This window comes from Megascapheus bottae, chromosome 10 (genome assembly GCF_031878675.1).
Source record: "Megascapheus bottae isolate mThoBot1 chromosome 10, mThoBot2.hap1, whole genome shotgun sequence".
Lineage (NCBI taxonomy): Eukaryota > Metazoa > Chordata > Mammalia > Rodentia > Geomyidae > Megascapheus > Megascapheus bottae.
Window position 1 is genome coordinate 16,592,428 of NC_143518.1, and position 252,417 is coordinate 16,844,844.

Genomic DNA, 252,417 nt, shown 5'->3' on the forward strand with positions numbered 1-252,417 from the left:
CATATTCATGGACACATACATATGTTTGGGTGGTGTGAGAGTTTGTGTATGAATAAATTTACACAGACATGGAAGGAGGAAAGGGCAAGGGGAGCTAGGAAAACAAAAGGGTGAAGCACTCTACCACTAGGCCATGCTCCCATCCCCAAGCTAAGCTGCTTATTTGAATTCAAACACAAGGCCTCCTAGTTACGCACTACTAATGAATCCACAACCCCAGATATCTTTGCTTTAGTTTATTTTTCAAGTTGAGGTCTTCTTCTCCCTTGACCCTAGTTTAGACAAGATCTTTCTACCTAGTCTTTCCCTATAAGTGGGATAACAGCTGTGCCATCACAATACCTGGTTGATTTATTTGAACCATGATCCTCCAGACCCCGGGCCCTCAGGTCACTGGGATAATAGGTCTTTGCTATATGGCCTCAAACCACACTATGCAGCTCACGATGACTTCAAACTCACAATGCTCCTGCCTCTGTCTCCCCAATATGCCAGCACACTCAGATTTGTGAGGACTGTATTCTAATTGACTAGTTCCTTTTCTCTTGCTTTGCTTTTGAATTGTCATATGTTAAACACGGTGTGTTAGTAGAGACTTATTTACCTGTGGATTCAATCTGTTCATCTTCTTTTGATTCATTCTGGAATCTGGCTGTCAATTCCCCTTCCAAGATTTAGTAACTTTACATTTGTTTCCTTTCATTTGCATTTTTGTTGGTTTGGGAGTTTTGTTAGAATTTCTGTCATAGAAGTCATAGATTCATAACAAAGATGTAGACATGTCCAAATTATTTCTTGTCGGGTACACAGGCACAGTCTTATCACTTAGACATACCATATATCTTTACTAGGTATAGACCTAATTAGAGACTATCTTTTCTCTGTGACTACTGGCAGAATGTGTCCATCAAATAATTGGTCAGTGATATAAATCATCAAATTTATGATCTCAGCATTTCTGCATTACTATTTTAATGTCCATGGGTTCTATAGTGCTGTTTCCTATTTAATTTTTAATATTAATTATTTGTATCTCCTCCCTTTTTATTATTACCCTAGTTAAATAAATTGTTAATATTACTGATCTCTTCAAAACATCCACTGTTTTGTTTGGGTCAGGGTTATTCCTATGGATTTCCTTGGTTTTATTTTATTAAATTGAGTGTTACTCTATTTTGTCTTCTTATTCTTTAATTTGCTTTTTGCTTTTCTTTTTCTTTTTTTCTAAATATCTTTATTGTAATTAATAGAAGGGTTACATTATATTCACCAACATTACTTCACAAACATTTATACCGTTTCTTGTGTCATGGTTCCCATTTCCCTCCACCCTTTCCCCCCGCTCATCTTGACTTACCCCTTCCTTATCCAATTTCAAATAACCAATTAGGAATATATGAAATAGATCAGATATGAAATATATCAGTAACCATATGAGATAACCAAGGGACAGCAAAAGAGATGAGAGATAACATAGTACATTAAGGACAACAATCACTCATTATATGGCTTTTATTTCTATATCCTGGAGGTTCTTATGTATCTAGATTTTGTTCTATTGTAAATCTCTGCTAGGAGAGCCCAAGGTTTCTACAGATTATGACAAATGAGGGAAACCATTGAGCCTAAGTTCCTTTGAGTCTGGCTTACTTCACTTAATATGATTTTTTCTAAGTCTTTCCATTTCCTTACAAATGGGGGGATGTCGTTTTTTTCTGACAGCAGCATAGAATTCCATTGTGTATAAATAGCACATTTTATTGATCCACTCATCAACTGTGGGACATCTGGGTAAATAGTGCTGCAATGAACATAGTTGTGCTAGTGGATTTAGTATGCCCTTGTTTCTGGACAATTGGGTAAATGCCAAGAAGTGGAATTACTGGGTCATAGGGGAGTTCTATGTTTAGTCTTTTGAGTAACTGCCATACTGCTTTCCATAGTGGTTGAACGAGTTTGCACTCCCACCAACAGTGTAGTAGTGATCCCTCCTGGCCACATAGCCTCCAGCATCTGTTGTTATTAGATTTCTTGATCCTGGCCATTCAAACTGGAGTGAGGTGGAATCTTAGAATTGTCTTGATTTGCATTTCTTTTATGACCAGAGATGTCGAGCATTTCTCCATGTGTCTATAGGCCATTTTTATTTCTTCCTCAGAAAAGACTCTCTGTAAGTCTTTGGCCCATATTTTAATGGGATGGTTGTTTCTTTGGAGATTAGTTTTGGAGTGATTCAATTTTTTTTAATTATTTTTTATTGCAATTAGTAAAAGGGTTACATGATATTTGCCAGATAGAAGGTGCATTAATTCACATACATTGATACCCCATGTCTTGGTACCCATTTCCCTCCCCCCCACACCCCCCACCCGTCTTGGTTTTCCCCCCTTCCCTATCAAATTTCAAATATCCAAATACAAATAAATTCAATATATCAGATAACAAAGTGAGATACTATACCAATATGAGATAACCAAGGGACAGCAAAGGAGATGAGAGACAACATAGTACATTAAGGACAACAATCATTCATTATATGGCTTTTGTTTCAATATCCTGGAGGTCCTTTCAATTAGCTTCACATTATATGGCCTTATGTATCAAGATTTTGCTCTATTGCAGATCTCTGCTAGTAGAGCCCAAGGTTTCTACTGATTATGACGAATGAGGGAAACCATTGAGCCTAAGTTCCTTTGAGTCTGGCTTACTTCACTTAATATGATTTTTTCTAAGTCTTTCCATTTCCTAACAAATGGGGCTATGTCATTCTTTCTGACAGCAGCATAGAATTCCATTGTGTACAAATACCACAACTTGTTGATCCACTCATCAACTGAGGGACATCTAGGTTGGTTCCATATCTTTGCTATGGTGAATAGTGCTGCAATGAACATTGTTGTGCTAGTGGATTTAGTATGTTCTTGTTTCTGGATGGTTGGATAAATGCCAAGTAGTGGAATTGCTGGGTCATAGGGGAGTTCTATGTTTAGCCTTTTGAGGCACTGCCACACTGCTTTCCATAGTAGTTGAAGGAGTTTGCACTCCCACCAACAGTGTAGTAGTGATCCCTCCTGGCCACATCCCCTCCAGCATCTGTTGTTATTCGTTTTCCTGATCCTGGCCATTCTAACTGGAGTGAGGTGGAATCTTAGAATTGTTTTGATTTGCATTTCTTTTATGACCAGAGATATAGAGCATTTCTTCATGTGTCTATAGGCCATTTTTGTTTCTTCTTCAGAGAAGACTCTCTTTAAGTCTTTGGCCCATTTTTTAATGGGATGGTTGTTACTTTGCAGGTTAGTTTTGGAGTGATTCAATTTTTTGAGTTGTTGATATATTTTAGATATGAGGCCTTTGTCCATTGTTTGGTTGGTGAAAATCTTCTCCCACTCTGTAGGCTTCCTGATTAGTTTACTAGCTATGTCCTTTGCCATACAAAAGCTCTGCAGTTTAATGCAGTCCCACTTATCCAGCCTTTCTCTGATTTGTTGTGATTCTTGGTCCTTATTAAGAAAGTTTCAACCTGTGCCTAGGAGGCCTAGTGTATCTCCTATTCCTTCCTGTAAAGTTTTCAGTGTGTCAGCTTTTACCTCCAGGTCTTTGATCCATTTGGAGTTAATTCTAGTGCAAGGTGACAAAGAAGGATCCAACTTTAGTTTTCTGCAGGTGCTTAACCAGTTCTGCCAGCACAACTTGTTGAAGAGGCGGTCTTTCTTCCATTCTATTTTTTTGGCTCCCTTGTCAAAGATTAGGTGGCCATAGGTCTGTGGTTTAATATCTGGGTCCTCAGTTCTATTCCATTGGTCTTCAGGCCTGTTCCTATGCCAGTACCAAGCTGTTTTGAGAATTATAGCTCTGTAATAGAGTCTAAAGTTTGGAATTGAAATTTCTCCAGCGCTGTTCTTTCTGCTAAGAAGTGTTTTTGCTATACGGGGTCTTTTATTATTCCATATGAAATTTTGGATTGCCTCTTCTATTTCTTTAAAGAATGACATTGGTATGTTGATGGGTATTGCATTGAATTTGTAGATAGCTCTTGGCAAGATTGTCATTTTCACAATGTTGATTCTTCCAATCCAGGAGCATTGGAGGTTTTTCCATTTCCTTAGTTCTGCTTTAATTTCCTTTTTTAGGGTTTTAAAGTTTTCGTCAAAAAGGTCCTTTACATTCTTAGTTAAGCTAATTCCTAGGTACTTTATTTTCTTTGAGGCTATTGTGAAAGGAGTTTCTTTCCTGATTATTGCCTCGTTCCTCTCACTGTTGGCATAAAGGAAGGCAGTTGATTTTTGAGGGTTGATTTTATAGCCTGCTACTCTTCCAAAGCTTTGATGATTCAGTTTTTTGAGCTGTTAATATATTGAGGCCTTTGTCTATTGTATGGTTAGTAAAGATCTTCTCCCACTTTGTATGCATTCTAGTTAATTTGCTAGCTATGACCTTTGCCATACAGAAAGAAGCTCTACAATTTAATGCAGTCCCACTTATCCAGACTTTCTCTGATTTGTTGTGTTTCTTGGTCCTCATTAAGAAAGTTTCAAGCTGTGCCAAGGAGACTTAGTGTATCTCCTCTTCCTTCTTGTAAAGTTTTTAGTGTATCAGCTTTTACCTCGAGGTCTTTGATCCGTTTGGAGTTAATTCTAGTGCAGGGTGACAAAGAAAGATCCAACTTTAGTTTTCTGCAAGTGCTTAACCAGTTCTGCCAGTACCATTTGTTGAAGAGGCTGTCTTTCTTCCATTCTATTTTTTGACTCCAAAATTTAAATTATTTGATTTAAAATGTAATTTAAGTCCAAATGCTCCAACTGTAAAACCCACACTATGCTTTTTATTACTGTGAGGAAATTCTAGAAAAATCAAATCAATTTAATGTGAGAACTTTGGAGATGTTTTATTGTACACAGTGTAATATCTAATTGAGTTTTTCTGGTTTTCTTGTATGTATGTATGTATAAATATAGATATATACACATATATATGTAAGAAGTTGTACAAAGGAGTTGCCATGCAGCACAACAGTTTATGAATACAATGCCTTTTGATCAATATCACCCCTTTTAGCATTCTCACCTACTTTTCCCTCACTTTCCTTAATTTTTTAGTCATGTGTTGAATTTTGCCATTTAACAAAGTAATTTATGCATACAATACACCTTCATGTGTTATCCCTTCAACATCTTCACTACTATTTGACTGACCCCTTCCCTTGTTTTTCTATTCTGTGGCATATACAATGCATTCTTGCCTGCATTCTATTCATTTCCTCCACTCATTCTACTACTCTCCCCATTCCGCTCCCCTCTTTCAAGTATTTATTTCCTAGTACTTATTTTGTTGGCCATAAACTTAGTCTTTGTAAAGAATTACACTATTTGTGCTCTCCATAAAGTTTATTGTACTTCAGTTAATTCCATGTGTTCACTTGTCGGGGTTTAGTCCTTCTTGCCTCCTGACCCACAAGAGGGACAGAGAGAACACACCCCGACTAAGACAAGGCCGAGAAAGGACAGGTTGGCGGCCTACCCCCAGCCCTCCCTCACTGGAGGGAGGACACTCAGATGAGCCAGGGAGACTTGTCAAGGCAAGACTTGTTTATTCTAGAAGTACATTTGGCTAATATAGGATGCAGGAACCAATCAGCATAAAGGTGGACAGGGCCAGGGGAGAATGAAATCCAGCCAGCCTTCCAACTGGGAGGCAGGCACCATCTCAGCAAGGCGTGGTCCCGAGCCATTTCCCTGATGTGTGGTGCCCCACATTCACTTACATATTTATAGGCACATTTTACCCACATATAAGGGAAACCATACAAGCTGTATTTTTCTGGGTCTGACTTACTTCACTTACTATAATTTTTTCCAGGTTTTTCCATTTCCCTACCAATAGTACAATGTCATTCTTTCTGATAAAGGCATGACCACAGCCGTAATAATTGCGACATTATTTACCTAGCCAAGATATGGAATCACAGCTTAAATGATCAAGGAAATAGGGTAAATACACACAATGGAATTCTAATTTTCGTTTCAATGATCGGATTTAGTTTGATAGTACAATTGAAATAACCTAACTAATTTGAATACTCTCTTAAAGGAGAGATAACTGGCAAGTTGGCTTTGAAGCATAAAAATTTTCAAATCAAAGACTTAGAAAAAATCATATTAAGTGAAGTAAGCCAGACTCAAGGGAACTTAGGCTCAATGGTTTCCCTCATTCGTCATAATCAGTAGAAACCTTGGGCTCTACTAGCAGAGATCTGCAATAGAGCAAAATCTTGATACATAAGGCCATATAATGTGAAGCTAATTGAAAGGACCTCCAGGATATTGAAACAAAAGCCATATAATGAATGATTGTTGTCCTTAATGTACTATGTTGTCTCTCATCTCCTTTGCTGTCCCTTGGTTATCTCATATTGTTATAGTATCTCACTTTGTTATCTGATATATTAAATTTATTTGTATTTGGATATTTGAAATTTGATAGGGAAGGGGGGAAAACCAAGATGGGTGGGGGGTGTGGGGGTGGGAGGGAAACGGGTACCAAGACATGTGAAAGGGTATCAATGTATGTGAATTAATGCACCTTCTATCTGGCAAATATCATGTAACCCTTTTACTAATTACAATAAAAAAATAAATAAAAAAAATTAAAAAATTTTTCAAATCAATGATAGTTGAGATACTTTTATGGTAAATAGTATTCGTTAAATAATTAATATGCACTGTGTAAATTTAATATTTGATGGCACTGTGTAAAGCGAGCTCACACAATTCCAATTCATAGTTTCCTGACAATTAAATGAGTTAATTTTAGCATCTTATCTAGATTCTTAATGAAGCCTCTTATCTAGATGCATGGAAAGCATTTATTCAGTGTTCAAAAAGTAAATAATCTTTGGTTAGAGAGGACTGAACATATGATTCTTGTCTGATTGTATCCAATAGGAGAAAAAATTAGTTCTCTAAGAACTTAGTTCTTAGTTCTCTAGGTGTGGCATTATTTGTGTTCTATTGGATACATTTGCATTAGTAGAATTGCTGGAACATCAGGAAGCTCTATGTTTAATCTTTTGAGGCCCATCTATACTGCTTTCCAGAGTGATTGAATAAGTTTCTATTCTCTCTAATAGCACAATCATGCTCATGGAAGCACTGTTTACCATAACCAAGATATAGAACATACTCATATGACCCTCACTGGACAAATGGATCAAGAAAATGTGATACATATATACATAAATATATATATACTATACATAAATATATATATACAATGGTATTTTATTTACTCTTCCCTCTGAAAGATATTGCACTAGTCAAAGAAGTGGTTGACTTGGAAAAAAAAATTTATTGTGAAAAGTAAGCTAGACCAGAAGTTTGACCTAATGGTAGAGTGCTTACCCAGATGCATGAAGACCTGGGTTCAATTCCTCAGTACCACATACATAGAAAAAAGGCTGAAGTGGTGCTGAGGCTCAAGTGGTAGAGCTCTAGCCTTGAGAAAGCCGAAGGACAGTTCTCAGGACCTAAGCTCAAGCCCAGGACTGGCATAAAGAAAAAAGAAAAGTAAACCCGACCCAAAGAAACATAGGTTGCCTGGTTTCCCTCATTTGTGATAACTAGAATGTGCCTACAACACTCCAAATAAACACACTGGATGGTAAAAGAAAAAAATCCATCCACTAGGATATGATGAATTATACAGTTTTCTAGACATTTACACAGTAAGTCCAAAGGAGGATGTTATTCATAGGAAAGGATCACAGGGGCATTTCATTTTATGAAATGAACTCAAAGAAATAGAAATAAGATTTTTGTTGTTGCTACCACTGCTGTTTAATGTGGTCTTTTTTTCTTTGTAATTGGTCTTGGGGGGTTGGGGGTTGAGTGAACGAATATAGCAGTGGTACTCACTAGACAAATTGTGGGTAGAGACATGAGAGAAAAACTGGAAGCGAGAGAGAGGTGACATGGATCAGTAAGAAATGTGCTCATTATCTGACTTATGTAACTAGAACCCCTCTGTATATCACCTTTACAATAACAATAAAATATAATTTAAAAACAAATATTTAACCGAAAAATCCAAAAATTATAAATACTTGCTACATCTGAAAATGCTAATAATTTGTGTCCATTGTATTTTGAATACTCAGGAAATTGTGCAACCACTGCTAGGAAATCCATGATCAATGAAATGGATCGTAATGTACATCTTTTGGGGGGGGGGTCATGGGGCTTATACTCTGCCTAGACACTGTCCCTGAGCTCTTCAGCTCAAGGCTACCTACCACCCTACCCTTGAGCCAAGCCCCTCTTCCCATTTTCTAGAGGTTAGTTGAAGATAAGAGTCTCAGGTCCTTTTGTTCCCTGGGCTGGCTTTGAACCTTGATCCTCAGATGTCAGCCTCCTGAGTACAATTGTGGATTACAGGCGTGAGCCACCAGACCCAGCTTGATAACATACATCTTTTAAAGGATAAAACTGAAATGCAAAATCTTGATTTTTCCCATCTGTTTCTCTATTTCCTTATTTCTCTCCTATGGACATCACTAAGACAACTTGTTTTTTTATATTAATAGTGCAACCGTTTTATACTCTTTCTCCTATTTTCCATACTTCACCAACCTCTTTTTTTTTTTTTGCCAGTCCTGGGCTTGAGCTCAGGGCCTGAGCACTGTCCTTGGACTTTCTCAAGGCTAGAGCTCTACCACTTGAGCCTCAGCACCACTTCTGGCTTTTTTTTCTATGTATGTGGTACCAAGGAATCGAACCCGGGTGTTAATGCATGCTAGGCAAGCACTTTAACCACTAGGCCAAACTCCCGGCCCCTTCACCAACCTCTTTAAAAAGCAGTAGAAGAGATTGTAAAACTCACGTGAAAAGCTATAATGAAATGAATGATTCATACGTGATAACACTATGTTAGGCTACCTTCAAAGTACTCAAAAAAGTATGCAAGTTAAATCTTATTTGGCAATTTTACCTATCTATTTCTGAAATTTTCTATCTATTATTTTGGAGCATGGTTGGCTGCAGGTAACTGAAAACTCAACAAGTGAAACCACAGATAGTAGTGACTATCTTCTATTCTGATATTCATCTTCATGTTATTCTTTTATTTGTTTTCTTCACTCTGGTCTAAGCCAGCCTCAGTTGCTTAACCTTTGGGGCATAGTATAACTACTCCTTTAATAATTTGACTTCTTTTGAACCTATACAAACATTCTGCCTTTTCATAATCACTATATTTTTGGACTTGAAATAACCCCCGGACCTCCACATGTCCTATGTTGCTATTAAGACCCGATGGAACCTTTAGGGCAGAGATGGGTTATTGGGCATATTCCCTTGAATGATCCCCTTGTGATCCTGCCCCTTCCTCCCCTCCCTACTTCTTCGATCCCATCAGGTACATCTACTCCTCTTCCATGTTCTCCTATCATGGTATGTTGTGCCACCATAAGTCCAATGGTATCATGGCCATGTGACCATAGACTGAAACCTCTAAAACTACAAGCCAAAATAAACGTTTCCTCAGTTATCTCAAATATTTTGTCCCAGTGAGAGAAAGTTAACACATTAATCATTTCCCTGAGTCCTGTAATTAAATCCTGCTGTTTATGTTTATGTAACTGAGGATAACATTTCCTTTTCAAGTTCAAAGTTTGATTCTTTCAAAAGCATTTTCCTTTGTTAGAACCACATGAAACCAGATGTGTTAGAATATTGGGAGGAGTAATTCACTTGTTTTTTCATGTCAGTCCTGGGGCTTGAACTCATGGCTTGGACACTGTCCTCAGCATTTCTTGCTCAAGTCTAACACTGTACCACTTGAGCCATAGCTCCACTTCAATTTGTTGGTAATTAATTAGAGATGAGTCTCACAGGCAAGGTGGGCTGTCTTTGAACTGTGATCCTTAGATCTCAGCCTCCTGAGTATGATTATGGCATGAGCCACCAATGTCCAGCGACTTTATAACTGCATAAATAAAAATGCATTATATCATTTCAACGTATTATTTTGTGATGTTGTACGATATCTATAAAATTTAACCAAAGGTAGTAATTGATTGCTACAATGTTCAAAGTAACTCACTGAAAGTAACTATGAGAAGAGAAACAGTCCTAATAATATATACGGATTTTGAACCAATGAGCAATTAGTGGAAGTAGATATGGTGAGATGAATTTCAACCCAATTAAAACCCACAGCAGAATAAAAGTGATGCAGTTTTAGTTCCAGGGTGAAAATTTCTTCCAAGTAGTATCCTTGGGTGATGAAGAGAATTTGATGTTCTTGGTAAATCAGAATGATGAACTATCACATCTCAGAGCAATGTAGTGAGTAAAATGTGGCAACACTGAAATTTGGATGTACTGGGGAAGCACTTTTAATGGCTTGCCTGACTTCAGTTTGAGAAATCAGTGAAGAATTAGGCAAATTCCATTGAAAACCTTGCTCTACATTTTATGAACTACATGGCCCTGGGTGAGGTTTCAGTTTGTATTCCTCTGTCTCTAATAGGAAGGCAATCACACTTCATTATAAGTTGCCTAAGGAATTAATCAGAAAATATCTGTAGAGCTCATTAAGCAGTTACAGACATGTAATAAATTCTTGGTACATGAACTGAATATATTTATTACCAGAACACTATTCAAGGAGACACCACTAGACCATGCAAGTTCACTACTTATGACTCCTGAAGTGACTGATGAACATAAAACTTCCAGCAATGCAACACTGAAATAAAGTGCAAAAATAAGAAAGTCGTTGTTTTCTTTTACTCACAGTGCACTTCCTTTAGAATGTCTAGGGATTATCAACTGTTATTAAAAATCTCTTCTGATTTACATAAAGAGGATATGATGAACCTTGTTTTCTTTTTTTCTTTTGTTTCACATTTCTTTTTTATTTTATTTTAGATTTTTTATTGTGACTAATAGAAGGGTTACATTATATTCACCAGATAGAAGGTGCATAACTTCACAAACATTGATACTCTTTCTCATGACATGGTCCCCATTTCCCTCCCACCCTTCCTCCACTTATCTTGATTTCCCCCCTTCCCTATCCAATTTCAAATAACCAATTAAGCACATATAAAATATATAATATAACAAGGTGAAATATTGTAACAATATGAGATAACCAAGGGATGGCAAAAGAGATGAGAGATAACATAGTACATTAAGAACAACAGTCACTCATTATATGGCTTTTGTTTCCTTATCCTGGAGGTCCTTACATTTAGTGTTATACTATATGGCCTAATGTCTCTAGATTTTTGAACCTTGTTTCCTAATTAAATTGAATCCCCAAAGGTAAGTGGATTTGTAGACTATAAAAAATAATAGAAGTTATTTGAAATTGGATAAGGAAGGGGGGAAAACAAGATGAGGGGTGGGGGTGGGGGGGAGGGAAATGGGGACCAAGATATGTGAAAGGGTATAAATGTATGGGAATTAATGCACCATCTATCTGGCAAATATCATGTAACCCTTCTATTAATTACAATAAAAAATATATGACAAAAACAAAAAAAATAATAGAACATTTCCCAAGCATGAACAAAAAAGCAGGAACTAAGGACATAAAAAGTCATAAATTAATATTGCCACCTTCTCCCTTACCTCCAAATATAAGAGCTCCAGATTCTCCCAATTCATGCTTGGAAGCATACATGTTTGTGACAAGCTCTTTGGTACATACCTTTTTCTTCATCTCACCAATGGGATTGTATTATTGTATCTCTGCATGTGATATTTTTTCTGCTTCTCTCTTCCAGATCTGGTCCACAACTCAGTAACCATAATTAGAGAGACTTCTTTAAACCCACAGCTTCACCACTTTGTTGCATAAGATATTCGAGTGTTGCTTTGTCTCTTCAAGGTCAAAAAGGTATTTTGTATTATATCTTTTCTTGAGTCTCAAGCACCATCTTTAGAAACAAGGATAAAATGAAGGACCCACTAAACTATCTCCCCAGCTTGAAGCTTCTGTTGTGATACTGACGTTTCACCTGGCACTCCCTATCTCTGCTGTCAAAATGTGTTTTGTTGCAGGTAGTCCCTCATCAATTGTCAAAACTGATCTTTTTGGACCCGTCCAGTGCAGAATTACAACTTCACACAAGCATGCCTGCATCCTATAAAAGTCTCACAAATGCAAATATTCACTTCATAGACAAATATAGATATAGAGTCTGTGTGCCCCTTCCATTCTGCTGTTAATGATGCACTTTCAGGACGTATGCAAGTTCCTGATGTGTTATCTGTGAGTCATTTTCAATTGTCATTTGCTTGATCTCAGTTTATATATCTAGCACTATTTTACAGAAAGCTGTGTTTCCCCTTGGTTTTTCCCAAAGCCAGGAATATACGACAGAGCTACATCAAGTGCAACAGAAATAGGAATTTAAGTCAGCTTAGTGACTCTCTCAAGTTCTCATTTTTGATGTTCTCTTTGAAACTGCTTCATTGTTCTTTCTACTCTCCTTTCTTCTTCCTTCTTCAGTTTCCTCTTGGGTCCCTTTGCTTGCATTTATGTGCCAGCAAAACATAGCTGCAAAACAGCATGAAGTTGCAATGAAGTCACTAACATCTTTTTGTTTTCAATGTTTTTATCTTCATTAATTTTTTGTGTGGATTTGAAATCAAGGTCTCATACTTGCTGAGCAAGTGCTCTATCACTTAAGCCATGCCCCAACCCCTTTTTGTTTTTTAGGTAAGATCTCCTCTCCTTCTGATTCAATTAGTGTTATACTTAGCTGGCATCACAGGTAGCCAATATGTTGAACATAATTGTTTTCAAACATTATTAGAACCTATTTGTGTTGACACAACTTAAGGGAAAAAAGCCACTTAAATCCAGTAGCAATGACTAGAAAGTAGGACTTCACCATTGTAAAAACCTAGTTCCCAAACTACAGTAGAGAAAGGAAAGAAAATTCTGGATGAGTGGAACATTTCAAACAAGTAGTAAGAGGCAGTTACTAGTCAGGCAGCCAAATAACTCAGTAATTCACCTACTTACAACCAAGCCAGAACAAACAAAACAAAAATCACTGCTATAAATAATTAGTAAAAAAAAACTCTTAGACATTAGCTTCTTCCTTTTTCTAACTATAATTTAGTTGAAATAACTTGTTGGCATGCTTAGAAATACTGAACGAAGGATCAAAGGACAAGATGCCATAAAAGTTAGCTAATCAATAGCTAAATTAGCAAAAATTGACATCATACTAAGAATTAGTAAAGGCCATTTAGATAAACACTAGAACTATTACATGTCCAAGAACATAATTATGGGGAAAGAGTTGGCATATTACATACAGCCCTCTCCCGGAGAGTTTGATATATATTTGTGCTTGAAGAACTCTGGAGAAGTAGCTCTGTTAGCAACAGGAAATTGTTCTAGTCCTGCACTATTCTTTTTTTAGTAATATTCAACCAAGTCTATGACTTCAACTCTAATCAATCTTTCATCTGACTCAAAAGAATTGAGGACCTACAGTCTTTCTTCTTATTTCCTTTTTGGAATCTTATCAAAAGCACATTAATCTAGTTCACAGAATTAGTAGCTAAATGTGTGGATAATATGGTCAGATTTACTTCTAAGACTGTTAAATTTATTTTTATTTTTCCACAAATATTTTATTATCTACACTGTGGAATTTTATTAAATCTCCAATATACTGATTTTTAAAGAAGAAAAAATAAATTCAGGGTATAAAATATAATAGGACAAGTCAGATGTTCTAGAGTCATCTATGACATTCAAAAGTTAGACATTTTAGAACCACCTGTGACATGCAGAAGTTAGTATTCAAAAGTTCTCATGATTCATCTCTCCTATAAAAGAGAGATATGGGGCTGGGAGTTTGGCCTAGTGGTAGAGTGCTTGCCTAGCATGCACAAACACCCGGGTTCCATTCCTGGGTACCACATATATAGAAAAGCTGGAAGTGGTGTTGTGGCTCAAGTGGTAGAGCTCTAGCCTTGAGGAAAGCCCAAGGACAGTGCCCAGGCCCTGAGTTCACACCCCAGGACTGGCAAAAGAAAAAGAGAGATAAATTAGAAAGGTTTTAATAGTTAATATGGAAGGTGACATCTGTTGAAATGTGAAGGACCTAGCATATAAATCATTATACTAAAGCATGTTGTCACAAAGCCTGTACTGTCACAGAAAGCTTGGAACTAAAGTGTCTTGCAAAGAAAGGAAAATAAATTCTGCTAAATTGTCAAGGTTACATAGCTTCTGTCTTTACTGGTGTTTCAGTACACCATGTCACTTCTGAGTCACCAGGAATAGAAAAGGATCTTAGTGATCCTCAGAACACCCCTTGTCAGGTGTTTTCAAATATGCCATTGCTTTTTTAAAAATGGGGGGTTAGGGGTGTATCCCATGATAAGATTATGTAATTATAAGAAATTCAATATCATGTAACCCTTTTATTCATTACGATAAAAGATATAAAAAAAAAGAAATTCAAAAGGAAACACTTGAAAATAAAAGATTGGAAAATCCCTAAGTTTCCTTTCATGAATAGGAAAACCAAATATAGTTAATAAAATTAATAAAGGATATATCTAAACAGAAGTCACAAATAAGGCATCAGCATGACTATAAATCATCCCTAAGTAGCTATTCTAAGAAAACTAAACTTATGATGTAGTAGAGTCTGAGAAATTGTGTGTGTGGGGGGGGGGGTGTGCTTATGAGCCTGCACATCTATCTTAGGGCTTGAAGTCAGGGCCTGCTCAATATTCCTGAGCTTTTATGCGCAAAGTTAGCAATCTAACACTTGTGAGCCACAGTTCTACTTCTGCCTTTTTAGTAATTAAATGGAGATATGAGTCCCTCAAACTTTCTGCCCAGATTGACTTTGAACCTCGATCCTCTAATTTCAGCCTCCTGAGTAGCTAGACTTACACCACACCCAGCAAGCCAGAGAAGTAGTTTTAAGTGTAAATTCAAGACAGGTACCCTTGACTCACACCTGTAATCCTACCTGCTCAGGAAATTGAGATCTAAGGATTGTGAGTCAAAGCCAGTCTAGGCAAGAAAGTGTGTAAGACTTATTTCCAATTAACCAAAAACAAGCCAGAAGTTGAAGAACTGACTCAAAGGTAGAGCACCATCCTTGAGCAAGAAAGGTAAGAGAAAGTGCCCAGGCCCTGAGTTCAAACCCCAGTACAGATTGGCACAACAGTAAAAGAAATGTGAATACATTTGAAATTGATTGTTATAATCATGTGACTGACATAAAAATGCAAGGTTTTAATTGTGCAGAGCACTTTAAAAAATTTCAGGACCTCTAGTGAGTCTTGTATCTTCCTTCCTTCCTCATACAAGACGTTTTTAAAATTACAGTTTATTTCTAAAACATACTGTAATCATTAGGTTTTAATCTGCCTCTGGCACTTCTTTTATGGAAAGTTGAATGCAAACATTTTTGCCAGTCCTGGAGCTTGAACTCAGAGCCTGGACACTGCCCTTGGTCTTTCTCAAAGCTAGCACTCTACCACTCGAGCCACAGCACTACTACCAGCTTTTTCTATGTGTATGATACCAAGGAATCAAACTCAGAGCTTCATGCTTGCTAGGCAAGCACTCTACCATTAGGCCATAATCCCCGCCTAATGAATATTTTTTTTTTTGTTGGATCATGGGTCTTGAACTTCGCCTGGGTGCTGACCCCGAGCTCTTTAGCTCAAGGCTACCATCCTTCCCTTGAGCCAAGCCCTACTTCCTGTTTTCCAGAGATTAATTGGAGATATTGTTACAGTATTTCACCTTGTTATCTGATATATTTTATTTTTTTATATTTTTATTGTAATTAATAAAAGGATTACATGATATTTGCCAGATAGAAGGTGCATTAATTCACATACATTGATACCCTCTCAAAAGACTTTTTTTTTCGCCAGTCCTGAGCTTGAGCTCAGGGCCTGAGCACTGTCCTTGGATTTTCTCAAGGCTAGAGCTCTACCACTTGAGCCTTAGCACCACTTCCGGCTTTTTTCTATGTATGTGGTACCGAGGAATCGAACCAGGGTCATCATGTATGCTAGGCAAGCACTTTAACCACTAGGCCAAACTCCCAGCCCATCTGATATATTTTATATTTGCTTATTTGGTTACTTGAAATAGGATAGGGAAGGGGGGAAAACAAGATGAGGGCCAGGCATGTGGGGGAAGGGAAATGGGGACCAAGACATGAGAAAGGGTATCAATGTTTGTGAAGTAATGCACCTTCTATCTGGTGAATATAATGTAACCTTTCTATTAATTACAATAAAAAATATGGGGGAAAAAAGAGTCTCAGGTCTTTTTGTGCCCAAGCTAGCTTTGAAACTTGAACCTCAGATCTCAGCCTCCTGAGTAAACAGGATTACAGGGGTGAGCCACCACTCCGGCTCCTAATGTAAACTTTTAAATCAGAAAAATCTTTGGCAGAACTTCAGAAAGTACTGAAATTTCATTTGCATCTGAACCCATTAATTTCTAAATATTCAAAGTCTTTGTAACCAGAGAGTTGAAAATATGGGGAAGGAAAATGAACAGGAAAACAAGCTCTCTTTACTTATATAGTGAACAAGTATTTGCTTCATCTTTCCCTTTCCTCCTTTTTTTTGTTTTGTGCTGGTAAGAAGGCTTGACATCAAGGCCTCAGCATTATTTTATAGGTTTTTTTTGCACAAGGCTGTTGTTCCACCAGAGCCATGCCTCCACTTCCAGCTATTTTGCTGCCTAATTCATGATAGATTCTATATTCTCTACTTACTTTAGGAACTTCATAAAAAATTACAGTTATAGTACTTGGGTCTGATACAAGTATATCAAAATATTCCAGACTCTTGACAATTTAATTAATGGAAATAAAATGAAAATTCATATTACCACATGATTATTTCTTTTGTAATTTATTCTATTTGATTTTTTATTTCAAAGGTGATGTATAGAATGGTTGCAGTTATATGAGTCAAGCAGTGAGCACATTTCCTTTTCAACAGTGTCCCTCCCTCATTCTCATTCAGTTTTACCCCTCCCAACTTCCCTGGAAAGTGTGTGTGTGTGTGTGTGTGTGTGTGTGTGTGTGTGTGTGTGTGTGTGTGTGTGTGTGTGTGTATCTGGGTTTGGGGGGGTACTAAGGATTAATCTCAATACATTCTGTTTGCAAGATGGGTACTTTATTACTTGAGCAGCATCTTCAGCCTTTTGTGATATTGCTTATTTTCCAAGTATGACCTTGCTGTTTTGTTCAGTCCTCCTGGACTCTGATCCTTCTGTTTGTGTTTTTCCATGTCATTGAGGATAATAGGGAAGAACCAGTGCCCTTAGCCATCCTGGTTCCCTTGGAGTTGAGCTACCAACACATGACACTGTACCCGCCATTGGTGGAGAAGGAATCTCACCCACTTCTTTGTGCCCAGGATAGCCTCAAACTATGATCCACCAGTCTCCACCTTCCACATAGCTAACATTACAGGCTTGAGCAACTACACCTAGCTGGAAAGTATAGTATTATATAACAACTAAGGTTCAGAGTCAGTTGCCTAAAATTGTCTATAGAATAAAGCCTTGCTAAACAGTTTGGTTTCTTCATGATCTAGTGCCTGCCTGCCTTTCAAATTTCACTGATTCCCTTTCTTTACCTTAGCTAGTGGATAGGAGCTATATCTGCCATTTTAAAGGTCAAGTTTGAGCAGGGTATCCTCTTTCTTTCCTCTAGCTTCTTATGTGATCTGTTTCTTCTGCTTGAACATTCTACCCATATAATGTTGACCCAGTTGCATTGTTACCATCTATTTTTTGTTCTTTGGTAGATACTCACATTTTCATTTAAATATCCATACTTTTCTGGTTTTATTCTTTCCATTTTGATTGGCTCTGGCTGCTCAGTGTGTGTTTGCATGCTGCTTATAGCTTTTCAAACAAACCAAGTAGAGCTAGTAAGATGCAAATAAAATTACAGGAATAAAATGTTACTGGGTCTTCTAAAAGATTCTTCAATTGACACCTTCTCTTATCATTCCTATATAGTCAATAACCATATTATAAGGATGATGACAGATGAGTCTTAAACTGAAGCTCAAGATATAAGAAGCCATCAAATCTATTCAAAGACATGAAAGCTGTTGAAACCATCCCACTCTGTAGCTCAGTTTATCTCAGGGCTTTCCAGTGATCTCTATGCATCCAGAATAATTGTATGCTAGCTACAACCAAAAATAGATAAACATATCATTTTATTATGTGCATAATTTCTACTGATAGTAGACTTTTCTTAATCTCTGAAAGTCACATATTCTTCCTCGGTGCTCCTAAAAATTCTTTTTGTATACCTCTATCAAAGCCTTTAATTCGTATTCTGCTTCCCCGAGAAAATGAAGGCCTTATAGAAATGAGCTCAGGTTATTTGTTGCTCTGAATTTAGAAAAAAGCCATGCTTTCTCTAAAAAAAAAATAAAGTAAGTACAGCCAGGTTCTGTTGGCTCCCACCTGCAATCTTAGCTACTTAGGAGACTGATATTTGAGAATCAAGGTTCAAAACCAGCCTAGTAAGAAAGTCTGTGAGATGCTTATCTGCAATTAACCAGCAAAAGTAGAGGTATGAGGAACCACTTAGGTGGTAACTTAAGTGAAAAAGCAAAGCTAGAGCTTGAAGCTCAGAGTTCACACTTTAGTACCGGCAAAAGCAAATAAATAAATAGGAAATAACATGTACTTAATACAAAGTTTGCAGAGTCTCCACTCTATTGATATATGGGGCCAGAGAATTAACCATTACCGAGCATCTTATACAATATGCATTCATCAGCATCCTTAGCTGTTAGATGTAAAGAACACTGGTGCCTCTACTTTGTGGTAACCAAAAGTGACTCTAAGAACTGACAAATATTTCCTCACAGAAAAATTTTTTTAATCCAATGAAGAATTTATTGTTCTAACACAATATGCAAGAATGTAGATCTTTTTACAAGTTGAGCTTGGCAACTGCAAGACTTCATTGTTGCAGGATCATATTATTTCCAACCCTCAATCCAAACAGAAAAGGCTCAGATCCCATAAAGAGCAAATGGTATCAGTTTCGTATGAAATTATTGGTGGTGGTGTGTGATAAAAGAGAACTGGAGTCAACTCCACCTTCACTGGGTATAGGATATGATCTCATACCCCAAACTTTCTTTTCTCATAAGAAGCCAGGCTCTAGTAGATTCTCATCCCAAAATGGTAGGTCACTTTCATCACTGACAAAGACCAAAAAGATGGGGAAAATGTCTAGTAGTGTACTAGGAATTTGTATCCAAAAAAATAATTGGATCAAATTTATTTTAAAACTACTTCATTTCTTACACACCCACAAACTAAGGGCAAGATGATTTCTCCCCTGTAAGAATGAGGATCTTTCCCACTGTTACTAATTATAAACTCCTTTAGAGGAGAGGTGCTTTCACTCAGTGAACATGCAGGTACTTGTGCCCACACAGCCTCCTTAGCCCCAGGGTAGGAACTTGTGCCTAAAATGCCTTCCGTAATAGACAGGATGAGGAAAACGGAAGCTGTGGAACTGAGTGAACCCAGCCAAAAATCTTGTTTGGATGACTAAATTTTCTGTAATATATAAAGAATTCAGAGAATAGTGCAAAAGTGAATGTAGTTAATTATGTTTTGACATAACAATAACATCTTTACATCTAAACCATATTTGTATTTATAGCAAACCTTTGTAGATATATGACAAATATTATATAGAGAGATGATAAATATTAATGTTGTTCCTTCTTTGAAACAAGGTCTCCTTAGGTACTCCAGACTAACCTTGAATTGGGGATTCTTCTACCTTAGCCTTCCAAGTAAACATTCATTTTATTTTTCTCTTCCCATCTCTTCAACAAAAGCTAACACAATGCTTGTCTTTGAATCCAAATGTAACTTTAAGTACTATTTTCATATATATATATATATATATATATACATATATGTTTACTAAAGATATAACAAGATCTCAGTTAAAAGGTTGATGGCAGGGCCGGGAGTTTGGCCTAGTGGTAGAGTGCTTGCCTAGCATGCATGAAGACCCGGGTTCAATTCCTTGGTACCACATACATAGAAAAAAGCCAGGAATGGTGCTGAGGCTCAAGTGGTAGAGCTCTCTAACCTTGAGAAAGTCCAAGGACAGTGCTCAGGCCCTGAGCTCAAGCCCGTGACTGGCAAAAAAAAAAAAAAAAAAAAAAAAAAGGTTGATGGCAAGCATAGAGAAATTTGTTTGATCCATACTGTTATATACATATATTTTAATAAACTCATAACATATGATTAATTAATATGATTCCTTTCATTCAAAATTCAAGGGGACAATAGGGACAACTGATCAGTGTGGCTTTGGATGGAATTTCTATCTTCCCTCTATAGAAAAAAGTATTTTTATTAAGAACTTGAACCTGTGATAATAATTTTCTCAAATCTATGACAGAAGGCTATAATGAGCATATTCACAAAGCTGTAGAATTCTTCAGGATAAGCTTGAGGACTAGTATAATGATGGGAAGGGAAGGGGGGAACCTTAAGCTCTTAAGGCAACAAGAATACTTCTGAGTCTACATGTATGTATGTTTTGCCCCCGCCAGATGAATATTCTGTAATTCACATGATTCTTACATCAGAGCTAGCATGGATCCCACAGATGAAAACCTCAGTCTCACAAGGCTCTCACCCACTTCAGACACCAGCCACAAGTCCCAGGGATGTAGCTTTGTGGGTGTTCAACTAGTTACAAGTCAAAAGTTGCCACAAAAGTGGACCTAACTACTATACCTTGACAGCTAATTGAAATAGTTACAGAGAGCAAGTGAGGAAAGATGAGAAACTTCCATATGGCATCCACCAGGGTCCTCTACAGATTTAGCCTTCCAGGAGCTCTCTAAGACAGATCCCTTTTGGTTATTTATGGAGGCTTCATGAAGCAGCCATCATCCATTAAAGCAATGGCCATCTGTGATCACCTCAAGTTTCCATTCCTTTTTCTTCCCCAGAGGTCAGAGGTCAGGCTTGAGAATACTAACACTATACTCACAGGGTTGGTTTCCCCCTGGCAGTCAGCCTCTCCCCATCCTGAGCCTATCCAGAAACCAAATCTACAGTCATCTCATCACCATGTAAAAAGACACTTACCACTTAAGAGAGTCTATGTGCATGAAATGGGAATATGGACCAAATACAGGTAGCCCAATAGATCACAGCCAGCTGCAATAGATTGGTAAGCCTTAGGATGTGTTAAGGATATGCAAGCAGAGAGATTCCCATGCTTACATCTGAGTTTTGAAACTACTTTCCTAGTATAGTGTGGAAGTAGATTGTAATTAGTACAAGGGAAACTGAAGAATCAAAACTTCAACTGTTTTCTATTGCCAAGATTCATAGAGAATTGAGAATGGATGTAATGAGTTCTACTGGTTTAAAGAAAAAAAGAAGGTACTGTGATTCTAGCTTTTAAAATACAAAAAAAAATGTAGTCATATCTTGAAAAAGCACCGGCCAGAATTAATCTAAAAAAAAAAGGTAAATCTTTCCTAAGAAAAGCGAAAACAAACAAAAAAAGCCCAGATGTTAACATGAGAAAAAAGGTTTCCCGTATAATACAGAAAATTCCCTCCCTTACTCAACACAGCACATCCTCATATTATTCAAATATACTTAAACTCAAACAGACTCACTTTAAAAAGGTGAAAACTCACAGTGACCCATTGCACTTACTTCCTGTTGGATTCCCCCTCCCTGGTTCCGCTCTATAATTCAACATGAATACATTTCAGTGATGATTCATCTTGTCAGACTGCCAATACTCTTTCCTACTGAGCCAGTGGCATGAACCTCACGTACTTCAGCAGAAACACAATTGAGTGCTTTGCTTCAATTGCCCCCCAATTATCTTATTTTCTTTTCAAAAACATCTCGCTTTCTATTTAAATCAGTAATAACCTCTAAGACAAAATATCAAGGCAAACAATAAAAGTTAATTTAAAACACACAAGGTACATTGTTAAGGGATTAACTTGACGTATAATTGGGGGTAACTTGGCCACCATCAACGTGGGTCACTGCTCACAGCTGTGTAAGTCGACCTCCCACATCTAGGGTGGGTTGTCACCATCCACACCCTCTACCTCTAGTAGCCAGGACACATCAAATAAGACATGTGTATTAGCAACATTTTAGTCAAGATTATTATGTCATTATTGTAGTCTCACATTCCCTTCCGCCTTACCCATATCCATTTCAAAGTTCAGCAATAGCTAACAATAAGAGTTACATGTATGGGGTCATTCAATGCATTAATCTTTTTACAAGAACCTTCTTGTACTGCCAAGTATACTACTACTATACTTATTATAAAGAAGAAAACTAGGTGATGGAGTGGCTCAGCAATCTGCCAGTAGTGAAGAAGGGGTTTGAACCCTTGTTCCTAACTAGCACACTAAACCTCTAGAGTTATTCCCTTTCATCACTACAGGATAAGCATTCTGCTGTAGTTAGGTTCATTTTTCCATTCTATTTAAGAGTTTAGTATATAGTAATAGAGTTTAGTCTGAGAGATTTCTAGACTCTTTTGTGGATTTTATTTGGTGTCAGTCTTGGGGCTTGAGCTCACAGTCTCTGAGATTTTGTACTTAAGGCTAATACTCTACCACTTGAGCCATAGCTCTACTTCTGGCCTTTTTAGGGTTAGTTTATTGAAGATAAGAGTCTCACATTTGCATGGAACTGCATTGCTCATGTCTCTGTCTCCTGAAGAGTTAGGGTTACAAGAGTGAGCTACCAGTACCTGGCTTGACAATAGACACTTCATACATAAATAAATCCAATCACCCATAGCAAACATAACTCAACAGCAGTAGCTCCCACTTAAGTTAAAATGGAGAGCCCTGGGCTGGGAGTTTGGCCTAGTAGTTAAAGTGCTTGCCTAGCATGCATGAAGACCCGGGTTCGATTCCTTGGTACCACATATAGAAAAAAGCCAGAAGTGGTGCTGAGGCTCACGTGGTAGAGCTCTAGCCTTCAGAAAGTCCAAGGACAGTGCTCAGGCCCTGAGCTCAAGCCCAGGACTGGCAAAAAAAAAATGGAGAGCCCTATTTTTCTCAAAAGCTGGGTGACATCAGCTTCAAGTTCTTGTTTGTACTAGCTTTAATTTCACAGAATTAGAGTGACAATTTAATTTTTCCCCCAGTATCTAAACACCTATATTTTTTTCTCAAACTGGGCAACAACAACAGAAAGAAAAGTAGAAATCTTCCCTATTTGTTGGGGCAGAATCAGAGCAAGGGAGGGAAGCCCCCCTTTTTCCAAGGTGTCATGTGTATGTAATCTTGGCTACACCAGCCAAGTACTAAGAACCAAATTTCCCATCCGCAACTCAAGATCTAAGACTGCTTATTAAACCAATTTCAGACACTCATTGATTGAACCATTTTTTACTTGACTGTCTCAGTCCCTTGAATGATTCATAGTACTTCCTAAATTTGCTGAATCTATTTCCTCCATATTTATCCTCTTTAATCCTGTAAAAGCCACCATCTTCTCTCACCTAAATCACCAAAATCATATCCGCTGTAGGTTTTCAGAACTCCCCTCTCTAATGCCCCTTTAGTTTAAACATTTTTCTCCCCAAAGCAATCAAGTTACACCTGTGTATAAATCCATTCATGGCACTACTGCCTCTAAATAAAATATATCAACATTCCTTTCAATGTCTCGGCCATGGTATCTTTCCAAATTGTCTTTCATAATCCTTCACAAAACTGACCCTCATTCACTTCCATCCAACCACTCATAACTTCTCTTTATCTGACTAACGTTAGTATATTTTTGCTTTGCCTACATTTGTTTACACATCTTTACTCCTACAACTCTCACTGTCTTTTCTCCTTTGGCAGACTAATCCCTCCATATTTTGTTTGTTTCCATATCACTGTCCCCTCTCCATTTTTTCACAGATGGTTGCATTTTAATTAGGACTGATATAGTTGTGTATCATGGGTAAATTGTAAGCTGCACAGGACCAGGAGCTGATTTATTTTGATTACTGTTGTATCCTTAGAGTCCATTAAAGTACCAGGCAAATAATAGGCACATAGTATTTAGTGAATGAATGAGCACATTTAACCTGCTGCAATGATGAAGTAAATAAGCTCCCATGGGTCTATCTGAAAATTAAACTTTCAAATGAGGTTCTAGAATAATTGATTAACAAATTGAGGATTTGTTCTTTGGTCCATTTATGTATTTACATGTGGGATGTAAATTTACATAATCATCTCTTCCTTTGCTCCTTAATGTCTGCTTCTTGTATTTTTAAACTCAAATCCACAAGAATAAGAAAAGTCTTTGATAGAAGAGTTAGAAATAGCATTAAGCAAACTAGAAGCAATGGAAAAGAGAAAAGTGAAATGTCACCGATATAGTGCTGTCAAATCACATAGTATTTATTGAGTATCTAAAGGCCATAGCACCTGATCCTTAGTAGGACCCCCAAATAAATTATTTTATTTTCTTTATTCATTGATGTATTAGTGAAACAATTGTTGAGTCATTTTATTCAATGTTTCTGAATAGAGAAGGATGCTGACAGCTGAACAGAATTCTCTGCCTATGGAATTAAATTTAAACTTTCAATGATCAATTCCTAGTGTACTGGGGGAACAGATTTTTGTGTATATGTAGATTCTTTCCCAAACAGGTTTGTTACATAGGTAGAATCAAATCTTTGGAAATCTAAAGTAAAAAGGATTGAAGACTGTAGAAGTGTCTTTTTTTTTTTTGAAGAGAGAAAGTGATTGTGAAGAGGGCTACCAATAGGACGAGCTAAGAGTGACAGGCAGCCCTGAGGATTTGGGAGCCCCAATGGTAGAAGCTGATTTAGCATTGTTACCTTGATTCTGAGCCCTAAGTTGGTAGTAAACTCTCAAAACTGTTCCTTACCTGGTAGCTGGTCCAGGATTTAGATTCTAGGAGATAAAAAGTAAACATCTAAAAATGGCAATAGAGCTTGAAATTAAACTGAATTTATGGTCAAAGCAGTGCATACAACTAAAGGGAGAATCACTGATTATAAAGTGTTAGAAATTATGAAAAATTTATCACAAAGGGTCAAGAATGTGAACACAGTTTAGGAGACAGAAGGAAAGGTTATTACAGATCCAATCAGAGTATTAGAATAAGAGACAAATGACTTGAAAGGGAGAGATGCAAAACTAAAAGACATAGAGGCTATCATTTCTAAGAATGTTCACTGTTCAAAAAGATATGTACTAATTACGTGACTTTCGTTAACTGTAACACCTCTGTACATCACCTTCACAATAAAGAAGAAAATAAGAAAACTTTTGCACAAATAATTTTTGCACAATAAACTATACTACTTCAAACACTGAGAATATTATACACAATGAAAATTTCACAAGAATGTATTGCTTAGATGAGAAATAAGGAAAGCATTAGGCTACCAAAGTTCCAGGAGTCATAACCATGTTATTAAGAAATGGACTTAGTATCTCACTTTGTTATCTGATATATTGGATATATTTGTATTTAGTTATTTGAAATTGGATAGGGAAGGGGGGGAAACCAAGATGGGGGATGGGGGGAGGGTAATGGGGACCAAGACATGTGAAAGGGTATCAATGTATGTGAATTAGTGCACCTTCTATCTAGCAAATATCATGTAACCCTTTTATTAATTACAATAAAAAATATTTTTAAAAAAATAAAAAAAAGAAATGGACTTGTTAAATGTCGTTAGAAGTAAGTAGGTAGGCTAGATAAGGAAACACCATACAAAGAAACATGGAATATCCTTCATTCTCTCATTCAGTGAGTATGTGTTGTGAATCTGTTATGGAGAAGCACGCTGTTAGGTGACAGGCACTGTTTAAGAGTTGCACAACCAAGCAAGAATAGATACTAGAATGATTATAGGTTTTACAACTATTTTACCACATTGAAGAAAAAGTCATATGCTTATAACTATGTCCGCAAAATAGAAAATTCTGAAAGGTATAGATCAGGTACAAGAAAGACTTACATACATCATCTAGGAATAAAAAAATTAAATTTCTACAACTTTTAAATGCAGGAGGCATAGATGGTAATGACTAGATACAATCAAGAGAAGGAGCAACTAGTAAACTAAAAGAAAAGCTTAGAAAACATTATGCAGAACAATAGGAGAGACAAAAGAATAAAGAGTGAAAATAGTTACAAAGGAGAGATAGGAAATTCCACCCTGTATTCTACAGAGAACTATAGGAAAAGGAAAACAAAAAAAATAACAAATTCAATATTGGAACAGATGCGAGAGAGGCATTTCATCCAGCGAGATAATAAACCATAAATTGAGGGAGATAGTAAACTATAAATTTCAGAAATCCACTGGTCACAGGAGATAGATGTTTTCTTTTATAGTGATGAAATACTACTACTTGAAAAACAATGAACTTTCAGTCTCAGGCAACACCAATTTTGTATGCAAATTATCATTTGAGAAACAGCAGTTACTCTGAAGCTCACTTCCCATCAGCAGTAGTGATGGAAGACAATATCATAGCTTCAAAGTGATGGGAGTGAGGATGGGAAATTACCAACCAACATTCCTAAGAAAATAATGGTGGAGAGTCAGTACCCACAGGCCTGTCCTAGAGAAAGTTCTCAATGGAAAGTTTCCTTTTGGCCAGGAAGAAAGTTATCCCAAATGGAATGCCAAAAATCAGGAAGCAATAAGAACACAGAAGCACATATGAACACAAGAACAACTTTAAATGAATAATAGTTGTATGACAATAATATTCCTACCCAAGGAAAATCAGTCTACTACTCTGTTCAGTCTGATAAGTGACTTGATAAGATCCACCCTCATTATGGAAACTCAACCACTGGGTTGAAATAGGTAAGAAGCTTCTAGATGCTGCTTATGGTTTTTCACTCATGTGAGTATTACATTATTACCTATCATAACTGTTAAAGTAGACCTCTTATTTTTCAACACTGTCAACTTGATCTTATGAAAAAAATAATGCAATTTATTCTTAGTTAAGTATAGTTTTCAGTAGTACTGCTGAATGAGTAAAGTACAAAAGGCCAGTTGAAATAAAAGGGAAATGGATCTAATGAAAAAGAAAAAGAAGAAGGAAGAAAGAAATAAAACTAAAAAGAAGTAGTAATAAAAACAAAACTTTTAAAGAAAATACTTTTAAAAATCAGGGTGAAATATAAGAATTTACATTGAAATCATCTATTAAAAGCTAAAGAGGCCTGGGAGTTTAGCCTAGTGGTAGAGTGCTTGCCTAGCATGCACAAAGACCAGGGTTCAATTCCTCAGTACCACATACATAGAAAAAAGCTGGAAATGGTGCTGTGGCACAAGTGGTAAAGCTCTAGCCTTGAGAAAGCCCAAGGACAGCGCCCAGACCCTGAGTTCAAGGCCCAGTACTGGCAAAAAAAAAAAAAAAAAAAGCTAAAGCTACTTTATTACCATGTTTTTTTTTCTTTGAAGCACTGAAGAGGCAGAAGAGAATCTGAAATGCTGGATTGCTGCACACGTTTGCAGAAGAATGATCTCTTTAGACCAGGTTAAGTTCTATTGTTATTCTCACTGTGTTTCCCTCTCAACCTTGTCCTTTATTAATGTGTCTTGTTTGCCTCAACATTAGCATTTGGCTAATGCATTTAATGTAGTATATGTGGGTGAACTGTTTTCAGTTCTCTCAAAAGTGATAGTATGATGGCTTTACTCTTTGTGTTAGAATTTGTCCCTGTAACAAAATGCTTGGTTGATATAAGCAACTTAGGGGTTTCTGTTCCTCACCCACCCTTAGAATCTGAAGTCTTGTGACCCACTTTCAGTTAATTTGTTACATTTGTGTTAGTTACTTTTTAATATTAGTGACAAATACCTGACAGAGAAGACTTCAAGGAGGAACGATTTTATTTGGGTTCATGGTTTCAGAGATTTCGATCATCATGAAAATCAGAGCATGGCACAGCACAACAGCATGACAAACTGGAAGCAGAGATTCAGAGACAGGAAGGTACCTTGAACCACTTCCAAGTTATACCCCCTTCCTAATATCTCCAGGACTTCCTAAAATAGTACCACTAGCTGAGTCCTAGGACCTAATAGATGTGCTTAGGAATTGTATTTCACACTAAAACCAGAGAAATATTCCATCTAGTATTTCACCTATAAGAACATTTTATTCTAAAACATGAGAAGGGGTATCAATGTGTGAGAAGTAATGCACTTACTATCTGGTGAATGTAACTGTAACCCCTCTATACATTACCCTGACACTAAAAAGTAAAATATATATTTTATTCTATATATTCTATATATTTTTACTCTAAAAATATCATAAATTCTTTCCTTTTATGTCTTACATAGCATTTTATATCTTGCAAATAAATGTTTCCCAGTGGCAGTATGCTGTCTGCTTCACATGTCAAACTTTGTCTAGAAAGTTTTGTATTTATATGCTAAGCATGTCATATTGCCTTTGATTCACTCCACAGCTTATTCATTGCCCTTCTCAAAATAGCTTTTTGGAAACTCATAAGAAAATAGAAAATTTCCAAGAAGTGAAATGAAATATAAAAGAAAGAGTTCAAATTTAGCAAGTTCACACTATACCCACACATCAACAGCAGACAATTATTCTCTGTGATACACATGGTCACAAGTTCTAAATAGCAAAGCAAAATGAAACAAAAACAGAAAGTCAAGAATAACTTTCCTTAAAATAATGTGTTTCTAACATCCTACTACTTCTTCCCCAGAAGTATTTCTGTCATACACCCTGGTAGTGAATATGGACAAAATATCAGTATATAGTGAGACAATAGGAAAAGATGATAATGCATGCTTACCTCTAGATAATATGATATCCTAAAAGACATTTTGAAATAGTAAAGTGAATTATTTAAGATCAGAAAGTCCACAGGCAAAACAACACAAGCCAAGAAGAGAGTGAAAGTAAATGGCTAATGAGTCAGAGGTACAGCCTATGTCTCAGTAAGTAACTAGAAAAGCTCTATATTAGCAATGATGCTTTAGAATAGTATGATTTATGATAAAAAAATAAACTCAACAACATTTCTCACCATTAAGGCAATAATTAAAATGGATAGTTAAGCAAGATTTTATGTACATATTACTCTGGTAATCTAACCTAGTGTTAAGACTGTAACACTCTTAGAAAAAGAGATTTCTGTTCCCCAGAGCTCTCTCTTAGTAACAAAATGGATTCACTGAAAAAGCACTAGGAGCTAAGCTAAATGAGATAGTTCAAGCTTGCAGTACTAAACCCTTTGGAAATCTCGGAGGATTGGAGTGAGCATTGAAGATAAAGGCCACTTAGGCAAAACCAGGAATTGGTGAGACTCAATCTCAGCAAATGGGCTGGGTGCAGTAGAGGAAGCAGAGTGGCTAGGCACCATTGTGTGCAAAGGATAGCACAGATAGAGGATAGCACAAGTAGAGGAGTGCAACCCAGGCTAGCCCTGGGAATAAAGTGAGACACTTCATAGAAAATAACCAACAAGAAAGGCACTAGAGGCATGGTGCTAAGTGGTACAGTATCTCAGCACACAACCCTCAGTTCATTCTTCAGGACCTCTAGACACAGACAGATGACAGACTAGATGTCATGGGATGTAGTTCTGTGGCTTCAACTTCTTTGTTAAAGTTTCAGACAATTGCGGGATTACCAAAGAGTTCAAGTTAGGATATTCAGTCAATGTTTTTGATGAATAATCCTGCTACACAGTGCAAACTGCTCCAGCTCGCCATTCATTAGGAATTACCATCATCGTTTTTTTTTTTTTGAATTGCCAAATTAAGCTTCCAATGCAGAATACCTTCTGCCAAGGTTCTAGAAAAAATATGTGCATATATAATGGCTTATATACTGCTGCTTATAACCCACGCATTCCCTCCTTTCACTCTTAGATCTATTCCAGGTTTATGCATTTGTTACTAATAGTTCAATGGCATTTTGTGCTGTTTTCCCCTGGGGCATCTTCTCTTGGGCAGCTTTCAAACCTGGCAGTCCTTCAAGCCACCTGGGAAATGGCCAGAGCAGGAAACACAAAGTCAGTAGAGTTCCTTTCAAGGAAATTCCAAGTATGAGAACTCTTTCTTGGTACTGTAAAGCCAAAGCTAGAGTAATATGTTTTTCTCCTTGATGGGTAATCTCGGTATCTCCAATATGTACTTTTCATGTTACATCAGAATCTGGCATTGAGGTTGTCTGGCTCTCCCTTCATTGCAGTGAACCTGATGCTATAAACAACCAGCCTTCTGAATTGACCAAGGATTTGTTTTTTTTTTTTCCCTCCGTGACTGAGGCATGACCTCTGTTGACTTCACCTAGAAGATGTGATTTGTGTTATATGGTTACTCTACTTCCATTTTTTTCCCTAGAGAACTCACCAGATATCACCAGATAGTTCTCCCAGGCAGTGCCTTCTGGGAGATTGCAGTGCCAGCTTCATTGCCTGTTATAATCTTACCACTTCTTCAACACTCTCATATTGCTATTTATTTCACATGCAGTACCTCATACTAGCATTTCTTGCTTGGAGTAAATGAAGTTTTAAACAGATGGGGTCTTTTGTTGTTGGTGGGCTTTGTTGTTGGTTTTGTGCTGGTTCTGGGCTTCAGTTTAGAGTCTGGATATTGTCCTAGGCTAGCATTCGTCCACACGAGGCACAGCTATACTTCCAGCTTTTCTTGGTGATTAATTGGAGATAAGAATATCACACACTTTCCTAGGCTGGCTTTGAAGTTCACTTCTGAGATCTTAGCCTCCAGTGTAGCTAAGATTACAGGCATCAGCACTGCTGCCCAGTTTAAGGAGACTATTTTTCTTGCTCTAAACTTTTGTTTGTATTATTTATAAGTCAAATATTTAAAAATCATCTATCTTCAGTTTTAACCTAACACACCATCATTTTCCTAAGATATGAAATTTTAGAATCTCTTTAGAATACTTACTTTATACTTCTGGGCTTAACAAAACTATTTTTTTCTTAATTCCACTATATTTCCTTGAAAATCTGGGATAATTTTAAACAGAGGTTTTTAAAGACATTTGGAAGAAACGTGGTTATAAACACATATGTATATGTGTGTCTGTGTGTATATGTATATTCATATACATGTATATGTATGTGAACACATATATATGTATATGTGAGTACCTCCACATATGGATACACATATATCAGGTATTTGTTAAAGAGGATATATTACAGATCATCTAGATTGATTTATTTGTATTATTTCTAAAATTAGACATTCTATATTTAACTACCTCAAATTTCTTTTAACTATTGGACAGGGGTTTTTTGATATTTTTATTGTAATTAATAAAAGGGTTACATGATATTTGCCAGATAGAAAGTGCATTAATTCACATACATTGATACCCTTCACATGTCTTGGTCCCCATTACCCTCCCCCCCACCCCCTAGAAAGGGGTTTTTTTATGTGTTTTTCATAAAGTAATACAAAAGCTGTTATAATCAACTCAGTTGATCTATTTCCTGTAGAGTGTATGTTATCATTCACATTGAGGAATTTAGTAAAACTGTAATAATGCTGCATTCTTCATGGCTAAAGTTCATGGAAACCACTCCCATATGTATTTCCCACTTAGGGTTCATTGGCCTTGGCATATTCCTACATAAAATTCTTTTTATTGGTATGCAGTTTGACTGTAAAAGACTCACTTAGGAATCCTGAACATGCCAGCTTTTAAGCATAGTTAATAGACTATGGGTAAAGGACTGGGGGACAGGAAGAAGATTGCTGGTGTTTTTCCATGTGAACTCCCTTGGATGAAAGGAACAGGTATCTATCTGCATGACAAAGATAGCTTTTCAGGAAACAGAGACGATTTGTTAATAAAAGTTCATTGATAATTTAGAGAAGTTGAATGGGTCAAATTAGTCTAACATCCCTGGATCAATTTTCCTAAACAGTGTGAAACCTTTTGTATTAAATAATCTAGTAAAACTACCTGCCAAATATTCTCAGATACCATACTGGGAAGAACTGTGATATATAAAATGCCATATAACTTCCTTTGGCTGAAGACAAATGTATATGACTAAACTATTCATCTGCTGCATGAACTGGGAAACAGGAGGGGAGACAGAGAGGAAAGGAGGAGAGAGAGAAAGGAAGGAAGGAAGGAAGGAAGGAAGGAAGGAAGGAAGGAAGGAAGGAAGGAAGGAAGGAAGGAAACAATAAAGAAAATAATATTGTCCTCAATAACAGTGAGGTTTGTGTCTTCATTGTTATTAGATTATTACAAAAACTCATTATGTATTCACTTATCAAATGTAATTTTTTCCTCTCTCGGATTCATTTGGTTGAAGACCCTTAGAATGCAAGAGACTTTAATTCAAACTAGTCTGACATTTATTACTTGCTTTGGGGCAAGTTCCTAAACCTCTTTAGATCTCTTTTACTTCTAAGGGTTGGCTAGAGATGCTGAGTTCATATGTACAGAATGCCTGACACACATCCTACATTAAATAAATATTATATTTAATTCCTGTGCATTAGTCACAGTTCTCCAAGGAAACAGAACCAGTGGGATGAATATCAAGAATGATTTGCTCTTGAGAATTTATCCTTATAATAATAGAGGCTAGACGTCTGGAGTCTGTAAGGTAGATATGTAGTAAGAGAAACCAAGGAAAAGCCTTCAGTTTAATTCTAAGACAATCTGATGGACAGAAGGGACAAATCTTGCCATCTAAGTACAAGGGAAGTCTATTGAAGATTTCCTTCTTACCCAAGGAAAATCAGTCTTTTACTCTGTTCAGTCTGTTAAGTGACTTGATAAGACCCATCCTCATTAAGGAGACTCAGTGCATTACTAAAAGTCCACTAACTTACATGTTAATATCATCCAAATTAATTTACACAGAAATACCCAGAATAATATATTTAAGGGGCCAGGAGTTTGGCCTAGTGGTTAAAGTGCTTGCCTAGCATGCACAAAGACCCGGGTTGGATTCCTTGGTACCACATATATAGAAAAAGCTGGAAGTGGTGCTGAGGCTCAAGTAGTAGAGCTCTAACCTTGAGAAAGTCCAAGGACAGTGCTCAGGCCCTGAGCTCAAGCCCAGGACTGGCAAAAAAAAAATAATAATAATAATAATATATTTAAGCACTGAACCCATTTAGAGTGTGTGTGTGTGTGTGTGTGTGTGTGTGTGTGTGTGTGTGTGTGTAGCCACCTCCCTTGGAGGAAAATTATTATTCAGGAAATAAATAGTCCTTCTTTCTTTGACTTCAGTAAAGCATTTTTAAAGTCTATAAAAACTAATTGGGAAAAGATACCTCAGATTGGACTATGGGATTATCACGTAGTGCATGTGACCTGCTGAAGGTCTAAGCTCTAAAATAACTTAAATGTTTAGAAAACAATGCAAAGAAAAATGCCAAATGCAGCTTTTAGACTGTGATTCCCAGGTTATAAATCTGGTTACAGTCATACTATATCATCTTCAACTCTTACTATGAGGGAAGATCTTACAGAAATGTACATGAACTAGTTTAAGAAATAGCAAATTTAAAGGAAGCAAAGTTCTCATCACCTCAATAAATATTTCACATCTTACTGTATGTCAATCACTATGAGAGAAAGAAAAGCAGCAGAAAAGAATAAAACCTGAGGAATTCAAGAGCATGTTTTCTGGGAGGTCAAAATTCCAGTTTGGGTAGCAGTCCTACAAAGCAGTGGTTCACAAAGTTTCACCAAAGCAAGACATCCCAACATACTTAAATCATGGCTTTCATGACTATTGAAGAACACCTATGAGAAAGCATGAACACACTTCCAAAAGTAACAAAGAAAATAGCCATCAAAGAACCCTGTGGACCCTCTCTTCAGGTAAAACTCCATGTTTCCTCGGAGAGGACAGGTCTGAATATTCTCTCATCTAGGGCATCTCAACAAGCATACAATCCCAGCTTGCTCTCACAGCTGTCCTTCCTGTGCAGCTTGTTAAGTGACTCAGCCAGCACTGGCTCCCATGACCAATGTTCTTCAGCAAACCTAGGGTAGTAGGCAGTGATGCTACTTCAGGTTTCAAAAAAAACAGGAATTATATTGTTAAGTCCTTTCCATTCTCAGGCCACGACTTCCCAATACAACACGCCATTCTATTGAAAAGGCCATCGCTGGGCATTTGACACTGGAGATAGAAAGGTAGAAATGGTCTGCTGGTCTTCAATAGTTCTCCATCTGCCAGGCATGATGGCACATGCCTGCAAATCCAGCAAACAGGAAACTGAAGCATGCTATCCCTGAGCTGGGTGAGATTTCATCTCAAAATAATAAAAAATCAGGCGCTGGTGGCTCATGTTTTTAATCCTGGCTACTCAGGTGGGTGAGACTGAGGATCTCAGTTCAAAGCCAACTGGGATAGGAAAATCTACAGAATTCTTCTCTCTAATGAATCACCAAAAAGCCATAAGTGAAGCTGTGGCTTAAATGGAGAGTACTAATCTTCAGCAAAAAGCCTAAAGACAGCACCCAGGCCCTGAGTTCAAGCCCCATTAATGGGTCACACACACACACACAAACACACAAGTGAATATACTAATAATACATGAATAAAAAGAACAAATTGAAGACATGACTTTTATTCTTGAAGATCATGTATATAAAAAAGAAAATATGTATGTAAGATAATTGAGTTTAGCCAACTTGTAGGCAGGGATGGAAAAGGGAAACTAGAGAAAACAATTTATTCATTACCTGACTTAGGAAATGATAACCCCTCTGTACAACACCTTAATAACCATTATATGTGTTTTAAGTTATATATAGATAGATAGATAAAAATAGCATGAAATGAATATAAGGAAAAGAGGGTCATTCAAAATAAGGGAAATATGATGAACAAGATGTCACACGAAATTTATTGAACGTCAGACAATCTTAGTTTTTTTAAGGGTATAGCAGTTCTAGAATTTAGTACAGTCTTGGACCTGGACCGTGGCCTAGTGGTAGAGTAATTGCCTAGACTGCATGAAGCCCTGGGTTCAATACCTGGTACCACATACACAGAAAAATCTTGAAATGGTGCTGTGGCTCAAGTGGTAGAACCCTAGCCTAGAGAAAACTCAAGGACAGTCCCCAGACCCTGAGTTCAAGCCCCAGCACTGGCAAAAGAAGAAAGAAGAAGTAGAAGAGGAGGAAGAGGAAGACGACCTATATAATCAGTGAATATTGTTTTTAATGTACTATGTTATTTCTCATCTCTTTTGTTGTCACAGTCTCATATTATTATACTATTTTACCTTGTATTTACTTGTTTATTTGAAATAGGAAAGGGAAGGGGAAAAACAAGAAGAGGGGAGGGGATTGGGGAGGAAAATGGGGACAAAAACATGAGAAGAGGTATCGATGTGTGTGAGGTAAGGCACCTTGTATCTGGCTAATATAACTGTAACCCCTCTATTAATTACAATAAAAAATAAATTTAAAAACAGAAATTGGGGCTTGAACTCAGGGGCTAGAGCCAGTTCCTTAGCTTTTTCTCCCAAGACTAGTGCTCAAACACTTTGTGCTCCAATTCCAGCCTTTCAGTGGTTAGTTTTAGATAAACTCTCACAACATCCTCAGATTTCAGCCTCCTACGTAGCTAGGGTTGTATGTGTGTGTTACCAGCATTTAGCTTCAAGTTAGAAGAAAGAGTAATGGAGGGCTGAGAGCATAGCCTAGTGGTAGAGTGCTTGCCTAGCATGCACAAAGCCTGGGTTCAACTCCTCGGTACCACACACACAGAAAAAGCCAGAAGTGGAGCTGTAGCTCAAGTGGAAGAGCTTCATACTTGAGCAAAAAGTGTCCAAAGACAGTGCCCAGATGTTGAGTTCAAGCCCCAGGACTAGCAAAACAAAAAAGTAATACAGAAATAAATATTATCAAAATAACTTAGTTACCTGTATAAAAATGTTGTAATGAAACTCCATTTTTTTGTACAATGGTAGAAAATAGTAGTTCCACTTTCTCCCAGCAATGAAAAATGTAACTGCTTTTCCTAAGACCTATACCAAGACTTTATTACTTGCCTGGCACTTCCCAAAGTTTAACTAAGAAATGCATGTATCACAGTTTCTGTAATGCTTACTAAAGGCAGATTCCTGTGTCTCACCTCAGACCAAAAAAAGAATAATTTTTATGGGTAAGCTTGGAAATCTCCATATTTGAAAAGCTTTCCAAGTGACTGATACATGTACCACAATTTGTGAAATACTGCTATAATCCTTAACATTCCTTCTGGAAAGGCAGACCAGAAAGCACATTGTGGAGTTGTGACAACTGTTATACACTGCATCTATTCCTTAACAAGTGAGCTAAGTTTACAAGCATTTCAAGTACTGGTTAAGCCATCGTCTACCTTTGGAGAATGAATTTTGAGCCTATAAAAATCTTTGTTGATCTCATCTTGACAACAAATTATTTTTCCATTTTCATGGGCAATGCGATTACTAACAGTCTTTCATAGAATCCCTTGTCTCGCCAAACATCATCAAATGACTAAGGTCTCAGCCATCAGCAATATCTGGATAAAGCCTGGGTCTGTCAATATTCTAGCTGCTTTCATCTCTACCCAATATTGGAAAAGAATAGTGCTCAGATCACATTGGTAATCAAAATTGTCAAATACAATTTTCAAGAGATTTGCCAAATTATCTTCATTTTATGTAGAAATAAAATGCTTAGGTTGCCTTACTAAGCTGCTCTGCAGTTCCTGCTATGGTTCATAAAACACACTGGAGGATTTGAAAAACAATGTAAGTAGAAAATAAGCTCTAAAGATTATTTAAGTTTTTACAAATGTATTCTACAAATAGACCAAAACTAAATCCTATCTAAATTATCAAAAACTCAAAACTGAAGGAGTTTGACTTTTACTACTTATCTGTATTCTAGATTTTGATGATTGGGTTATCTTAGAGCTGCCTCTACACCTACCTTCTGTTTATTAATTTATCTTCTAAGGACATCTGATATTGGAATAAGAGTAAAAAGAGATTCTCTTCATACAAAATACACTTTAATTATTTAAGTAAGTCTCCTTAATTACCAATTAAACAAAAAAAAAGTTAACTATAAGCCTGGTAAGCTAGCACACACCTGTAACCTCAGCAATTGGGAAGCTGAGGGGTAATTTCTCTGAAGAGGCAATAAAAATGGCCTATAGACACATGAAGTAATGCTTGACATCTCTGGCCATAAGAGAAATGTAAATCAAAACAACTTTGAGATTCCACCTCACTCCAGTTAAAATGGCCGTAATCAAGAAATCAAACGACAGTTTTCTGGTGGGGATGTGGCCAGAAGGGAATGCTACTACACTGTTGGTAGGATTCAACCACTATGGAAAGCAGTGTGGTGGTTCCTCAAAAGACTAAACATAGAGTTCCCTGTCACCCAGCAATTCCACTACTTCACATTTACCCAAACGTGCAGAAACGAGGACATACTAAAGCCACTTGCACTATTTACCAGAGCAAAGATATGGAACCAACCCAGATGCCTCTCAATAGATGACTGGATGAAGATGTGGTATTTATACATAATGGATTCTATGTTGCCAATAGAAAGAATGACATTGCCCCATTTGTAAGGAAATGAAAAGACTTGGAAAAAAATCATATTAAGTGAAGTAAGCCAGACCCAAAGGAACATCGATTCAAAGATTTCTCTCATTTGGAATAATTAGTTCACATCCAGTACTCTCCAAGCAGAGGATCACAATAGCACAAAACCTAGGTACATAGGTCATATAGAGACTAAATGAAATGATCTCCAGGATATGGAAATAAGAGCTTTACTTGTGTGGTTGTTGTTCTTAACGTACTATATTTCTCTTCTCTATTGTTGCTCATGTTGTTACTATATCTGACTTTTTTACCTGGTATATTGTATATGCATTTTTTCTTTATTTGAAATAGGAAAGGGAAGGGAGGAAAACGAGATGATTGGGTGGGGTTGTGGGAGGGAAATGGGGACACAAACATGAGAAGGGGTAACAATGTGAGAAAGAATGCACCTACTACCTGGATAATGTAACTGCAACCCCTCTATACATTACCCTGACAATAAAAAAGTAAAATTAAAGAAAGATATTTTTCACAAGGCAAAAAAATCACTTGTCTTCTGGTCTGTTTTTGTGCCAATACCATGCAGTTTTGTTATTATGGCTCTATAGTAGAGTTTGAAGTCTGGAATTGTAATACCACCAGCATTGCTCTTTTTGCCTAGAATTGCTCTTTTTGCCTAGAATTGTTTTGGCTATTCTAGGTCTTTTCTTGTTCCATATAAACCTTTGGATTGTATCTTCTATTTCAGTAAAGAATATCTTTGGGATTTTGATGGGGATTGCTTTGAATTTGTATATCAATTTTGGCAGTATAGCCATTTTCACTATGTTCATTTTCCCTATCCATGAGCATGGGATGTCTTTCCATTTCCTAGTGTCCTCTTTAATTTCTTTCGTTAGGCTTATATAGTTTTCATTAACTAATTCCTTTACATCTTTGGTTAAGTTAATTCCTAAGTATTTTATTCTTTTGGGGGCTATTGCAAATGGGATCATTTTCTTGATTTGGCTTTCTGTTTGTGTATTGTTGCTGTACAAGAAGGCTACTGACTTCTGAAGGTTAATTTTGTATCCTGACACTTTGCTAAAGTAGTTTATTAATTCTAGGAGTTTGGGAGTGGAGTTTGTTGGGTCACTCAAGTAGACGATAATGTCATCTGCGAATAGGGATAGTTTAATTTCTTCTTTCCCTACATGGATTCCTCTGATGTCTTTTTCTTGTCTTATTGCTCTGTCTAAGGGTTCCAGCACTATACTGAAGAGAAGTAGAGAGAGTAGGCATCCCTGTCTAGTTCCTGATTTTAAGATAAATGGTTCCAGTCTTTCACCACTTAGTATAATACTGGCTGTAGGTTTTTCATATATGGCTTTAATTATTTTAAGGAATGTACCTCTTATTCCTATTTTTTCTAGTGCTTTCAACATGAATGGATGTTGTATTTTGTCAAATGCTTTCTCCACAGTCCAGAGAAGTTATCATATGATTCTTTTTTTTATTGTAATTAGTAAAAGGGTTACATGATATTTGCCAGATAGAAGGTGCATTAATTCACATACATTGATACCCTTTCACATGTCTTGGTACCCGTATCCCTCCCCCCTATCATATGATTCTTATCCTTAGCTCTGTTGATGTGATATATTACATTGATTGATTTGCAAAATGTTAAACCAGTCTTGCATCTGTGGGACAAAGCCTACTTGATCGTAGTATATAATTTTTTAAATTTGTTTCTGGATTCTGTTGGCTAATATTTTATTGAGGAGTTTTGTGTCTGTGTTCATTAGACAGATAGGTCTGTAGTTTTTTCATTGGGTCTTTCCCTGGTTTGGGGATGAGAGTAATATTAGCTTCATAAAATGAGTTTGGTATTGCTCCTTCTGCTTCTATTTCTCGGAATAATTTCAAGAGTATAGGTCTTACTTTATCTTTAAACATCTTGTAGAATTCTGCAGTGAAACCATCTGGACCTGGGCTCTTTTTGGTGGCATTTCCCTGATTGATTCCACAATTTCATTGTAAGAGATTGGTTTACTCAATTTGTTTACCTCTTCATTATTCAGTGTGGGTTGCCTATATTTATTTAAGAAATCATCCATTTCTACTAGATTTTCTTGTTTCTTTGAGTATAGGCCCTGGTAGTACCCATTCATTATGGACTGAATTTCTTGGATATCAGTTGTGATTGTTCCCGTGGGGTCTCTAATCTTGTTTATTTGAGTCGCTCCTCTCCTTACAAAAAGGAAATTTTTAAAGATATTTTAGAATTTCAAAATGTTGGAGATCAGCTACCATAATTTTATATTACTTCCCTCAAGTCTCAGCTGAATGTTGTTTCTTTCTCTTTTTTAGAGGGAAAATAATCTTTCTTTTGTTTCCTTACTAAAAGAATTCACTATAAATATTCTAAAATTCAACAGAAGAGAATGGCCATATATTACTTAGCCAAAATAAGACCTTCACATCCCTAATAATTATGTCAAGGACACTAATTCCAGTTCTAAAGCATTTGAATGAAGGCAACATTCCTTTGTTATGTTTATCTGCTGACTTATGTATCTTCCTAGGAGGCTCAGGCTTGGCTCTTCTCAGTCCCGAAAGAATAAAATACAACCAGCTCACATGAATGTTCTTCTCCATGTTTAAAAAGTATTCAAGGTCAACATATATGTGTCCCTCCTTGGAATTCTAGAATAACTATATTCCTAGTCACATGTATAAACCATGAAATTACCTTTTAAACAAACAACAATATAAGATACAAATTTTCTATAAAAATATAAGATATGTCACTTGTTCCCTAAAATAGACAATATATGGACAAAAAAACTGTAAACTTGATTATTTTAAAAAATATATAATCTTGGAAAGACTTGACTTCTTCAAAGTTTTTGGCAACTGGTAGTCTTACCAGCAAATTTACATAAATGTGATGCTTTTATATCACAAAGACGCCTATAGCTGTCCTCTTAAATCCATTACCAGGAGGAAAAAAATAGCTTCTGGCAATGGACAGTCTGGGTGGAGGAGCTGTTCAGGTGGACAATCTGACCTTGACTTCCATCTTGGCCGCATTCCATGACCACACAAGGCTTCTGGAGCAGCTGGACAGGACTCTTCCCATCTCTCAGTGCCTCAATAAGATTTAGGATCTGGCCCTGCATCACAGACATCTGACATCAAATGTGGCTTTGTCAAGTCCTCTGTCAGTTCATAAAGATCTTCACACAAATCTTACACAAGGTTCATGTCAGAAATTTAGGGCAGAAATAAGTTTCTTACTTCTTCAGAAAAAGAGACTTTTGCTTAAGGAAGCCAAGCCCAATAAAATGGATATGCCCTCCAATCCTCAGGATGTTTAAAAGGAAATTCAAGGCCATTATCAATTGCAGCTATTTTAATAAGCAGTTCTTTATCATCAATCCAGTTTGCTTCCTGCCCATTGATTTCTTTTCCACATTTCTCCTTTTCATATCTGACTAACCAGTTATCATTTCCCCTGTCTGTATTTCTGATGATACAATCCAAAGTAACTAATCTTCCAAATTGTGACTGAAATTGTTTTCTAATATTTGCAGGCAGAGGATCAGCTTCACATATCCTATGCCAATATTCAGCCTCCTTGTAACCTTCAACAAATGACTGCAAGGAACGAATCTTAGGAGGGAGCCCGATTGGATGGAACTTTCTACCTACTTTTGGCACTTTCTCTGGGGCATACTTTTTGTTTCTTGATTTTGCACGGTCAATTGCACTACAGTTTAAAGATCTCACTGGCAAGCCAAACCACCTTCGTTTTAGGGACGATGCCCAGGTGAAGCTTCTCCTCCACCAGGGAGGCAACAGCTTCGGAATGGTAACCCTAATTAGGAAGCAGGCAGCCTCTGCCAAAGCAATAAGGGCAACAGAACTTAGGGACGTATTTAGTCCATTTTGGATTCAGCTGCTCATAAGGTTCTTCTGATTTGGGCTTAAACATACCAATAGTTATCCACCCTTCCTTCTTTTTTTTGTTGAGTTGTTGCTTCACTATGTTGCTCAGATAAAAGGTGGCCAACTTGTGAGCTCAAGTAATCTTCCTGTCTCAGCCTGCTGAGTACCTGGGATGAGCACGCAGGCATCTGCGAAGATATATACACCTGAAACATGTACTAGGCTTTAAAAACACTTTTAAAATACACTTCAATCTTTGCTCAAAAAAAAAAAAAGGGTGAAAAAGAACCGCCACTATACACCATGGAGAAAGAAAAGAAAGCATCAAGTTTTGAAAACTTCTAGGCTAAGAAGAAAGTACCATACCAGCTTCTCTTTTCTCTTTGAATTTTATTTTCTTTTACTCTGCTTTGTTGCATTCCAATGTCTTCAAACTTCAAGCAGCCCAGTCTCCTAATGGCAGGGAGAATATTCCCTCTTAGGACCCTTCACAAAGTAACTTCCACTTGACTCTCCAATTTCGATTGCTTGCTCTGCTCTCGGTGCAATATCAGCAAATTCTGGATCATCCAAGAATGAATCCATCTGTCATGGTGCTGGATTAAGTTCCCCCCACCCCCATTTGATTCTGCTTGGACTAATTTGGGGGAGGGGGAGGCATGCTAAAAGATTAGTGGTCAGTGACAGACAGTCGCCAGCTTGGAGGGAGGAGCAGAGGGCGTGGGCGCAGCCCAGTGCATCTGGAAAGGTGCCTGCAGGCCCTGGGTGGGAAGGGGGGGGGGGTCCTGCGGGGCTGCCCAGGGAAAGGGCTCCTTTCCCTCCCAGCCAGTGCCCAGTTCTAGTGCGCCGCCAGGACCTCTTTCATGTCCTTTTAGAGGCATGGGTATGCCGGACTTGGTGGAACATACCTATAACCCAAGCACTTTCCTCATTGTTTCCCCAGTTTTTCTCCTGCAGACCTCCTCTCCTCCCTCTCCTCAAGTGGTATAGTTCATTGCATAGTGAGTTTCACTGCCGAACTGCTTCACTCCCCCACTGTTTCTATGTTTTCCCTTCCTCTCCTCAAGTCACTAATTTTATATACAAGCAAAGAGTACAGCCAAAAACAGGAACAGAAGGGAATAAATCAAAAAGGAGAGGACTCTAAGGGTCTAATCTCTAGTCTTGCTAGTCACTAGTTTCTATCTTAGTGCCTACTTGATGTTAAGTTCTTAAGATGTGTTTGTGAAAACAAACTCATCAAGTTGGAAGCTCTTGTTTAGATACATGTTCTTCTAACTAATACTGGCAAAATTCATCCCAAGTCTGTATCAGTCAAAATGTTTAATCCAGAAGAAGTTTATTTTCTTTATGAAATCCAAAACATATCCATGAAGTTAGAAATAAAAATTGAAGCTAGGCGCTGGTAGCTTATGTCTGTAATCTAAACTACTCCAAACACCGAAATCTGAGGACCCTGGTTCAAAGCCAACCAGGCCAGAAATGTTTATGTGACTCTTACCTCCAATTAGAAGAAAATAAAAAAAGCTACAATGGAGAAGTGCTTTAAGTGACCGAGTGTCAGACTTGATTGAAGAAGACAAATGAGAGCAAGCCCCCCCCCACACACATACACCTAAAAAGGAATAAAAATGAAAATATGTATTATGCATATAATGCACATATTCAAAAATATGCTGGCAGGACTCATCTTTCTTTTTTCATCTTTTTAGCTCTCTTAGACTATTTTCCATCACTCTTTGAGAATGAACTTGGAAAACAATCTGAAGCTGACAGTCATACCTCCCACTGCTGAGCTGTGCATATGACTAAAGCTATGTCTGCTAAGTTTATTGAAATAAATGTAAAAGGAAAAAGTATACAATTCCTTAGTGTTTCCAATGGGAAAGTAAACCATGACTAGGCCTTAAAGTGTATTTTTAATGTGCTTCATATTTCCTAAACTGTAATTTTAATGAATCATCAGAAATTACTGTGTCTGTGTGTATTATTCAGGGAATCTCAGAAAAAGCAGTCATCCCTGAGGCTTCAGCAAAACAGGTACAAGGTTTTATGTCTCTAAAGAACCCCAGCCAGCCTGAGCTCTGGCTGCAAAACTAATCAGCCTCAGTTGGAGAAGAAATCCAGCTGCCTATTTCTAAGAACTTAGGAGTTTATGCCCCCATCGCATTACTATTCCTTTGCTTGCTTGTCAAGATGCCAAAACGAAGACAAAGTCTCTAATCATATATTATTATCCCTTATGCACTAAATTAGCAGTTCTCAGTATTTTCCCTCCCCTTCCCACAAGTGACGTCAGCAATATTTGAAGGTATTTTTGGTGCTCATAAGTGGAGACTGGAGACACAGTTGGCTGCAGGCAGGTAACTGATAAGGGTAGACTGCTACACAGCTCCCACTGTACAAGCCAGTTCCCCTGGACAAAGAATGATACAGCCCATAAGAGCAGAAAGGTTGAAAACTTGTGTGCTAGATCATCAAATGTACAGTGTCTTTTAAGGCCTAACTGAAGCTACAGCCACATCCAGGAGAGTTTCTTAGGTCAACCCACAATGATACCTTTTGTTTGTTTGTTTGTTTGAGAAAAAACACTTTTTCTTTTTTCTAATCATTTCTTTATTTTTTCTTCTTTTTAAAATTTTTTATTGTTGGGATAATGTATAGAGGGGTTACAGTTAGATTTGCCAGATTGTAGGTACATTACTTCTCATGTTTATGTCCCCATTTCCCTCCTCCCACCCCCTCCCAATCATATTGTTTTCCCCCCTTCCCTTCCCTTTCCTATTTCTTTTATTTTATTTTATTTTTGGGGTAACATATAGAGGAGTTACAGTTACATTTGTCAAGTGCATTATTTTCAAACATTAATACCCCCTTTTCATTTTATGTTTTTATTCCCATTTCCCTACACCTACCCCTCTCAATCATTTTGTTTCCCCACTTCTCTCCTTTATTTCAAATAAACAAACATATATATATATAATACACCAAGTAACAAAGTCCAATACAGTAACCACATGAGATTAACCATAAGTGGAAAAAAAGAGAAAAGAAATAACTGCGCATAATACATTGAGAACAACAGTCACGAAGATAAACCTCTTGTTTCTGTATCCTAGAGTTCATTTTCTTTATTGTGATCCTCTAAAACACTTATTTTAATTGTCATATTTTATTGAGCACTTACAGAGAAACTATTGGTGAACATGTCTTTAGTCTTTATAACAACTCTATATTGGGTTCTATTGTTTTTAATTATCATATTATTATCTCTAAATAGTTGTACAGGGTCACATGTCAGTTTAATGAATAATTAATTTACCTATCAAGAAACTTATTATAATGGAAGTGGTGCTGTGGCTCAAGTGGTAGAGTAGTAGCCTGTAGCTGTAGAGCTCAGGGACAGAGCCCAGGCCCAGAGTTCAAGCCCCATGACCAACGAAAAAAAAAAAAAAGAAAAAGAAAAGTTTATTGTTATAAACTTTCTCTTTCTACATTATCTTTTGTAACTTCTGCCAATATCTTATCTACTATAACACTGGTTTCACAGATTATTATATTTAAAAGCTGAAAAACAGAATCAATTATTCTGTGTTTTTTCAGCTAAAATGTTTGGACAATGTTTCTTGTAATTCCTATTGTCAGTGCCCGTTACTTGGCCAGTCTACTGAGAATGAAAGCAAATAAAAAGGCTATGATTTTTGGCATCCAGTCAATTAAGTAACTTTAAAGGTGAGTTTAAAGATAAACTCAGGCTGGTTGTTTCTACTGTTCAGTGCTCACATACCCTTAAGCCAGTGTTGGAGGGAATTAAAAGCATGGGGGAAAAATACAAGCTCTACATTAAAGTCAATAATTGAGCACCATTCATTAGCCCCTATAGTTATGAAATAATGATTTTCCTTGGAAAATTACTCATTGTCTTATGAGTTGAGGTTGGTGGTGGTTTGTTGTGTTTTTTTTATAATTCTTGAGGGCCCTTCAAATATATTTCTAGAAACATTCTACAAGAACACATAGAAGTGTTCATCAGGACATGAAGAGTTACAGAAAAATAACACAAAGGTTTAGGCTGACCGTGCCTATATGACTGATTATTTGGGTTTAAATAGAGGTTGTTTCCTAAAACTCCAAATTAGTAACTCATGTTGAAATTTAATTCCCATTGTGTGGTATGGAAAGGGTAGAAACCTTGTCATATTATGACTCCATGCTCAGAGGTGGAGTGCCTGGGAGTGATAGGGATTAGGTAAAGTCATAGGGTGAAGCTCCCATGACTAGACACCTGTGACTTTATAAGAAGAAGGGAAGGTGGGAGGAGGCGAGTGAGGGTCGAGGTAATGCATATGTATGCTTGTTAAAGACATAATGAAATTCAGTTCAAGGTGGGGGGTAGGGTAGAGGGATAAATATGATCAAAGTATATTATATACATGTATGAAAATATTACAGAAACCCCTATATTACACAGTTAATATGTGCTAATGAAAATTTGAGGCAAGGGCCAGGAGGATGGCCTAGTGGGAGAGTGCTTGCCTAGCATGCACTAAGACCTGGGTTCTATTCCTCCGTACCACATACATAGAAAAAGCCAGAAGTGTGCTGTGGCTCCAGTGGTAGAGCTCCAGCCTTGAGAAAGTCCTAGGACAGTACTCAGCTCCTGAGCACAAGCCCAGGCCTGGCCAAAAAAAAAAGAGGCAGGAGAGAAGCAAGATACTAGAGTACATGTACCTATGTGTGCTTCCAGTCTCATACCATGTGATTTGCAGTGCCACCTCTCAGGACACTGCCAGCAAGAAAACCACCACCAGCTGTGACCCCTCAACATTGGACCAGAACCATGAGCCAAAGTAAGGATCTTTACTTCATACCAGCCTGTGCTACTAAATACTATTAGAGGTAGAAAATGAACTGATAATTAACCTAATGTTTTTACAGCCAGGATAAGGCTTACTTTTCTCTTGGTTACTCATGGCTCAGAGCCTCTGCTTTCAGAATATAATCTACACTGGTTCTCATCCTCCATGAAAATTATCCTTCTCTTAAGTCTTTAGCACTATTTCAAACAGGAAAACTAAACCCTTTTTTATGTTTTTTATAAAAAATAATCACAAGGGTGGGTTAAGGTGGCTCATGCCTGTAATCCTAGCTACTCAGGAGGCTGAGATCTAAGGATCAAGGTTCAAAAACAGCTGAGGCACTATAGTCCCTGAGATTCTTATCTCCAATTAACCACTAGAAAACTGGAAGTGGCACTGTGGCTCAAGAGGTAGGGGGTAGCCTTGAGCTTAAATGCTCAGGGACAGCACCCAGGCCCAGAGTTCAAGCCCCATGACCCACAAAAAAAAAATTAATCACACAGGGCCAGGACTATGGTCTAGTTGTAGAATGCTTTCCTAGCATGTATGAAGCCCTGGATTTGATTCCTCCATACCACATACAGAGAAAAGGAGTGGTGCTGTGGCTTAAGTGGTAGAGCACTAGCCTTAAGAAAGCCCAAGGACAATGTCCTGGCCTGAATTCAATCCAAGGACAGGTAAAAAATAAAAAGAAGCAACAACAACAACAAAAACTAATCACATAAGGCATTCACATTTCCACAAGAGTTTAAGATAATTGCATATGGACACTATTATAAAAATTATTTAGTAGAACCTCCCTGTCCTTTAGCCATTTTGTTTGATTGTCTCTCCCTATCAACACTCCCCTAGACTTTATCTATCCCATTAGCCCTTGTGTTAACTAACACATTCTACCTAGGAGCCAGCCTGTCTATCACCTTCTCTGGGACAGGCTCTGATTTCATACATTGGTGAGAGTTCTAGCACCAGAATTTCACTAGTCAGCCTCATTCAGAACCACCTTGCATTGGCTCGCAAGTACTGGCTGCACTTCCTGTAAGACTATTATGTCCCTGAGCTAATGATTTAATTCACATTAAATCATGTGTTTCCTATATTCTCCACCTCTTCTTCTTTTCATTCTTCCATTTCTTTTTTTAATATGTGAGTGCTGAATCTGGGTTTCTTTGCTCAAAAGTAGCACTTGTGTCATGGATCTACCTCTGATTTTTTTTAAATTTTGGTAGTTAGTTGGAAATAAGAATCTCATGAACATTCCTGCCCAGGATGGCTTTGAATCCCAATCCACAGATACTAACTTCCTGAGTGGCTAGGATTACTGGCCTGATCCACCAATACCTGATTCTCCTACCTTTTCTCAAACAGATTCTTCAAATATGGTTCCTCTGTTTTCCAGAGTCATTGTGAGCAAAAACTGTAAAATACAGCCTAACAGCTCAAATGTCTTCTTTTGCATTGGTCTCCAGTAGTTCGTTTTAAGTTTTTAAGTAAAAGGGAGGCTTTAACAACAAAAATCTGTGCTTGACAAATTTGTCATTTTAATACTTAAAATTCTTATGAGTGCATAGTATGATTAAATATTTAGCCCCAAATATAAATATTATGGTGGGATAAGACACAAGCAAGCTGACACTAGTGCTCAAAGACTGCAAACAAAATATTCATTCTCCTTCTTTCTCTGTTTCACTCTTTCTCCAAAATTCTAAGTTTTAAAATTAACTGCTGAATCAATGACACAGACAACATACCGTTGTCAGTCACAGACATCTGTTATAAATGCATTAGTTTGTTCTGATATTTTTCTATGGTACTTCAACTCATTGAGTAATCAGAATATTCTTGGGCTGTGTAATTTCCTTTGGAATCAGTTATCCACGAGGCCTATATGAGGTTATGCTGCCCTCATGTGATAGATTTTGTGAACTGCGAGTACTGTGGGCTCTAGCACAGGAAGAAGGAAGGAGGGAAGAGGGAAGGAAGGAGGAAGAAAAGGAAAGAGGATGGGAGGTTGGAAGGGAAGGAGGAAGGGTAAAGGAAAGGGTGGGGGGGGAAGAGACCCATGGCTCTTGCCTGTAATTCTACCTACTCAGGAGGCTGAGTTCTGAGGCTATAGTTTGAAGCCAGCCAGGGCAGAAAAGTTAGTGAAACTCTTAGCTCCAATTAAGCACAAGAATACAAGAATGGAGCTGTAGCTCAAATAGTAACTTGGGGACAACACCCAGGCCCCAAATTTAAGCCATAGGAGCAGCACAAAATAAAATTATTAAAATTATGGGGATGGGAGTTTGGCCTAGTGGTAAAGAATGCTTGCCTAGCATGCACGAAGACCCGGGTTCGATTCCTCAGCACCCCACATACATAGAAAAAGCCAGAATTGGTGCTGTGGCTCAAGTGGTAGGGTGCTAGCCTTGAGAAAGCCCAAGTACAATGCTCAGGCCTTGAGCTCAAGCCACAGGACTGGCAAAAAAAATATTAAAATTAAAACCACCAAGTCCAACTGAAGTTCTGAGAGTGCTATCATCTCCAACTATTCAACAACTACTTTTTCATTTGTTTGTGTGAGTAAATACTGAATTCTTGGCCAAGCACTTGCTACACAAATATTCTATCACTTGAGCAACACCCACAGTCTTTTTGTGTTTAGGGTGTGTTGTTCAGATAGAGTCTCCCATTGATTTTGCCTGCCTGGCTTCTACTTGATCGTCCTATCTTTGCTCCGTAGGGGCTTAGATTACAAACCTAAACCATTATACCTGGCTTGTTTGTAAGATAGGGTTTCACCAATGCATGCCTCAGACTGCAGCCTTCCCTTTTCTGCTTTCAAGTAACTGGGATTTTAGATGTGAACCACCAAACTCAGCTTACACCACTCACTTTTGAAGAGACTGTCTTTCTTCCATACTATTTTTTGGGGCTCCTAATCAGAGATTATGTGGCCATAGGTCTGTGGGTTGATTTCTGGGTCTTCAGATCTATTCCATTGGTCTTTAGGCCTGTTCTTGTGCCAGTACCAAGCTGTTTTGATAACTACAGCTCTGTCAGAATCTAAAGTTTGGTATTGCTATTCCTCCAGCACTGCTCTTTCTGCTAAGGATTGTTTTTGCTACACGGGGTCTTTTATTATTCCATATGAATTTTTGGATTGCTTCCTCTATTTCATTAAAGAATGATATTGAGATATTGATGGGTATTGCATTGAATTTGTAGATAGCCCTTGGCAGGATTGTCATTTTCATGATGTTGATTCTTCCAATCCAGGAGCATGGGAGGTTTTTCCATTTCCTCAGTTCTGCTTTCATTTCCGTTTTCAGGTTGTTAACATTTTCATCATAAAGATCCTTTACAGCCTTAGTTAATTCCTGAGTAGTTTCTTTTCTTTAAGGATATTGCAAAAGGAGTTGCTTCCCCAATTTCTGCCTCACTCTTCCCATTGTTGGCATACAGGAAAGCCATGGAGGTTTTTTTTTTTTTCTTGAGCAGTAATGTTCTACTACTTTGAATAACAGTGCCACTTCCAGTTTTCTCTCAATACTTTACTGCCCCAGCTGGCTTTGAATCACGTTCTTCAGATTTCAGCCTCCTAAGTAGAGGTAGAATTTCAAGTGTGAGCCACCAGCACCCTGTTCTAATACCACTTCTAATATCCCTCTTCCTTATAACTGTGCAGATATCTGAAATTAAAGCAGTATCAGCTTCTATGCCCTGAGCACTATATCCTGAGACACAGTTAAGAAAGCTAAGTAAGAATGACTCAGCTGCTACCCTATAGCTAGGTCCTCTTGCCTCTATACAGAGATTTTAAGATTGATCTGGAAACAATATTTTTTAAATATTTTTTTGCCAGTCCTGGGGCTTGAAATCAGGGCCTAAGCACTGTCCTTGAGCTTTATCAAGGCTAGAGCTCTACCACTTGAGCCACAGCACCACTATCAGCTTTTTTCTATGTATGTGGTACTGAGGAATTGAACCTGGGTCTTCGTGCATGCTAGGCAAGCACTCTACCACTAGGCCAAAATCCCTGCCCCTGGAGCTTCTTAAGAAGCCCCAGTCACAGTTTTGGTTTGGTACAGCAGTCAGTGGGATAGCTCAGAGTTCCTTTTCTCACTGTCTTCATTTGTGTATTTGAGATAAGAATACCTATGTCAGTCACCTATTTTATCAGGCATTTCTGAAGATGAAATGGATATTAATATGTATAAAGCACCAGATATTGGAAAATCAGTCATATAAGGAAGGGTTTAATAGCAAGTACTATCTATACCAGGAGCAAAGATAGTGGGTTCACTCTATAGAATTTCTTGTAAGGGGGGGGGAGGGAAACGGGTACCAAGACATGTGAAAGGGTATCAATGTATGTGAATTAATGCACCTTCTATCTGGCAAATATCATGTAACCCTTTTACTAATTACAATAAAAAGAAATAAATAAAAAAATCCTTATTATAAAAAAAAAGAATTTCTTGTAAGAAAATGTTTGTAATCCAGAGCCCAGAGTGAGTAATGGAGCATGCTGGTAAAAGCAGCACTTGGGAGGCAGGCGCAGGAGGGTCATGAGTTTGAGGCTAGTATGGGCTACTTCTACTTAACCTAGCCTTGAGAACCTGTCTCTTATTTTTTGGAATCTAAAAGACAAGGCCAAGGAGTTCCCATTTTATCAAAGCTCCCTGAACAGCTTCATGAGTTCACAAATGAGCCTCGCCCTTTGCCGGCACAAAAATGTTCCAGGCAAATCCAGATTGGCACCCTCTGACCTACAGCTCAGGGAAAAAGAAAGAGCCTCCAGGAAAACTAGTTCAAGGTCATGGTGAGCCTGACTGTCCATCATCCTTCCAAGACTGGTGCTGTCTCCCAAGCTGCCCCCTGAGCTCTGTAGCTGACAATCTCCCAGCAGATGAGGAGTTAAACTAGAAAGTCAGCCCTTCCCACCAGCTGCCTTATTTCCCCTAAACTATTATTATTCCCTCCAATAAGGTGAAAGCAGTGAACCACCAAGGAAGAAGAAGAAGAAGAAGAAGAAGAAGAAGAAGAAGAAGAAGAAGAAGAAGAAGAAGAGGAGGAGGAGGAGGAGGAGGAGGAGGAGGAGGAGGAGGAGGAGGAGGAGGAGGAGGAGGAGGAGGAGGAAGGAAGGAAGGAAGGAAGGAAGGAAGGAAGGAAGGAAGGAGGAGGAGGAGGAGGAGGAGGAGGATGAGAAGAAGAAGAAGAAGAAGAAGAAGAAGAAGAAGAAGAAGAAGAAGAAGAAGAAGAAGAAGAAGAAGAAGAAGAGGAGGAGGAGGAGGAGGAGGAGGAGGAGGAGGAGGAGGAGGAGGAGGAGGAGGAGGAGGAGGAGGAGAAGGAGAAGGAGAAGAGGAGGAGGAGGAGGAGGAGGGAAGAAGGAAGAAGAAGAAGAAGAAGAAGAAGAAGAAGAAGAAGAAGAAGAAGAAGAAGAAGAAGAGGAGGAGGAGGAGGAGGAGGAGGAGGAGGAGGAGGAGGAGGAGGAGGAGGAAGGAAGGAGGAAGAAGAAGAAGAAGAAGAAGAAGAAGAAGAAGAAGAAGAAGAAGAAGAAGAAGAAGAAGAGGAGGAGGAGGAGGAGGAGGAGGAGGAGGAAGAGGAGGAGGAGGAGGAGGAGGAAGAGGAAGAAGAAGAGGAAGAAGAAGAAGAAGAAGAAGAAGAAGAAGAAGAAGAAGAAGAAGAGGAAGAGGAAGAAAAAGAGGAGGAGGAGGAGGAGGATCTCACACAGCCAGCACTGCTGGTGCTGCTGCTGTAAATGCAGAAACCTGTGGGCCCCAAGGGAATGCAAACCTTTTGCACATCCTTTAATTTTACTCTTTCCCAGAGCCTTGAAGGGTGAGACAATAACTGAGCCACAGCAAACAAGCTGGTAAGCAGTCACTTTGCATCCTGCTAACCAGATCGGTTAGGAGCTCAACAGTACAGCCTTTGCCTAGCTTATGTATAAAGCTATTAGAGGGAGAGATGGAGGTGCCGAGAGAAACAGAGACAGACAGACAGACAGACAGACAGACAGAAAAAGAGAAAGAGAAAGAGAAAGAGAAAATGTGATAGAAGGAAAGGAAGGAGATAAGAGACAGACTTGAGGTGGATTTTTTTGATATTTTTTATTGTAATTAATAAAAGGGTTACATCATATTTGCCAGATAGGAGGTGCATTAATTCACATACATTGATACCCTTTCACATGTCTTGGTCCCCATTACCCTCCCCCCCACCCCTCCATCTTGTTTTCCCCCCTTCCCTATCCAATTATAAGATACTTGCTGTAAAAGAGAAGAGATGGATCCAACAGCTTTGAGGACTCTGGAACTTTTTTTTATAAGACTTAACCTGGGAGTGGGTATCATAGAAGAGTGCATCACAGCAATAGGTGAACAGATGAAATATGGGTTAATGTATGTTTTCCTTAAAATTCTATTCCTCACAAAAAAGTATGTTGTACATAATTACAGCCAATGAACTAATTTTTTCCATTTTTAGAGAGATTAGTTTTTGCTATGTTGCACAAGCTGGTCTTGAACTCCTGTTTCTGTGTCTGTAGTGTTTATAGGCAGATGCCATAGGAAAGAGCTACTTTTAATTTAGTTGAAGCTTCCCAATTATGTACTCATATAAAATATTTTGGGGGAACAAAATCAAATAAGAACCTACAACTATGGCATTATCACCACAGTAAGCTACACATTCATTTCTTCCAGAGGTGTTGATCACATTTGAATGGGAGTTACCATTCTGAAAGATAATAAAAGTTTATATTCCAACTGTTATGAGTCTGGAATCATGAGCATCTTGCTTCTCTTAATCTCTTCTTTCATGCATTTGATGATTTAAAAAGAAACTAACTATTCCTCTGTGGAAAGATCAAAGTGAAATCACATCAGTACAAGTGCTTTGTAAATTATTATAACTGATTCAAAGACAATCTAATAATAGGTTAAAATAATATTTCAAATCAGTTAAGTCCTAAAACAAGTTCCCTTTTGATCCAAAAGAAAAATTGTTTCCTTCATGAGGAGTATTTCTCAAGATATTCGAAATTTAGCAAGAATGTGACAGCTTGACATCTGTCTTACAGACTAACCCAGGATTAAAACAGTGGGTGGGCTGGGCAATCTTCCATCACAAATACACTTTTGTGCCTCACACTTGAAAACCAATGCTATTTATAGATAAATCAACCCAGTTAATTCTCAAGAGGATTAAAGGACTGCCAATCAAGCAAAAGCCCTAACAGGTGGAGTTTATGGGAAGTGATAAGACAAGTTCTGGCATAGCACTTGTAGAAATGAATTCCAGAATCATTGAATCTCTTTTGTCCCACTCTTTATTTTTCACAAAGGAAAAATGAACAAAAAAAGAAATTACCCTTCAGGTTAGAACCAAACATGTCAGCTTAAAATGAAATAGATGGATTCCACTTACAATTCTTGTTAGATTCTACAGAAAACAGGCTTCGTACATCTAAGTTCTTTTAAATAGTATTAAGAATAAAAAGCCACCATGTAATTTAAAAAAATATCTTAGTGTAAATTTACATGTGAATTAAAAGGATACCATATTGCCATCTATATTTTAGAAATCCAGTCCACCAGAATTATTCAAAGGACCTTTATACTCATTGTGTCCAGGAACATCATTGTCCTCAAACTTTTCTCATGAGGATTTAATCTCAGTGAATAGTATTACTATGTTTCTCAGCAACTGGGTAATTTTACATCATTTTTTATTTTATTGTGGGTCATGGGGCTTGAACTTGGCCTGGGTGCTGTCCCTAAGCTCTTCAGCTCAAGGCTACCACCCTACCCTTGAGCCAAGCCCCACTTCCCATTTTCTAGAGGTTAATTGGAGATAAGAGTCTCAGGTCCTTTTGTGCCTGGGCTGGCTTTGAACTTGATCCTCAGATCTCAGCCTCCTGAGTAACTAAGATTACAAGCGTGAGCCACCTCACCCAACAATTTTACATCATTTTTGACCCTTGTTCTTACTCCTACAACAAGTCACTAGTAATCTGTTGGCTTCTATTTCTGAACTTTCTTTCGTTTTCATTCATTTGTGTTCCATTCTCTGTGCTTAAGTTCTTGTCCTGGGATTTATCACTAAATCATCTCTACATTATCTTAACTGTACCCACGGACTTGTCCAAATATCCATTCCACATTCCTAATATAAAAGTAAGATTCATACAAAAGCTCTGCAGTTTAATGCAGTCCCACTTATCCAGCCTTTCTCTGATTTGTTGTGATTCTTGGTCCTTATTAAGAAAGTTTCAACCTGTGCCAAGGAGACCTAATGTATCTCCTATTCCTTCTTGTAAAGTTTTCAGTGTGTCAGATTTTACCTCGAGGTCTTTGATCCATTTGGAGTTAATTCTAGTGCAGGGTGACAAAGAAGGATCCAACTTTAGTTTTCTGCAGGTGCTTAACCAGTTCTGCCAACACCACTTGTTGAAGAGGCTGTCTTTCTTCCATTCTATTTTTTTGGCTCCCTTATCAAAGATTAGGTGGCCATAGTTCTGTAGGTTAATATCTAGGTCCTCAGCTCTATTCCATTGGTCTTCAGGCCTGTCCTTGTGCAAGTACCAAGCTGTTTTGTTCACTATAGCTTTGTAATACAGTCTAAAGTTTGGTATTGAAATTCCTCATGTGCTGTTCTTTCTGCTAAGAATTATTTTTGCTATATGGGGTCTTTTATTATTCCACATGAAATTTTGGATTGCCTCCTCTATTTCTTTAAAGAATGACATTGGCATATTGATGGGTATTGCATTCAATTTGTAGATAACCCTTGGCAAGATTGCAATTTTCATGATGTTAATTCTTCTAATCCAGGAGCATGGGAGGTTTTTCCATTTCCTCAGTTCTGCTTTAATTTCCTTTTTCAGGATTTTAAAGTTTTCATCAAAAAGGTCTTTACATTCTTAGTTAAGGTAATTCCTAGGTACTTTATTTTCTTTGAGGCTATTGCAAAAGGAGTTGATTTTCTGATTGTTGCCTCATTCCTCTCACTGTTGGCATAGAGGAAGGCAGATGATTTTTGAGGGTTAATTTTATACCCTGCTACCCTTCCAAAGTTTTGAATCAGCTCAAGGAGCTTGGGAGTAGAGTCTATAGGATTCTTTAAATACAGAATCATGTCATCTGCAAAGAGGGAAAGTCTTACTTCCTCTTTCCCTACTTGGATCCCCTTTATGGTTGCTTCTTGCCTATTGCTCTGGCTAGGAATTCTAATACTATGTTAAAGAGGAGTGGAGAGAGTGGGCATCCTTGTCTCCTTCCTGATTTTAGAGGGAATGGCTTTAGCTTTTCGCCATTAAGTATAATACTAGCTGTGGGTTTCTCATACACAAACAATAAAGCAGTAAGATTAAAACTTTTTGGCAAAGTATTGAAAAACCTAGAATATATCTGTTTTTCACTCTTATTTCTAAGCTGATGTCTCCACAAAGGCTAATTCTAAGAATGTTGATTCCCTACATAAATGTATGATGTTGACAGCATTTGTTTCACTTTGCAAGTGAAATAGCCAAGACTTTAAGAGGTTAAGCTGCTTGTGAAGGTCAATGATAGTCTGTAGTCAGAATTAGAACCAAGCTCTTTCATAATTCTCACTGTTTTGTCTTCTATCAATTCACGACACAGCTTTCAACATATATCTCTACTCAGTTAACTACATAGACAAAAATAAACAGCAAACCATAATAAAGACAAAAGTAAGCAAAAACTAAATAGAGTAAAAGGACATGACACAAAAAATCAAAAAGAAGCTTTGCTCTACAAATCTGTGCTTAAAAGTAATGTGTTTCGAATTCATGAATTTAAACTCTACAGAGTATTTCCCACCTCTTAAAACCATGTGGGGATGAAAGGAAGTGAAGTGTTTTCAATGCCCAAAATCTACAGTACAATTATATTTCCATCATATCTGTACATTTTTCCTACTGTAAATAGTACAAATGCTATACTTTTTCCTCACATAAAATCCCAGGGCAAGTAGATATTCTCTAATTCATAGTAGTCTAAGAGTCAGATGACACCAAAAGTTGTTTTAAATTCAAACATAAATTTGAACATGTATAAACATTTTTTAGTACCGATAGAAAATCCAGTGGATCAAGAGTTAAGAAAAGTTGTGAATAATGTTCTCACAGGAGACATGATTTTAAGGCATTTCCTCAAGATTTCCCTTTTGAGGCTGATGGCCAGATACAACATCATCTTCTCCAATTCAGCCTTCCTCCCCTTTGCTGATTATAAGGAACTGGAGTCTATAGAACTTTGAACTTGATCCAGCCACAATAACCATAATAATGACTATTTCCTGAACAATTATATGGTAGACACTGAGCAATGCAGTGTAGTTAGTATGTTTCGACACATTTCCCCTCAGAAAAAAAATTGCTTTGTTGTTGTTGTTTAAATAAGGAAACTAGAGTGTAAAGAGTGTAGATACTTTGTTCCAAATCTTACCACCCTAAGTGGGGGGGCCAGAACCAAAGTTTATATTTATGTATATGAATCTGGAGTGCTATGTTTTAACCACTTGAGCTGTTTGCCCTGTAATTGACTGCTTTGAATTTTTCCTTTGTGTGATTCATTGTAAATACTAGCTTCTCTTAAAATAAAAATACCACATTTAAGCAAAAACACTCATTGTCTAGGGAATCCAACTTACTTTAACAAGAATGGCAGACATAAACAAATTACAGTTTATGTAGTCTGCATTTCAATGCCATAATACCAGAAGGCACAGTGTTCATTTATCTATCTGCATAATCTTTTCCTAGGACTGTCTGCAAGCCAGCTATGACATCATTAGTGGGAAGATAGAATAACTTCATATGGTATGAGTGTATGTGTTCTGGGTATGTTTCTCCCTTGCTTTTTGAGAATGTCTTTAATGGCACATGGTGTAAAAGAGGACTTTATCAAAGGGAAGAAAGGAGAGTGAGGAGATTGAAAGATATCACACACAAACACACACACACACACACACACACACACACACAGCTTATTGACACACATCAAATATGGCTTGAAAAAAAAGGAAGAATTGAGAGAGAAAAACAAGGAATATGTTAGAACTGGTGAATTTGTTAAAAAGTGTGCATAGATCAGAACATCAAAACGAAATCCCCACTATGAATGCATGATAATTAAAATATAAAATAAAAATAAATGCAAATGTAATTTTATACAACTTAACAATATAATAATAGCAACACATCAGACAATTTTTAAGGTAGCATTTCCCCAGTCAGTCCCAGTGTTCGATCTTTACAGACACATATTTACATTGCTGTTTATCTGTTAAGTCTCTTTTTCTAAATTGATGTCATTGCTTCATTTAAGTCCAAGTTCTCATTAAAAAAAAAAAGTCGGGGCTGGGAGTATGGCCTAGTGGTAGAGTGCTTGCCTAGCATACATGAAGACCCAGGTTCGATTCCTTGGTACCACATACATAGCAAAAAGCCGGAAGTGGTGCTATGGCTCAAGTGGTAGAGTTCTAGCCTTGAGAAAGCCCAAGGACAGTGGTCAGGCCCTGAGTTCTATGCCCACGACTGGCAAAAAAAAGTCCTTAACAGCAACAGTTCATTTGCACACTTCATATCATGTAGAAGAATTTGTCTTAAATGTTTATGTTGTGTTGTCTCTACATAAGTATGTATATGATGTATATAATCAAGAGAAACACACTTTATGTTTACTAGCTCTGAAATTTTTTCCATATTACAAAAAGAAACACAAATAAGAAAAAAGAAACACAAATAGGAATGTAGAATTCAAAAGATTTAATTTAATTTGATGCTAAAATAAGGAGCCCAGCATCGATAGTAGGTAATTACAGATTACTTACCAAATCTAATATATTGATGTTAAAACAAAGGCTTTTATCTTTCTATTATTCAAATATGTCAAATGTTGTTTCTCATTTAAACTCCAGCAATAGCCACTAAAAATACTTTGTTTTCAGTTTTCATATTTCCAATTTTTGGCAAAAGTTAGTCATAAAAACAGAGTTCCTCTTCCTCCTCCTCCTCTTCCTCCCCTCCTCCTCCTCCTCCTTCTTCTCCTCCTCCTCCTCTTCCTCCTCCTTCTCTTTCTTTTCCTTCTTCTTCCTCCTTCCCCTCCCCCTAACTCCTCTTACTCCTTTCCCTCCTCTTTCTCCACCTCCTTCTCTTACTCTTCCCCCTCTTCTGGTACTGAAGATAGAATCCAAAGCTGTGCATACTAGACATGTGTGTTCTACCACTCAATTTTGAAATGAGACTTTGTTGCATACTGCTAGATGTCCTTAAATGTATCATCAGTATGACAGTAGGGGGAAACTTCAGTACAGGGGGGATAAGTCGTATTATAACTGAACCAGAAATTGGATAATACCAACAGAATGCTAGCAATTTCAAGCAACTGGGAGAAACAACAGACAACATTCTCCCCTGGTGACTCTAGGAGGATCAGCCTTGCTCACGTTGTCATTCCTACCTCAGATCTGCAGAAGATTCCATTTCTGTTGTTTTAAGCCAGTAAATTTATGATAACCCACTAGAAAAGTATGCCACCATTTTATATGCATAGCTGGATTCTACAAACAGAATGCTTGCCAAATATGTACATGTCAATGTACTTCTCTTTCAATGCCAACATTCTTTTTTTCCATATTTTGTTTTTTTCTTTAGTATTTTTATTCTTTTTTCCATAGATTTTTATTGTAATTAATAGAAGGGTTACATTATATTCACCAGATGGAGGGTTCATTACTTCACATAGTAGTGAGTATCCCCACCTGTCAATGCCAACATTCTTAAAGGTAAGAAACAAAGTGAGAAATGTGTTCCCTGTCTCTCTACCCAAGCCTCTGGAATCATTAGTCTAATTTTTCCTTACATGCAATTTTGTTTTCAGTTTCCACATATGATTGCATCATTGCAATACTTTAGTTAGGAATATGCAAATATATGGAAGAAGAATGGTAAGCAATAAAATGGAAGACGTTGGGTTCCAATGACTTGTGACTATAATCCTAACTACTCAGGAGGTAGACTGATGCAAAGCCAGCTGAGGCAGAAAAGTCCTCAAGACACTCTCTCCAATTATCCAGAAAAAAAAAAGCATGGATGAAGTCATTGCCAACTGATAGAGAAACCAACTGTTAGTGAAAAAGCTAAACCAGAGAGAGAAAGTGAGAGAAAGAAAAGGAGAGAAAGAGAAGCAAACTGTATAAAAAATATATATTTACATGACATTCACAAGAAACATTTATAAAAATGAAAAAAGCACAGATGAAAATTACTAATAGATATTGAGACAATGGAATTAGTGTATATGGGCAAAATTTCGACACATGCTAAGTGATGAGTAGAAGTGTGCTTTTAAATTCACATATACCTCGTAATATATAAAACTGGACAAAACATAAATATCAAATGTCATAACCACCGTTGAGACAATAAACCAAACAGAAAGGAGTATATGTGAGAGACAAGCAATGCTTATCTTGAGGTAATACATGGAATGTATTCAGGTACCTAATATGCAGGGTTTTTTGTTTCGGGGTTTTTTTTTTTTGGTCAATCCTGGGGCTTGAACTCAGGGCCTGAGCACTGTGCTTGAGCTTCTACCACCTGAGCCACAGCAACATTTCTCTGTACCAAGGAATCAAACCCAGGACTTCATGAATGCTAGCCAAGCACTGTATACTGGGTCAAATCCCCAACCCAAGATGCAATTTTTTCCAAGCATAAACAGAACAATAATTAGGTCATAAACCAGGAGTTCAGAAGCTTGAAATTTTATCAAGCTATCATCTCCTCTGACTCAAAGAAACATAAAGGTGTTTTTTAATTTTAAAATGAAAAAGGTTGATATGTGAACATCATAAAAAAAAATGATCTTCTCAGTGCAAATGTATAAAGGGTCCCAGAGGTTAAGCAGAAGGCATAAGTGAGAGAGATGAAAGGCAGACCTAGATGGTTAGACTGTGGAATATCCTGGCAAACTCTTTAGAAAGAAAACACTTCTCTGGGGCAGGGAATGTGGCTTAATACCGCATACCCAGAAAAACCTAGAAGTAGTGCTGTGGAACAAGTGGTAGAATGCTAGCCTTGAGCCCAGAGAGGATCAGGGACCATGCCCAGACCCTGAGTTCAAGCCCCAGGAGCAGAGAGAGGTGGGGGAGGGAGGTAAAGAGGTGGAAGGAAGGAGAAATCTCAAATAATTACCAAGAAGGTAACTTAAGGAACTAGAAAATTAGAGAAGAAAAATTTAACCTAAAATCAGTAGAAGAAAAAAATCAGTAGAAAGTCAAATAAGAGATAGAGGATAAGCAATACAAAAAATGATAAACAAGAGTTTTTTAAATGATTGCTAAAAGCATCTAAACTTTCACTAGACTAAGAAAAAATGAGAGAAGTTTCAAATAAATAACATTAGATGTGTAAAAAGGTATGTCACACCGCAACCGAGATACAAAATATCTGGTGAAATTATTATGAACAACTAAATGCCAACAAATTGGATAATAAAGAGTAGTTGAACTAATTTCTGGATATGTACAACCTACCAAGAATGAATTATGAAGTAAAAGAAAATCTTATCAAACCAATAATTAGTGAAGAAATAGAACAAGCAATTTTTTTTACTTTTTATTTTATTTTTTATTGTTGAGGTAATGTATAGAGGAGTTACAGTTACATTCGTCAAGTAGTAGGTGCATTACTTCTCACACATTGATAGTCCTTATGTTTTTGTCCCCATTTCCCTCTCCCAACTCCTCCCAATCATCTTGTTTTCCCCCCCTTCCCTTTCTGATATCAAATAAACAAATAAATGTATATATAATATAGCAGGTAACAAAGACATATACAGTAACAATATGAGATTAACCAAAGGGTAAAAAAAGAAAAGAGAAATACCATAGTACATGAAGAACAACAATCACACCAGATAGAGCTCTTGCTTTTATATCCTAGACATCTTTCATTTAGTCTCATCCTATATGACCTTATGTGTACCTAGGTTTTTTGTTCGGATTTTTTTTGTACCAGTCTGGGCTTGAACTCAGGGCCTGAGCACTGTCCTTGGACTTTCTCAAGGCTAGAGTTCTACCACGTGAGCCTCAGCACCACTTCAGGCTTTTTTCTGTGTATGTGCTGTGGAGGAATCAAACGCGGGTCTTCCTGCATGCTAGGCAAGCACTCTAGCACTAGGCCAAACTCCCCGGCCCTTTTCTGTGCCTTTCTTTTGTTCCCAAGAAATACTTATATATTCTAATGTCTTGAAGCATTTCCTACTTTTTTGTTGTTGTTGCTGCCAATCCTAGGGCTTGAACTCAGGGTCTGAGCACTGGCCTTGGGCTTTATCAAGGTTAGCATTCTATCACTTGAGCCTCAGCACCACTTCCAGCTTATTTCTATGTGCGTGATAGCAAGGAATCAAACCCCGGTCTTCGTGTATGCTAGGCAAGCACTCTACCACTAGGCCAAACTCCTGACCCCTGTACCTAGGTTTTGAGCTAATGTAATCCTCTGCTAGGAGAGTCGTAGATGTGTACTAATTATTACAAATGAGGGAAACCATTGAGCCTATGTTCCTTTGGGTCTGGGTAAGAACAAGTAAATTTTTAAATTAAAGAATTGATACTGGTTTTCTCACACTAATTCAAAAAAATATATTCTTCCATTTAATGATTGAAGGAAATGTTTTCAAGCTTAAGAGAAGGAAGAATACATTTTTATTTAAGAAAAAAAGTACTATATCAGTCAAAGTATCTGGCTGGCTTACAGTGTTTATAAAACTTCCCTAGCATCTGCCCTTCACATAACTTTATATAGATCACATAATCTCATCCTCTAGTTAAAGCTGATTAGACCAAGAATGTGACCTCAGCCAAATTATGTTGATCCTTGGATGAGCAATAAAGTGCCTTGAAGGAAATGGTTCAAGCTAAATCATTCATATTCTTTCATAATATTTACTAGGAAAGGAGGTAACTACTCAGTTATGTATAAGCACTGAAGCTGAAAAGGTTCCTTTATACAAAAGTCTGGAAACACAATCAAGGTTATGAAATGGGTTATGACAACAGAACAAATAAGAAAGTACAAGTTGAGTTCAACAGAAACTGCAAAATACAAAATAAAAGCCTTAGGAGAACCACTAAGTCAATGCTAGTGATAAATATAAGTGGCCATCAGGACAAAACTAACTTCATGAGAAGATAAATAGACCTTGCAACATTCTATTCTTCAAACTCCTAAACTGTTAGGTCATTTGCTCAGAAGCAATCCACTACTGTTGCTGAATTCCTAAGGAATCTAGCTTTTCCCATCAATTCTATTCCTGCACTAAACCTCATCCCTGACACATAATCATCATCATCATCATCATCATCATCATCATCATCATCATCATAATAATAATAATAATGCAAGTGATAATTATAGCAACTCTATAATCAAAAAAAATCTGTGTTGAAGGGTTAAGATTTAAAGAAAATTTGAGGATTTCATCTTTTTAGACAGTATTTGATTTGCTCAACACAAGAGAGTAAAAAATAATTATGAAATGCAATGTGTCCCACCTGTTATAGCATAAATACGTTAAGTAAGAATAAAAACTATAAATATTAGAATGTGTTTAGATACCTTGACACTATTTAAATTACACAAGGAAGATCCAAGCAATGTTATTGGAAGTTGTATATGATTGAGCTTTATAATTTAAAATCTTGTGTTTTTGGTTTAGCTAACATTACTATTGTGGTTTCTTTTGTGATAATTATTTTTTTCATTTTAAACACAGAGAAAATTAAAATTTTCATTTTGGCAAAGATAACACAAGACATTTGACCATATGTACTAAAAATCCTAAGAATGGACAGCAGAATGAACACACGATCTACTTTCTCTACATTGCTAAATGCCATTTAAAAAAATAAGGAATTCTTCGTTGGAAATTCTACAAGCTACTATGAACACAAACTGATGCATCTGAAAAACAAAGCCTGCCAATGCTGTAAGCCAACCAGAAAGAAGATTTTGAATAACCTGTAATGGAAGAATATGAAATCCAACACTATCCCTTGGAATTTCACAATTTTATAGTAATTATTGCATTTTACAATAATTATCTTTCCTTTGCACATGTTTGTTTTCCCCACTGGGCCACAAGATCATGAGTTGGGAATATATTTCTATGTTGAGTACCTAGTAATATTTTTACCAGTCCTGGAGCTTTAACTCAGGGCCTGGGCACTGACCCTGAGCCTGTCTGTGCTTAAGGCTAGTACTCTACCACTTGAGCCACAACACCATTTCTGGCTTTTCCCATGTTTGTGTTACCAAGAAATTGAAACCCAGGACTTTGTACATGCTAGGCAAACACTCTACCACTAGGCCACACTCCTGGTCCCTGCCTAGTGATTTCTTGTTTAACACAAAGTTAGGATATATAATTACATACTCATATTGCTAAAATAAAGAAAGCTTTTGGTAACTGCTGTTTCTCAGGCATAAATGTGTATTGCAAATTGCTCAATATTATTGAATCATAGAAAGCACAAAGTTAGATAAGTTGGGTAAGACAGACATGTATGCATATATACATATAATAATGCATGCATACTCTTATTATTGTCATGAATTACATGTATTCATGTAATTGCTGTATCTCATTGAATGCATGCTGAAAACTACTAAGTGACTACTCTTGGATCATAGAACACATGATATATGAGGTAGCCTTCAACAAGTGATTTCACTGTAAAAATTGAATTTCATCCCCTAATGCACAATACATTGTTTAAGATTGCTTAACAAATGATTATTGTTTTGCACGGCACATGAAGAAACAGTGAAGCACACAAGAGCTCAAATACAATAAAACAGGAGGGGTCTAGTGAGTAAATTTTTCAGGACAAATGGTAAAAGAAATTAGCTGGGTGATGAATTAAAGAGAAAACAATGGGTCATGTCAAATAGTGCTATTTGTGAAGATACATTACAAAGATCAGGATGAAGATTTTTTATTCTTGTAGAAAATGGCAAGTAAGTAAGCCAAAGGGGAAGTGGGAAGTAGTGGGAGGTAGATTAATGAGAAAGGGAAAGGGGACAAATACAGTTAGAATTCTCAAAAGATATGTGTGATAAAGGAAATCAGAATTGGGAATGAGTTGGGGAGCACAGGGGAACAGAAGACATGAGGAAAGGAGTGACTCTGACCAAAAAGTACTGGACCCTTAGATGGGCATGTTAAATTGTAACCTCCTCCTACAATGTTTTGAGGCTCAGGAAAGGAAAAAGAAAACATGTAGTAATAAAAATGTCTATCAACAGTTCAGAAACAGGGGGAAAAAATGGCCAGTGAATCAGTGATTTCTGATACCACAGGCTGCAAGAAACTCATAGTATTTTTCATTTTCATGGTTTATTTGGTTTTGCCCTACTACCAATGAATAGTCCTTGCTAATTCGCTTACATCAATCCTCTTACATGTACAGAGCTATTTCTGCAAGAGTCATCAATATCCAGGGTTCTTAAATCGGGACTTACACTTATCCACATTCAAAAAGAGTTGGGTAAGACCGGCCTTCTCACCCCCTAAGCAAGGACACCACACACAACGATCTAAACTGTGAGTCTTCACATAGTCTTTCTGCCAATAGAATTTCTTTCAATTTTGCCTAGGGAAAAATATAGATTTCAATGTTTTATATAATTCTGTTCTTTTAAAATATTTTAAAAGTTGATATCAAATATTGATTTGCCTACAATGAACACCATTGAATACTACATATATCTTTCTCTTCTAAAGTGATTTGTACCATCATCTCTGTTAATAAAAGCTCAGAGTAAACACATGATTTTGAGTCTAGTAGTCTAGACAGTTAGTTATAAGACCAGGAACAGAGAACTCATTTTGAAATTTTAATCTCTCATTTTTGCTATTTGTCATGCATTCCTTTAAGGACATAAAGGGAGAAATGATGATTCTGTGTATTCTGTATGTGAGAATTTCGCTCCCAAACTATAGAAAGGAATGTTCCATTCCACACTGAACCATTCTCACACCTTTTGAATGAATCAGACATTTTGCCAGCTGTATGTTTGAAGCTTTTGCTTAATAATATGCTTTCAGGTTGTTATTCTTAACTTTAAAGAATCCTTATACAGTAGCATCTTTTTTAAATGATAACTTTAAAATTTTAATGAGACTAAAATGCTATTTTTTAAGAAAAGACTTGTTGTTTGTGAAGAGTTAAATGAGGTGGGCTGGGAGTTTGGCCTAGTGGTAGAGTGCCTGCCTAGCATGCACAAAGACCCGGGTTCAATTCCTCAGTACCACATACATAGAAAAAAGCCAGAAGTGGTGCTGAGGCTCAAGTGGTAGAGCTCTAGCCTTGAGAAATTCCAAGGACAGTGCTCAGGCCCTGAGCTCAAGCCCAGAACTGGCAAAAAAAAAAAAAAAGAGTTAAATGAGGTGAGAATTTTCTTTTAGTTGCTTTTAACTTTTGTTCCATTTTTCACCAATGGAGATCATTACTTTTACTAATAAATGTTATGGTTTCCATTATGAAAATGAATAGAATTGGTATTCCCATTGTTTGGCAATGGAGTTATTATTAAGTGCAAAATAGCTTTTGACAAGAGCAATAGTTTACAATATAGTTTTTTGTCTATTATACATAGTGTCTAGAATTGCTAATATTAACCTAGAAAAACATTCTAGGTCATTCATCATAGCAATATTTGTCAGAATATGAAGTTTACAAACTGGGTTTGACTACATTACTGTCAAAAAAAAAAGCTATGAGCCATTCATGGTAATATTTGAAATGCAATTCAAACAACAAATGCTTAATGCATTCAGAAGATTTAAAAAAACTTGCTCTGAATTTTCTTTATATATATATATATATATATATATATATATATATATATATATATATATATATATATATTTAAGTCATTTAATAGCTGCGCAGGCTCCATCCCTCATTTCTGACACTGTCGGCTCCACTGCTGTGGGGTCAGGGTTTTCTGTTCAAAGGCATGGATGCGCTGGAGGTCCTCCTCTAGGCATTCGTTCACCAGCCTGGGGGAGACAGGATGGGACACAGTAGGTCTCCAGAGCCAGCGTGCCCGCAGAGCCACCGGTGTCCTCGAGGTCGTGCTGTCCCCAAACCGTGGGACTATCAGAGGACCACACAAGTCGAAGTACAACCAGCTGGGAGCACAGAGGCGCGGGGTCGTGGGCCTCATTGCATGCAGGACCTCGGGCCTCGGGCAGGCCAGGCCTGGGGCCGCGCGGGGGGAGTTCCGAGGGGCTCACTGGTGTCTCTGGAGCAGCGGCTTTCCCTGCTCCAGAGTTGTGTCCTCCACTTCCACGTGCTCAGCCTCTACGTCCCACAGCAGCTTCTCCTGGAGATAGTGGGCAGTGAGTTCCATGGCTGCAACCCAGCGGGGGTGGCGGCCCGGCAGGGACAGAGCCCCACCTCTGACCGGCCACACAGAGCACTGTTTTTTTGTTTTGTTTTTTTTTTTTCGAATTTAGAAATGATTTCTTTTTATTTAGTATCTTTCACGCTACAAACTTAACATGCTAAAAAAGGAAACAACATATACAGTAAGAACAATATTCCCTGCCTCTACCAAGACATTTAGTATTAAAACCTTGGTTATGTATCCATCTAAAACTTTTGTTCATATAAACATACACATGTGTGCTGGCTTCAGCAGCACCACCCTGAGACTCATACCTCCAATTAACCACTAGAAAATGGGACATGGTGCTGTGATGCTGGAGCCAGCTGGCAACATGGCGGGATTCCTGATCTAGGGGATGAGGATGATAAGAAAAAAGACAAACAGATGGGGGCCAGGAGGTCTATAGCTTAAGACTGTAACATCGTTTATTTCTAGCTCCAATGTTTATACTCTCTTTAAAAAACAGGAAACTGCCAAGGGTTACATTTGTGAACAAGAAAGCCAGGAAGTGTTACAATACTGTTGCCACAGCTCGAAGTTTGAAAGCATGGTATGGTTCATCATGATAACAGCTCATCTCCTTGTGTGCTTAGTCAAATCACTAGTGCAGGTCCAAGGGTAAGAGTGACCTACCACTCAGCTCCCAACATCTCCCCCGTCTTTATTTTATTTTATTTTTGCCAGTCCTGGGCCTTGAACTCAGGGCCTGAGCACTGTCCTTGAACTCTTCTCAAGGCTAGTGCTCTATTGCTTGAGCCACAGCACCACTTCCGGCTTTTTTCTATGTAAGTGGTACTGAGGAATCGAACCTGGGTCTTCATGCATGCTAGGCAAGCACTCTACCACTAGGCCCCGCCCCCCCACCCCGTCTTTATTTTAAAAGAAGCGACCCACCTGTCTTAGGTTGGGTGGATCGCTGACTCTGCCTTACCCATCATGGGGAACTTCTTCAGATCAAGCTGAAGGCCCTGCCTTAGGTTGGTCAGAGTAGCATCCCCGCTTTTACCCGTCTCTGGCTGCGATTCCTCTCAGGGGAAACTCGTTCATCTGGAGCTTGATTTTGTGAAGTTGACCTGCAAGGTTTAGCAATGAATTTTGCAAGATCTTTACTACACAAGGTAGGCAAATTATTAAAAGCAGCATTCCTGAACCAACAGAGGCCATCAGCAAGCCTTTTATATTATTCAAGGAGGGAACACAGGGCTGAAACTGTTCAAACAACTGTTGGGCAGTCAGTGTTATCTCAACGTCAAGTGATGGCACTGGTTCAAGTCCAATAACTTGACTATGAAGCTGAAACAAATCTAGAGACGATTTTGTGTGATGCCAAATTCCATTTAAGTAGGCCACAATTCGACCCTAGGAATAAGCAGATCCATTATATATATGAGGTGTAATGCAAATAAAATGGAACCCAGCATGACAATAGACCCTTTGAAGAGTCTGCAGTGTTGCTCTGAATTTTCTACAACATTCTGACAATTTTCTCTTCATAAGTAAGAGAACAACTATATTTAATAAAAGCAAATCTAGTTAGGTGATGTCTTCTCATTAAGAGCAAAAAACTGAATTATAAATTTGTGAGCTTTTATTTTCCAGGGATATTTTTTACTGATGATACTAATTGACAAATATGAAACTGCTATTTGTTATGCATTCCTGTCACATAACTATTCCATTTACTCAGCCTCACTGTTTAAAAAAAACAAACCCAAAATGTAGATCAGGAGGTGTGAAAATATTAAAGCTGTTCTGTGGTCTCTTATATCAAAGCTTCAAATGTAGTTATTCTACCAAAGTCATCATGAACTACATCTACGTCCTAGGTGAAATTATAATACATAAACTAAAGGATGTTTCCAATATTGCTAATCTTTGTGTTTTATATGTAAATAGAAAGCTGCTGTATTTCAGTCACACATTCAGTATTTTTCTTTCTCATTCTTCCTCTCTTGAAATCATGTGTTCCATTCAAGTCTGTTGGAATTCTTGGTTAAAGAAAACTATTCTGATAATCCCAGAAAATGTAAAAGTCAAGCTCTCCCAAACTTAACCAGTATAACTCAAGATGATAACAGAAATCCTGAGTGTTGTTACTTTATCTGCAAAGTCCTATTTCATTAGAGAACTGAGACATGGGAAACAAAAGGTGCAGAGTCACAAACCTAAGAAGGAAAATCAAAGAGAAAATGACTTATGCATATAGAAGGAGTCAATTCAATCAGGAAGGTGGCAATTCATTAGAAACTACGTCACATTCAAATCACATCATCATTCCCATTTTCCACTTGTGCACATATCTTTTTTTTTTGAGGCACGAAATTTTGTACTCAGGGCTTTGTTCTTGGTAGACAGGTATCTTCAAGTCATGTATGCCATGCCACATCTTCAGATATTTTTGCTTTAGTTATTTTTTTCAGATAGGTCTTGATGTTTTTGCCTGGAACCAGGCTTGGACAGAGCTCCTCCAGGAGGTCTCACTTTTCATCTGGTGGGCCCTTAAACTTCAATCTTCCTGATCTCTACCTGTTGAGTAAGTGGGCTTACGGGTAGGCACCACCTCATCAGGCCTTGGGTATATATCTCCAGAATTTGTTTTCAAACAATTTTGGGTAATTTTTACTACTCCATATTTTAAACTGTATTTTTGCTTGTTTTTTTTTTCTTTTTGGTGCAGCAGATCGAACCCAGGATGTGGTACTTGCTAGGCAAGCACTTTGCCACTGAGCTACATCCCAGCCCTGTATTCATTCAAAATCCATTAGGTAGCTAGTACTAAGTTCCATACATAAATTATCTCATTTAATCCACAGACATGTTTTTGAAGTAGACACCGTTACTACTCTGTTTTACAAATAAGAGCTTAGAAAGCTTGAGTGATCTGTCCAGTGTCACACAGATATATCTATGCAGATAGTTGACAAGTCTAGATCTGAACCCAAACATCCAGGAGCTTAGCAGTATCCACACTGCGGCATTTAGGTAAATGGCTCCACCGCATAGCTCCTCTGTGGAGCATAGAAGTCTAATTAACCAACCAGATTATTTTAAGAGATTAACAGATACATTATGAGACCCAAAATATCCTGTCTGTGTTGGTATTAATTGGAGAACTCATCCCTCTAAGCTACCCAGGCCTTGTTCTCAAAGCCAGTAAGTAAAAAAGTGAAGTAGGGTAGAAAATGGGGAGAAATCTGGTTTGAATGAAGACTCAGATAAAGGGCTCTCGTCACAAGTCAATAATGCTCCCAAAATTGGATATTGCTGGAGACCCATTGCATAGGATATCTCTGTCTCTCTGTCTATCTCTCTCTGTGTCTCTATCTCTGTGTGTCTCTCTGTCTCTGTCTCTCTCTGTCTCTGTTTCTCTCTGTGTCTCTGTCTCTCTCTCACACCAAAAACTGTGTTCTACAGGCAACCAAATGACATTGGGGAAGACGCTTATGGTGGGAGGAAAACTCCTCAGGTTCATACTTTAGTATCTGTGAGAACATTAGCCTGGCTTAGCGGATGAGATTATGGTCACAGTCACCTTGGGAACACAGCAAACAGAAGACCCAAGGAGATGAATGTCCAGAGGAATGGGGGGGGCTGGGAGGGGGGAGGAAAAGGTGAAGTAATACTGTAGTGTGATGGCCTTTTGAAATGTAGGTCAGCAGACAGAATCAGCTTTCTAACAAGACAGAGGTGAAGAAGGATGTTATAGATCTTGCTGATTGCTGCCATCCCCCCAAATGACAAGCCCTTAATTCTGTTGCATTAGCACCAATTTCTTCCCCAAGCTATAAGAGCAGCCCAGGCATTGACTGCAAACATAGCAGACATTTATATTACTTAACATGAAGGAGAATCCTGGTCACCATCTTTATGGGACATTTCTGATATGCAAACCCAAATTGAAGAGCTAAAAAGGAATCCAAAAACAGAAGAGTCAATTTTAGGTATGCCTCTTTTCCTTCACTAATCCTGAGAGAACACACGGGGAACACCGAAGAACTGGGAAATTCAAGAGCACTGGAATAGTGGCCAGCATCCACAGAGTAGAAAGTACTCTTTACCACTAGCAACCTACAACTATGGATGGCTTAGAATCCCAACACCTCATTCATACGCTGAAGGCCTCACCTTCAAAGTGAGTTATATATTTAATGATGAGACTTTCGTTGAAGAAAGTATGTCTAAATGAAGCCATGAGAGTATAGTCCTGATTCTCTAAATTAGCCTCCTTACAGGAGGAATGAGAAAGCGTGTTCTCTCTCTGCTTGTGAGAATGAAGTGAGCATTGGCTGTCTGCCAGCCCAGAGTACAGCCCTCATCTGAAATTAACCTTGACGTCTGTATCTTCATCTAGAACTGATAGTCTCTCGGACTGTGAGAAAAGTAATTTTTGTTGTTTTAATAACATATTTGGTGGTATTCTGTTGTACTGATCTAAGCAGACAAAGATACCAAGAAACTGTTTGTTTATAACTTTTGACAAGGAATATTATAGAAAGTTTGAAAGCTAATGGGTTCATTTTCCAAGATATAAGGAAGAAATGCCAATGAAATGAGAGATAAATAACCAAATAGGCTGGACTTAATGTGAACTAAGGATTGATGGGATATCAGTGCTTTTATTTGCTTGGGAGGTATTAATGTCATCATCAAAACTTGTTCTTTGGTATAGGAAGATGTTGTTGTGGTGTTAAATAGTAAATAGCAATGTGCTCTAGTCCACTCTTCTTGAATTCTAATTTGAAAATTGGGTACACCAAACCACACTGACAAAAGATTGTTATAGTAAAGTTAAGTTGTGTTACATTGAAATGGGTAAGAATAAATTCAAAAGGTAAAAAGCATAGGTAAATACCTTTGCTCTGTTAGTTACTAATGGTACAATCATGGGCAAGTAATTTGAGTTCAAGCTTCACCTTTCTTCATTGTAAAATGGTATCAACAACTGTTCTAATACACATGGCAATGTTAGTTTTAATACATAAATTTACTGGAAAAAAATACCTGTCCCATAAATATGTCAAATGTGTACTTAGTATTGATTAAAGTTTTTATTATATAAAATATTGGGTTATAACATTTTGAAATTTGTTAACAAACAGTAATAGCAAAGGGAAATTAGTGATCAATAAGGTTCACTGAGTACATCTATTTAAATGAAGGCATAAATTTAGAAGACACAATTACCAACACATCTATAATAACACATGAGTTAATATTTTACAATGCAGATAGAACCATTTTAAACACTTTATGATAGTGAGAATCATTAAATAACAACATTTAACCTGCTATAGAATCTAGAAATAGGAAACTATATAGCACAGGCACAAATTTTTATGTGTCTGCCTGTATAAATATATGTTCTGGAATTCATCTGTATCATCATTTCTGTGTTTATCCTATAGATTCTATCAGATTTTATTCCTTAAAATGGAAGAAGCCCAAAGCCAAAGTTTGGAGGAAGATTTTGAAGGGCAGGCCACACATACAGGTAAATAAGACTAGAAAGAAAAAATAATCACAAAATTAAAATTGAATATAAAAATATCCAATGTATTTGTTTACAATTTCAACCATAAGATTTAAGTATTATATTCATATGATAAGATCAAATAATCTTTAAAAAGATACTTAAGTAGATAAATTAATTTGAAATGAAATAAATCATAAAATAATTTTATTTCAATGTTAAAGAATAAGAAATATAGGGTGTGAATGTTAAAGAGGGTGAGTGATTAAGAATCCTTGTATTCATGAACTGCTTTGTTAAATGACACCTCCTTTATACAACTACTTTAATATAATAAAAATTAAAAAATGAAAGATACTAATCAGTTGTCCAATTCTCAGAAGACTTCTATATCTACAGAACAATTAAATCACTTTCCACCCTTCTCTCTATATGTCTCTCATTATAGACTTTCCTTGGTACTTCATAATCAACAGTACATTAAAGACAAATAATTTTATTTTTAGTATGAATTTCAGATAGAACATCTTTGGTTTAAAAATCCCATCCTTTTTATTTGCAAAATATTCTTAGAATTTTAGAATTGGATTGTTGTCTAATGCTTCCTTTAAAGCCATTTTAATTTGTTAATTATGCTCAGGCCCCTCCCTCCCTCCCTCCCTCTCCCTCCCTCCCTCCCTCTCCCTCCCTCCCTCCCTCCCTCCCTCCCTCCCTCCCTCCCTCCCTCTCTCTCTCTCTCTCTCTCTCTCTCTCTCTCTCTCTCTCTCTCTCTCTCTCTCTCTCTCTCTCTCTCTCTCTCTCTCTGCAGTTGTAGAACTTGAACTCTGGGCCTGGACATCCATCAATCACTGGTTGTCTTTCACAAACTATTTTGTTTCCCCAGCTATTCTTTATTAACAATGTAGTAGCAATATCGGTTTATTGATAAAAGCTTCTTTCTTACCTAATAAAAGCACTATTTTCCTGAAGTTCTAGTTTTCTCTATATGCCCTCGCTAAAATAGCTCCTACCAACAGTTCAAAATGAATAATTTATATTTTTACTAGTGCAAATGTTTCAGCAAAATTCTTTTCCAAAACCCATTTGACAGCAGTCATTTGGGAGAAAACTTTTTCAAACAAGGCAGTAGGAGATTTCTAACCCCAAAAGATGTTTCTAACACAGGAGATGGCAAGTCCATTGCCTGCAGCAATATTCATGCACTTTCTTGTTACATTTGAAATAAGGAAGGGGGAAAAAAAACAAGATGATTGGGAAGGGGTATCAGTGTTCAAGAAGTAATGCACCCACTACCTGCAAATGTATCTGTAACACCTCTATACATCACCCCAACAATAAAATACAATTTTTAAAAAAAAGATTTCTTTTTAATTTTGGTTCCAGGACCCAAAGGAGTAATACATGATTGGAGAAAGTTTAAATTAGAAAGCAAAGATGGTGATTCAATCCCATCTAGCAAGAAGGAAATTCTCAGGCAAATGTCTTCTCCTCAGAGCAGAGAAGACAAAGATTCAAAAGAAAGAACAAGCAGAAAGGTAAGATAAGGACAAAATAAATAATAAATAAATTAGATATATTTTTGTAAGTCTTGCTTTTCCTGACAAAAACATAGTAAAAGTGAAATGAGTATTTGTGGGTAGTCAATGCTAAAAAAAAAAAAAAAAGTACAAAGCGGCTATAAACATAACCAATAGGGAGAGGGACCTTTTCTATCACAATTTGTCAGACCTCCTTTGAACTATATTTGTGCTTTAGAGTATTTTTCAAGTTGTTAAATTATGTGAGACTGTCTATTGCCACTTCTAAATGAAAAGAGAATACAACTAAATATAGAATATAATACCAAAGGTACGAAAAGACTATTAAGTCTAGAATTTAAAATTTCCTATTGCTGGGCAGGGTGGCTCACACCTGTAATCCTAGCTACTCAGGAGGCTGAGATCTGAGGATGGCAATTCAAAGCCAGTCCAGGCACTAAAGTCCATGAGCTGCTTATCTCCAATTAACCACTAGGAAACCGGAAGTGGCTCTGTGGCTCCAGGGGTAGGGTGGTAGCCTTGAGCTGAAGAGCAGTGACAGTGCCCAGGCCTAGGGATAGGGTAGTAGCCTTGCACTAAAGAGCTCAAGGACAGCACACAGGGCCAGAGTTCAAGTCCTGTGACCCCCCCCAAAAAAATAATAAAGAAAAAAAATAAAGAAAATGATAACTGGGAGAGGGACAGCATTAGCTTGGAAGAAATAGGAAAGGAAGATGAAATGGATGACATTTATTAAGACTTATTGCATTCATAAACTGATATGTTGAATGGTAATGCCTTTGTACAACTACTTAAAGATAATAAAAATATAATTAAAAAATACTAAAAACTGGGCCAGGAGTGTTGCCTAATGGTAAAGTGTTTGCCTAGTATGCACAAAGCTCTGGGTTTGATTCTTTGGTACCACATATAAAGAAAAAGCCAGAAGTGGTGCTGTTTCTCAAGTGGTAGAGTGCTAGTGTTGAGAAAACCCAAGGACAGTGCCCAGGCCCTGAGTTCAAGCCCAGCACTGGCAAAAAAAAATCAAAAACTTCAAAAAGAGAATGTGAACCAATTACATAGTACATAAATTAATAATTAATAAATTAATCAATGTCATAATATTGAAACCTTTTATGTTACATGAATGTTTATCTCTTTTGAGGTCTTAATGACTATTTTACAAGCATATACTCAAACTAGTTTGAGTAATTACACATTTTACACATTTTATTCTTGGCTTTATTCATATTTGTATGCATATGAAATTATATAGAGAAAGTAAGGAGCAACACCAGATTAGCAATATTGATTGCTTGAAAGATACAAGATACAGAAATAGAAGAATAAGAAAAATAAAAGAGCTGGCTAATTCCTCATAGCTTGAATCTTAATGTCTTCTTACACAAAATGACACAATACCCACCTCAGAGGTTTGTTGCTCAGATGCAATAATACAAATATGCCTGTAGATACTAATTTCTTGCCCTCTTTTCCTATTACTCATTTACTTCCAAAGCCAATATAGGTTGCTGTTTGAGCACTTACAAGGTGGTCACAACCATTGGGAATTTCCAACTCTAGTAGTTCTGAACTGCTCCATGTATGTTAGTGACTTCTTGGATGACTTTTTGATTTGAGTATGTTTGTTTCCCAGTAGGAGAAAAGATCCCATTAATACATTATCAGAGACAACAATAATAAAGATCTTCTAAAAGACTAAGGGCAATTCTGTATTCCAGTGACAATGAAAAGCAGCCATTTTAGAGGATAGAATTTAGGCATGTTCTCTCTTTTGCCTAAGCTAGTGGACAGGGATTAATTCAGGGAGCTTATTAATTCAGGGACCACTCGACTTCACCTTTGTAAGTTGTCATTCAGTAGAGCTGCAAAAATTGCAGTTCTAGGATATTCCTGAGTCATAATGATCTTCATGGTCCAGTCGTTGAACTTCCTGATTAATTTAATGAACTCCCCAATGAAATCAAAAGCTGCCCTGCTTGAAATCCATATCATATATTCCAAAAGATGTCACTAAATCCCAAGAACCTTAATTTTTGGGAAGGGTGCATTTCAGAGGCATTTTTAGGACCACATTTACATGTGTGCTTATCTCTATATGGCAGTGTGTAGGTGTCATTTTTTTTTCATTTTTGATGTGAGCTATTTCAGAGCAAATCTGGCTGATGATTTTTTTAACTTGTGTGAATAGTTAACATATTTCCATCTGGTATCATAGGTCTTTATGGTTCAACTAGGGTTCTACATGCATCTCAGCATAAAATAATTATGTGATCATTATTAGGCTCAAGATACTATAACAAATTCAAAATATATTGAAATAGACAAAATATTAGACAAAACTGATATTAGGCAATTAATCAAATATATAGAGCAAGCTCGGGTAGTATTGCTTGATATGGAAAAACAGCAATAAAAGGAATGGAGAATATAAAGCAGGAATCTGTTTGATTGGAGCAACCAAGAAAGATGACATTTGAGCTAGTGCTGGGTAGGATGAGGTAATGAGACAGCTCTTTCAGGAAGTCAAGACAGACAGAAGAGCAGATACAAGCTGTCAGAGTGGAGTGGGTGGGTGCATCTAAGGAAGAAATGTTCTTCCTGAATGACCTCTACAATTGCTTTCATTGCTCCTCAGATGAGCATTCAAGAATATGAATTAATCCACCAGGACAAAGAGGATGAAAACTGCCTTCAAAAATACCGAAGACAGTGCATGCTGGATATGCACCAGAAGCTGAGTTTTGGGCCTCGGCATGGATTTGTATATGAACTGGAAACGGGAGAGCAATTTCTGGAAACAATTGAAAAGGAGCAGAAGATCACCACCATCGTTGTCCACATATATGAAGATGGCGTGAAGGGGTGTGATGCCCTCAACAGTAGTTTAAGCGCTCTTGCAGCAGAATACCCTACAGTCAAATTTTGTAAAATAAAAGCTTCTAATACAGGCGCTGGGGAACGCTTTTCCTCCAGTGTTCTCCCCACACTGCTAGTCTACAAAGGTGGGGAACTCATAAGCAACTTTATTAGTGTTGCTGAACAGTTGTCTGAAGAGTTTTTTTCTGGTGATGTAGAGTCTTTCCTAAATGAATATGGATTACTACCTGAAAGAGAGATTCAGGCTCCTGAGCAGACCAACATGGAAGAAGATATTGAATAAACATGAGGTCAATATTCATGATTACCTTTATACATTGAACATTGAATTTGGCTATATCTAGATTTCTTTAGAGAGCATCAAATATGGCCATGACTTAGTGAAAACAAAAAGATTGACACTATAGTATGTATTGTAGCTTTTCCTTGTATCAATTTTTCAAATTGAAATAATGCTCTACTACAGAAACATGGTAGTCCATAGCAACATTGTTTGTAAAGAAAGAGAAGGTGAATAATAATGTCATTTTTCAAAAATTCCCCTCAAGTTCTGTGATAGTTTTTTTATTTCATGTGTGCTTTTCAAGCTACCTTGTTATTTATAATTTTGCTTGTGCAACAAAAATTAAAATCTCATGAGGAAATGAATATCCTGTGTGAAACCTATTCCTTCACAAGAATATGTTATCAAGGTCCTAAGACCTTTAAAAAGGACAAAGTACAGGCAGGAGTTTGGCCTAATGGTAGAGTGCTTGCCTAGCATGCATCAAGACCCAGGTTCGATTCCTCCATACCACATACATAGAAAAAGCCGGAAGTGGTGCTATGGCTCATGTGGCAGAGCTCTAGCCTTGAGAAACCCCAAGGACAATGTTCAGACCTCAGGACTAACAAAAGTGTCCTAAGGCCAATTATTTCAGAAAGTAATAAATTTAAAAGCATTATTACAAAGAAATGTTCTACTTATTACAAAACAAAGGATGGAAGTAAGTTTTCCTTACTGTGACGAATATATATACTTAGTAATCATAACAATTCCAATGATAATTTATTGATTGCCAATTATGAGCCAGTATTTTTAAATAACTATCCCAAATTATAACTACAAATTTACATATACATAGCATTATTTTTATTTTTTAATAACAAAACCCAGACTCAGAGGAGTGTAGTATCAATTCTACTTTTATTCTTAAAAACGTTCAGTAGTAGGCCGGGAGTTTGGCCTAGCGGTTAAAGTGCTTGCCTAGCATGCACGAAGGCCTGGGATTGATTCCTTGGTAGCACATAAATAGAAAAAAGTCGGAAGTGGTGCTGAGGCCCAAGTAGTAGAGCTCTAACCTTGAGAAAGTCCAAGGACAGTGCTCAGGCCCTGAGCTCAAGCCCAGGACTGGCGAAAAAAAAAAATGTTTAGTAGTCTGTCCTACACAAAGAACCAGAGTGAAAAGTAGTTATGTATTTATGTATGCAAAAGTATTTAGCTGTGTGAAGGAAAAGGAATTTCTAGATGTCTGAACCATGGTGATAAACCATGGTGAGAGCTGAAGCAGGAGGCCTACAACTGAAGAAATAACGCATGATACCTAACCAGAAATAGGTTCCCTGTGAGAGGTATGCTTAAGGTAAGTTTGCACATTTCATCCTGTCACCCTAAGCCTGCAACCAAACCTGTGTCACCTGCTTCACTTTCAACTCTTACAGCACCTCTTCTTTCTTTAAGCCTTTTGCCCTTTTCCCCTACACAAAACATTTCATCTTGTTCAGACATCATTGAGGAAATAGACGTTATCAGACACCACCTCCTTCATCTTTTCATCACAAGAACTAAAATGTACACCCACCTACTCACTATTTGTACTGGAGCTAGAAGTATACATAAAGCTATCTAAGATCAGCCATTCAATATGTGCTGTAGACCTTATCCTTCTCACCTAGCTACTCATTTTTCTCCTGTAATTATTTTTTCCTCTCTACATTGACTCTCTCCTTTCTCTGTTATATCATTACTATTTATTAATTAATATTTTAAATTTTTCATTATTTAAAAAATTTCCACCTATAGGACCAGCAGTCTTAGCTACTCTGGAATCTTAGGTAGGTGGAATATAGTCAAAAGTCAGCCCAGTTGTTAATTTGGTGGTTGTTTCTTTGAAGATTTGTTTTGGGAGAGTTTAAATTTTTGAGCGCTAACTATATTTTAGAAATGAATCCCTTCTCTGTTGTATGGCCAGTGGAGATTTTCTCCCAATTTGTGGCCTTTCTATTTATTTTGCTAGCTATGTCCTTTGCCACACAGAAGCTCTATAGCTTAAGGAAATCCCATTTATCCAACCTTTCTTTTGATTTGTTGTGCTTTGAGGTCTAAATTTATTATGAAAGTTTTGAATTGTGCCAAGAAGCCCTAATGTTTTCCTTATTCCTACTTTACCTTGAGGTTTCGGATCCATTTTTAATTGATTCTGGTGCAGAATGATATATAAAGATCTAACTTCAGTTTCCTATACATGTTTAGCCAATTCTGCCAGCATTGCAGGTTGAAGAGGCCGTCTTTCTTCTATCCTGTTTTTTGACTCCCTTATCAAAGATTAGGTCGCCATAGGCTAAAGCTTTAAAGAGAGTCTGCTCTAAAGAGGAAATAAGAATGTCCAATAAGGGCCGGGAGTTTGGCCTAGTGGTTAAAGTGCTTGCCTAGCATGCATGAAGACCCGGGTTCGATTCCTCGGTACCACATACATAGAAAAAAGCCGGAAGTGGTGCTGAGGCTCAAGTGGTAGAGCTCTAGCCTTGAGAAAGTCCAAGGACAGTGCTCAGGCCCTGAGCTCAAGCACAGGACTGGCAAAAAAAAAGAATGTCCAATAGACACATGAAGAAATATTCAACATCTATGGCCATAAAAGAAATGTAACCCAGAATCACAACAAATCAGAGAAAGGCTGGATAAGTGGGACTGCATTAAACTGCAGAGCTTTGTATGGCAAAGGACATAGCTAGTAAACTAATCAGGAAGCCTACAGAGTGGGAGAAGATCTTCACCAACCAAACAACGGACAAAGGCCTCATATCTAAAATATATCAACAACTCAAAAAATTGAATCACTCCAAAACTAACCTCCAAAGTAACAACCATCCCATTAAAAAATGGGCCAAAGACTTAAAGAGAGTCTTCTCTGAAGAAGAAACAAAAATGGCCTATAGACACATGAAAAAATGCTCAACATCTCTGGTCATAAAAGAAATGCAAATCAAAACAACTCTAAGATTCCACCTCACTCCAGTTAGAATGGCCAGGATCAGGAAAACGAATGACAACAGATGCTGGAGGGGATGTGGCCAGGAGGGATCACTACTACACTGTTAGTGGGAGTGCAAACTCGTTCAACCACTATGGAAAGCAGTGTGGCAGTGCCTCAAAAGGCTAAACATAGAACTCCCCTATGACCCAGCAATTCCACTACTTGGCATTTACCCAACCACCCAGAAACAAGGACATACTAAATCCACTAGCACAACAATGTTCATTGCAGCACTATTCACCATAAAAAGATATGGAACCAACCTAGATGTCCCTCAGTTGATGAGTGGATCAACAAGTTGTGGTATTTGTACACAATGGAATTCTATGCTGCTGTCAGAAAGAATGACATCGCCCCATTTGTTAGGAAATGGAAAGACTTAGAAAAAGTCATATTAAGTGAAGTAAGCCAGACTCAAAGGAACTTAGGCTCAATGGTTTCCCTCATTCGTCATAATCAGTAGAAACCATGGGCTCTACTAGCAGAGATTTGCAATAGAGCAAAATCTTGATACATAAGGCCATATAATGTGAAGCTAATTGAAAGGACCTCCAGGATATTGAAACAAAAGCCATATAATGAATGATTGTTGTCCTTAATGTACTATGTTGTCTCTCATCTCCTTTGCTGTCCCTTGGTTATCTCATATTGGTATAGTATCTCACTTTGTTATCTGATATATTGAATTTATTTGTATTTGGATATTTGAAATTTGATAGGGAAGGGAGGAAAACCAGGATGGGTGGGGGGTGGGGGGGGAGGGAAAAGGGTACCAAGACATGTGAAAGGGTATCAATGTATGTGAATTAATGCACCTTCTATCTGGCAAATATCATGTAACCCTTTTACTAATTACAATAAAAAAATTTAAAAAAAAGAAATGTAAACCAAAATATCATGGAGATTTAGAAAGGCCATTATCAAGGAACCTATAACAAGAGATGATGACAGGGTTATGGCCAAAAGAGAATGCTACTACAGTATTGGTGGAGTGTAAACTTGTTCACCCACTCTGGAAAGCAGTATGGAGGTTGCCTTATTTTCCAAAAATGACTGTAGTCCCTTTATCTTAGGAGTGAAGATGACAATCCATCTTTCTGTAACTTCTTCAAGCTGACTCGGAGGTGTTAATCCTGCCTAGCCAGGAACCTATAACTTTAGCCTATTTTAATAAGGAGTAGCCAGGATTAGATGTTATTAGGGATAATATTTTACCTCAAACTGGAAATTAAATGCAACATTTAACTTTTAGAAACTACTCAGAGCCTCTTTTGGGGGGGCTACAGCAGGGTTGCCTCTTTTTAACACTCTGGTTTATACAGCATTTTTCTGACTGCCTGGGGAACTTGGTCCCCTGTGACCCTAACAATGTCTAATTTACCTGTGTATGCCTATATACAGATCAATAGGGACACAGTCTCAGGTCCACAAACTTCTTTCCTGAATTTTATGTGGCTGGTGTCAGCCCCAAATTTGCTCAGTTAGAATTGTGAGCAGATTCAAGAGGGTTAGAACTTTAAACTATCCATTTACTTTGACAACCTTAAGATTTTACTACCCACTATTACAGATGATTGACAAGTTCCTGCCATGAAATAAATAGACCCAGGCATTAGAAAGGCATGCTTACAAACTATTTTATGACCTCCCAGCTCTGATTAATTTTGAAAGGCCAAGCACAAGTGACTCTAGGATCTGACACCTTCTCTGTCATCCAAACAATGGCTTACTTCATTTGGATGCTCCATTGCTTTTGTCCCTTGATCGTCTTTTTTATGGAGGGATAAACATTGGCATTTCGCTGGCTTGCTCAACTTGAACTCAGGGTCTGAGTGTTGTCCCTCAGCCCTACAGCTCAAGGCTCACACTCTGCCACAATGAGCTCCAAAGTTCATTGTCAGCACTCTGCTAACTGATGAGATGGCACATTCACAAGGACCTTCCTCTGCCCGAGCTGGCTTTGAACTGCAGTTTTTGTATCAATGAGTCCTTTAAAAGGAAAAAAACCATAGCCATGTACATATATGTTAAGACAGTTAAGGGTTTACAGGGTTTGAGAGTGGGACATTGTCAAACTCAAATTGGAATGGGTGCAATGACAGTGATGTCATAAATAAATGTGTCATTATAAGGACTAGAAAGCCTCTACTTATTCTGTGATAGCAAGTTCAAACTAACTCACCATGAGACCTGTCCACATCCATTGTCCCTGTACCATTTTGGGAAAAGCTGTCTGTCTTTCCCCATGGGATTGCCTTGGCACCTTAGATGAACATCAACTGACAGTAAACTGGTTCCTATCGTTTGATAATAAATTATACAGTTAGTACAAGTCCTTCAACCTCTCTCTGGCTCTCAAGATTATTTTGGCAATATTTTAGGAGCAGCTTATATTTTTGCAGGAATGCCTGTGGGTTTTGTCAGACATTACATTCTATCTAGAGACAAATGTGGAAGATAAAACTTTTCCAAGCCTCATGTTGGTAGCTCATACCTGTAGTCCTAGCTACCCAGAAGCTTGAGATCTAAGACTTGCCATTTGAAGCCAACCTGGACAGGAAAGTCCAGGAAAGTCCACAGGAAGCTCTTCTCTCCACTTAATTTGCCAAAAACCTGAAAAGAGAGGTGTGGTTTGAGTGGCAGAACACGACCTCTGACTGAAAAGGCTGAGTAACAGTACTAGTCCTTGCTGGGTGCCGGTGGCCTCACACCTGTAATCCTAGCTATTCAGGAAGCTGAGATCTGAGGATCACAGTTTAAAGTCACCCCGGGCACTAAAGTCCGTGAGACTCTTATCTCCAGTTAACCACCAGAAGTAGGGCTATGGCTCAAGAAGTAGCCTTGAGCTGAAGAGCTCAGGGACAACTCACAGAGTTCAAGTCCCTCAAGTTTGAGCCCCCACAAGAAAAACAACCATAAATCCCAACCCCTGACCCTAAACCTGACCCCTGATCTCTGACCTTCAGCATCTGATCTTTGAGATCTTGTTTGCTTTCCTTCTGACTTTTCCTTCTATGTCCTTCTTTGACTTTTTCAAATACGCACTAGCCCATTGTCTTGTCATTTAAATCCACTCCACCCTCAAATTCACATCCCTAGCTGGACTTCTCTTTAAAACTCCCAAATCCACTAACTTACTTGAAGGAAGATAGGGCAATGAGAGAAAGAAAATGAGAAAGGAAGAAAAGATGGACAATTGCAGTAGATATAAGGGATAAAGTTCATGTTGACCAGTCCCTAAAATATCATAAATCTAAAATATGGAACACATATTCTTTATAATTAGAAAAGGCATTTAAAAAATTCCTATGGGGCCCGGAGTTTGGCCTAGTGGTAGAGTGCTTGCCTAGCATGCATGAAGACCAGGGTTCAATTCCTCGGTACCACATACATAGAAAAAAGACAGAAGTGGTGCTGAGGCTCAAGTGGTAGAGCTCTAGCCTTGAGAAAGTCCAAGGACAGTGCTCAGGCCCTGAGTTTAAGCACAGGACTGGCAAAAAAAAAATCCTATAATCTACTCCTAGCTTGATGACTAACATGGACAAAAAGTGCTAGGTGGGAAACATAGGAGAATAGGAATAAGATAAGGAACAGTGATGGCAATGAGCATATAGATCTTTATGAAATTCTCTAATTACTAATTAATCTAATTAGTTGTCTCTTACCTAATTATTAAACTTAAAACTATAACAATAAAAAACAGAGTCCTTGAAGGAGACATTGATAATTCTAAAACTCCTTAGTAAAATAGGATTTTTGCTTGATATTCCTTTCATGGACTATAAGTAAATAGCTAAAAGATGGCAGCAAATCCATCGGGAAGGCTTGCCAACATGTAAAATGAGGAGAAGACCTTAAGAATAAGATGCAAGGGGCCGGGAGTTCGGCCTAGTGGTTAAAGTGCTTGCCTAGCATGCATGAAGACCCGGGTTCGATTCCTCGGTACCACATACATAGAAAAAAGCCGGAAGCGGTGCTGAGGCTCAAGTGGTAGAGCTCTAGCCTTGTGAAAATCCAAGGACAGTGCTCAGGCCCTGAGCTCAAGCTCAGGACTGGCAAAAAAAAAAAAAAAGAATAAGATGAAAATCCTTTTTTAATTATTACACCTTTACAATGTTTACCTTATTAGTATCACAAAAAAACCGGATTTGCAGTCCAGGGTTAGAAAAGACATTGTTAAACAGTGTGACAAAAATGGAATTCTATGCAGCTGTCAGAAAGAATGACATCGCCCCATTTGTAAGGAAATGGAAAGACTTAGAAAAAATCATATTAAGTGAAGTAAGCCAGACTCAAAGGAACATAGGCTCAATGATTTCCCTCATTTGTCATAATCAGTAGAAACCTTGAGCTCTCCTAGTAGAGATTTACAATAGAACAGAACCTAGATACATAAGGCCAGATAGTATGATGCTAAATGAAAGGACCTCCAGGATATAGAAACAAAAGCCAAATAATGAGTGATTGTTGTCCTTAATGTATTATGTTATCTCTCATCTCTTTTGCTATCCCATATTGTTACAGTATTTCACTTGTTATCTGATATATTCAATAAATGCGTATTTGGTTATTTGAGATAGGATAGGGAAGGGGGGGAAACAAGATCCTCATCTTGTGGTGGTGGGAGAGGGAAACGGGGACCAAGACATGAGAAAGGGTGTCAATGTTTTTGAAGTAATGCACCTTCTATCTGGTGAATATAATGTAACCCTTCTATTAATTACAATAAAAATATATGAAAAAAGAAAAAAATCAGGTATGGAAGAAAAGAACAAGACATCTGCTTTGAAAAGATTTCTGCTCAGTGAAAGCTTCAGACCTGTAAGAAATGACCCACCATGCTTTAAGTTGGAATAGACAGCTAGCAAGCTTAAGCAGGACTCAGCTCAGGAATGTATTTAACCCATCATTGCCAAAACAAAGTAACTAGGTGGCACCTGTGTAGAGAGTGAGTGATGATAGCAACCATTCTCAAAATAAGTACTTGGTGACTAATGAATGCCAGGTGAAGCTAGGATCCTCACAGTCATCACGAAAAGTGCACACAAGGCAGGATTTGACTAGAACAGGGAAAGTTCGCTGTGACAGAAATGCTTAGCTCCACACTCCCCTCATGTAAACCCCTAATCTGCTGTTTAACTTCATCTAAAGGGAAGTCATTTATCTCTACAAAAGAATGATATTTGAAATGGAAAATTTTAAAACAGGTCTCATAGCAAACTGTCCAGAGAATAACTGTAATAGGTTTGAAAGAAAAGCCAAGAATGACTACTAAAAAATACACATTATATGAAGGTCTGAGAGTGCAGCCTAGTGGGAAGAGTGCTCGCCGAGCATGCAGGAAACCCTGGGTTTGATACCTCAGTACCACATTCACAGATGGTAGTGGCACTGTTACTCGGATAGCAGACCACTAGCCTTGAGCAAGAAGTGTCCAAGGACACTTAAGCCTCAATGTCCAGGACACTCCGTGCCCAGGCCCTGCATTCAAGCCCCAGGACTGGCAAAAAAAATATTATGTGAAACAAATAGGAAGATTGGTAAGGCAAGACAATATTGTTGTGGTAGTGGGTATTTTGAGCAGCTATATCAGATTGTATAAGTTTGCATCCACTCACTAATTTTGTGAGCCTGGGAAAATTGGTAACACTGTATCTGTTTATTTTAAGATTATACTAGCACATTCTCCTTGGATCATTGTAAGGAAAAATAATGAGAGAGTTATAGAAATCACTAAAACAGTCTTGACTCAGAACTCAAATGTTAGTTATCAGACTAACTGCAATGTGAGTTGTGTTATTAAATGTTAGTTGTTGGGCCGGGAGTTTAGCCTAGTGGTAGAGTGCTATATATATGTATATATAGCATGCACGAAGATCTGGCTTCCATCCCTAGGTACCACATACATAGAAAAAGCTAGAAGTGGTGCTGTGGCTCAAGTGGCAGACCACTATTGTTGAGAAAGCCCAAGGACAGTGCTCAAGCCCTGAGTTCAAACCCCAGGACCGGCAAAAAAAAAACCACTTTAATTGTTAGTTGTCATGAATACATAAAATATATATGGAGTTAAATTGCACAAAAATATAAGATATGCAAATTGAAACTAACTCACGAAGAAGTCAAGATGTCCGTTACATATGCCAAACTCAGCACTCAAGATCAAGTTGTATTTAACATTTAATACTCAATATTTTGATGGAGATACAAAGTCACTTGAAAACGTGAGAAGGAGGCAGAAGACACCCAACACAATCACCTCACCCCTAAACATGTTAGATATTCTAGCCCATTGCTGGTGGCCATTCCCCACGTGCAGTTTCTTCCTCACTAGTGTTGCATATTGCAGCTCTGCAGATTCTTTTCTGATTTAATGGCAGTTTTTTCTCTGCCTTACCTTCTGGCCTTTCTTTCTTACCATGTCACACCAATTTTTTTGGCAGTACTTGGGTTTGAACTCAGGCCCCTACTGTTTGCTAGACTGACCCTCTGCCATCAGATTGTTTTTCACTGTAGCAGGTCTTGCTTCCACCCTAAATACATACCTGGGTCATCCTTGAGGATGACAGGAGTATACCACTACATCCAGATTCCCTTGATGGAAACAATCTCATGGCACTGCCACCTCCAAATCTCACCCTATCTTGGGATAACAGACAAATGCCACTCTACCTAACTATGAATTGAAAGAAGGTCTTCATGACATTTTTCCCAGCCTGGCCTTGAGACATGGTGCTTCTTTATCAGTATTTTTGTTAATTAAATTCTCTCTTTGGATTTTATCAATAACTGATGACTTCAAGTACTATCTATAGCAATGTTTCTGTAGACACTATTAATGATATTCCTCCATTGTGGAGATTTTTGTCCTGTTCATTGAAACATGTTTAACAGCATCCTGAAATCTGCCCCTAGATGCTAGTAGCACTCTTCCCTCATTTTGATGACTAAAACTATCTTTAGGTATCGCCAAGTGTCCACTGGAGAGAGAGAAAAAAATCATCCAAGGCAGAGAACTGCTTATCTCTATAAACAAAATATCTATCTTCTGCTTCCTGAATTCCATATTGATAGTAACTTCATTTTCATCATCCCTTTCTCAAATCATTGCAGTTATTTCCTAGGCAAGTGTCAAAGCTTCTTGTCATATGACACTAGACAGAGCCACAAAGGACTATGGGTAGCTGACCAAAACCTAAGGTTATCAGATCATGCAGAGAGATTTTCTTGAGGTGTCTGTGAAGCAAATGTAAAGAAGTAGAACTGCAAAAAGAAATATTCACATTCTGAAATATTTGGGGAACATATAAACTCTTCTTAATGACCTGTAATGTGTAGGAGTAAAATATAGAGATGCATTTTCTATTGTTAAGGCAAATTATTCTTTCAAAAGAATATGAACTCAGCAGGAATATTTCTAGGCATTTCAAGAGTTTGATATCTAATTAAAATTTTGAAAGCTAAGAAAAATATAAGCATTACAACCGTAGTGATGTAAATTTAAATATGAACAGTGCAGGCTTCATGGTTTACATTTTTTTTTGCATAGGCCTATTGGCATATGCTTAGAGCCCTAGCACTTAAAAGATTGAGGCAAGTGGAACATGAGTTTGAAGCCAGCCTGGACCTCAAAACATTCATGTCTTAAAAGTGAGATGTTTGCCGGGTACAGTGGCTCACACCTGTAATCCTAGCTACTTGGAAGGCTGAGATCTGAGGATCATGGTTCAAAGCCAGCCTGGGCACAAAAGAACATGAGACTTATCTCCAGTTAATTGCTAGAAAGTGGGAAGTGGATCTGTGGCTTAAGGGATACGATGGTAGCCTTAATCTGAGGAGCTCAGGGACAGCACCCAGGCCCAGAGTTCAAGCCCCATAACCTGCCCCCACAAAAAGGTGAGATGTTTGCCAGGAGCTTGGCCTGGTGGTAAGTGTTTGCCTAGCACACACAAATGCACAAAGACTCTGGTTCAATTCCTCAGTACCACATACACAGAAAAGCTGGAAGTGGTGCTGTGGCTCAAATGGTAGAATGCTAGCCTTGAGGAAAACCCAAGGACAATGCTCAGGCCCTTAGTTCAAGCTCCAGGACCAGCAAAAGAAAAAATGTAAGATATCTCAAAAAACAAACATTTTAAAAATGGCAACAAAACTTGAGAAACTTTGATATCACATGTGAAATTATATATGCATACACACATCCATATATGCATACATATGCTAAACTGATTAAGTGTACATATATGAGATAATCATTACAATTTTATTTTTCAAAATCAGTGTAGTTTTACATGAGAAGAGGTAAAATGTAATGCACCCACCACTACCTGATGAATGTAACTGTAACCCCTCTATACCTTACCCCAGCAATAAAATACAAAAAAAAAATGAGTGTAGTTTAAGTAACTCTTCTGCTTTTTTTGTATTGGTACCATTTTTGTACTGAAACTGTGTTTAATAATCTAATTTAGTAATGTAGCATGAAGTACATTATTACTTCTTTCTGACTAGCAATTTTAGCTGGCCTCACAAGAAAATATTATACTAATATTATATTAATATTCCTGCCTAACCAGGAAAGGTCAAAACTTGGAGTTCAAAGCAGGAGAAAACTGTAAGTCAAGCTAAAATTAACATGGAAATTTTCACATACATTATCTCATATGAGGAACTGCTAGAAGGCAGTGGACTTTGGAAGCAGTCAGAGCATTGTTTTTAATATGTCTTCTTCAGGAGCAAAGAAATTAGAGTTTATGATTAGAAGATTGAACCAGTTTGCAGAGATAATGAGATAGAGGACTTGAATTTAACTTTGATTCTCCAAATCCTTAGCAGTCACTAACACAAAGAATGAGATAGTTATTCTATCAGGCTTGCCTTCTTCATATACTTCAAGTTTATGTGTCAGCTCTGAAACAAAAAAGAAAAGAATGAATGAAAAGTTACCTAGAATCTAAAGAAAACTTCAGTAAGGCCCACAAGTCAAACAACGAATGTATAAATACTACTACACATGATAATCTGTTTTAAATTGTGGATTTTCACTATTTGAACAATAGCACTTAAGGAAAATATTAAATTTTTATCATTGCTTGAGGCTCTCAGTTACAACAATGGTCAAAGTCAGTTTTGTCTTTTAATAATTTTGTTTTGCTTTGCCAAATGCATGAAAAAATGCTCCAAAAATTCCTTTTTTATTAAGCTATGTGTTTTACCTTAGGCCATATTATTTCTCAGTATCCACTCCAAAATCTCAGTTCTTGAACACATGCTAGCTTGACTTAAGCATGTTATGTCAGAGACAATAACTCATTTTGAAAGGTTTTCATTGATTCATTGGTTGACAACACATAATTATCTTTCCTACAGAGTTCCTGTTCTAACAAATTGGATTCACTTTCAAAAGGCAAAAATAATCACACAAAAATCAAGCTTGCTGGAAAACTTGACTTATAGAGACTTTTGTAATACATTTGTAAGCGCCAAAGAAGTAGAGAATAAGGCCACAGTTCTACATGATATTTAACTTTCATGAAAAGTAAATACAAGCCTGGTAATGGTGGCTTATGCCCATAATCCTAGCTACTCAGGAGGCTTAGATCTGAGGTTTGTAGTTCAAAGCCACATAGGAAAATGAATGTGACTATTACTTTCAATTAACTATCAGAAAACTGGAAATGGTGCTGTGGCTTAAAGTGGTAGAGTTCTAGCCTTGAGTACAAAAGCTCAGGAACAGTGCTCAGGCCCAAGTTTAAGCTCCAGGATTGGCACACACACACACACACACACACACACACACACGCATGCACACACATAAAGTAAATACAGATACTGTTCTTACCAGACATTTTTCCTTCAAATTTTTTCTTCTTTGAATATTTAAGGTGAATTTGAACTATTAATACCTTGTTTTGTTGTACATTTTTGAAGGAGTAATGGAGAACTACAGCAATAGAAGGAAGCTGTTACCTATTAGAAAAGCAGTTAGTTTTTCATTTGTCTCAGTCCCACAGTAAAATTTGAATGCAGAAATAATGCCAAACTTAAAATAGTCACAAAAATGTAAGTGATTAAATATACCACTTGAAAGGCACATATTGTCTAACAGGATATTTCAAAAACCTAGGTTCTTTGTACTCACAAGAGATAAAAATCACATAAAGATACAGAAAAGTAAAACAAAATTAAAATTAATAGCTAAGTAAGGCAAGTACATTCTTAAAAGCAAATATTTGTAAATTAATATCAGATAAATAAGTGAAAAAGGTTATTAAATACAAAACTGATCACTACATAATTATAAAATTTCACAAAGAAAATTCTGATATTATACTCATATCATACATACATATAACTAATAAAATTGTGTATACATACATATATCTAATAAAATTGAACAAAATTTACAGAGTAAAAACTGATAATAGATAAGGAGAAGTGACTTTTCCATCAGAGGTTTTAATGCTTTTTTTCATTTAGCTGGATCAAATAACAAAAATTCAAATCTATGTAAATATTAACATAACTAATAAGTTTGATTTAAGGGACACATATAAAACAGTTCAACAGTTTCTCAAAAGACTAAACATAGAGCTCCCCTATGACCCAGATATTTCACTACTTGGCATTTACCCAATTGTTCAGAAACAAGGATACTCTAAAGGCACTAGCACAACGAAGTACATTGCAGCACTATTTACCATAGCGAAGATATGGAACCAACCCAGATGCCCCTCAGTAGACTGAATCAAGAAGATGTGGTACTTATACACAATGGAATTCTACTCTGCCATCAGAAAGAATGACATCGCCCTATTTGTAAGAAAATGGAAAAGACTTGGGAAAAAATATTAAGTGAAGTAAGCCAGACTCAAAGGAACATAGGCTCAATGGTTTCCCTCATTTGTCATAATTAGTACACATTTAGGACTCTCCTAGCAGAGGATTACAATAGCTCAAAACCTAGATACATAAGGTCATAGAGGATGAGACTAAATGAAAGGATCTCCAGGATACAGAAACAAGAGCTTTATCTTGTGTGATTATTGTTCTTAATGTACTGTGTTACTTCTCTTGTCTTTTGTTGCCCTTTGGTTAATCTCATATTGTTACTGTATCTGACTTTGTTATCTGGCATATTATATATACATTTATTTATTTAAAATAGGAAAGTGAAGGGGGGAAAATAAGATGATTGAGAGGGGTTGGATGGAGGGACAAAACATGAGAAGGGGTATCCATGTGTGAGAAATAATGTACCTATTATCTGGCAAATTTAACTATAACCCCTCTATACATTATAATAAAAATAATATAAAAAACTAGAACAGTGCAACAAATATTAATACTGCATTAATTTTATAGCAGCAATTTATTTTTCTCCAACATAAAAGACACATTTTCAAAGGTTACTATTAAATTAGGATACATTAGGTACCAATTAATTTGGTTATTAACAATAACTATACTCCCAAGCAATCCCTTTACTATCTAACCTTTATCTAAAGTACTTATAACTGAAGTATAATAAAACTTTCATATCAAACTTTCAGTGATACCACAAAAAGGAAAATTTTATTATTTGACATGAATCACAAAGGAAAGCTAACTGATAGGTATCAGTAAGTTTAGAAAATAAGATAAAACAAAAAGTAAAAAAAAAAACGAAGAGATACAATAAGACTAGAAGTCAATGAAATGATAATTCTATAGTCACTGTGCCAAAAGCTGTTTTTTTTTTTTCAAACCAACAGAGAAGTCAGGTTTGCTGGTGCTCTCCTGTAATTCCTCCACAGGGAAAAGTGAGGTCAGCCTTGGCTTCACAGTGAACCAACCCAAGCTCATAGTGGCACTTTCTCAGAAAATAATAAAATGCCAGCAGAATAGAGAGAGTACAGAATAAGAGCAAAATAGAAGAAGTACAAATAGACATCAGAAAAAATTATATTGTTAACCCACATACAAACGTGCTAAGATTAAAGAGATACAAAACATAGAAAACTAATGCCAACAAATTTGAAAGCAGAAAAAAACCTACAAATGTTTTAACTTACTAGAACTCCTGAGAAGAAAGCAAGTCTGAATAATTCAGTCACTAAGAAAGAAACAAGAATAGTAACTACAATTCCTTTGTTAGAGGAAATCTAGAGGTATTTAAAAATTAAGTCTATTAAACTTGTAAGAAACTGATCACTTTATCAAAGTGTGTTCACACAAAAAACCACACAGAATAACCTCTCCAATTCATTTTATCAAACTAATATAATCTTGATATAAAAAATGGACAAAGGTACCAGTTAAGAGAAGGGAAACATTGTAGGCTAATGTCATTAACGTATAATACTTACTATTGATTGAACTAAATAAAATATTAGCAGATAAGACAGGATTTCTAAAAGACAAAAACATGACCCAGTTGGATTTTCCAGTGTGAAATAATGCTAGATATGTCATGAACCTGGTAACAGGTTGTGCTCCTGCTACAGCTTGAATGCCTTCGGTTGAGCCTCATTATCTAGATTCTTCCCATCACTACCTCATATAGGAACATCCACCAAACCTTTTGCAACTGCAGTAACTAGTCATTTTGGCAAACTGAGTTCTTTGATCAAATCTCTTCATACACCTTTAAAACAAAATCTGCCATGAAATTTAACTTCCCATTGAGCACATTCAAAATTCAAAATGCATAATCAATAGCCATTAGGTTTGGCAGGTGATGTCTTGATTTTAAGTTTTCCAGATTGTTTAGGGAAAAAATTACAATTGAAATGGAAACACTCGGTGAACCGTACAACACTGTTTAATAGACATTATTTCAATTTTAAAATTTGTTCCAACCTAAAGATAAAAAAAATCAACTGCTGTCACCAATTTATATCTCCATTGGCAGATCTAGCCATAAATTTCAGTTCACCACAATTATTAGCTATTTTTAATTCAAAATTAGAAGATATAGTGCTAATGTGGAATTATAGGAAAAAAATCTATGTTTGATTATATCTTCTTAGATAACATGCTGTCTAGAATCTCAGTTTATTGACATTCAGATGTCAATAATGGGTTTAGATGCATGGTGTATCTACAACCAAATTGGATTAAGCCAAAATAGAATCTAAGACATGATTAAACTACATTTATCCCTATCATTAAATTCGCCTTCACAATTCTGTAAACTAGGGCTCCTTAATAAATGGAACATATTAAGGAAGAATCTTTTCTAAAATACTGTGTCTTATTTTTCTTTTCTTTTCTTTTCATATTTTATTGTAATTAATAGAAGGGTTACATTATATTCTCCAGATAGAAGGTACATTAATTCACATACATTGATACCCTTTCTTATATCTTGGTCCCCATTTCCCTCCCCTCCACCCTCATCCCTCATCTTGTTTTCCCCCCTTCGCTATCCAATTTCAAATAATCAAATACATATATATCCAATATATCAGATAACAAAGTGAGATACTCTAACAATATGAGATAACAAAAGGGACAGCGAAAGAGATGAGAGATAACATAGTACATTAAGGACAACAATCACTCATTATAGGGCTTATGTTTCTATATCCTAGAGGTCCTTTCATTTAGCGTCATACTATATGACCTTATGTATCTAGGTTTTGCTCTATTGCAAAACTCTGCTATGAGAGCCCAAGGTTTCTACTGATTATGACAAATGAGGGAAATCATTGAGCCTATGTTCCTTTGAGTCTGGCTTACTTCACTTAATATGATTTTTTTTCTAAGTCTTTCCATTTCCTAACAAATGGGGTGACATCATTCTTTCTGACAGCAGCATAGAATTCCATTGTGTATAAATAACACATCTTGTTGATCTACTAATCAACAGAGGGACATCTCGGTTGGTTCCATATCTTTGCTATGTTAAATAGTGCTGTAAAGAAAGTTCTTGTGTTAGTGGATTTAGTATGTCTTTGTTTCTGGATGATTGGGTAAATGCATAGTAGTGGAATGGCTGTGTCATAGGGGAGCTCTATGTTTAGTCTTTTGGGGAACTGCTATACTGCTTTTCATAGTGGTTGAACAAGTTTGCACTTCCACCAACAGTGTAGTAGTGATCCCTCCTGGCCACATCCCCTCCAGCATCTGTTGTTATTAGTTTTCTTGATACTGGCCATTCTAACCAGAGTGAGGTGGAGTCTTAGAGTTGTTTTGATTTGTATTTCTTTTATGACCAGAGATGTTGAGCATTTCTTCATGTGTCTATAGGCCATTTTTGTTTCTTCTTCAGAGAAGACTCTCTTTAAGTCTTTGGCCCATCTTTTAATGGGGTAGTTGTTTCTTTGGAGATTTGTTTGGAGTGATTCAATGTTTTGAGCTGTTAATATATTTTAGATGTTAGGCCTTTGCCCACTCTATAGGCTTTCTAGTTAATTTGCTAGCTATATCATTTGCCATACAGAAGCTCTGCAGTTTAATGCAGTCCCACTTATCCAGCCTTTCTCTGATTTGTTGTCCAAAGCTATGGACATGGTAATGGAAATATAAAAATAACTATATAGACCTCAAAACCTATGACTGTATAGACATAATGTTTTATTTCATATATTAATATGTTTCTATGACATACAAACCCTTAGCCTAATTTTGATTAAGTTCTAAATATTAAGTCCCAGTGATTGCAAATGGAGATTCCCTCCTTGAACACTTGTGTGTTAAACTTGTCATTTAAAATATGATGTAAAAATCAACGTTAATAAATTCTTTAAAAAAAAAAGAAAGTTTCGACCTGTGACAAGAAGACCTACTGTATGTCTCATTCCTTCTTGTAAAGTTTTCAGTGTATCGGCTTTTACCTCGAGGTCTTTGATCCATTTGGAGTTATTTCTACTGCATGGTGACAAAGAAGGATCCAACTTTAGTTTTCTGCAGGTGCTTAACCAGTTCTGCCAGCACAACTTGTTGAAGAGGCTATCTTTCTTCCATTCTATTTTTTTGGCTCCCTTGTCAAAGACTAGGGGGCCATAGGTCTGTGGTTTAATATCTGGGTCCTCAGTTCTATTCCATTGGTCTTCAGGCCTGTTCTTGTACCAGTACCAAGCTGTTTTGATAATTATAGCTCTGTAATAGAGTCTAAAGTTTGGTATTGAAATTCCTCCTGGGCTGTTCTTTCTACTAAGAAATATTTTTGCTTTAGAAGGTCTTTTATTATTCCATATGAAATTTGGGATTGCCTCTTCTATTTCTTTAAAGAATGATATTGGCATATTGATGGGTATTGCATTGGATTTGTAGATAGCCCTTGACAAGACTGTTATTTTCACGAAGTTGATTCTTCCAATCCAGGAGCATGGGAGGTTTTTCCATTTACTCAGTTCTTCCTTAATTTCCTTTTTCAGGGTTTTAAAGTTTTCATCAAAAAGTTCCTTTACATTCTTAGTTAAGATAATTCCTAGGGAAAAAAAAGATAATTCCTAGGTACTTTATTTTCTTTGGGGCTATTGCAAAAGGAGTTGCTTTTCTGATTGTTGCCTCATTCCTCTCACTGTTGGTGTAGAGGAAGGCAGTTGATTTTTGAGGGTTAATTTCAAAGTTTTGAATCAGCTCAAGGAGCTTGGGAGTGGAATCTATAGGATTCTTTAAATACAGAATCATGTCATCTGCAAAGAGGGAAAGTTTTACTTCCTCTTTCCCTATTTGGATCCCCTGCTTGCTTGCTTCTTGCCTTATTGCTCTGGCTAGGAATTCTAATACTATGTTAAAGAGGAGTGGAGAGAGTGGGCATCCTTGTCTCCTTCCTGATTTTAGAGGGAATGACTTTAGCTTTTTGCTATTAAGTATAATGCTAGCTGTGGGTTTGTCATACACAGCCTTTATTATACTGAGGAATGTTCCATGAATTCCTGTTTTCTCCAGAGCTTTTAACATAAAGGGGTGTTGGATCTTTTCGAATGCCATTTCTGCATTTATTGAGACAATCATGTGATTTTGTTCTTGCTCCTATTGATGTGTTGAATTATATTAATTGATTTGCGTATGTTGAACCAGCTTTGCCTGCTGTGATGAATCCTTTTGATCATAGTGTATAATTTTATTGATGAGTTGCTGAAGACGGTTGGCCAGTATTTTGTTGAGAAGTTTTGCATCAAAGAAATGGGTCGGTAGTTCTCTTTCTTTGATGAATCTGTCTGGTTTGGGGATGAGGGTTATACTGTCTTCATAGAATGAGTTTGGCAAAGAACCTTCGTTTTCAATTTTGTTGAAAAGCTTGAGGAGTATTGGTGTGAGCTGTACTTTGAAGACCTTATAGAATTCAGCTGTGAATCCATTTGGCCCTGGGCTTTTCTTAGATGGAAGGTCTCTTATTGCCATTTCTATTTCAGTGCTTGAAATAGGTCTGTTTAGTTGGATGAGGTCTTCTTGGTTCAGTGTGGGTATGTTAGTATTGGCTAGAAATTCATCCATTTCTCCTAGATTCTCAAATTTGTTGGCATAAAGGTTAGAGAAGTATTCCCTCATGATGCTCTGGATCTTGGTAATTTCTGTCGTGATATTACCATTTTCTTCTGTGATTTTGTTAATTTCGGTATGCTCCCTTTTTTTGATAATATTTGCTAAGGGTTTGTCAATTTTGCTAATTTTTTCAAAGAACCAACTCCTTGTTTTGTTGATTCTTTCTATAGTTTTTTTGGACTCCCAATTCATTTAATTCTTCTTTGATTTTAATAATTTGCTTCCTTCTAGTGGGATTAGGGTTGGTTTGTTTCTCTTTTTCCAGGAGCTTAAGGTGACACATTAAATTGTTGGTTTGCGATTTTTTCCAATTTGTTATTGTAGGCACTCAGAGCTATAAATTTTCCTCTGAGTACTGCCTTTCCTGTGTCCTAAGGGAGCTGGTATTTTGTGTGCTCCTTTTTGTTAAATTTCATAAACTGTTGGATTTCTGTTCTGATCTCCTTGCTGACCCTTTGGTGATTCAACAATGTGTTGTTCAATCTCCATGAGTTACAAGGTTTTTGTTGGTGGAGATGGGTGTTCTGTTCCAATTTGATGCCTTTGTCATCTGAGAGAGTACAGAGAATAATTTCAGTGTCTTTGAATCTTCCCAGGTTTGTTTTATGCCCTAAAATGTGGTCTATTTTGGGAAATGTTCCATGTGCTGCTGAAAGAAACATATATTGTGTTGTTGCTGGGTGGAATAATCTGCAGATGTCTGTTAGATCTAGTTGTTCTATAGAGTTGTTCAAATCTAAGGTTTCTCTGTTGAGTTTCTGCCTGGTTCATATGACCATAGTTGAGAGTGGTGTGTTAAAGTCACCAAAAATCACTGTGTTTCAATCTATGTATGGTTTCAGTGAAAGTAAAATTTGCTTGATGAAGTTTGGAGCTCTGGGATTAGGTGTGTAGATATTTAGGATGGTTATGTCCTCCTAGAGGAAAGATCCTTTTAGTGGTATGTAGTAATCTTGTCTTTTCTCACTAATTTTAGTGTGAAGTCTATTTTATCTGATATGAGGATGGCAACTCCAGCCTGTTTATGGAGGCCGTTAGCTTGATAAAATTTATTCCAACATCTCACTTTCAAAAAAATGTTTTTTTGTTTTTTGGGTAAGATGTGTCTCTTGAAGACACACCTAGACAGACTATGCCATTTAATTGGAAAGTTAAGTCCATTGATATTAAGAGTCAGGATTGAGAAATATTTATTAGTTCCTGCAATTTTTAAAAGCTTTCTTTAGGGCCTGTGTCTTGACAGTTCTTGTGGTACTTAGATGGTATGGGTTTTAGGTACCATTTCTTTCTCTGTAATACATTTGTGTTGGTTTTCTATGTGTAGAACATCTTTGAGAATTTTCTGTAATGTTGGTTTGGTTGCTACATAATGTTGAAGCTTTTCCCTGTAATGGAATGTTTTTATTGTTCCCTCAATTATGAATGAGAGCTTAGCTGGGTACAGTATTCTTGGTTGGTAGTTATTTGACTTCAGGGCATGACATATGTCCTTCTAATCTCTTCTTGTTTTCATGGTCTCTGCTGAGAAATCTGGGGTTATTCTGATTGCTTTGTCTTTATAGGTGATCGTTCTCTTCTCCCTGGCTGATTTTAGGATCCTTTCTTTGGTGTCTATTGATCCAGTTTGGATTATAATGTGGTGGTGGGATGTCCTTTTCTGGTCAGGTCTGTTTGGGGTTCTAAAAACTTCTTGTATCTGGATGGGCCTGCCCTTCTGGATATTTGGGAAGTTCTCTGAGATGATTCCCTGAAGTATACTTCCAATACCATTGATGTCTTTCTCCAGGCCCTCCTCAATACCAATTAGGCTTCCTAATTGTATCTTGGACCTCCTGAAGCGTTTGCTCTACTTTCTTAGATTTGAATTGACTCATTTTCTGTTCTTTCTCTATAACAACTAAATTATCTTCCACCCCAGAAATTCTCTCTTCCGCATTGTCTAACCTGCTATCAAAGCTTTCTACTTTATTCTTCAACCCCCTTGCTTCTAATTGGTCATTTTTGATGCCTTGCATCTCTTGTTTTAGATCATGTATGGATTTCTTTAACTCCTTGATTTCCATTTGAGTGTTTAGCTCAGCAGCTTTATTCTCTTTGGACATTTGTTGTTCAGTCAATTTTGTTTGTGGATTCTATGAATTCATTCATTTTTCTTTGAAAAACCTTTATTATGGCCTCCTTTACGGCTTCCCCTTTTTCATATATCACATTTTTTATGGTTTCCTCTTGTTTAGCTATGGCTTCCTCCCTTTCTTTATGTTTTCACACTTTTCATTAATGATGTTTATCATTTGCACTTGTATAGCACTTGGAAGACTCTCCTCTAGATTTGCCACTGACTGCTCGATTGCCTGCTTATATTGGGTGGGAGATGCTATTTCTTGATTTGACATTTTTCTTGAGTTTCTTGTTCTGCCATTTGAAAATGGGAGCAAGATTAATACTAAACAAGATTATAATTTTTCAGATATAACCAACCTAGACCTTTTTTTAGTTGACTGACAATAGATGTTCACACTTTTAGATTGGTAATATCACTTTCTCTTTCTTTTTGTGCACTTACATACAAATCTAATACAACCACAGATTACCGATTTCTGACCAAAACAATAAGCCCCTCAATCCAATCTCTATTGTATTTAAGTCCCTCTGGACCTAGAGTATAATTGAACACCTAGATACACAGCATTGCTCAACAACCATCAACTGTAGATCCATGCATTATAAGAGTTGAAGGATGAACAGAGAACCAGAGATAGAAAAATAATATGAAAGACAACAAGGGAGGTAGGAAAAGAATAATGCAGGAGTGTAAGATTATTATAGTAATGAAGAAAAGGTATCTTGTAAGGATAACTGACCTAAGGTGATAGACAGGTAGAATATTTGAGTAGAAAATTTAGAAGAACTTAGATAAAAATTATGAAAATAAAAAGAGTAATAATAAGAATATATAGAGAAAAGAGAGAGGTAGATATAGGAGATTTCAATAATACAAATTTTAAAAAGAAAAAAGAAACACAACAACAACAAAATAAACAAAACACAGCAAAAAAAAAAAAGGTGGGGGGATATTCCTCACTATTGAGAGATTCTAGGATTGAGAACCAGGAGATTAAATAGCAGGTGACTGTATCAATATGGACATCATTTTTATTCAGACTGTACCCAGAGCTGTCACTGTGTTTCTAGGAATGATCACAGTGACAGAAAAAGCAGGAAATGAGAGGAGAAAAAAAAAGAGAAAAAGAAAAAAGAAAAAAAAAGGAATGAATCATAACATTAGAAGAAAAAGCTGTAGGTAAAATGGCAAAGAGAAAATAAGAACACCTAAAAATGCAAATGAAAAGGGGTAGAAGAACAAAAAAGGGGGGGCATTCTTCAGTTTTTTTGTAGGGGGTACAGGATATGAAACTTGTGTCTTCACTAAATTGGGAATCCAAACACTTCACAAAGTCTTTCTCTCTTGTGATTTGGCTTTGCGGTTTTTCGATCAGATTGCTTGATTGGTAAAACAAAGCTGAAAGATCCACGGGCGTCTTTGTTTACCAGATTTGTAGCAGGCGCAGGGTCTGGACTTCAGCAGTGCTGGGGCCAGATATCTGGCTAAGGGATCTCTGGGAAATCCTTTGCCAGTTAGAAAGATGGCGTTACCAGCATCACCTCTCAGGTTGCATTTGCTTTGGCCGGGTCTTTGCCAGCAGTCAAAATGGCGCTGCTCTCAGCTGGTGGGAGAGGAGCACACTCCCAATGCCATTCCACGAGCAGAAGTGGAAACTTCTCCTCGGAGGTACTCACAAATTGTTGGATTCTCTGGTTCGTGAAGCTGGCAGGTCCGTGCACAGCCGGGTGTTGGCTCTGGGCTTGCACATGCTCTGTGTGGCTCTGTCTGCAGCCAGCAGGTCTGTGCTGCCAAGAAGCGTTGTCTGCTCCGCGGTTGGCAGGGCTCCACACTGTCTTCTCGCGCCAGTATTCTCCCTTTTTCCTCTCTGACTGACATCTCTTTGGTGCTAAAGCTTACTTAGGATCAATTTCTGGTAAAGAACTGTCCCCTTCACTGCCAGAACTTGTATCTTGGTGGGAACTCAGTACGTCTCACACTGAACCGCCATCATCTTCCGCAGATCTCCTTTTCTTTTCTTTTTATTTTATTGTTACAGTAAAGACTTACAGAGGGGTTACAGTTACATAAGCAAGATAATGAGTACAGTTCCTTCACCTCTTCCCACATTTTCTCCCAGCTGTTCCCTCCTGACAACCCTCCCCACAAGCTGCATAGTTCATTTTCAACATAGTGTCTTGTGAGTGTCACTGCTAAATTTGTTCATCCTTTGACCCACCATTTCTGTGCTTCCCCTTACTCTCCCCAAAAGAAATTAACTTACATGCAAGACAAAACTAGAGAAAGCAAAAATAGTGAGAAAGAAGCAATATGACATAAAAACCCCTTGTTTCTGTTTTTTGGAGTTCATTTCAATTAGCATCATTTTATGTGATCATGTACCCACAGGTATTGAGTCTTTGTAATCCTCTCCAAAGAACATCTTCCTTGGATCTCACTGGGTGAACATATAGAGTCCTGTGTAATTTATCATGTCCAAGTGGATATTTTTGTCTTTTACCATCCAGTGTGTTTACTTGTAGAATTATAGGCACATTCTAATTACTACAGATGAGGTGAACCATGAAACCTGTATTTCTTTGGGTCTAGATTTCTTTGCTTAGTTTGACATTTTCCAATACTTTCTATGAATAGTACAATATCTTTCTTTCTGGTGGAAGCATAGAATTTCATTGTGAATATATACCACATTTTCTTGAACCATTCATCTGCTGATGGGTATCTGAGTTGATTCCATAACTTGGCTATGGTAAACAATACTGCCAAGAACAAGGTTGTTTAGTCTTTTGAGGAACTGCCATACTGCTTTCCATAGTAGAGCAAAACCTTGATACAAAAGGCCATATAGTAGGACGCTAAATGAAAGGATCTCTAGGATATAGAAACATAAGCCATATAATGAATGCTTGTTGTTCTTTAGGTACTATGTTATCTCTCATCTCTTTTGCTGTCCCTTGGTTATCTCATATTGTTACAGTATCTCACTTTGTTACCTGATATATCGGATATATTTGTATTTGGTTATTTGAAATTGGATAGGGAACGGGGGAAAACAAGATGAGGGGTGGGGATTTGGGGGGAGGGAAATGGGAACCAAGACATGTGAAAGTATATCAATGTATGGGAATTAATGCACCATCTATCTGGCAAATATCATGTAACCCCCTATTAATTACAATAAAAATATATGAAAAAAAGAGAAAAAAAGAACAAGGTTGTGTTGGTAGCTTTATTGTATCCTTCCTTGTTTGTGGTGTACTACTGAAACAGATAGGGAAAACACTAGAGCTTCTAGGCAAGGGTCAAAAGTAAAGATCCAGAATCACAAGAAATCGAAGATTGAATAAATAGGATTGCATTAAGCTGAAGAGCTTCTGGATGACAAAGGACATAGCTAGCAAGATAAATAGAAAAACCTCCTGAAGGGGAGAATATTTTTCCTAGTTATGTATCAGGCAAGGGCTTCATATCCAAAATATAATTAGAGTTCAAAAAAATAAATCTTCCCCCTCAAAAAATCAACAACCTAATTAATAAATAGGTTAGAGACTTAAAGTGAGACTTCTCAGATGAAGTACGAATGACCAATAGACACATGAAACAATGTTCAACATCTCTGGCCATACAAGAACATTGAGATCTACCTCTCCCCAGTTAGAATGGCCACTGTCAAGAACGCTCAGAATAACAGATGCCATCAGGGATAGGGCCAAAAGGGAGTGCTACCACACTGTGGGAATGCAAATTTGCAGTATGACATTCCCTCAAAAGACTAATTTTAGTGCTTCCTTATGTCATGTCTTCTTAAAAGTTGAGTAAAGTACAGATTTTTATGGACTGGAAAAAAAAACAGGTATATTTAACAAGTATTGATTTTCATGTTAGGAAATACCTGCATTGTGATTTGAACCAGCCTATGGAAGTTAACATTTGGAGAATAAGAAACAGACTGGAAATAGTATCAGTACACAGTCAAAGGCATAAATGACATGGAAAACTACTGGGCCTCTTAAAACTTTCTAGCTTCTGTGTCTCATTTCTCCTGTGGTCTGAATGCCTCAAATACATTTTTATAATATTACTTTCAGTACACAAAAAGGTAATGCTCATAAGAAAGCTAATCAAAATGTATCTGATTAATTCTGGTGTTTATTTACCTCACTTATATAGTTCTATTTTATTAAAACAATGTCTATCACACTAGAAGAATGGTCTGAACAGATAGTACAGAAATATATTTGGATATTTTAAAAATAAGTTACTAGAGAATCATAAATATTTCTTTGAATATTCTATCATTTTATTACATGATTAAATAATTAGTAAGCTAAATTTCTCCAACCTAACTTTGTTAAAATGCATCAAAGGAATATTAAGCTAGCACTTGAGAATTATAAACAATATTCTTAGTCACATTTCACTTGTCTTTCATTATGGCTAAATATCACATGGGGTTCTGCTGCTTGGTTTATAAAACATATTTCATAACTACTACTTTGCCTGCATAACATGTATATAATAATAAATATTCCAATAAAAATAATTTTTGAAATTAGAAGTTCCATAGTGCATAATAAAAAAGCTTCATTTGTCTTGATGCTAGGTGCAGAATAAAACTGTTTAACTTCCAAAAAAAAAGTTTCATTTGATGTACGGTATTTTAAAACATTTCATAAATATGAAAAAGAGAACTTATTTTTGATTATTGGGACAAATACACTAGTTACTCCTTCAAATATCTATTCTTTCTATGCTTTCAACTGATAATATTTTAACTACATTAATCAAATTTGGATCTATTTGATAAACTTTTTGCCCATTTTCCATTGAGATGATGTGAAAATATCTTCAAAATGACAAAGGCAGCCAGATGCCAGTGGCTCATGCCTGTAATCCTAGCTACTTAGAAAGCTGAGCTCTGAGGATCATAGCCAGCCCATGCAGGAAAATTTGTGAGACTCTTATCTCCAATTAACTACCTAAATGCCAGAAGTGGAGCTGTAGCTCAAGTGGTAAATTGCTAGCCTTGAGCACAAAGCTCAGGATCAGTGCCCAGACCCTGAGTTCAAGGTCCAGGGCTGGCACAAAAAAGAAAAACAACAGGGAGAAGGAAGATGGCGCTGAGACAATAGGGACGCTGCCTAGCTCTCTCTCACAAAAAGAGAGAACCAGGGAGTCCCACGAGCCAACTACCTAAAGAAATCCACAACAACAAACTCAAAAAGCAATGGGGAAGGACTCAAACCGGAAAAGAAATCCAGATAAAGCTCACATCCAACTTTCTCAAAGAATTCAGAACGCGAGGACCCCTCCCCCACCTCTCGCCCCGAATCCAACCCGCGAAAGGCGCGGAAAGCTGCGAAAAGCCAGGGAAAGCCGCGGAAAGCCTCGAAAAGCAGCAGCTGGCACCAGCTCAAGCCGCGAAAAGCTGTGGCGGATGCCGGCTCCAAGCCACCAGAAGCGGCGGCAGTGGAGGGCACCAGGCCGGGAGCCCAACTGCTGCAGAAACCAGCACAGAACCGGGCCAGCAAACGGCGGAAGCAGCGGAACCCAGACGCGGAACCAGAACAGCAAGCAGCGGAACCCAGACGCAGAACACAGGCGGCGGCGGAGACCCGAGGGGAGTGAAAGACTCCCCACCACCGTGGAGCACCCGCAGACGGACGCAGAGGCGTGAGTAATACAGCGCATCCCCAAACACATCGGGAAAGCAGAGCGGGTGCCAAGCAATAGAACTTAACTCAGACCCCAACACCCTGCCCGAGAAAGACTGGCGGGAGCAGGGGGGCAAGGAATTTAGAATCCTGTCCATCCCATGGTCCACTGTGAGGCCACTGGTTGGGCTAAGAGCTAGTCGTGCAGCAACACATAAGTTTTATTCTAATACTTTCCAAACTTTGTACTCAAATACGCTACCTACTTACCAACTTAGGTCAGTTATCTGTACGCTATACCTTTTCTTCATTACTACAATATTCTTACACTCCTACATTAATCCTCTTGTACCTCCCCTAACCTCTCTCATTCTGTTTTTCTATCTCTGGACCTCTGTTCGTCTTTCAACCCTTATACTGCATGGATCTACACTTGATGGCTGTTGAGCAATACTGTATATCTAGGTGTTTAATTATTCTCTAGGCTCAGAGGGACTTAAAGACAATAGAGATTGGATTGAGAGGCTTATTCTTTTGGGTATAAATCGCTTATCAGTGGATGTATTAGACTGGCCTGTAACTGCACAAAAAGAAAGAGTGATAACACCAATCAAAACTTGTGAACATCTAGGGTCTGCCAGCTACAGAGGTCTAGGTTGTTTATATCTGAAAAACTATAATCGTGTTTAGTATTAATCTTGCTCCCATTTCTAAATGGGCAGAACAAGAAACTCAAGAAAAATGTCAAATCAAGAAACAACATCCCCCACCCAATGTAAACAGACAATGAAACAGTCACTGGCAAACCTAGAGGAGAGTCTTCCAAGTGCTATACAAATGCAATTGATAAACATCATTAATGAAAAATGTGAAAATATAAAGAAAGAGATAAGGGAGGAAGCCATACCTGAACAAGAGGAAACCATAAACAAGGTGATAAGTGAAAAAGAAGAAGCCATAAAGGAGGCCATAATAAAGGTTGTTCAAAGAAAGATGGATGAATTCATAGAATCCACAAATAAAAAGGTGACCGAACTCCAGCAAATCTTCAAAGAAAATAAAGCTACTGAGCTAACCACTCAAATGGAAATCAAGGAGCTAAAGAAATCCATACATGATCTAAAAGAAGAGATGCAAGGCATCAAAAATGAGCAATTAGAAGCAAGGGAGATGAAAAATAAAGTAGATAGCTTTGATAGCAGGTTAGACAATGCAGAGGAGAGAATTTCCGGGGCTAAAGATAATTTAGTTATTATAGAGAAAGAACAGAAAATGAGTCAATCCAAATCTAGGAAAAATGAGAGAGCGCTTCAGGAGGTCCAAGATACAATTAGGAAGCCTAATTTAAGGCTAATTGGTATTGAGGAGGGTCTGGAGAAAGAGGTCAATGGTATTGGAAATATACTTCAGGGAATCATCTCAGAGAATTTCCCAAATATCCAGAAGGGCTGGCCCATCCAGATACAAGAAGCTTTTAGAACCCCAAACAGACCTGACCAGAAAAGAACATCCCACCGCCACATTGTAAACCGAACTGGATCAATAGAAACCAAAGAAAGGATCCTAAAGGCAGCCAGGGAAAAGGGATCAGTAACCTATAAAGGAAAACCAATCAGAATAACCCCAGATTTCTCAGCAGAGATCATGCAAGCAAGTGTCTGGAAGCATATATGTCATGCCCTTAAGTCAAATAACTACCAACCAAGAATACTGTAGCCAGCTAAGCTCTCATTCATAACTGAGGGAACAATAAAAATATTCCATTCCAGGGAAAAGCTGCAACAATATGTCACAACAAAACCAACACTACAGAGAATTCTCAAAGATGTTCTATACATAGAAAACCAAAATAAATGCAATATAGGGAAAGAAATGGCACCTAAACAGCATACCACCTAAGGACCACAAGAACTGTCAAGACACAGGCCCAAATAAAAGCTTTTAAAAATGGTAGGACCTAATAAATATCTCTCAATCCTAACTCTCAATATCAATGGACTTAACTCTCCAATTAAACGGCATAGGCTGTCTAGTTGGATCAAAAAGCAAGAGCCATCGTTCTGCTGTCTTCAAGAGACACATCTTACCCAAAAAAACAAGCATCTTTTGAAAGTGAGAGGTTAGAATAAACTCTATCAAGCTAACGGCCCGCATAAACAGGCTGGAGTTGCCATCCTCATATCAGATAAAATAGACTTCAAACTAAAATTAGTAAGAAAAGACAAAGAAGGTTACTACACACTACTAAAGGGATCTTTCTTCCAGGAAGACATAACAATCCTAAATATCTACACACCCAATCCCAGAGCTCCGAACTTCATCAAGCAAACTTTAGTTACACTGAAACCATACATAGATCGAAATACAGTGATTGTCGGTGACTTTAACACACCACTCTCACCTATGGACAGATCAACAAGGCAAAAACTCAACAGAGAAACCTTAGAACTGAACAACTATATAGACCAACTAGATCTAACAGACATCTGTAAAATATTCCACCCAGAAACAACACAATATACATTTTTCTCAGCAGCACATGGAACATTTTCCAAAATAGATCACATCTTAGGCCATAAAACAAACCTGGAGCCAAAAAAATAGAATGGAAGAAAGACAGCCTCTTCAACAAGTTGTGCTGGCAGAACTGGTTAAGCACCTGCAGAAAACTAAAGTTGGATCCTTCTTTGTCACCTTGCACTAGAATTAACTCCAAATGGATCAAAGACCTGGAGGTAAAAGCTGACACACTGAAAACTTTACAGGAAGGAATAGGAGATACACTAGGCCTCCTTGGCACAGGTCGAAACTTTCTTAATAAGGACCAAGAATCACAACAATCAGAGAAAGGCTGGATAAGTGGGACTGCATTAAACTGCGGAGCTTTTGTATGGCCAAGGACATAGCTAGTAAATTAATTAGGAAGCCTACAGAATGGGAGAAGATCTTCACCAACCAAACAACGGACAAAGGCCTCATATCTAAAATATATCAACAACTCAAAAAATTGAATCACTCCAAAACTAATCTCCTAAGTAACAACCACCCCATTAAAAAATGGGCCAAAGACTTAAAGAGAGTCTTCTCTGAAGAAGAAACAAAAATGGCCTATAGACACATGAAGAAATGCTCAACATTTCTGGTCATAAAGGAAATGCAATTCAAAACAACTCTAAGATTCCACCTCACTCCAGATAGAATGGCCAGGATCAGGAAAATGAATAATAACAGATGCTGGAGGGGATGTGGCCAGGAGGGACCACTACTACACTGTTGGTGGGAGTGCAAACTCGTTCAACCACTATGGAAAGCAGTGTGGCAGTGCCTCAAAAGGCTAAGCATAGAACTCCCCTATGACCCAGCAATTCCACTACTTGGCATTTACCCAACCATCCAGAAACAAGGGCATACTAAATCCACTAGCACAACAATGTTCATTGCAGCACTATTCACCATAGCAAAGATATGGAACCAACCTAGATGTCCCTCAGTTGATGAGTGGATCAACAAGTTGTGGTATTTGTACACAATGGAATTCTATGCTGCTGTCAGAAAGAATGACATCGCCCCATTTGTTAGGAAATGGAAAGACTTAGAAAAAATCATATTAAGTGAAGTAAGCCAGACTCAAAGGAACTTAGGCTCAATGGTTTCCCTCATTCATCATAATCAGTAGAAACCTAGCAGAGATCTGCAATAGAGCAAAATCTTGATACATAAGGCCATATAGTATGAAGCTAATTGAAAGGACCTCCAGGATATCGAAACAAAAGCCATATAACGAATGATTGTTGTCCTTAATGTACTATGTTGTCTCTCATCTCCTTTGCTGTCCCTTGGTTATCTCATATTTTTATAGTATCTCACTTTGTTATCTGATATATTGAATTTATTTGTATTTGGTTATTTGAATTTTGATAGGGAAGGGGGGAAAACCAAGACGGGTGGGGGGTGTGGGGGGGAGGGTAATGGGTACCAAGACACGTGAAAGGGTATCAATGTATGTGAATTAATGCACCTTATATCTGGCAAGTATCATGTAACCCTTTTACTAAATACAATAAAAAATTTTTTAAAAAATAAAGACAACAAACAAAAAAATTACTAAATATCTTTGTGTAGTGGATAATTTACATTTGGACAACTCCTCAAAGTAAGAATCAATATGCATCATGAGCTTGTAACTAGAGCATAGATTAATCCCTACTATGTGTGTAACATAGTTATAAAAAGACTGAACAGAAAGCATTTTAGGACTAGGTGAAAGGAAAGAAACTCTACATGACCACAGAAATATCACAGTAGAAAGAAAGGAGAAAAAGGCACAATAATAAAAGGGCCAATACAGCAATAAGGCAATGTGGGAGTTACTTTTCAGAGTAGTAATATTAATTTAAGCAAATCCTTTGTATCTTCTTCTTCCTTCATTAAAAAAATCTCATTTGACATATAGTAAACTGTACATGTGGTTAAAAATTTAGTCACAGAGATCACTGTCACCATTAAATTATTTTATTTCTACATATGTGTTCATTCCCTTATCAAGAGATAGAGATTCTTTGCTCTCCCCATGAAAACTGAGCTCATCAGGCCTTTCTTCTTCTAGAATCCAGTCACCATGCAGTGAAATGCCTAGGTTTTATGGAGACGTCACGAGAAAACATTTGATAAATTGTAAATGAGCTGTTTTGGATGTATTGAATAAGAGGTCTCATGCAACGTCATGTGATGCAGACAAACTATCCAGCTGGGTTTGCTGAACCCCATTGACCCACAGAATCAATTAACTCACAGAGTTAATAAAATGTACATTTTAAGATGCTATGTTTTGAGATTGTTACAGAGCAGAAAGATAACCAAAATAGGTAATGGATACTAAAATAAGGTGCTGCTGAGACAAAACAAAAGCCACTAGGCTTAAGTTTGTAGCTGAGCATCAAACCATCAGGCCTTCGGAAACCCATGGTTTGTAGAAGAATGAGAAATTGAGCTTGAAGTATAAATTAGATATGAGGCCCTTGTCGTATGGCTAGTGAAGATCTTCTCTGTGGGCTTTCCATTTGTCTTGCTAGCTATGTCCTTTGCCATGCAGAAGCTCTGCAGCTTAATGCAATCCCATTTATCCAACTTTTCTTTGATTTTCTGTGTTTCTGGGTCTTTACTAATAATGTTTCAACCTGTGCTAAAGAGCCCTAGTGTTTCTCCTATTCCTTTCTATAATATTTTCAGGATATCTTTTTGACCTGGAGGTCTTTGATCAATTTAAATCATATTGATTCTGGTGCAGGGTGATAAATAAGGATCTAACTTTAGTTTTTTTACATGTATTTAGCCAATTCTTCCAGCACCATTTGTTGAAGAAGCTCACTTTTTTCTACCCTGGGTTTAAAAAAAAAATTGGTCCCCTTATGAAAGATTAGGTGGCCATAGGTCTGTGGGTTCATTTCTAAGTGTTCCATTCTATTCCATTTGTCCTCAGGCGTGTTCTTATGCCAGTACCAAGCTGTTTTTCTTACTGCAGCTTTTGTGGGTTTTTAAAGAGGGTTTTTGTGGTGGGGTTTTTTTGGCAGTCCTGGGGCTTGAACTTGGGACCTGGGCACTGTCCTTGGGCTTTCCTCAAGGCTTTACCACTTCAGTAACAGCACTACTTCTGGCTTTTTCTGTGTATATGGTACCAAGGAATCAAACCCAGGGCTTCATACATGCTAGGCAAACACTCTACCAGTAGGCCACACTCCTGGCCCTGTAATAGAGTTTTAAGTTCAGTATTGATATTCCTGAAAGGCAGTCTTTGTTGTGGATAGCAACCCTTTCACTTGTGAAAGGAACTGCTATAAAAGTTGTAGGGAAAAAAGGGGGAAGAAGAAGTAATGCAATAAATTTATGACTGTAGCAAGAGGGGGCACTGAAAATGCCAAATGACTTCTGTTTATAATCAAATATGTCTTGAGACATATCAATTAAGCAAAAGCTATGGCAAACATAAAGAATCCAATCCATCTTTTCCAGCCAGGTGCATGTTCTAAAGGAAGAAGTTACCTCAAGGCAAAGATCAAATCCAGGGAACTACTAATAAGTCAGAATTAGGGTGTTTGGGATCAAACATCCTTGAAAACATGAGAAATATCTACACCAGTTCCTATAGGCTTAGATTTTAACAAAAAGAAAGATTCCTAAAGATCTGACACACTGTAGAAAACTTGTCTAGACAATGAGTATGACTCTTAAGGGTATTGTCTCTCTGTTTCTTAGTTTGGAGTAGCAACAAGCCTGTTTTGAACAGATTTGCATGTATGTCTTTTTGTGGATGTTTTTTATTCAAATGAAATTAAAAATGATTCCTAAGGAACCCCACAATCTTATTGTAAAAGGAATGTACAACATTCTGAAAATAATTTGGGACCTTACAGCCTCAAAACAAAGAAAACAGTTTAAGGAAGCAACTTTGCTTCAAACATAATCCATTTCATGAGAAAAGATGAGTCAAAGTAGAGTGAAGACCTCACAGGGAGAAGCTAAAATTTGAGAGTCCATTTTAGGAAGTATTCCTTAGCCACTCTCAAATCATGCTTCCATGGTCTTGAGGAACTGGATATGTGCTTGCTGTACTGTCCTTCAAAATTTCCAGACTATTCCTTGCTATGGCCCATATTTGTTTTCCTTTCTGAACAGGAATGTCCATTACATAACTCACTATTGGATGCTAGCTCAATATGGAGAAGAAACACTAGCTTTGAGCATGTTTGATTGAGAGGAATTATAGGGAAAGTGCCATACACCAACGACAACTTAGATGATACCTAAAACTGAGCTTTGAGCTTGAACCTGATGTCATATTGAGGTAAGACTTTAAGGTTTCTTGGGAATAGGTGGCTACATTTTCTACATGTCAGAAACTTGTTCTGCTTGCCAGAAAGTTGTTAAAGCTAAAAAGTGAATTAGGAAAACGTTTTCAAGCAATCATGAATCCTTTCTTCTTACATGTATTTCCCATTTGAATAAAAACTAAAGTGTCTACTGTATTGGATCAACTGATCTTCCTTCTTTTTAAATTTAGGCTGGTCCTCTATCTTAGTTTCACAATACAATGTTGTGGAAATGATGTTTTGTGACTTCCAAATCAAGATTCCAAGAGGAATCACCTTATGTTTTTCTCCTTTTGGACTGCTGCCACTGAAAGTTGCTACTTCTTGGATCCTCACCATTATGGTAGGATGTAGTTCAGTACCAAGATGCAAAAACTCCAAGCCAAATGGAGCCACTACATAGAGAAATGAAAGGTCAGCTAGGTGCAAAGGCTCACGCCTGTAATCCTAGCTACTCAGGAGGCTGAGATATGAAGATCAAGGTTCAAAGCCAGCCTGGGCACAGAAGGACCTGAGACTCTTATCTCCAATTAACCTCTAGAAAACAGAAAGTGGAGCCATGGCTCAAGGGGTAGGGAGGTAGCCTGGAGCTGAAGAGCTCAGGGACATGCCCAGGCCCATAGTTCAAGCCCTCCTCTAAAAAAGAAAAAGAAATGAAAGGTCAAAGTTGGGTTCCCATCAGCTGCAAACCATATGAATGAATTTTCTGCAGGTTTCAACCCTGATAGAACCCTTAAATAACAGTTCCATTATCCTGTAGAGCAGAACCATCTAGCTGGCTCTTACCAGCTCACAGAACTGAGAGAAAAATGGAGATTGTTTTAAGTCAATGAAGTTTGGAGGAGGTTTTTAGTAATAGTCAGCAAATGTATTATGTGTTAATGTCACAGAATAAACTTTAACACATCTGTTCCTCAAAAACGAAAACATCATCATACTATTTCATGTAATTGTTATACCTTGTCTCCTTGTTCTGCCTCCACTTTGAGATAGAAATATATCTTAACATTTTGTGTCTTTGCTTTTGTATTTTAGCTTCCACAAATACACATATCCATATTATAAATTTCCTTAGGTATCATAAAATTGTATCCCATAACATTGTATGGAATATAACCTTTGCTTTGCATGATCTTTGCTTTGTCACTTTTTCTCTTTCATTTCATTCTCCTAACTAAAATGGCAAAAACCAGGCTTTTTTTTTTTTTTTTTTGCCAGTCCTGGGGCTTGAACTCAGGGCCTGAGCACTGTCCCTGGGCTTTCTCAAAGCTATATAGCTCTACCACTTGAGCCACAGCATCACTTCCAGATGTTTCTATGTATGTGGTACAGGAATCAAATCTGGGTCTTCATGCATGCTAGGCAAGCACTCTACAAGGCCAAATGCCTAGCCCCACAGTTTGCTTTTTGATCTTTCATCACTGAACAGTTAGGTGGTTATCAACAGAGTTTCCATAAGCTCTGTTACACATGTACTCCTGCTGTGTATATTTCTCTATGTAGATATGTTGAGGCAGAATGGTTGCTGTGTAAAACATTAACTCAGAAGGTAAAGCAAGTCACTTTCTGAACAGTGTTATCAGTTTCAATTCCCACCAGAAATATGAAAGATGGCTTTGATTGAAGCAGATCATGTTCATAGCCCTCTCACATTTCTTAGTCTTTCAATCTATATATGTAAAGAGTACATAATGGACCATCCATTATGGCCTTAGTCTATTACTAGTGAAATTAAGTCTTTTCTCATGTGTTCTGTCACATCCACTTAAAAAGGCCAGTTTGAGGTTCTAATCCTAGCTACTCAGAAGGCTGAGATGTAAAGATGAGTTTGAAGCTAGACTGGGTAGTAATGTCTAAGAGACTCATCTATAATAAACTACTGAGAAAAAGTCAGAAGTGGTGCTGTGGCTCAAGTGGCAGGGCACTAGCCTTGAGCACAGACCCAGGAACAGCACTCAGGCCCTGAATTTAAGCCCCAGAACCAGAAAAAAGCAAACAACAAACTCCCCCCAAAACAAACAAAAAACTCCCATAAAACCCAGTTTGTCTTTGGCACATTTTTCCATAGGAAATTATGAAAAGTAGTGATAAAATCCTGTGTGCCCTTATTTTTAAAGCATACAATTTAGTCAACTTTTTAAATAATATGAAATTAACTTGAATAGTACATTTCACATGTATTAAGTACTATATTAACTTCTCACTTTTTCTCTTACTAAACATGACTGATATTAGCAAGTCATACCAAACACAAACAATAAGCTGAAAAGTATTCTCTCATCTATAGAGTTCAAATAAAAGTTTGGAATGGCACAAAACTTACTGTAAACTTTAGGCTAGAGATTCTCAAAAAATTTTAATTATAAGTCAAGCTTCTCTATTTCCTCATGATCCAGTTTAAGTAAGTTGCAATTTTGCAGTCTAAGTTTTCAAATATATTAGCATTATCATATCCCTGTTAGTATTTTATTTTCATCTTTATCAGGTTTATGAGTTGACTCTTTTCCATCTTTACAATGTTTATATATGCTCTGTTTAGTTCTTTTTAAAAATGAGGGGAATTTTGCTGTTTCCCTAACTTAAGTTACACATTTGTTCTTTTATCCTCACTTCAAACTTTAAAAGCCATATTCTTCAAAGTACTATTACTGCTGCATTAGTCAATCTCAAAAGGAAAATAGTGCTAGTCATGGTGGCTCATAACTATAATCCCTGTTAATTAAGGCTGAGATCAGGTGAATTTTTGGGGTCAGCCTGAGCAAAAAATTTGAGACCTCAGTCTCACTCAATCGTTGGGTGAGGTGAGACACACCTGTCACTTCAGTTATTGCAGAAAGCACAAATAGGAGGATGGTGGTCAGAATGGCTTCAGACAGGTATCACTTGCTTAGCAAACATAAAGTTCTGAGTTCTAACCCCAGAACTGAAGACAAGAACAACCACCTTAGAATTAAACTGTTTCTGTCATCTATAAGGTTATTCTAAAACTTGTATCATTTTAAAGATGTATCCTTTATTATTCATTTCCACTCCTTTCCCATCATTAATACCAACTTATTGTGGATTACTTCATGTCTAGTAGTAAGTACTACATGGCCAAATTTTTGGAAAGACAAAATAATGAAGAAAAAACTCTCTATATGTTGATTCATTAAATCTGTCCATTGAATCAGTATAATTATTGAAATGCTTAAATTCATTCTTTGCTGACTTGAGATCTGTTAGAATATTTTTCAGTTTACTGCTAAATTTAGCCTTACTCACACATTTTGAGGCCATCTCACTTAGTAAATGCAAATTTGTTACATATTTCTACTGAACTTTTACTATTCTCAGTGGCCTTCTCCATTTTAATAATATCAGAAAGTTCCATTTTGAGTTATCAGTAGTTCTACAAGTTCAGTGTTTGCTTACTTTTTTTTTTTTAACTTTCAACCTACCTGTGTCATGTTTTCTTTTTTAAAACAAGTTTGGACAAAAAAAGAGTATCAATCAATCATGTAAGTAGGTAACTCATTTGATAATATGACTCATAAATGACTTTCATGTGATGGTGAGGACTGAGCCCAGGGCCTTAGATATACTTGGCAAGTGCTCTATAACAGAACTACATTCCCAGCTCTGTTATCGAACTTTCTAATTTGTGTTGCCTCCTCATAATTTCTTCCTTTACTTATTCTGAGTCATTGCTTTCCTAAACTTTTCTTCCTTTGGAAATGGCTCATTCTCTAATCTTTATAAGCTTACTCTTCAAACTTAACTGCCATATTTCAATAATTTTAAACAGTAACATTAATAACTAAAGCACATCAGAATACTTTAATCCTAAGCAATCTCCTACCATCTTCCAAGCTCCTGTGAAGTTTTTCAATTAGATTTTTATTGGAACATTCCACATTAATGTTGCATAACAATATTTATTTAGTTTTACATGTTTACACTTTTGTATAAACACTCTTCATTCTGATTGCTTTATACAAATGCTACTTTAAATTTACAAACATTTATCATCAGCATATAGTTCTTTGATTTTAGATCATCCTTTTAGAGTAATTTTTCCTTGCTAATGTAAGAGAAATTTTTGCAGTTCCTTTACTGTGTCTGATGACAATGTTTTGTTTCATGCACATACTAAGCTGCCAAGCTCTCCTTAGAATTCAGAGGGTTACAATTCAACCATATACTGGGTTCACTGTTCTTGGGAAGCCTGTTATGTGTCTGGCTTCCCTGCCTTTGTTGTAGTTCTTTTAATCACCCTCAGTTGCTTCTAAAATCTAGTAGTTCACTATATTGGATGTGGTAACCGTTTTTTAATTCCTGAACCATGAGTTCAGGCTTTTCTAACAAATGCAGGAAATTCTGTCATCTCTAAATAGTGCCTCTCCTTCATTCTCTCCTACTTCTTAAAGTTTCTCCCTCCCTTACCTCTAAAAGTTGCAAATCTTTCCTGGCTATTTCATTGCTGCTCCTTGGATAATGTCTTTATGTCTAGTTTCTAGCTCACTAATCTCTTCAATTGAGTTTACTGTAATTCAGTATGCTTGAGGTTTCTTTCTCTTATTTCAGTAAAATATTTCTCATTCCTAGAGTTCTACTTAGTTCTTCTGTCTGTTCCATTCCTCATTCTGATGTTGGCAATGAGAACCAGAAAAATGAATTCAACATGTATTTTTCCCTCTCATAGGTTTTCTTATACCAGCTTGTTTCATCTTGTAACTGGTGACTTCTAGTCATGAAATAATATTCTTGATCACAAGCTATGAGGACCTTGGACCTAGATTAGAAACGTTTACAATTTGTTTCTACCAGGAGCTGCAAAACTAAGTTTGGAGCCTTTTAACCTCCCTAATTATTCTTTCTAGGGCAGCATCTTAGATTTGTGTCTCCATCCTTGTTCCTGGTTTGAGGCAAACTGTGTATGACAGAGATGCCAAACAGAAAACCACGGTCCACATGTATGTGTAAAGTAATGTTCATGAGTCCCAATTTAAAATGTCTGGTTCTTGAGGATTTCTCCTAGTTCCTTTGAGCCTTATTTTAAAAGTATATTTTCTTCAGGAACTAGTTGTTTTACAGTATCATAGTGCTGGAAGCAAATCATCTTATTCGATATATGAATCCATTAACCTGAGAAAGTACAAGATTTGTTGTTCTTAACAGATTCAAACCTCTCTATCTAGAAAGGTTTCTGAGCCCTTGATCGGAACAAATCAAATAACATTTTGATAGTGAGGACTCAGAGAATGAATAATCCCATAAGCTGTTGGCACGGTTGTAAGGAATTCCTCCTGGTGCTCTACTACTAATATTGCGATCAACTCTGTTCAACTTTCCAATATCCTAATCAATGTGTGACTCAAATCAATAGAATGAAAATCTACAATATCCCATGTTTTGAAGCCTTTAAAAATAAATAATGATTGATAACATGCAATTCCAATCTAGATACATGCCTTTATTTTTAGAAAACTGGGGCACCTACAATATAAGCAAAGATAAACAAGGCAGCTGGTGATTTATGTCAGTCAGAAACATATCTAATAGGCATTTTTGTAGCAGATCTGGCTGTTACTATCTTAAATGCTGATGGATTATTCACATCATTATTATTCAAAGCTGTTGATCAATGTTCTCAGGATGACCAGGAAGCTCTTTGTGCTTCACCCTAATCACTGAAGTAATGAAAGGAGATACCCGCAGCAAGAACTGCAACTGCGAATGCTGCAATCACACCTAAAAGTAAACAAACACAAAACACATGGAAATGGGATGAGCCAAAAAAAAAAGGCTTAACTGATCTTAGGTCTGAAACGTAGGTAACGATGGGCCTATAATACGGCACACACACAGAAACAGACACATGTACACACAATCCTAGGTCCACACAAATATGCACATATTAAAAATCAATGAGGTTTTAGAAAATTAAAATACAAATACTAGACAAAGTGTACCCCTTATGTAGAGGTGTGCATTCAGACCTATCTAAAAAATTAACAAGTATTTTCAAAGGTTTCTATAAATATGTATAGAAATATACATATACGTTCATTTATATGTATATATACACATATTTTAGGATTTCACACCTGAAATCCTAGCTACTCAGGAGGCTGTGATCTGAGGGTCTCAGGTCAAAGCCAGCAGGGACATGAAAGTCTTAGTGACTCTTATCTCCAACTAACTACCAGAAAACCAGAAGTGGCACTATGGCTCAACATGGCAGAGCAGAAGCCTTGAGCCCAACAGCTCAGGGACAGCACCCAGTCCCAGAGTTCAGGCCCCACAACTGACAAAAAAAGGAGACCAAAAGATATCCAAAATGACAAATGCACCCAGAATCTACAAAGAATGTGCAAATGTACAAAGAATCTAGTTAATTAACTAAAGTTTATATAATGGTTGTAACCTGTAGTTAAGTCTCTGTGCTGAGCATTTCTCAGATTACTATTCCACTAAACAACAGTCTACCATTCTTCGTTCAAAAACCCTAAAACATGCTGGTGACTGATATACTTGTTGGAACCTTTAAAATACAGAAGTGCATTATGAATATCCACTGGAATTTTCTTTTTCATTCATAAAACTTATGAACATCTACAACATTGACAGGAACAGCATCAATGTTTTACATTGTGAAACACTGGCCCTACAATACTGATGAGCTCCTAAACATTTATACTTTTCTTTCTAACCCACGAAAATAACAGACACATCAGCTTTGAGAGCACTGAGGTGATAATACATATAAACCTTTCTACCTCCAGGGCCTGGCATCTTCCATAATATTCAGTGAATAATGGCTTAATCTATCACTTCTTTGAAATGAAAATAAAATACCTATGTTTTGCTGAATTTTCAATACTATTGTAGTTTTAATTGATTGCTCTGGCTGTTCATCATCTGTCTTGTCCAATGAAGCTTCACTATTCAGAGAGGAACTCACATAAGCTGTAAGAAATAATAACAAATCTTATATAATGAGAATTATCATTTGAAACTCTTTTAAAGAACATAATAAAGAATATATAAAGTAAATAATATTTTCTTTCTACTCATCGTGTGTGTGTGTGTGTGTGTGTGTGTGTGTGTGTGTACTGGGCCTAAGACTTGAATTCAGCCCTGGGCACTGTACTTGAGTTTTTGTGCTCAAAACTAACATTCTAACACTTGAGCTACAACTTGTTTAACCTTTTAGTGGTTAATTGGAGGGGAAACTCGCATGAATTTTCTTGCCAAGACTGGCTCTGAACCACAATTCTGAGATCTTAGCCTCCTGAGTACCTAGGATTGTAAGCATGAGCCATTGATTCTTAGCTTATTAGCCTTTTCTTTTTTTAACAAAAAATTGAGTCCTTATAAAATATAATGGAATAAAATGGAATATGTCAAAATGACATTGTTTTCAAAATATTTGATGTAATTTAATCACTGACTTAAACCAGACACAGAGTCAATATTGAATGGCTACCATTTTTAATCAGCTTGACTTAAAAATAGATTAGAAAAGGAATATGTGAAAGACAGCCTGTAGAGCACATAAAATCCAAAATGTGTCTATTTAGCCTAATCCAGAATAAGTTTACTATTAACCATGAAATTTAAAATAGACAAGCAAAAGAAAGTTGACCTTAAAACCACTCTGAAATGTCAAGCAAGAAAAGTACATCATTTTATTTTTACAAATGGGAAATAAAACCAGAGGTTAAAGTGTATAAGAGTCCTGCACAGCTACCTAAAATGTAACACAAGTTCTCTTTCCAATTCACTATGCAGACAGTAGTCTATGCAGGCTTTCTTATCTGAGTTTGTTTAAAACTAATTAAAAATATTTGAACTGCTGATAAACTCGTTAGAGATTGTACCACCCAATGGTTTAAACATTTTACTGTAGTGTTCAAGAATACTATGAAAATAGACATACACTTAGGGGAAGACTCTAGGTAAAGCCCCTCTGAACAACTGAAGTACCATGGTATTCATGATGAATAACAAAAAGTGGAAGCATGCTTTGGGGATAGACAAAGGAAGAAGGCACAGGAATGGAAGGAGGAAGGGTGAGCAAATGTAGTCACTCTTTTTTCAATGCACATCAGACATATAAAACATTAACTATGTAACACGAGAGTAGGGACTGGAAGGGGAAACAAAGGAGGGAATGATGGAAGGGGTAACACTGAAGAAGCATTACATTTATAAAGTGATATATGGAACTGTAACCCCTTTGTATAATTACTTAATAATTTTAAAATTACTATTTTAAATAATAACCTAAAAAGAATAATAATACAACAATAATTTTTAAAAGAAAAAAACTGATTTTAATACCAAGGCAGAATTGTAAGAGTCAACAGATTTTGAAGGTGTGGCTTCAAAATTTTTTTCATCTGATACTATGGACAAAGTAATCTAAATTAATGTGTACTAGGAGATGACTAACACATCTAAGAAATGTTAAAGCCACAGTTATCCCCACTATAAATGAGTCATTTTGACAATTATTCTTCATCACCGAACTTGGCAAATATGTATTTTAAACATAGCAACTACTCAACATTATGGAACACAAATAACAGTAATCAAATAGTTACAAATATTAAGTTTAAAGCCCCTAAACATATTCTTTCCTTAGTGGTTTGAGCTGGATTTAAGTTTTGCACTTAGTAGGCAAGTGTTCTGTCACTTGAGCCGTGCTCTAGATCCTCAACTTTTGAATTTGAACATTTGAAGGTTGTTTTTTTTTTTTTTGCCAGTCCTGGGGTTTGAACTCAGGGCTAAGCACTGTCCTTGGGCTTTTCTCAAGGCTCGTGCTCTACCACTTTAGACAAAGCACCACTTCTGACTTTTTTTATGTAAGTGGTACCAAGGAATCGAACCCAGGTATTCATGTATGCAAGGCAAGCACTCTACCACTAGGTCAGGCTCCTGGCCCCCACGTGAAGTATTTTTTGAAATTCACTTGTGAAAGAATCCCTACTTCAAATTTGAGGAGAATCAATACAAATTACAAGACAAAAACATTAAAAGTTAACATTATTTACACATTATAATTTCTTTTTCATTATAATTCCAAACTTCAGTATTTAATAAGGTGTCACTATCATCCTAAACTGATGTTTTCTTTTTAGGAAATGTTTTCTAACACTTTTACCAAAAGTAAAAGGAACCCTGGATTATCAATTACCAACAGACTCATAAAAGATTAGCAGAAGTTTGTACAGTCAGCAATGTTAGATGTGGATTCAAGCTAAAACATTATCTTGGCTAAATTATAGCATCTAAGTCAGGTGTGGTGGCTCATATTCATATTTCCAGCTACACAGGTAGTAGAGACCGATAGGATTGAAGTTCAAGGCAAACATAGCAAGAATTTATCAAAATAAAAAAGGCAGATTTGTTGGCATGTAAATGAGTCCAACATTAGAGGTATAGATATTATTGTAATCCAGGCTGGCTTAAGCATAAACATGATGCCCTATATCAAAAATAACCAAAATTCATAGGACACTATGTTGAAAATGAACTACGCAACTTGTGGGTTAGATGGGAGGGAAAAACTGGGAGAAAGCGAGGGAAGAGGTGATATTATCCAAAAGGAAATGTACTCTTTACCTGACTTAAATAATTATAATTTCTCTGCATATCACTTTTATAATAATAATAATAATAATAAATGAAGCAATAAAGGGGAGGTGGCACTGCTCAAGTGGCAGAGTAACTGGCTAGCAAATGTTAAGCCCTAAGCCCAGACAATAACACTACTGAAAAGAAAAACAAAATTATGGCATTTAATATCTTTTTCTTTTCTTTTTTTTTTTTTGCCAGAGCCACAGCATCATTTCTGTTTTTTTTCTATGTACACGGTACCAAGGAATTGAACCTGGGTCTTCATGCTTGGTAGGCAGGCACTCTACCCACTAGGCCAAACTTTAAGCCTGGTATAGGCCACTGGAAATGACCTTTCATTATAGAATTAAAAAAAAAAAAGAGGGAAATTTACAATACTTTTAACGAGTAATACTAACATTTTGTTACTGTAGATTTCTAATACTTAAAATCATGTGTTCCTAATTAAATCATTAATCAAGTAATTGGGTACTCCAAAATTCTGACCATTAATCCTAACTAATTTCTTTGGGATCCATTAGGACCTTATATCTGTGCATAAACTGTAATGTATGCAATATTCTATCTCCCAAACCTGAATTATAAGATTTTGGGGAAAAAAATCTGGTTATTAATTTTATCTACCATATTTCCTTGAGCAGAGAAAATATTACTTGATAAAAACATATACTAAGTAAATTTGATACTGAGAATTAATGTTTCTGGAACAACAACCTATGTTTTCTTTTCAATATTCTATAGTCCTTAAAATATTCTGAACTATTGATATACAAAGCTATGACTATTACATCATTTATAAATCCTGGTTATGGCTCAAAACATCATATTATACAAACTGTACAAACTTTGTCTGAGTTAGTCATAAGTATGACTTAGATTTATGATTATCATAAATAAATGTGAAAAAATGAGTTAAGTTGCTGTCTTCTGACATGCCACCATGTTACCTTACTCCATAGAACTAGAGCCAGCTGATCATACACTGAAATCTTATAAACTTTGAGCTACAAGAAATCTTTTCTCCCTTCAAGCTATTCTCAGTTATATCGTTTCAGTGACAAAAAGTTGACAAACACAGGGTTGTTTAAAAAGATTAAATGAGTTAGTGTTTGCAAGGCATTTGAAGTAGTACTACATTTGAAGGATCTACATAATAATGTCTGATATTATAGTCAGGCACTGCATACCAAAGTTTCAGTCAGTGATATATATGATGGTGGTCACATAACATAATAATGGAGCCAAAAGTTTCCACTGTCCAGTGAGGTTGTAGCTGTTGCAGCAATCACAATGTTACAGAATAATCCACAACTTAAAGGTTTGTGGGTATGCTGGTATAAACAAACCTAATACACCGGTAATTATGTGAAAGTATAGCGCACACACACACACACACACACGCACACACACGCACACACACGCACACACACGCTCACACACACACACGTTTTCAAGGGGTAAATAGAGTTGCTTCTTTAATTTATAAAGGCTTTCTTTTCTCTTTATGATAAATTTACTATTCTGTTTCATGAGTAATACTAATTGGGAGTTGTTAACAAAAAACTAAACATACGTGATTCAACTAACATGACTTTACCAAGAGACTTGAAATTCCTCATCTCAGGAGCTTACCATATTCTATTCCTGGTGGAAAGTGGGAATTAGCTACAAAAGAGAATGACTAAGATATTAGAAAGAAATTAAAAACTGCTGAATCCAAATTTCATTGACACCAATGCTATGATATCACAACTTTCCATAAGGAAAGGACTTTTCTCAGGACTCAGTGATATTTACTAATAATGCTTTTATTACATAATATTTTAAAATACTTCAGGAAAACTTCATATATAATCATTCATGGATATACTTTATATCTATCTATCTATCTAGATAGATATAAAGCAAAGCAAAAATCTACTCTAGACTTTCAAAATGAAAGATCATATATTTTGAAAATGTTCTATGTGATTAGATAGTACAGTAAATTCATGTACTATAAAAATTCTCGTCCTGATTTTTAGAACTGCACATTTCACTTTAATGTCCTAATTAAATGATAATATAAAGAAAAGCAAATTATATGAAAAATGTTTAATAAAGTTTTAAATACTTTATGACACAATGTTGAATCCAGCAATTAGATGACTTTTGAGAAAACTTTTCTCTTAAATTATAACTAAAACCTACAAGCTTTCACCTTTTTAAACCTAAAAGTCTTATCAAAATCCACAGTGGATTTTGATTTATCTTAAAATTATCTTAAATTTATCTTTTGAATTATTTTAAGTTTGGGTACAATTTCCAAAGAAAACACTCAGTTTATGTTTATATATAGAGAGAAATTCATCAGACTTATTTCAATTGTCTTAATATTATGAAAAGTCAGCTACATGGAAATATAAACACATGATATTACATCTAATAGGTAAACTCAGCTGTAGTCTAATTAGGTTAATTACCTGTGTTTATTTCCTCTGCAACTTCAAAATCTTCTATTTCAATAGTTTGATCTAACATCTCTATAAAATGGTCTCTGATTTCTTCAGCTGATTCATCCCCAAATTTGTAATCACAGAACATTACATTAGAACCAGGAATGGGGACAAAAACTCGATGAGGGAGGATGTGGAACTCTTTTTCAGAATCTAAAAGAGAGAGAACAGCCATCACTATTTAGAAAAGTCTGTTATTAGTACATATTTTAGAAGTGCATGAAAACAGTAACAGAACAAAAGCTTGAAATGATAATGCATTTTCACTTTATGATTGGCATCACACTACTGAGTTCTATTTTAACTCAATTCTATTGACTTCTACGAACCTTACAAACTTATCACCTTAAAGTTGCTGGTGATTATACATTCTTGCTTAAGCAATGTCCTATGATGGAATACTCAAGAGGAATTCTAGAAATTACTGCCATAGTTGGATTAACCTTGTAAGTACCTTCAACTCTACAGCCCACTTTTCTATGCATATTTGCAGTAAAATTGGGGCCTACTTATAGGAAGCATATAGAACATACTACTAATGTCATCTTGCTAGCTATGAAACTTGTTTAAGACATCAAGCAGTGGTGCTGTGACTCAAGTGGTAGAGTGAAAATATTGAGCTGCAGAGCTCAGGGACAGCACCCAGGCCCAGAGTTCAAGCTCCTTGTATGACCAAAAAAAAAAAAAAAGATTGTACTAAGTTGGGTGCCAGTGGCTCATACCTGTAATCCTAACTACTCAGGAGGCTGAGATCTGAGGATCACAGTTCAAAACCAACCCAGACACTTATGTCTATGAGTCTCATCTCCAATTAACCACTAGAAAACCAGAAGTGGTGCTATGGCTCAAGGGGTAGACCTCTAGCCTTGAGCTAAAGAACTTAGGGACAGCATCCAGACCCAGAGTTCAAGCCCCACAGCCGAAAAACAAAAAACAAAAAACACCAAAAGACATCAGGCATGTATTCTGTAACAACTCCATCTTGCCCTCCTCTTTTCTTTTCCTTTGAGAGAATCAGTTAGGCTCGATAAGTAGCCCAGGCTGGCCTTGGCCTTGAACTCGATGGCCTCCTTTGATTTGCCTGCTGGGATTATGGGAATGCACCAAAGTACTTCATTAGCTTCCTTTTTCAACTTCTCTTAACATTATTTTTTCTAGTATATTTGTAATTTTTTTGGGTAAAAGGTATTTAGAAAAAAAATCTGAATCTACAAAACTAATGAATTAACTTTAGCATATTATTTTAAATATTTACAAGTTAGAGTAATATATTTCCCTAAATTATTTATATAAAGTCATTAGGTCACATAAGCACAGCATTGCTGTTTAATTCAACAGTAAAGAATAAGTAGTAAACTGGAGCTCATTTCACTAGTAACCATACCAAAGAACTAGTGTACGCTTTACATAATCACAAAAACTAAGATGAAGTACAATGCCTCAAGTGTCATAGGAAAAGTCACAACTTATGTAAGGTTCTTCTAGATTCTGTGTATTATTTTATTCACATATGAGAAGTGACAGAAATTTCCTCTTTGACCAGACTGCCTCCTAGCTGTAGAACTATATGACTGCAATTTGTACTGCACCATGTACCTGTTGATATTGTAAGCAATCAGTATTTGAAGCAGATTATGATTAAACTCACACTTTTCCTTTTATTTTTATGTCTTAAATAAACTAGTGATGTTTTATCTTGATATTTCAAGATCAACTATATGGCTGGGAGTGTGACTCGAGTGGTACAGCACCTGCCAGGAGGAACCAGGCCTTGACTGGACTTGTATATACTGTAAGTTCATACAAACACACAAACATACATAAGAGGTAGCATTTTAGTATCTAAATAAGACCAAAATTTTCAGTGGGTTTGAGATTTATAATGGGATAAAAGATCATTTTTGAGGGTAAGAATCTCCTAGGATCATCCCTACAACAGGGTACCCAGTTCGATATAACCTGAGCAAATCTAAAACAGGAAATCTTTTTCAGTTTAAGCCAATTTGATAAAGAATGGGTGCGTACTGGTTAAAAATAGAACCCCTGGCACATATTAAAAAAAAAATACACAGACTACGTGTTAAGGAAGATGAATCTAAGAGCAGAAGCAAATATTTGCACAAAGGGACAAGAAGTATAATAAGGCAATAGAATCGTAATACAGGCAAAAGATTAAAAATAATTTGAAAGAATAAGTACATGAATGAATAAGGATGTAGGGATGGAGATTTCATGACTCACTAATGACCTCTACTTTACAATCTAGTAGAGTCCATCTATCATAGCACATTGGGAAGAATTGAATGAACATTAACAACTAGTAATAGGGAAGATCTGCCCTACATCGTAAAGGGAATCAGATAAAACCGCTCAAAGTGAAAGCATTGATTAGCATTCTCGCACATAACTTATTCCATTGAAATACCAAGTTTTTCAATATTAACAGTAAGAATTCCAAGGCCACATTTACTATAAAGATTGAGTACAAGGCAAACATTATATACCTTACCTTATCTGCAATATCACACCATTTAAGAATGATATGCTAAACTATTTACCATAGCAAAGATATGGAACCAACCCAGATGTCCCTCAGTTGATGAATGGATCAACAAGATATGGTATTTATACACAATAGAATTCTATGCTGCAGTCAGAAAGAACGACATCGCTCCATTTGTAAGGAAATGGAAAGACTTAGAAAAAATCATATTAAGTGAAGTAAGTCAGACTCAAAGGAACATAGGCCCAATAGTCTCCCTCATTTGGCAAAATCAGTAGAAACCTTGGGCTCTCCTAGCAGAGATTTACAATAGTACAAAATCTAGAGACATTAGGCCAAATAGTACAACACTAAATGTAAGGACCTCCAGGATAAGGAAACAAAAGCCATATAATGAGTGACAGTTGGCCTTAATGTACTATGTTATCGCTGATCTCCTTTGCCTTTCCTTGGTTATCTCATATTGTTACAATATTTCACCTTGTTATCTGATATATTTTATATGTGCTTAATTGGTTATTTGAAATTGGATAGGGAAGGGGGGAAATCAAGATAAGTGGGGGGAGGGTGGGAGGGAAATGGGGACCATATCATGAGAAAAGGTATCAATGTTTGTGAAGTTATGCACCTTCTCTCTGGTGAATATAATGTAACCCTTCTATTAATCACAATAAAAAAGTTATAAAAAAATGATATGCTAAGTAAAATGATGAGGACCCATGACCAGTACACACATACTCAAAAAAACCAACAGTAACCACAACAAAAACCACCGTATATGTTGAAGATATGGTACCCAATGTTAAGTGTTCAAAAATAGAACATTTGCGAAATGACTGGATCATAAGGGACATGGTCTAAACACTACCTTGATGGAGTCATAAAATGAGGTGATATTATGAGGAGGGAGTTGAAACTAGAGTGTGAGGCCTACTCAGAAGAAAGGTCGTCACTAGGGGTATGCCCTTGAAGGGTACACTTTGCTCCTACTATCTACTCATTGCTTCCTGGCAACAACAGCAATTACTGTTACGCAAGGTTTGCTTTATACTAGCCTATATAAGGGACTTTACAATTTAATCTCACAACTTCCAAAAGCAGCTATTACAATTCTTGTTTTACACTTTAAATAATCGATGCTTACAAAGGCTGACTCATTTCTGGGAGGTCACTATGATTGTAGCCAAACAGACACATAATCTGATATAGTGTAGACATAGCTTGTTTTCCAAGAGTCCATGTCTTCAAGAAGATGATATTGGGAAGTGCAATTTGTAGAGGTAAGGCCTAGTAGGTCCTTAGGCACTTGGAGATACGTCTTCAAAAGTTCTTCTCATGGGACTCTGGTTAGTTCTCTCTTGCATAAGGGTATTATAAATCCTGAGCCTGGTTTCACCCGGTTCTTTTATTTCTGTAAGTATGTATATGTTCTTTTTGTTTCTTATCATTTCAAACAAACTGCTTCATATAAGATTAAAATTCATATTTCATTAAATTTGCATAGCAATTGGAACTTCAGGGTTACTTGTGAAATATGGAAAGGCAATCCCAAAGATCTAACATACAGAAATGTAGATAAGGTTATCATTAGTCTATCAAACCTAGTATATGGACAGAATAGTCACTATGAGGTAACACACTGACGCAACCTTGATTTTCAAACTAAGAGCTGGTAAACATATAAGTTAAAATATTTTGTACATGGTGCCTAGTAGAGGACCTGCTATGTGATACTCAACAATAATGTGTTAATACTTTGATTATAACTAAGTTCTTTAAAAGTTCTTTAGTTGTTTAAAAAAATCCCTGGGGCCAGGTGTGTGGCCTAGTGCTTGCCTAGCATGCATGAAGCCCTGGGTTCCATTTCTCGGTACCACAAACACAGAAAAAGCTGGAAGTACCTTTCCATCCAAGACACCTAGATTGTGCATGTGTAGCCTCGCCCACCACCATGGAGGCAGGCTCTAGAGGGTCCCCTGGAAGCACCATTTTGGAAGTGCTCTCCGGGTTCCCAACTCCAGAAAGTGATGGCTGATACAGCAGATAATAATTCTGCAAGGCATAAAAGAGCAGTGAATTCAATTAATGAAGTCATGGTTCTTCTATTACCACTTAAGAAGAAAGACACTAGGACCCTTCCAACCAATAAATTGGAAGGAGGAGAACCCTATCTTAAGAATTCAATGAAGGAAAAGGAAAAGGGTGACTTCAAGATTCGAGCAATGCCTAAATCAGCTGAGATGCAAAAATGCAAGCATGAAGACCTAAAGGACTCCTTAATACAAAACTTGCACTTGGGAAGGAAATTAAGAAGCTGGGACAAGGATATGAAAAGATCTTGAGTTGCTTAAGGAAATGCAAGGAGCTCTGGAATTTAAGAAAGAACTTGTTGATTATGCTATCCAAGAGATTCAAAAGGCGAGAGCTAAACACTTTAAGCAGACACTGAAAAAAATCAACAAACATCTGAAAGAGGATAAATAAACCACAAATGTATAATCCTCTTATGACAGCGCTCAATAAGAGGAAAGTAGTGTAGGATACCAATGCTGAAGTCTTATGGTGTATGTGCTTTTTCAAGCAAATTGCTTTCCTAAGTCAAAAGATACTGAATATGTAAAAGGAGTGGAACTTTTGAATGTTACAAATTTCTTTTAGTAAAAGTTGGACTGTAGTACTATTGGTTTGCTTTGAAAAAGAAAAAGCCAGAAGTGGTGCTGTGGCTCAAGTGGTAGAGAGCTAGTCTTGAGCAAGAGAGGCTCAGGGACAGTGCCCCAGGCCCTAAGTTCAATCTCCAGGACTGGCAAAAAAAAAAAAGAAAGAAAGAAGAAAAGAAAATCATGACAAAAATATCAGTAATGTTCACTAAAAACCAAGTTCTTAAAAAGTCCTCTGCCAAATTATTAAATATTGACAGATCTGCCATTATAAAGTGTTTTCTGGAAGGAAACAACTGAAAAATTATCTTAGAATAATAAAAGTGTCATCTTATACTAAAAAACACTATAAAAGATGGCATATCTTGAGATCTTATTGTATCAAAATAAACATTTGGGGGGGGGTTTGGCCTAGTAGTAGAGTGCTTGCCTAGCATGCATGGAGACAATTCCTCGGTACCACGTACAAAGAAAAAAGGCAGAAGTGGTGCTGAGGCTCAAGTGGTAAAGCTCTAGCCTTGAGAAAATCCAAGGACAGGGCTCAGGACCTGAGCTCAAGCCCAGGATTGGCAAAAAAAAAAAAAAAAAAAAAAAAAACAAAAAAAACTTCAAAATAAACATTTGAAATACTGATTATATATGCATCTCCAAACAAAAGTACTTATTTAATACTCATAACTTTTTTTTCTGATATTTCATTCAAAAGCAGATCTTCAAATAGTATTTCACAACGATCAGCAACTGTGTTCAATATATCTCTCTTCACTGCCTATAAAGAAAAAAGAAGCAAAACAAAGTAAGAAATACTTCAGATTTGCATTAAAAACTTACATATCATTTTTTATTATGTCCCTTAATTTATCCAAGCTACTAATATATTCATAGTTTAATGACTGACAAATATGTTCAATCTCATCTCAACAGTAAATTAAACAGTAAAGACAAAACTTTGACTTGTGTGTAAATCAGGCTTGCAAATATTTCACATGTATTTGTTAGATAAATACCAATCATAATTTTTTTATTTGTGAATTACAGAACACTATCTAATAACTCTTACTTTTGAGATAAGTTTCCCTTTTTGCAAGGGCTGCCCTGGACTACCATCTATGTTTATGGTCCTGCAGTAGCTGAGATGACAAAGACTAGCAGGCCAACCTTTCTTTCTGAGGTGAAGTTGTGTGTAAATTTTTGCCTAGGTTTCCCTGGAATCATAATTCTCCCAATATCAGATTCTCACACATGGGATCATAGGCACATCCCACCACACCCAGTTACTGTTTGAAATGGCCTTTTATGAACTTTTTTCCTGAGCTAGCCTCAAATTGTGATCCATTTGTTCTCTTTCTTCTGAGTACCCAGGATTACAGGCACAAGCCTCCAGTGCCCAGTCTATAAAAACTATCTTAAGAAAGTTTTCTTTCTTAATTCAGCTTTCTAAATGGACCTGGTAAAATGAAACCCCCTTAAACAACTAATTGATGTCAATAAAAAATATACTCAGGGGCTGGGAGTGTGGACTAGTGGTACAGTGTCTGCTTAGCATGCACAAAGCCTGGGGTTTGATTCCTTGGTACCACATACACAGAAAAAGCCTGAATTGGTGCTGTGGCTCAAATGCCAGAGAGCTAGCCTTGAGAAAGCCCAAGGACAGTGCCCAGGCCCTGAATTCAAGCCCTAGGACTGGCAAAATAAATAAATAAATAAATAATATATATACATATATATATGTAATTATATGTACAATGTATGTAATTAAATCATAATTATATGATTGTGTATATAATATGCAATTATATATATAATTCAGTTTTCCTACCAATAATCATCATAAACACACTAATATATTTCAAGTGTGGAGGAGTTCCTAAACCTCTAACATTGCAAAGGAAAATAATAAAGTAAGTGTTTTTATGTGGAAATCTTAGAATCAATTGCATAGTATATCTGTATTGTCCAGCTGCTTGGGTCTTCATTAACTATAATCAAATGAATTATTAACTCAAATTAAAACATATAAATTTTGGGATTTTTGAATAGCTATGTTGACCTACATCTACATTTCATATGCCAGTAACACTCCTTTCATACCTGTACAGCATCTTTCACCTTGGGCCTGCTGCTGTGAATATACGCTCTGCATTTTACAGCACCCTGGAGGTTTATAGAACCACTGCAAGTTTGGACTGTGGCTGTAGATCTGTGGTCTGAATTCAAGAGCTGAAAGACAAAATCTGTTTCAGTCTTGACAGTTAACAATGATTAACTATATATGACACTGAAGCATTACATAAACTATTTTGATGAGAAGGAAATTTCAAGAACAATGTTTTCACCACTGGGCTAGGCTATCTATGATTATTGCTAGTGCAATAGTCAGCTTTATTTTAATTGCATCTCTATATCTAGCTGGTTCTAGTAGTGATGTTTATCCTCTCTTATTAAAGTTGTTTAACATCTTTAGTAATAAAAGAATTGCAAGGCAATACTATATTGAGAATTACCATTAAGAAAACAACAAATTCTGTCAAGGATGCAGGAAAAAGGAACTCTTATTTACTGTTACTGAGAGTATAAATCAGTGCAGCCACTATAAGAATTAGAAGGAAGGTCCATACAAAGTTAGAAATAGAGCCAGGTATACCACTTCTAGGCACATAATACATGAAAGAATCTTTATCAGTATACAATGTAGTTAACTAAATATTCACATTGATTGTAGAACTAGTCACAATAGTAATCAGTCTAAATATTATCAATGGTGAATAGACTAAGAAAATGACACAACACAAACATACACACCCACTACTTTTAATGAGCCATACCAAAATTATGTTAACTACAGAAATAAGATGGAAGTGGAGCTCATCATATTAAACAAAATAAGCCAGATCCAGAAGGAAAAATACCACGTTTTCTCTCACAGGTGGAATCTATGTATAATAAAAACCAAACAACAAAAAAAGTGAAAGCAAAAGGAAAGAGGACCATGGAAAAGGGAAAAAGGACAGGAGCAGGCAATGAAAGAGAAGAGAGTATGACCAAAGAACATCATATACATGCACGGAATATCAAATGCATGTATAAAGCCCTTTATTCAATTAAAACTAATACATGTTAATAAAATAAAAAATTAAGGGAAAATAAATAAAATATTGTTGCTTGGGAGTAAAATTCGTATAACTGGAAACTTAGGTTTTATATCTGTAATTTTTTCTTTGAAATGCAAAAACAATTTTATTACTAAATTAAAAAATAACATTAAATAAGTAACATTTAAAAATATTTACCAAATGTGTTAGTACACGAACATCAAAAGAATGACTGCTTACTTGAGTATTTCCTCTAGATTTTTTCTAAAAAAACAAAAAACACAACAAAACACAAAAGTTATAAGAATTATTCTACACATACTAAAAAAAGAGGAAAAAACAATCCTGTTTGCACTTAGCTTTTTTACATACTATTTTAAATACTGTTTCAATCAAACTTAAGTATGAAGTCTATAACATGCCTACTAAGTTAAGTGACACTCCCTAATACAGCTTTTATGATTCTAACTGCATCAGAATGTGTCTTTCCATCGCTTTCAAAAAAATAATATATATATATATATTACTTTTATTCTGAAAAACCTTAGAAATAAAATCAGTACATGGAACCAGTTTTCATGAAGGTCAGTACTAAAGATAAATCTTTTAATTATTTTTAGCACAAATTATTTCATAAGAAGGTAATTTTTCTTTTAACTCACCTGTCCTTCTAAAAGGTCACAATCTCCATCTTTAACTTGTCCATTAATTAAATAAACACCATTTTCTATTTGCTTGGCCCATCGTGTAAGTCCACTCTTAAAAGAAAACATGGAACTCTTTTAGAAATAAGATCACCTCCAACTCTCTAATTCCCATTTTTTTCTACTTAATACACTGAAAATTTAAAAATCCTTACGTGTCAGTTTTACAGTATTTAAATCTACTAAAAGATTCATGATAAAAAATTATACCCGGGCCGGGAGTTTGGCCTAGTGGTTAAAGTGCTTGCCTAGCATGAGCGAAGACCTGGGTTCGATTCCTTGGTACCACATACATACAAAAAAGCTGGAAGTGGTGCTGAGGCTCGAGTGGTAGAGCTCTAGCCTTGAGAAAGTCCAAGGACAGTGCTCAGGCCCTGAGCTCAAGCCCAGGACTGGCAAAAAAAAAAAAAAAAAATTATACCCTAATCTTCCAGTGCCTTATCCATATAATAACTTTTCTGGTTTCTGCCCTAAATTAACAACTATATCAGATTACAGTTTTTTTAGCTACATAAATTTTATTTTATAACAAAATTTAATCATGTCTATTATTGTTCAAAATAGGGGAAGTGCAAACAAAACTCAAACAATATAAAGCAACATTAAAAAGGAAAAATAAGTAAGAATCATTTGCCATCTTCAATTTTGAAAAAAAAAAAGAAAAATGAAATAAAAGATACAGAAATACAAATGGCTTGATAAAGACAAAACCAGAAAGTACTAAGTGAAAGTATAAGAGGTAGAGTATAACTAACTACTCCTGTAATTACATTTTACAGAGGCTAATTAATAAATGCTTATTAAACATCTATGTGATAGATATACTAGTATAATAACATGACACCTCATCCAAATCTGGCTAGAATAATATGTTAACTACTCACATATAACACAATCATAAATGCAGTACAATTCTGAGGGTTTGAAATGACTGTCATAATCAGAAAACTGTTATCACTGTTACCATTCTATACCTTTGCATTTTTCTCCAGAGTATAGGTGACAGAAGTAGTAGAGAGTGGGATGTGAATGTTAATGTGAACAGTACACTCTAGGGAAAGCCATGAGGTGGAAAGTCCACTCTGATACTTCCAATCTGCTGGTCTTGGTGAACACTTAAACAAGGGATAAGACAGAAAAACCAGCTGTGAAAAAACACGTGCATCAATGAAACATCATAGAAATATATAACCTAACAATTAAATTAATATCTTAAGTATTTGGTCATATTTTTTGATCAAATGGTAGATCACATAGAGAAGAAAGCATACATTAAATACAATACTAATTATACATCTAAGGCAACTATGGCACTCCCCCAAACGATAGGTAGGAAAAGGACAGAAAATTCAGAGTTTATAATATGAAAACTACTGATCTCCACCATAGTGACAATTCTAAAAATTCTAATTTGTGGCAAGTTAATGAATTCAAGTAGGTATCAGATGTTCTCCTTACTATTTTTCACCTTAACACAATGATGCTCTGGATTGAGCTGACTGACAGAGGATATTAGTTGCAAAAACATCTTTAGTTTTTTTTTCCAGCAGCACATGGAACATTTTCCAAAATAGACCACATTTTAGGGGAAAACAAACCTGGGCAGATTCAAAAACACTGAAATTATTCCCTGCATTCTCTCAGACCACAAGGGCATCAAATTGGAAATGAACACCAATCTACCAACGAAAACCCTGAAACTCATGGAGATTGAACAACACATTGTTGACTCACCAATGGGTCAGCGAAGAGATCAGAACAGAACTTCAACAGTTTATGAAATTCAACAAAAAGGAGCACACAAATACCAGCTCCTCTGGGACACAGCAAAAGCAGTACTCAGAGAAAAATTTATAACTGAGTGCCTACAATAACATATTGGAAAAATCGCGAAAAAACATTTAATGTGTCACCTTAAGCAACTGGAAAAAGAGCAACAAACCAACCCTAATCCCACTAGAAGGAAGCAAATTATTAAAAATCAAAGCAAAATAAAATGAATTGGAGTCCAAAAAAACTATAGAAAGAATCAACAAAACTAGGAGTTGGTTCTTTGAAAAAATGAACAAAATTGACGGACCCTTAGCAAATCTACCAAAAAAAAGAAGGGAGCATACCCAAATAAACAAAATCACAAATGAGAATGGTAATATCAGGACAGAAATTTCCAAGATCCAGAGCACCATGAGGGAATACTTTTTAAACCTTTATGCCAACAAATTTGAGAATCTAGAAGAAATGGATGAATTCTAGCCAATATTAACATACCCACATTGAACCAAGAAGACCTCATCCAACTAAACAGACCTATTTCAAGCACTGAAATAGAAATGGCAATAAGAGACCTTCCATCTAAGAAAAGCCCAGGGCCAAATGGATTCACAGCTGAATTCTATAAGGTCTTCAAAGCAGAGTTCACACCAATACTCCTCAAGCTCTTCAACAAAATTGAAAATGAAGGTTCTTTACCAAACTCATTCTATGAAGACAGTATAACCCTGATCCCCAAACCAGACAGAGATTCATCAAAGAAAGAGAACTATCAACCCATTTCTTTGATGCAAAACTTCTCAACAAAATACTGGCCAACCGTCTTCAGCAACTCATCAATAAAATTATACACTATGATCAAATGGGATTCATCACAGGGATGCAAAGCTGGTTCAACATGCGCAAATCAATTAAAATAATTCAACACATCAACAGGAGCAAGGATGAGAATCACACGATTGTCTCAATAGATGCAGAAAAGGCATTTGACAAGATCCAACACCTCTATATGCTCAAAGCTCTGGAGAAATTAGGAATCCATGGAACATTCCTCAGTATAATAAAGGCTGTGTATGACAAACCCACAGCTAGCATTATACTTAATGGTGAAAAACTAAAGCCATTCCCTCTAACATCAGGAACGAGACAAGGATGCCTATTCTCTCTTTTACATAGTATTAGAATTCCTATACAGAGCAATAAGGCAAGAACCAAGCATAAAGGGGATACAAATAGGGAAAGAGGAAGTGAAACTTTCCCTCTTTGCAGATGACATGATTCTGTATTTAAAGAACCCTAGAGACTCCACTCCCAAGCTCCTTGAGCTGATTCCAAACTTTGGCAAGGTAGCAGGGTATAAAATTAACCCTCAAAAATCAACTGCCTTCCTATATGCCAACAATGAGAGGAACGAGGGAACAGTAAAGAAAGCAACTCCTTTTACAATAGCCTCAAAGAAAATAAAGTACCTAGGAATTAACTAAGAATGTAAAGGACCCTAGGGGTGGGGTGGGGGGAAGGGAAATGGGGACCAAGACATGTGAAAGGGTATCAATGTATGGGAATTAATGCACCATCTATCTGGCAAATATCATGTAACCCGTCTATTAATTACAATAAAAAATATATGAAAAAAAGAATGTAAAGGACCTTTTTTTTTAAAGGGAAATGTTTTTTAATTAAAAAATTTTAAAGCAAAATAATAATACTAAAAGTTGTTTGATACAAGAATATAGGCAAATATATAGCAATCAATACATATATTAAAAAGATTTCAAATAAACATCTTATACCTCAAACACTTTAAAAGTTATTTAAAACAAAGAATCCTAAAGCAATCCCTAAAATTATACATAAATATAACCTAACCTGAAGGCCTCCTCTTACCACTAACTCTAATATAACCCATACACACTCTACCCATCATCTTCAAACCCTATTCCTAAACCTATCCTTAATCTATCTCTAAATTTAATCCTTTTTTTTTCCAGTCCTGGGGCTTGAACTCAAGGTCTGGGCATTGTCTTTGAACTTTCTCAAGGTTAGTGTTGTATCTCTTGAGTCACAGTATCACTTTCAGCTTTTTCTGTGTATGCGATACTAAAGAATCAAATCCAGGACTCTGTGCATGCTAGGTAAGCATACTACCACTAGGCCATACTTCTAGCCTTCTAAATCTAACTTAAAAGTATATGCCTGCGTAAAGGACCTTTTTGATGAAAACTTTAAAACCCTGAAAAAGGAAATTAAAGCAGAACTGAGACAATGGAAAAACTTCCCATGCTCCTGGATTGGAAGAATTAACACTGTGAAAATGGCAATCTTGCCAAGGGTTATCTAAAAATTCAATGCAATACCCATCAATATGCCAATGTCATTCTTTAAAGAAATAGAAGAGGCAATCCAAAATTTCATATGGAATAATAAAAGACCCCATATAGCAAAAACAATTCTTGGCAGAAAGAACAGCGCAGGAGGAATTTCAATACCAAACTTTTAGACTCTACTACAGAGCTATAGAGTCCAAAACAGCTTGGTACTGGCACAAGAACAGGCCTGAAGACTAATGGAATAGAACTGAGGACCCAGATATTAACCCACATACCTATGACCACCTAATCTTTGATAAGAGAGCCAAAAAAATAGAATGGAAGAAAGACAGCCTCTTCAACAAATGGTGCTGGCAGAACTGGTTTAGTACCTGCAGAAAACTAAATTTGGATCCTTCTTTGTCACCCTACGCCAGAATTAACTCCAAATGGATCAAAGACCTCGAGGTAAAAGCCGATACACTGAAAACTTTACAAGAAGAAATAGGAGATACACAAGGTCTCCTTGGCACAGGTAGAAACTTTCTTCATAAAGACCAAGAAACACAAAAAATCGGAGAAAAATCTGGATAAGTGGGACTGCATTAAACTACAGAGCTTCTATATGGCAAAAAAACATAGCTAGCAAATTAACTAGAAAGTCTACAGAGTGGGAGAAGATCTTTACTAATCATACAATGGACTAAGGCCTCCTACCTAAAACATATCAACGACTCAAAAAATTGAATCACTACAAAACTAATCTCCAAAGTAACAACCATCCCATCAAAAGATTGGCCAAAGACTTAAAGATAGTCTCCTCTGAAGAAGAAATAAGAATGGCCTATAGACACATGAAGAAATGCTCGACATCTCTGGCCATAAAAGAAATGCAAATCAAAACCACTCTAAGAATCTACCTCACTCCTGTGAGAAAGACCAGGATCAAGAAATCTAATAACAACAGATGCTGGAGGGGATGTGGTCAGGAGGGATCGCTACTACACTGTTAGTGGGAGTGCAAACTCGTTTAACCACTATGGAAAGCAGTATGGCAGTTCCTCAAAAGACTAAACATAGAGCTCTCCTATGACCCAGCAATTCCACTACTAGGCATTTTCCCAATTGTCCAGAAACAAGGACATACTAAATCCACTAACACAACAATGTTCGTTGCAGCACTATTTACCATAGCAATGATACAGAACCAATCCAAATGTCCCTCTGTTGATGAGTAGATCAACAAGATGTGGTATTTATACACAATGAAATTCTATGCTGCTGTCAGAAAGAATGACATCACCCCATTTGTTAGGAAATGGAAAGACAGAAAAAATCATGTTAAGTGAAGTAAGCCAGACTCAAAGGAACATAGGCTCAATGGTTTCCCTCATTTGTCATAATCAGTAGAAACCTTGAGCTCTTCCGGCAGAGATTTACAATAGAACAAAACCTAGATACATAAGGCCATATAGTATGACCTTAAATGAAAGGACCTCCAGGATATAGAAACAAAAGCCATATAATGAGAGATTGTTGTCCTTAATGTACTATGTTATCTCTCATCTCTTTTGCTGTCCCTTTGTTATCTCATATTGTTACAGTATTTCACCTTGTTATCTAATATACTGTATATATGCTTAATTGGTTATTTGAAATTGGATAGGCAAGGGGGAAAACAAGATGAGCGGCGGAGGAGGGAGAGGGTGATGGGAAATGGGAACCATGAGATGAGAAAGGGTATCAATGTATGTGAAGTAATGCACATTCTATCTGGTGAATATAATGTAACCCTTCTATTAATTACAATAAAAAAAACATGAAAAAAAATCTTTAGTCATTTTTATCATCAGCTTCTCAAAGGTAAGACTAAATATGCAAGTTAGCAAAAATATTTCAAAACCTAATAATGCCTATAATAAATTAATCATACTCTGAATTGAAATCACATGGTTATAGATATCAGTAAGAAACTGTAGCACTGAAAACTTTTAAAACTAAACATAAAGGAGAATTTTTCATTTTTGAAAACAAAAATCTTTAAACAGTTCTAAGAAGATGAGTTTTTCTTACCTTTGGATCATGTACATCATAAGTTCGACATGATATTCTTTACTAATTAAGGACAGAAATGAACAAAAAAGAATTCTTGATAGTTAACAAAATATGACATCAAAAAATAAAAAAGTACCTAAATCAAAGAGTTACCAATCACAATAGTTTATATAGCTAAAGATGGCCATGTAAATGTATAGCATGTGTGTAAATGTGAATATTTATGTGTATATACATATAAATTGTTCAGACTATAATAATTCTGATGTTTGAAACTATTTTTTTCAATTTCTCAAAATTACCAATCAAAACAAAATGGAAGCACTTATGAAGTTTCCCTCAAACACAAACCATAAGAAGAGAGTGCTGGCCTGGATGGGATCAAGTATAAGAAAGTTCCTTGGGTTGAAAGCCCATGCATGCAACTTCCCAGTTCAATAACAAGTTAAAAGCTCATTTGCTGTAAGACTTGTCATTTTGTCTCCAGCAAGTCCTAATTTATTGGGTCCTTGGGGTGTTACTCCCTTTAGTGAGGCTGCTTCTTTCTTGACATTCGCTCTTGGTACATTCATTACGGTGTAAAGACTCTAAGAAGGTCCTGCTATTAGTTTTTAGTTTAACTAATTCTGGCCAAAGGCATAGGGAATTCACAGAGGTCTGCACTGTCCAGTTCAGTGTGCCTATGCTTTGAATTGCACATTTTATCTTTAAGAAATAAAAGTACTACGATCCCGCCATACCACTTCTAGGCATCTATCCTGAATACCATAACCCAAGATAAAAGGACACCTGCTCAACTATGTTTATCTCTGCACTATTCATAATAGCCAGGCGATGGAAACAATCCAGATGCCCTACTGCAGATGAATGGATACAAAAAATGTGGTATATATATATATATATATATATATATATATACACATACAATGGAATTATACATAGCCAACAGACAAGATAAAATAATGGCATTTGTAGGGAAGTGGATGAATCTAGAGTGAATCATGTTGAGTGAGACAAGTCAAGACCATAGGAACAAAAGGCGCATGGTATCCTTAATATGTGGCTATTAGATCCAAACAGTACAAGAGCGAGGACTCAATATTTGCATACCCAATGCTATGGACATGGTACTGGAAATATAAACACAACTACATAGACATAGTAACTTATGACTCTATAGACATATTGTTTTATTATCTAGATTAATATGTATCTATGATATACAAACCCTTAGCCTAATTTTGATTATGTTCTAAAAACTAAGTGCCAGTGATTGTATATAGAGATTCCCTTCTTGAATACTTACTTGTTAAACACATCATTTGAAATATGATGTAAAAATCAATGTTAATAAATTCTTTTAAAAAAAGAAATAAAACTAATGTTTTTATTAAAACAAACTACTCAAAAAAACTGAACTGGCACTGTTGTTCAAGTTAGCAGAGCACTCCCCTTGGGCAAAAGAAGCTCAGGGACTGACAGCACCTAGGCCCACAGTGCAAGCCTCAGGATCAGAAAAAATAAAAACAAACAAAAACAATTCATTTGTCAGTGGGCATTTAATTCTCTCTAAAATGCCTACTAATGTGTATAGAGATGACTAGTTAAGAACTTAATCTTTAGTTCTTGCTATCTCTCTCAAATTTTTCAACCATTATTACTATTGTTATTATTAATTACTATTATTGGCAGGCCTAATGATAATCATATATCAGTTACAAAAACAAAAAACAGAGTATGATTTTTTTATCTAAAAAGATGATTTTTTAAGCCAGGGCATAGTAGGTAGTGCCAATAATTCTAACTACTCAGAGGACTGAGGTCCAGATGGTTAGACTCAAGACCAGCCTGAGTAGAAAAGTCCATTAGACTCCAATATAAAAGCAAAATGATGGGCTCAAGTGGTAGAATACCAGACAAACAGCTCTGAGTTAGAAACAAAAAACTGAAGACATTAATAATTGTTTAAGAATACTGTTTTGGTGCCGTAAACTTGTAACTCTAAATACTTTAGTAAAGGATACTTTTTTGTAGAAGAGCAAAGGTGAACTAGCACCCGTTCTGAGACTTCCTCCTCAGTGAAACTCCACAATCTTTTTCTATTCATAGATTTTACCATAGCAAATATTATCTGAAAGGCAGAAAAACAAACACATTTATTCAATGCAAAATGAAATCAGTGGAAAAGACAATTACAATGTCCCTAAGGCTTTAACATTCTTTGACTACTATTGATTTTTACTTCCTTCAAATCTAACAGAACTGATATATTCATCATTTTGGATTCTTTTTGGGGGGTTGAGGGGGTAGGAAAAGGGGGAGTTGTGTGCCTGAGAACTATTTCTTAGGTTTTTCACTCAAGGCTAAGCACTATACCACTTGTGTCACAGCTCCATTTCTGGCTTTGGTGGCTAACTGAAGATAAGTCTCACAGACTTTCCTCCCAGGCTAGCATTGATTCTTGAGCCTCAGGTTCAGCTTCCTAAGTAGCTAGTATTATAGGAATGAGCCACTGGCATCCAGTATTTTTTGAGGGGGGGGGGATGGCGTTGAATTCAGTACCTGGGTGCTATCCCTTACCTTTTTCACTCAAGGTTGGCTATACTACTTGGGCCATAGCTTCACTTTCTAATTTTAGTGTAGTTTACTTTTAATTCTGTTTTTAGGGATTAACATTAAAGTTGTGTTTAAAGTAGAAAAATACAATTTTCATAACTAGACACAAAAAATTAATTTGGGGCAACTGGGATTTAAATGAAATGCAGAATAGAAACTTTTTCTTAGAAGATGAAATATAACTACAAAAACAGCGCAAGTTGCTCACTTAGCTGTTTCTGTTTTTCTTTGGCTGATCCTGGGGCTTGAACTCAGGGTCTGGCACTGTCCTTGAACATTTTTGCTTAACCCTAGTGCCTTTACCACTTGAGTCACAGCTCCACTACTGACATTTTGTTGGTTAACTGGAGATAAAGAGACTCCAAGACAGGGTCTTGACATGTAGTTGAAGTTGGCCTGGCATTTGCTTGGCAGCCCAGTCTGGTCTCAAACTCACTAGCACCTTGCCTCAGCCACCCAGCATGTGCTAACCATACCCAGCTTTAATCTCAGGATCTGGAACAAAGTAGCAAACACATAGTACTAAGGGTAATAGCTACCAGAAAACTGTTATTTTATCAGAGAAACTGTTAAACCAATACAAGTTGTTTATAACATTAAAAAATTCTCCTTGGTGCTGAGCTGTAACTGAGAGGTACAATGCTTGCCTGATATGTGCAAAGACCTGTCATCAACCTTCAGAACCACCAAAAAAGTAAACTATTTTTAAAATGAAGACCATTTTTAAATATATCTTTCATTGCAAATGTTTCCATTTATTACATTCAAGATACACATTACACACCATTGGAAAGAAAATGGCTGGGTCAACATAATCCTAGCATAAACAGTTAAAGAACACTAGTATATGTGTGTAGCAATTTTAAATACCAGGTATTTTAAATTACTATTAACTTACTATATTACTTTGATCTTATAAGGGATTTTCTTTTCCTTTTTCTTTTTGGTCAGTTGTAGGGCTTGAACTCTGGTCCAGGGCACTGTTCCTAAGCTCTTCAGCTCAAAGGCAAGCACTCTACCACTTGAGCCACAGTGCCACTTCTGGTTTTCTGGGTAAGAGTTTCAAGGACTTTCATGCCTGGGCTGCCTTTGAACCATGATCCTCAGATCTTAGCCCCCTGAGTAACTCGGATTATAGGTGTGAGTCACCAGCATCTGACTTTATAAGGGATTTTTTTTTATCTCAGACTTACTCTGCGCAGGGCATTTTGGAAATCATTTGCCAGTTCTAAAGTTGTAATAATAAATACTCCAAGAACAAAAAGTCCTCCAGGTAGCATTCTAGATACCTAAAAGTAAAAGTACAATATTAGCTACAGTAAGTATGTACAGTCTTTTCTATTTGACAAAATACATATTAAGACAACAAATGCCTACCCAATACCAACTGCATACACAGAATTGAAGTAGTTGGAAACCTAGTAGAAATAATGACAAACATGACTATAGTTACTTCCTAATGTCAAGTGAATTTGATTTACCACCTATGGAATTCTTGAAATTTTTATAATTACATACTACTTTCCTATCACAAACATGTACTCTTAGGGGAGAAACACAAAGGCTTTGTAAAGCCCCTGTGACTATGATCAGAGCTGGCACTCTGATCACTTGAGCCATGCTTCTGACTTTTCTGATAATTTATTGGAAGTTGAGAGTCTTTTGGACTTTAGTTTGTTTGCAGTGCTACAAATCACACCCAAGGCCCTGTGGATGATAACCAAATGTTCACCAGTCCCGCATTTTTTGAGATAGGATCTCAGTTTATAGCTTAAGTTGGCCTTGAACTCTAAATCTATCTGCTTTAGCCTTCAAGTACTTGAATTACAGTAGTGTGCCACAATGCCCTGGTCAACTCTACTTTTTAAAATAGCTAATAGTTTTTTAAGATTTAAAAATAAAGTAGAAAATGTAAAATTTTACTTTTATTTAATCTCATGTTTTTCAATGGACACCAAGGATTAATTCAATGAATACTTTTAATTGAATTGGTTCATTCATTCCCTTTCACAATCCCTAAGTCCATTTCATCTGCTCATAATGGCAATGTTCTTCTAGACACCCAGTATAATACATCAATGATCTTAGCTACTCTCTCCTTGTATCTCTCTACTTCTAATGCAGTTGCTGGCTAAATCTTCTGAACTTTAGTTATTTTCTAAAATCATTTCACAATAAAGTTCTAGTTCACACTAAGTCCAATTACCCATGTATTCACTTTTCTTTAATATTTTAGAGCTCCCATTATGAACCGTGGAAATACTGTTCTTTAAGCACTCCGAGTATAGCCATAAACAACACACATGTGACTCATGCCTGCACAAAGTTCAGAATCTAGTTCAGGCACATGCCATCTTTTATATATTTTGTTTCTAGTATTTCTATTCTCCAATCTACACTGTGCTACAGTACTGAAATTATGTTCTTACTTACCATATCTTACTTACTACTACATGAATCATCTGTCTAGTAAATACATCCCTTACAATTGCACTCAAAATCCACATGAACATTGGCTATTTCTACTTTTACGTTTATGTATTTTTCTACAAACCTCATGTTTCAGCTATATCCAATTGCTTGTCCTTTTACTTTTATACATTTGTCTCATTTATACCTTTGATATATTCAGAATATTCTCTGATTTCTTCTATTAAAGAAGTAAATCACATAAGTTTAGGGTCTTCTGTAAAGCTATTTGAATCCAACAACTGGCTATACTAGTCTGAAATCCTAGTCTAATAAGCTAATAACAAAATGTTTTGTTTTTTGGGTGGGTCTTAGGGCTTGAACTCTGGGCCTGAGGTGCTGCCCCTGAGCTCTTCAGCTCAAGACTGGCACTCAAAGACTTGAACCATAGTACCACCTCCAGTTTTCTGGTGGGTAATTGGAGATAAGAGTCTCAAGGACTTCATGCAAGGGCTGACTTTGAACTGAGATCCTCAGATCTCAGCCTTCGGACTAGTGAGGATTATAGGTGTGAGCTACCAGTGAGGATTATAGGTGTGAGCTACCACCACTGGCTCAAAGTGGTTTTTTTCTGTTAGTCAATAGCTGTATTTAAAAGACCAGATTACCTGATTGGCATGTTCTGTGGCCCATTCTTCATCCAAATTATCCAATTTAACTTTTGGATCTCTGGGGTTCACATTTTTTTCCTCTTTGGGTGGTGTTCTAGTGGCAAGAACCACATAATCCTTTTGTGAAGAACACTTCAAAACAAATTATAAAAGCTATTAGTGATATCTGATTGAAGAACCAGGTACCTTAGCTGCTAGGAAACAGACAAACTGAATAATATTTGTAGCAGATAGTTAATACCTATAGTTATGGAATCTCTTTTATGAAAATTAATGTTGATAAATGGTCCTATAGTATTTCTTTCACATGTTGTTTTAACATCTAGTAAATATTAACTTGTTAGTTCTTTGGACATCCCAAATATAGCATAAAAATAGTATTCTGGACAAATAGATAAACTACATTAACTAAAATTAGTCAACTTTCTAATTATTTTTATTTTCCAAGTAATTTACGTTAGCTATTTAGCAAGTATAAAATCTCAGTAAAATAAAGCAACAGATAACCTTGTGAATGTTGCTCTAATTGGGACAGTAACAAAAGGAAACTTTCTCAGATATGTCTGCAGAACAACAAAGAATTTGAATAAACTAAAGTGATAGCAAATTCTATGATATTCCATTTTTACTATAGTTAAAGGGTAACAAAAGCTACAATATATAAAGATAAATTTAAGAAACAGGACAACACAGCTTCATTACAGTGAAAAAACTCTAAATTTGAGGAAAATTAGGCTAAGGATACAAGTTAGTGTGGTAATTTCTACACATGTGACATTCCCCAATGACCACTATTACTATCTTGAAATAGAAAATAAAAATGAATTCTTTTTATAGAAGTTATTTCCAGAAAATTATAGTTAAATATACATAGGAAAAGAACTCCTGATTAAAGATGTTCTAGAGGAAGGCAGGGGAGAGAAGGAGAGAAGGATGATTCTGAAATTAAGAAGATGAGAAATCTTGAGAAAAGTGAGTACTAGATTCAGGAGAAGAAAAAAATGAAATGTGAAGATAACCTAGAGCCTAGTGAAGTAGCTAGCTGACAGTTATAATGAGGATTATGAGTTAGCTGGAGGCTACCTTCAGCTATGCAAAAAGTATAGGGTTAGCATGAAGAGACTAGAAGACAGACTTAGTTGCAAGATTGCAATCTAACAGAGCTCCATCCAAACTTAGAACAGGGTCTTTATATCCCTAGTATTTATCTCCTCTGATCAAATCCTTCTCCAAGGGTCCTTTAACATTTTTAAACTAAGAGAAGTAAAAATTCTTAGATTGAAAGTTTTTTTAACAAAAAGATTACCACATTTATCCAAAATTAAAAACAATTATAGGTCAGGTGATGGTGGCTCCTGCCTGTAATACTAGTTATTCATATCTCAGAAAGCTGAGATCTGAGGATCATGGTTCAAAGTCAGCCCAAGCAGCAAAGTCCCCATGAGATAGATTCTTGTCTCCAATTAACTACCTAAAAACTGAATGTGGCACTGTGGTTCAAAGTGGTAGTTCTAGCCTTGAGTAAAATGATCTCAGGGAAAGAGCTCAGGCCCTGAGTTTAAGCCCTACAACTGAGAAAAAGAAAAAAGAGACAATGAATTACAGATCACTTTGAGGCGGCCTGAATGTCCAGTGAAAGGTCCGCTAGGAATACTAAGGGAACATGTACATATGCCCTTTCTCCTAAGAAATCTTACTTTTACAAACTCTGAAAATGAACTTATCTCTGGGCTAGATTGATGTTCACTAAAATTATGAGAATGATAGAACCAAATGTCATGAAGGATCCAAGCTCATGATTCCTCTTCCAGTGTATTCTTTGTTTATTTACACTGATGTGGATCAAACCTAGGGCCTTGAACATGCTAGATAAGAATGGTACCCCCAACTTCGCACTTTGTTTATAAGTAGGTAAGCACAAGTAATGAGGACCTAATATGGACCATAAAATTATGAGAGCAGTATCTTAGAATGTAAACAGAATCAGAAAAGGAACTCAACAATGTGAAGGTTCTAAAGCATCAAACAGATTGACAGCAGAAATAAAATTCTCAGAATAAGAGTTTGTTTATGATCAGGTTTAAAAACCCAAGCCATTAGGGGCACTGTACACTATCCCTTCAGTGTTTGAATGGAAGTAAATAGCCAGGTTGCTTGTGTGACTTTTTTTTCTTTATTTTTTTTCTTTGTGTTGGTGACCTAAACTTCCATTTTTTAATGATTAATACATTCTTCCTTCAATTATGATAAGTCTCCTTCGCAATGACGTCCCAAATCTCAATCCTAATCTGTGTTGGCCTATCCAATTTTTACTCTATCCCTTCCCCGATTTTTCCATTTTTGTCAACATTTTTTAAAATTTCAATTAAACAGGCACTACAGCACATGACACACTCTGTTGTGGAAACTAAGTCAAGGCCTAGAATGGGAATAAAGTTATAAAAAGTTTCTTCTGTGAAGAAATAGACAACAAGGAATTAATAAAGATTGGAAAAGAGTATAAAATGTTCTGGAAAGAAATTTAAAATTTTAAAGAAAATTTAAAAGTATGGTCAGTAAAAATTGTAACTTCGGAGTTTGTACAAAAATTATCCACATTATCCAAAGGCAATATGAGCTAACTTAAACATACCTGAGCCAGATGTTTCCTCAAAGATCTGCTCTAGATTTACTACATACATCATATCCTTCCATGTAACAATCTCAACCTTATTAAATAGCATATTTAACTTTAATTTACAGGCAGTTTGTTTTACTCAATAAATTTAGGTAAAAAACACATACCTGTCCTATCAAAAGACCAGAGACAAAAGATTTTCCTTGGAGACTAATACTTGAAAGATACTGGCCCACAGTCTCTTCAACAATGTAGGTTCTTCCCATTATTGAGGGAAAATCCAATCTCCTAAATGACAAGACAAAAATTACATTTTAGGTGAGAATATATTTTTCAATGTTCTTAGCATGAGGGTAATAGAGAAAAGCAGTACTACATGGATACTACTAAAAGTCTTGTGGTGAATGCTTACTAAGAATATTCTTTCATACAAAATTCCAATATAACTTCAGAATTCTTCCCATGATTTGCTGTAAGAAACATCTAGCAATCAACCAAGTTGACAAGAGTGTGAAACAGATTTACCATACTTGGGATAAAAGAGAGAAGACTCAAGTATTAGTCAATGCACTGGATTTCTTATTTTGGATCTTTTGATCTACTCCTTACTTGTATTCTCACTAATGGTTTGGTGGGCCTCCATATTCTCATTTCTAAAATAAAAAGGATGGAGATCTGAATAGTTCATAGGGAAGCTGATTTAAGTTTGTTTAACAACTTATCAGTATCTATTATAAAACTTTTTCAGTTGTGGGATTTGAACTCTGGGCCTGGGTGTTGTCCCTGAGCACTTCAGCTCAAGGCTATTATCCTACCCCTTGAGCCATAGTACCACTTTCAGCTTTCTGGTGATTAATTGGAGATAAGAGTCTCATGGACTTTTTTAGTGTGAGCTGACTTTGAAATTCAATCCTCAGATCTCAGTCTTCTGAGTAGCTAGAATTACAGGCGTGAGCCACCCCACCCAGATTTATAAAACTATTACTTTCAGAAGACTGCCAGATGGGATGATACAAAGGTAAATAAAATTCTACCCTTGAACAACTCATAATAAGAGTTATTTATGTAAGTAAAGAGCCTGTAGGATAATGACAATTACCTATTCAGTTTTTATTTTATATAGGTGCTACTCTAAGTATTTAAGTAACGTTTAATTCATCAAATTCTTAGGAGGTAGAAAATATAGTAAATGTAAGGGTTTAAATTCAGGTTTAAGTTCAATGCAAAAAAAAAAAAAGTAAAGAAATTCTAATGGAAAAAGTAAAATAGAAACAAAGAGATTCTAGGACCAAAACTCCAGTATTTTAGAGAAAAGAGTTATTCATGTTCTGCAATAAAACCAAACAAAAATCTATTCAATGGGGCCGGGAGTTTGGCCTAGTGGTTAAAGTGCTTGCCTAGCATGCATGAAGACCCAGGTTCGATTCCTCGGTACCACATACATAGAAAAAAGCCGGAAGTGGTGCTGAGGCTCAAGTGGTAGAGCTCTAGCCTTGAGAAAGTCCAAGGACAGTGCTCAGGCCCTGAGCTCAAGCCCAGGACTGGCAAAAAAAAAAAAAAAAAAAAAAATCTATTCAATGTCAAGGCTAATACAGATAGATATGCTGGCAAAGTATATCTGATACCAATACTGCTATTCACAAGAGGGTTTCGCATTACTTTAAAACTAAAGTCCAAAATGGATTAAAGTTTGAATACTGTCCTACTGTTTCAAAGGAGTCTATTCAGTTTTGTCTCAACATGCACATATCTTCCTAGCTCTTTTTAGAAAAAGTATGATTTAAAGTGCAAACCAGATTCACATACTTTATAAGGACTAAGTCTAAAACTTCCTCAGTCATCAATGCTCTTATAAAGTTAAGGGCTTTCAATTTCCAATAATGTCTTAAGGTGTGAATTAACGTCCTTCTGTTTCACCATGATATTCTATTCCTTTTCCTCTTATCCTTATAACTTTCTTACAAAAAATAGCAAGTGTCTCCAAAGGTCTGATATTTAAATTTCTAAATATATCACAAAGTATTATTGTCCCCTACTAATCATATAATGTGTAAGAAATGGAAATGAGAAAGGAAAATGAAAATTTATTAATCTGTGAAATCTGGTTGAATGTTTCACATTTTTTTTTACAGTGCTCTTTAAAAAGTTTTTTTGTTGTTGATGGTGATAGTCATTGTGAGGCTTGAATTCTTGGGCTCTGTGCCTGAGCTTCTTTGTGCTCAAGGTAAATGCTCTACCACTTGAGCCACTTGTCACTCCTGGTTCTTTTGAGTGGTTAATTGGAAATAAGAGTCTCACTGGGTTTACAGGAAGGGAGTTTGGCCTAGAGGTAGAGTGCTTGCCTAGCATGCAGGATGACCCGGAGTTCGTTTCCCCGGTACCACATATATAGAAAAAGCCAGAAGTGGTGTGGTGGCCCAAGTGGTAGAGCTCTAGCCTTGAGAAAGTCCAAGGACAGTGTTCAGACCCTGAGTTCAAGGTCCAGGACTGGCAAAAAAAAAAAAAAAAAAAAAAAAAAAAAAGAGTCTTACCGGACTTGACCCGCAATCCCCAGAACTCAACTTCCTGAGTAACTGTGATTACTGGTATGAACCACCAGGCTTAAAAAATTAAAAAACATTTAACTATAACCAACCAAAAGTACACTACTAAAAATACTTGTTTTACTATAGAAAGTTGTACATTTCCTGAAATGTTGTTACTCAACCGCCTCCGTCTGTTTGTAATTCTTACATATCTTCACAATGTTTTTCAAAAGTAACCATTTTAAAGTTGGGCTCTGTGACTGAAGTCTCTAATCCTAGCTACTGAGGAGTAGAAGACCAGAAGATCACAATTCAGAACCAGCCCAACCAGACAAATCTGTACGATTACTATCTGCAATTAACCAGTAGAACGCCAAAATTGGTGGTATAGTTCAAGTGGTAGAGCACCAGTCAACCACGAGCAGAATAAACCCCAGCTAGAGCTAGAGACCTTGAGTGTCCTGATACTGGAGGGGACACCAACAAGCACAGATGTACCTAATGAGTAGGAACTAGAGGAGGACAACAAAGTCCATGTGAGAACCAAATCAGTTCACAGAAGGTCCATAATGGTGGGAAACGCAGGGAAAATGGCCTTATTTTCAATCAAACACTATAATTTTTTTCCAGAAGAGTAATCAAAAACGTGAAACGAATTACAGGTGGAAAATGATGATCTGGAAACGCCGAGTTCCGTTAGGGTGTCTAGAGGACAAGTCTTAAGGACGCCTGGTAAAACTTCTGTCACACCAGTGTTTGCTTTACAGCACCCGCCTATCGTTTCCTGCAACGTCGCCTTGAAACCCAGGCTGCACTCACATAGGGGATTCTTTCATCGTCACCCAGAAACATCAAAGCCGGGTTCCTCAAGTTCCTGCCGAATCCCTCGGCACCTCTCGGCTCCCTCCCCAAGGATGTGTGGGGACGGTTTTACGGAAGGTGACTTCCCGACCTGGTCTCGAATGTGCTCGGGAGTGACTGCCCGAGTCCTTCCCTTCCCCTGGGCGCTCCGCCCCGCTGCAGCCACCACCGCGCCTGCCGGGCGGCCCACTCACCGGCTCAAGGGACGTGCCTGAGCGGCGCGGAGACCTGTCACAGCGTCGGTCCACGGAGGGAGCGTGCCTTTAGGGGACGATAGTCCCCTGGGGTCCCGGTTCCACGGCCAGTGAGCTCATCAGAGAGCGACGGGACCCGCACCGCACGCTTCCGTCCCGCTCGGCAGCGGGGTCTGCGGAGCCGGCGGGCGCGGCATGATGACGTATGCACCCCCACACACACTGCCCCCCCCCCAGCCGCGCTGCGGGGCCAAAGCCGCGGAGGCCTTGCTCGCTGCCCCCCCACCACCACTTTCCCGGGCGCCATTGAGAGCGAGACGGTAGCCCGCAGCCGGTCGTCCACGGGGACCGATGCCCTCTAGTGGCTCGGTATCTAGAAACCGCCCGAGAGGACGCCCCATGGCATACCGGGGTTTGGACGGTAAGGCTGCCGGCTTCTCCAGCTCCTGAGGGACCCGGGGTGGACAAGGACGTCATGTCTGTGGCGCCCCCGCGTGGACGGCAGTCAGGCAGCCGAGCCGGGTGAAAGAGGGCTGGGGGTTGAGGGGGGGTGGAAAGAGAGGGACCGGACCGGAGCTGCAGGTTGGGCATCTGGGGGAGAAGAGGAAAATACTACGTTTCCCAGAGGCCTGCAAACGCTGCAGCAGCTGGAACCCGGAGTCGGAAGTGACGGCGCCCAGGCTGTGTGGAAAGCTGCCTTCGAACTCGGGATCCCAGCATGCTTAGCTTCTGGCTGCGGCGCGCGCTTTGGGACCGCGCTTTGAGTTGCGCGCGCATCGCGGCGGGGGGGAGGGGCGAAAAGAGGAGGAGGTGGGGGCGGGGAAACTTTGGGCTGCGCGCGCACTCCAGGGCTGCACTTCGGGCTGCGCGTGCATTCGGGACGCGGAGCCAGGGCGCCGCGGTCGGTACGACTATTGAAGCTCCAGGGCTCCATTTGCCAGGGTCCCGCCGCGGGAGTCTCAGACGAACTGGCACCTCAGAGCCAGAGACTCCGGCTTCCGGGTCCTGGCCTCCGCCATTGTTCCTCGGTCCTACGACGTCGGCGACGGTCGCCGCGAGTCGCGGCCCTGCGGACATGGCGTCGGTATTGCAGCAAATCCTGGAGCGTCCGGAGCTCAACAAGCTGCCTAAGTCGGTGCAAAATAAGCTGGAAAAGTTCCTGGCGGATCAGCAGTCAGAGATCGACGGCCTGAAGGGGCGACACGAGAAATTTAAAGTGGAGAGCGGTAAGTGTTGGGGGGGGAGGGGGGAGAGCCCGGCCGCTGCTTTCCGCCCTGGGCTCCTTCCCTTTTGGCAACTTTGAACGCGGCGATCCGCTATGCGAGTCGGGAGACCCAGGTAGAGCCTGGCCTCCCGGGCCCCGAGGGCGGCCCGGGCCGACCCCCCCCCCCCCCCCCCGCCCTCCGCCACGCCCTCTGCTTTTCCAGGTCTTAACCCATGTCCCTGGTTTCCGGTGCGTCCAGGTGATCCCCAGGTATCATTTCTATCTCCGGGCAGACAACAATAAAGATTTCTGCTTCCATTCACACCCTTGGGAGGGTCTGTTCTACCATGCGAGACCCCGAACTGTTCGGTAGCAGCACTTCGCTGTATTCCATTCCCCCTGAATACACACACATACACACACACGGGGATCACACTTCACTTGTACTGTGTGTGTTGCCCACTCATTCCCGTGGCGAAGCGGATGATTCCAGAATTAGCGGTAGTTCACGTCAAACATAATTTTTAAAACGTGACTCCCATTTCTTCTTGTGGTTTAGCAGGAATTGTTGTTTTGTTTTTCCCTCGTTTCCATTTTTTTTTTCCCGACTTTTAAGTAAGCCCTTGCTAAAACTTGGATGCAAAAGGCAACACAAAAAAATGAGGTGAACGCGCAGTAAATACAACTGGCGCCCTGACATTTCTCTTCCAAAAGTTGGAATTCGTTATTAAAAACCCATTCACACCTATTTGGAAGCACGTGTAGTAGACCCTTCAAATAAGAAAGGTATCTACAATTGGAGGTTGAACATCCCGGAAAAACGATGGAGAATATGGTAAATTAACTGTAAAATACGCATGGCCTGTTGGGACTTTGCTTGCTAGCTTCGTTGGTAATTTCTGTCTGGATAAAGTTACCGTTCAGAACAGTGTAATGCAGAAATGATAGTGAAGTTTGAGAGTTCCCTGAATCCTAGAGCAGAATATAGGTTATTGAGTACAGTTACACACTCAAGTATTGAGTATTTTATACCATAAAATTTACAATAAGGTATTTCTAGTGAGGGCCTTACCTTTCCAAACAGGGTATCTACCATTTGACCCTGACACACATCAACAGCTTTTATTTGTATTGTTTGTTTTCCACACTGGCTTACTTTATGTCAGGGCTACTTCTAACTTCTACAAGGCCGTTTTCTATGTTAATCACATGCCATTAGACCCAGCAGGTTGGGATGCAGTCTTTGTTTTTGTTTGTTTTAGGCTGTTTTGTGGTTCAAACTTGGGGCCTAGCTCTCTTTCTACACTTTACTATGTGAACTATTTCTCAGCCTACACAACAGATTTTCCCCCACTTAATAATTTCATCTTTAAAATGTGCCTTATGCTAAGGCAAATTGGTCTATTGGTGGCTGGGCAAATAGACTCATATATGTTCTTAGAAGTGTATTTGCAGAATTAGATGTTACCTTATTTTTTGCTGTACATAATTTGAAAATGTTAGATAGGCCAGTTGCATTGCTCAAACTTACTAGTTCTAGATTTTGTTATTCGGAGCATAGTTCCAATACTGTGTCTAAACTACAGATTGGTGGTTATTAGCAATAAATGACATTGACAATACTGTTATTGTATGCATGTGCTTAAGTTTATTATTATTTTGCCTTGTCTTCTCTAGAGCAACAGTACTTTGAGATTGAGAAGAGATTATCACAGAGTCAGGAAAGACTTGTGAATGAAACCCGGGAGCACCAAGTATTGCGATTTGAGATTGACAAACTCAGTAAGTACTTTATAAGTATTTTGGAATCTTCAAATACTTGTGTTCTTTGGAAATGTAGTTTTCTTACCTTCCTACTGTATATGGAAACACTGAAAAGCATTGTTTTGGTTTCTGGTGATATTATGAATTCCCATGTACCAATTAAAGGCTTTGGAGTAGGTAAGCAAGTGTTTAATTGTTAGGAGGCCTCCATTCAGGTAACTAATTACTTAACTGTTCTTTTAAAATGGTGTAGATGACATCCAAAGACAGCCTGGGCAGTACAAAGCTGTGAAACTCTTATCTCCAATTGGGAAGTTGGCTGTGGCTCGAGGGTAGGGCAGTAGCCTTAGGCTGAAGAGCTCAGGGACAGTGCCCAGGCCTAGAGTTCAAGCCCCAGGAACCCCCCTGTTTTCTCTGTCATCCTTTTACTTGATTCATTTCTAAAGAAAATATGCTGTTTATGATATCTATTGATTGTGAAAATGTGATTGAAACATAAGGAAAGTACTAATTGCATATGCTTTTCTTACGGATTTTCTTAGAAATTTTGGCTAGCATTGCTACATATTTGAGTTTGGACACAGCGTAGCATGTTTAACAGTTCTAAAATATATTAAAGATGTAATGTATAAACAGTGTTGGGATATAGTTAGAAGTTAGTCTTTCTGGGTTTCAGGTTCATTTTAAAAATGTTTGAAGATACCGCGAGTTTGGCCTAGTGGTTAAAGTGCTTGCCTAGCATGCATGAAGACCCAGGTTCGATTCCTCGGTACCACATACATAGAAAAAAGCCAGAAGTGGTGCTGAGGCTCAAGTGGTAGAGCTCTGACCTTGAGAAAGTCCAAGGACAGTGCTCAGGCCCTGAGCTTAAGCCCAGGACTGGCAAAAAAAAAATGTTTGAAGATGGCAGTTGGATAAAAGCACATCACAGTTTAAAGCTAATCCATGTAAACCCATAAAATCCTTTCTGTCTAGACACACAGCTGAAAGCCCTCACTGAGAAAAACAAAGAACTTGAAGTTGCTCAGGATCAGAATACTGCCAGCCAGGTAAAATTTATTCGAATGGAAAAGCTAATTGCAAGTATAACGCTTAATGTAGTTTTCTAATTTGACTGTTTGACTCTTTACTCAATGTCAATGAGAAGATGAAATGGAATTCCCATTAGGAAGCTACTAACAAATAACATGTATACAAATTTAAATATAAAACTTTTCTAATTGGATTATTACATGATATATAGATAGCCTTAATATACCTTTTACTCAATGGAAATAGTTTGTTTAATGTTTGTTTTGATATAATCAAAGTTGAATGAATTACATTGGTAATCATTTCCTTAGAGGAATGGAATTAGAGTACCATTGAACGTGATCACCAAGTGACTAATTTGTTTAAAGAAATGCAAAAAGCATATTTCTGGAAATAACTTTGCAAAGGATATTATAAGCTTCTATTATTTTGTTGTTGCCTAATTGTGGGGCTTGAACTCTAGACCTGGGCTCTTTAGCTAAAGTCTAGCATTCTACCACTTGAGCCACAGCACCACTTGGAGCACAATGCGCTACTTCCAGTTTTCTAGTGGTTAATTGGAGATGAGTCTCATGGGACATTCCTGTCTGGGCTACTTTCAAACCTTGATCCTCAGATCTCTGCCCTTTAGTAGCTATTACTAAGGTATGAGCCACCATTGCCCATGAGATACCTGTTAAGGAAGACTGTCACAAATTCTTCATAAATCTCATTAAAATAGAAAAACTGGTTCTACATTCTTAGCAAACACAGTGACCATACATATAATTTTATAAAATAAAAAAGCAAGGGAGAAGTAATGGCTCTGTTACCTTTCTGTTTCCGTGACCATACTTCAGATATAAAGTATACAGCAAGGAAAGGTTTGTTTTGATTTATAGTTTTGGGGTTTTGATTCATAACCAGTTTTCCCCTCCCCCATTAACTTGAGCCTGTAGCAGCCATCATGACAGGAAGTATCTAATGGAACAAATTGTTCTCTTTATGTTTGAGATGCAAAAAAGAAGCAACAAGGGTATGTAAGGTCCTGATCTTGTGTCAGGAAAAAATATTCATGAGCATTAGTGAAATGTTTTCAGAATCAAAACTAAAAATAGAAGGTTAAGGTTATGAGTTTGTTGTTGCTTATTTTGTTTTTGTCTTAGAGGGCATAGTTTGTAGAGAAAGAGAATGATTATAAATTGCATCTCATACTACATGACAATTCCATCTTGAAGTTCCTATAGTACTACTTAATGTGATTTTCTTACATTTATTGCTTATTGGTATTTCAGAGCCAATTTATAAGAACAAAAGAAGAATTAGAAGCTGAAAAAAGGGACTTACTAAGAACCAATGAGAGACTCTCTCAAGAACTTGAATATTTAACAGGTATGAGGAAATGTTTTAGTGTTTATTTAGTTAGTTAGTTTATTACTTATTTTGTGAGTCTTGGAGCTTGAACTCTGGTCCTGGGCGCCATTCCTGAGCTCTTTTAGCTCAGGGCCACTGACCTACCTCTGGGCCTGGGTATTGTCCCTGAGCTCTTCAGCTCAAGGCTACACCCTACCCCTAGAGTCACAGCTCTACTTTCCCTTTTTTCTAGTAATTAATTGAAAATAAAAATCTCTCTGTCTTTAGTGCAAGAGGTGGCTTTGAACCTTGATCCTCAGATCTCAGCCTCTTGAGTAGCTAGCATTAGGGTGAGAGCCACCACGCCCAGCTTTAGCCTTTATTTCTTATTGGTTGGCAATGCCAGTAGTTAATCCTCCAGTCTGCATCTCTTGTTTGTTATGTCTATATGGAAGAATTCAGTAGAATAATCCTTCTATATATGTTAGTTATACATTGCCATTTGTCTTTTAATTTCTTAATTTAAAAATAATCAAGTATTTGAAGAAGTAGGTAGAAAACTTGAATAAAAATCATGTCAAAGTTCTGGTCATACATAGTGGTCTACATGTAGAAATCTTAGCTGAAGTTGAAAGCAGTTTGAATGCATAGTTGTAAAGGCTGAACTCCTTACACAATCTACACAGATGTTTTGCCTATCCATGAAAGTTTAATGTTAGAGCCTAAAGGGTAAGGCTGTATTTAAGAGCAAAATGAAAGGAAATTTAGGAGAGAAAAATACAAAATATAAATGTACAATCTGCCACTTAAGAAGTAATGATGTTTTTGTAGTAATGATTTGTCTAACTAGAAGAACATTTTGATTAGTTTTTCTCAATGTTAATGAGTCATTATTTCTCCTGTGACCGCTATAGAGGATCTTAAACGTGTAACTGAAAAACTTAAAGAGAGTAATGCAGCAAAAGGAGAGCTTCAGCTGAAGTTGGATGAGCTTCAAGCTTCCGATGTTTCTGTGAAGGCAAGTAATAAATGATTCCTAATGAAGAAAGTACATTTCTTTTTTTTCTTTTTTTTTTTTTGCTTTATATTTACCTAAATCAAATTTTCAAATGTTGGTAAGATATGTACAAAGTAATCACAATGTGTTTAGGGTTTTTTTGTTGTTCGTTTGGTTTTTTTTGTCGGTCCGGGGGACTTGAACTCTGGGCCTGAGCTCTGTTCCTGAGCTCTTCAGCTCAAGGCTAGCACTGTATTACTTTGAGCCACAGCACCACTTCCTAGTTTTTAATTCAAGTAATTAAGAACAATACTAACTGTTTTGCTTACTTAAAATTGGTTAGAGTTCTTTTATGTTTTGCTCTTAAGATTAACATTATATAAATAGGTTCTGTCTTAAAATAGTATGCTCTATTTTCCTTTGTTATAGATGAAAGTATTGAATAATCATATGTGATTTTTCTTCGATTCTTTAGTATAGAGAAAAACGTTGGGAGCAAGAAAAGGAATTGCTGCATGGTCAGAACACATGGTTGAATACTGAGTTGAAAACAAAAACGGATGAGCTGCTGGCTCTTGGAAGAGAAAAAGGAAATGAGATTCTAGAGCTTAAGTGTAATCTTGAAAATAAAAAAGAGGAGGTAAGTTAGTGAAATTGTATCTTTATGCTGTGTATAACTTAATATTTGTGTATTTAGCTGTGAGCCTACTTATTTGGTTATGACTAATAGCCAAATGTAGAAGATAAAAAATTGTTAATATTTGGCCTGGGAAAATAACTTAATGGAGTTAAAGATACTTTTAGATGATGTTTGATAGCATCTTCTGTGTGACAAACTACTTTGCAAAGACACACATAAGAATTAGACAAAGATTTTATAAGTTATACAATCACCTTGACCCATACATTATTTTCATAAATGTACATACATTTTTTAGTTATATTTTTTAGGGAGTGAGGAAGTATTTTGTTTTTTGTTGCTAGTGTAATACTTATGTCTAATGACATTTCTTCCCTCCACTCAATCTGTCTCTAGGTTTCTAGACTGGAAGAACAGATGAATGGCTTAAAAACATCAAATGAACATCTTCAAAAACATGTAGAAGAACTGTTGACCAAATTAAAAGAGGTATAGATTCAGATGACCACTTTAAAATAAGTCATAAAAATACATTAAAGTATTTATGAATCTTATACAAAATGGTACCTTTTTTTGTTGTTGTAGATTGTTTATTGAGACAATCTCCTTCCTTAGCCTTTCCAGTGCTAAGATTGATTATATGCAGCCTTGTATTACCATGACTGTCATGTTACATTCTGTCTTTAGCACCATATAACAACCAGACTACATCCAGATGTATGCCTTGGTTGATGTCAGAATTAGAATTAGGAGTTGTGAGCCATATATTAAGTACTGCTTAAAAAATGAGTAAGGAGTATCGGTTAATTTTAATATCAGTTTGAAAATGATTGCTTTACTTTGAAAATATCTTTATCTTCAAAGTAATTTCTAACTGAAAATTTATTTTGGTGTCTAGTCTTTATTTTCTATTTTATAAGAGATTTTTTTTTTTACTCAATTATGTACAAACTAGATTATTTTAGTATTTGCTAGTATACGGAATTCATTAGTGTCACAGGCTTGCTATAGTTTGTTTATTTTCTTTTTAGGCCAAAGAACAACAAGTCAGTATGGAAGAAAAATTCCACAATGAACTGAATGCTCACATGAAACTCTCTAATCTATACAAGGTAAATATTCTACCCCTTCTGTTTGTGTCCTGGTGTTAGGCAGTTGGCTACTGGATAACTCTTTAAATTAATTTTTAAGAGCGCCGCTGATGACTCGGAAGCCAAGAGCACTGAACTAACCCGGGCAGTAGATGAGCTGCACAAGCATTTGAAAGAAGCTGGAGAAGGTAAGTGGTTTTAGTTTGGGGAAGATTATTTTGTTTTGAGATAAGGAGGTAATCCTTTTATCTTCACCCTTGTATGAACTACTGTTAAGAAGTCATTGTGGATAGCATTAAGAATAGAAGAAAGATTCTAGAATTAAGCTTAGACTTATAACTCAATGCTGTATTTGAAAGGGTTCTTTTCATATATATAATTTTTTTTTTTTTTTGCTTGTCCTTGAACTCAGTCAGGGCCTGAGCACTGTCCTTGGGATTTCCTCAAAGCTAGTACTCTACCACTTCCAGCTTTCCAGCTTTTTTTTTTTTTTTCTACGTATACATATGTACATACGTACATATGGAGGAATCGAACCCCAGGTCTTCGTGCATTCTAGACAAACACTCTTCCACTAAGCTGAACTCCCAGCCCTTTTTTCTTACGTTTTAAGAAATAATTTTTTCATAATTTCACTTTCTTTTAAAGTTCTTAATAGCATCATGTTAGCTCATACTGCCTTAAATTCTTGCTCTTTTTCTTTTCTTGGGAAGGGTGGTCTATAGAAGACTAATGGCTTGACCACCCTTTGACTGAGATGAAAATTTAAGAACTTATTTCTCCTAGGCTAGCACTGAACCCTGGTTTCTCAATTTCTTCTCCCTATTCTCCCCAGTAACTAGGATTAGTTTCAAGCCACTGTGCCAGATGCTTTTTTTTTTAATATATAAGGTATTCAGTCATCTCTAAATGAGGTTGATTCCAGGGCTCTCTTCAGTTGAAGAATTTGAACATGTTCAAATTCGTTATGTAAAATGATGACATATTTGTATATTTTACTTACAAAGCCTATTATAATACTGGAACATGTAGGGGATAATAACAAAAAATGCCTGTGAATCAGTAGAAATATTTTATTATTTTTGATCTATGGTTGAAAGTCCAGTATATAAAATCTGAGGAAACAAAAGGTTTGTAGTCTTTTATATATTAGAGCTAAAAATCAGCACTGGAACCAGATACATTTGGAGCCATTTTTTTCTAGCGTTGTATTCTCTTTTTTTGTGTGTGTATAGTGATGTGGAAATGAGAAACAGACTTGGCAAAACTATTTTAAGGACTATAAGTAGACCAAATGCTTTCAGAAGCTTTTGAAGCTGTCAAGTGTAGCCTCTGTAGAATTTAATGTCGGTAAAGCAAAAATTGTAACATTTTCATTTTAATGTTTAAATATTCTGTTTTTAAAAACATCGTTAGCCAACAAAGCAATACAAGATCATCTTTTAGAAGTGGAGGAATCAAAAGATCAAATGGAAAAAGAAATGCTGGAGAAAATAGGGAAATTGGAAAAGGAATTAGAAAATGCAAATGACCTGCTTTCTGCAACAAAACGTAAAGGTATAACTGATAGATGTTTGTTAATCCCTTGAATTACTAAAACTTGTCTGCGTAGTAGTGGATTTCACTAAAAATATTTCTTTTGTTCATAAGTAGAAAAACTGAGTAATGTCATTAGAGATTATTTGTACTTTTTAAATTTAATGCTATCTTATTGAAGCCATCAGATGTAATATGTACCATTTTATCACAGATAATAGTGTGTTCTCTCCCAGAATAATGTTAAATATAATTATGTGATTTTTAGAATTGAATTTTATGATATAAGTTTGTGTTTTCACATTTTAAACTTTTCATAGAAATTAATATATTCCAAGTCATTTTTCTTTTACTTGTCTTTGAAAAGTTTGTAGAATTTCAAGTTCTACAAAACCATAATGAATTTGTGTGTGTTGGCATAGGAGCTATGTTGTCTGAAGAGGAACTTGCAGCCATGTCTCCCACTGCAGCCGCTGTAGCTAAGATTGTGAAACCTGGCATGAAACTAACTGAGGTATGAATGGCATTAAAATTTGCTAACTTAATCATTTTTGAAATTTGGTTTTTCGCAAGTATATTTTTGAAATCATCTGATGATTCGTTTAGGAAAGGCCCTCTTTTGTTGGTAGATATATGTGGCAATTAGCAAATTACTCTTTTATAAATGCTAAGGGGTGTTTAATAAGGCACTAAATGGTCCCATACTTGTTTTGATTCAATTTGAAATGATCACTCTCATTTCTCTAGCTATATAATGCTTATGTGGAAACTCAGGATCAGTTGCTTTTGGAGAAACTAGAGAACAAAAGAATTAATAAATATCTGGATGAAATAGTTAAAGAAGTTGAAGCCAAAGCACCCATTTTGAAACGTCAGCGTGAGGAATATGAACGTGCACAGAAAGCTGTGGCAAGTTTATCTGTTAAGCTGGAACAAGCTATGAAGGTTGGTTCTATTTTCAAATTTTAACTTTGGGTACAAAAAGGTATGAAAAGTCACTAATTAATTCTTTAATAATGTGATTAAATCAGTAAGCTAACTATCCTTTTCAGTGATGTAGTACTTAGATATTTTAAAGCTTCACTTTATTAAATACTTCTTAACCATAAAGAGTATTTTAGATGGCTATTCACATTTTGAAGACATTTGGTATGTTTGCTTTAGGATTTTCAAGTACAGGATAATAGCCAACTCTCCTTGAGCCACACTTCCAATTAAAACAATAGTCTTTTTGTAATAAAATTCCTCTAAATTTAGTATAATCATTCTTTCTTTAGATAGGTATAATAGCCTGTCTAGAATAGGTAATGTTATTTGATCATGGGTAGAACTAATTATTACTAAGTAATTGTACAAAGAAGAGGCAATTCCACAAGTCAAATTCCTAGTGCAATTCTTGAACATTATTTTTTTTCGTAAGCCTGCTTTCTTTGTATAAATCTTAGGAAGTACAGGATTTTCACTTGTGTTTATAAACCCTCTTAAAAGGAGATTCAGCGATTGCAGGAAGACACTGATAAAGCCAACAAACATTCATCAGTACTTGAAAGAGACAATCAAAGAATGGAGGTACAAATAAAAGACCTTTCACAACAGGTAAAGTATTTTATGTTTTTGAGCATTTTGTATTTCTGTGTTATGGGTTTGTTTGGTTTTTTTGTGATGGCTGTCTAGTGCCATTTGAATTGGTTTGAAATTATCTAAGGAGAACTACCACATAGAAAATTCCAATCAATTAGGAATCCTTCTCTAGTAGTTATATTCTAGCCAATATGTTCTCACAGCCCTTTTTTCTTTCCCCTAAGTATTTGAAAAGTTTTAAGTAGTAAGTTCCATTTGAGTAAGTTTACAAACAACTCATGGTGTCTTGTTTCCTTCCAACCTTCACATGCCCCCTCCCCCAACAGGCCATGTCCCAGAGTATAAAGTTCTTAAACTGGTATAGGGGTCTTTTCTGTTGTTATTTTGTTGTCCTTGGGCTTGAACTCAAGGACACTGTTTCTAAGTTTTCTTTGCTCAAGGCTCGTGCTCTGCCATCGTGTAATACTAGAATTTTGGTTTCAGATAAGAGTGCTTTTAATGGAACTTGAAGAAGCCAGAGGTAACCACGTAATTCGTGATGAGGAAGTGAGCTCAGCTGACATAAGCAGTTCATCTGAAGTGATATCACAGCATCTCGTGTCCTACAGAAACATTGAAGAGCTTCAGCAACAAAATCAGCGTCTGTTATTTGCTCTTAGGGAGCTTGGAGAGACAAGAGAAAGAGAAGAACAAGAAACAACTTCATCTAAGTAAGTGATTATTATGTTTATTGAAACTTCTTAATGTGTCCCTAATAGTGCTGTCTACTATGGATATGGACATTTAGAAAAAGAAAAATTGAGCAATAACACCTACCTCCCTCAAATAAGTAGATTATTCTAGTTCAGTCTGAAAAATGCTATAGTAAATAATGAGCTATATCTGAGAGGATACAGTTGGAGAGCATAGAGTACAATACAGGAATGGACCAGACTTTAAGGAGACTAGTGTATAAGAGTGAGAATGATTTAACAAGAAGACTGATTTAGAATGAGTAAAGTTGTTTCAATTTGGCAAATAGACTTTTTATAGATGGTGCTTTGAGTACACGTTGGAACTGCATACTGTATGTGAGGAATTCAAAAAAGTCATTTGTAAAGTATCAGCAGAAGGAATAAAGAAAACGGTATGCTTAAATAAAAAGATAAGACAAGGATGCGTAGTTATAACAGAAATTTAATCAAGAAATAGTATGCTTTTGTATTCAAGTCAACTAGCCTTAACCTCAGAGGCTTAAAAATAAATGGCTTCTTACCCTGCAGAATCAGTGAGCTTCAGCTCAAACTTGAGAGCTCCCTCACTGAACTGGAGCAACTCCGTGAGTCACGACATCATCAAATGCAGCTGGTTGATTCCATAGTTCGTCAGCGTGATATGTACCGTATTTTATTGTCACAAACAACAGGAGTTGACATCCCATTACAAGGTAAGTTTTTATGTTATTTAAAGAAGTTTTATGGAAATATATATTCCGGAATGAAATCTGTAATAGAACAGTAGCCACTAATGACAGTGGCAACTGATTGATTTATGTCATCATTTCTAAAAACATTGCTGGATGAAGACTGCTGATGAGTATTGTTGAAATAGTACATCTTAGAATCAACGAATTATATTTATTTTAGTTACGTTTTAATGTTTAAACAGTAAATTGCCTCTAATCAGAAATCAGTGGCTATCTGAAAACATGATTTAGAAGGTTTCCTTTCAAAAATGTGTGTGTGTGTGTGTGTGTGTGTGTGTGTGTGTGTGTGTGTGTGTGTATGTGTACACACGCATGCATGGGCACATATGTCAGTGTAAGTACATGTACTTGTGTCTTCTAGGGCTTGAACTTATTGCTTCATTCTTTTGCTTGACTTTTTTGCTCAAGGCTAATGCTGTACCACTTGAGCCATACCTTCACTTTTGGCTCTTTACTAGTTAGTTGAAAATAAGAGTTAGATTTGTTTGCCCAGACTGTTTTCTATTCTTACTCTTCAGATCTCAGCCTCCTGAGTAGTGAGATTTAGTCATGAGCCACTAGCATCCAGCCCAGTTGAAATTCCTATATTCTTAGGATTTTATTTAAATATGTTTAGCTTCTAGATTTGGATAATGTATTGGCATTAAATGGTATACAGTAAAATATATTACCTGTTTTTTTCCTTTTCTTGAAGCTTCGAGCTTAGATGATATTTCTCTTGTGTCAACTCCCAAACGTGCAAGTACCTCACAGAATACTTCCACTCCTGCTCCTGTGCCTGTTATTGAATCAACCGAGGCTATAGAAGCAAAGGCTGCCCTTAAACAGGTAAAAGGTCATACCTGTTGAAGATTAGACTATCTTAGGAATGCATTTTTAGAGACATATGTTATCTTCTAATAATCTCCCAACATTTAGTTGCAGGAAATTTTTGAGAACTATAAAAAAGAAAAAGCTGATAGTGAAAAAGTACAAAATGAGCAACATGAGAAACTTCAGGAGCAAGTTACAGATTTGCGATCACAAAATACGAAAATTTCTACCCAATTAGATTTTGCTTCTAAACGGTAATTTTTTTTTCTCAAAAACTAGTTAAATATCCTATACTTAAGTAGTCAAATGAATTGAGTTGAAGGATTGATTTGCAGTTGTTTTGCTTTCTTGTGAACCACAGTCCAGATGAGCAGCCACAATGGTTCAGTTGTTGTAGTAACAGTTTCTGGACAGTGCTAAAGAGTTGAATTCGTAAGTTGAGGTTCATATGAGAAATATTGCTAATAATCCTTTCTGAAATTAAAATATTGAATTCTTCAAATCTAAATTCTTTGGAATTTACCAGAGGTTGAAAGAAATATAAGTAGATGTTATTTCACCTGTTCTGTTGTATATAAAAGTGAAATGGGTGCTGTATGGTCCCAGGAAGATTGACTTTCTTGGTCACTTACAAAGAAGTATTAGTAACTTTCATTCTATTGCTATTTCAGATTTATTTTAATGTTATTTTAATGTGTTGCAATAATATTTACATGTAGTAAATGATAAAATTATGTTTTTGCAATGATAGTAAGCCAACTGTTTCTTGGATACATTTAGTTCAGCCCCCCAAATCAAAGTACCGTTTGTTGTATGTTGTTACCTCAGCCAGCCATTTTATAATCTTTCCCTCGCACCAGAAAACAGGAGAAAGAATTAGACTGTTCTAAAATTAGACTGTTTTGATAGTCTGATAAGCAAGGATATAATATTTGGACTGTGTATGAAATTATTTTTCTTTCATACCAGATACGAAATGCTACAAGATAATGTTGAAGGATATCGTCGAGAAATAACATCCCTACAAGAAAGAAATCAGAAACTTACTGCAACAACTCAAAAGCAAGAACAGATCATTAATACGATGACTCAAGACTTGAGAGGAGCAAATGAAAAGTTAGCTGTTGCAGAAGTGAGAACAGTCCCTCAGCTTACTTTTTTTTTTTTTTTTTTTTCTTCCCAGTCCTGGGCTTGAGCTCAGGCCTTGAGCACTGTCCTTGGACTTTCTCAAGGCTTGAGCTCTGTCACTTGCACCTCAGCACCACTTCCAGCTTTTTTGTATGTATATGGTACCGAGGAATGGAACCTGAGCCTTCGTGCATGCTAGGCAAGCACTCTACCACTAGGCCAAACTCCTGGCCCTCAACTTACTACTTTTATAAAACTGATTGAAATGTCTTAAGTATTTGAGTACTGTGGATTGTAGATCCTTACTAAATAGTTTTCATATAACCTACAGTGTTTTAGTAGATAATCATTTCTAGTAAGATTTGAGAAAAAAACAAAGTTCATTTTTGGTTTTTGTCGGACTAGATTACAGGTCTTCCACTTAAAAATAAATTTAGAAGCCAACAACCCATTTATAACAAAGACTAATGTTTTTTACCTGCCTGTCTCATTTTTAAGACAATATGAAATTATATTGCATTGACTTCCTCTGAATTTTAATTGAACCACAAGCATTTATAATTCAAATACTTCCAAATGAATACTGAATTAGCTAATGGTAAAAGGTTACTTTTCTGATCTTACTTTGTTCATTGCTTCTAAGCTATGTACATTTGTCCGTAATTTCTGTGAGAAACATATCTAAGGGCTAGTAAGTAATTTGTCTGGTTTTGACAATCATAAACAATAGATTGAGACTTAAATTCAGTTTTCTAGGTATATTAGTTGTATTCTTTCAAGTTTTATGTTCCTATTCCATGATGGATGTGAAAAGTACATGTTCAGACTTATAGAGTGACTTTTATGATGGATAATTAATATGATTCATCATATATAAATGTGTATACTTTGTGACTATTGATTTCTAAATGAAAATACTCTTCCATATCCTCTGAGGTTTAAATATACTCTTTATAGAAGGAAAATCAAATTAATTAGGTCAGTCATCATTTGATATGGGGCTTTCAATCTAATTACATCAGTTATACAATAGTATGCAAGTATGACTAGCACAGTTACCCGGTTATATTAACACCTGAACCTTGGATTGTGATTATTTAGATGATGAATTATATCTTCTACATAATGAAAATGATCTTCATTGTATAGTTGTATTTGATGCAGTGTTTTCTAACATTTTTCTTTTGCTTGCATCCTTAAGGTAAGAGCAGAAAATTTGAAGAAAGAAAAGGAAATGCTTAAGTTGTCAGAAGTCCGTCTTTCTCAACAAAGAGAATCTTTGTTAGCTGAACAAAGGGGGCAGAACTTGCTGCTGACTAATTTGCAAACAATTCAGGTAATCAAAAACTACAGGAAAAGGTGAAATGATTCTAGTTTTGCATATTCTCCATTTTCTTAATTGGAAAATTGATCTGTTACTTTTGTTACCATCTGAGTATTAATGATCACTGAATGTGTTTATTAAACACTTTAAATAAAATTTAGTAAGAAAATTCATTAAAACCTTGCAGTTAGTACATTTTAACCTCAGTCCTATTTATTGGGTTTTGTGTAGTGTAACTGTTGATGGGATTAGTAAATTGGTTATTTATCCTTAAGACTAGGGAAATCTGAATGAATCATGTAACGTGTTTTCATCTTTCCTCTTTGGTTAAATAGAATTTTAATATATAAAGTAGCCGAAACATTTTCTTGCTAAATATCTTAGATCCTATTTTCATATATAGGTGGTGATCCCATAAGTCTTATATTCCAATTTTTTTTCTTTGAAGTGCTTGTTTTTTAAAGAAAACTCATAAGCATAATAAAATATTTCTCTTTTTTTTAGGGAATATTAGAGCGATCTGAAACAGAAGCCAAACAAAGGCTTAGTACCCAGATAGAAAAATTAGAAAATGAGATCTCTCATCTAAAGAAGAAGTTGGAAAATGAGGTGGAACAAAGGCATACACTTACTAGGAATCTAGATGTAAGTCTGTTGGATTTTGAAATTCTGTAGATTCATAATTAATCTGGCATATGAACACATTGCCATTCAAGTTAAAAAGTGATTTAAAAAAACAAAAGCAAACTTGTTTTAAACTAAGTGTTCCTTGCCTTGTATGCCTAGGAATCTTATTTGTTTTTATCCAGCTAAGTGTTAAAATTTTTCATTTTAATTTCCTTGACCTTTGTTACTGCAGAACAACTGAGCTATTTTTCTCAGAGTGGCTACTGGGAAAGGTATTGTTGTTGACTTTCTCAGAGTTAGGCATTCTTCAGTCTAAGCCTTTTGGAGAATTCCTCTGTCTAGGAAATCTCACAAGCATGCACTGATCATTAGTCTGTCTATTGAAGGGTTCTCTTTTACTTACCTCCAGTGTTTAGTATTTGTGTAGCTGCTTCACTCTGGTATTTTCATTTTAAGACTGAGCTGCTTCAGTGTCTCAGGATATCAGATGTACGTTCTCAATTCATTCTCATGATTTATTCTGGTTTTCTGTTCCCTGTGACATAGAGTAGAAACTTACTAAATTTGTTAAGTAGGACATTTCTCTTTTTGGAAACGATTTCAAAGATAATGGTTATATCACTTCTTTTTGTCTAGGTGGGTATTTTGGGCAGTAATATAAATCTTTTGTTACCTTTGTTTGGCCCAGAGTTCTTAAGGATCTTGAGAAAGAAAACTTAAATCTCTAGTTATATAGAAAAGTAAGACTAATCTTCATAGGTTTAATGTATTTTTTCTTACAGGTTCAACTTTTAGATACAAAGAGACAGTTAGATACAGAGATTAGTCTTCATCATAATACAAAAGAGCTACTTAAAAATGCTCAAAAAGAAATTGCTACATATAAACAGCAGATCAGTAACATGGAAGCCCAACTTGCTTCTCAGTCTGCACAAAGAACTGGTAAAGGTAAGTAAGATTTTTATGTATAATATTAACTAAGTAAAATTCAGGTTTATAGATTCTCACATTACTACAGGTGGTTAAGGTCACTTTCATTCTGTATAATAAAGCTCAATTCAGAGTGGAAACTAATCAGTGTTTAAGACTGGAAGATTCAAAATAACCTACATGACAACTGACCACAAAGTGCTTTTTGTTTTCTCCATATGTGTGTGTGCATGTGTGTTTTGTTACAGATGAAATCCAGTGCCCCACTCATATTTAGGCAAGCTTCTTACAGTGTTACAGTGATCTGTACCCTCACCCTGAAATAATTTGTTGATGTTTAAAAATGGTTTACTTTGCCTAACACTATGGGTCACACCTGTAATCCTAGCTACTCAGGAGGCTGAGATCTGAAGATCAAAGTTCAAGGCCAGTCCAGGCACAAAAGAACCTGAGGCTCTTCAGTTAACCTCTAGAAAATGGGAAAGTGAAGCTTGGCTCAAGGGTAGGGCAGTAGCTTTGAGATGAAGTGTTCAAGAAAAATGCCCAGGCCTAGGGGTAGGGTGGTAGCCTTGAGCTAAAGAGCTCAGGAATAGAGCCCAGACTGAATTCAAGCCCCATGAACATCCTCTTTTGACATGGGCTTATTTATTAAAACTGGTCTGGTTCAGTTAAAGAACCTAATTGACTTCATTGGCTTCTTTAAAGCAGTATTACATTCGTTGCTTATTAGCCTTAAATTTCATTAGCGTTTCCTGTTCTTTGTATACATAACTGGCTACCCACTAATACTTTCTTACTGATACCAGATGACAAAGTATTTTCAGCTTTCAGTTTTTCTTTTTCCATGCATTTTAGATAAATCTAGGAGTAAGGCTAACTGCAGGTGTATGGATTTGTTTCCCGAATCAATAAGAGTGAGAGTGATTGGACCCTGCCATGTACAAATGTGTTAGATGTGTATAGTATCACTAAGATGTACTCCTATCTTCTTCATTAAATATTTTGGTATTGTAGAATAAATAGTGTTCAAATAATAAATTAGAAATTCTTTCATTTTTTTCTAATGTCTACCTCAGTTTAGTAGGGATATTTAATATTTTTGTTTTATATATTTTTTGCTTAATAACAGCAGGTGTCTAAAAGTTGCAATTTTTTCAAGGAAATGCTAAATGAAGAAAATACCTTTTTTTTTTTTTTTTTGCCAGTCCTGGGCTTGAGCCTTGGGCTTTCTCAAGGCTAGAGCTCTACTACTTGAGTCTCAGCACTACTTCCAGCGTTTTTCTATGTATGTGATACTGAGGAGTTGAACCTAGGTCTTCATGCATGGTAGGCAAGCACTCTACCACTAGGCCAAACTCCTGGCGTGAAAATAACTTTTTATATTCAGCATGGACCAAAATATAACTGAATAGTTAAGTACTTGTACGTTCAAAATTTAATTCTGATTTCATCTACTTTTTTATATTAGTCATCTCTAGTATTTCCAGATGTTAATTTACAGTGTTGATTCTATGGAGGTATTATGTCTTTTAGGTCAGCCAAGCGACAAAGAAGATGTGGATGATCTACTGAGTCAGCTAAGGCAGGCTGAAGAACAAGTAAATGACTTGAAGGAGAGACTCAAAACAAGTACCAGTAATGTGGAACAGTATCGAGCAATGGTTACTAATTTAGAAGAATCACTGAACAAAGAAAAACAGGTATGTATGAATTTAAAAATTCAAATTACTATATTAACTTAAAAGAATTAAAACACCGTTACGGATTAAAATAACATTGCCCATATAATTTATCAAAGTTCTTTAGTCTCAGATTTAAAAAACCACAAAATTGATAAAGCAAAGGAGAGTGATTTCCATAGTAAAGTTGCAAATCAGATGTTGATAAAGAGGTATAGGGAAGGCTGGCAGATAACTATAACTTTGAAGGAAGGAATTGTTTCAAAATTTATAGATAATAGAAAGGTATTTCCATGTTTGACAAAGGTAGAAAGGACTCATGCAATGACAGCATAGCTGCCTTATTGAATGTGTGAAGTGAAATACTGAGAAAAATAATTAATAGAGGAACCAGACATGGAAGGCTTTGAATATCATGTTACAAAGTATTCTCTAGGCTTATTTAGAAATACTGATATTTTCTAACACATCATAATTAATAGAATAATGTCGTGACTTGGAAGAGACAAAGTTGATTACAGTAGCCTAGGGCAGTGCGCATCAGTGTGTGAGCCAAATACATTAGACATATTTGGCAAATGTGTGGACAATAAGAAAGAAAAAAATTTGAAACTTTATTACAAAGTAACAGTGTAAGTGGAAAGGTAAATCATACTTGTAAATTTCTATAGTATTTTAGTCTGAATTTTGAGGATTCTCTTTTTTTTTTTTTTTGGTGGGTCATGGGGCTTGAACTCAGCCTGGGCACTGTCCCTGCCTGAGCTCTTCAGCTTAGACTACCACCCTATCCTTTGAGCCAAGCCCCACTTCCCATTTTCTAGAGGTTAATTGGAGATAAGGGTCTCAGGTCCTTTTGTGCCTGGCTGGCTTTGAACCTTGATCCTCAGATCTCAGTCTCCTGAAAAGCTATGATTACAAGCATGAGCTTGCATTTTGAAGATTCTCTATAAAGCTAACTGTAGTTTAAAAAAGTTCATCTCAAATTTAGTTTATACTTAGAGGAAGTAATCACATAAAAGTTTTAAGTGTATGTAATTGATTCTTACCATTTGAAATATAAAGGTAACAGAGGAAGTACGTAAGAACATTGAAGTTCGCTTAAAAGAATCAGCTGAATTTCAGACACAGTTGGAAAAGAAGCTAATGGAAGTAGAAAAGGATAAACAAGAACTTCAAGATGACAAGAGGAAAGCTATAGAGAGCATGGAACAGCAGGTAAATTTGGTTACTGGCCATTATTATATAAAGCATATTAGCTTTATATCTTTGTGTAAAAATTGAATTTTTGGGCTATAGTTATCATTCAGTAAATCAGGAAAAATTGGACACAGAGCTATAAATTTTAGTTTTATGTTTCCTTTCAAAATTTAAGATCACTTTACAAAATTGGACAGTTGAACTACAATTTAAAATCTTTTGCCAGCATTAATGAGGAGTGAAAATATGATTATTAAGCTTGCTATAGATTTTATCACCTTACGTGTGCATTTTGGCAATTTTGTTCAGTATTACTAAGTTTGAAGTTAATTCTGGTTTTAATCTTGGGGTATTTTTTGCTATTCTTTTACTTAGTTATCTGAGTTGAAGAAGACACTTTCTAGTGTTCAAAGTGAAGTACAGGAGGCTCTTCAGAGAGCAAGTGAGGCTCTAAGTAATGAACAACAAGCTCGACGTGACTGCCAGGAACAAGTAAGTGTTGGTCTCACAATCCATTTTGGAGAAGACTAGAGATGATTCTTGATACATGATAAGTCTTGTAAAAATATAAGCATATTGTTAGTTCTTGCCCAACTTGAATTAAATTGAGAGATAACAGTAAATATTGCATTCTTCATTAGCCAAGTGGTCTTGACAAACAGGAAGAAAGAAAAACCAGGAACTTTGTGTCATTTGTTACCTTTCTTTCACTATTTTAGTCCTCCAATTTAGCCAATGATAAAAACTGGAATATAGACAATATAAGTAAACTAGATTCCATTTTTTTAAAAAAGTGCTTGTAAAAAATACATTTCAATTATTGCTCAGCTTGCACAGATTTCCGTACAAATTGTTTGCTATACATATATGTATATGCCACTACATAAAGAAACTTTTTGAAGAATTATAGAACATAAGGAAAATGTGAGTCATTAAAATAGTTAGAGAATTAATGTATGTATATAGTTAATGTTCTCAAGTATAATTTAGTTGATGTTAACAGTTCTTCATATGTGTAATACGAAAAATCCATTTCTTCCAAAATGAGATAACTGAGTAAGTCTCAAAAGTAAAGTAGCCATGGAGATAGGGATAAAACTACTCAGGAATCACAGATCTGAGGATCGCAGTTCAAAGCCAGTCTACAGAGACTTAAACCAAAATTAATATAAAACAGCATAACATTGTAAATAAAAATCATGCACATATTAAAGAATCCTAACCTTGTCATGTCCACAATCAAATTTTTTCAGTATAATTGCTCAAAGTTCTCAAATTATGGATGTTCAGCTGAAATATACATGCAAATACTAAAAGCTGCAGAATATTTACTGTTTAATTCTTTCAGATTGTTCACCTTGTGTTTACATTTCAATGTCTAAATAAATGATGTTTGTTTTCTGCAGTCTACATACCTGATTTATATTTCATTTTTTATAACATTTGTTCCAAATGGCTACATTCTAATGGTTTAAAAAAGTAATTTTACTATGGACATGGTAATGGAAATATAAACATAACTATATAGATATAAAAACCTATGACTATAGACATAATATTTCATTTTCTAAAATTAATATGTTTCTATGATATACAAACCCTTAGCCTAATTTTGATTAAGTTCTAAATACTAAGTCCAAGTGATTGTCAAGATTCCCTTCTTGAACACTTGTTTGCTAAACCTGTCATTTAAAATATGATGTACAAATTAACATTAATAAAGAAATTTTTTTTTTTTTTTTTTTTTTTTTTGCCACTCCTGGGCTTGAGCTCAGGGCCTGAGCACTGTCCTTGGACTTTTTCACAGCTAGAGCTCTACCACTTGAGCCTCAGCACCACTTCCGGCTTTTTTGTATGTATGTGGTACCAAGGAATTGAACCCAGGTCTTTGTGCATGCTAGGCAAGCACTTTAACCACTAGGCCAAACTCCTAGACCAAGAAAAAAAATTTTTTAAAGTAATTTTAATAAGCAAATCAAGTGAATTATGTCATTGTGGTACACCTAGTTTGACTTTCCTTTTATTTAACAACTATATAGTCTTAAGCTACTACCTACTAGCTTCATGAATTTAATCTTTTGTGTCAACTGGGTACTAATTTCTGTACTAATTTCTTGCAGGCTAAAATAGCTGTAGAAGCACAAAACAAGTATGAGAGGGAATTGATGCTACATGCTGCTGATGTTGAAGCTCTGCAGGCTGCCAAGGAACAGGTTTCAAAAATGGCATCAGTCCGTCAGCATTTGGAAGAAACAACTCAGAAAGCAGAATCACAATTAGTGGAGTGTAAAGCATCATGGGAAGAAAGAGAGAGAATGTTAAAGGTATTACTGTAATAACAGAATGTTCTGGAAATTAAAAAAAGAAAAAAAAAGCTGCTACCCTAGTCTCTTGGTTTTGTAGGATGAAGTTTCCAAATGTGCATCTCGCTGTGAAGATTTAGAGAAACAAAACAGACTACTTCATGACCAGATTGAAAATTTAAGTGACAAAGTAGTTGCCTCCATGAAGGAAGGTGTACAAGGTCCATTGAATGTGTCCCTCAGTGAAGAAGGAAAATCTCAAGAACAAATTTTAGAAATTCTCAGGTAAGTGAAGTGCATTCTTAATACTTTATGCCTGTGGCGTAATACTATGGACCCTTCAAATGGAAAATGCAAAAGGCTACAGCCTTTAATATAAAGCTGATTATTTAATGGCCAACAAAATGACTGCTACTGATTAGTGGTTACTTTTGACATGTACTACATAAATGATTATAAACTTTCACTGGTTCTCTTGAAAAATTAAATGATAGATGTGGTGGTGCATATATTTGGGTCCCAAGCACTTCTTAGAAAACCTTAAATACATAATGAAATGCATGCTGTTGGAGCAGGGTTATGATTTTAAGACTACCTTGGCTACAGAGCAAAACTCCTTTACAAGGAAAAGAAAGGCAGAGAAAAAGACAGCTCTTTACGTGTAATTGTAGCTATTTAAAAGGCTGAGATCTAAGGATCAAGGTTCAAAGGCAGTCTGGGCACAATAAAAAAAAATATTGTATGTTGGCTTTTTATGCTTCAGATAAAACTAACATGTTTTCTTACAGGTTTATACGACGAGAAAAAGAAATTGCTGAAACTCGATTTGAGGTGGCTCAGGTTGAGAGTCTGCGTTACCGACAAAGAGTTGAACTTTTAGAAAGGGAGCTGCAGGAATTGCAGGATAGCCTAAATGCTGAAAGAGAAAAGGTCCAGGTATGTATATAAACTGACAACAGTTAAATCAGAGCATATATATTTCTATCATTTTCGTGTAACAGAAACTGTAATTTGAAATAAGCATTCTTCCTAAACTCGAAAATTTATTAAGCATTTGTTAAATACTACTATAGTAGACAGATTGAGTGAAAACCCTATACCCACACTTGCTTATCTTTAAATTCTAGCCATATACCCTTGGGCATTGTGTGTCTTCCTTCTTAGTTTGTCTATACAGTTTGGAAACTTATTGTAAGAATCACATGAATTTATGCATGTGAAACATTTAGAACTGTGGTGGGTGTGTAATCGATTGCAGCTATCTTAGCACAGTTGTCATTCTGTGATTAAATGGTAGGTTGATACTCCTACAGATTGTTTTTCAGCAAAGTTTCAAAACTGGAAACCAACCAAAAGAAAAGTGCTATAGTGAAATACATGATTGTGTTACTCAATGCTGGTATATTCATGTGTTGAAATCTCCAGGTAACTGCAAAAACAATGGCTCAGCAAGAAGAATTAATGAAGAAAACTGAAACAATGAATGTGGTTATGGAGACCAATAAGATGCTGAGAGAAGAGAAGGAGAGGCTAGAACAGGATCTACAGCAGATGCAAGCAAAGGTTTATATGTTACTCATGAAGAGTAGAATTATGTTGATGTCTTTCTTATTTCATAAATAGTTTTTGCACTGGTTGTTAAAAAGAAGTGTTGACTACTTTTCAGGTGAGGAAGCTGGAATTAGATATTTTACCCTTACAAGAAGCAAATGCTGAACTGAGTGAGAAAAGTGGTATGTTGCAGGCAGAGAAAAAGTTATTAGAAGAGGATGTCAAGCGTTGGAAAGCACGTAACCAGGTAAATGAAGTCAAAGCACTTCAAAAGCATGGACACACACTGCTTTGAGATTAATAAGTTTAGAGGTATGAGAATTAAACCTATCAAAATTATAATTATCATTGGCCTAAACATGTGAGATATAAAAAAGTTTCAAGTGCATATTGTACATTAAAGATGTTTAGTTCTCATAACAAAGGAATATGTTTTCACTTTATCTTTAAAATACTTTTAGAGATGAAAACAGGACCTTACAGACAGTTTTTCTAATGCACTTTAAGAAAATTTGCTCGCTGCAGACTTTGGGGGTAGTTTGAAGAAATTGTGTTGTGTAGTGTAGATAGGAACTTTACACAGAAGGCTGAAACACTCTTGGATATGACTTGTAAGAGTTCTTAACCTATATGAGCCAGTTCTTCCTATTTATAAATGTGGATATAAGGCCCATTGCTCCTATGACAAACTAGAAAGTATAAACAAAGCAGCTTCCTTGGCAGTGGAATTGTGATTGTATATTTACTTATAAATTGAGTTTTAGAATTTTAGAGCCCTTTTAGTCTCAATTTTAATTGTGCAAAAGACCAGTTCAAGAAAGGACTGTGATCTGCCCAAATCTAGATGCAGTTAAATTATATAGGATTATGTAAATTATTTTCCTTGCATATGTCATTTGGTGAAATTAGTGGGTTTTTTTTGTTTTTTTGTTTGTTTTTTCTGCCAGTCCTGGGCTTGAGCTCAGGGCCTGAACACTGTCCTTGGACTTTCTCAAGGCTAGAGCTCTACCACTTGAGCCTCAGCACCACTTCCGGCTTTTTTTCTATGTATGTGGTACCAAGGAATCAAACCCGGGTCTTCGGGCATGATAGGCAAGCATTTTAACCACTAGGCCAAACTCCCGGACCCTGAAATTAGTTTTTTAATATCAAATTCCTTCAGATTCCTTGATTCTGTTTATTTGGCCTCATCAGAAAAATCTGAAATGTTCCTTCACAACAATGAGAATGATGAGTTGATAACATTTGATCTTTTCTTCCATTTTGGTTAGATTTTGCTAAAAGTAGCTAAAGTTTTTAATATTTCACTACTCAATTACTTTGTAAGATACATTTAGTATAATTAAAATATTCTGTTCTTTTTTTTTTTTTTTGCCAGTCCTGGGGCTTGAACTCAGGGCCTGGTAACTGTCCTTGGGCTTTCTCAAGGCTGCCACTTGAGCTACAGTACCAGTTTTTTTTCTGTGTATGTGGTACAGAGGAATCGAACCCAGGGCTTCATATGTGCTATGTGAACTCTACCACTAAGCTACACTCTGATCCCTCTGCCTTTTTGTTACAGCATATTTGTTTCAGATAACTTAATAAACCAAGTATGCTCTTTTGTTATTGTAGCATCTAGTAAATCAACAGAAAGATCCAGATACAGAAGAATATCGGAAGCTCCTTTCTGAAAAGGAAGTTCATACTAAGCGTATCCAGCAGCTGACTGAAGAACTTGGGCGACTAAAAGCTGAAATTGCAAGGTATGTGGAAAAGCCTTGAATCATTTCAGTGAACAAAATCTTAAGTTCATTTTGGCTTTTTCTGTGATTGTTCAAGTGGTTCCTGATTGAGAAAGAAGAGAAAATGCCTGCTCCCTTAGACATGCTTTTTTTATCTTTTATGGAGGCATGTAACAGGCAGAGACTTAACATTATGCTTCTTACATGAATTATTTCTCTTTGCTTTCTTACTTAAAAGCTTCATGGTGTCGGTCTGATGGTAAATCTGTTTGCTTAGAAAAAACATTTTGCAGCAATTTTTTTATTTTGCTATTGCCTATACTTATGAATATATTAGGGAAGTTTTTTTAATGACATTAGAATGAAATAAATATACCTTCCTTAAAGATAGTAAGGCTTTAAATATTAAAAATAATGTTCCTGTTTTGCTTTTGTAAGTTTTAGTGTCATTTATGTCATTTTAATTCTCCCCTTTTTTGCACAGTATTGGGGATTGAATTCAAAACCTTCTGCTTGCTGTTATGCCCCTAGATTTTTGCTTTTAGCTTTTTTCGCGTAAGCTCTAATGCTACTTGATCTAAGCTTGCCATGAATCATGATCCTCCTACCTTTCTTACCTTAGCTTCCTGAGAGGCTAAGATTTAGGCATATCTGCCCCCTTTATATCAAAAGACGGATGGTACAGTAGAATACAATAGAAGAGTAGCTTTTGTTGTCCAGTAGATCTGAATATCATCATGTGATTACTTAATAAAACGGTGCACATTACTTCAAACCTTTGTAGCTCAGTTTTTGTCAACTGAAAACTGTGCTATAAGCCTGTATACAGTTGTAAAGGCTATGTAGAAATCTTTGTAGAGGGCAGCAAACTCAAAAGGTAAATAAATAGTAAAAACAATACAAACTTCCATATATTTTAAATTGTATTAATTGTTGAGGTAATGTATAAGGGGTTACAGTTACATTCATCAGGTAGTGGGTCCATTACTTCTCACACATTGATGCCCCTTTTCATGTTTTTGTTCCCCTTTCCCTCCCCCTTCCAATCATCTTGTTTTCCCCTTTCCCCTTTCTATTTCAAATAAATAAACATATATACAGAATACTAGGTAACAAAGTCAGATACAGTAACCATGTGAGATTAACCATAAGGGGAAAAAAGGAGAAAAGAAATAACTTCACGTAGAACATTAAGAACAACAATTACAAAGATAAACCTCTTGTTTCCATATTCTAGAATTCATTTCATTTAGTCTTATCCTGTATGACCATATGTACATAGCTTTTGAGCTATTATGATTCTCTGCTAGGAAAATCTTAAATGTGTACTAATTATTACAAATGAGGGAAACCATTGAGCCTGTGTTCCTTTAAGTCAAGTCTGGCTTATTTCACTTAATATGATTTTTTCCAAGTCTTCCCATTTCTTTACAAATGGGGCAATGTCATTCTTTCTGATGGCAGCATAGAATTCCATTGTGTATAAGTACCACATCTTCTTGATCTATTCATCTATTGAGGGGCATCTGGGTTGGTTCTATATCTTTGCTATGGTAAATAATGCTGCAGTGAACATCATTGTAGTATAAGTAGCTTTAGTACATCCTTCTTTCTGGACATTTGGATAAATGCCAAGGAATGGGACCGCTGGGTCATAAGGGAGCTCTTTGTTCTACATTGTTTTAAAATTAAGTAAAAGTTTCAAATATTGTCTCTTTAAGAAACATTTTCTGTGTTTTTTAAGATCAAATGCGTCTCTGACTAACAACCAGAACTTAATACAGAGTCTTAAGGAAGATTTAAATAAAGTAAAAACTGAAAAGGAAGCCATTCAGAAGGATTTAGATTCCAAAATAATTGAAATCCAAGAAAAGGCCAAAACTATTACTCAAGTCAAGAAAATTGGACGCAGGTACAAGACTCAGTATGAAGAACTCAAAGCACAACAGGATAAGGTAGTTTGAAGAACTTTTTTTTCTTTATAATTTTGAATATTATTAGGTTTTAGATCCTAAGCTCAAACTTTAGCTTATAGTAATCTGTACTCTTAAAATATTAAATCTTTAATGAGACCTAAAATGTATTATAAATTCACAAATTTATTTTAGTAAATTTTTGGCAATTTAGTTGATAGCTTGCATTTCAAATACTGAAAAGAAAATTTTTGCCAATTTTTATGTATCAGAATTTCATGGCAAAATATTACAGCTTTTAGGATTAACCATGCTTTGTATAATCTCTAGCAATTTCTCTAACATGTTTGCTCTTTGTGTCAGTACTAGGGTTTGAACTAAAAGCCTTGCATGCTCATTCAGCTTTTGTTAATGGCTGCTATTCTACCACTTGAGCCATGACTACAGACCAAATTTATTTATTTTTTTATTTACTTTTTTAGTAGTACTTGGGTTTGAACTAAGCATCTTGCATTCAATCATTTTACTTGCTCATATCTGGTCTATACTACATGAACAATGCACCATTAGCCCAGCTTTTTACTGCCTATTTTGAAGATGTAGTCTTGGCCTTTTCTGTCCAGGCTGACTTCCAGCCTCAGCTACTCAAGAATTCTAAGTAGCTAAGAATACAGCTGTGAACCACCTTTGCCAAGCCACCTTAGTATCCCTTTTTAGTATGCTCTGCTTTACCTGGAAATTTTTACCAAAGCAAAACATAAGTTCTTAGTAACCTTTTCTAATAAAAGATCACAACTTATCTGCAGTATATCTTCATTTGATAAAATGAATAAGTAAATTGCTATTATTTATCTTTGAGGTCATGGAGTCTTCTACTCAGTCATCTGGAGACCATCAGGATCAGCATGTCTCAGTTCAGGAAATGCAAGAGCTCAAAGATAACCTCAGCCAAGCTGAAACAAAGACAAAATCTCTCGAGGGTCAATTAGAGAATCTACAAAAGGTAAGCGTGAAAGCAGCAAGAGATGTAGTCCTCAATTTTTATTTTCATTTATACCAAGAAAGTTGAATTCTCACTGAAACACACAGACGTACACATATGTGTGTGGATGTTTGTATGTATACATGTGTTTATTTGCAAATATCCTTGTACTTTGAATGGATCCATGTGTATAATGAATAGCTAGATCTCAAGTGTCACTTCCACTTGATCTCCATTTTTAAATTTTCACTTAAATTTAAGACATTGTCTGAAAAAGAGACAGAAGGAAAAAATCTACAAGAACAAACTCTGCAACTTCAATCTGAACTTTCACGACTTCGTCAGGACCTTCAAGATAGAACAACACAGGAGGAGCAACTTCGACATCAGATAACTGAAAAGGAAGAGAAAACTAGGAAGGCTATTGTAGCAGCAAAATCAAAAATTGCACATCTGGCTAGTAAGTTTCTGTATGGGTTAATATTTGACCTTGGTACTAAAAACTAATTATGTAATTTAGACTTAAAGAAAAATTAAATAAGTGACTTTGTATATGTGTTGTTTAGGCTTATTTAGTTGGATACACCATAGAGCAATTTTGTTCAAATGATGAACATGTCTGATACATTTATGATGTCTCCATGATGACAGATAAACAATACATGGTACTAAAAATCTTATTTAATGTGTACCAGTCCTGCTTTATGGCAGATCTCATGTCTTAACTGTGCTGAATAGACAACATTTGAAAAGTAGACAGCAGTGCATCTTACTAGTCCAAAGATTTTTTGTGTTCCACTAGGGGGTTGTGGAGACCTTAACCTTCAGGAAGAGTATTAAGCAATATTCTTCATAACCCAGTATTGCAAGGTCCATAACCTTAGTCATTCAGCCTTAGCTTATTTTCTGTGCTTAGAAGTTAAACATTTTTGTGCTGAAGTAAATATACTTTCTTTGCATTTGAGTAATAAGTTACAAACATGGATATACTTTGAACTTTCTCATTGAGGTGAGGCATGTATGAGGATGCTAATGTATAACTTTGGAAAGTATGTAAATGTTGTTTCTGATGTTTGATGATGATAATATAATCACATGGTTACTTTTTAGGTATAAAAGACCAGCTAACCAAAGAGAATGAGGAGCTTAAGCAAAGGAATGGAGCATTAGATCAGCAGAAAGATGAACTTGATGTTCGTATGACAGCTCTTAAGTCCCAGTATGAAGGTCGAATAAGTAGATTGGAGAGAGAACTCCGGGAGCATCAAGAGAGGCACTTAGAGCAGAGAGATGAGCCTCAAGAACCTACTAGTAAGGTGATTAGCTAATTCTGCTTAAATCGCAGATTCTTCTCAATATTTTAAGTGTCTGGCAATTGAGGAACCAGTTTCAGAATAATAAATTTTGACCACATTCCAGGGTATAAGAATAAAATACTTTGGTGCCTTTAATGGAATCTTTAGTGGAGTAGGTACAAAAATGAATACCTTTCTCTTTTGTAGGTCCCAGAACAGCAGAGACAGATCACGTTGAAAACTACTGCAGCTTCTGGAGAACGAGGAATGTGAGTTTTGACTCTTTTCATAATTTACTTACTTAACTGAAGATCTACTGATCTTACTGGAGGGAAGCAAATTAATATTTTTTAAATATATATACTAAAGAGCTATCTATAAATTATGTTATCTAGTTCTATTTTGTTATGCTTTTACTCCTAGTGAATATAGTTTTCTCTCATCTGTTAGTCTGTGACTGGTTTTTAAGACAGGTCACTACTGATTTTGTCTGTGATGTTTTAGATATATAAGTAGAGAAGGCTTAGATTAGTCTACATTCAGCCGTTCAACACTTTACAGTTCTGTCCACATTGCCTGGATGTACCACTCTCAGACAAACCTATACTATCTTTAAAAACATATTAATAATCTAAGTCTATACCAAACAGTAATAGAAGAAATAATTAATAAGGTCTGAACCATATTTAGGCCATAATTACTGAACACAACTTTCAGGAAATTTATGTGTCTTGTTTTTAGTTCTTTCGTTTTGCTTTTTGCCAGTCCTGGGGCTTGAACTTAGGGCCTGGGCAGTGTCCTTGGGCATTGGACACTTTTTCCTCAAGGCTTAGCACTCTGCCACTTGAACCACAACTCAACTTCTGGCTTTTTCTATTCATGTGGTACCAAGAAATCAAACCCAGGGCTTCATGCATGCTAGATGAGCACTCTGTCACTAGGTTGCACTCCAGGCCCCAAGTGTCTTGTTTTTTTACAGTGTGTGTGTGTGTGTGTGTGTGTGTGTGTGTTGTTTTGTTTTGTTTTTGATCAGTCGTTGGGCTTGAACACTGGGCCTGGGCGCTGTCCCTGAGCTCTTCAGTGATAGCTCAAGGCTATCATTCTACTGCTTGAGCCACATCGCCACTTCCCATAATATAAATATATATATATATATATATATATATATATATATATATATATATATATAATCTTATAAGAAATGTTTATCATGACTTGTGAATACATTATTCTCGTGTTCTTTTTAAGTGCCAGCACTTCAGATCCACCAACAGCCAATATCAAGCCAACTCCTGTTGTTTCTACTCCAAGTAAAGTGACAGCTGCAGCTATGGCTGGGAATAAATCAACACCTAGGGCCAGTATCCGTCCAATGGTCACACCTGCAACAGTCACCAATCCAACAACTACCCCAACAGCAACAGTGATGCCTACCACACAAGTGGAGTCACAAGAAGGTTAGTAAGGGATCATAGGTCTATGTGGCATGACCATAAGATAATAGAATCTTCTAGGATAAATGAAGTGCTTAAAGTCAGACATAGTAAAAGTTAATATTTTGGAATATACACCTCTCAAGATACTTACACCTAACTTTTATTTCTTTTCATTTCATTTTTGCCATATTAAGTATCAAACTTGGGGCCTCCAAGGTGTTAGCCAAGCCTTTATACCACTGAGCTATATTCTCAGCATCTCCCTTTTTTTTTTTTTTTTTTTTTGGACAGTTTGGGGCCTTGAACTCAGTGCCTGGGCACTGTCCTTGGACTTTCTCAAGGCTAGAGCTTTACCACTTGAGCCACTGCACCATTTCTGGCTTTTTTTTTTCTATGTATATGGTGCCGAGGAATTGAACGTGGGTCTTCGTGCAAGCTAGGCAAGCACTCTACCACTAGGTCAAACTCCCTTTTTAAATATTACAAGATGGTCTTGGTCCTGCTACTTGGCCTAAGCTGAGCTCCAACTGCCATCTTTTTGCCTTACCCTCCTAAATAGCTAGGACTATAGACATGTGCTAACATAGGTCAGGATGCTTAACAATTCAACATAACTTCTTCTTTTCTACTTTGTTTTTAAGCTATAGAAAAGGGTAAATATCTGTAAATACATGGCATGATTTTATACAAATAAAACATTCACTTCTGGTGGCTGAAGAGTATGATAGGAAATCTACTTACAAAGTGAATGATTTACTAATATGTTCAGCTCTTTTTTATTGAAATTATCCCCCAACTTCTCATTACTTTCTTCTCTTTGTTCCATGATACTTTATTACTCAATATGGCAAATAAAATAGAATTTTTTTCATATATTTTTATTGTAATTAATAGAAGGGTTACATTACATTCGCCAGATAGAAGGTGCATTACTTCACATACATTGATACCCTTTCTCATGGCTTGGTCCCCATTTCCCTCCCCCCCACCCCCAACCCTCATCTTGTTTTCCCCCCTTCCCTATCCAATTTCAAATAACCAAATACGCATTTATCCAGTATATCAGATAACAAAGTGAAATATGGTATCAATATGAGATAACCAAGGGACAGCAAAAGAAATGAGAGATAACATAGTACATTAAGGACAACAATCACTCATTATATGGCTTTTGTTTTTATATCCTAGAGGTCCTTTCATTTAGTGTCATACTGTATGGCCTTATGTATCTAGGTTTTGCTCTATTGCAAATCTCTGCTAGAAGAGCCCAAGGTTTAAAGTCTTTCCATTTCCTTGCAAATGGGGTGATGTCGTTCTTTCTGACAGCAGCATAGCATTCCATTGTGTACAAATACCACATCTTGTTGATCAACTGAGGGACATCTGGGTTGGTTCCATTTCTTTGCTATGGTAAATAGTGCTGCAGTGAACATTGTTGTGCTAGTGGATTTAGTATGTCCTTGTTTCTGGACGGTTGGGTAAATTCCAAGTAGTGGAATTGCTGGGTCATAGGGGAGCTCTGTGTTCAGTCTTTTGAGGAACTGCCATATTGCTTTCCATAGTGGTTAAATGAGTTTGCACTCCCACCAACAGTGTAGTAGTGATCCCTCCTGGCCACATCTCCTCCAGCATCTGGTGTTATTAGTTTTCTTCATCCTGGCCATTCTAACTGGAGTGAGATGGAATCTTAGAGTTGCATTTCTTTTATAATCAGAGATGTCGAGCATTTCTTCATGTGTCTATAGGCCATTCTTATTTCTTCTTCAGAGGAGACTCTCTTTAAGTCTTGGCCCATCTTTTAATGGGATGGTTGTTTCTTCGGGGATTAGTTTTGGAGTGATTCAATTTTTTGAGCTGTTGATATATTTTAAATATGGGGCCTTTGTCCATTGTATGGTTAGTGAAGATCCTCTCCCATTCTGTAAGCTTCCTAATTAATTAGCTATGTCCTTTGCCATACAGAAGCTCTTAAGTGCATCTTTTGCTCCCATAGATTCACTTCTTCAGGGTCATGAATCTATTTTCATTGATCCTTTTACATAATCCCAAAATACATCCAGTGTAAGTTTGCAAGATGTGTATTTCTGTAAGTTCTTATATTCACTACTCTTAGAATTTAATATTTAATATTTAGCTCTATTTAATTAAATGGTGTCAAAAAGATTGCACATTAAATGTTTTTATATTTTTGTGGGGTCTTGATTATTTTGCTGGTTATAGGGAGTTGTTTTTTTTTTCACATACTGCTAGGGATGAAATCCAGAGCCATATGCTAGCCCAACACTCTACCCAGAACTATATGTCTAGCCCCAAACATATTTATGTTAAGTCTTTAAACAAAATGATACTTAATGAAAATTACCTAATTTGACTTCAAGCTCCTAAATTTCATTAATGTTACTTGGTTTCGATTTAAACGGAACAATAGAAGAATCATTTTTTTTTTTAATTTTTACTGTAAAGATGCAGAAGGGTTAAAGTTACATAAGATAACGAGTACATTTCTATTTGAACAGTGTTATCCATCCCCTCCATCATTTTCTCCCCTTTCCTTCAACTCCCCTCCCCACAAGTTGTAAATGTTCATTTCCAACCAAGTGTCTAGTGAATGTCACCATTGTATTGGTCCATCCTTTATCCGACCCTTTCTGTGATTCTCCTTCCCTTCCTCAAGTCAGATAGACTTAAGACAGTGGGTATAGAAATCAAAAACAGTATCAACAAGAAGTGATCCAAAGTGGGGAAAAAGAAGACATAACTGAATAGTTTTACTCTTGCTTCCATTTCTTGGAGTTCATTTTAGTAAGCATCATTATTTATGGTCATATGCACATAAGTATTGAGCTATTGTGATCCTCTGCTAAGAATATCCTATAGTCTAGTTATTACAAATAAAGGAAACCATGCAGCCTGTGTTTCTTTGTGTCTGGCTTACTTCACTTAATTTTTTCCACATCTTTCCATTTCCTTAAAATGAGGCAATGTCATTCTTTGGTATGCAAGCATAGAGTTCAGTTTTGTGAATAGTCATCTATTGGGTTGGTTCCATATCTTGGCTATGGTAAATAATGCTGCAGTGAACATACTTATGCTGATAGCTTTAGTGTGGTTTTGTTTGTGGTCATTTAAAATGTAAATGTCCAGGAGTGGGATTGCTATGTTTAGTCTTTTGAGGAACTGCCATACTGCTTTCTAGAGTTGTTGAAGAATCTGGATATTTACTTAATTTTGCCAAAAATTATTACATGCTACTGTATCGGTCACATAGCAACACAAAAGTACATAACTCCCATTTACCCAGTGTTTCTGTGTAGTAAATGATTGTAGACGGAAGCAGCAGAAATGTCTAAACCAGAGATTAGACTAAAGTAAGTCCAGCTCTGGTAAAACTGGGTTGCTTGCTTCCATTAAATACTACTGTTACTGTTTTTCAGCTTTGCAGTCAGAAGGACCTGTGGAACATGTTCCTGTTTTTGGAAGTACAAGTGGATCTGTTCGTTCAACTAGTCCTAATGTCCAACCTTCCATTTCTCAACCCATTTTAACTGTTCAGCAACAAACACAGGCGACAGCTTTTGTGCAACCCACTCAACAGAGTCATGCTCAGATTGAACCTGTGAACCAAGAACTATCCCCAAACCTAGTCGAAGTTGTTCAGAGCTCACCTGTTGAACGGCCTTCTACTTCCACCGCAGTATTTGGCACTGGTAAGTTTTAATTAGAAGTTAGAGTATACCTATAGATCTTGATTTCTTAGAATCAGCACATACCCTCACATCTCATATTTACAATTGAAGGGCTGTTTTTGCTAGTAAATAAAAGTCTTACCTGCTAGTTGCTTTTTTTTTTTTTTTTTTTTTTTTTTGGCTAGTCCAGGGGTTTGAACTAAGGGCCTGGGCATTGTCCTTGGATACATTTTGCTCAAGGCTAGCACCCTGCCACCTGAGCCACAGCACCAGGTCCAGCTTTTTCTGAGTATGTCGTACCAAAGAATGGAACATAGGGCTTCATGCATGCTAGAAGAGCACTCTAGTTACTTTTTGACTGACTTTTAGAGGTGGAACAACTCCAAACATTGTATGTAACTTAATGTAGGTCTTGGGCAGTATTTCACTTAAGGAGTACTGGGCTATAAACAAAGTCTTAAATAGACTTTATAAATAGCAATTGTGTATCAGTACAGTCAGTAAGTCAGATATATCTAAAAAGTTACTGACTTTATTAGCAAGTTAGATTAGCATTATTGACTTGCAGCTTAAGTTGTCATTTGTTTATTCATACATTAGCAAAAGCCAGGTATGTTGATAGGCATTAATACAAGACCTGAATGATTATATTCTTGCTCATGCAATAATTACTTCTGTGTGTGAATTGATTCTTATGGTCTAATTTGAGATTTAAATTGCAATTTCAAAGTTTCAGCTACCCCAAGTTCTTCTGTGCCCAAGCGTACTCGTGAAGAGGAAGAAGATAGCACCATAGAAGCATCAGATCAGGTCCCTGATGACACGGTAGAAATGCCTCTTTCAAAGAAATTGAAGACTGTTACACCTGTAGGAACTGAGGTGGGTATGAAATTCTTTTGTTTACTTTTATTATAAGTATAGTTAAAATATTCTAATAGATGAAAAAAATAACCTTTTGTATTCATAATGGCAAAGTCCCATTGAAATTAACTACATAATTTGTTTTAGTGACAGGCCTGACAGTTGCTGCTGCCAGAGATATTCTATAGTCTTTAACTAAATGTATTCACATTCAGTGTTAACAGCACACACACAATTTAAACTGAATTCTGTTCCATTTCATTTTTTTATTTCAGAAATTAAGATATTCTCCTCGTGACATTTTGCACCCTTAATCTGCATCTTTTTACTTAAAATTAAGATAAATTAGGAGTGCAGCATAGTGGTTCACATCATCCTGGACAGAGATAAAAGGATCTCAGTATGAGGACAACCCTGTGTTGGGGAAGGAGGCAGGAGACACTAATAGGATCCTATTTCAAAGAATAAGACAGATTTCTTGACTCATACCTATAATCCCAGCTATACAAGAATAGATAGAATTATCATCTGAGGCCAACCCAGGCAAAATCATGAAAATTCATTTAAGCCAAGGGGCTAGGAACATATGGCAAGGGGTAGAGTACTTGCCACATCTACTCAAGTAATTCTTGCAAGCAAGAAACCCTGATTTCATACCACCAAAATATATATATATGTATATATATATTAGCTAAAAAATTTGTCTTTTTTATTAATACTATTTTAATGAGTTAGATTTTATATTAAATTGTGTTTGCATGTTAAATTGTTAATAATAACTCAATATCAAACAAATGATTTTAAAAATAAAAAACTACAGACTTTGAGGGTTTGTTAATTAGAAGAATTAGCATGGGGTGGGGTGAAGGGTAAAGGGTACCAAGACATGTGAAAGGGTATCAATGTATGTGAATTAATGTATCTTCTATATGGCAAATATGTAACCCTTTTATTAATTACAATAAAAAATAAAAAAAAAAAGAATTAGCAGAACAGATGACCATCTAGTATACTAATATAATTGGTAAATTTAATGTTATAATTCAGGAAGAAGTTATGGCAGAAGAAAGTACTGATGGGGAGGTAGAGACTCAGGTATACAACCAGGATTCTCAAGATTCCATTGGAGAAGTAAGTAAACAAATTTAAAATAATCCATAGTGACAAATTGAAGCAGGTGCACGTTAAAAATTATCCTTATAGTCTATGAAGTGTTACTGGAATTAGCTAGTACTATTTCTACTTTTCCTTCTGAATATGTTGTTCTCCAGATTCATATTAAAGAATGTTTTCACATATTGCCAAAGTGGTGAGTTGTTATGAATAAATATTTAGCCACTACTTTAAAACTATTTCAAAGTACAGGAGTGGTAGTAGAGTCTTACTGAACCGTAATGCCACATTTCTTGGTCTTTCCTTAGTCTTTCTGCATTAATGTAATTCATGAGATGTAGTCCATTTGTATGCTTTCATTTTGATTCTCATTTAGTCTTCTGCAGAGCAGCCTGACAAAAGGCAAGAGAATAATTGTAAAAAGCATAGGGTTCCCTTCATGTCTTTCCCACTTACAAGCTGTGTGACCAACTGTTAGCTTATTATTAACTCTCTAATTGCTTTACAGTCAGAGCTCTAAAACACTTAAAAGCATTATAAAGTTCCTAAAACAGTGCCTCTTGTCCTTACAATATTACTATTTTCATTCCATTCTTTTGCCCCTGATGAGAATGCAAAAGATGCTAATACTTAACACTTATCCAAGTGTTCTGAGAAGTATACTGTATAACTTTCAATTGACATAATAAGTATAAGTGAAGAAACTAATGACCCAGGTAAGTAATGGACCCAGGTTAACACAGCATTGGAGCTGGGATTTAAACCCAGGCACTGTAGTTCCCAGCTATCCACTTCAGCTTGAAAAAATACTTACTTTCTGTCTAGATAACATAACATTCCTGATGTTTTTATTGTGTTTTTAATTATGTAAGTGGTTAGTCATAGATTTCAGCAAGCAGATTTTAGCTACTGAAATGCATTAATTTTCTAAATTAATTTTACCATTCCTTTAACTTAAAAACACCAAGCTAAACCGTGGATCTGTATGTCTACTTTAATGTTCTGAGAAATATATTTAAAGAATAGAAAAATGATTTGAGAAAAAAACATAGGTTTCTGTTTTATTGCCCGATTTGCTTAAGTTATGCTCAAATTGCTCTGAAAAGGCTTTTCTTGAGATTGTGATGACTTAGAAATGCCATTTAGCTTTCCATTGTATGTTGCCTTTCCTTTAGCAGAGCAAATAACTTCAGGAACATTTTTAATTATGCCATGACTTTTTAAAATTCCCATTGTCTTAGATCAAAAGACTTGCTGGCTTAAATGGGAAAAAAAAAACAGATTTTAATGCATGCTTAAGCCATAATGTAGACATCTTTAATAGCAAATACCAGAGCTTAAAGTAAACAATAGCATATTTCAGTAACAAAATAGATTTGTGGAAATAACTGAGCAAATAGTTATTTTAACCTTTGATATAGACTGAGCATCTCTTAGGAAAGTGCTTACAAATTTAAAGTTCTTTGATCTGGAAATATTTGGAGAGTCTTTATCTATTGAGCATCCTTTGGGGTCATTATGTCACTTTTCATTATGCTATATTATTTGTAGAGTAAGCCTAGTCTGTATCAGAAATGGAATGAGCACTTTATGTGTTAGACAGTTGCTTATTTTTGTATTCCTTTGCTGCTAACTGGAACAAAGCCTATCCAGCAAGGGATACAATTTACAATTACTGTCCGGTCCATTCATATGAAATTCCGAGAAGTATCTCATTCTTTAAAATTTATTGCATGCTTGTAATCCCAACAGCTCAGAGGCAGGGGTAAGAAAAGCACAGTCCAAGTTCAGCCAACATAAAATGCGGCCCTGTCTAGGGGGAAAAAAAAAACAACTAGTTGCTTAAGTGATAGAGCAAATAACCAGGACGCATGATATTGCAAATTCAAACTTCAATATTGCCAAGAAAAAAGCAAAGCCTTTTCTATATTTATACTAAGGTACAAAGTTCTGTCAACGTTGTGAATCTGTTATCTTTAGTATTTTGGATATATTGGTTAAGTACATTCAGATTTATTTCATTGCTTTACTCATTCATGAAGTGGCTGCTAAAAAGACTAGGGCTGGGGCGGGAACTTTGGCCTAGTGGTAGAATGCTTGCCTAGCATTCACAAAGACCCAGGTTCAGTCCCTCGGTACCACATACATAGAAAAAGCTGGAAATGGTGCTGTGGCTCTGGCTTTCAGAAAGCCCAAGGATAGTACTCAGGTCCTGAGTTCAAGGGCCGGCACCAGCAAATGAACCAAAAAAAAAAAAAAGAGAGAGAGACTAGGGTTTTATTTTAACTCATTTCTCATCACCTATCTACAAGTTACAAATATATCCATATTTGTAGAAACTTAGCAGATCATTTCCCAGTAAGGTTTATAGTATGTTCTACTACTAGAAGATGATAAAGAAAGTGAAATGTTAAGTAGCTCAATTTGATTCTGCTTTGAACCATAGTTTTACAAATAATACAATGCTACTCTGTAAATATTTTTAAGCTTTACTTTGAAAAATAATGTCTCAAATAGTTTTAAGTATATTTGATCTTTTAAACCTAATTTTTAAAGGGAGTCACCCAGGGAGATTATACACCTATGGAAGACAGTGAAGAAACATCTCAATCTCTACAAATAGATCTTGGACCACTTCAGTCAGATCAGCAGACAACAACTACTTCCTCCCAGGATGGACAAGGCAAAGGAGATGATGTCATTGTAATTGACAGTGATGATGAAGAAGATGATGAAGATGAAAATGATGGTGAACATGAGGTAAACTTTTTTTTCTTTCATATATTTTTTATTGTAATTAATGGAAGGGTTACATTATATTCACCAGATAGAAGGTGCATTACTTCACATACATTGATACCCTTTCTCATGGCTTGGTCCCTATTTCCCTTCCCCCCACTCCCAACCCTCCCCCTTTCCCCCTTCCCTATCCAATTTCAAATAACCAAATACACATTTATCCAATATATCAGATAACAAAGTGAAATACGGTAACAATATGAGATAACCAAGGGACAGCAAAAGAGATGAGAGATAACATAGTACATTAAGGACAACAGTCACTCATTATATGGCTTTTGTTTTTATATCCTAGAGGTCCTTTCATTTAGCGTCATACTGTATGGCCTTCCGTATCTAGGTTTTGCTGTATTGCAAATCTCTGCTAGGAGAGCCCAAGGTTTCTACTGGTTATGACAAATGAGAGAAACCATTGAGCTTATGTTCCTTTGAGTCTGGCTTACTTCACTTAATACGATTTTTTTCTAAGTCTTTCCATTTCCTTACAAATGGGGTGATGTTCTTTCTGACAGCAGCATAGAATTTCATTGTATATAAATACCACATCTTGTTGATCCACTCGTCAATGGAGGGACATCTGGGTTGGTTCCATATCTTTGCTATATAGTAAATAGTGCTGCAATGAACATCATTGTGCTAGTAGTGGATTTAGTATGTCCTTGTTTCTGGACGGCTGGGTAAATGCCAAGTAATGGAATTGCTGGATCATAGGGGAGCTCTATGTTTATACTCTTTTTGAGGAACTGCCATACTGCTTTCTGTAGTGGTTGAACGAGTTTGCACTCCCACCAACAGTGTAGTAGTGATCCCTCCTGGCCACATGGTCCTCCAGCATCTGTTTTTGATTTTTTGATCCTGGCCATTCTAACTGGAGTGAGGTGGAATCTTAGAGTTGGTAAACTTGTTTTTTAGATGCTCCAGATTTTTAAACTTGTTTTGCAGTGTTAGGGATCAAACCCAAGTCTTGGAGCATGTTACTTGGTCAAGCATTCTACCAATGAGCTCCATTCCTCACCATGTTTGTGACAGCGTTGCATTGTGTAACTCAGGCTGGCTTCCTGAATGCTGGGATTACAAGAATGTTTACAACCATGCCTGGCTAGGGGGCTTTAAACTATTAGATAAACGTAATTAATCTTAATATTACCAGTGTGTATCATTAATGATTTCTAGTCTAAACTAGTAGGTAATATTATTTTTTTCTCCTAATTAGTACATGAATTATATAATAAAATGTACCTAGAGACAATGATGGAAAATCCCAGTTTAAGTTTTGTGGGATTTTTTTTTTAATGAATACTAAGCCATTTGAAATTTATCCCCAAATTGAATCTTAAATAGTTGATAAATGTGCTAATTATAACCAATATTGCTTCTGTTGATGAAGAAACTATTTTACTTCCTTTGCTTAAAGTCCTGTATTTTATTTCAGACGTAATTGATCTGTCAATTGATTAATATTGTTTTTTGTGGTACGCTCTATTTTATTTTGGGATTTGATCTCTTGAAATTCTCTCATTAGTAATATATTCTTTAAATACCATATGGTATAATTTTGTTGTTCTTTGAGTGTGTTGATTTAAATGTGGATAGAATTAAAGTATACCACTAAACTTCTGTCAGCTGCCTACCATCTTTGCACAGTCTCATGTAAACATAGTTCAGAATCAGCCATTATTGTATTTCATGAAGCATTACGCTATTTAGCCACTGAGCTAGTTGTATTGTATGCTCAGAGCAACCCACTCCTTAAGTGTGATGTAAACATATGCAAAATCCATATGCCATATCCTAGATTTTTTTCACACCTGGAGATTTTTCTACTAGGATTATGAAGAAGATGAAGATGATGACGATGATGATGAGGATGATGCAGGGATGGGAGATGAAGGTGAAGACAGTAATGAAGGAACTGGTAGTGCAGACGGTAATGATGGCTATGAAGCTGATGACGCTGAGGTAATTGCTTAGAATTTTGATCATTTTCTTTAAGTGCTTGTTTAGAAAACTTGCTCTTTTTCCTTGGTACAGAAAGGGCTGTGTTAAACAGGATACTAAAACCTATTTTTATACCTCTTTTTGGTTTGTGTGGTTGGCTTGTTTTTGCAGTGGTTAATCTTTGATTTAAGATACTGCTTTAATTTACTAAGTCATCACATTTTGTTTTCAGGGTGGTGATGGCACTGACCCTGGAACAGAGACAGAAGAAAGTTTGGGTGGAGGTGAAAGTAGTCAGAGAGCTGCTGATTCACAAAACAGCGGTGAGACTTTTTAGCCTTAAATCTAAATTTTTGTTGTACTTTCTAAACATACAGTGATGGTTTCATTAAGTAGGAAGACTTGGTAAGTTAGTAATAAAGCTTTGACATTATATTGTGCTTTCATAAAGTCTATGCAGTGTCATCCCAGTACTAATAAGTGCTGCTTTGTTTGATTGTTGTAAAATGTCAATAAATAAGTTTAAAACTTAAATATGGCTGGGCACAGTGGCTCATGCCTGTAATCCTAGCCACTCAAGAGGTTGAGATCTGAGGATTAAGGTTCAAAGCCAGCCTGGGCACAAAAGAACCCACGATCCCCCGTCTCCCACACACACACAAACTTAAATATGAAATTTCTAGTGGATCATAAATGTGCTTCTTGCTGTTCATTCTAGTTGGAAATCAGGTATTTAAATTACATCAGGTTATTGTAGCAGCACTTTATAGCCTGAAGAGGTCAGTCTACCCAAGCTACATGTTTTAGGATTGGTGTATCTTGGAGATAGGCTGCATTTGTCTCACAACCGTGAAAAGAATGTTTTGTTTTACTTCTGTGTATTGTGTAGTTGGGTTATAGAGGCATATAGTTTTGCCTTTTATAGATTTTATCACTGAAAGTTAAGTTTTTGCGAGCCAGTATTCTTAACCACGTTTTTCTAGTTGCAAAGCACATTAAGAGATACTCACTGAATACTTGTACAGGACTTTTTTCTGTTTTGTTTTTGCTGTGCTTTGGTTTTTCAGCCAAAACATGAATAGGACTAGTAATCTAATTGGGGAGTAAATGGTTTCGATATATTTTGCAAAGTTACTGAATCATTTTCTGGGGACCTTCTGTTATTTTAAGTATTTACAATATACTTAGTAGGTTTGTGAACCAGTATAAAAAATCAGAAGCAGAGAAGGTGACTTTACCAGGCCATATACATTATAACAAATGTTAGAGCAAGGATCTAGATCTCAAAATTTTAAGCTAAGTTCTGATATACTTTTTCTGCATATATGTGTGAGAGGGACATTCCTAGAGGTAAAGGGTATACATTTGAGAATTGTCCAGATTACTTTGTGGCAGATCTTTAGTCCAAAATTATCTTTTTCTATAGGTGAAGGAAATGCAAGTACAGCAGAGTCATCTTTTTCCCAGGATGTTGCTAGAGAACAGCAGCCATCATCTGCATCTGAAAGACAGACCCCTAGAGCACCACAGTCTCCTAGAAGACCACCACACCCACTTCCCCCTCGCCTCACCATTCATGCTCCACCTCAAGAGCTAGGACCACCAGTGCAGGTGCCAAGAATTAACTGGTGCTTCTCAGAAAGCGAACAATCTGAATCAACTCTCTGTCTTTCCCTCCCCCTCTCCTTCCTTCCCTCCCTCCCCCCCCCACACACTCATTTTCTCACTCTGTCATTTAAAAATTAATTGGGTTTTGTAATGTTTGATCATATTTTTGTGTTTGCTTTTCGGGGAGGAGGGCATGTCATGGGGCTTTATCTTGGCCTGGGCACTGTCTCTGAGTTCTTCAGCTCAAGGCTACCACCCTACCCTTGAGCCGTGCCCCACCTCCCACTTTCTAGAGGTTAATTGAAGATAGGAGTCTCATGTTCTTTTGTTTCTGGGCTGACTTTGAACCTTGATCCTCAGATCTCATCCTCCTGAGTAGCTAGGATTACAGGTGTGAGCCACCATACCCAGCTGTGTTTGCTTTTAAACCCTGAAACATCATTTATATTTTGCATATAGTTGGTTTACATATGTCTTAGAGGCTCTTGCAGTACACAACATGGAAAATATGAAGTTTCTCCTCCTCTTTGAGTTTTACCCTTGAATATATACAGATGCTGCTAAATACAGTAACCTCAGAGATGCTTCAAACTGAGACACTGAGTAACAGTGAAGAAGCCAGAACTCTGAAAAATAATTAAGCTTTAAAATCCAAAAGCATAATTGGTAACATTTTCTGATAAGGAGATAGAAGCTAAACTTGTTTATATACATGTAAGAGAGTATTACGAATTAGTTTTTGTTTAAATATTGGTTAATATTTTGTGTAGTAGATAATAACATTTTTATTCATTAATATAATTTAAAGTGAGTGTGCCTGGTAGTACATGCCTGTAATCTCAGCTGTTTGAGAGATGAAGACAGGCCAGTGGTGATTTGAGGCCCACTGGCGCAAAAGTTAATTAGTCCCTATCTGGAAAACAGACTAAAAACAAAGGACTACAGGTGCATAAAATGGCCAAATGCTTGGCTGACAAGTGCATGGCCCTGAGTTCCATCCCTTGGAATTAAAAAAAAAAAAGAAACTAGTTTCTTTAGTGCAAAATTTATCAAGGAAAGTGTCAAGATTTTTGGAGAAAGTATCCTGAAAACATCTACTAACATTACTTTCTTGTTAATAAACTGTTTGTTGCTATTGCATACCTATTGCCTGATTTTTAAGAACAAATAGAATGGTTTTTTTAACATAAAACAAATATGTGTTTTTTAACAGAGAATTCAAATGACACGGAGGCAGTCTGTGGGACGTGGGCTTCAGTTGACTCCAGGAATAGGTGGCATGGTAAGCATGCACCTTCATGTGTGTGTGTACAGTTCTGAGCATGCTGTTGTGCCTGTCAATTACCATTTCCTTTCTTTGTTTCAGCAACAACATTTTTTTGATGATGAAGATAGAACAGTTCCAAGTACTCCAACTCTTGTGGTGCCACATCGTACAGATGGATTTGCTGAAGCTATTCAGTAAGTTAAGAAAGAGAAACTCAGTAACCAATTAAATTGTTTCCTTGCTATGTTATTTGTGTAATAGTTATTTACTGTGTTCTCTGTTACATATTAGCACTCAGAGTAAGAGGAGTAGCACAACCTGTCCTAACCGTTGTGCTTTAGTCCTCATAAAGGACTAGAAGTTTTTCTCTTTTTAAAAGTACTGGGACTTGCGCTTAGGGCCTTCCAGTGAAACAGTAGGCCCTCTACCACTTGAGCCCTTTCTCAAGTCCTAGAGGTAGATGACTCTGTGAAAATTAATGTTTAATTGTGGATGAAATATTACTTGCATAATAAGATATTTAAATATTAGAATTTGAAAGTTTCAAGCTAATTATTTCTCTCATTGGTAGAGTGTTTGCCTTTTTTTGAGGCCCTGGTTCAATTCTGAGAAAAAGAATGGGGGAAAAACTTGAAATTTCTGAAAGGTTGGAAATGGCCAATTGTTGTCTAGATGTACATGTGAATATTCTAATTGGTACCAAAAGATGAACTGTTTTTACTCCAAACATATTTGTACATGTGTTACTTACTTTTTTTAAGTTATTTTTAAGCATACATGATAAGCGTGTACTCTATCTACCACTTGAAACACAACCTAGCCCTCTTTTTGTTTTCAGTTGTTTTTCACCTAGGATCTTTGTCTTTCTTCAGACTACAGTTCACCTGCCAACAGTCTGAGACGTAGCTAGGAATGGAGGAATATGTCTTACTGATTAAACATAGGTCCTCACTAACTTTCCATCCATGAGGCCTCAAACCTCTTCCCAATCTCTGGCTCTTGACTAAATAGAATTATAAGGGTATGTCACTATGTACAGCAACAGATGTCAAACTTGTCAGTCAAAAAATCACTAATCCCCAAACTTTTTCCTAAAAACTTTATTATAACAGAAATAGTCTTGGAGAGAATGGACCTGACCAGTAGCCCTTCCTGTTATGAAAGCTGTAAATTCACCTTCATTTTTTTTTTTCAGATTGGTTATCTGAATCAGCTTATTTTCAATTGTTTCCTTGTGCTTTAAGAAAATATGAAAGACTGGGTAATTTATAAAGAAAAATGATTTCTATCTAGTGCAGTTTTAGAAATTGAAGGGCCTGGCACCATCAGCTTAGCTTTTAATGAGCACTTGGTAGCAGACAGTCTTAGAATGATAGCAATCCTTGCAGTAGAAAGATCAGGATCGAGACTCTTCCCCCAAGAAAGCAGCCAGTAGTATTTAAAGACTAGAATACATTCAAGAGTTAGTGCAGAGCTATAATCTGTGCCTAGCTAAAGAAAGATATAGTAAGGAATGACAAAAGGAGAAAAAAAATACTTAGTTTTACTTCCTGAATTATGGGGGAAAAGATCAATGATAATGTTAAGAAGAAAGCAAAAAATCTTAATTTTAGCCATCAGGATTTTTCTAGATCTTGGAGTGCAGTTTGTTAATTTTCAGAAGGCCAATTAAATAACTTTTCTGACTTTGAACATTAAAAATTGAATGTTTCCTCTTTTTATTAATGTTTCTTGGCAACATTGTGATTTTATTGTTCAAACATTCAAAATATGACATTATTCTGGACCTTATCAATCATAAGTTTTTCATACTATCACTATTATTGACAACTTACGTTGAGAGTGGGGGTTTGGTTGGGTTTTTTTTGCCAGTCATGGGGCTTGAACTCAGGGCCTGAGCACTGTCCTTGGACTTTTTCTCGAGGCTAGAGCTCTACTACTTGAGCCAGAGTACCACTTCCACCTCTTTTTTTTCTAGGTATGTGGTACCAAGGACTCGAACCCAGGTCTTCATGCATGCTAGACAAGCACTCTACCATTAAGCCAAACTCCCAGCCCCAAGAGTGTTTTTTTTGTTTTGTTTTAAGAAGCCTGTAGCAGCATTTTCCCAATTCTTTACCGTCTTTTACTATTTGTTTACTATTGTGATTTAACCAGATAACCTGAAATTTCATCTTAGTTTATGTTCATTTAGTTCTCCACAGGTTGTTGGTGTCCCTAGATTCCGCTTTGGGCCACCAGAAGATATGCCACAAACAAGTTCTAGTCACTCTGATCTTGGCCAGTTGGCTTCTCAAGGAGGTAAATAGCTGACCCCTAAGATTGCCTGAATCTGTGTGTATCTGGTAATAAACTACTGTGATGGATATTTTTATTTCCCTTGACTCCTAGTGCTGTGTTAATGTAGTAAGTATTCAGGTATATGTGTTTACTGAATCAGTAGACACATATGGGTACTACCAGCCATTCCATACTTCTACATTTGATTTTAGTTAGCCAAAAGGCTGAGAAGCGATCATTCTATACTTCTAAGAAGGCATAATGCATGTTTCCTATTTACAATCTGATTTTTTTAAGTTAGATTTATTTTCCTTTTTAAAAAAGTTCAACATGTGTGTACTAAAAATTATGTAGCAGTTAATTATGTTCAGATGATTTACGTAATTGTGGAAGTGATTAACTCTTCATTCTTGCTTAATAACCATATAATTCAATTTCTGGAATGCTATCTAACATTTGGTTAGTGAATAGCGAATGTATGCTATTTTTATAATAAATCCAAGACAAAAACTAAGCAGTCCTCAAGAATCTTAAATTGTATCTGGGCATAGTTGGCTTATTAATTATAGGTGGCTTATGCCAGGAGCCTAAGATCTGATGATCACAATTCAAAGCCATTCTGGGCAGGAAAAGTCTATGATATTCTTGTCTCCAGTTGATAAACAACTACAAGTAGAGCTATGTCTAGCTTTAAGCAAAAAAGCTAAGGGACAGCACATAAGCCCCAAGTTCAAGCCTCACTATTGGCTCACATATATATCATGGATTATTACCTATTCCCTGTTCAATTAGGATATTAACTCTAAAGTGGCACATCTGTAGCAATGTAGAATTCTTTATTGGCTTCATATGAATTTGAATTTTTTGCAGGTCTGCTAGGACAGTTTCTAGAATTTAATATTCAGACCGTGGCTTAATTTGCAATGCCATTTCTTACTAGCTTTGTAACTTTATTTACCCTTATTGAACTTGAATGTCATTAGCAAAAGGGAGGATAGTAATAACTTGCCATTTTGTGAAGAATGGATTATAACATAATAGTTGAGAGTTAGAAATTCAAAATTAGCTTCATTGAAACTTAAGAATAAAAAAAACTTAGCCAGGCACTGATGTAATCCTAGTTACTCAGGAGGCTGAGATCTGATCATCACAGTTCAAAGCCAGCCCAGGCATAAAAGTCTGTGAGACTCTTCTCTCTAATTAACCACTAGAAAACCAGAAATGGAGCTGGGACTCGTAGAGCACTAGCCTTGAGCAAAAGAGCTCAGGGACAATGCCCAGGCCTGAGTTCAGGCGGACAAAAAGAGAAAAGGAATAAACCTTCATACAGTTTAACCTGTTAATAAAGATTGAAATTACTAAAGACATTTCACCAAAATTTGAAGTATTTAAATTGTGTTTCAAATTTTGAGAGCTCATTGTTTGCTTAATGAGAGAATTCAGTTGTGGGCTAAAACAAAGTTTGTGTATATCTTCTTCTCTTAGATACCTGGGATGTTGACAATTTAATTCTTTCAGTTATTTAATAATTCTCCAAAATGTCTTTAGGTTTAGGAATGTACGAGACACCCCTCTTCCTTGCTCATGAAGAAGAGTCCGGTGGCCGAAGTGTTCCCACCACTCCTCTACAAGTCGCAGCCCCAGGTCAGTAACAGAGACAAACTAGTCAGTTTGTTTGGGTTTTATTAGTAACGTGGAAACCTGGGAGAAATCGTCTAGCTAATAATTTCCAAGCCACAAAGTTAAGTTTTTAACTTTTTTTCTTTCTAAAGTAACTGTATTTACTGAGAGTACCACCTCTGATGCTTCAGAGCACGCCTCTCAGTCTGTTCCAATGGTGACAACATCAACTGGCACTTTATCCACAACAAATGAAACAGCAGCAGGTGATGATGGAGATGAAGTGTTTGTGGAGGCAGAATCTGAAGGGTAAAATTTTACTTTGTAGTTGTTGCCTGATTTCTGGTTTTGTTTGCTTGGTTCGGGTTTTGTTTACTCAGTAATCTATAATCTATTGTGTTCTACTTTTTCAGCAACATCCCACTAGAAGAATAAGTTAAACAATATATTTGGAGGGGATGTCTCACAGACAATGTTTTTAGAAGTTGGAGAAATAAATTATAAAGAAAATTTTGAAAAATATTCTGAGAATTATACAATACATTCTAGAGTAATATATTTCTTTAAAAGTACTGGTAACCTTTCATTAATGCAGCTGCTTGAACCCCCAAGAAAGAAGTCTTTCTATGAAAATTAGGATATGACTCATTTTTCCATTTAGTTGTTGGTTCTCAAATGATCCTCGTGATTTATAGACATTTAATGTCTGAAATACTAGCTTTTTAATTTTTTCCTAGTAGTTTTCAAAGCATGATTTTTTTTTAACACTTCAGTTATAAAGGAGGTTTAACAAAAACAGTATTTCATGACAAGTATATTTAATCCTAAAGCATGGCCTAGTGGTGGAGTGCTTGCCTAGCATGCATGAAGCCCTGGGCTCTATTCCTCAGCACCACATACACAGAAAAAAGCCAGAAGTAGTGCTGTTGCTCAAGTGATAGAGCACTAATGTTGACAAAGCAACCCAAGGACCTGAGTTCAAGCCCCAGGACTGGTTTAAAAAGGGAAGGAGAAGATACTCAGTTTAATGAAGGAACCACTGGTTAGTGGTTTTGGAGACAGTAACATTTTATTTATTTATTGCTTTAAAATGAGGTGGTTGGACTACTTTGTAGAAACAAATGAATTCAGATTTCCTAGGTGGGGCTCAAAAACATTGTATAAGGCCAGGTATTTCTTATAACTTTACTGATAATTTGGAACTGCTTCGTTATTCTTATACTTTCTTCATTTGCTTTTTTATGAAAGAGAGAAAGGTGAAGTTATAACTGTCTAGCCAGGAATTTCATATACTTGTATACTCTTGCCTGGTCTGGAGCCTACAAGGACTTCCTGATATTAATAGTTTTGACTGTCACAACTGAATTATTTTAGTGTTCCTGCTATTTATTTTCTTTGTGCCTTTCCTGGGGCTTGAAGTCAGTGCAAGTTGTTCTTGGAGATTTTGTAGATAAATTTAATATCAAAATAGAAAGTAGTGGACTAGACTGAGTGGCTGAATAGTTTTCATGCAGGTATTTAAAGACATCTTTCCTTTCCACGTCCAGCAGAGAGATAAGATTAGAAACAATGCTATAATGGCATTGAAAAGTACACATCTATTTGAAACCAGTACCGAATAGGAACTTATTTGGAACAAGAATTCAATCTTCAAATCTTTGAAACATCGATGAACATATGCACTATGAATTACATTCAAGAATTATTGTATTTAGTATAATTTGTTGGTTTTTGTTTTTAGAATTTAATTTTCTCTCTTTTTTTTTTTTTTTTTTTTTTTTGCCAGTCCTGGGTTTGAACTCAGGGCCTAAGCACTGTTCTTAGAATTTCTCAAGGCTAGAGCTCTACCACTTGAGCCTCAGCACCACTTCTGGCTTTTTTTTCTATGTATGTGGTACCAACCGAAGAATCAAACCCAGATATTCATGCATGCTAGGCAAGCATTCTGCCACTAGGCCAAACTTTATCTTCTTTAGTGATATTATTAAAATACAGTTGTTATTATAATACTCTAGGTATTAATTTAAATAGCTGTGTTCCTCATTCCTCATCATTTCTAAGCTTCTAATATTCTTTGCATTTTCCTGGAACTTGAAACACATACTCTAAAAAAAAATAAAGGAAGCCAAATAGTAAAGTCAAAAAAAAAAAAAAAAAGAATTACAAAAGTAATGAGGCAAACCAACTTGAGCTTTTTTTCCTCTTGTTCATTTTGTTTTGTGGTGTAGTGTGTCTATGTCAGAATCTATAGTTTACTTACCAGGAAAGATGTGTTTAAGTGATAACAGAAACAATTACATTTTTCTAATGCATGTTTATTTTCTTAGTATTAGTTCAGAAGCAGGCCTAGAGATTGATAGCCAACAGGAAGAAGAACCTGTTCAGGCATCTGATGAGTCAGACCTCCCTTCCACTAGCCAGGATCCTCCTTCTAGCTCTTCTGTAGGTAAGTTCATAGTCCAGTACAGCTTTCATAATTCACATTGGTTTTCAAAGACATTGTTATTAGAAATAAATGGGCAATCCCTTTTTCCTGATTTTAAAGAGGACCTTTTTTATATTTATCTTATAAGGCTATTTTACCACTGATAATCAGGAAGCAATCCTTCAAAGAATCTGTGTTTCTAAAGGGTGTTAGCAGCATATGTACTATAGACTTCTTAGGCTCCCTTAAAGGGTTGTGGGGGCTGAGCATCCTGGGATGAAGGCTAAGGAGTAGTAGTATCTATTTTTGGACCAGAGTAGTGACCTTTTTATGCTTGGTACATTTTGCCATTCTACATGAGTATCTGATCTGGAGAGTTAAGGGAAAGGAACTCAGTTGCTTGAAGATATATTTAAAGTTTACTGATAATACAGCATTTCAGATTTTGACTTTTCAGAATTAAGAATGGAGTGACCGGAGTGTCCAATAATAAAAGTAATTCCAGTGTTTTTTTTAACTAATAATTGAGCACTCATTGTTTGAAGTATTCCTTGCCCTTTACATATAATATCTATGGTATAGTATTTTTATAATATAGCCCTTTATATATATTAACTCATTTCATCTCACAGTAGTACCATTTTACAAGTATAGAAATTAAGATGCAGAAAAACTGAATTTTTTAGGTCAAATAGCTTATAGGTAATGGACAATCAGGATGCACATTCAAAAAGTTTGGCTTAGAGATTGTTTTTTTGATTTTCGTTTTTAATTTTTTTTATTGTTAAAAGGTGATGTACAGAGGGATATTCTTAAATAAGAAATGCTAGCTTATCAAAATTTTTAGACAGGTAGTTCATTTTTATTATTGAAGACAGTAATCCATCATCCACTCATTTTTATTTTTTTAATAGTAGTACTTCAGAAATTGCTATAGGACCTTCATATTTTGTGACAAACCTGCTAAGTCAGTACTTCAGCAATTATGTAACTTTGCTGTCCCAAGATCATATACTTTCTCTCTCAGCTGCTTTTCTGTGAAACATAAACCTGTTGGTCAATATCTGTAGATTAAGATCCTGTTTCCACCTTCAAACAACTTACAACTTTAAATGCCATCACATTGTACTCTGAAACATAGATCTAATCTTATGCTCAGAATTAGAAGTAAAACATAAACTGTAGAACTGAGTGCTTCATGAATAGGAAGCTCAGAAATTGTAGCTATCATGATTAATTACTGAGGTTCTGCACTCTTTAAGTATATTCTCATGCCTAAGAGATTATAATACATATTCCTTAGGAAGTCAAAGTGTCTTTAAGTTTGTTTGATAATGTAAAGCAACACCCCCTCTCGTCCCCATCTGAGCAATTTATTCATCTGGTCAACAAGTTTCAATTGCCTGTTATATACCAGGTTGTTTAGCAGAAAGCGTCACCACAAGAGTGACATGTAATTAAAGTCCTGAATGAGTAATATCAAAGCTGTGTACTTGTTTAGAGGAACATTGATTGTCTACAAATCAGCCCAGTGTCTCATTTGTTTCAGTCACCCAGGAGGCCAGCAGGACGTAGATCTTTACCGTAGGTTTGGCTTCTTGGCTGTAGGAAACTATTGCGGTGCTTTAGAATAATGATACTATGTCTTGGTTCCACTGTGATATGTAAAAAGTATTGAAAGTGCACAGTGGAGAGAAATAAGAAATTTTGAAAGCTATTTCGGTGATTCAGGATAAAGGTAATGGTTTGCAAAGTTTTAAGAAATAGATTCAGGGGGGCCGGAAGTTTGGCCTAGTGGTAGAGTGCTTGCCTAGCATGCATGAAGACCCGGGTTCAATTCCTCGGTACCACATACATAGAAAAAAGCCAGAAGTGGTGCTGAGGCTCAAGTGGTAGAGCCTCTAGCCTTGAGAAAGTCCAAGGACAGTGCTCAGGCCCTGAGCTCAAGCCCAGGACTGGCAAAAAAAAAAAAAAAATAGATTCAGGACATATACTTAAATTTGAGTTATCAGAATTTCGTAGTGATTCGATTTGAGGTGTTCCATAAATATTCAAATGTGACTTACACTATATTTTAATGTGCTGTCTGCTAGGGATATATTTATTCTCCTAAGTATTATGTCTAATATGTGGTTAATCACCAACAACAGTTTTATTTAGTCAAGCAGTTTTAAGGTGTGTTTTTTTTTTAGCTTTGTTTTTGCTTTTTATGAATTTTTTTGGTTCGTTGAATTTTCGTATTTTAAAAAGCAAACTTGAACCAGGCACCAGTGATTCTAGCTATCCTTTCCTATAATCCTAACTATTCAGAAGGCTGAGATCTAAGGATCATTGTTCGAAAGCCAACCCAGGCATGAAAGTCTATTAGAACAAATGGACACCATACCTATACTTATGATTACATTTTAGTGATTAGTCTTGCCATGTAACTGCTTTCTTGGCTTTTTTATTTGCTTGTTTTTTAACTTTTTCTAATGTTTTTCTTAGATACAAGCAGTAGTCAGCCAAAACCTTTCAGACGGGTAAAACTTCAGACAACATTGAGACTAAGTGTCCGTGGTCGTCAGTTTAACAGACAGCGCGGTAAATTTTTGATATACTGATGATATAAGAGTGTGGTGACAGAATAATGAATAAGTAGTACGTGTTTTCTGATCCTTAAGCTTCCAATTTACTTTTTTAAATGACCTATGGATCAAGGAATAACACATGAGCCTATGATATTTACTATCAAGAAGCCTATTATACACAGATTATGTATTCTAGGCATATAATGAAGTAAACTTAATTTATATATCTTTATTTCTTAAATCTAAAATAAGATCTGGGAAAAAAAACAGTATTAGTTCATTGTAACATGCCTGCCTCTTGTTATTAAATTATGTATTTTGAATGACAGAATGATACCTTGTGACTGTTATAGCTAGTACAGAATGTGAAATCTGAAAATCTTAATCCACTAATGATCCTAATCCACTTAGATTGTGTTCATAATATAAAAATATTACAATGAATTTCATTGAACAAGTGAAATAGCTAATAGTTTTATATTATAATGTTTAGATTTTTATTATTGTTACTGAAGATGATTTCCTTTTTTTCTTTTTAATGTAATTGCTTTTTCTTCTACAGGTGTAAGCCATGCCATGGGAGGAAGAGGAGGCATAAATAGAGGAAACATTAATTAAATGATCTGTAAAATATAATTTCTGTGAATAAGTTTGTCCAGTATGTTTTAGTGTAATAATTATCAAGTTGAAAAACATTTTTATATTTAAATTGGTTTGCTTATCTCAAAATTCTTTATTAATAAAATGTTTCTCTGTGTCAACATTTATTGTTCTTTTCTTTATCTTAAGTATATGCCTCTTCTTTGGTTGATCCATCTAAGGACAGTTGTACCAGACTTTGGAGAGGGTCTGCCCAGAACGAGTAGTAATTGCTCTTGCTGTTCTACTGGGAATATCAATGTTGTAGTGTTGATCTAAATGGAAGAAAAATATTTTTTAATTAAAAAGTATACATTTGAACTAAAATATTTTGTATACATTATACTCAGTGTTGATCATTTTAATATCACAAATGTTTTCATTCATTACTTTGAACTTTCTGCCAAAAAGAAAATGAATTGCCTTGATGAAAATTGTATTCATCTCTTTCTTGAAATAAATGAAAATAAAGAAGAACTATGTTATTCTGAAATACAATTTTCTTGAGATAGATGCCTTTGGGCTTTTCAGAGAAAAATGTGCTCTAACCTAATTTTATTCGCTGTTTGTTTCTCAGGAGTAGCCTTTTCATCATCTGTACTATGTAATCTATTAATACCACAGGTGATGGACACAAACTAGTGTCAGTATCTGTGCCAAAGGAATGACTTGCTTATCATGATCTCTTGAGCGTTGGCATTTTAATTGCACTCCAGTATTCATTGCAATTAGCATTTTAGGTTTGAGCTTTAACTGTACTCATACTTTGTTAAGAAAGATCAACTTGTAAGGGTACTAAGATGTCACCCAGTAGCTTACCCTTCGAAAAGGCGTAGTAGTCGTAGCCATCAGGTTTGCGGATGTTGGGCAGTGTTACAGCAGCAGTGACCATGCTTGGAAACCCTCTCCACATGGTACTCATTTTAACTTCATTGTGGAGGAAGCCTGCAGGGAGCATTTTGAATTGAAGATACCAAATGAAAATGTAGTCTACACGAGTAAGGGAGAGACTTTAAACAAGTTGCAACATACTCACTACTTTAATTTAAAAATAAGGATAAGGCAAAAGAAATGGGGAGTAGGCTACAGTCCTAGAAATAGCTGGGGGTTTTGTTTTGTTTTTGTGGTGCTGGTCCTGGGTCTTAAAACCCAGGCCTGGGTGCAAGGCTCATGCTCAGCTGCTTGACCCACAGTTCCACTTCTCATTTTTTTTAATTTAAATTTTGTCATAAAGGTGATGTACAAAGGGATTCAGTTCCTTGAGACAGGTTACAGAGTACATTTCTTTTTGAACTGTGTCACCCTCCTCCCTTGCTTTCTCCCAGTTTTCCTTCTCCTGGCCCCCTTCTCCCCCAAGTTGTATAGTTCATTTCCAACATAGTATCTGGTATCATTACTGAATTAATTCACTCTTTGTCCCACTGTTTCTCTTTTTTTTTCTTTTTTACGCCCTGGGCTTGAGCTCAGGGCGTAAGCACTGTCCTTGGACTTTCTCAAGGCTAGAGCTCTACCACTTGAGCCTCAGCACCACTTCTGGCTTTTTGCTATGTATGTGGTACCGAGGAATCGAACCCTGGTCTTCGTGCATGCTAGGCAAGCACTCTACCACTAGGCCAAACTCCCGGCCCCCCACTGTTTCTCTTCTGCATATCAGATACACTTATATGCAAGACAAAGGGTACAGAAATCAAAATTAGAGACAAAATGAAATAAAGCTATTGGTAAAAATAAATGCAAACAATATAATAGCATTGATGAGCATCATTTTATATGATCATATGCACATAGCTATTGAGCCCCTGCCCTGTGGTCTTCTAAGAATATCCTCCTTTGTTCTCACTATGAATGTTTAGAATACTTATTAATCATGTCCAAGTATAATTATTTATCTTTTACTTCCCATTGGTTTTACTTGTAGATTTATAGGCATACTCTTATAAATTGAGGAAACCATGCTTTTCATGGTTTAATTTGAGAAAAAATCTCATGGACTTCCCTGCCAAAGCTGACTTTTAAACCATGATCTTCACACTTCAGCCTCCTGAGAAGCCAGGATTACAGGTGTGAGCCAATAGTGCCTGGCAGTAGCTTTGTTCCCTATGTATTCTATTTAAATGAGTTACTGATCTCAGAGCCTCATACAGCTCTGGTTCCAAACCTTGTAAGAATTTTTAGCATTACAGATCTGTACTATGCTTTCAATAAGAGATGCTTGAGAAAAAGCATTATAATTTATAATTAACAAATTTGAATAAAGTGCTTTCTTCTAACAAAAGGAAAAATGAACTGATACTTGGTTAGTAAAGCAAACTTATGTGTAAGTTATATTATTTAGGAGTATTAGGTCTACTTGTGATTAAGGTTTTTTGATCTGGTTTGGTTTGGTTTTTTTTGTGGTTGGGTTTTTGTTTTGAACCTGAGGTGCTGTCTCTGAGTTCTTTTTTTGCTAAAGGCTAGCACTCTTAACACTTATGAGCCATAACTCCATTTCCAGTTTTCTGGTGGTTCATCAGAGACAAGAGTCTCACAGACTTTCTTTATCCAGGCTGGCTTCAAGCTGCAATCAGCAGATCTCAGCCTCCTGAGTAGCTAGGATTACGGGCGTGAGCCACCAGACCCCATCTTACTTTTTAAGAACCCATTACAACAGTTTCATGGATAGGAATTTTGAACAAGATGTACCTTTATCTTGGTAAGAAACTCTGATAGGTGTATAGTGAATTCTGACGGTGTGTGTCTGAACAGGTCCAATAGCCCGTTCAAAGCGACGTCTTCTAACCTGTGCTGCTTCTCCGTAGACAGAATAATTTATAGTAGGGCTTCTTCCGGGGCATTTTCTGGTGGGTTCTTGTTTATAAGTATATTGCTGAACGTTGCCACCTGTCATATATTAGAAAATCACATAGAATATGAAAAGTGATGTTAATCCTCGAGAAACAGCAAAAGAACATTTACAATGTGAAGGAAATTACTGCTTTTTTTAATCTTTCATAAAAACATACCACAATAATATCTATAGTGAAAGGTATTCAATACTGAAATGAATGTTAAATGACTAAATCTAACAAATTGCATAATTCTACATAAAGTTTAACTTAAGTGGTAACATCTGTTACATAGGTAGCCTAAAAACTTCAACGAACAGCCTGTCAAAACATCTACCTCTTAATGTCCTCCATTTTTGTTTTCTTCATTACGAACATTTGATTCCAGCCATTAAAGATAGTTTTGACAGTAAACCACATGATAAAATATTGAAACTAACAATTTTGTCAAATTCATAACACATACCTCTCTTGAAAAAATACACAGATTCAGGCCTGTTCTTGTACTTTGCTACAGAAAGAGCTGCTACTATTTTCCCAGTTAGTCCTCCAAATCCTTTTACAATTTGTTTAGGATACCCTGCATCTTGTATATCATTGGTGAAGCGCCAGTACTGAGAATCCTGGTAATAGAAAAGAAAACTAAGTTAACAGCTTGAGAAAATAGACTGGAAACTCATTGTCAACTTCAAATGTTTGAATAAGTACACCATTAGTGACATGAAGTTATTTAATAACAATAGTTTGTTAAAATATGAAGATACTTCAGAATTGGAGATTAAGATGATTTTAATAAGCTACAATGACTATTTGCTGGTTTCTCATAATTATTTTTGTTACCTTAAAGAAGAAAGTTTTTCCTTCACAGTTGCATCTAGTAAAAACAGTGTCGATGGGAGAGGGAATACCCCAAACTTCAGTAATTCTGCGAGGTGGAGATGGTGGCCTGAATGGATTTAGCATCCAGAAATAATGACCTAAATTTTAAAAAGACGTGTCAGCCTCCAGACTGAATACTCAAACCTATTATCAATCCAAGGTGAAAGCAACTTTTATGTTATTATAAAGAAAAAGTATTGAAGTATGGCCAAGAGGGATAATTTGAGTATTTTTGATAGATGCTCTTTAGTCTTTAGTCTGAAATTTAGCAAAACCTTTTAAATATTTTAGTTGTTCAGTTTTCTGGGGGTTTTTTGGGTTGGTTGGTTGGGGTTTTTGTTTTTGTTTTGTTTTTTATTTTTTTTATTTATTTATTTTTTTGGTGGGTCATGGGGCTGTGAACTCTGGGTCTGGACACTGTCCCTGTGCTCTTCAGCTCAAGGGACAGCCCCATTTCCCATTTTCTAGTGATTAATTGGAGCTAAGAGTCTCCTACTCTTTAGTTCCAGGGCTGGCTTTAAGCTACGATTCTCAGGTCTCAGCCTCCTTAGTAGGATTACAGGCATGAGCCACCATGCCTGGCAGCTGCTCAGTTTTACTTCAAAGCCTTTTGGCTTTGTACTTATCTCTGGGTTACCCGTATAGTCACTTATCTCTGGATTTCCATGTCCTTATGTTTTAGAATTAAAGGATTACAACTTAATGACTACTAAAATCTTACGGACTTTTTATTCTGTGTATATGAAATAGCCAATTGCTAACCTATCACTGAGTATTAACACTTTCATTTACATCACTATTGAGATGTTATTTGCCAAAAAAAAAATAGAGCAGGCTTATAAATCTTAATGTCATCTCATTTGTGGAACTGAAATACACACTATATGGCCTTTTAAGTGCAAACAATGGAAAATACAGCAACGCTTTGTCTATTTCATTTGCTCTATTTGTGTATCTAATCTTGTTAATCCTAATCTCGCAGATTCTCAGCTAGAACTCAGTTACCAATTATTCCTTTCTACAACAGACAACTAAACTAGCAATCTCCCATGAATCTGATTTATGTAGTACCCCATCATAGTAGTAGAAGTGTGTACATAGCTCACCTCGAAATGCAACTAATGTCCCATTGCGCAACGTTGTCAGTCCGTCTACTGGCTTACCATTACATAAATTGGTCTCATCTAAAACAAATTAACAAACACATTAATGCAGAAGACAGGGAAGCATGTCATTTCCTATTTACACTTATTACACTATTTTCCTATTTAAACTTATAAAGGTATTACAATAAAAGTAATTGTAAATTAGAATGGGCCAGAAGTTCTTACTCTTCACATAATTTAAACATTCATTCATCGTGTGATATTTGAACCCATGATGTCTGGCATAGCTTTTGAGCTGGTTTGGAAAAGGAAATTGCAGTGAAACACTTTTCTTCACATTATGCTCTTACTAAGGATGGACTCCTGACTGAATATTTTCACATTCTAGAGGCCATCTGTTTATTATATGTGGTAGGTTTTTACTTAGTTTTCTTAAGACCAAATAGATTCACTCTGATTACTCCTCTGTTCAAAGGAAGCTGTTAAAATTCAGAAAGTAACAACTTTGAGGTCTTGATAATATATCTCCACAGAGTGATACCAAATAAGGACAGTTCTACTTCAGATAGAAAATAACCTAACTTTGGTTAGGCATTTTTCCCCCTCCCTCTATTTTCCTTGGCTTTTTGATTTTGAAAAGTGTCACTATGAAGCTCAAGCTGACCTAGAACTTGCTGTGTAATTGAGACTGGACGCAAGCTCAACAATCTCAAGTAGGAATTACCCGTGTGTATCACCATGCCCAGCAATTGCCAATCTGAAAAATAAAAGTAATTGATTCTCATTACCTGAAATCATGGGATGGATGAACATGTCTTGATTGGGACCTCTTGCTGAGTGGTCAGTGCCTGCAATGACTATAGGAGTTAGCACAGGGGGTCTGGGGATCATATGAGGGTTTCCAGATTCTGCACCATTGGCCTCTTCATTGTTTGGATTTATGCCAACCATAGCTGAGTTTGGAGTTTGACTAGGACTGGTCGTGGTTTGCAGCATGGCTTCTGCTACAGAGGTCGGGTTTGGTTCAGATATTGTGGAAGTCTTCTTTGGGGGAGCTGGTGTAGTCTTGGGTTTCTTCACTTTAGGAGGGTTTGGCTTTTTGGTGGAAGTGGGCTTTTTGGGTGCTTTGGTTGGCTTTTTGGTAGAAGGCTTTTTGGGTGCTTTGGTTGGTTTCTGAGGTTTGGGAGTTGTTGCCTTCGCACTAGTAGTTGTCTCTTCTGATCCAGGAGTTGTTTCTTCAAGATTATTCATGGTTTCTTCAGCTTCAGGAGTCACTTTAGGTTCTAGAGTCGTTCTGAGAGTAGTAACTTTAGGTGATGTACCTTGAGGAGTGGTGGATGTTACTTGCGAGGCGGTGCTTGTTATTTTGGATTGAGTAGTTTTTTCTTCTGTTGTCGTCTGTTTAGTTGTAATTTTAGGTGTAGCAGTTGTACTTTCAGGCGTGGTTTGTGTGTCTTTTTCGGTTGTCTTGTCTTTAGCTATTGTTGTCTTCTCAGGAAATTTCGTTGTAAGGGCTGGAGGCTCTTCAGGACTGTTGTCAAGACCCATTGGTGTGGGCTCCTCAGGAAACTCAGGAGTTGCGTCAGGAGTATTCTGAGGAGTAGAAGGCTCCATGGTGGTGGTTGGGGTCAGTGTTTTAGGAGAAGTTGGAGCTGGTTCCTCAGGGGTAGTGGGTACAGGTTTCTTGGGAGTGGTGGGGGTGGAGGTGGGTACAGGCTCCTCGGGGGTGGTGGGGACAGGCTTAGTGGTGGTGAGAACAGGTTCCTTGGTGGTGGCAGGTATGGGAGCTGGTTCCTTGGTGGTGGTGGGTGCAGGCTCCTTGGGCGTAGTTGGAGCTGGTTTCTTGGTGGTGGTGGGTGCAGGCTCCTTGGGCGTAGTTGGAGCTGGTTCCTTGGTGGTTGTGGGTTCGGGCTCCTTGGGAGTGGTGGGTGCTGGTTCCTTGGTGGTTGTGGGTTCGGGCTCCTTGGGAGTGGTGGGTGCTGGTTCCTTGGTGGTGGTGGGTGCTGGTTCCTTGGTGGTGGTGGGTGCAGGCTCCTTGGGTGTAGTTGGAGCTGGTTCCTTGGTGGTGGTGGGTTCGGGCTCCTTGGGCGTAGTTGGAGCTGGTTCCTTGGTGGTTGTAGGTTCGGGCTCCTTGGGAGTGGTGGGTGCTGGTTCCTTGGTGGTTGTGGGTTCGGGCTCCTTGGGAATGGTGGGTGCTGGTTCCTTGGTGGTGGTGGGAGCGGGCTCCTTGGGTGTGGTGGGAGCTGGTTCCTTGGTGGTGGTGGGTGCGGGCTCCTTGGGTGTGGTGGGTGCTGGTTCCTTGGTGGTGGTGGGTTCGGGCTCCTTGGGTGTGGTGGGTGCTGGTTCCTTGGTGGTGGTGGGTTCAGGCTCCTTGGGTGTCATTGGAGCTGGTTCCTTGGTACTGGGTGCAGGTTCCTTGGGAGTAGTAGGTGCTGGCTCCTTGGTGGTGGTGGGTATAGGCTTTTTGGAGGTGGTGGACAGGACGGGGGGTTTGGTAGTGATTTCAGCTTTAGGGGTAGGCTTTGTGGGATCCTCAGCTGATGTCTTCTCTGCACTTCGTGTCTCTTTACCTGAAGTAGTCTTCTCTTTTGTACTGGTAGAAGTCTGTTTGTTTGTGGCCATGCTCTCTTTAGTTTTAACTGTTGTCTCTTTCTTTGTGGAAGATGCCTCTTTGGGAGTGTCAGACTTAGGTGGAAGATTGGGTTTCGGATTTATTGGTTTTGATGGGGTAGTAGCAATGTCAGGAGTTGGGGTGAGCTTGGAGTCCCCATTGTCCTGTCCACTTCCAGCGTCATCTACAATTGGAGGCTCTGGCTTAGGTTCCTTTTTAGGAGTTTTCTTGTTGTCTTTTGCTAGAGAAAAAAAAATACATCTTGGGTTTTGGGGGGTTTTATTTTTCTTTGGGGTTTTTTTTGGGGGGTAATTTTTGCCTTCAACGGTAACCTGAATTTCCCATCCTTATCACTGAGTAGTTGTATGGCTCTAAGCAAATTCCTAATCTTGAATATGTCTATTAATTTATCTTCAAATGACATATATATAACCTATCTTTGTGGGACTGTTTTTCAGAGAGAATGAATGAGACAAGGAATAAAAGACTCCAGTAAAATCCTGTATAAATAATACATGGACGCCAAGGACAACTTTGAAATTACCCTAATGATCAATGACATTAATTTCTTTACATCAAAATGCCTTATCTTTGCTTTTTTTCTGCCCCCCTCCCCACCCCGCTTTCTCCTGATTCCTCATTGCTCTTTCCTCCTGGAAGTCTAGTCCCATCTCATAATTACCAAGGAAGCCTCAGAAGAATCAACCTGTATCAACAAGATTTTTGCTGACTCATCCCATAACAAGGGCTATTAGCTCTTTCCTATGCCCAGCGAAATGACAATTCTGGGGAAACAGGCTGTCCAGGCAATAAAAGGACTCCACTTATGGTTTCCTCTAGCAGCTACCCAGTAGATGAACTAGAAAGTCTAAAGGACTCTTCTCTGAGATGAATTTGATTTGGCAAGCATATATTGTACTTCGATTGTGAGCAAGACCTTGGAATGATTCCAAGATTAAATATGTGGCTATTTAGCTAAAGAGGCTGCTTCAGCTTCCACAACCACCTAGGGAATAGAATTCTTCAAAAATCCAGTATTTCCTAGAGAAAAAGAATGCATTTTAGAATTTGAGGAAATACAAAGAGCAAAATCCAGAAGATGTCCTTCTCAGAAGGTAATAGCCTACTTTGTGGCACATTCTTTCCAGAGAGAAGATAGACAGATATAATAAATCATTATTTGAGAGTAACAGAGATGATCTATAAGGTGTAGATAATCTAGCCTTTCCATAGGGATTTGTAAGAAGGATTGGTAGGTGTAACACACTTGAAGTCCTATATACAGTGCTATGCTGGGAAAGTGAAAATGAGAGCCTGAAGGGAGAGTGGAAGGAGGGAGGGAGAGGACACACAATGACTGGGCAGATAAGAGTCACAATCAAACACCACAGTCATTGTAGGTCTGTCAGCCTGTGGTTTCAGTCACTGCCGAAGTATCTTCTTATCCTTTACTCTCCAAAGTGGTTTCTTAGCTGGAAAAACCTAAAATTATTTTTCATTTCTTGGAATAACCTAAAATGATTTTTCCAAAGTACCTCCCACCCTCAAGTACTGTGATATCCTCAAATCTTCCTACCAGTACATAGTACTTTTAAAAAGTTATTGTTAACATGGCATTGATATAGTCTTTGATCTTTATCAATGCTCAAACCTTTGGGTTTCTTCTGTAATTCTCTATTAGCAGCTGAATTTTTGGAAGACTTGACTTTCCGAATACTTGAAGAAGAAGAGGAAGAGGAGGAGGAGGATTCTTGATTTTCAGAGACAGAATGTTCTATAAATCAAATAAAAAGTTTCATCACACCAACAGCAATTAATGGAAGAAGAATGACTGGTAACTCATCCACAAATATCAGTGCTCTTTTTAACTCTATTAACAATATGGTTAACTGTCAAAAGGCCCATCTTCTGAGCTTATCACACAGATTAGTAAGGTCATTTTCTCTAAACTTTCCCACATTTGCAAAAATTTGCCAAAGAACCTACTCTAGAAAAAAATGAATTCATATATATTTTTTCTCAGTTTTGCACTAAATTGTTTCCCTTCTGATTACTTCAATAGAGTCCATGCCGGCTGTCTGTAATAAAGACTATAAATACCTGAGTGTTTATACTTTGTTTAAACTCCAGCCTAAATGAAGTAAACAAATGTAGAATGAGCCTTCAATGACTCATAAATTACCCACTCAGAATACTCAGATGTGTATTCCACCTACAGGTTATTTCATCTAAGAAATCTCCTGTAGTTACATCTGACATCTTCCTACCTTCTGTTATTTCCTCTGATTCTACAACTTTCTTAGTCTTCTTTTTTGGTGATTTGGGTGAGCGTTTGGTGGTGGATTTGATGGTTTGAGATGCTCCCGGAGGCAGAGGTGCAGTCTTGGGAGGTGGTGGAGTTGTGGGGTTATGCACTGAGTCCAAGCAAGACAGGTCAGTTAACATCCAGTTCATATTCATTGCAGTGCTAACTGAAAAGCATGGGTTCATCTAGTTTTGAGAACAGACGCTGGCAAGAGCCATAGCAGGAAGGCTCCTGCCCAACATGAACAACTCCAAACAACCAGCAGGTTGTATTGCTATCAAATAAATACTGACTCACAGATTTTGGTAATTCGTGACAGCAAAATCTCAGGAATCAAAAGTCCTAAATCCAGTCTTAACTTCCAAGTGTCTACCATTATAACTTTGTACAAACAGCTAAACTTCACTTGAACTCTGTCCTCATCTTCAAACTGAGAAAATGTTCACAATTATTCAAATTATTCAAGATTTCTGTAGGTATTTGTCTGCTCCCAAATATGCCAGCATGAGCTTCATTCATTTGGATGTCCTTGTACAATTATAAAAACTATATATGTGGATGAAAACACCTTATTTCTTGAAAGAGAAGTATAGTGTCTCTATTAAGCATTCTCTTTAACCCACCAATTTACTTTATTTTTATTATAAAGGTTTGACATGAATATTCTGAAGTGTTTTTGCCTATACATAAATGCTTTTCCTCAAAATGTATTGCACTTCCTAAGGAGAAACAACTTAATGGCTTTTGTTCCCATTCCTCACTTCTTTTCATGTCTGGAAGAGAAGCCATGGAACATTCAGGGTCAGAAGAAAGGACAGGGATTTCTGAAAGGTATGAAAACAGAGGAACGAGACCTGTCAGAGTAGAAAAGAGTTGTGCATTACCCATCAAACATCTCCACGCCATCGCTGTCACCATGTATCTCAAGTTGAGTGAAGGTTCAGTCATGTACTAGTTAGTGATTTGGGGCCAGCAGTTAACCTACTAGGCTGTTTCCTTACCCACATTTGGATACACTTGACTTCAGTGACACCCTCAGTGGTATGATATTTAGATGTATAGGTAAGAAGTATGACTAACCTCATAAATTCTGTAAATAAGGTTACTTGAGTGTCTTTAATTAATTTCACTGATTTCTCCCTAAACACCAAGTATAAACTTGCTTGTTTGCTGTCTCTTCTTTCTTTCTTTCTGTCTGTCTTTCTTCCTTTCTTCCTTTCTTTCTTCTGTGTACATGCATGTGACTATGTGTACATGTGCATGTGTGCTGTGTGTATGTGTGTGTGTGTGCATGCTTATAATAGGGCTTGAATTCAGGACCCTGAGCTATCCACTAGCTTTTTTGCTCAAGGCTAGTCCTGTACCACATGAGCCACAGCCCTACTTCTGGACTTTGGGTGGTTAAGTGGAGATAAGAGTCTTACAAATTTTCCTTCCTGAACTGGCTTCCAAATGGGATCCTCAGATCTCAGTCTCCTGAGTAGCTAAGATTGCGGGCAAGACATACCTGTGCCCTGATCAAGTATTGTCTTTTATTTTTGCCAGTCTTGGGGCTTAAACTTAGGGCCTGAGCACTGATGTTGGGCTTTTTTCAAGACTAGAGTTCTACCACTTGAGCCATAGCACCACTTGCAGCTTTTTCTGTGTACATGGTACCAAGAAATCAAACCCAGGGCTTACTTCCCAAGCACTCTGCCACTGTTCCTTGCTCCTGGTTGTAAATACTATAAGATATTCTCTTAATACTTCAGAGCTCCAGCCACGTTCCCTCACCATCCATCATCTCACAAAATAAACTGTAAGTTGATTTACTAAAATTGTTTTGGCCATAAAACTAAAAATCAAACAAGAACAAAACCAAATCAGTGTAATGAGTAAATACGTGTCACCCCTTCTGTCAGCTGCAGGAATGCTGAGATCTAAGGGCTCTTTCGTTTTTGTTGTTTTTTTAATCATAAGGGGTGCTATCTCCATTTATTTTTGGAACACATTCCAATAAAAACATTGCACAATGAAGAAACATCTTCAACCCTGCTGAGTAAAAGTTTTCTGCTGTCTCACTGTCATTCTAAAGAAGCAGGAGGCTCTTCCTTGTGTAAATAAAATGATAAGATTATGCAAGCCATGCTTATTTTCACCTTTACCTCCAGGAAACAGTCTCATTTTAATAAAGTAGGGTTGAAGATTATGATTTGTGAGAGAAAAGGGTCTATTAATTAAGTACATTTAAAACTTGTAAGCATCTGGAAGGTTTTGATCAGACTCTTAAAGCATTCCTTCAGGACTTATATGGAAGAAGATTTTCAAATGAAACTATTCCTTTTGTATTTTACCATACACTGGCTTTGTATAAACAGAACTACAAGACCTGTAGATGTGAGAAGGAAAAAAACTTCACAGTAATATTTTAGTAGGTTTGTCTGTAAATTCTCTGACTTACAGTAATTCACAAAGTCACTTACTTGTTCAAAGAAGCATTAGATTTGGCCTTAAATATAGATTCAAACCTTGAGTGTAAAAAAGCACCTACTGCTAAAAGACAGTGGTCTTGGGAAAGTCAGTACTATTAGGGTGGGACAAGAAAAAATAAGTGAGCTAATTACTGTTCATTTAATCTCAATCTGAACCACCTCTCTGTCCTCAGTCTGCAATCTCTGGAGCCTGACTGGTCCTTTTAAGAGACGCTTCATTTTTTCATGCACTTTTATTGTTAGGTGATGAACAGAGGGGTTACAGTTATAAAAATTAAATAAAGAGTACATTTAGAAGATGCTTTTTTTCTTTTATTTTCATGCAAAAAAATTATAAAATAGGCCAAACACTGGTGACTCACAACTGCAATCTTAGCTATTGAGGAATCTGAGATTTGAAAGTTTAAAGCCAGCAGGGGTAAGAAAAACCCATGAGATTTTTATCTCTAAACACCAAAACACTGTTTCAAGTGGTAAAGTGCCAGCCTCCAACAGAAAGGCTAAAGGACAGCATGTGGGCTGAGTTTAAGCTTCAATACCAGCATACACACCTTACAAAATACGTTCTATGTTAAGACAATTAGGACCTAGGACAGACTGCATGCTCAGTGGTATGAGCAGAGTTAAAATGAGCACACAGAGCAGGCTGTGCTGAGGAGCGCTGAGGGATCTTGCCAAGCTTACCTTCTTCGCAGAAGTTCTCATAGTCTGCACAGCACTTGCCATACGTCTTACACTGGGAGTCACAGTCACACTCCCTCCCACGTGCAAAGGACTCGAAGCAGCGACCTTTACAGGAAAGCTCTACCCAGAGCAAAACAAATGGCATAGATTATTGTTGACGAAGCCATACATATATGTTTGGTAGCTATTTCCCACCTGAGAGCTGACTAGAATTTCAAAAGTCCATTTCTAAGTCTTTCATTACAAATTTGAAGAATCATTAAAAACAAAAAAAAAGATGGTGTCCCAAATAGGGATAACTCAAGTCAATAAAGAAGTATAATGAGTCAGGAAAGCATTCCTTTCTCTTTAAGATGCCAAAAGAACCCCCAGTGTGGTCTGACTCATTTACATGGATGGACAACAGAAAAATGGAGAAGTGCCTAAATAGTTATTACCGTGCATATGAAATTATTCCATCTTCTCTTCAAACTATTGGTCATTTACAATGATTGAATGTTTATATCTTATCACAGTCAAACCCAAACTTGCCTAATACAAATGAACATTGTTCAGGCAGAAGAAAATCATATATAATGCAGAGGACCTTTATTATGGCAAAGTGGGCACCGTGTAAAGTTGAAAGTATTCAGCCTAATCCCATTGAATTAAAGAAAACAGGCCTTACTGGGGGGCCAATTGCTCATGCTTAGTACATCCTAGCTAATCAGGAGGACGGAATCTGAGCCCCATAGTTCAAAACCAGCCCAGCCTGGAAAGTTTGTGAGACTCTTATTTCCAATTAACTATCAAAAAGCCTGAAATGCAGGTGTGACTCAAGTAGTAGAATGCCAGCCTAGAGTGAAAAAGCTAAGGGACATGAAGTTCACACTGTAGTACTGGCACAATTTTTTTGTTTAAAGACAAGCCTGATTGCAAAATAAGCTTTGTTTGAAGGTACAGTGACTTACCAAGATTTACTTACAATAATTACTTTATCCAACACATACTTTAAAAGATACTACACGATAGTTGATATATTCACATGCAATTTCTAGAACAAATATGACATTTTTAAATTATGATTTTCAAGATTAATTGTGAAATTTTTCTTTGTCTATGGCAACATGATCCAAAATATAATCAAGTGAAATACTTACTTAAAATTCAGGTTTTGGGGGTGATTAACTGAAACTCATCATGAACACAAGTACTTATATTTAAAGTATCTTTTAAATACTAGAGTAGACAGGATAGTTCTACCCATGATTATTATTTTTTTTTTGAGATAGAGTCTCACCAGATAGCTCAGGCTTGCCTTTTGCTGAAACTAGATCCTATTATTACACAACGACATATCTAGTTGTTAGCAAGGAATTATGCATTATTTTTACTGAACGACTTCTCAGGTGCAATATTTATTCCCTAACTGAAACAATTTAAACAGGACATTTTCCCTGGCACTAGTCAGTAGTTGTGTGCAGATGTCATATTTCAAACTCCCCCAGTAATCACAAACTTTGATATCATGCTTCTATACATTGCACTGCAACATTTACACCAGTGAAGAGAGAGGTACTAAGCAAAGGAGATGAAACAGAAGGAGAGCAGCACAGCATGGAGTGGGGGGCAGGGTGGGAGGAGAGAGAGGAGGGAGGCACCAGGGGAAGCTCACAGAACAGTGATGCTGACACAGTAGACACCAGCTCTCAGCACTTACCTACAGTGCAGACTTTCTTGAAATCGGGGCAGCACTCCATGTAGTGTTGACAGTTATAATCACAGTTGCAGATGGCATCTCTAGAATACCCTTCCCCACATCTCCCTGCACAGCTTGGTATATCTAAAATTATACAATACTAGGGTAAACCGGGCCAAACCACTGATACAGGGAAATCTCCAATAAGGGAAAACAAGGCCAATTGATGGGGGAGAGGGGAGTTTTGCTGCTTAGAAAATGTTACAAAGGAAAGTTAGCTCTAGGTCTAGCTGATAATTGGCTAAGTGCATATATGACTTTTTTCTTCATTAAACTGAGTAGATAAACAAATCGTTAAACAGTAAACAATATTTTTCTTTTTCTTTTCCTTTTTTTTTACCATGAATAAAAATTCTTGGAGGGGTGGGCAGCTGCTGCAGCTATAACAATCATCAGATTACCAGTTGCCATTTATTGGGCATCTCTGTACCAGCCACTGACTCCATTACTGGTGATGATATTGCCAGGAGAGTATTAGTTACATGTTTTTAGAAATCAAAAATAACACAAGCAAGGTTTTTAAAATAATTTTCTCAGTGGTATACAACTAGTTACTGGTTCCAATGTCTATGATATATATATATGCATATATATATATATATATATATGGAGAGAGAGAGAGAGAGAGAGAGAGAGAGAGAGAGAGAGAGAGAGAGAGAGAGAGAGAGAGACTAATTGATTACTTGCTGATTATGTGTACTGACACTGGGTACTTTCCTGGTTCTTAGCACTATCAAGAACCTTTCAAAAAAGCATCTGGGCCTGAAAGTCATGAACTTGAGGGTTTCAAGGCAGATGAGCAATGGTGAAGGCATAGTTACCCTAAAAATTTCTGAGACTTCTCTGGAAAACAACCTGAAAAGCCTCCCTGAGAGATAACCACAGGAATGTAACCTTGGAATCCATTTCTGGAATAGAAATTGGCAGGTGCAATGTTCTAAATCCATAAAGGGATGTTGAAATGCACTGAAAAATAATCTCAAAAGAAGAGAATCCAGGAAAGTTAGTCTTAATATGAAATAAAACATTAAAGAGTAGTATAACCTTCAGAAAATCTGCATACACACATGTGCACAATACATACAAAAATGCATATATAGTGTATGTATATAAATACATATATTATATATAAAGAAAAGAGAACAAGAAAAGGTTGAGAAGGCAAGAGAAGCAGACAAAACGACATCAAAAGATTATCCTTTTACATTTGGTAGATTTCTGAAATGCACCAACTTTCAATACTTAAACTTCCAATTTTCATGGATGACTGCTTTGTCTTTAGTGCTAGTAATTCAAACTTTCAGTGAACAAGCAATCTTACCCAAGAGGAGTATATGGTTTAGGGGACACTCCTTGTGTTGTAAATTACAAAATATCATAGGAGAGCGGGAGGAAAAGACCAGATACACAGGAAGAATCCTTAGATGTGGTTACATAGATTTGCTTCCTGTGTTTTCCCATCCTTTCTTATCTGAGTGACCCTTCCACTGTGCCTCTGTTGGTAGTCATCTCTCATTTTCATCTTTCATGCAAACTGCAGGTTGTTTTAAAAAAATTCATAAATACCTACTTGAGTAATATAACCTCTTTGTAACAATCATGAGACTGGGTTTTCCTCCACTTGGCTTTTCAATAGCAAAGAATAATTCTAATCTATGTCTCATGATAGAGACATTTTTCTATTTTACAATGTTTTTCTTCTTTGGCATTTTTTTGGGGTGCTGGTCCTGGGGTCTTGAACTCAGGGCCCGTGCACTGTCCTTGAGCTTCTTTTACTCAAGACTAGCACACTACCACTTTATCTACAGCTCCATTTTTGGCCTTTTTAAGAGTCTTTTTTAAAAGTCTTACAGACTTTCTTGCCTGGGCTGGGTTCCAACTGCAATCCTCAGATCTCAGACTCCTGAGTAGCTAGGATTACAGTCATAAGCCACAGCTACCCAGTTTCTTTTGCATTTTTCATTTTACGCAGAGTATATATTGTCCAAAAATGAAAATCTAGAATTCTTTATCTAGAACTGATCTAGGTAGCATTGCAAATTGCACAATATTGTAATCGAAAATGATTTTAAAACTGTTTATAACCCCTGTCCTTTGTAAGAAAGAGAATGCTTCAGATAAACAAAATTGGATTTGAAATATTATAAATGCTCATTATAAAATGATATCTATGTCTATCTGTTGTCAAAATAAGTTGTTTCTCAATACTTTATTTAGCAGAAAAGCTTAGTTATATTTATTTGACAACATATATACCAAAATCTGCTATTTAAATATAACTTTTCAATTATTTTGATGATTGCACGGCTCCGGCATATTAAATACCTGATTTTTAAAATTTTGGAAAACCATAGAATAGAGTACCAAAATTATTATAAACAAAGATCAAAACCTCTTGAAAGATTTCATAGTACGAGAAGAAAAGGTGAAAACTCAGCATCATTTATAAATATGTCATCTATATTTTCATTTTAACAGTGAACAGTATTAAAGCACATACAACATGTTTAGAAGCCTATTTCCTGTCACTATAAAAATCAGAATTAGCTGATCAGGAGTCACTAGGGAATGAAAGTGGTGTGGGTAGCTCAGGTACCTTGAGATGAAACTTGTTCAATCAAGCAAATGGAAAGCAGCAACAAGAAGGAAATGGGAAGTATTGTCCATGCCATGGTTGTCTTGAGTTACTGCTCCCTTGCTGGAAATCAAACAAAAGTGTCAGAAAACTGCTTCATCTCACCACCGAGTAACGTGTGTAAGCTACACACATCGTTACAGTGACTTTCAATTTAATATTGAAATCTTTTCATTCCTGACACAAAACTAAAAAGTAATAAGCTTGAATTAATTCCACAGAAAAGATTTGACTGTTATATTAAATTCCACGCAGTTCAAGTCAACAGATCACCAGATTCATATTATTGACCAATTAAAAACTTTAGAAGAATCTCCAAAATGAAAAATAGATTTATCTTAAAACTCTATTCAAAGTATAACTAGTACTTACAATGCAAGTTTGAAATCCTACCTTGGGGAAAAAAATAACCAGTCTCAATAAAATTTAAATTTAACAAGCATAGCAAAATTATTGTTCTATCTTTCCTTTAGCTCTCAATACAAATTTACTGTAGACTTTTTAACAGGTGTTAAGCATAAATCTGATTCTCTAAAACATATTTTTACAAGTACTATTCTTATAAATCTTTTTCACATTTAATACAAACTCATTTAATTCTACGAAGCTTTTTGACTCTGACACTTACCCATACATGGACAGATGCATGTCTCCAATGTCCTCAAGTCTTATATACCAGTGTAAATACATTGGGATGAACCAATTTGTCCAAAGGTTAGACAAAATCAACAGTGACAACCTATGAAATCAAGCTTTCCTCATTTACTGGAATAGAGCCCAGACAACTAGACTTAGGCAACATCTGGAAAACACTTCCATTAAGAAAAGTGACTACTACAAAGTTAGATTTATTGGCCAAAACACATTTCAAATTTCTAAGGGAAGTAGCCAAATTGTTCTGAGATGGTAAATTACCTTAGAGGGCTTCAACTAATGTATCAAGGTAACAACTTTTAAATAATTAACGATAGCCTTTCTTTCCAAATAAATCTATCAAAAGGTAGTTTTCAAACTTAGGTAATGTTAGCTTGTGGCATAAATTCTCTAAACTCATGCCAATAGGTCAAATACGTATTTATTTTTTTTTCCTGGGTATTTTCTTTCTTCCTTTTTTTAAATGTCAGTTCTGGGGCTTGAATTCTGGGACGGGATGTTGTTTCTGAGGTTTTTGTACTCACACCTAGAGCTCTACCATTTGAACACCAGCTCTATTTCTGGCTTTTTTGGTAGTTAATTGGAGAGAAAAATTTCATGGATTTCTCTGTTAGGGCTAACTACTATCCTCAGCCTTTGTAGTCACTGGGATTATAGGTGTGACCCACTAAGCCCAAAATATATTTTTATAATCTGAACTAGACACTCCATTTAGGTAGTATTAACCTTTAATCCCATTAACCTTTCTTGCTGATGGCATAGTAATTGTCCCATTAGGTATAAGTTCTCCCTTAGAAATTTTATTTCTGGCTAAAGGTATTTTGTTTGTATTCATTTAAATCTCATTCATTGGGGACAAAATAATTACCTCAGGATTGATTTTTAATGTGGAAGAGATGGGAAAAGAACAATAAAGAGAGATGGGTTTCCATAGTACTACATGCTCTACTCATCTGGTTTTCTTAGGTATGGTTCATTCTCATGGACATCAGTTTCTGTATGTGGCTGCACCACCCCTCCCACAAGACTATTCAAGGGCATTTACGGATGCTTTGTCTGAAGTAGATTATCTGAATTAGATTATCCCAGACTGTTGAGATTTCTACTTGATATGCTCCTTCTTCAAGCCTGCTGTTAGCCATGTAGCTAGGGTGTGTACCTAGTTGTTTTTCTCCACCTTTCCACATCTTGAGTTTCTTTCTTTCCAGAGCTAGCTCAGAAAGAACTGAAGCAAAGAAAATCCACACATGCAGGCTTGTAATGGCCTGCCTGGACTGCACTCAGTGCTGAGTCCATGTACTCAAGAAGTAGGCTGTCTCCTTTTCTCTCATGTAGAAGTTCTGTCCATTCAGTTCAAGGCATTGTCACAATAGTAGAAATCATGCCTTCTCCTTTTACTTTTTTCTTTTTCTTTTACCTCTTTCTTTCTTTCTTTCTTTCTTTCTTCCTTTTTTTCTTTCTTTCTTTCTTTCTTTCTTTCTTTCTTTCTTTCTTTCTTTCTTTCTTTTTTTCTTTCTTTCTTTCTTTCTGTTCTTTCAGACTTGAACTTTGGGCCTGGGCTCAGTCCCTGAGCTCTTTAGCTCAGTGCTACAGTACTACCCCTTAAGCCACAGCCACACTTTCACTTATTTGGTGGTTAATTGGAGATAAGAGTCTCATGGACTTTAGTGCCTGGGCTGGCTTTGAATCAAGATCCTCAGATCTCAGCCTCCTGAGTAGCTAGGATTATAGTTGTGAGCCACTGTGCCAGCTTGGAAATCATTGCTTTTTCACATAGAAGTTTGGGCAAAACTTTACTCATTAAATCAGTGAAAGTATTGTTGTAGTTGCTTTTGGAGATTGTGGAAGTACAGTGATTGTTCCACATCTTTTCTCCCTATTCTAGGCACCCCTATGTTAGGGTCCAGTCCCCCACGCCTAGCATGGAGAATCATACTGACTGGTCAGGGCTGTCTCTAAGATGTGAGTGAAGAGAGCAACCCTGTCTAATCTTACAGGTTACTTTTTTTTTTTTGTATGTATGTGGTACCAAGGAATCGAACCCTAGTCTTCGCGCATGCTAGGCAAGCACTTTAACCACTAGGCCAAACTCCTGGCCCTACAGGTTACTTTTATAGGCCACCAGCCATGTGGTTGGGCTGGCCATACACAGGTGGCCAATGGAATTCAACAGTTAATTGATGGCTGGGGCAACCACTGACATCTTTGCTGTTTGAACGGACCTATCATCTCAGTGGGCTTCTGGCGCACTGCTCTGATGACAAAGGAAAAGGAGGGAATTTCCTGGCAGGCCAAGTAGGTAGGGTGGGGAGGAATTCTGGTAACTCCACCTGGTTTAACTGCTCTGGTAATCTGAGCTGTTATCAGGGATTTTATAGTCCCAGCCTTAAGTACTCCTTTGTCATGAAGATGAAAATGCCTATAGGGGATGGATTTTGGGGGAAGTCAAGAAAGGGATCCCTTTACCCTACATCAACCTCTGTGGAGGGAGATGTAAGGAAGTTTGAACACAAGTGAGAGCCACAACTTCCACTCTGCTAGCAGGAAATTGATCCAGACTTCCTCTCTTCTCCCCTGTACAACAATGGAAAGAGGGTATCAGAGACCAACCAGCCTTGAATGTGAAGACAAGGACAGTAGCCTGGGGAACAGTATAAAAGACTTACCCACTGTCTCACTCTGCGTAAGAGGGCTTGACCAAAGGAAATAAATTCCATTATACTCAAACAACTTGAATTTAAGATCCTGTAGAACAACACTCTAGCTAATATAAAAAAACACATTACATGTAAATGAATATTTAGGTTGGTACTTCAGTCATGGAAAGTGCTCAATAAAGAGTAGCTGTCATCGTTAAAAAAACTGATTTTTATACTGTACCACAATGAACAAATGAACTATTGGTGATAATTTAAATGTTAAAACATGAACTACTGGCCTGTAATCCTAGCTACTTGGGAGGCTGAGATGTAGGGATCTCTGTTCAAAGCCAGCCTGGGCACTAAAGTCCGTGAGACTCTTATCTCCAATTAACCACTAAAATACTGGAAGTGGTGTTGTGGCTCCAGGGTTAGAGTGGTAGCCTTGACCTGAAGAGCTCAGGGACAGTGCCCAGGCTGCCATACAGTGCTTATATTAATGACTGCAAATGCATTGTATATGCAATAGAAAATCTAAGACTTGTGCTAATTTAAAAACTACACATTTAATAGTTCAAATACTATACGGAAGTAGTGGTAAACAGCTAAAGTTAGGCCATAACATGATTCAGATCATTGTTCAAATCTCAGCTTCTGGTAGGATCATATCATTTCCTGACTTAGCTCAATCTCAGTTTCTTAATTTGAAAAGAATAGCAAGGTAAGTGAGAGGTACACATAAGGTAAGAGACATGTTGAGCATTTGTGGCGTGTACTCAGGAAATTGCAAGTGTAACTGTTGTGATCATAATTATGAAAACTACACACGAATACCTATGAAAACATGGAGGAGAAACTCTATCAGAGGAACTCACTGATGAATGATACTCTGTCTGGCATCTGAAGGTTCTTATGTTTAAGAACAATTACACTTAGCCAAAGCATGATAATAAAAATATCATAGCTCTACTTGGTTTTGTTGTTGTTGTTGTTGTTGTTGTTTGTGCCAGTCCAAGGACTTGAACTCAGGGCCTGGGCACTGTCCTTGGACATTTTTTGCTCAAGGTTAGTGCTCTGCCACCTAAGCCACAGGACCACTCCCAGATTTTTCTGTGTACGAGGTACCGAAGAATCAAACCCAGGGCTTTGTGAATGCTGGTTGAGCAATCTACCACTGGGCTACACGCCCAGCCCATCTCTACTTGTTTTTAATCCTTCTTACTTTTTGATATTTAGTTCTTGATAGTCTGGCTTATTCTTCCTCCATAAAACAGAAATTTGGAAGAATAAAAAGAAAAAAAATGACTTCATAGCTGGTTAGCCTGTGGCTCATGCCTATATTCCTAGCTACTGAGGAGGCTGAGATCTGAGTATCAGTCCAGGCAGGAAGGTCTGGGAGACTCTTATTTCCAATCAATCATGAAAAAGCCAGATGTGGAGCTGTGGTTCCAATGGTAGAATGCTAGCCTTGACAGAAAAGCTCAGGGACAGCACCCAGGTCTGTCCCCAGAAGTGGCACATACACACACACACACACACACACACACACACACACACACGACTTTATAATCATCACTCTATTTTCTTAATGACCATTTTAGCAGCCTAATAATACTAGAAAATACATTATTCCATGGAGGAAATGTGACTATATTGAGATTCCTAATGATCATATGGTACATTATTATAATTATTATTACTGAATTTCTTTTTTCTCTTGTTCATTTTATAGCCCTTTCACAGCTACTATGAGTTCTATTAATACATGATTTATGCTAACAATTGTTTGTGGACTTAAACTTAGGTTTTCTATTTTTTCCCTAATGGCCACTTTTCTATCATGTCTCTGTTTGCTAATTTTTATCACTATAGCAGTGCAATCATTCAAGTGCACGCCTTTCAGAATTCAAATGCCAAGTACTACACTATGTGACAATTGAAACAAAACTACCAGATGCCTGTGGCTCTCAGAGTTAATCCTAGCTACTCAGGACGCTGAGAGCTGGGAGCGATGGTTCAAGGCTAGCCCACGCAGAAAAGTCCGAGATGCTCCAATTAACTACCAAAAAAGAAATTGAGCTGTGGCTTAAGTGGTAGAGAGCTGGCCTTGAGCAAAAGAGCTCTGAGTTCAAACCCAAGGACTAATACACATAAACACACACACACACACACACACACACACACACACACATTACAGACTAATTTCCCAGTGGCCAACATGAGCAATTTTGGCAGAACTATTTACATGAGTGAAAATGAACTGGGGTGCTATAAATCAGTGTGACAAATCCTCGAGAATTGGGAAATTCACTGAGTAGGAAGAAGCAAAGACTGGGTGTGGTGGAAAGATCGGTGACATAAGATGAGAATCTCTTCAGACATTTCATTGAGTCACTCTAAAACAGGACACAAGGGTTTTTAAAAGACAATTGAACATAATACCATTTTGGCTGCTTGTACATATTGTGTAATAATCACTTTTAAATCCCTCTCTCTTCCTCTCTCTCACTGAGGTGGTACCTAATTTCTGTCCAAAGCACCAGGAAAGAGGACATTTGCAATTTTCAAGCTTGAAAATCCAATCAGAAGTTTAAAGTAAAATTCAACAATCCTCCCCCTTTTACTTTTATTTTTTACTGATTGCTTATGAAACTTGTATGTGTTTGTGTGTGTGTGTGTGTGTGTGTGTGTGTGTGTGTGTGTATGTGTCCACTGTGTGTACATGCACATATACCAGAAATGGGTCTTAAATTCAGGGCCTTGACTTCTCCCTTGTCTTTTTTGCTCAGCTGGTACTCTACCACTTGAGCTAAGCCTCCACTTCTTACTTCTTTTTTGTTATTGTTCATTGGAGATACGAATCTCACAAACTTTTCATCTCAGGTTGGCTTTAAAGCACAATCTTCAGATCTCAGCCTCCTGGGTATCTAGGATTATAATCATGAGCCACCAGCACTCTGCTAAAACTAGATTTATGAAATGCTATTTGTATGTGGCATTTGATCATCAAAAATTTTGAAGGGCTGGAGGAAAAAGATGTAACAATTAGTTACTTACTTATATTTTGATTTCTACTCTGCTCATTTTATGAAGAGACCACTGATGGCAGGGATACAGACAGAAGTAAGAAGTAGATAAACGCTGTCTTCTCTCACATTCTCCTGGGAGTGGTATGTGAAGAGCAGTGTTTTCTGCCAGAACATGTTCCGTATTCATGCCTGTCTGCAGTCCTGAAAGAATCTCATTCCAAGATTGCTCAACATACTCCGCAATTATTGAGTGTCAGCTGGTTACCATGAATTCTGGTCAAAGCAAAATAAACATATATAAAATGAAAATCAGACAAAACATCCAGGAAGATTGTATTATTCTAATATTACAAATAAGATATACAGCACCAGAATTTCAGCCTACAAGTCTATTTCTTTTAATTCTATTGGAAGTTCTAATACTGAATTGGTATAAGGATCAAATGATGCTTTGGAAAAGATGGAAGAGAATTATGAAAGGGGTAACATCAATGAAGATGACAGGTTGAATTGAAATCCCTTTGTATAACTACCACAATAATTAGATTATAATTTAAATTATTAGTCCTTCGTAGATGGATTCATGAACGATTTCATAGAGATAACAAGTAACTAACTTTTTTCATTTTTTATTTTATTTTATTTTTTGTCTTGTTGTTGTTTTTGCCAGTCCTGGGCTTCAGCTCAGGGCTTGAGCACTGTCCTCTTTGTGCATGCTAGGCAAACACTCTACCACTAGGTCAAACTCTTGGCCCTAGCTTCTAGGTTTTTGAAAGTGGAACATAGACTACCACTGAGTTATGCCCTCAGTGATCAATTATTAGTATTTTTCAATGAATTTTCCATCTATTACAGACTTCTATACATTTTTGCTAGTAATTTATGCTATAATACTTCTTATGTAGCTTATCTAGAATTGTTAACTTATTATGGATGAACTTTTGTTATTGTAGTGGTGGTGGTACTAGTCCTTGGGCTTAAACTCAGGGCCTGGCACTTTCCCTTGGCCTCTTTGTACACAACGCTACTGCTCTACTACTTGAGCTACAGCTCCACTTCTGGCTTTTGGGTAGTTAATTGAAGATGAGAGCTTGATGGACTTTTCTGCCCACCTTGGTTATGATTCTTTTTTTGTGGAGAAGGGGAAAGGAAATTAGATTTAATGGATGATTCTTGATAAGTAGTGCCAAATTATGTGACTATTTGGACTGTAAATTCATCACAGTGAGGAAATGATTTCATATACATTTGTGTCCATATCACCTGTGAAAGGACTTGTCAGATAAGCAGTAATAGATAGAATACCAAGTTGAAACTAATAAAACTTTGGGATTGCCATCAGAATAACAAGTGTTATCCAACTTTTGTGTGTTTTCTTATCTTCCACAATGGAGGTAAATACATATGCAGATTAACCTGGACTGAGCCCTCCTCTCACAGTGTATCTTTGCAGGCAGGACATTGGAGGGTTTTACTCATGCTTATGGTAAGGAAATAAATGACTGATGGAGGGACCTTCTGCTGAATGACCTCAGGAAAAACAAGGTCCATCCTTCAGGGTGTTGAAAACAAGAATTACCTACTCTCTGCTTTGCTTCTTATTCATTTATCTTAAAAAGCATATTGCTATAAATATGAAGGTTAGCCGACGAAAGTGGAATGCCAAAATTGAGACGAAAAAGCCCCAAATTAATTAATTTCCCACCATCCTTTATCTCTTCCATGCTTCTTGTATAGAAGGAATGTGGAGGGTTTTAGGAGAAAATGAGTTGAAGGCCAAAAAAAGAGAGATAAGTACCGGTATAAATAGATAGCATGGCCTTTCACAAAACCATTCATCTTCTATTTGGTAGAAAGCCAGCAGGGAAGAAAAAAAAACAAAGAAGAAAAATGTTGAATAATTTATAGTAATACTAACATTGGGTTTGAGTATGATTTGGGGGAAACCAGATGATCTAATTTGTAACTCTGTTACTGGACTAGAAAATGAGGTTCATAAGAATTTAAAGAAAATGTATACTCTGTAATGTAGTGATCTGGAAGAATAATATTTGAAATAATATTATACATTATTATGATGATGATTATTTATTATGGGCCTTGAACTCAGGTCCTAACACTCTTACTCAGCCTTCTTTTTCATAGCTGGTTTTCTACCACCTGAACTATGCCTCCATCCAAGCGTTTTACTAGTTATTTTGTAGTTAGCATTTCTGTGGATTTTCTGCTTGTGCTGGCCTCAAACATTTGGACCTGAGCCCCCTGAGGAGCTAGGATTTCTGGTGTGAGTCACTGGTGTCTGGTAAAATAAATATTAATTTTTAAGCAACAGCTCATTTTGTACCCCTATTCTAACCTTCCAGAGAAAGATGACTTTTCTTAAAACAAGATTTTTAGTAAGCATCAGCAAAGAAGAAGCTAGCCAATATTTAGGAACCCCTCCAATAAAGAAAGGTAAAAGGAGATAGAAGTAATGAAAGAGGCAGTGTCAAAGGCAGAGGGAAGACTCTGCAATGGAATGATAGTAAAACAAAAGAGAGAACTTACATCTACAGCAACAGACTTGTAAAAATCCCAGGCTATAGCATGTAGAATGTCATTGTTCCTCCCCTGTTCCTTACAAATCCTAAGAAATGTCACCAAGTTCACAGTAGCTCTTAATAGTCATGGCTTCCTTATGATTGTTAACAAAAGTTTAAAAATGGATTCTTTTAGATACATATGCATTGTGGCATAAGGGGAACTGGCCTCGCTGGCTGACCCCATATTTGACTTTAAAGGACACTGAATAGCAAGATTATGTATATGTAAGCTATAAGGAAAATGGATATCCAATCTGAAGTGCTTTCAGAAATATATACAATAAACTAGTTATTTTTGTTTTGTTTTTACAATTTTATTGTCGGATAATGTATAGAGGGGTTACAGTTACATTCGTCAGCTAGTAGGTGCATTACTTCTCACACACTGATACCACTTCTCATGTTTTTGTTTTGTTCCAGTTTCCCTCCCCACCTTCTCCCAATCATCTTGTTTTCCCCCTTCCCTATTTCAAATAAATAAATAAACGTATATACAATACACCAGGTAACAAAATATACAATAACAACATGAGATTAACATTAAGAACAACAGTCACGCAAGATAAACCTCTTGTTTCCATATCCTAGATGGTAAGCTAGTCTTGTTTGCAGATTTATGACATTCAATTTTAAGTAATGTGATCATATAATTGTATAAAGGAATAAATCAAAATTCAAAGTTTAAACTCCCTGCATGTATACTGCCCAAAGCTGTGGTCAGGCATTCAGTCTGTAATATGCTTTGTGTTTCCTTGCTCTTAATTTTGTGAAACTGTACCTCCCACAAAGAAAATAATACCTCCAAAGCAAGACCAAAATGGTGCACCTGTTTTAAGGAATCAAGGAAAAAATGTAAATTTCCTGAAAGGCAGTGTGCCTTTAATAGAATTTGGAAAGGATGAGTCAACAATCTATGGTATGGTATTGAATGCTCCATTTCCTGGGCATTCATGGCACTTGTGCAGTGAGTAGTAGTGTCCTTGGAACCATACGGCTATGAATACCAAGGGTCTATTGTAGTCACCATAGCAGGCCGTGTTGAAGTTATAAGGCAGTAGCTTCAATAAATTAAGGACTACAGATAATAATAAAAAAATGTTTGAAGAAATAGTGGGAGGTTGATATGGAGACCTTTATCTGGTTCAGAGCCCTGTCTGCGCTGATTCTTGGTCTGTCCCAGGAGATAATTCTAGAGTCTAGGTTAAAGTATCTAAGGACTAGAGAGAGTGTGGTTTGGTCATTCTTTGCTTTCTCTTTTGAGACGTAATATACACTTAAACTTGATACAAATAAATAATTGTGTCAGGTATGGTAGCTGAGGCATGAAGATGAAAGTTTAAACCTAAGGAAAAAAATGGCTGGGGATGAAGCTCAGTATGTACAGTGCTTGTGTAAGATGCACAAGGAGCTGTGTTCATTCCCGAATATGACAGAGGAAAGAATTCTAAATCACAAGTGAAAGTTTTGAGATATAAGAAATTTTTAAGGGGAAAAGGTGAGATGACTGTTTGTTGTTCGTGGGTTATAGCCAGTTCCTTCTTTTTTTGTTGTTGATGATTCTTATAAGTGATGCACTGTTTTAAACTGCAATCATGTCTGCTGGACAGAGTGAGTCACTGAAGGGATGATGGGAAACTGGTCAACAAACTACAGCAACTTTGGGGTAATAGGTCACTTTTTATCTCCTGGTGTGAGCAATCATTCTTCTCCCTCAGCTCCTAGGACTTCACCTGGCCATCCTTACTCTGCTTGATTGCATCAAGGAAAAATTGGACTTGGTTTTGATTTTTTAAAGCCTCTTACAGGAAGCAACTCTACGAATCAAAGACTCAATGGAGTGACCTAATTGCTAGTCTAGGCTTTCTGCCACTGGCAACCCACCAAACCCTTCACTCCTTCAGAAGATGTCCTTTCAGAAGTTGTGAGTGCTAATCACTTGCAGCTGTGGCTGCGCTTGCAGGGACAACCTGATGGGCTTACCCTATGAGTTCTGCTGAGGGAAACGATTCTGCTGAAAACCAAAGACATTGGGGAGTATGGAAATTACATGAGGGGAATCCTAAGAGAAATCTCAGAAGAAAAGAACAAAAAAAAAATCTCAGTAGAAATGTATACTATGCCTAAAAGCAGCCAATTTCCTGAAGTGTTTGCTTTAAGAGAGAAGGTACCAGCAGGAGAATTGTAGGACAAGATGAAAAGCCAAGATCATTAAGGGAGGATTAAGGAAGGAAAGACTGAATCACTACAATGAGACTTTGTATTTGTGAAAGCCCTGGCTCCAGGGCTGGAAGCGGAAAGTTGATTACAATCTAGCCCCCTGCTCAGTCCAAGGACAGCAGTACTGAGTGGAAATGTTCACTTGATATTAGGGACAGGGAAGACCACATATTGAGTAGCCTGAGTAGGCAGAATACCATTTACTGGACATTCAGCCAGACACCAAGGTGGGGCTTCTTTCAACCTGAAAAGGGCTGGAAATACAGTTGCTTACACCATTTCTAAGGAAATGAGAAAAAAAGAGTGTGAGCCAGGAGTTTGGGCTAGTGGTAGAGTGCTTGCCTAGCATGCACGATGACCAGAGTTCAATTTCTCAGTACCATATACATAGAAAAATCCTGAAGTGGTGCTGTGCCTTGAGTGGTAGAGCCCTAGCCAGGAGAAAGCCCTAGGACAGGGCTCAGGCCCTGAGTTCAAGCCCCAGGACTGGCAAAAAGAGAAAAAAGAGGGTAGGGAGAATTAGGACATCAGGAAAGGTGTCTTTGTAAAATTTGTTATTATAAATGTCATTTACAGAGGGGTTACCATTTCATAAGTCAGCTAATGAGTACATTTCTTTTTAGACAATTTCTCCACTTCCTTCACTCTCTCACCATTTTTCCCTCCTGTCCCCTCCTACAAGTTTTATAGCTCCTAATTGAATAATGTGCCACTTTTTTTTAACTTTATACTTTTTGACTTGAAACTGTTGAGTCAGTGCCCCCAAGTCAGACTTTTTTTTTTTTTTAACGCTCAGGACTTCTTTATTAGAACCATAAACCAAAGTTACCAGCATTTTGTACATTCCGGAAGCCATAAAACTAAGAACCTTGACTACAACAGTCTAAGTCATTAAAAATTATATGACACAGAATTATTCTAGTCACTTATTTCAAAAACCTACATTTTTACCATTATAAAAATGCTACCAGATTGAAAATCTTTATTTCACTAAGAAATACAATCACTCCAAGGGCACACATATTTTATGGTCTGTAGACAGTCCAGTCAATGGCATCCCCATCAGTGCCCTGAGAGCCTCCACCTTCCACCGCTACAGGTCAGAAAAAGAGCAGGGCCTGACAATTTGTGAAAACCTAACTGTTTTTCCTTTCTACCCACCAGGTTAGCCTTTTCACAGTCTGAGTGTGTGTGTGTGTGATGGTGCTGGGGTTTGAACTCGGGACCTTACACTTGCTAGGCAGGAACTCTACCACCTGGGCCACACCCCAGCCCCTTCAGAAGTCTTGCCGGATGTTTTCTTTGTTTGCCTCTCCATGCTGCTGCTTAATTTGATAGATTTCATTTTCCAGTTGCACAATAGTCCTCTCAATCTCATAATTCTTACTGACCAGAGATACCCAGGTGGACTCCATCTCTCTTAGCTTGGATCCAGCTGTGAGCTGCATATTCTTTCGCTGCCAGTTTAAATCTTGGATATGTTTCCTTAACTTCTGGAGCTCTTTCTGTGCATGTTCAATCATATGAACCAGATTTTCATTGTATACTTTGCAGGCATTGCAGCCATGCTGCGACATGAGCTCTAGGTTCTCGATGCGGACAGCCTGGTGCTCCAAGTGTGCCATGGAATTGCTGACACACTCCTGCCATGCGGTCACGTCATTCTTCTGACCCGAGGAAGGGGCTGGAAGCTCATACCGTTTCATACCGAGCAACTCAATCGGTTGTCGAGCAGAGAGTCTCTCAAATTCATTTCTCATTATGTCGGTCTTGAAGGCGGAATAGTCAGGGGCAGCGAGGTAGCTCAGGTAATTCTTGGTGGGCCGGTACCTGCGCGTCTCCTCCTCCACCAGCACCGCTTCATAGCCTTGGTCGAAGTACGGCAGAGCATCCACCACCACCTCCCCGGCTACTAGCCCCGTGCCAGCCATCACCGAGACAGACAGAACGCTATCTTTCTTGGAGCCACGCCTAACTCCCAAGTCAGACTTTTGTGAATCATTTATGGTATTATTGTGTCTTCTTGTATTTTTAAAAAATGTACTGTGTTCAAAATGTACACTTTATAGTTCATGTCAAGGACTATAAAGAACAAACAAGTTATATCATTTGGTGGTACTAGGGCTTGAACTCAGCACTCAAACCTGATACTCTTGAGTCCCATCCCCAGACCTTTTTTTACTTTAGTTTTTCTTCAGTTATGGTGTCTCATTTTGTTATGTACTAGTTATATATCATATACTCTTATACTGGCTTGTATCACCATATCTGGTCCTTAAATAATATTAAATAATTTCTTGTATGGTCTACAGCAAATTGGTGAAAGCTGGGAGCCAATGGCTTCTGCTTGTGATCCTAGCTACTCAGGAGGTAGGTGAAATCTGAGGACTGCAGTTTTAAGCCATGTGTGGCAGTAAAGGCCATGAGAGTCTTCTCTCAAAGTAATTGCCAAAAAAATGGAACTGTGGCTCAAGTGGTAGTGGCTAGCCTGGGTGAAAGAGCTCAGGGATAGCACCAGGCCCTGAGTTCAAGCTCCAGAATCAGCACATACAAAAAAAAGAATTAGGGAAGAATATCCTGAAATATTAACACACAGAGAAATTTACATCTTGTTTTTCAAAAGCCAAGTGGCTTTAAATAAAATTTCCTAAAGTAGGGAGAAACAATGCAAACTTTGAGAAACTGTGTGCAGATTCATAGAATTATGGAGAAACTGTTCTCTAGTTTCATAATTATGCTGACTTTGGATCTACAACTCTTTCTTCATAACAAACCCCACCCCTCTCTTTTCCTATCAGGCATCAGTCTTCTGAGATAGATGCTCTCTGTCAGAGTAGTCTTATCAGAATGTGTGCTTGTCATTCTATCAAAAGGAATGAGCAAATTCAACAAGGTAGCTGACAAAGATTTATATTACCTTCCTTCATGGAATTTGAGCATTAATAAAAAAATCACCAAGCCCATTAAAAACATCTTTCTAAAGCAATTTCTTAAAGTCATTATATGGAGTCAAACTTTTATTTCAAGCCCACTGGAAGAGAAAAGTTATCTGAGAAAACTGATTTATCTCTTGGCAAGAAGCCACCATATAAAAGAAGACAACACATTAATTACTAGAGCTGTTAATAAAATAAAGAAATAAAAATCATTAGTCTCTTTGAGGGACTAAAGGTAATGGGTTATCAAATTCTTCCCTTAACACTGACAAAGGGTGGGGTTTATAAATGGGGCCTTTAAGATTATTAAAATCTATCAAGTAAAATTCAAATTTCTTCTTGGGAGAAGCAGCTATTCATCTTAGAATGTAAACTTCTGCCTCACTTCAGGACACAGGCAATTTTCTTTCTCATGTATAAACTATGTATTATTTTGTACTTTTCTTTGGTTTGCATTTTTCAGCATTAAGGAAGAAAATGTGATCTTCTATGCAAAGCATGGAGATTTATAATTGCAACTTGAATGAAAGCCTTTGTTGTGGCTTCTTTGGGACAACAACAAAAGCTATCGACCCAGGCACCAGAGGCTTATGCCTGTAATACTAGTCACTCAGGAAGCTGAGCTCCTAGAATCATGGTTCAAAACTAGCGCAGGCAGGAAAGCCCTTGAGATCTTATAACTAATTAACTACCAAAAGTTAGAAGTAGAGCTCTGGCTCAAGGGGTAGAGTGCCAGCCTTGTGCAATAAAGTTCAGGGACAACACCCAGACCCTGAGTTCTAGGCATAGTACTGTCACCAATCAATATTTATAAAATACATAGGAGATACATTCAAACAGAACTTATAAATATTTCTCATTTTCTTGTCAGTCAATAAATTAGTATGCACAAGGAATAGTTTTGGGAAAAGCAAGTTGTATGGACTGAATGTAGTGCCCCCCTCTAACTCATCCATGGATATCCTAACGTCCAAAGTGATGTGTTAGGAGACAAACTTGGAATGTTAATTTGGGCTATGAAGATATATAGCTTTCAAGAGTTAGATGAATACCTTTACAAGTGTAACAATATATCCTCTGTCATAAGGAGAGAGCAGTCTGTAAATTGGATTTTTTTTTTTAAGCAGACCCTAACCACACTGGCACTCTGACTCAGACTTCCCACTTCTAGAATGTGAGAAATGAATTTGTCACTTCTATGGCACCCTGCCTGTAGCATTCACTAGAGCAGCCCTGAATTACTAAGTATTACAAGAAGTGTATTACATGTTCATAATAGTAATGTGAAAACCATGATGATTTTTGAACTCATATACAAATCCAGGATGGGGAAAAACATTTTTCAATAGGACTGGGGGTGTTAGGCAGTAGTAAAACCTGCCGATAGCATGGATGAGACCCTGGGTCCCATGGTCAGAGGGGGAGAAATACCAGAAATAAATCATCTGTGTGGGATCACCTAGCTTGCGTTGTGGGAGATAAACCTGTTTTCGCTTTTTCTGGAGTGCAGTTGCCCATATGTCATACATGCAGTTGGGAATGGAACTGTATAATGGCTTATGGGCAGAAGTGGTTTATGTTCCTTCCATTTTGGACACAGTAAAGGATTTTAACAATCTGGATGGTGGCAGAGCAATCCCAAGAAAGAAGCCTGGACCTCTAAATCAAAATAACCTCTCTCTTTTCCCCTGCATTGGAAAGTGGCATGAACTTTCAACTAAGTTTGTATTACAGAAACTTGGAAGATTAAAAAGAAGGAGAAACATCAGAAGTTAAGTTAGCCTGACAAATTCAGAAATCTTACCAAACTGGTAAAATGCAAATTGATTTTTCATCTGGTGAAGCAAAATGTACCCTTGAGATAAAAGGAAAGACAATTCCATCGCTGATGAGTAATTTTATGAAGTGCTTTTGGCCACTGGTAAAAAGAGGTTGAATGGAAACCTTTTCCTTCTGCCATCTCTACTCAGAGTTGGTGTTATAGATTTTTCTGCTTTGTCATCCAAAATTGATTCTGAACTTTCACACTTTAGAAATCTTCAAGTATTGCGGGGGACTATTCCCATCACACCATCCTACAAGGCATCACACTTCCCAAAGTATTATTCATGGTGACATGGGAGACATTTGCTTACCACAAATCTGTGGACTCAGAAGCAGAGCCAGTTTCTAACATGAGAGATAGGATCCTGGGGACAGGGAGAGTGTTTGTGTTCTCAGAGAGGAATTTCCTTGGAGACAATGTCTTTTGGGGGTCAGAACTTTCCACAGTGCTCAGCAAACTGCCATGATCTCTGTTATCCTGTGAGCAGTGAACTAAGCAGGAAGTGGCTGTGCCATGTGGGCCAAAAACAAAACTGTCAACTACCATGAAGAGTCATGCCCCACTGTGCTGTGAATAAAATCCAATAAAGTCCTCAGTAGAGAAGGTAAGATTGGTTTCACCCAGGCATTTGCTTCCTTACAGCCTGAATTCTTTTCCCTATCTCCATCAGCTGACATCAGACATGCCAAACCTTTCCAGTTTCCTTCCATTGCCCATGCATTCATTTTATCCTTGTTTCTCTTAGCTGCTTACTCCGTGGCTCATTAGTTTCATAGCAATTCAGGGAGGCAGCTGACTGTGAGGAAGGAACTTGTACTGGGAGAAAAGCCAAAGAAATATACTTTTATTTCTGGCGTGTGGGGGTTGGTGGTCGTGGGGCTTGAACTCAGGGCCTGGGCACTATCTCTGACCTTTTCTCCTCAAGGCTAGCACTTTGAACTTCAGCTCTACTTCTGAAATATACTTTTTAATCATAACCTTTCCAGGCTCTGCTTATATGACCCTTCTCCCTGGAAGCCGGTTAGATAATTGTGCCCGAAAACACCCTTATGTAAGCCAACATCCTCCAGTTATTTCACGTTATTCCTCAGTGTACCAACCCCACACCCAATTTATTCTCTCCCTCTTTCCCTCCCTTCCCCCTTCCACCCCCTCCATATCTGTCTGTCTCTGTCTCTGTCTCTCTCATAGTCCCAAGTCTTGTCCATCCTTCCTATCTCTCAGGAGTCAGCATGTAAGAATTTGCTCAATGATTAAATGAATTCAATTATAATCATTGAGATAAATGGTAAAAACCTTGCAGTACTATACATTTCTTCTCCAGGCTACATAGTTATTTTCTTTTCTTTTGGAGATTGCTATTTATATTCACTTAGAATCTACATTAGTTTAAATGCACAAGGAAGTAGATATGTGTGTGCTATAATTTATCTACAGCATTGTGTTCTGGTCTGGAACTACTATACTTTCTACTCACTGACCAGAACAGAAAAAAAGGTTTTCCCACTTGGCTCTTCTTTTACTTTTGGTATGGTTAAGAGTTGAAAATTTAAATTATTATGACTTTACATGATTTAAAATAGAAGGCTTGATTGAGAAAAATTATATCCACGCAACTCAAATAACATTTGAAATTTATCAATGAAAAAGACACCATTTTTTTTTCAAATGCCATTTTCACTTTTTACCTAAAGTAACTTCAAACTTACAAATAAGCAAATTGATAAAAAGACCGTTCATGTATTTTTCACCTAGATTGCGTGAGTGCAAACATTTTACACCACCACATGTAATCCTTTTTCTAATTCAGCTGGGAAAAGTTCATTGACTTTGTTTATAATTAATGAAACTGAAATGCGTTTTGTTGTTTGTGCCAGTCATGGGCTTTGAATTCAGAGCCTGAATGCTTGTCCCTGAAGTTGCTTTTTCTTTGAGGCCAGTGCTCTACCACTTGAGCCACAGCTCCACTGCCAACTTTTTTGGTGCTTAATTCGAGATAAGAGTTTCCTGGGCTTTCCTTCCCCAGGCTAGCTTTGCGATCCTCAGTTTGCAGCCTCCAGAGTAGACAGGATTATAGTCATGAGCCACGAGTACCCAGCTTACATTGACAGTTTCAATTAAGCATAATAAGTACTCAAAAATATTTACCAGTTTGGAGAGAGAGGAGGAGGAGGGAGAGAGGGTGAGGAGGGAGGGAGGAAGGGAAGGAGGAAGGAAGGAAAGAAGGAAGGAAGGAAGGAAGGGAGGAAGGAAGGGAGGAAGGAAGGAAGGAGGGAAGGAAACAGGACTTGGTTGAATAGGGAGAATTAGCTTTCCCCTCTAAATTATTCTAACTAAATCAAAGCATAAAACAAATTAAGAGAATGGTTTGGTACAAAGGAAACAGCTAGGGCTGGGAGTATGGCCTAGTGGCAGAGTGCTTGCCTAGCATGCACAAAACCCTGGGTTTAATTCCTTGGTACCACATACAAAGAAAAAGCCAGAAGTGCTGCTGTGAATCAAGTGGTAGAGCACTAGCTTTGAGAAAAGCCCAAGGACAATGCCCGGGCCATGAGTTCAAGCCCCAGAACTGTCAAAAAAAAAAAAAAAAGGAAACAGCTAACATAGGCATATATAAAGAAAGTCACAGAGCCAGAGGTCCAAGGGCAACATGATGAGCTAGACATTTGCTGAGAGTAGCAATAAAATGTTTGCTTAATAAAGTGTGGTTATGAAATAATAATGGAAACAGACTTGCTGACTTCTTCAAAGTCAGATTGAGACAAGTTTCAAGACTAGGGCTGAGAAATAAGATTGGTTGTTTATTTGCTTGTTTATTTCAAAAAAGTGGTGAAATTATCAGAATCTTCCATCTCAAATTTAATTCCAATTTAATTTTAAGCAGATGTTTAAAGTGCAAAGGGTGCATCAGCTATAAAATGAGAAAAGAACAAGAGAGGATGTTCCACTCTTGGCTTTTTGGGGGCTTTTTATGTTATTGTTGATGAACCCCATCTGTGCTAGCTTCTGAGTCTTAGAAACTTGTTTCTGGCTAGACTCACACTTCTGCTTTTATTTTATGGAAAACAGCAGTCTCAGATCAGGCCTGCTTTTAGGGAAAGCTTGCCAAATTATCTGGAAATCTCTGGGGACCAGAGTTTAGCATACCCCATTAGAGGCAGGCAGATGTACTCTAAATAAAAAGCAATGGCTGCCTGGCAAGGTCAAAGGAGAACACAAATGATAGTGATGTACTCCCCTGAAGGAAAATCAGAGACTCTGCATATTGAAGTTATGACTCTAGCAACTAACCAACTGCCCTTGGAGTGTTGCAATGCCCTGCTTACGACCTGATTTCCTTTGCTTTCACCAGTTTTCTTTATAGCAAGTCTGCTTAGAGCCTTCGATATGTGCTGATATGTAACGTAACTTTCTTGGTTTAAAAAAAATCATTTGTACTAGCATATGTTGGTTTTTTAAGGTGGCTCCAAGGTCACATTTCTATACCTGAGTACACTGAGTCAAACTTACCCCCTTTTTCTTCATCTCCCTGTTGCTTTTTAGAACAATCGCAACAGTGTGCGTTTGTGTGTGTGTGTGTGTGTGTGTGTGTGTGTGTGTGTGTGTGTGTGTGTGTGTGTGTTTGCCAGTCCTAGGACTTGAACTCAGCCTGAGTATGCTCAAGGCTAGATCTTCACCACTTGAGCCACAGCTCCATTTCTAGTCTGTTAGAGCTGGCTTTGGGCCACATCCTCAGATCTCAGCCTGCTGAGATTTGGTATTTTTTAAAAAATCTTGTCTTACATAACATAATGATCCATCCATTTTCCTGCAAATGATACAAAAATTTCAGTTTTCTTTATGGATGAGTAATATTCCATGGTATATACATACTGCATTTTCTCTATAAATTCATCAATTGTTGTGACTCATAAGTGATTTCCACAATTTGGCTATTGTGAAAAGATGCGCAATGAACATGTGTACATCTCTTCTGTGTTGATTTATAGTCCTTTGAATCTGTGGTCAAGAATGATATGATAGGACTTAAGGTAGGCCTGTGTTTGATTGTTTAATGAACCTCCATGCAAATGTTCCTATTGGTTGTACTAGTTTACAATCCCACCAACCTTTTTTCTAACATTCTCAGCAGCATTAGTTATTTTTTTTTCTTCATGAATAGCATTCTGACTCGGGTGAGATGGAATTTTAGTAAAGTTTTCCCTTGCATTTCCTTTAGGGTTAAGAATGTTAAACATTTCTTCATTAATTTATTAGCCATTTGTATTTTTTTTCCAGAGAACTGTGTTGAGCTTGCTTACCTACTTACCAACTGGAGAATTTATTCTTTTTCTCTTTAACTTTTTGATCTTTTTTTTATATTCTTGATAGTAATCCTTCTTTGTTGAATAGCTGGTGATGATTTTTGTCTATTTTTTGGGTTGTCTCTTGGTTCTGGTAATTTTTTTTTCTGTGTGGAGACTTTTCAATGGGTAGGCAGAAAGGAAGTGTTCACTGGGGTCTGGGGAGGGAAAGAGAAGATATAGATTAAAGTTGATTATTAAAAAGGTTATGCATCAGGCATGATGACTGCATAGAAAGGAAAGAGAAAAAGAACTAAGAGGAAAATAGACATACCAAATCAAATGTAGAAAAACAAATAAATTAAGATCTAAAAAGTAAAATTTAGATTCCCCCCCCCAAAAAAAAAAACCCAACAAGAATGGCAGAAAAATCAAACAAGCAGAGAGAAAAAAGAGTTCTCAACTGAAGCTTAGTATTTCTCTTTTTTCCTACATATATATCTATCTATATATATATATAATTTTATGGAAATATAAAGAATCAGGTAGGCATTTAGCCTTTGTGTTCCCTGGAGTATCATCTCAGGGGCAGTTTAGCCTTTGTCATGCCCACCTATCATTCTGTCCAGCAGATGGCAGTGTGGTTAGAGTGTCCATTCATTGTACAATAATGCTCACTGTAATGGTACTTAAAACCGTTTGCAGGTTCCCTGGGGACTTAAAGGAACTTAAAGACCAATTTAAAGCCCCCAGAAAAGGCTTCTGGATGCTAGGCTTGTAGGTCCCCATCCTCACTCACTTTCCACTGGAAGCTGGAAACTCAGTCTGTGGTGTTCTGCACTGATGCCCTTTGTCTCCCTGTGTTTTTTCCGGAGCTCATCCAGTCCTGCCATGGCCCAAAGAGAGCTGAGACGGGAAGCAGGCTTCCAACATTGTGTGATGGCGCTTGTGGGCACAGAACCAGTGGTGCAGGGAATGGCATGTCATCTGACTGACTGGTGTGTGTGTGGGGAGGGAGGGGTTACAGGAGGGGGAGGTCTTCGCCTGCTGCCACCTGCTAGCTCATGAGGGTATTGACAGAGTCGAATCCTCTAGGCCACTAACTCATTCCCTTGACAGTTCTCACAAAGGCTCACTTTTCTGCTTTAATGTCCCAACTATTGAGAAACTGGGTGCATTGCTTCCAAGTAGCAAAGAGAGCTACAGAGAGTATTACTTGTTTCTTCAGTTTATCACCTTGACATCTCTTGCTTTTCACTGAAAAAGATTTTTTTTTCCAATGAAAAGATTATAGTAAAATGTAACCAGTTCTTATAGTTGTCAGAGTTTCTTTGGAACCATGGCAGATGTTAAAAAAAAATACCAAGAAAGAACTCCCAAGATCATTGAGTCCTTGGAAGTAAGTACCAATTTTAAACAAAAGCTTTCTACAGAGATAGCCCCAATTTGCAGCAAATGTTTTAGGAGGATTACCAAGGAAACAAACCCCAAAGCAAGAACTCTCCTCCATCCCTGCTGAATAATTTTTAGCTACTGAAAAGAATTTTTCCAAAACGGTTTCATGTATACCCTCTCTACCAGCAAGATATATTGCTTCCAGTTTCTTCTTGTCACTGCCAACACTTGTTCTTTTGCTTCTGTTGCATTAGTCTTCTAGGGGCTTCAAAGGTGCTATAGCATTATGATTGTTGACATATTTTATGTACTTACCACTCATATCTGTATCATCTTTATAGAAATAATCAATTTTTGCCCATGTAACAGTTGAGCTATGTTTCTATGTTTGTTGCTGAATCTGTAATCATTTACCACAAAGGTTTTTTAGGAGGTTGAAAGCCATTAGCTATTTTACAGAGTTCTGGAGAATGTATCTTTTTTAAAACCCGTATTCTCATGACTTTTATGGAGGATCTGATTTTTATTCTTCCATAAAAGAATTCTATATAGGTCAATTGTTATAAACTATAGAAATTCTTTCATTTTTTTCACATGTTTTTTGAACTGTGAAATTGTGGTTTTGCTCTAAAAGCACACCAGGCCATCATTTGTTTTTAGAAAATTCAGTTTTTAGTGTACGTATGATTTGAATAAAAGAGATGACAAAATCATTTGCTAGAACTTTCACAGTATATAAAGAAACTATTGACAACAAAGTTAATCACAAACTCTAATTTTTTCTGTTCAAATTATGGAACATTATTCTAATGCTGACTATGTAAGAAGAATACTGATTTGTACTTAGTTTTTATTGAGAAACACTGATTAATTTTTGCAAGAACATGCCAAAACCAAAATGTTTTGGTTTTTACTGGCAGAAAGTGAAGGCAATATAAAACACTTAATTAAAGTTGTAACTCTTCTATAAATTTACAAGTTTCAATGACATTTAGTTATACTGTGTTTTAATATTTTCTGCTCATTAAGATATAAAATCTTAAAATTTTACTTAGCTAAATTAACTGTATCTTTACTAAAAAGCCATCATATTTGAATGTTAAATTGTTTACCTGAAGTAATCATGTTTTTTTTCATAGCTCGCTGATGTAAGGAAGGAAAAATGACTTCTTTCTATCATCTAGGCACAATGAATGCAATATAAATTAACAGATAAAATGTTTAATTACATATATAGATGTAAAAGACTTATCAATATAAACTAATTTTGTGACAAGTTTGAACCATTCTTTTTTCTTTCTCTTTCTCTCCTTCCCTCCTCTCAGGCTTTCTGTCTTTCTGTCTTTCTCTCTATCTATCTCTGTCTCCCTCCGCCCCATCACCTCTTGCTTTTTTTGCTTTCTTCCTAAACTCAGGGCTGCACACTTGCTCTGATAGCTTTTGGTTGACATTATCAGCAACACCTCTAGTCAGGTTTTTTTTTTTCTTTTTTTGCCAGTCCTGGGCTTGAGCTCAGGGCCTGAGCACTGTCCTTGGACTTTTCTCAAGGCTAAAGCTCTGCCACTTGAGCCTCAGCACCACTTCCAGCTTTTTTCTATGTATGTGGTATCAAGGAATTGAACCCGGGTCTTCGTGCATGCTAGGCAAGCACTCTACCACTAGGCCAAACTCGGGCCCTCCAGTCAGTTTTTTACTGATTAATTGAAGCTAGAATGTTATGAACTTTTCTGCTTAGGCTGCTTTCCAACCACAAACTTCCAGATTTCAGTTTTCAGAGAAGCTAGGATTATAGACATGAGCCACCAACGCCAAGTTTATATCCTATCTTTTGAAACTCAGAGAAAGCTTGGATAAAGTTTCTAATTTGACTTCAATCATTTGCTTTTATCACACCCTTGAGAAGTTAGTTCACTAAGCAACAACCTTTATTGCTAATTCCACTGTAAACATGTCTGGTGCATAATTAACTCGATAATAATGAAGATTTTTCTTGGGGGGATTTGGAAATAGCTAGCTTTATCTTTATAGAACTGCAGAAAGCTGTATGTCTATATACATACACACATATAATGTATTTTTAAACAATGGTGCTTTAAATAAGTTTCAAACCCTTAGGTGGTTATGCAATCAATGGTGTCATCTAGTGGCAATTCATTCAAATTTCAACTAAATACCCCCAAGGGCTATGGTAAAATATTAGTGAATATGACTAAGCAAATTGTGTCCAACTTTAATGACTGTCAAATTACAGTCAAAGTTTTTTGGAAATAAGTATAGACCCAGAGGAAGATATGAAGATAATACCTGGTTTGTGGACTCTTCCTGTTTCACCCACTCCCGTGGTTACACTGTATAAGCTCCTGGAAGTTCAGCACAACCATATGAACTTTTGCATTCAGGTCATGACATGGTGAAAGTGATACCAAAGTTTTTAGGTACCTCAAAAAATGCAGTGAAAAAAACTACAGTCACCGGGGTACAGAAATGCTATAATGGAGTTTCAAGTCCCTCTTCTGGAATAAGGAACATGGAGTTACAGATGTGAAAATTGGGAAAGAATTCTGCTACATCTAGGAAGCACTCTATTCATGCAAGTACCCATTACCATCTTTGCAGAAAACAAGGGGAGAAAATGTAAAACACAATGAAACTACAATGACATGGTAATAGGCAAAAGCCAACATCAACCAGATTAGACCACAGCTATCATTCACTAGGGATATGGACGGACCCATACATGATGCATTTACATTCCTAAGCAAAGTTAATTTTGAGGAGGATCTGGATACATTGGCCTCTGCATCATTTTATACCAAATTGGTCTTCTTCATTCATTTAGAATGTGTTCTTCACCTATTAGGGTACTCACAAGGGGAAATATTAGTTATAAACCTCTAGCCGTTGAAGTAACCAATTTACTCATGTAGCCTTTGTTTTTGCAAGCCTTTTCATCCAAGAAGGTAGAATGTCAGCGGTAATTCTGGAGACATGACTTCATTATGAATGGATATGATGCCATAATTGGTTTCCTTTTTCTAAACCATGTGTATCATGTACGTCTGTTAGGAAGAAGAGTTGTTTATGGAGTCAATGTAATTTTGCCATTACAAAATCCTCAGAGGGACCCAACCATAGAGACTTCCAAACTTACAGTTGAAACATAATATTTTTCTTTACTTGCTTTCCTGCTGAAATTAATATAAATTCCAACCAAGCTAAAGGATGTTTATAGTTTGAAGGAAAGTGCCCAGTCAGAACCATGGGACTGATGGAACGTCAGATGGATTCTTTCCAATGTGAAACCGTTTCATAGCATGATTTATAACTGACAAGGCTGGAGTTCCCAGAAAAACATCATTTTCATTTCCCTTGCTGCAAGTGTTCATCCATTTTGAATATTTAATATACCTAAACTTAGACCAATATCAGGAAGTGCCCTAAAATTAAGTGACTTTTCAGTTATCTTCTCTAGATGGGACAGACCACATGAAAAATAATAGAAATGAGAGTACGGTCTATTTGTATTATGTATGTCTTAGGTGAAATTGCTCTGTGACACACATGTAGTGTCATTACAGATGAGAAAGTGCATTTTAAGGGGCTGAGCTTGTGGTGCAATTGTAGAATGTAAATTTAACATATGCACGACTTTTCATTCAGTGGCTGGCAAGAAGCACAAGGAAGGATACATCTAAGAGTGTTACAGAAATATTATATTAATAGGAATATTCGTGGACATATCAGTATTTGGAAAAACACTGTAGATGCATATTCTGAATAATATTAACTAATAAGATATTATGGATATTTGTCAAAGCAGGGAATGAGTTTGTGATAAACACAGCTGTCCTTTTGTCTTTCCAAATTAAGAACAAAGAACAATGAACACTTTGAAATTCAATTATCTTTAGTCAGTCTAAAGTCTATAGAGGGAAAATAAATTTCAAAGCAAAAATCACATTTGTTCTCATTTATTACAGCACTGTTTATAAGAAAGAAGAAATGGAATCAACTTAGATGCTCATTAAGGAATGAATGGATAAAGAAGATGAGTTATAAATACACAACAGAATATAACTTATCCATAAACAAATCCCTGCAGAATTTGAAGAAAGCAACATCAAACTGGATAACTCTGTTATATAAATTAAAATAGACATGTAAAGATAAATACCTCATGATCTTTCTTATATATGGAAGCAAAAAACACCATTGCTAAATGATTAATATGTCATTACCATTTAGTCAGAAAGTTCTGTTAAAATTGTGAAATACATAATTTCAGGAAAGATGAATCAGGTTTGTTAACATGTAAGGAAAATGGTCATGAGTTAACACTTTTGAATATTTAGCACCAACTTCTATTCAATCTTTTGTAAGGGCTTGACATTTAGTATGTGTTTTATGTTCCACCCAACTGTACTTGATTTTAAACTACTTGTGGCCCACTTGTTACATGTTCATGATCTTCTGTATTCACAAAATACATAAATATGTAAACAGAGAAGGCTGGTGAATATAATCTGAGTGGCTATATAAATATGACATGGCTCTGATGGTCTATTCACATTTAGTATATTCATATACAGTCTATTAATTTGCTAGTGCAGATGTAATAAATTATCACAAACACATTGACTTCAAATGACATACAGTTTTGAAAGTTAAAAGTCAGAAATAGGATGTGAGAGCCAAAATCAAGGTATTAGCAGAGTTGTGATCCTGAAAGCTGTGGGAGAGAACCCTTTTCTAATTTCTCAAGACTCCCTGTACTTCCTTGTCTTGTGTCTGCATTACTGACCTCTTTGTATCTGGTCACATTTCTCTCCCTCTCCCCTTCTATCCTCCCTCTTAGGAGAATGCTCACAGTTTTATATTGGGCTCACTAGAAAGATAAACATGGCTGCACATGGTTAAGCTGGTGAAATCAGATGTAATTCAATAACTTCTGAATGTAAGGGAAAGAGCTGAGCTCCACTGTGACAATGAGCAGAGTCAGGGTAGTGAAAATTATTTTTAAAAAAATCGAGAATTGGTCAATGCATATGAATGGAAGTTAGGTTCCTTCCCAATCACAGAGACTGGGAAACAGGAGTTTTACCTTCAGGTGTGGACAGAAATACATGGTAAATTCTTCCTGGAAGTCTTGAATTTTCAGGTAGATATTGTAAGGGAGGGTCATCCTATTCTCCTCGAGCTATGGACCTTCACCTTGAACTGTTAGTGTTGGTTCAAGTCTTTAAAGCCCAGGGTGAGGTTTTCTCAGAAGGCTTAGAGGAGCCAAGATAGAGGTTGATAGAGGAGAAAAATATTTCTGTTTCATCTCAACACTCGTTTTTATTGTCGAGGTGATGAGTACAGGGTTTGTAGTAATATTCATCAGGTAGTAGACACATCACTTCTTGAACATTGATATCCCTTCCCATGTTTTTCTCCCACTTTCCCTCCCCTCACTCCCTCCCAATCATCTTGCTTTTCCCCTTCTCTTCCCTATTTCAAATAAACAAATTAACATATATACAATATATCAGGTACCAAACTGAGATACAGTAACAACAGGGGATAAATCATAAGGGGGGAATAAAAAACAAAAGATGAAAGAAATAACGTCACATAGTACATGGAAAACAACAATCACAGATAAATCTCTTGTTTACATATCCTGGAGTTCATTTCACTTTGCATCATCCTGCGTGGCCAGATGCACACAGCTTTTGAGCTATTGTGATCCTCTGCTAGGAAAATCCTAGATGTATGCTAATTATTACAAATAAATAAAACCGTGGAGCCTATGTTTCTTTGGGTCTGGCTTACTTCACTTAATATGATTTTTTCCAAGTCTTTCCATTTCCTTACGAATGGGGCAATATCATTGTTTCCGATGACAGCATAGAATTCCATTATGTCTAAGTACCACATCTTCTTGATCCATTTATCTACTGAAGGGCATCTGGTTGTTTCCATATCTTAGCTATGGTTAATAATGCTGCAATGGGCCAGGGGGCATCACTACTGAACTGTTGGTGGGACTGTAAACTCGTTCAACCACTCTGCAAGATTATATGGCAATTCCTTAAAAGACTAAACATAGAGCTCCCCTATGACTCAGTAATCCCTCTCCTTGGCATTTACCCAAATGTACAGAAACAAGGCCATACTAAAGCCACTAGCACAACAATGTTCATTGCAGCACTATTTACCATAGTGAAGATATGGAACCAACCCAGATGATCCTCAGTAGATGAATGGATCAACAAGATGTGGTATTTGTACACAATGGAATTCTATGCTGCCATCAGAAATAATGATATTGCCATATTCGTAAGGAAATGGAAAGACTTGGAAAATATTAACTAAGCCAGACCTAAAGGAACATAGGTTCAATGGTTTCCCTCATTTGTAATAATTAGTACACATCTAGGACTCTCCTAGCAGAGGATTACAATAGTTCAAAACTGATGTACATAAGGTCATATAGGATGAGACTAAATGAAATGAACTCTGGGACATAGAAACAAAAACTTTATCTTGTGTGATTGTTGTTCTTTTTTCTCTTATGGTTAACATCATGTTGTTACTGTATCTGACTTTGTTATCTGGTATATTGTATATATGTTTATTTGAAATAGGAAAGGGAAGGGGGAAAACAAGATGATTGGGAGAGGGTGGAGGGAGGGAAATGGGGACAAAACTATGAGAAGGGATATCATTATTTTACAAGTAATGCACCTACTACCTGACAAATGTAACTGTAACCACTCTATATTATCCCAAAAATAAACAAAAAAGGGGAAAATGATAGTGTTGCAATGAACATCATAGCGCTAGTAGCTTTAGTATGTCCTTGTTTCTGGACTTTTGGGTATATGCCAAGTAGTGGGATTTCTGAGTCATAGGGGAGCTCTGTTTAGTCTTTCGAGGAACCTCCATACTGCTTTCCAGACTGGTTGAACACATTAACACTCCCACCAAAAATGTAGTAGCATTCCCTTCTGGCCACATCCTCACTAGTACCTGATATTATTAGACTTCTTGATAATGGTCATTTGAACTGGAGTGAGGTGGAATCTCAAACTTGGTTAGGTTTGCATTTCTTTTATGGCTAGAGATGTCAAACATTTTTTTGATGTGTCTATAGGCCATTCTTTTTCATATATTTTATCGTAATTAATAGAAGGGTTACCTTATATTCACCAGATAGAAGTTGAATTACTTCACATACATTGATACTCTTTCGCATGTCTTGGTCCCTATTTCCCTCTCCCACCCCCGCCCCTCATCTTGTTTTCCTCCCTTCCCTATCTGACTACAAATAACCAAATAGGCATATATACAATATATCAGACAAGCAGGTGAAATACTGTAACAATATGAGGTAACCAAGGACAGCAAAAGAGGTGAGAGATAGCATAGTACATTAAGGACAACAATCACTCATTATATGGCTTTTGTTTCTATCATTCTATATAGCCTTATGTATCTAGGTTTTGCTCTATTGCAAATCTGTGCTAGGAGAACCCAAGGTTTCTACTGATTGTGACAAATGAGGGAAACCACTGAGCCTATGTTCCTTTAAGTCTGGCTTACTTCACTTAATATGATTTTTTCTAAGTTTTTCCATTTCCTTACAAATAGGGCAATGTCGTTCTTTCTGACAGCAGTATAGAATTCCATCTGGGTTGGTTCCATAGCTTTGCTATGGTAAATAGTGCTGCAATGAACTCACTGTGCTAGTGGATTTAGTCTGTCCTTGTTTCTGGACATTGGGGTAAATGCCAAATAGTGCAATTGCTAGGTCATAGGGGAGCTCTATGTTTAGTCTTTTGAGGAGCTGCCATACTGCTTTCCATAGTGGTTAAACGAGTTTGCACTCCCACCCCAACAGTGTAGTAGTGATCCCTCCTGTCCACATCCCTTCCAGCATCTGTTGTTATTAGATTTCTTGATCCTGGCCATTCTAACTGGAGTGAGGTGGAATCTTAGAGTTGTTTTGATTTGCATTTTTTTATGGCCAGAGATGTCGAGCATTTCTTCATGTGTCTATAGGCCATTCTTATTTCTTCTTCAGAGAAGACTCTTTAAGTCTTTTTAATGGGATGGTTGTTTCTTTGGAGATTAGTTTTGGAGTGTTTCAATTTTTTGAGCTGTTGGTATATTTTTGATATGAGGCCTTTGTCTGTTGTATGGTTAGTGAAGATCTTCTCCCATTCTGTAGGCTTTCTAGTTAATTTGCTAGCTATGTTTTTTTTTTTTGCCATATAGAAGCAGTTTAATGCAGTCCCACTTATCCAGAATTTCTCTGATTTGTTGTGTTTCTTGGTCCTTATTAAGAAAGTTTTGACCTGTGCCAAGGAGACCTACTGTATCTCCTAGTCCTTCCTGTAAAGTTTTCAGTGTATCTGCTTTTACCTCGAGGTCTTTGATCCATTTGGATTTCATCCTGGTGCAGGTTGACAAAGAAGGATCCAAATTATTTTTCTGCAGGTGCTTATCCAGTTCTGTCAGCACCACTTGTTGAAGAGGCTGTCTTTCTTCCATTCTATCTTTTTTTTGCTCACTTATCAAAGATTAGGTGGCCATATGTCCGTGGTTTAATATCTGTGTCCTCAATTCTATTCCATTGGTCTTCAGGTCTGTTCTTGTGCCAGTACCAAGCTGTTTTGGACACTATAGCTCTGTAGTAGAGTCTAAAGTTTGGTATTGAAATTCCTCTTGCGCTGTTCTTTCTGCTAAGAATTGTTTTTGCTATACAGTGTCCTTTATTATTCCATATGAAATTTTGGATTTAGGCCATTCTTATTTCCTCTTCAGAGAAGTTTCTCTTTAAGGATTTAGCCAACCTTTTAATGGGATAGTTGTTGCTTTGAAGATTTGTTTTGGAGAGGTTCCAT

The 252,417-nt window shown here is 36.9% G+C and overlaps 5 protein-coding genes and 2 pseudogenes across 11 annotated transcripts; 2 read left to right on the top strand and 5 right to left on the bottom strand.

Moving 5' to 3' along the window:
- Positions 1–40,671: 40,671 nt before the first annotated feature.
- Positions 40,672–42,211, bottom strand: LOC150057630 (phosphatidylinositol 4-kinase type 2-beta-like; annotated as a pseudogene).
- Positions 42,212–66,448: 24,237 nt separating this feature from the next.
- On the bottom strand, positions 66,449–66,922 carry LOC150057631 (bolA-like protein 2). The gene is made up of 2 exons (XM_090339761.1): positions 66,807–66,922; positions 66,449–66,569 (listed from the first exon to the last, which is right to left on the bottom strand). The coding sequence occupies exons 1-2, from the start codon at positions 66,920–66,922 to the stop codon at positions 66,470–66,472; spliced, it is 216 nt and encodes a 71-aa protein (XP_090195887.1). The 3' UTR covers positions 66,449–66,469.
- A 5,469-nt stretch (positions 66,923–72,391) lies between these two features.
- Positions 72,392–77,132, top strand: Pdc (phosducin). The gene is made up of 3 exons (XM_090339762.1): positions 72,392–72,452; positions 73,815–73,966; positions 76,608–77,132. The coding sequence occupies exons 1-3, from the start codon at positions 72,392–72,394 to the stop codon at positions 77,130–77,132; spliced, it is 738 nt and encodes a 245-aa protein (XP_090195888.1).
- A 39,559-nt stretch (positions 77,133–116,691) lies between these two features.
- Positions 116,692–151,005, bottom strand: Odr4 (odr-4 GPCR localization factor homolog). 3 transcript variants are annotated; one of them, XM_090340220.1, is made up of 15 exons: positions 150,771–151,005; positions 146,950–147,070; positions 144,163–144,297; positions 142,279–142,374; positions 140,494–140,600; positions 138,488–138,524; positions 133,310–133,450; positions 132,294–132,389; positions 131,830–131,895; positions 130,631–130,759; positions 129,219–129,308; positions 127,784–127,934; positions 123,347–123,532; positions 118,098–118,208; positions 116,692–116,990 (listed from the first exon to the last, which is right to left on the bottom strand). In XM_090340220.1, the coding sequence occupies exons 2-15, from the start codon at positions 147,046–147,048 to the stop codon at positions 116,923–116,925; spliced, it is 1,512 nt and encodes a 503-aa protein (XP_090196346.1). In that variant the 5' UTR covers positions 147,049–147,070; positions 150,771–151,005; the 3' UTR covers positions 116,692–116,922. The 3 variants fall into 3 exon arrangements, with proteins under 3 accessions (XP_090196346.1, XP_090196345.1, XP_090196347.1); XM_090340219.1 differs by lacking the exon at positions 150,771–151,005 and adding an exon at positions 150,363–150,499; XM_090340221.1 differs by lacking the exons at positions 127,784–127,934; positions 150,771–151,005 and adding an exon at positions 150,363–150,497 and having other exon boundaries at positions 129,218–129,308.
- Tpr (translocated promoter region, nuclear basket protein) lies at positions 150,699–204,834 on the top strand. Of its 2 annotated transcripts, none has more exons than XM_090340212.1 (52): positions 150,699–150,783; positions 151,304–151,588; positions 153,244–153,348; positions 154,306–154,379; positions 155,637–155,733; positions 156,609–156,712; positions 157,167–157,331; positions 157,728–157,820; positions 158,363–158,443; positions 158,523–158,610; positions 159,839–159,979; positions 160,381–160,472; positions 160,706–160,903; positions 161,447–161,554; positions 162,023–162,249; positions 162,802–162,965; positions 163,699–163,832; positions 163,923–164,071; positions 164,787–164,949; positions 166,147–166,281; positions 166,774–166,914; positions 167,679–167,844; positions 169,360–169,526; positions 170,568–170,720; positions 171,078–171,194; positions 172,823–173,026; positions 173,106–173,290; positions 173,794–173,941; positions 174,431–174,568; positions 174,672–174,803; positions 176,171–176,301; positions 178,025–178,235; positions 179,053–179,196; positions 179,437–179,635; positions 180,286–180,491; positions 180,678–180,739; positions 181,719–181,927; positions 185,341–185,613; positions 186,323–186,471; positions 187,501–187,584; positions 190,123–190,326; positions 192,193–192,324; positions 192,536–192,626; positions 193,730–193,914; positions 195,125–195,193; positions 195,278–195,372; positions 197,373–197,479; positions 199,007–199,102; positions 199,231–199,387; positions 201,406–201,524; positions 203,991–204,086; positions 204,636–204,834. In XM_090340212.1, the coding sequence occupies exons 1-52, from the start codon at positions 150,714–150,716 to the stop codon at positions 204,689–204,691; spliced, it is 7,299 nt and encodes a 2,432-aa protein (XP_090196338.1). In that variant the 5' UTR covers positions 150,699–150,713; the 3' UTR covers positions 204,692–204,834. The 2 variants fall into 2 exon arrangements, with proteins under 2 accessions (XP_090196338.1, XP_090196339.1); XM_090340213.1 differs by having other exon boundaries at positions 199,270–199,387.
- On the bottom strand, positions 204,783–222,029 carry Prg4 (proteoglycan 4). Of its 4 annotated transcripts, XM_090340214.1 has the most exons (12): positions 221,928–222,029; positions 219,293–219,415; positions 217,594–217,713; positions 214,401–214,547; positions 213,785–213,907; positions 210,311–212,374; positions 209,523–209,600; positions 208,378–208,514; positions 208,004–208,160; positions 207,395–207,592; positions 205,532–205,657; positions 204,783–204,987 (listed from the first exon to the last, which is right to left on the bottom strand). In XM_090340214.1, exons 1-12 carry the CDS (start codon positions 222,001–222,003, stop codon positions 204,890–204,892), a joined length of 3,447 nt encoding a protein of 1,148 aa, XP_090196340.1. In that variant the 5' UTR covers positions 222,004–222,029; the 3' UTR covers positions 204,783–204,889. The 4 variants fall into 4 exon arrangements, with proteins under 4 accessions (XP_090196340.1, XP_090196343.1, XP_090196342.1 ...); XM_090340217.1 differs by lacking the exon at positions 219,293–219,415; XM_090340216.1 differs by lacking the exon at positions 213,785–213,907.
- Positions 222,030–234,054: 12,025 nt separating this feature from the next.
- LOC150057636 (pre-mRNA-splicing factor SPF27 pseudogene) lies at positions 234,055–235,018 on the bottom strand (annotated as a pseudogene).
- Positions 235,019–252,417: the final 17,399 nt, after the last annotated feature.

Bases quoted from the DNA above. Each gene is read 5' to 3' on its own strand.
- LOC150057631 (XM_090339761.1), bottom strand. From the start codon at position 66,922: ATGGAACTCACTGCCCACTATCTCCAGGAGAAGCTGCTGTGGGACGTA. The intron at 66,570-66,806 runs GTGAGCCCCTCG...TGTCTCCCCCAG, and splicing joins CCGCTGCTCCAGAGACACCA to GCTGGTGAACGAATGCCTAG.
- Odr4 (XM_090340220.1), bottom strand. From the start codon at position 147,048: ATGGGAAGAACCTACATTGTTGAAGAGACTGTGGGCCAGTATCTTTCA. The intron at 142,375-144,162 runs GTAATCTGGTCT...TTTTACTTTTAG, and splicing joins CCACAGAACATGCCAATCAG to GTATCTAGAATGCTACCTGG. The intron at 118,209-123,346 runs GTAATTAACCTA...TATTTCTTACAG, and splicing joins TGCAGAGGAAATAAACACAG to CTTATGTGAGTTCCTCTCTG.
- Pdc (XM_090339762.1), top strand. From the start codon at position 72,392: ATGGAAGAAGCCCAAAGCCAAAGTTTGGAGGAAGATTTTGAAGGGCAG. The intron at 72,453-73,814 runs GTAAATAAGACT...TTTTGGTTCCAG, and splicing joins AGGGCAGGCCACACATACAG to GACCCAAAGGAGTAATACAT. The intron at 73,967-76,607 runs GTAAGATAAGGA...ATTGCTCCTCAG, and splicing joins AAGAAAGAACAAGCAGAAAG to ATGAGCATTCAAGAATATGA.
- Tpr (XM_090340212.1), top strand. From the start codon at position 150,714: ATGCCCTCTAGTGGCTCGGTATCTAGAAACCGCCCGAGAGGACGCCCC. The intron at 160,473-160,705 runs GTATGAATGGCA...TCATTTCTCTAG, and splicing joins CTGGCATGAAACTAACTGAG to CTATATAATGCTTATGTGGA. The intron at 186,472-187,500 runs GTGGGTATGAAA...GTTATAATTCAG, and splicing joins TTACACCTGTAGGAACTGAG to GAAGAAGTTATGGCAGAAGA.
- Prg4 (XM_090340214.1), bottom strand. From the start codon at position 222,003: ATGGCATGGACAATACTTCCCATTTCCTTCTTGTTGCTGCTTTCCATT. The intron at 212,375-213,784 runs GTTTGAGCATTG...TTTTTTCTCTAG, and splicing joins ATTACAGAAGAAACCCAAAG to CAAAAGACAACAAGAAAACT. The intron at 208,515-209,522 runs GTGAGCTATGTA...TTTAAAATTTAG, and splicing joins GACATTAGTTGCATTTCGAG to GTCATTATTTCTGGATGCTA.